Source organism: Dunckerocampus dactyliophorus, chromosome 15 (assembly GCF_027744805.1).
Source record: "Dunckerocampus dactyliophorus isolate RoL2022-P2 chromosome 15, RoL_Ddac_1.1, whole genome shotgun sequence".
Taxonomy (NCBI): domain Eukaryota; kingdom Metazoa; phylum Chordata; class Actinopteri; order Syngnathiformes; family Syngnathidae; genus Dunckerocampus; species Dunckerocampus dactyliophorus.
The window spans coordinates 7,217,574-7,504,139 of NC_072833.1; the positions used below are offsets into that span (position 1 = coordinate 7,217,574).

Consider the following 286,566-nt stretch of genomic DNA (forward strand, 5'->3'; position numbering starts at 1 on the left):
TCATACAGGGCTCGACAACATCTTTTCAAACAAAAAGTGGAAACTGAAGTTTGTGCAAGAATGAAAAAGCTATTGAATATTTTGGTGTACACATTTGTATTCAAAACGTCCTCTTAATATTTTTGTAATTTTTGTAAATTGTAATTTGGTGGAATAATAAAAATAGTATGCCTTTTTTTGGGCTATTGTAGAGCGCTCCCATTTCCGTGAGTATTGAGATGCTCATAAAAATGTCTGTTTTTGACAGTTACGTCTGGGTTATACCCTCGTGAGGACAGGCGGTACAGAAAATGAATGGATGGATGTCTGGGTTGTGCTGCTCCTGCTGCTGTGTCGAGGCGCTTCTCTCCCTTCAGTCTCTCCTGCTAGCTTGAGGTCGACTTCTCTGATTTCAGATCAACATTTGCAATCAAATAATTATTAGATTAAACTTCAGTAACTCTTTTCTCTTTAATTGCCATTGTTGTTGTTGTAGTTCTATATATGCCTCATACATTTTTAAAGGTAAACTATATAGGCGCTCACCACGTATGAATGATAATGAACAATGACGATGGTGATGAAATGTGCTGTGCTGTATGACGTGATGAAGACATGAGGGCAAGCTGGCGCCTTCAACTTTAAAAACCTGTCACAGTGCTTCTGATTTCCTTCCTTCATTTACTCCATAACGGCGACTTGCGGCGGTAAAAGTTTTGCCTTACTTTAAAAAGATATCCACAAGTTCCTCCTCCTGCCGCCATGACCTTTTTCCGGCGCCCCTTTTCTGTAATGATGTGCGGATCGATACTAAAATAGCGATACTTCCGATACTAGCTCTTCATGCTCTAAAATCGTTTCTCGAATCAAAATATCGATACATTCAATACTTCAGTCATTTGAGGTAATGTTAACATGTGCCATCGTAAACGGAGCTGTGTGTTAATTGTGAATAAAGTTTTCATTCGTGTAGTAGTTCTTAATGATTCATAATTTATTGTAATATTTTATTATTTTGCGTTCTTTTTTATTGTTTAAGATAGAATTTTCACATGTTTTATATGATTGTTTTTGTATATTAGCTTGGCTATATTGTAAATCACCCCACTACCTCAATATACTTCAGGGTTCAAAAATAAATTACTTACATTAATTATTAAATTATTATGAAGTCATGTAAATTTAAAAAAATATTTAATTATGCAATTAATCTCTCATCATGAATCAAGCTCACCACAGTGTGCTGTATTAAAATACTGTCGTTAAGTACTATTCTGACGATTCAAGCTTTATCATCAAATTTTTTACATTTTTTACCGACTTAAGAAAAATGAGGCAGGTTTTGTTTAAAAAAAAAAAAAAAAAAAGGACTTTTGGAGATACAAAGCACAAATGGACGGGTATTCCCACAAAAAAAAAAGTTTTGATCAAAAATCAGTGAATTTGCAGTGTTGCGAATATGCAGGGTCCACTGTTTACAGTATATTTACTACTGTGATTATTAAAAATAGGAAAGCACTCAATGAGTTTCGTTGGAGTTTTTATTGTATTTTGCCATGTTATTGACATAATAAGTTATCGTGTGAGTCTATGACAAGCATTTCCCCTTTGACCTTTCACTGGGCTACAACAGACAGTACAAACACATCATCACATAAATAATCCAACAACATTGTCCTGATTCTCGACAGTCCCAAGTTTATGTTGATTACTACATTTTTGCACATCTTATGGCAGGATTCTTTTTAACGCTGATGTGACCACCAACACACAAAACTAGTTTGGTCCTTTATTTTCTAGTATCAAGGTCATTTTTTAAAATGAATACGCTCCTGTAAGTATTAAACTGTGACAATAATTCACCTTCTTTTGAATAAAGTGACACATTTTCAATCAGTTTAGCTGCAATAAAAGTCTATTTTCTGACTTTTATGAAGTAATTTTGGAGGAGAAAACACACATGGTGTGTTGGTGTTTTACCACATGTATGTAATGATTAAATTCAAGGGAGATGCAAGCAATCACCGTAGTGTTTATTATTTGTTTTAAACGGGGGTTTCCACAAACTTCAATCAATGAGATTTTTTTTCAACTTAAACCGAATATGCACAAAGTATTCCTAAACATAAATAATAAATAATGTTGAAATATACACATCATATTTTATACATTGCTTATACTGTTGTAGCTGACTGGATTGAGGCGCTCTTGATTTCATTCTGCAGAAATAGCACCACCTTCTGGTGAAAACAGAAACAACAAGTCCCCCAGTTTCTTTCATCCAATGTCAAACAGCGGCTTTCCAAGTGAATACTTCGGTGGGGTCGTTGATGTTTTTTCACGTGTGCAGCAAGCGTGAGCTACATCTGGATCACATGTTGTGATGATCTTTGGTAGCTTGTCTCAGAGCTGTGGCACCTTCAGCAGACATGATGTGAGTACTTGAGCAGAGCAAACAGGCCAAATGCTGCGTTTTGTCTAAATAACATTAACACGAAATTGAGTGGAAACTTAATATATTTCCCCTGTTGTGACTCGATTCATTCACAAGGAGTCTTTGTTCTCTGTTTGCTTTGATGCACTATGATTTTATGAGCACCCTTTTCTTATCTAACGTTTTAACAGCTTTATTGCTTTTTTTTTGTCATCCTGAACTAGTAATTTCCCTTTTCTTCTGCAAGTTTTCTTCCTCAAACAATGTTAAGAGTTTGTAAGGTGATGAAAAGCCTTTAGATTCACTGCTAATAACACTGATGCAATATTATTTACCAGCTATGCAAAGGCACTTCTAAGAAGGAAGTGATTGGACCTCGACTGATTTGACAAGGCGGGGGGCAACTGCCAATACAGTAGAACATAGACATGGATCAGCACGTAAACGGGAAGTGACACAGTTAACTTCACGTAAAACGCTCCTGTGGGGTCGGGGTTTTTCTTGTTTTTTTTGCAGGGTTAGGACGAGGAAGATCCCAGCATGATTTGATTTGTTGTGTTTTTTTATGTGATGATAAACTGAAACGGTAAAGCTACTTTATGCCTACTTTACTTACCCTGTAACATCTAAAGGCTAGAGATACACTCTTGAGGCACCCCTAAATCCTCAACCACCTATTTGACACATATATACAATATTTCCTGAGTTGTTTTTATGCCGTACTTCCTCATATAGTGGCCGTGGACATTATTAGTTAACTGCAGAGATCATGAGGCAATTATGCGGGGTAAGGCATTCATTAAGGGGAGGCCTTGTTTGTGCAAATGCACTTTTATAATAATATTGTAGATACGGCTTTCGTTTCCCCACACATAATCATACATATTACAGCATAATACATGCCTATTACCTTGTGTGCCACATGGATTTAATCCGCTCTTCCTTTTACTAGTTTTTTTTTTTTTTTTAGTTAATGCTGAAATGCTTCGCAGCTACTCTGTCACGCTCTTTAAACCTCGCCAGGTGCCGCCATGTTGTACTATTGACCCAGGTGTTGGTATCAGTCATGCTGTTTTGTTTTTTTTTCCTGACGGGGAAAAAAGGAAGCGGACCTACTGTTGTGAATAAAATACTAAAGCTGGCCTTGCAAAAAAAAAAAGGCTGAAAATGAATGAAACAACGCAAATACTGCTGAAACCTTCTTTTTAGAGGACATGTGGTTTGTTCCAGAATGTTCCCAAGCGTATAAATGGTGGACTTTTTTGCATAAGCTAGTTTAGCGACCGTTGTTAAATGTGGAAGCAGTGATTTAGCCTTTATGAGGTGGCGCATGCACATACACTCTGCTTAGCTGGCCTGAGAGCTGTGGCTACACACGCCTCATGTACAGTATATGACACAACCGAGGTAATGCGGTAACTAACCTTTGCGGGCAATAATGACTTGTGATGAGGGTGAGTTATACGTACAGTCGGCGAAGAGGCGTTTCAGCCTTCAGCACCAGCTGGGGCCCTCCGAGGCCAGACCCTGTTAGTCCGTAAATGTTTTTTTGTACTCCCTGTTTGAGCTTATCAGGCCTTCCCGGGCTTCACGTATGTGGGAATGGTGCCTCGTTGAGTCAGGCCCTCGAAGCGCTTGTAAGTATAATTGAGAAACACCCAATCCTTGGACTTGAAGTCTGGTTCTGTTGCATTGGCTGTAATGGGGAAAAAAAAATTACGTATTTACATTTTTTTTTCTGATAGATGGTCTGACAAATGTTTCAAACCTGGTTGGAGGATGTCTGATTCAGGGAAGTCATCAAAATTTGATGTATCGTCAATGCTTTTGATTTCAATGGAGATGGCTGCGGGTCGCTCTCTGCAAGGGAATACATGAATATACAGTGGTGGGAAGAAAAAAACAACAACAAAGGATAAGGATACCTGATGTGTTCCCAGTCCACGGACTCAAAAAAGGGATGGCTTTTGATCTCCTCCACACTGCCTGCTCCAATTCTGTTCTCTGCATCAGTGCAATACCTGAAACACAGAAACAGCACACTGATAAAACAAAGGATACAGAAACAAGACTCCTACTGTACAAACCCTGCTGGTAACTCATGTAGCATTAACCGTTTGGAGTTTACTTACTTGTGTATTTACATTTAGAACTCACCTTAAAAATGTTTCTCTTGCCTCTGTTGGTTTCCTTTTTTTCCAGTACAACCTCATGTGTGACTGTATTTTTCTTTGTAAAAAAAACCTCTTCTTATAATTTAGAATGAAAATCATTCAAAAAGTATTATTTATATATTTAGACATATATTTTCTATGTTTATAGTAGAAGGGGAATCTTTAGCACTTTGGGTCATTTTAAAAGTAGCTCGCAGGCTGAAAAAGTGTGAGCGCCCCTGCTTTAATTTAGTCATTTTTATGCTTGAAAATGCTTAATTGAGGCCAAGAATGTGTAAAATTTGCTTAATATGCATATTTGTTTTACCAACAATTGGCCGTAGTCAACCACCAAACAGCGGTCATTAATTAATGAATTTATTTTTTAAAAACACGATAGACGTAGGGCGTGATGTTTGAACCGCAAAGTGGCAAGGGGCCACAGTAACAGTATCCAGTATCCAGTATGATGAATGTGTAGATGAGAAGTAACATGACGACACAATGACAAAATCATGGTGAACATTACTGATCATAAATCTATTTTTACTTGACCGATGTTCAACGTTTAAAGACTTGAACGCAGGTTGAAGTCTGCACTTTTGCCACCAGTTGAAATGTCGGGTCTGTGTGGCTACGTCATCACGCTACGCCACCTATTATACTGCGCCTGCAAAGGCCGTGGATATGACGTCGAGGTCTCCTGACTGTTTATGTGATGTGGGATTCTTGCCACCACATACCTTAATATCAAGTCCTTAGCTCTCTCTGAGATGGGGACTTCAGGTGGGAAGACGAGGGTTTCCTTCCAGTTCATCACTTTCCTATATGTCTCCTGCGGCGTCTCCGAGCAAAATGGCGGATAGCCTGAAAAGAAGCAGCGTGGATTGTTTTACACGCTCCCGACTCGTCACATTGTCTCTCACATGCATGCAGATGTATGCTTACCGATCAGCATTTCGTACATGATGACGCCTAGGGACCACCAGTCACACAGCTTGTTGTAGCCCGTCTGCATGAAGACTTCAGGGGCAATGTAGTCTGGTGTTCCCACTGTGGAATAAGCCTGAATGTTGCACAGACAGTGAGGACAAATATAGTATAATGTACGTAAGTATACATAAACACAATGTAGTGTCATGTTTAAGATGGTTTTGAACAGTAGAAACATCTATTTTGTTTAAAATGTACCATTTTAGCATAGTAACTCAAAGCTTTTGTATTATATAAAAGACCACTAGAGGGCACTGTAACATCAGGCATCACGCTGAATACATTTCTTGGTCTACAAAAGTATTTGTGTACTAATTCAAGCGATAAGAAAGCAACGGAAAAGAAAACGTTAAAGCTGTACCAGCTGTCTCCGGTTCTTTTTCCAGGTTTCTGCTTTCCGCTTGGAGTTCATGTTTTGAAAGGCTGCAGAAAAATAAAAAAGGAAAAGCTTGTTTTAAACGGCCATTCACATTAAGCATGCAGCCACAAGTGGTGACATTAATGGTCCACATTTTCTTAGGAAAATGAAATATAATACGAACAGAAGTCACTAGGTGGGTTGTGTGTCAAGTTTCTGTAAAATTCCGTGCGGTGAGCTTTCTTCAGACCGGTACAGAGGCCAAAGTCAGACAGCTTCACATGTCCCTGTGGCGCAAACAAACATTCAGGTCAGCACATAGTTCTCATCCATAAGTGCAAACTTCTACAACAGGGGTCAGCAACCTTTAGCATCAAAAGAGCCATTTTGCCTCCTCTTCCAGTACAAAAAAAAATTGTCTGGAGCTGCAAAACATTACACAGCTTATAAAGTTGTAAAAATTGGAATCTTTTTTAAATGTTACCTGTTACAACAACAAAATTCAACAAACAGAAGTGCAGAGAGCATGTGTAGGCCTACTCTGAAATCTTTCAAACACTGAACTATGTACTGTAAGCCTTTTAGACTGGTTCCCATATTTGTTTAAAATGAAAACAAAACGTAGCCAACCTTAACATGAAAGAGCATGAAGAACATGATTAGAGTTGACATTTCTGCATATCAGTGTTGTTTGCTCAATAGCATTTACAACCATTCCACGGTCATCAATGACCATTCCAATTGTCCTCTCCTTGACTGTCTTTGCAGAGAGAGATATTCTTTTATTTTGTAAATCATTCATTTTTTTTTTAATTGGGAGAATAGATGTTCTGATAGTTTTATGAACGATTCGTTCATATATTCTCAATCGGTGAACGGCTGCCCCCTCGCTCCGATCTCATGTGCAGCCTTGTGTTGCCAACTTATCTATTTTCTCACTAAATCTGGGGACTTATTTTCCCAAAAGCGACTAGTGACAAATGTGGGGACTGGTAGTTGGAGACTTATGTATTGTTCTGCGGTTGCTGCAGAGAGGTCCACCCGGCCTCACAGCAGTCACAAACGGTCAATGCACAGTCATCTGCCTCCCCCGAAGTCACCATCTCTGCGATTACCATGTCACAGGCTCCGAGCACATAGCTACAGTGCGCTTCTCGTTATAAAACATATTGCTATGCTCTCGTTAATGACATAGTTTTATTTTACGGCGCAGTAACGTGCTTCAGACTCAACTCAAAACTCCCTCACCTTTCTTCTCTCCAGTGAGACTCACCGCATACACTAGCCTACCTCCTCTTCCCTTGATCATCCAATCAGCAGTCCGAACGCAGTCTAGATGCATTCACGGACTTGCGGTGAGTCGGATAGTTCACATTCTTTTTGAAAATGTACCTTTCCCCTACTTTGGTGTTAAAAAAAAGCACCGCACTCGGTGAAGGGAGCCACAACAAGGAGGCCGAAGAGCCGCATGCCGACCCCTGTTCTAGAAGAACAATATTGTGTCAGATTTTAGATAAGCAATGACAACACAAATAACAACCACAAATTTGAGTCTCGTGGTGTGTGTGTTATCGCACCCTGGAGTCGAGCAGCAGATTGTCCGGTTTGATGTCTCTGTGGATGAAGCCCAGCTGGTGGATGGAGTCAATGGCCAGGACGGTCTCTGCTATGTAGAACTGGGTAGCCTCTTCTGACAGGGTGTCCTTCTTCATCAGCAGGGTCATCATGTCACCTAGCGGCAAGGTTTAGCAATTATTTGCCCAGACGTAACTGACAATACTGTGCAAATATTGACTACACTTGTCCAAATATACACTGGCGTGAAAAAGTGTTTCCCTGCTTCCCGATTTCTTATTTTTTTGCATGTTTGTCACACTTAAATGTTTCAGATCATAAAGAAAATTTAAATATTAGTCAATGACAACACAACTGAACACACAGTGCAGTTTTTAAATGAAACTTAAAACATAACTGAGATTAATTGATGGCTGAATGGCTGAAGAAAAACAAAATGAAGACTTTGGAGTGGCCTAGTCAAAGTCCTGACCTGAATCCTATTGAGATGCTGTGGCATGACCTTAAAAAGGTGGTTCATGCCGGAAAACCCTCCAATGTGGCTGAATTACAACAATTCTGCAAAGATGAGTGGGCCAAAATTCCTCCGCAGCGCTGTAAGAGACTCATTGCAAATTATTGCAAATGCTTGATTGCAGTTGTTGCTGCTAAGGGTGGCCCAACCAGTTATTAGGTTTAGGGGGGCAATCACTTTTTCACACAGGGCCATGTAGGTTTGGAGGTTTGTGTTGTCATTGACTAATATTTAACTTTGTTTAATGATCTGAAACATATAAGTGTGACAAACATGCAAAAAAATAAGACATCAGGAAGGGGGCAAACATTTTTTCACACCACTGCGCATATTATAATTACAATATCAACGTATTGGTGCACACCTCCAGGTAGAAATTCCATGATGAGGTAGAGATTCCTCTTGTCCTGGAAACTGTAAAACATCTTAACTACCCAGGCGCCGTCTGCTTCCACCAGAATATCCCTCTCTGCCCTGATGTGTGCAACCTACATTTGGATGGAAAATGTTACATCATTTGACAGCGTGTGCAACAGCCCCAGCTTATAAAGAAAAAAAAATACCTGCTCTTTTTCCAGCATGTCAGCTTTTCTTAAAATCTTCATGGCATAAATGTGCCCGGTGTCTTTTTTCTGCACCAACCGCACCTGCAGGAGAATGAACAGAATTGAAAAACAGCGACACACAGCAGTACATAATACATTAAAAAAACTTTAATGTACTTCTCCGAAAGCACCACGCCCGATGACTTTAAGGGATTCAAAGTCATCCAAGCCCAGCCGCGTCCTCTTCAGCCTCAAGAACTCCGTCTCCTTGCGAGCGTGCTGCGAACGACGCATTACTTTCTGCCAATTTGAAAAGAAACGTCATCAGAAAAATGTTGAGAAAGAAAACCTTCCTACTTTTTTTTTTCTCCAGATGCTCAACAAAGAAAAACAGTAAGTCTGCTGCAATAAATATGTAGAGTAAACATGACTTTACTTATACAGTACTAATAAAGGTAGGCTTTACCTCCTCATCTGGCAAGCCCTCATCTTCCATGGCCTTCTCCAGCTTCTTCTGCCTAGCAACAGGAAGACAATAAACGAGAATAATGTGCTTTAAACAATAATAATCATCACAGACATGACTACACGAGAACCATACAACCATAGTCCAAGAAGGAAGACAAAAACATAAAAAGTATCACCTAATATGTCGGTCAGTTTATTTTGTAACTCCTGTATTATTTATGTATTTATTTATATTGTATTTACATTTACTCATTTATATCAGCATTTTCTTATTTTTTATTTTTTATCAGCCATCTATAAATTGATAGATATTCTCAATTAGAAAATGCTAACATTTAAACACAGGAAGTGAACAAAGGGTTAGGGTTAAATAAGCTCTGCTTCTTCCTTCTCCTTTTCAAACATGTTGAATTGCCAAAGGGTAAACATGTGACGTTCCGTAATGTAACTTGGTGAGCATGTTTGGAATTATAAACTACGAGATCTTGTCCCAGTCACCTGAACGACCAGATCAGCTCTCAGGTAACACGAGCGCACCGACACCCATTGTTGTGTTCACACCCGCAGCATGTGTGGCTCGCGGGGTGACACCTGACCCTTTGAGCAACGTTTACATGCATGAAGTTAAGCGAGGAAGCATGAAAAGGCGTGTGGCCTCACCTCATCTCGCGCTCCTCGTGCTGTGTGAGCAGCGTGCTGTAGAAGTTCTCCAGCGTCAACTTGGCCACAGTCACCCTCTCTCGGGTGTGGTTGCTCATCGGGAGGGCGGCTGCAGTCCCTCCTGTCATGGCCATACTATCCTGTCATGAACATAAAACGAGTCAACATCAGTCCAGTGGCTAATTCCACCACTGACTGCTTTGTAGTATTTTTGCAAGTAGTCTTTCCATAAGACTTCAAAATTTGCCTCAAGTAGACAGTAGAGTACCAGTAGTAAAGCGGAAAAGCATGATGATGCTAACCATAGAAGAGGACCTGGATGTCTGTGTCCTGGTTGCTCAGTACTATACAGTATTATACTATACTGTGAAGCAACATTGGTAAAGGTAAAAGAGGGTGAAATGTGTCGAGGCTCTCCTCCCTAAGTCACACATCCGTTTATTGTTTTTACTTTGTAGTGATTAACTTCTTTATACACTTGCATGACATTTAATAATAATTAAAGCCTAATGCATGAAGTTGACTCACCCTCAACAAGCCTCTCGTTGCATGTCCTCACAAGCCATGCATCCATAATGCGTCATGAAAAGGTGAATAGTTTTATTATACAGCGGTTAGCTTGCTTCCACATTCGCAATGTTGAAAAGTGTAATGCACGGGGCTGTTACAAGATCTCATGAGATTTGTCGTTCAGAAAAAACCTGTCTCGTGGGCACTACAGCTGTAACGATAACGAAATGAAAATGAACTGGATCATTTTGCCGGTCTCAATTGGTTGTTTTCACCATGAACCAAGTGAGCCCTTTTCTCAGTCATACAGTCTCTTTGTCTCAGTGGGTGGAGGCGGGGGCCGCTAGCATACACACAGAGTGCAGAAGTGTGTCGCCTTGTGAGGAGCAATGCAAAGTAACAGTGGAAATTAAATTAGTACATCGCAATATACTGTCATATACTTTTTAAAAAAAATTTTCATTGTACTTTTCTTAAAAGTAATGTTAAAATCTCGTCCCGTAGACTCAATCTCGTGTATCGTCTCGTCTTGTGAATTGAGTGTCTTGTGACACGTCATGAAAGGTGAGTATTTTTGTTATACAGTGGATAACTTCTTTTTACACTATAGTAAGGCATTTAAATGAGCAGTATTAGTTAGTGTTTGCCCTCAGCAAGCACTGCACTAGTTTTACTATGGTAACAGTTTGACTCCGGAACAGATTATTACTATTTCCTGTGGGAAAATTTAGTTACAGATAGAGTTTGTGGCATAGAAGGAAAAGGGCGGCTGCGTATAAACTGTACATCATCAAAAAAGTATGACTGGTCCTGATTAGAGCTCTGCATGCCAGAGATAGGAGCCATGTTTGGTCTAGTCCAGGCCACAACAATCACATACACACAAAAAAAACTTCCTGATTGACTTCTAAGAAAAATCACTGAATAACTCCCGCTTGGATGGGGACATTGCTGATGAGTGGAAACATTTACGACAGCGACACAACAGTACATTCATTTAGGTGTAAAATGACCATACTTGGCACTAACATAGAGGCAGACACATGCACACACTCCACCCTTTGAAAAGACTGGCAAGGAAACTTTCCATCCTGAATGAAAGAGTACAGTCATCACAAGAGGAATGGGTCACTCATGTCTAAACACACACACACACATGGGAAAATAACTAATAACTGATAACTGAATTTTATCAGGATTTCTCAGGGATAAATTAACAAATGGCAGTTGTATTCCAGTGGTAATAAATGAAATAATTCACGACTAATTACGTTATACTGTATTTTGTTGTTGTATAGATTGCACTATAAGTGTCTAATAATTTGGTTACCTTTAGCTGCATGAGAGAGGCACAATATTAGGAATACTTTTACACTCACAGCTTCGTAAAGGCAGACTTTATGATAAAGTAGCCAATGTGCGCCTAATATATGACCATAAAAACCTCATATTCACTACACATATATATTATGGTTAATATGGTTAAATATTGCTGATGTGTTGGCTAATGCTAGCTATATCCCATTGGAGCAAACTGTGTAAAAATAACTAGCACTTTTAAAATAACCAGGCTCATCCTTACCTCCGTGTCCTGCTCCAGAGTAAATTAGTGGCTTGCCGCCAGCCCCCAAAGCCAAGTGAAAGAAAAATATATTGTGTCTAAACGTCTTTTCTGCCTAAAAATGTAGGCAGACAAGACAGGGACCCCAATGTTACCCAGTGAGCTACACAGGAAACATAGCCCATATCAAAAACAAAAACATGGCGGCATTCTTCAACCACTGACAGCAGGACAACAGCAAATTGTACTTTAATATATTAGCTCTTTTCTGTATACGTCCCGGGCCTCTTGGTGCAGCGGTTCTCCAGCATAAATGGCTAAAAATATGAAATAAGCAGCTCTGTTTCCTGGGACGGAGGGGCTCATCAGACGCTGCGGTTACGCAATGGCGTAGCTTTGGAATGGCGTTAAATTGGACCAATCATAGACGGGGATAATATAACTGACCCATCACACGAGGAGAATGTTTGGGACTGAAAATGACGTCAGCCAATAGGAGGTGTCGAACCGCCCCTGATTTTGTGCGCTTAGACACCAGAGGTGGGCGGATCGATCAAATATTAGTTTTTGCTTTTTTTGAGTTATTTTGAATTGTTGACTTTATTTTTCTCAAGCAATTGAATGTTATGAAATTGACTCGATTTATTATTTTGTTGTTAGTGACATTCTCATATTGTTGTATTTATATATTGTAAATTGTTCACAAATAGAAAATAGAATAGAATGCCTCTTATTGTCATATGTAAACACAGTTTATGTAAATAAATGTAATAAAAATGTTTGTTGATACATTTTTTGTTTGCCTAAAATCTTGTTTTAGTCATGATCAACAAATAAAAGGCAAATAATTATCTTCAATAAAATAAAACAGAAAGTACATTGGACAGCTCATTAAGCTGTCAAACAGTTACAGTAATTCAATCATTTATTGTGATATGCATTTGATTCCTGTGAATTATTTTTTGTATAAATGATCATCTGTAGGAACAGTTTATGTTTCTAGGAGGTAATTTAGCTCAATAAAAGGTCACTTAGAGATCAGTGTTTCAGTTTTTTTCATTGGCAAATGTCAAAGTGATAGGTTTTCATAAATAGATTTGAGTAGGTGTCTGGACATTTTTTTAAATGAAAGCACCATGATGTCAGTGCAGATGTGGGTGTGACCTGTTAGCACATTCGGGTGTGGTGTCCAGCAGCAGACAAGGCTGTTTTTATATTTTGCCTGAGCTGTGACGCAGCATCTATATTTATTTTTTGGCCTTGGATATTCACACAGGTTGAAGAGTTATATTATCGAAGGTGCTCTCTTATTTTTACGTCCGGCTTATGAAACACTCTAAAATAAGGAACTAGGTGAGCAAAAAAATGCCAACTAGTTCCCATTTTTTCCCTTTATAAGGAGAGCAAAGCCATGTTTGTGAGCACATGCAACAACAATAAATATACTGCACCCTTTTTGTACAGTATTACAAAACTACAGCAACACTCAAGGACCTGGATAAACAAAACATGAAAACTGTTTATTCAAGCTTTATTTAACAAAGGAAAAAGTCGCATTGGATTTGAAATTGGGCTGAGCTGGTCAAGTTACTTTATACATCAGCCTGCAGTCCCTTATAAATATTTACAAAAATCAATATACAACATAGACAAAACATACAAAACCGACCTGTTTACCAAGAGACATGTAAATGTAGAAATGTAGTTTTTTTTCCCCATTTCATTTTTCCACATTTTAGTATGTCTAACATCATCAAATATGGCTTTTGACCAGACAGACAGATCCAGCATGTTGCAGCAGAGTGAAGGTCAAGTAATGTGTCCTATTGGGCTGTCAGGATTCGGCCGGCAAAGACTGGCTGGGAGCTCCATTGCGGGTGCGGAGCTGAGACTGAGCTATGTCCGCCAGGGCACTCTGGATCTTCTCCAGCAGCATGTCGCCCCGGGTGACCACCTCTCTCAGACGGGCTGCTGCCTCATAGTTCTCCTCTTCTAGCTGCCGCAGACTAGCCGCCTAGTACATACAGTGTCAAAGTATTTAGGACTAGACTGGATCGTTTTGTGTGTCACAAAGACAACAACGGACACGGCATTGTCAGTGTTTCCTATCCAGGAATGCCACAAATAGATTTTGTGCTATTTTTTTTTTACCTGTTCACCCTTGCTCACAAACACAATATAGTGGGACTGTCGGTGTAGCTTGTCGTTACAACTCAGTACAGTTGATGGTGTCGTAACTGTGCTTCTTAACACACCTCATACACCACAACAGACTTGGTCGAGCATTATTAATGCATGTGTTCATCAATATAGTGACATATTAGACGTATAATGATGTGTACATTATCTTTAAAATCATTAGTGCACACTTGAATTGGAGCCCAGGAAACAAATCATTCATATTTTTTTTTATTTTCTGTGCATGTTATAAAAGGCACACACACGCGTCTAGCACTGCATAAAATGAAACTCTCATAAGTCCATAACTTCATGTTCTGTTCAAATAAGATTTAAAAACATGAGATAATGTCTCATTATTTCTTATGACACAAACCAAAAAACTCTATTTTCCACATCCACACACAAACACAGAATCGGCATTTTTGAAAATGTCCACTTGCGCCATGGTCAATTATGTAAATGAGACAATGATGTTATCTATATACAGCCACAGATAGATTACAGTCCTGGGGGGAACACTGATTGTACGTACATCTAATACACGTGTCAATGGAGGGCCAAGACACTGCAGATTTTCTCTCAGACCAGTTTCTCCAGATTATTTAATTGATGAGCTCCTTCCCTAAAATGAAGGAGGTGTTGATCATTAAAATCACCTGCTTTAGACTGACTGGCTGGAAAGAAAACCTGCAGTGTCTTGGCCCTCAATGGCACGAGTTTGACACCCCTGGACTCTAATACGTCACTATAATGATGACCAGAGGCATTATAATGCATAACCAATTCAACTGGAGTTGCTTTTTCAGGCTTCAGATTGAACAAAATGCGCATGACAGCTTACAAATGTGTTTTTATGTGGACAGAAATGTTTTAAAACGCCACTAGTTTGGATGGAGTGGGGAAAAATATCCGTGTTTGTGTGGACATGGCCTAAAAGGGATACATCCTGCTGTGGAAATGAGAAAATGCTGACCTGCAGAGCCGCCGTGGACTCCTCACTTGGCAAAGAGTCGATGAGTATGTCCACATCTTTGGCTGTTCGGGCAATCAGGGCCGCAAACAGCTGAGCATATTCTAGAAGCAAAGAATAATGCAGTGATTATTATTTATCATTCAGTATCAGAATGGTTAGCATTTAACTGCTGCTACGAATGCTACATTACTTCAGTTGTTATAATAGCGGTTTTGAATCATTTATCTAATTCACAAACATTAATTTGTAAATTAGATAATTAGATAAACGAATTGGATACATTTGTATCCATCCCAATAGATACCTGAAGTGGATAACTTAGTAAAGGCAATAAAATAATCTTCCAGTCGATATAAATCAAGCACCTTCAGTTTGGTTTGCAGGCTGATCGTTGTTTATCGACGTCTGAATATTACTGAAGGAGGCAGGCGGCGCACACTGTTGAAGCACCCCGATAGCGTTACAAAACTGGTCTGCAAGCTGGACACACAAACAAATGGTTATTAGCACTTATTAATTATCATTATTATCAACTCACAGTTGTATCAAAGTGATGCCTAGTCTTCCACACGTTACCGAATTGACGGCATCTTGTAGCTGCGTGAGCCTATCCGCCATATTTGTTTATTGTCTTCTTCGTTTCAGTTTGAGCGATACTTGAACCACAAAACGGCTGCGACTCAACATTGCCCCCTTCTGGCTCAACATATGGCAATTTAAGTACTGCCTCCTTACGTACGTTTTACTTTTGCTTGATCTTTATCTTTTGCTTTCTCTAGTACAGTTTCTTTCTACAGAGAGAAAGAAACTTTAGTGATTGGTAGGAATTAGAAGAAATGGGTTGTCAAATATGCGTTATCCCATGTCGTTCTTTTGTGTAATCACGCGAGACTTGACGAGATGTGTGCTGTTAGATTCGTTTATTGTTTGTAGTCCTTGTCAACAATTCCAAGAGCTACTTTTTAAAGACGAACAAAGTCTTTAAACCATACCAATCATATTTGATTGTGTTTTGAAGGCGATTGGTGGTAAAACGAGGAGCCACCTTGCGTTACTCATTGATGTGGACTAGCCTGTAGCTAATCGCTACCAAACATCAACAGGAAGTAACAGGCAAGCTAAATCCCAATGTCTTGCACTTTGAATTCTCCAGGTAATTCCTCTCTTTCAATTCCACCTCGCGCGTCTCTTTAACAGCAGTGTTGTATTCTACTCGACATATTGGATTATTTATATGTCAGTCTTGTTGAAATACCGCGACAGTGTGCTTCGTTTATTAGCATAGCAGATTAGCTTGCACTGTTCCGAGTTGCTCGTCACAGAACAATTTAATTTTGATTATATGTCTGTCGTTGACTTTACCAAAACAACATAACGTTGCATGGGGCGTTGAAATACATATGTTACAGGCTGTGATATAAAAATGTAGAACAGCTTGAAGCAAGTGTCACAGTGTTTGGCTTTGTAATGGAATGGGATAGCAACATGCTAATGTGGATTTATAACCATAATGCTTAAACCACAACTGCCCTTTTTTGTTTGAGATGACATGCACGGGGCATTGGTCTATGGCAGAGGCGCTTTGTTTTGATAGATTTACAATGTTTTGGTAGATTTATGATATACTAATTGTACTAGTAAACAGCAAGATCAAGTGCTAATAGTTATTAAGGCCCCGTAGACCCTCTGGTTAGATATACAGTAATAGATGATTTAAAATCTGGGTAAATTATTCATTTTGAATTCCAGTGTAGGATTTAGCATTCTTATGTACTTTTGTGTTTAATCTGGACTATGCAAGTAAACTAAACAGCTGCTAATGCTTTAGTTTTTGGAAAGTAGCTTTTTTTCCACCAATAGGAAGGTAGTGTCATGTTTCATTGCCTGTTAGTGCCTTGCTGCACCATATGCGCTTACAAATGGGAAATAATAACACAATAACAAAGTCATGGTTAACATTGATAATAAATGTGGTTTTACCTGCCCGATTTACACCATTTAAAGACTGATATTCAGTTTGAAGTCTGCGCTTTCTCCGCCAGTTGAAAGGGAGTGTCTGTGTGGGTGCGTCATCATGCTACGCCACCACTATCCTCTGTGTGCGTGTACGAGGTCATGAACTCCTGAGAGTTCAAGTAAAATGTCTGCCCCTAATGATGTGTGTTATCTCGACAGACATGAACTGTACTTTGGAGAAAGTCCTGGCCGATGCAAAGTCATTGGTGGAAAGGCTCCGTAACCATGACAATGCTGCAGAGCTGTTAATTGAGCAGACAACTTTCCTCAACAAGCGGGTGGACGCAATGAAGCAGGTAGCGAACATATAATTCCATGTATGTTAAAAGAATTAGGTCCTCACGCAATAGGCCAGGGGTGGGCAAACTGCAGCCCACGGGCCACATAAGGCCCACCAAGCATTTTAATCCAGCCCACCAGGTATTTCCAATACTTTTTTAATATGAAAACTGTAGCCGGCAACATGACTTGCAGTGCTACTGTGGCACGCTTGAGTCGCCAAAATAGTGAGATGGAATCTGTAGCTTGCACAAAAAAAGCGATCCAAACGATACAACACAGCACAAAGTAAACTATCTACTGCACCATGTAGGTATACAAACAAATATCTACACACAATACCCATGCCAAAAAAAAACACACATATATTCCTGCCACAAGGCATGCTGGGTAACTTGCGGTGCTCTTCCTCCCAACATTTTGCCGTGTTTGTCGCATTTTTACTTGATTGCAACATATGTTGAGGAGGTTGTCAGAAGTAAACAAGGAGTAGTTAACATACTCTTGATATCCAATGTTTTATTGTTCATAATTCATATTGTTGTTGCAGCTGGACTACTCAGCATGCCTTGCAGGCATTTGGAAATAACAGTTTAAAGTTACGTGTTGTGTTTAGCGCTTAGTTGTTGTTTAACACAGTCGTTGCACTGTGAATGTGTTGTGTTTTTATTTCGTATGTCGTATGTCGATCCGTTTGATGCCACCTATATATAGACGGCCCCTCCACCAAACCCAATGCGGCCCGTAAGTCAAACAGTTTGCCCATCCATGTTATAGGCTGTCTTTACTATTGTTTATTAGTACCAGGTGGAGATTGACACGCTAAACCAGGTTGCGCGTCATCGGCCTCGGTCCAATCTGATCATGGGCATCCAGCAGGAAAACCGCCAAATCAGAGATCTCCAGCTGGAAAATAAAGGTTTGCATGGGAAACATTAACCCGTTTTGTCATGACGTCTCTACAATAACAGATTCTTTGCTCGCCCTTGATGCAGAGCTGCGGACGTCATTGGAGGAACACCAATCTGCGTTGGCGCTCATCATGACCAAATATAGGGAGCAGGTGTTCAGGATGCTCATGGCCAGAAAGAGGGATGACCCCACCATTGTGAGCCAGCTGAAGGAGCAGCACACAACGGTCATTATTAAGGATTCATTTTCTGGTGATTTCGATAACAGTAATAAAATTGATGAACTGTTTTGTTCCAGGAAATGCAAGCACACATTGACAAGATCAACGAGATGGCTTCTGTGATGAGGAAAGCAATAGAGGTGGACGAGGGGCGGATATGTGAAGACGAAGAGAGGATTAAGCAGCTAGAGGTAAACGCAACCCCCTGAAACATGAATAATTGATATTAATGTTAATATGTACATGTTTGTGTTGTTGAAGCTGGAGAACAAAGGACTGCGAGAGCTGCTTGGCATCAGTCGTGAAGCATTCCTGATCCTTAAAAGAGAAGATACATCAGAAAGCACGTCGCTGTCGCCGCCGCTGACCAATACTGATGTCAGCTTACAGTAGAGTTAAGACTTGAGACTTGACTGACCAACCCACCCTTCCACTCCACCGCTGCCACTACTGTGTACAGTGTGTTGCCACACACACTCTTCCTCCTCCAAGGACGCAAACCCCACCCTTGACTGCCAGTGCATTTACTGTATCACCTTCCTGCAGAGCTGATTTGAACACTTTCTTCATTTTTGGTACTTATTATAGGTTTGCCAAGTGTTGGCGAGCACAGCCTGCGGCACTTGCAATGACTTGAATGTGTGAGTGAGCGAAAGAAAAGTGTGAGCTAGAATAAATCCTATCAATATGAAATAGTAATGGTGTATTTTATTTTACAGTCATAAGTATGGGCACACATTTCACCATTTCCACCCCCAAAAAACAGTGTGACACAACTAATCTGCTGTAGTAAGCAAGAATAGTGTACAATGTTAAAATCTTTATTTTCATCTTTGCATTATTATACAACCTATCCTGTTTATGTGGTCTTTTTCAATCCTATAGCACTTTTACCAACATATACTCTATTTTTAATAAACACTGTCAAGGGTTATATATGTTTCACAATAATAAACAGTTACTTTATGAGTCAACACTGCACCGTAAAGACTGAATTTGTAATACAGTTTTTGTGTTGCAAATTATTTGATTGTTTAATGTGCCTAATCGATCTCAAACTACAGTATAGTTCGAAAAAAAAAAGACTGTAGGATCATTAGATTCGATTTTTCACAGTATTTCCAACCATACTAAAAGCATAGCCACGCCCCTACCCTCAACAGTCTCGTAGTGGGCGTCGTCATACTGACGCGGTATCGCGGGATCTCAGAATTCTCGCCGAGGGCGCCTTCACGGACATCCGCGCGGTATAAGAAGTGAACAGCAGCAGAAGAACATTGATAACTTGCGTCTGCTGTCAGGAAAGCATGTCGCTCCTTCGTTTGCGGCGACTTTCAAAAACGAAACACAAGAGACTTCGGGGTTACAAATGACTGAAGTGACCTTTTGTGAAAAGTGTTTTTATTTGTCGTCAGATTAACGGAGTGGAAAATGTCACAGTGGCTCGGCTGGTTGTTGATGCTGAGTTCCATAATAAGTGAAGTTGGCTCTCAAGAGGAAAGTAAGTACATTATCTAGTGCTTATAATACGAAATATAGTCTGCTTTTTGTTTATCGAATTTAATACATTTTTTAATGTGTGTGTGTTGAAAGCTGTGTAATGCCCCACTTTTTTTTACACATCACAACGTCACTCAGGTGAATCATCAACACGTAACGCCAATTTAGCTTGCAAAATACTGTTTTCACATTATTATATTTACAGTCACGCATTGCATTTTGAGTGCGATTGGTTTGATTGTAGTTAAAATGCATGTTCCCACCAATGCAGCACTGTGATTGTTTACATTATATATTTACATTTAAATCAAACAGGAATGTATTTGTTTATAGCCTTGTTTCTGATCTTGCTATGGGGCATTCTAAGCTGCGTGACATTTATTTATAATATTTCATGAAACACCTCGACCATGCCGCTATATTTTTACAGATATATAAACAGCTGTTTATGTAGGTTTATGGTTTCTAGCACAACCGAGCTCTTGTGACTCACATGCTTCCACTTCAAGTTGTATCAGAAGAAAATCAAGGCATTACAGCCGCAAACAGTCAGTCAGGATCAGGCAGCTCGTGTAGAGAATTAACTTTCATGTTTGACATTCTTGAAAATGAAGCACAGAGACAAGCGTTGCCTCTATGAGCATCACAGGGGTGTCCAAGGCGCGGCCTGGGGGCAATTGACAGCAGTTTTTTTTGTTGTATTCATTTATTGCAAATATGGAAAAAAAGAGCAGTCATTTTACAGAATAGAGACAACATTTTCTGACATTAAATTCATAAAATTAGGAGAAAAAATAGTATAAAGTTGAAATATTAAAGACTAAAATGTTGTAATGTTGTAAAAAGTTGTAATAATGAAAAAAATCTTTAGGTTGGGAATTAGGTTGGGTAAAAGTTGAAATGTTATGGCAAAAAAGTCAAGATATTTTGAGAAGAAAGATGTAATATTACAGGAAAAAATGTACGACAAGAAAGGTAAAATATTTGTAAAAAAAAAAAGAAAAAGTGTAATGTAAGTAAAACGTTTTGTCACCGATAACACAAAGCTCAGATGGAGGCTGTTTTTTTTCTTTAAATATAAACACGCTGGTTTTTCAAACTTTGACACTCATTAGAATCCATCACAGCGATGTGATTAGAAAAAGATAAACGCAGAGGAAAGTTTAGCCATGCAGTGCTAGCTTTATCTCTCGTTGGCTATTAGTGATCACAGGGAATACTTTGCCAGTGCCCTCATTCCACCTCAAAGCAACTCAGATAAACTGAGCCCCAAGTTACTTCCTGTAACGTAATAGTAAATTGTGACCACAGACCAACTTGTGGTAGCGCGTTAGACCAGATGCTTTGGTTGCCTGACACATGCTGTCTTGTCATGTGTCATGTGCTGGCTAGTCTCATTTTTCACAGCTATGAAGTCATAAGTGTTCATGTCACATTTATTTGTGAGCTGGTTTTGGTTGTATAATGCTACTGTCTTTCTTGTGACAGACCGGGTGATTTTCTTGCCGGGGATGTTCCAGAACGTCAGTGTGTCCGCGAATGAGACGGTGCAGGCTGTGGTGAACAGGATCCCCCCGGAGGTTGCTTTCATCACAGCGCAGTTCCACACGCAGCGGCGCAACGTCACGCTCTCCTATGGCACCGTAAGGACATGGCAGGCTTTTTGTGACGTTTTGGTCTTACTGAAAAGCGGCTATTACTCTGTACTCTATATTTTGCATATTGATTAAAGGTTTTTCAGATGAAAGATTATTCAAAATATACTTTTTAGTGATGTTACGACAGTAATATGTGTCCCCGGAGCCTGTGTAACACGGCTAGTTTTGCTTTTTCTTGACATCATGACAGAAAAACCTCCTTCCTAATGGACATGCTGGGGCTGGCGATTATTTGAATAACCGATTCATCGCTTGATTGTTTTTTTTGGATTTATTGATGAATCGAGTTAAAAAAAACATTTTTAATTTCCGCCTCTTTAGTCAGAAATAAAAGATTTGAACTGACAGAGCAAAGAAGTGCACAAACACCAGGTTGCCGCTTGAATATTCTGTTAAAATAATGTTAAATAAGCTTAAATAGCTTCAGTAAAAAAATAAATGTACACAAAAATACAATCATGATCATTTTCTTAGTCGATTAATGTGAAGCATGCAGTTTCAATTAATGGAGTCATCGGATAGGCCGTAGATGGACCAAATTAATATGAAGCAAACACCTACAGTTAGTGGTTTCCTGATAAGTAACTGATCAAGTAAATGTATTGTCCCACATTCAAAACTTGTAAGTACTCCTATAATAACAGATCTGTACACTGTTGTAGGATACCCATTTTTTTTTTCAAACAAAGTTTCTCTTCTTCACATGACAAGAAAGAACGGTGGAAACGTAAGTCAGATATTGGCAGCGTATGAATGAATGAATGGATAAGCATAACATGGCACAGGAGGACCCACTGCTCGTCGAGAAGAGCAATAGGTGCTTTCATGCTAGAATCTGTATAAGTGTTGCTCAATTAGTTGCTAGATGCTTTAAAAAAAAAAAAAAAGAACTAGAGGGGTCTGAATACTTGGTAAAAAGTTGACAATGCTGATCCTTCCTGCTACCTCTTCTTATTCTCTGGCAGCCCAGGTGTGCATGAGGTGTGTTATGAAGCAGAGTTATGATGCCACCTACTGTACCGAGTTGTAACGACAATGTGTTTATAAGCGAGGGTGAACAGGCAGCACCAAATCTATTAGTGGCAGACTGCCACTAATAAATAAATGAATGTATGGGAAACACTGGAGAGGTGGTGGTCATGAGGGTCCGGCCTTGACTGAGCAAGGGTCTTGGCTCCCTTTAGTTCAACTTGAGACAAAAATAGGCAAAAGGAAAACAAGTCACTGGGCAGAAATCATGTGTTGACGCAAATGAACGTCAAGGTTATACAAGGGGGGGGGAGCCGCCCTCAATCTAAAAAGGAATTTCACGGGGGATTTTTTTTTTTTTTAACAAGAGCTGGATTAATATAGAACTAGCAAATTATTTTGAAATGAATTAGGAAGTCTGACTCACTCAAATAAGCTTAACTGCTACTCTAAAGAGTTTCCCAAATTGATGTTCTCTGGCTGTAAAAATGTACGACTCAAAAAACAAACTAAACAATGCATGAAGAGGGACCTTGGTTTATTTATTGAAATGTAATATTCCCAAACTAATGGGAGAAGTATTTCTTGTGACTTGGGATATCTCAGCACCTCTGTGGCGCATTGGATAAATTCAGTGTAAACCAAATCGGATGGACATTTACTGCTCATTTGTGGCGCTGCCCAAACATGACGGGTTCCATACAAAGGCGTTATTATCCAAGCAGTGACGGCGCTGTGGGTACACAGCTCTCTGTCGCTGCCAGGCCGCTCACACAACAGCCATTCGACTTCGACTTGGGAAATATGCAAGCTGACTCCAGCTTGAGACCTATTGATAAGAATGTGAAGGTGCTGCTGTGTTTATTTTCAACCTTCACCCACCTGCAATGTACACTTACGGTACTGCTGTAGATCCTGAAGCAGGTACCAGCTCCGCAAGCCCCTGATTCTACATAATTGTATTATTATGTCTGTAGTCTCTTAGTGTTGTTATGATCAGACTATTAACTTACAGGGGATGCTTCAAATCACATTAAAGGATGGAATTTTCCATCTGTAAATTCTTCAATTCTTATGTTAGTTGAAGTTAATGTCCTGTTAATCAAGCAGTGCTCCGATTTCACAGCAGAGAAAAAGCTACCGTTGCAGATTCTTCTTAATTAATTTCACGTTTTCCGGTGAACTAGTAGAATTAGTCCTGATGGCAAAAAAAAAATGTATGAGTTGTACCAGGAATGGCTTCAGGACACATTTTGTGTGGCTTTTAAGGTCCCCGGTGCCTCATTATTAGATCAGCTGATTAGATTCTAGGACTATTAGTGCTGCCCACACTGGTGTATGAATGTGAACGAAGCTTTGGTGGTGGTCGGAGAGGCCGTAGGCGCGAATTGGCAGCCATGTTTCCATCAGACTACCCCAGGGCAGCGGTGTCTACAGATGTAGATTACCAACACCAGTGTGTGACTGAGGAGTGAATGAATAATGGATTCATTTAATTGTGAAGCGCTTTGGGTGCCTTGAAAAGCGCTATATAAAGTAGAATCCATTATTATGCCATCAAAGCAATCATTGTAAGTGAAATGGGTGTGAACCAGACAAGAATTGATCGAAGTGTACATAATCAGATTAATTGTGCATTTTAGTTGCAGTGATGCTCAGCAGATTTCCAAAATCACAGGTGATGTCATGGCTAGCATAGCAAAACTATTCCAATGTTGTACCTTTACCACTCGGATTAGGGTTTGCTACGATATGTCCTAACTAATGTCATAAGCCACTAGTAATGTCAGTTATTTGTGTTTCTTGTCTTTAGACACCTGTACCTGGTCTGTCTTCGACAGCGGTGGACACTGGCATCCTGTCCCCTCTCCTGCCAGGACAAACCTCTTTCACCTTGTTCCTGTTCTCCGCTGACGGAGGCACGGTTGCAGGCACTGGCGTTATTCTCCCGTTCTCCAGCACGGGTATGGCGACAACTTTGTCATTCATGTTCATGCCAGTTTTTGAAAATTAAGTTTTAAAAAAAAGAAAAAAAAAAAGGAAAAAGGTTGGTTTGTCTTGCGTGTTGCAGAAGCTGTGGGGAAAAAAGAGGAAGTTGCATGTTAATGTTCGTGCTTCTGCAAAATCCAAGCACTTTCACCATAAGCTGAAGTGATTGTTAGGAGGAAGCTCAGCCTGCTGGCTTAGTGTTGGGTGGTCATGTGTCATCATGACATGGCAACATCCAATCCAGCAGTGTCCAAACTGTGTCCCAGGGCTATTTTCAGCCCACAGGTTGATTGTTATTGGCCCTTGTAAAAATAATATGAAGTAATTATTGATGTGATATAGTTTTGTTCATATTGTTCAACACATATTGACCAACTTACTGTAGCATTGGTTTTAATACCCAAAATGTACATAATATCAAAGTGACCCCCTCATCCTTACATTTTTGTGTATGCAACACCCCAGACCTAATCCATGCCTTCCCTGTCTCAGACCCAGTGCCTGGAGCATGTAACCTAGCATTTAACCTGAACGCTGACCCCAGCATCTACCTCCACTACAACCTCTACGAGACCACCATCCGCTTTGCACCGGCCAACCTGGGTTACGCGAGGTAACACGCTCAGCTGGCTCATGTTTTGTTTTGCTTTTGTAACGGTCTCGTGATCAGTCGCTTGCTCTTCCTTCTTAACCGATTTAGCCGGTGGTACGTGTTCCAATTTCTCAGGAATGTCCGCCAAACTGGCCCGCTTTTTGAGGGAGAGCACGTTTGCTTGTCGGTTGCTTCTTTTTCCCCAAAAAAGTGCGTGCCCAAGCGACACACTGCTGGATTGTTCCGTCACAGCCACAGTGGAGCACATCTGTGAAAGCCACGTATTATTCTCTCTCCCTAGTGAAATGGCACTTTATTCACACTGATGCCATTTTGTGTAACAAACAGCGTTTTCAGCCCATTGCCAACCCACTTGGGGCCGATAATGTGACGTTGTTGTTCATGGCTTGCCAGAAACGAGAAAAGAAGACGCTCTTAACGTTATATACTGGTGCACGTGCTCAAACTTTTTACACCAAGGCTGCATACAAAAATAAAATAAATTAAATAAAAATAAATTAATGTAGTAAAAAAATAAAGTTATATACTTATTTAAATATATATTTAGGCAAAACTTTGTGTCAGGTATTTTTGATTGTGACAATGCATATTTTTATTTATATTTTTTCATGTTACATTACACCTCTTTTCCTCTTTTTCTTTATTTTTGGGGAATTTTATTCCTACAATGTGTCGTGGGCCAATAAGAAACGAGCTGTGGGCCGCAACCGCGGTGTAGTGCTTCTTGCATTTGATGATAAACACTGTTTGAGATCAGTGTGAGAAACGTGTTACATTTAATCCCTCGTTTATCGCGGTGAATTGGTTCCAGACCCGACTGTGATAAGTGAATTTCTGCGAAGTGGGACTCCTCATTTATATATGGAATATTTTCATAGTTAGAGCATAGAAAACCAATTTACGACCTTCTGAATACAGTCATGGAAAAAATGATTAGAACACCCTTGTTTCTTTAGTTTATTGGTCCATTTTAGTGCGTGGTACAACTAAAGGTACATTTGTTTGGACAAATATAACGATGATAACAAATCTAGCTCATAAGAGTTTAATTTAAGAGCTGATATCTAGCAGCTTCCATGGTTTTCTTGATAATAACCAAAATCACGTAAGTTCTTACATGAATAGCTATAGCACTGTACTGCCAAAAAAATGTAACTCTTATGAGCTATTTTTGTCGTAATTGTTATATTTATCCAAACAAATGTACCTTTAGTTGTATCAGGCATTCAGATGAACAAGAAACTGAAGAAACAAGGGTGGTCTAATCATTTTTTCTATGACTATGTTTTTTTTTTAACACAAACCCTGTAAACATGAAATAACACCCCTATAGTCACCTTTACACTTGTATTACCCAATATAATAGACATACTAATAGAAAATAAGACATAATATAGTCTCACAGGTTAGCGTTGGGAGAGTCTCTTGTTGTTTTCCTTTTTTACTTCGGGACTTCTTGTGGTGGCTAATGTAACCTTACTGACCCCCTAGTGGCCAGTATAGAGTACTACTTATCAACGCGTCTGTCAGTGCATTTTCTGAATGTCATATACTGTATTTCTATTATAGTCCATGTAGTCATTTTTATTTAGACCAAAAATACATAAAGTTTGCTTAAACATGCATATTTTGTGACTAATAGGCCATAGTCAACCACGAAACAGCGGTGATTTATTAATTTATTTTGAAAAACCGTGATAGAGTAAAGCTGCAATGTGGAGAGGAACGACTAATTATGTATCTTCTGCCACCTCGGGGAAAAGCACGCAACTGTTCTGCCTGTCACTACACATCGCTGGTGTAGACGGATGACGATACATTATTTGTAGTGAATTAATCATCTTTTTTGGACCAGTTCAGTGAAAATGGATAATTTCCCGCAGCACACCAATGTACCGCAGCACAGTGGTTGGTAGTCACTGTTTGAAACAATCGGAATAATAAACTGCTCTTTAAAATATATATTTCAAGTAGTGTTGGCTCACTCCACCACTAAACCACACATGCCACCCTCAGTGGTTTCCCACATGCACTCTGCTCATGTTCATTTAGTTTAGTCACAAACTTTGAATGCTTATAAAAGAATAATAGTTAAATTCTCCCTGGTTGTCCCACATTGTTCAATCAGAGGCAGCGCTCCTCCATCCTGCGACACATCTACAGGGGTCAGCATGCAGTGGCGGCTACAGTACGACGTCTACCAGTATTTCCTGCCAGAGAGTGACTTGTCAGAGCGCAGCCTGTTCCATGGTTTGCAGACCGTGGCAGATGTCGCGGGCATGACGGAGAACGGCAGACTGGTGCGGTGAAGAATAATCTGAACGAGGACTCAAGCAGCACGCTCGAACTCCCACTTCCTCTCTCTCGCTTCGCAGATGATGACGCTGTCTTCAACAGATTTGAGGATGGCGATATTCAGCTCAATCCCCGGACAGGGTGTCATCTACTCTGTCATTGTTCGAGACCCCATCCTCAACACATCGGCCTCTTACGTGCCGGTGCACACGTATGCTTGCAGTTTCAACTCTAAGCTGGACGGCTGTCAAACACTCGGTAAGAGTTGAAACCTGTCCCTTAAATGTCCCAGATGATAGCATTTTTAGCCATTTAGCCAAATGAGTCTCAGGTTCCTGGAATTTACACGCTACCTGTCTGTAGCTTAAATGCTACTGACTTGTGTTTGTCCAGGAAGTGCTGTTGTTCGCTTTACAGACTTTTTTTTTTTTACACATACACTGTAACTCTGCATTTGTCCAACATAATAGATGACAAACCATAATTCCGGTGTATAAGCCGCAGCAGTATAGAAGCCGCACCCACTTAATTTAGAGGAAAAAACAGATTTGTACATATAAAAGCCTCACCGGTGTATAAGACGCACGTGTCCATGTCATATTGTGGCGCACACAGTCCATGAGGACCTCTTTATTTGACAGGAGCCAATCACGAGCTATGAAAAAACTCACAACGAGCTTGTCAACCCATTGGAAATTGCAGGAGGTCATGACTCAATATAATACTCTGACTCATGGTTTCATTTAACATAGAACACTAAACTCATCACACAGCAACTTAACATTCAAAACGTATACCTAATAAATATACAAACATGAACCAATATGAGTTTAAAATGCAAAAAAAACCCCACCAAGTTTTCCCATGATGCATTTTGTTTGAGCAAAGCATTTCATTGGAGTACAAGCAGCATAGAAAAGTGGAAGGATGGTGCTGCAATGCTGCCTCTGCAGCCAGAAGAGCGCAGAACCCAGAGGGAGGCTGACGTAATTGCAGCACCCCAGTGAATGCGTTGCTCAAATGCAATGCATAATGGGAAGACTGTGTTAAGAGTTGTTTTTTCCCCATTTTAAACTTGTATTGATACATGTTTGTATATTTCTCAGGTATACTGTTTGAATGTTAAGTTGCTGTGTGATGAGTTTAGTGTTTTTATTAAGATGACACCGTGAGTCATATTGTTATGTTGTTATACTGTTATAGATACTGATTTCCTATAGGTTGACAAGCTCTTTGTGAGTGCACTGATATCTTGTGGTTGGCTCCTGCCAAAGAAAGAGCTACCGTTACCTCACTGACTTGCAAGCAGCACAGTATTTAAACAATTAGCAGTAGTTCTGAAGTAAAGGAGATGTCACAAGATTAGAAATTAGCCGCACCGCTATACAAGCAGCAGGGTTCAAAGTTTATGAAAAAGTATACACCGGAATTTACGGTACATCACAGTCAACAATGTAACATTAAGGAGTGGGACAGGAGCACACAAAAGTTACTAACACTAGAATTATAGGATTTATTTCGAGATGTGTAGAGATGCCTGTTTTTTTGTCCTCTGTGAAGTGGTGGACATATACACGGGACAGGTTCATCTAGCTAGGGGTGTGTCAGGGGTGGCATCATGTCCATGAGGAAGGAGGTTTTTCCTTCATGACGTCACGAAAAACTGGAACTTCAAAACCAACTGTTTGAGTGCCTCGTCTCTCAAAACTGGATTTTGTTTGGGAAAAATAATCAAACGTACAGCTCCCACATCTATATCTGCCTGACGGATAGCGGACAGAGCTCCAAGATTTAGTTTAAGATGTGTAGCGAAGCCTCTGTTCCCACCTCTGTGTAGTGGTGTGCGGATACGCGGGGTGGAGTCATGAGCGTTTTTCCCTCATGATGTCATGAAAACAAACTTTATCATTAAAAAGTCAATTCTGCATTCAATGCTGAAATGGCAGCTGCTTTAAGGTTGTTAATGTGGACTTTTTTTCCTTTTCAGGACAGATATCAACCAAGGTTTTTTTCACAGTGGCCGGCTTGGCTGGTCTATTTGTCTGCTTCTTTGGACACAGATTCTTCAAATGTGGTTAGTACTCCTATGCTCCACGATGTTTCATGACATTTTCATGACATTTAGAACATCATTCAGCGGCGACTGTTGAGCTTACGCTGAATAACCCTAAGATCTTAAGTGTCTTGTGAGAACAGGGCAGCCGGAAGCCAATCAGATTGTTAACTATGGCATCGCAACTATACGAACGATAATACAGTAATACAGTAAGTGGCAGTGTGCAAGGCATTATTGGAACCGCACACTATAGGCCAGCGTACCTCAGACTTCCCAGCGTCAGCAAGTGATGTGTGGCTGTTTTTTCCATCGTCGAACGTTCAGGGAAACAAAAATGGAAAGTAGGCACAGCTGTCGCCAAGCAGAATAGTAATTGTACATTTGATGAAAGTTACTTAAGATTTGTCAGATCGAAACACATATATGTTTGGACACTTAATCAGCCAGAGGTTCTATTTACGCTCATTATATTTGCACTTTACAAGCACCAGCGATCACGCTACGTAACACACCTCATATGTAGAAGAGATCTGTGTTGACAATTAAGCAACATGGTCGCTATATTTAGCAAGTAGGAGTGCGCATTAAGAGTGAAAGTCAGGAAGTGTTTCTTGCTTGAAGTATTCACCGCGTGCACCGCCGATTGTACATAAGTGTCGCCTTGCAATAGCCGTCTGTACGCTGCATAAACCCCTCCACAATGCTGCTCGACAGACCCAAGAAGGCAGCGCTTGGAGACACTCCTGTCGCTTGGCAACAGCTCGCCTTCCAGGCGAAACCGAGAAAGTCTGGCTCACCGAACACGCATCGGGCCCGTGTGTGGAACATGGCTCATTGCAGAAATAAAATAAACAAAAACCAAGCAAATGTGTACAAGTAGAGCAAAAAGACATAATGGAACTACCAAAAGCTGAAATGTTGATACTAATAACTAATATGACAGACTGTACAAATTGCCTGTGAGAAAATGTCACAAACGCCATTTCCGCAACTTTAAAGAGTGAAAGATGACATATTAAAAGGAAATATTGCATTATTATGATATATTTTTATATATAATAATAACAGTGGTTTATTTGGTCATTTTCTTCAAATTAATGTTAAAATCTTGCCTCGTCTCGTGGCTCCAATCTCGTGCATCGGCTCGTCTCGTGGCGCTCCAATATCTGAGTCACGTCTCATGTGTTCACTCCAGTTATGTTACAGTAGAACTAACATGATCATACACCGCATGTAAAGACATTACTGAAGGCATTGTCGAGTTTATACTTTGAATATTGCTGTCCACATCAGCGCCATGGTTAGCACCTAGCTGTCAGGTTGTTTGGGTCAGTTGAGTCATGCTGAGCCAGTTTTCCGTTGTCTCATAGCGCACCATGCCTCTCATGTGGTCCTCTGCATGTGATGCTGCATTGCATCCAAGACGAACCCATGATTGTCTAACGGGACACAGCACGTCTTTGTGTCTGGATTAAAAGCCATTATGGATGCCTTTTCATCTCTTTCCTGTCCCCCGCTCGCAGAGTTGTTTTGCATGGGGTTCAGCTTTTCCGCCTTCTTCTTCTTCGTGCTCATCACAAGGACCACGGGACTGGATTACGACAGTGAGGACTTCAGCCGTTTTGACACCATTCATGATGTCATCCCAATGCTATGATACGTTTTGCTTTGCCTCAGTCCGTCTGGCTGTGTCGTCAGTGATCGGCGTGGTGGGCGGGGTCCTCCTGGTGATGAGCTGGTGGCGCTTTGGTTCCGTGATGGCGTGCGTGGTGGTGGTTGGTCTGATGCTGGGCTTCCTCGTGGCGTCCACTGTCCTCTTCACCCCTCTCGGTAGGGCAAACGGCATCCTACTTCAATGTTTTCCTTATCTTTACACTCCATTGCCATTTAAAACACATATTGCAGCGAGTTAAGTGCATACCAGAGCAGCAGGTGGCGCCATAACCTCTAACCGAAAGGACATTTTAGCCAATTAGAAGCCTACAGAAAGTTATTTCCTGAAAAGGCACAACAATGGCAAACTTAAGTCAACGTCGTAAGTTAACCAATCAAACTAAACTCACATGATGTTGGCACCCATTGTGATGTCATACAAAGGCAAAAAGAACTAGAATTACCTCGGCCAATTTTACATTTGTCCACCAGATGGCACTACATTTTCTCATTGAAAGCATGCAGCAACATTTCTCGCCTGTTACGGTTTTCCGAAGGGGCGCCTTGCTACTGAAGTTATAAGTGTGTGTCTTTATTGATGTTTGGAATGGTGTTTAAAACATGTATGTTTTGACTTTAGCTTTGTTTTTGTTTTTTCTGATATAAACCAACAAATTTATGAGAACTTAGAGGCATTAAAAATCCCCCAAATCAGATAAACGCTTGTAATGTATTACAATGTCATTAGGATTCATGCATTATTAAATGAAACATTCAAGGATCCATTTTAAACTTGTATTGATACATGTTTGTATATTTCTCAGGTATACTGTTTGAATGTTAAGTTGCTGTGTGATGAGTTTCGTGTTCTTAGTAAGATGACACCATGAGTCATATTGTTACAGTATGTTGTTTTACTGTTATATATACTGTATATATACTGATTTCCAATAGGTTGACAAAAAGTCCTACAATGTCATTAGGATTCATGCATTATTAAATTAAACATTCAAGGATCCTGCCACCCTACCGGGAGAAAACAAACTCATTTTCCCCTACTTCTGCTAACAATGCTAATAATAAATAACATGCATGGTGGAGGTAAATACATCTGTAACTTGAATCCCCTATCTGGTCCTCTTGCAGGTGATGTCGACGTGTTCAGGCGTTCCGACGCAGTTTTCTGGGTGACGTTCTGCAGCATCATGATCATCGTCCCGCTTTTCTTCGTGCGTTGGCCCAGAGAGGTAATGATGTCAACACGTTGGGATTTAAAAGTGTTTATATTGACTGACTGAATGTTTGACTGGCGTTAGGGTAACATCACCACATGTGGCGTCATCGGGGCTTACGCTGTCATCCTGGCAGTCAATGCCTACGTCTACACCAGCCTTTCCTACATCACCCTCAACATCCTCAAGCGCTTCCTCAACAACAACTTCAGTGCTGCGTTCACTGACACACCGTTCCAAACCATCGGTGAGTTCCCAAATGCAACAACGCTTAGACAGTGTTGTAACCATCGTTATTTCTTGTCCAGATTACATCTTGATCACAGTGTGGGTGGTGCTGGGCGTCTCGGGCATCGTCCTGCAGCTCTACCGGGAACGCACACGGCCCTTCTTCCCTCCCAGCCCGTACCTCATGTGGCTGCAGGAGCGTGAACGCCGCAAGACCAACGTGCTGGACCCGAGCTATCACTTTCCACCGCTTGCCAATCGCCTTATGGCCAGAGCGCGGCAGCTCACGCGGCGGATGGAGCCGGCCGGAGAGCACACGCCTTTGCTACTGTAGAGCGAATTGCGCCGTCTTCAGTGTGAGCCAGAGTGGGCTGGGTTGCGTTTGAGTCCCACGTTGCGTCAAGTTGCGAAGAGGCCCCTGTGGTTTTTGACGGAGCATCTTTACAACATATTCTTATGAACTTAAGACATATCACCACTGACACAGATCTAACAAGAACTGAAAGAAATCTGACGTTAGATTTTTTGTTTTGTTGCTTTGAATGTCGCTGCACTTTTCTGTTTGCACTAAAACACAAACTTGCATGGTTTTACAACTTAGGCTTTTTAGGACTTAGCTTTATTTAAAAATGCGCCAGAGATTTTTAATATATCGTTTATTTCACGACTGAAGGCTTTAGGCTCATCTCTCAGTAATTAGGTCGGTTAACTAGAGAAAAACTGACAACAGCTCCGTGAACCTCAAGGCTTATTCCTTTGCATTTATTTAAACCGGCATGAAACCCACGTTTTTAGTTTTGTTTTCATTTTAATGTTAGTTATTATTGAATTATCTGTACACTGTTGTGCCATCATTTTTCCTCAGGTTTTCACTCAGATTTTGATGCACTGAAACAAACGAACTTTTTATTCAATATTCTAGTCTCGTAATCCAAGAAGTATTAAAAAGTACAATTGTTTTGATAATAAAAGGTGGGAAAAATGCCGATTCTGCGTCTTCTTCGGGGGATATATGAGCGGTGGTGTATCTTTAGCGCCCTCTTCCGCTCCTGGTTTTTATTTAAATTCGAAAGGTACCAAACCAATGCTTGAACCGCATGTTTAACATTCAATACAATAAAGTGAGGTTGTTGTTATTATTTAAAGAGCTACATCATTATTGTGCTTGTGAATTCTCTTTCGCTTACCTTTAAAACCATCCCATGGTTGTTGTCTAGGTCACGTGCGACGACGACAAAAAAACATATTACAGTCGTAATTCACAGGTTTTCGACAAAAAAACACGCATTGTCCAATTCAGGTAAATTTCTTAGCCAACAAACGTGTATTTGACTACTGTATATCATATCGTCTCACGTTTAATCACACCGGTGCCCATTGCCTATTGACTAATTAGCTACTTCCGGTGTTGCTGATGAGAACGCTGCGCCCCCAAGCGGCAATTTACTGTAAGTAGCGTATGCGATGACAGTATAGTTACTGTATAACAATATTTTCTTTATGACAACGTATTTATGTCTGTATTATGACAACGTGATAGGAAAAAGCCGACATTTTTGGTGTTGGTTTTACAGTTTGGTGCTTTTGCTCCAAATTTAAGTCACTAAGCACCCTACAGGCTTTCCTTATTTCCACTAGAGGGCAGAGAAGTGCTTCATATCAATTCCAATGGCCTTCAGGATTTTAGGAACATTTGCAACATTCAAATAAATACAAACAGGCAAACTTCATCTTTGCTGATCAAATATGTAAAAAGACAGTAAAACCACTTCCAACAGCATAATCTACAACGTTACCGTAGGTTTTGTTTTGTATAATGGCTGTTGATACTTATTAAAGATAATGTTCGTTAACTACATATACAAATGTACAAGAGGACAGAAGAATCTAATTTAAGATGCTTGTGGTCAGTTTTACCTTTTGCAAAGCACATGGGCTGCTTTTGTGGATGTTGTTTGGGATGTAGGTTTAAAAAAACAGGCCTAAAAGTAATGTATACTACAAATGAAACACTCCCATCGGATTTTTAAATATTTATTCAACCAAAAAACAAGAACCGAAAACAGTATCTGGAACAAGAGACACGATCAACATTCAAAGTGTGAAAAACAGATTTTCGTAAAGTGCAAACACAAGAAAAGAAAGCCTCACTTATAATATTCTGTAAATATTCTATATTTATGAACATAGACAAACACCACATAGAAAATTAGAATTTCAACACACATACACACACAGAAGTAGTCAGCATATAAAACAAATCTATACTGCTTAGGTTGTGCACTAAACGTGATGTACGTAAAATCAGTAGTTGTTTCCTCTTGTGCAAGTTTCATTACGGTATGTTTTTTGTTTAAAAAAAAAAAAAAAGCATTTTCCCATAATCTAATACATTCTAAATGCCATTCACTCTGATTTCGGATGAAGGCACGTGACAGAGGACTTGTTCATGATGGCGCCATGATACCATGTCAATAACTGCTTTAAAATAACTTTGGTAACCTTTTTTTTTTTTTATCCCCGATGAGGTCAGCGTTTGGTACTTGACGTCACTGCTGTATGCGTAATATTGTAAACATTGTGTGAGATTTAATGATAAGCAGGTAGTTAGAGGAACTATTCATGAATGCATCACAAAGACAAAAAAACAAACAAACAAACATACAAAGCCTTGACCCTTTTGGATTAAAAAAATACAAGACTGTTAAATATTCCATAAAATCCACCCCGAAAAACTGCAGTAGAGAAGGTTTGATGAGCATTAATGGTGTTGAAAAAGTGCTCAAACGAGTGCTGGATTGGATTTTTGCCCGCCCCAATCACGTCTTCTGCCTTCCCCTGATGTTCATTTCAAAATAAGGGTCCTCACGTTTGCCTCGATACTGAGGGATCTTCCTGCTGGTGGTGGACTCGGCTTTCGTTTTGACATCAGTGGCGGTCTTGTGGGCGGCAACCGCCTGCGTCTGAGTGAGCTCAGGTTTGACGTGGTTGGTGGGAGCTGAGGGTTTCTGCAACACTTTCTGTGTTGTGGTGGCGGCTTTCTGATTGCTGTGGGGGGAGGGGCCTGCGTTGCCCCCAGGGACCCGCCCAGGGATAACGGTGCCACGTGGAAGGGGGGCGCCAGCCTTAATCGGGGCTAGCCCCTTGCCTTTGGCTGCGGTGTCCTTAACGGGCAGGGAAGATGCATATTTTGGCGTCACAGGGGAGGGTGGGTTGGCTGGGCGAACTTGAGGAGTTGGCGTCGCCGCCCTGGAAGCTGGGGACGCTGCGGCACGTGCCGCTGCTCGCACCCGCCTCGCCGCCTCTAGACGGAGGCGTGAGGCAGGGGATCCGGGACGGCGTTGTGCCAGGCGAGAGCGCTGGCCGGCACCCGCTGGGGGTCGGGCATCTTTCGGGGTGGGGGCGATGGTGGGGCGAGGCACAGTTGGAGCAGTGGGCGATGTGCAGGGACTGGATGGTTTGGGACATTTAGAAGATGGCTCGGGGCAAACTGGACTCCTGGGCTGGGAGGCGGCGGTCCGAGGGGACGGTTTAACCCTCAGTTTGGACACAGGGGACAGGTCCGGTGTTGAGGATGGTGTCACAGCTCTACGTTGGACTTGCACACCTGAACTGGGAGGCTGCTTAGAGCTGCCCATAGGTGTGGCTGGCAAAGAGGAGGAGCCTTTGGTGGCGACAGGCAGGGGCAGCTGAGTGGGCTTCCTGGGGGCGGGCGGTGTCATCTGGAGATTCTTCTTTGGCGCCTTCCTGGGTAACGTGGGCGTACAGGCAGGAGAGGCTGTGTAGGAACGACACGTCTGACCCAGGACGGTCGGCTTGCAGACCGTGCTGGACGAGGAAGACGATGATGAAGCGGAGGAGGAATCAGATGAGGAGATGAGGTCGTTGACAGCCGCGAGGGGGTCCATGTCAGGGGGTGGGACCGTGTTGCTGTGGTGACCCCCCAAGCCGGGCGGACCTTTCTGGAAGGCCAGGATCTTCTGCTCCAGGGTGGTGAACTGCAGCACGCGCAGCGGGTCATATTTGGTGAGGAAACCACGCAGCGTGTCCCAGCCGCCGCCGACACGCACCATCACATGTTTGCCGTGCAGCATCTGAGGACACAAATGGACAAATATGATCTGAAACCGTGAAAGGAGGACACCCTCTTCTTGACTGAAGCCTACTTAGCTAGCGCTGCTCTTCATGATGTAATCGACTGTTAGAGGATAACAAGCTTACAGCAGCGCAAACAGCTTCCACTTCTTTGCGCTGGTACGAACATGGGCACAGGATTTTTAGCGGCACATGAAACTTCAACTCCATCAGGACGGTTAGCCGTATGGGACAACATTAGCAAAAATACAACAAACAATAAAGACACTAAATTAAGAAATGCTCTAATGCTATGATGGGGCATTCGTTGGATGCAACTTTAACTGATTTGGAATGCATGAGAGGCTGGAAAGGAAAACGTAGCTCTTTCAGTATATTTCACAACACAGCAAAAGCAGAACCAATGTTGTAATAGCGGTAAGGAGAAAACTGCTCGGCCTGCTTTAATACATCTGATGACCTCATTGTCGACAACAGTATGGCGCCACACGCCTGACTTTCACACCAACAGTTGAGTGGTGCAACCCGCATTTTAAAGCGCACGCAGAGGTTGACAAAGCAAGTAAAGCTGCTGGATTCTGCCATCTTGTGGAGTTCATTAGACAGGACAACAGTTGTTCATGCCAAAGTTTTACAATGTTTGAACCCACCGCTATTCTGAGACCCCGGCGTCATTTGCGCCATGCTCTTATTTCCAAAATTTGACAACTCAAATTTAATTGGGAGTGCATGAGAAAGTGGAACATAAAAGCTGTCTCTAAGTACATTGCACAACACATCAGCAATAGAACCAATGCTGTAACAGTGGTAAGAAGCACTCTGCTCATCCAGCTTTAACATCGCTGATGAGGAGTCATTGATGAGTCATGAGTCCGGGGGGGGGCATTTTCCAGATGCAGCTGTTTTTTTTGTTTTTGTTTTTTAATTATTGGCCCTCGGCATATTGTGCAAATAAAATTAATTTATTATTAATGAGGTAGATTAGTGGATATTACACTAATTTGTCACGAAGAACACAAAGCTGAGACGTGGATGTTTTGTTAGCATATATTGATTGGTTTCAGCATCTTTCATGCACAAAAATGTACCATCAACCTTTACCAATATTTCTCTATGCGGTCATCCTGCAGTATATATATTTCAGAGCATTTTTGGTAATTCATTTTGGAAAAGGGTGTCCATAAAGATGCCTGAACTTGCAATCAGTAAACATTTGGACTTTTATGTGTAGTTATTTGCATGTTAAGGAGATGAGACGGTAGCTGGCATTGTCAGGCTAACGTACACCTTGGCATGGAACAGAAGCTAAGACCAATTTAAACGGTTCAGGCACTAATTACTGTCACCTGGCTTTACACATGAACCCGTGTTGTGTTGCTCAGTAGATGACATTTATTGTGGCCCGAGCAGATGAAAACAAGGATTCCTTGTTTCAGAGGAATTATTCACTGGGGGAATATCAAATTCCAGTTGGAACAACGGGATCCTTCTTAATGCAACACACACTGCCCCTTTTGAGAGTTTGCATTACGGACGTGAAATAGCCTATGACCACCACTCAGTGTGTGCATGTGTGGGGCTCTCACTCGAATAAAGATGGTCTTGTCCCCGAGTCGGTAGCGACCCTCAGACAGGTACTCAATGGAGACCCTGTTGGAGCAGTTGCAAGGCGGCTCCTCCGCACCATGCTCCTGAAAGAAAAGATATAGCATGTCAAGATATTGTCTCCTGCTGGCATATTTGCACGGTAGATATTCTTACAGCATCTGTTTCCTTTGGGGGGGGGGGAGTGTTTCCAATAAAACCAGACAAGAAACCCATCTGACGCCACAATAAAATGATTTTTTTAAAAAAGTTGCTTTTATGTTTCTTTGGCTGCAGGACGCCACATATGTGTATATCCCTAAGTGTCACGTGCAGTAAGTAGCCTGTCACAGGTCGCCTGCGGAGGGTCACATGGCTTTGGTGTGTCATGTGCCCCGTGGGGCTGCCAGTGAAGCGGCAAAGCGTCGCCATCTTGGTTTGCACACGTGCCCCTGTCGTGACGCAGCGGCATGACAGCGGAGTTGAGGGCCCGTGCACATGACAAATGAAATCGATGCTTACATGTGTCACTCACGTACATAGCGGATGGAGATTAAATAAAAAGGTAATATATGATATGATATAATATAGTATCATATATTATAGCGTAATGTAACGTAAGAACTCTAAGCAAAATTAATTTGTAGATCATCTCTTGCTTTTTTATTGTCACTAGTCCAATAATTATGCTCTACTATTATTATTCATTAACCATGATGACCATGTTGTCCTTCCATCCATCTTTTTTCCATGCCGCTCATCCTCATTAGGGTCACGGGGGTATGCTGGAACCTATCCCAGCCGATTTCGGGCGAGGCCCTAATTACCGGGGTACACCCTGGACTGGTCGCCAGCCAACCGCAGGGCACATATAGACAGACAAACAATCATGCCCAAGCGGAGATTCGAACCCAGGTCTTCCCAATCTCCTGACTGTGTGGCCAACATGCTAACCACTCGGCCCACTAATACAGATTTGTGAGTCTAATTTCAGCAAGATAGGCCTCTCGTTTTAGTCTAGGAAAAGGAGAAATTATTTTATTTTATTATGAAATTACTTTATGCTATATTAAATCAAATTATAGCATATAAGGATCTCAAAATGTGTTGGCACTCACCCCAGACTGGTAGAGGCCGCCATGTTGGCAGCACACACTGAAGGTCTTAACTGCTGGGGGAGGCTCCTCGGTCAGCAGCAAGGTCTCTTCCAGCTCAATCTCCTTCTCCAGCTTGACCAGCACAGGAGGCTCCACGCCGTACCTGTTAAGTTCACATATAGCAGCGTTGTCATTCGGACGGAAAAGCTATGTCTTTATTAAAACGTTGCAGACGACATACTTGGAGACGATGCGTCCGATTTCCAACAGACAGAGACACACCTGCCGCGGCTCCTTATGCAGCACTGAGGAACAAAACAAACAAGTGAACATCCGAACTTTTGAGGGTGAATAACGTGAGGCAGCAGCTGTCCTCTCTGCTCCTGTTAGGCAACATATAGCGGTCAGAGCGGGACGACAGAGGTGCAACGTTTGAAAACGTGACATGGAAGTTAATGATTCCCCGAAGGGAGATGCTGGGTGAATCATGCAGAAGGGAACATGGATTCAGAGCAGAGAGCAGCAAATCTAAAGATATTTATAAAACAGCCCCACTTTATTTTTGTCAAGAAAAGCATGCAATTTGCTTTTGGAGAGCAATCACTAATAATGAAGTCATTAAAGTGTAAAAAAAAAAAAAAAAAGTACTCAGGGTTGATTGCACTGAAGGAACGATCTCATTACAGTACACCATTAAGAAGTGAGGATTAAAAGAACATAATCGCCTCGATGGGGGGCCTTTTAGTTAAGGTCTTAACATGAAAATGAGGCAACAGTAAAACCGTCAATAACGACGAACATTGCGGCCTATTTCACCAAAATGTTCAGATTTTGACAAGGTTTTAAGGAAATCTTATGCTACTCACGCTAAACAAGGTGAGGATGCGTTTCAGTTTAATGCTGCCAAAAATCTGGAACGGTCTTCCAGAAGATGTGCGACAATCCTCGACTTTGGCAATGTTCAAATCCAAGCTGAAAACAGTTCGACCGCCACAGTTCGCTGTGCATATGACAACTGAAAGTATTTTATCTGCACTCTTCATTTTTTATCTTTTTTTTGTTTTATGGAATGATTTATGAAACTTTATGCAATGATTTTTATTAAATGATTTTACCTTTCTTTTCTGTAAAGCACTTTGAATTGCCTTGTGTATGAATTGTGCTTTATAAGTAAATATTACTCTATTAAAGAGTAATACAAGTTTTCCACAAAACAATGAGCCGCCTGTGTTTTTAGATGGGGGACGGCCCGGCCCATAGCAGCACCCGCTGCTCGTTGAGAAGAGCGACATGTGCTTTTACGTCAGAGTCTACCAAAGTCTCTTCACTAGATTTATCGCAAGTGGCTTTTTGAAGAGTATGTAGGAGTCTGATTACTCACTACATGGAGCGAGAAAGTCGCAAAGTTGGCAACGCCGATCCCTCCTGTTCCATCCTTTTATTCTCTGGCAGAGCAGGCGCGTTTGCAATGTGTTTATAAGCGAGGGCGAATTGGTAGCGCCACATCTATTTGTGGCAGGTCGCCCAAAAATAAATGAATATTTGGGAAACACTGAAACCCGCACCTGGGGAAAAATACCTTCGCATATTGAGATCAATATGTGTATTTAAAAGTGGGGTATTTAAACCAGAGGTGTCCAAAGCGCGGCCCGAGGGCCATATGCAGCCCCGCAGTTCGTCTTTTTTTTGCCTTTTTACAAGATAGGTTTTTCAGGAATTAATTAAATAATGAACGCTGTTTCGTGGTTGACTATAGCCTATTATTAGTCAAAAATATGCATATTTATTCAAATTGTATGTATTCTTGGCCTAAATAAAGCATTTAAGCATGAAAATTGCTAAATGAAGGAAAATACAAAGCCTGGATACATGTACTATACAGTACAGGAAGTTATTGTTCAGAATCCTCAGCACCCTTAGAATCTTCTGCACCCTCATGCAGCACCCACCCACATGTTGTGTCTCTTACATGTGCTTCCTACGTTGTTGTCACACAGCGGAAAGTAGCTTTGCTCTTGTGAGTGACTGATTTCTCAGAGCTTTTATGTAAACTCCACAATGGCTTCTAAACATGCTGTCTTTTCTACTATCTTGTTTACGCCTAATTTCTGTCATATTTTCTATTACAATACAGTACAGTATTATGTTTACTATTCTTTGAGTGTACAGGTGATTATTCTGTGCTGTCTAATGGGCTCTAATAATGTTAAAAAACATATTTAGAAGGTTTTAAACAGGTTTTCTATGCTCTAAGTACAAAAATATTCCATTTATTAACATTTATTCATAAATGACAGAAATTAATTTATCATGGTCGGGTCTAGTACCAATTAACAGCGATAAACGAGGGATTACTGTAAGGAGCCGCTCGCATCCTTTGATTTTTCCCTTGGACACCCCTGATTTAAGGTTTTAGGATAATGGATGCAGTCCCCTACCGAGACCCTCAGACTCAAAGAGGTACGTCTCCTCCACGCCGATGTGCCGACACCAGGCCAGGAAGTTGGCTGTGTTGTCTCGAGCAAAGAATGAACCCGGAGAAGCATCGCGTTTACAGGCGACCTTCCTCATGGGAAACAGCTGTTGGGTAAAAGAAACTTTTAATATAGTGGAGCATAAATCAACGCACAAGCCTTCAGGTGAGGAGCTGACATCTGACTCACCTTGCTGAGTGCAGAGGGGCAGCTCTGGGCGATTTTAGTCTGCAGGACGCCGATAAGATGGCAGAGCTTCACGCCGTTGTTAAGCTCTTCCATGAAGAACTCGGCTCTTACCTCCTCTTCTGCAAAAGAAATGAAGCAACATTTAAGTCTAAAAGCAAGCATAAAAGATCCCATTCTCAGAGGCCCTTTATAGTCTTTATACTTTATGTCAGTCCACAACATGGGACAAGGCGGGGCGGGGGGGGTGGGGGTGGGGTGGGGGTGGGGGGGGGGGGGTGGGGGGGGGGGACAAAAGCACCCAAAATAAGCCTTGGGGCCCTCCCATGGTCCTTCATTGTAAATCAGTCCCCTGAGGCCACTGAATTCTCATGGGGGACAAAGCCCACAATGCGCAGAACACAAAGTGAAAATTGATTGCTCCACTAAAAGTGTATTCCACACAACAGAGGCTTGAAACTGACGCCCCCCCGCCCGCCACCTGCATTTCTGCAAAAAACATGGCGTACAGGTCATTCCAGTCACGTTCCCAATAAGTCTTGTTGATTGCTCAGTACCACCCCGCATTCCTCGTGGGACTCACGGACTGGGTGATACTAAAACCAACAGTAGGGTCAGTTTCAATTTCCACCCTGCTCCATTATGTACCAAAAAAGAGACAAAAGATGTCAGAATAATGGCGGAGACAGGCGGGATGAGGGATTTTGTTACACTGCTGGTTTCCGAGGACAGCTCAGGGCCACTTGGAAACAGCAGAATCCAAATCCAATTACATGGGAGAAACTGATAGTGGATCTACAGTATTGTGGTCAGCTATTGAAGAGTTTGGACATATTCAACCAGCACAAAAGATGAACTAGGACCTTTTATTTTGACCGTGCACCAGCTGAGGTCACAATTCCAGCTCTCAAACACTAAACATTAGTAATGGACGATACCACGGATTTTTTAACAATATGATACCAAGTAAAGCAGACCTTGGAATCATAATGATACCAATATCAATGCTTTGGCAAAGCAGTGAGTTTGAGAAATCATTTATCATTAACGCACACAATATCGGTTGTCAAATCAAACACCATAAATACACTAGTTTATGTTAAAAAGATACACCTAGACCTACAGTATAATACACAATACTTCGTTTCAGTTTGCTATATTACTATTAGCTGAAAAGTGGGCTAATTTAGTCTGAATAAACACCGGTTTGGATACTTACAATAAGAGTAGGAAGGAAAAGTAGTTCCTGTGAACGCATTACCACTGTGAGCGTAGCAACACAGCACAGCCAATATTAGGAAATTCTAATGTTAATTCCAAAGGCCTCTCTTGAACATACATCTCTCACAAAGGTGTCAAAATATCACTATCGATATCAGTATTGGAAACCATATTGAGATTTTGGTATCAATCAGCCAATCGCTCCTAAACACATAGCTCCGCCATCACCAAAATACAACCATGTCCATGAAAGCATTCAATTACCAATAAATTAGATAAATTATTTTTTTTCTAATTTCATTTTTTTATGTGATGAGAGAATCTTTTCCGGAGTGTTCTGAACTCCTGTTTCAACGGCAGTATTGTACTGAGCGGCGGTCTGATATAGCTGGCGCCATGTTGTACTCTTTACACGGCAAACTACGGCGGTATCTCAGGTTTCGTTATTAATTTGACAAAAACAAACAAAAAACGAGGCAAATCCAATGAATCAATTCCAGACACACACAATGATATTAATACATGTAGATTTTATAGAGAATAATTGTAGTTTTACATGCCGAAAACGGAGTGAAATAATTTTAAATGACGAATGGATGGAACTTATTGTTGCAGCGGACTTCTCGTGCATCCCGACGAGATCGAAATCAATCTCAACCTTTTTTATCATTGTGGTGGCACTCACAAATTTCTTTTGCCCCATGGCGGGTTATTTAACAGTCACACTCAATAATAAAATGCACAGTGAGTCAGCAACATTTAGGGTGCTATGTTTAGCCACTCAATTTCGTAGGAGGATACAGTACAGGGCAAACTGACTAGTTTGTTATGTGCAATATTTTACAAAAACCGAAGCAATGTTTGCGTGAAAATGTTCATCGAAAATCGAATCACACAAAAACTGAAGCTTTCGAAAATCGAGGTTTGACTGTAGTTGAGACTAAATCTCCTTGCAACCAAGTCGTGCACTCCGTTCCAACTCAACAGCTTCACGACACGATTACGGAGCAATAAAAAGTAGAACTTACCAAGCATGCCCGTGAGCCATATGGCGAGGTCCTCCTGCATGGGCACCAGGGTGGCTTCATGTCGCACCGCCAGCCACTGGTCGTATTGGAAGACGTCAGCGAGGCCCGGGCCGTGCCGTTGTGCCAACGGGCAGCGAGGACTCCGTGGGCTAAGCAAGGGGGCGTCAAACTTCTCTCCAAACCATACCTGGGGAGGAAACAACAGTCAGTCAGGGGTCAAATTTTGTTTGTAGCTGCTAAAATTTACATGCAGTATTTCTACGTACAACAACTACATGACCTCAAACTTGAATGGTGGTACGACATCCTCCTTGTTTATGATACTGTATAAGTTGGTCAACAAAGCGGTTTATCAGGCTCTAATAATAAGGTGAGCTCAAATGACATTCTCTCTCCAAATACTACTACTATTGCTGGAGTCAGGTGACGTGCAATGAATGCCAATTGTTCCCTTTCCCAGTGAAGTTTTAGTGGGCGTTGAAGGGTTTACGACCCGTGTGAAAAGGGGTATTCTATCGTTGTTGACACCAGAGATCAGGTCGTTTATTGTTATTCCGGGAACAAACAAACAAAAAAAACATACAATTGTATCCTACTAGTAATGTACTGTGGAACCCGCTTATGTCGACGAACCGTCTCCGTGCTCTTGTTATTACTTAAAAATGCTAACTAGAGTCGGCATCGACAAAAGAGTTGAGACCCAAATGAGTAAATCCTATGAATAATGTAGTAGTCGTATGTAGTATTGTCAACTATTGTTGCTAAGCAACTATTGTGTAGTTATACAGCATTGAATTGTGCACACAGTGACTTCCTGTTCAGTGCAAAGTAAGCCTAAAAAATAAGAATGGCAGTACAGTGAACCCTCTTAAGTGGGTCCCGCCTATATAAAGTGAGGGAGCGATGTTCGACCCGCAATGTAGTCCCGATCCACCGTGCTCTCATTACATATAAAAGTACTGATAAATTCCCGCTTAATCTAACGTCAACCGCTTTTCTCCAAGTAAAATTTGAGACGCAAATGATTCAATTGCATGAAAAATGGGGGGGGTTTATGGCGATGTGTTGTAGTATTAACATCCTCATTATTGCCATCCAGCGTGAAACAACACCGACATAACTACTGTCTCGTTATACAGCATTAAACACACACAGTGACTTCCTGTTCAGTGCAAGGTAACCTTCAAAATAAAAGCATGGTAGTATTAACCACAGCAACTAACAAAATGCACCCATTCCATTCCATTTCATTCTCCTTATGTCTCTGGCCAAAGCCACAACTTAAAAACAATGGTTTGCTTTGGTTATGGTCAACAACCGCTTATGCCGCCAGCTAGTCCGAAGGGCGTCGACATAAACAGGTTCAGCTGTACTGAGGAGGAAAAAATGAGAAAAACTTGTGGCAAAATGGACACACCCCAGCAGAGTAATAACAGTGATTTGAGCTGCTCTATTTCCTGCTTGGTGGGTGGCATTTTCGGTGACTCGTCCATGCACGAGAAGCGGGCCAGCGTCACCCACGTGCTGCCTCACCTCCTCCTTTTACCCGGTGCATGGCCGCTTGTCACGCCTAATTGTTTAAGTAAACCTCACAGCTGTTGTAACCTCAAAGAAGACATACAGTAAAGCGAGCACTTGCACTTCACTGCCTAAATGGCCGTCAAGTGATGTGTTCACAGCGCCCGGAGCAAGCCACTGATCCCGCCTCCTCATCCTCGTGTCCTCTCATATCCATCTCATGTCTCCGCCCTGCCTCCAGTCCTTCATACACTCCATCCAATACATTCCTTCATTGTTTACAAGCAGGCGGAGGGAACTCTCAAAATCATAAGCAGATGTGCATTAGGATGACTCATCCAGACAGATATTACATAATTTATAGCCAGATGACCCCCACCCTTCCCTTCCACATGGCTTTAATCTCAGTGTCCATCACATGTCACAACAGCAATATTAGGCCATTTCTTCCGCTGTGATGAGTTACTGTGCTCAGAACAAGGCAGAGTCTTGTGCAAACAGGAAACTTTGTGATCAGTGGGACAGAGACTGTACTATACACAAATGTTCATCAGCAGAGCGACGACACGGCGGCATATTTGCTCTCTTTTTTCATTAGAGCCGCTTCAATGACGCATTCGAACAAACTGGCAACTATATCGCGTTAGATTTAACTATGCCTGCACTATTGAGAGTTTTTTTTTTTCAGTTTTCTGTTCACGATTCAGCATTCACAGCCCCGCATGTTCAAATTATTTTGTTCATTTGCAAAAAAAAAAACTTGCCCATTTGTGCTTTTCTCAACAATAGGCATATGATAGTGAAAAAAACAGACTACTGTCCCTTCAAATAACGCAGTGGTTCACAGAAATGTTTTTGCATCCCCCGATTTAAAATACTATTAAGAAACTGATAATATCTATTCATTTATCTGTACTGTACAGACTGAACTCGAAACTGAAACCAGCGAAATGCAACAAAATGGAGAGCAGTGAAGCATACAAGCATATTCAAGAGTCAAACCGTATGCTGAGTACGACAAATTCATACATGTTGGCAGGTCACTAATATGAAAAGGCCTCCCTGCCTCTGATGACGCCCCGACAGTTCACCGCCCCCACCCCGCTCCACTATTTGAGAAGCACTGAAATAATATATAAACATCAAAAACCTTGTTTATCCCACATAACTAAATTCAACTAATATCCTCAAGGATATTTCTCAAACTTTAATTAAACCCCTCAAAAATGTTCCCATGCACTTGTGCGATTCAAATGAAGTCAATTTCAAGTTATTTATACAATTACGAGAGTTTATTCCACTTCAGGCCACTTTGACTCATCTAATGAAGTCATCATCTAACTTGATTAGATAAAAACAGTCCCCGAAAGGCAACATCTGACCACAGAGCGGCTGGGGTCAACACGAACTCCGAAATAACGTTTTCATTAGAATGAAGCAGATGAACGGCACATGCACACTACACCGGGAGAAAGTGTTTAAAACAACAACAAAAGAAATACACCTGATGTTCTAAGGCAGGGGTGTCCAAGGTGCGGCCTGGGTCCATTTGTTGCCCGTGGCTGCAATATAATTTAACAAGAAAAATAAAATAAAAAAACCCCACAGCAAAAATCAGCATAATTTTAAAACAATAAAATCGTAAAAATAATGTAAATTCAGTAGCTAAAAGAAAAAAAAAACTTAAAAAAGTTGTTTTATTATGTAAAACAACAACAACAACAAAACAAATAATGTTGTAATTTTTGGAAAATTAGGTTTAAGAAAAAGTTATAATATTATGAGAATAAAGTCAAAATATTATGGGAATAAAGTCAGAATTTCCCAATTTACAGCAGAAATGGGAAAAAAACAGTTGTAATTTTAAGAGAACAAAGTTAAAATATTAATAGAAAAAAAGTCAAAATTTTACGAGAATATGTAGTATTATGAGGAAACATTATGTAAATTTAATAGCATATAGTTGAAATATTAAAGAAAAAATATGCAATTTTTAAAAGTCATAACATTATGAGAAACCAAACCAAATAAAGTTGGGGGTGGGGGAAAACTTGTAACAGTTATAATATAGTTTCAAAAGTTATAATACTATGGGAATAAAGTCACAATATTAAGAACAAATTTTACGAGAATTATTCAAAAGTATAAAGTTGAAATATTTGGGGGGGGGGGACACCAAAAAGTTGATACTAATAATGATTTCATAATACTACTGCTACTACTATAATACTTATTAGCTACATGCTGGTTTACAAAATAACAAAGTGGCCCTTGAATCCTTTCATTTTCCATATGTCGCCCTCACATTCCTGTTCTAAAGTTAAAACGTGACCTGACATCAAAAGTGCCAAATGGACGCAGATGGACACAGACGTTACATAACAGAAACTCACGTGACATAAGCGCTTCTTGACATTGTGCTAATTAGAAACTAATGCAGAATAGTGCAGCATTAACAACATGTTATGCAAAAAAACCCTCTCCTGATTAAGACGTGCAGTATTTCTTTAATGCAGATCTGCGTTGAGAGCAGATTAGGAGCATTCTCAGTTGAGCTAATCTTCAATTTCCTTAAACCACCTCTGTTTTGATTGGGCAGAGGAATGCGGGTTGGTAATCCAGCAAATAATGCAACCTAGCCATGGAGATTTAAAACAGCATGTGCCTCTTCATTAGATTTATCCTCATCGAGTTTAGCCGATGCTCTTAACTTGAGCCACTTACACCGAGGGCCTCCAAACCTCCTGGAACCGTAATTCAAAGGTCAAGAGGGAGGATGCGACCAAGCAATATTATTATCAAAGTATGTCAAATGGAGCAGAAATACCATTACTCAGTATCGCCGCAATCATATGACTCCAGTGCTAATGCTACGACGTTCTTAGTGTCCTTTCAAAATGATTCTCATCTGGGGAACGTGTAATGTGGAAAAGTGGAAAGTACAGCTTGATCGAATGCCACAATTTGAACCCATTCACATGGCTGTTTTTAAGCTGCCTATTATACAAAGAGTATTTAAAAAACAACAACAACTCAGCCACGGAAGCAAGCTGAAAGATGATTGGATGATACGGAAATAGCAGGGTGGGACTAAAGATTAAAGAGCAGGCATTATAATAGACAAAAGGGGAAAAAAAAGTCAAAAACTGAACACAAAACCCCAACTTAGTCTGGATTGTGACACATTTTGGGCAATAAGGACAAAAAAAGCCTCTTATCTAGAGGAATTCCACATTAATATTTTGGGGTTTCCCTTCAGTTCCTTGTGTAAAGCCATGTGAAAAAATATGGTTGTGTTCAAAATGCTATAATCATTAGACAAATGGTCAATGACTTTTGGGCAAGCCCCACCCGTGCCTCAAAGATATTGTGCTTGATGGCGGCCATCTTTGTCAATCAATCATGCTCAGATTTCACTCACATGTGCTTGTCGGTCCCCAAAAAGGTGTCAAATTTCGAGGCAATTCGGCAAAACACCTCAAAGTTACAGCGGGTGTTTTATACAATGCATTGAGCTGTGTGAGAAATTTCAAGTCAGTCCGAATTTGTGATTTAACCATGTGGTTTGTTTGTTAGAAAAATAATAGCACAGGCAACAGGGTGGGGTTGCATGTTTTGGCAAAGTTTCACCCATTTGTGTCCAGCGGTTCAGGAGTAGAAGAGTTACTTGCACCAAAAGACACATAATCCTGTTTACATGTCTTGACTTAAGTAAAGACCACATTACATCCATTCCACTTCCATTAATTAGCATAAATGAATGACAAATGCAAATGACATAACTCTGCCTGCAAATACACGTGCCGATAGTACTCTAAAAGAACACTTAAACTCGCAGATGCTCGATTTAAATGACTGTGATGCATTCGTAGACGTGCACATATGCTACTCGCGCTTCCATGACTGCATACGTTTTCAGCACCAGTGAACACAACGCCCAGAATGTGAGCGGGGTTTATTGAAGGCAGCTCTGCTCGGCATGCGTGACGCAGCCTTAGCCACAGATGCAGAGTCATTACAGTGTAATACGGATCAATATTACCTCGGGGGGGGGGGGGTCTTAGATAACACTCAGTCGATAAACTGATTTTGGGCTTCACTGTCTTTTGTGTTTTTGATGCTACAAACACACAAAAAAGTAGTCTTATAAAAGTAGTTTTATACAGATGTAGCTGAATTCTGCTGTTTGTTTTTTTTTTTTAAATGGAGATGCTGAACTATGCTATTAAGAAATGAATCTGATACAACACAACACACAAGGATGCACATCTTGAAATTAATGGTCCGAGGAGGCTTGTGTACTGTAGTCCCAAAATACGTAACTTGACACGTTTGTTGTTTTGGATTTTTACATGCTTGACATTCGTTGCTGGGAGGGGAAAGGAAAAAACAAAACAAAAAAAAAAAGTTTGGCACATTCCAGCTACCCCTCCCAAAAATGTGCAAAAGACACTCCTTGGGATCCGGATAGCGGAACGCCAGACATGCATGACGAGAACAAGATGGCATGCTGTGACACAGGTGGGCTTGCTTCACTTGCTAAGTGGGAGACAGATATCAACATTTTTTTTATGTAATCAAAATAACTGGCAGTGTGGTGGTGATTTATGGTCTCTATTTGGACAAGCTGACTCTCAAGTGCGCTCGCCTTGCGGGGGCGCTAAAAAGAAGCAGACAATGCTGCAAGAATTACAGTTTTGCCACAGTTTCATGAATGTCGAGCATTAATAAACGACATGAATTAATTTGTGAACTTACCTGGATGCCAGTCTGGACAGCCATGACTGTGATCACAGATGATTCACTTCTTCATTCTGTGGGAATAGAAAAAAATCTGTTCATTGGAGGTCCCAGAAGGATAGCTGATGGGGGACTTTCTTGTTGAAATTGACTGAAAATTATTCATCGAGTCAAAAATATGGCACACTTTCACTGGTCAGTACATTCATAATAAAAGACATTTGATAAGAAAATGCAATGAAGTAATGTGAATGAAAGATGCCACCGGCGAGGCTTGCTGACGCCGTTGGCCGTCAGTGGGTAAAACCAGGGCAGTGGAGCCAACTCGCCCTGGCAGGCTGGGTGCGGGGAGAGAGACAAGGAAGTGTTGGCCAACGACAGTGCAGCGTACGTCCTTAAGTACAATGGCAGCGTTTGTTTGTGATGCAGCTCATTGAGTAAAACCGAAAAAAATGTTTTTTTAAAAAAAGTTGTTGTGCAGCCCTATTTGTCAAACAAAAACAGCTTATTCCCAAGAATAGAACTTGTTGAAAGATATTGCTTGCTGCAATTTTTATCGTTATTAACCAGTGGTTCCAAACCGGTTTGGCCGCGGGACCCACCATCACCCCTCAATGACAATTGATGACCCAAATTGCAGGAATTATTCAATTCAAATTTCTCATATACTGTATCTTATACTTTAAGGGACTGTTTTCAACACAACGTGAGCTGCAGCACTGAGACGCTTTCACTTTATGGCGCGCTCTTTTCTAGCGGAGTTCTGCAGCTGTGTGTCGGGCGGACGTCACGTTAGGTCTCCACTTGATGTCCCACTCAAGCTTGACAGTCGCCCAGAAACCTGTCATGCACCTCACAGCTGCATAGCAAGCGATTAGCAGACAAGAACGTGGGGTGCATTCACAGACATTGGGTCATTACAATATTTTTTGTGGGATGACCCACTAAAAACAGCTGCGCGAGCCACTTTTGGGTCCCAACCCACCACTTGAGAACCACTATTATTAACTCATTCAATACCAAAGACGTATTTATACGTTTTTATAAACCCGAACACCCGATCCCAAAGACGTATTTATACTTGTATTTGTTTTTGCGCGAGAGGCAAAAAGAGGTGATGACGCAACTGCACACTAAATGATGTCACTGTTAGAGCAGTTTTAAGCCATAAAAATGGTCACAAGGTAACAGAAGTGAATTTGATAAGAGCTTGGCTTGGATCTTTTGCATATATAAACACAAAGAGGAAGTAGGAGAGCATGGAGGAGTGTAGCGTGTGGAAGGTTACGTATTGTAGGGGCATTTTAACACATGCGCACACACACACGCACGTGCACACACACAGTTTAGTTTCAAATGTGAAAAATGTAAATAGTTCATTGTGTTATATTTGTAAATAAATTGTTATTTTGATGTAAAACAACCTTTTTTGTATTGTTTATGACGTGGCATAGTTCAGATATTTGAGGCGTCACAAAAAGCAAAACATTTGCGTCAAAGTGAAAGTTATGCTTAAAATGTATCTTTTCACAAAAGGCTGGTTTTGTCCCTTTTCTTGTTGGGAACTGATCTTTTCCTGAAACTTACCTATGTTCTACTGCTGATTACTAAAGAACGGAAAGAGGTAGAAACAAACTTTTTTTTCCTGATGAAAGACAAGCGTCCAATCTTTCTTTTGGTAGGTTCCATGTTTACACAGCCATTCAACACAATATTCTGTGTGCCTTGAAAAATGAGTCAAAATCGTCTAAAATGGCCAACACTGAAGGGATTGCCGTTTGAAAAATGGTTGGGATTGAATGAGTTAACAACAGTTACTTGTATAACTTATCCTATCGCTCACTAGTCAACAAGAACGACAAATACATGGTTGTAGACGATCACAATGTATCCCAACACGTATCATCCAATAAATTTACTCAACAGTCAGAATTCCATTTGCATTATTTATACTTAGGAAAATTAATTCAATATAAAAAAAGGTGTCTTTGAATGGATTGTTTTGGTAGCAACAATGTCCACTGTAGTTTAACATCATTGGCTTTCTGTCCTAGATCTACATCTGACCTTCTTCTGCAGCAACATCACGTCATAGAGTATTATCAGACCACTCTGTTTTTGTTGGCTTTTTTTTTGTGGCTAGTCTGCTGGAGTCTTCTGACTGGCAAGTCACGCTTGTGTCACAGATCACATTAAAAACGTCCTATATAACATTCTTGTATCATGTACAGCTTAAAATGAGCAATAGGATGTTGGTGAGCGCCCTGAGGGGTGGAATGAGGAGGTAAGTTTGAGGCAGCCCGCACTGTTATTTCTACTGAATGCACAGTGACTTTTAGTTGATGAGACTTTCTCACAAGGAAGTGACGGGGTTAGCCTCGGTGCTCCTCTTTTGCCCTTTCCCACACAGGATGTGAAGAATTACCCCCTCGACTCAACTGACTGTCCCTGTGGCTTTGGGGGAGGAAAGCAATCACAGCATGACGATCCTAATAACATTGATAATTTGGTCAACACAGCTGAGGCAATACTCCTCCCCCCTTCAAGCACACACAGCAGCATCCCACAGCAACCCTCCTCTATACAAACATCACCCCTTACAACCTTAAACACCAGACTAGCTCTGAGAAAGTACAATTTAAAGGCAACTCCTACGTTGTCATGCAGAAACATCTCGTATCTCACATCAACGCCAGTCTCCCAGTCGTCCGACAGCAAAACTACAGCCTAGGGGACTCAAGACGCAATCAGGAAAGGTGACAAGACAAGATCACTCACCTCAGTGCCAAAGCTGTAAAGCACCACGTGATAGAAACACACAGCAACACCTCAGTGTGACGAGCACGTTTTCCTCCACGCTAAGCCTGTGCGCTGGCGCTGTCCGCCCAGAGTGGCGACACACAAGTTAGCTGGAGAGGCAGCTTTAGGATGAGGGTTGGGTGGAGAGCGAGGATGGATGGGAGCAGGAGGAGGCGCAAAAGGAGGGTCCTAACTAATGAAGTGGCTCTGCTTGGCTAAGCTCAGACTACCCCTTCAACCTCCCCCCCAACAATCCTGTCACGACGGGACTCTCACAAAGCCTCCATTGTTTCCTTTGCCCTGTGCGTGTGCATGCACACACACACACACACACACACACACACACCTAACCATCTAAACCAGAAACTCCTTAAGCAGGCTATCATAGGACGGAATAAAGTTGGAAACAAGAAGTGTTACGGTGGGGCTACCTCTATATGCTTTTCAGACAACAGACCGGTGTCCAACACCCGCCACCTAAACTCCCAAACAGGCTCTTGGCAGACAGTTTAGGCCAGGGTGTGTTCAACATTTCCAGCTCAAAACAGAACCGTTTTGCCATATAGAGTGCATACCATAAATACTATAATTACAACAAGTGTATTTAAAGTTCCGAAACGGAAAGTAGTTGTTTCCAGTGTTCCCTCGCGGTTCACCTTTCACGGATTCGCTTATGAACGCTGTTACAGGCCGAGCCTGGCCCTTTAAGAAGAATTGCATTGTGGAAAGTTGAGTGTCTCTCTTCCCTCTCTCATCTGTCTGGACCGCTTGTTGTTTTCTGCGTCCTGATTGGCTGTAGACCATTCCTTCGTGCCGTCCTGCCATGTCCGCTGTGTCATTGCTAGCTTGTAAGTGAATCTTCGGTTCATCTTCAGCAATATGTTTAAACAACAAATACTTAGGCCTGTCACGATAATCACAAAATCAATTAAATCGCATGATGAAAAAAAAGTTGATAATTTTGGTGGTCTCGATATTTTTTCATGTGCATGCGTGTTTGTTTTCCTCCTCTCTCTCTGCCAAACAGGCTGAATGACAAGTGGTTTCACTCTGTGCATCTATCTCAACACCCGGGCATGTTGGTACTATAGCGGAATGAATGGAGTGAGTGCACCCTCCTGTCAGTCATTCAGTCTCTTTGTTCCAGTGGGGAGAGGTAGGGCCCTAGCAAATGTGCAGTGGCTAGCTGTATGTGCCGTGTGCTACACGATGGAATACTTTGTTCGTGCCTCTTGTGTACAAACATGATCTGATGTCAATTTCAGCCTGTTCGCGTGCTGTCATTTTGTGGCGTAAAAAAGTGTGACAAAGACAATGAAATGAACACAAAAATCGTGGAACTTGCTCTTCAACCTGCTGTGATTCCCGAAGTATAACACCTCATTGTGCACCAAACGCTGCATCCAAATGTTTTATAACGTTGACCATATTGTCTGACCACAACGCAGTCCCTAAATCGACGGCATAGTACAGTATTTTCATATCATTAATTCAAGTAACAAAAAACAACATATTAGATTATGCCCCTGACCAATAAAAGACGAGCTATGGGCCGCAAATGGCCCGTTTCAGACTTTGGACACCACTATCATAGGTCAATAAAGTTCAAATAGAAGACTGAACAGTTAGATTGAGAGGCTTTCAAAGGGACTATTCAGACATTGTCTGCAAATGTCACCAAGCCAAAGCGTAGAAGAACAGTGGCATTTATGATTTCAGAAGGACGGAACAATTCAGAATGGTTCTGCTTCTTTTCAATATGCAGGCATTTGCTGAGAGTCCCTCAACACAACATGGATTTCCAGCTGTGTGCAACTGGATCTACAAGAGAGCCTGGAGAGCGTGACTTCCTACGGAGCCTGAAAGCACCCACTCACAGTCAGATGTCATCGAGAAGGGCAGGAGAGCAGAAACCAGAAAAGTGGGGGCAGCCAAAACAAAACGTGTGTTGTGGTCATGGTGAACTTGGGAGTGGCCCATTGGAATAGGGCAGGGCTCAACATTCAACTCAACACTACCACGCAAATTCTACAATGGTTGCTTGGAGAGAGAAAAATGCATACAAGCATGTAAGCAAACATGTTTTCCACTCAAATTAGAACACTTACCTAATATCCATAAAATATTATTATGTTCATCAGTGCATAAGAGCTGCATTGTTTCTGTGGAATTAGCAGAATTCTTGTATTTCTGAATCCAGGGATTAAATGAATAAAGGAGGCACAGAAACCTGGGATACAAAGATTGGATTTCGGTTGAGTAACCTGCACTTCTTGTTAGGGCGGGAAATAGTGGCTTTGTTTCAGGTTTAATCCCTTGAGAGAAAAAAAACAGACATTTGGTCCAGGCTGAAAGGAACTGCACAGTTAAGCAATCAGATGTTATTTAAGGGGGTGTTACTGGTGAAAATTAAAAACTCATTTTAATTATTGGATGATTGGAAAAGTGTTCATAAACACTGCACAAAGTTACAGTAATGTAACTACTAATGTCAGTATTGATTCCTAACGGGTCAGGGGTACAGTAGATACATACATATTTATTTATATTGTTTTATTTCCCACAATTTTTACATGTTTATGTCTTTATGCTTCATCGATAATGTTTTTTTTTTCAAGCGCTGATATTTTGCGCTTTGTCGGTCCTTGAATGCACTACAGTTGCTGTGAGATGCAAAAGCGAAACCTACACAGGATACATCGTGACTCCGATTCCATCTGTTCATCTATCATCTTACCTTATCATTTATTAGCGGTGCGTACCTGTACATTTATACACTGATACATACTTGGTGTACACAATAAATATTGGGCAGATAATTATCGAGTCGATAAGAGGAATTATGTCGATAAATCAGATCATGTTAAGAAATACCTCCGATAACTGATCATTTTAAAAAACTCCAATGGGGCGAGACTACCCATACTGTGCTGACAATCAAGCACTGTTTTCTTCTACGGATGACGTGCTATAAAGATGTGTTGAAAACAAACATGATCGTGTGGGACCATTTCTTATTCAAAATATATAAAAATCAAAGAAAACATAGTTTCCCAGTGGCACATTTAATTTAGCTGATGTTTTTATTCAATTTTTAAAAATTCTATTCTTACTTGAAAAAGTCTGTGGTGAATTGTGAAATTGATTTTGTGGCCGTTAATGATCATTGTAGTCAATTTGGGGTCTCACTAAAGAGAGCTTACTAATGAGTCCTTGTAGCCAGAAATAAATAGGGATGTTGTTATTGTGTATGTGTGTGTGAAGGAGGGGGTAGACATCTGTCTGAACGCTCCCCACGCAGGTCACCTCCCCTCTAGTCGCAGCCAGTAATCAGTTAAGAGGATCAACGCTATTCCAGACAGCAGAACGCATCCACCTCCACGACGCTCCGTCATCACAACACACACAAGGCACGTGGCGTGCAGCCTGTGGCGCCCGTGCGGACGTGAAAAAAAAAAAAAAAAAAAAGCATTGCAAACCACATTATGTAATGAGTTAAAAGTAGAACGTTCCGGATGCATGTCCTTTTGATTTTACACCACTTTGCACCAGGAATGCCGGAGGACTCAAAACATGAGTAACAAATAACTCGTGGGCCACGTGCAATTTTAAGGGCCTTCAAGCATTTTGCTATATTTTTGTAGGACCTCCTAGGAAATGTCATGTTCCATCATTTAGGTCCATGGAACTTAACACAAAGTAAATATTAAAGATGGTGAGTGCTCTGAACATTAACAGCGTTCTAAAAGGCATGTTGCACGAACCATTCAGCTGCAAGCACACTCTGACCTTTGTCTGTGCCATACGGTATAATTGCAACTAAATGCATTCTAATTTGGATTCTGTATGCAGTAGACCCCTGCTAGTCACAGGGGTTCCGTTCCAAGACCTGCCGCAAATGCCGAAAAAAATAACGAGAATAACAGACGCACATAAAAAAGCCCTAAAAATGCCCATTGTTGACATTACATATTCAAGCTTTGGGCTAACCACTCACACACTTGAACTAGACAACATCACTGCACTGTTAATTGTCGCATTCAGCTTTGCACCACACTGTCAATTTTACCTCATACTCATGCATCTACCTCGTATTTTTGCACATTTGGAAGTATTTGCACTGTTGTCGTTTCTTTGTTGATTGTACAGACTGTATATAATATATACTTATATGCCATGTATGCGCTCCTTCGTATTTATATTTTAAAATTCCCTGTATATACACCACCTTCTACATTTTCATACTCACTGTTTAATTTAATTGCAGGGGAAAAAATGTAATTTCGATGCTCTGTATGTCCTTGACATAAGGTTAATTGACAATAAAGACTCTTGACTCTTGTCAAAGCATCTTCCTGCTGAAAAAAGTTGACCGAATTTACTTGTAAGACAGCGCCCTCTGCTGGATTCATAGCTGCAGCACCCTTTAACGCACACAGTGCAAATCAAGCCATTTTTCATTTAAGTTACCATTAAAAAAAGTTATTTTCAATTTAAAGCCTAGGAAAGAAACCCGCGAATATGCGGAAGTGCGAATGGGGTCTACTCTGTATGAAAGGAGGGTTGGGTATTAAAAAGGTCTCAGCTTGATAACTTGATCAAACGATGAGGACGGGTAACATTTGTAAAAAGGTCCCCAGTCCCCGCTGTGTGTGGTGGCTGGTAGCCAGCACAAGAGCCAAATGAACCTTCTGCGCCCTTTCCCTGTGGTCCAAAAGGGTTCTGCTGAGCCCGGCTTTCCCCTGGAGAATACCAACTCCTCCTCTATTAAAGTCCTTCCTGCTGAGCCCTTTGTGTCTGGACTTAATTATCCTGTCAGAAGAGTGTTTCATTTACAGCCGGGCTTCCCCTCTCTCAATACAGATGGGGCCCGGTTCGTTTAAAAGAAGGAGAAAGAAAGAGCAAATAATGTAAGGTAAATATAGGCTGTGAAAGACATTCACATTGCATAATGGCGTCTCCGAGGTAATAGACTACTTCTCTTTTCAAAAAGGATTAGACATTCCTTGGCCTGCATCCTCTTGTCCTTGATCGAGCGCTCTTTCCTTATAGGTGAAACTCTCCAGTTAAAGCCCATCTTAAAGGCTCCAAGGCGTGGAAGCCACCTGCCAATCCCATTTTGATTTGTTGATGCTAATCCACGGTCCACAACACGCCACCGGGACAGCTTTGGGATTTTTAAGATCCTCGTTGCTGACTCAGGATCAGTATCCCTTGTCCCGCTTCCTATGACAATGGCTGGCAAAGGCAGCAACGCAACCGATTCCAGGGCTGTTAAGGAGAAGGTATCAGTTTGCACCAACCTTTCAGCGAAATGATGTACATTCTACAGTATGTCACCTTTGGGATTTAGCCGTCTAAATGGGAGTACAGTGGAACCTTAACCGTAAAGGTCAAACAAAAGCTTATGGTTTGTCCAGATTTGTACATTTTACACCCATTTTCTTTAGAGTGTTAGCCACTGGAAAAAAAGACTTGCACATGTACGAAAGCTCTGCAGTTGTAGTCAAGACATACAGTGAAATTAGCAGCGGCTCTGTTAGGTAAGAGCGTAAAATATTGTAGGGCTGCAGCCAACTTATTTTCTTACTCGATTAATCTGAAGCTTGTTTCGATGAATCAAGTAATCGGGTGAAAATCAAAGGATGCCGATGGCCACTTTGATATTTTCAATGTATTTTTTATTCTGGCACAAAGTCTAAAAAACCCTCTCATGTTTCAGGTTTAAAGACAAATATTTTTATTATTACTTATTAGTATCAACATTTCAGCTTTTTCTCTTTACATTTTTCTCATTTATACATTTTTTTTGGTGCAATTTTATTTCTACAATGTGCCGTGGGCCAATGAAAAACACGATGCGGGCCACAAATGTCTCCCCGGGCCACTCTGTGGACTCCGATGCCCAGATCAATATGAATTAATCACAAACAGTTTGTGTGATTTGGTCCGCGACATATCAGAAAAGATGCACAAATATTGATCACTATTTTTCAAAATCAAAGCTGATGTGTGTGAATACCGCCTAAATTAGTCTAAAACACAACGATAATAGTTCTGCTTTAATGGAAGACTAAGGGAATTTAAAAAGATTGCCATTTGAGAGGCTGAAACCAGAGGATATTTACATGTTTAAGTCAAAAATGATCAAATACCAAAAAAGGTAAACTGGATAATCGATTAAGCATTGATTAATTTTAACTACAGCTCTAAAATATTACAAACAGCACTGTATCCTGTACTTCATACTTTCAAGAGGCCAAAGCGCTACGCAACTCTTCTTCTCCCTTGGGCTGGCTGCAACTAGCACAAAAACGCCACTGCCCCCTATAGACCAACCCCTGAATCACAGCTCAGAACCATACACAATACAGTACTTCCGTTGCGACAATATCATATGAAAACAGAATATTCAAAATAAAAATCTGCACAAATGGAGGAAAAAGTTGTCAAGAAACTGCTGTAGGTACAAAAACCCTTTATTATCCACCTTATGTGTCTGGTCAAAAACCCAATACATGTGCAGTAATGGTTAGTTTCAGTTTTGATTTTGGTTATGTCGACATCGTCAGCCTATCCGAGGGGTGTCGAGATAAGCGGATTCCACGATACAGTTGCCACCATGAAATATTTATTAACATATAAAAGGTAACATGAAAATAAAATAAAAGCCACTTGTTTGTCTTGGATGGTTTTGGCTAGAAAAATGTTTCAACATGTGACTGGAACCTGCCCTTGCAAACAGACCTTTCACAGTCTATGACTTTAATGGAGGTCATTACTCAACCAAGCTCAGAGCTTCCCTACGATGGCTCTCGTCGTCGTGATTGTTTATTCTACTTTCCCTCCCGAAAGGTGATGTCATCGGGCAGTTGCTTGAGTCAGTCAGCAGAGGCCAACAAATGGAGAAGAGGTGCGGCGTCCTTTAAACTGAAGCGAGGCCTGTTTGGCAAGGTGCCCACTGCAAGCCGTTACTGATGACCTTCTTCCAAAAACACACAAAAGGCCGACTAATGGTGATTACATCATGGCTTCAGTTGCAGTGCAGACACTCTGTAAATCATTTTGAACTACTTGACCTCACAAACCAATATAAACGCTCCTGCTGGATTGGTACGGTAGGAGTCATTAGTGTCACTCAAGGTATAATCGACATGAATATACTCCACAGAGATCGTTACTGGACTCCACATTGTACCTTTTCTGCAGCCAAAAACATTCCAAGCTCTAAAATGTAAGTGTCATGGGCACAAAAGCAGCACCGTGAGGGTACCACCACAGTGATATGTCACTGTAGCCCTAAATATATTCTACAAGTATAACGTGCAAACACACTTGCTGTGTAGATAAGCCTCTGTGGCCCAGATTGCCCCTTCCCTTCCTCAGTGAAGGTCAAGCTAAGGAGCCATAAATGGTCAAGGGGTGACCATGCTAAGCCTAATTAGCCACCTTTGTTTGTCACATAATAATCCCAGTGGAAGTGTGGTGGGGAAAAGGGTGGGATTTAAAAACTAGGGCACCTTTGACCTTAATCAGTCTGACTGAAAAACAGTTAGCAAACAGAATGGAGTTTTCATCCGAAACGTGCGGTCACTAATCTAAACTAGCGTGTTGTTTTGAAAATGACAACACACATGGACATCAAAAGAGTGAACAGATGAGGGAAGGGTAAATTACTGAACTAGTAATAGGATGGAATTTATTTTTGGTAAAGAATCTATTGCTACATCGCGGTTCGAACATCACACCCTCACTCTATCGCGGTTCTTCCAAAATTAATTAATAAATGATAGCTGTTTGGGGGTTGAATATTGTGTTATTAGTTAAAAATATGCATATTTAAGCAAATTGCACATATTCATGGCCTAAATTAACCATTTAAGTATAAAAGATGTGATATGAAGTGTGTGCCTTTAAGAAGCGGGGCCTGTGAAGTGACGCGTGACATCAGCTAGCTAGAGTGGAGAGTAGCTGAGACTTAGCAATAGGTTGACAGTGTAGGGAGTGGCCGACAGCAGCTCCTGTGTTAGTGTTCACTGCATGTGTTATCAGCTTGTTAATAAAGCGATTGAAGTGCATCGTGAGTCACTGCTTAACCACAAACAGCAGCAGTAGAGTAGTCTTCTACACTGGTCTCTCATGTCAGTCACATTACGTTGATGAGAATGTAGCCACCGCAGGAAATACTCTGTCAATGCTAACATGTGAGCCTATGGTTTCTTATTTAGGTCTAAGATGGCTTATTTTCTATTACCTTATTATGTCTACTACATTGGGTAATACAGTGTAAAGGTGGCTATAGGGGTGTTATTTCATGGCTACAGGGCTCTAACAATGGTAAAAACCATATTTAGAAGGTCAGGTAAACATATTTTCTATGCTCCGACTATTAAAATATTCTATTTATTAATATTGAGTCCTACTTCGCGGAAATTCACTTATCGCGGTCGGGTCTAGAACCAGTTAACCGCGATAAAGCAGGGACGACTGTACTGTATTGAAGCACTAAAAGCGTCATTACTGCAACCAGCAGAGGCACTGTTGAGTCAGTCTCAACTAGTTTGCGGTCTGAAAAAGAAGAACATCTGCTATGGTAGGTTATTGTAAACAATTTTGAAAAAAGTTATTCTTCTTGCATTAAATAAAGATTTAAAAAAAAACAAATACATGAAATAATTTAATTAAAGAAATTAATAAAATAAATGAAAAATAATATAAAATCAATGGATTTATGATTAAATTTCCCCCTAAAATTGTATTGTTTCAGATGCTTTCTACTACTTAATGTCACGTCTGTACAATCATGTACACCCAAAAATAAAAAAATAAAAAATCAGTTGCTATTAGGGTATATGCAGTATTACAGTATATATTGTTGTTCTGATAAAAGCAGAAACAGGAAGACACATACTAAGGAAATTAGTCCACCAAACAGGCTTATGGGATTTAATTTAGCAATTAAAAAACTGCTTATAAAACCAACCCAGACCACAAAGCAACAAACTAAAAACTGGGTTTTTGTGAACATATAAAAAGGCAATTTCCGGGATTATTCTGGGATACATTCATGGGGTCTCCAGACAATCAGCGATGACATCATATAGTCTTATACAAATGGATGCACGTGACTATTAGATAACCAGTCCAGGGATGACAGAGTATACATTCGAAAAAAAAACATCCCAAGTTGTATTTAGACCGCCTTTACTTAGAGAAAATGTACAGAATAACAACCCCGTACGCACACATGATAAATGAGGGGTAATCTGCGATTTCATTATCGTCTCTATTGTGTCCACACACGCAGGTCTCAGGCCCATATGTGCCACGTGCACTCGGGCAGTTTAACTCATTAAGCTTTCTTTGTCTCATCTGTTTCTCTATGCTTGTGCGCGTCTAGCTGTCTCAAGACTGGGGCCGACCCAAAATCAGAGGCCTGATGCCAAATATCAAGCAGATGGTGATCATCAAAAAGTCTGAATGATGAGGGCTGCTTTTGTGCTCTCAGTGTACTTAATGATGCAGTGGCAGATGTACCCCTCACACCATGAAAATATTAATAATTTTGATTATTTATGTACAATGCACTGATGCCTTAGTGGTGAGTCTGGGATACACTTGTTGCAAATTAAGGCTTTGCGACCCCCATTGGTTGGAGAACAGGATTTATTTTAGGTGGAAGCGTGGTTTAGGCTTGTATAAAAAGGTCTGTCTGGGTTTAAATATTTGACTTACCGTAACAGTGCTTTAAAGTGCCTCATTTTTTTAACATGCTAGAGATGCACATGAACCTGTTGAATGCAGCTAGGCTGGCAAGACCACCCGTTCAGTAATCGGAGTGGTGTCAGCTGGTAGCGAAGATACAAAATATACATCATTAGCCTTGATTTTAGACATATGTTTCCTGACTGTCACCCCCCTTACAGCAAGGAAGCACCTGCATGGCAAAGCCTTTACTTCATCCCTTTTCCGTCAAGAGGAAACCATGTCAAATGTACATACACTCACCCGACACTTCATTAGGTCCACAACAAAACAAACAAAAACACAAAAGAAAAATCTGCTTGCGAACAGAGTTTAACAGTGAATTTATTATCATACCGAGAGGATGTTGCTAATATTTTGCCCCCCTAATATAGCTAAATAAAGACATAACATATACGGTGTTCCCTCACCCCATCGCGGTTCACCTTTCGCGGACTTGCTGTTTCGTGGATTTTTTTGGGCAATTTTACTGCTGAACGCTGTTACAGGCCGAGCCTGGCCCTTTAAGAAGAATTGCACTGTGGGAAGGTGATTGTTGTAGTTCTGTGCCTTAGCACGAGGCGGCAGTGTCTCTCTATTCTCTGTCTTTTGTCTGCACCGCCCATTGTCTTCTGCGTCCCGATTGGCGGTTGACCATTGTCAATTAATCCCCTTCATGCTGTCTCCTGTTGTGGTCACGGCTATCAAACTAGCTAATCGGTTGGAAAAAACAACAACAAAAAACAACAGATGAAACAGAAGAAGCTAACCGTGTGAGGAAAATACAACGATAGGAGCAATATGTCGAACGGCGCCATGACGACGAGGCACAGTCAGAGCAGTGATCTAGGTTGATCAGTAAAATTCAAACAAAATTTGAACTTTAAGAGTGTTTAAACAAGAGGGAAATGTGAGAAAATGTTAATGCCGTTCTGAGGAAAGTGTATAAAGTATATGGTGAGGGGTTTATACAGCCTTAAAACATATATAATAATTGTAAACAAATGTTGTTGGCTACTTCGCGGATTTCACTCATTGCAGGATATTTTGGGAACTTATCCCACGCGATAAACCAGGGAACATCGTATAACACATGATAACAGTAATCTATGATAACAGAAACGCGAATCAATTAGTTGATCTGTCGACTGTCTGGAATTGATGGTTGCAAAAATTGAGTGCACTTTTTGGCTGCAACCAGCAGAGGCGCTGTTGAGTTAGGCACAACTCACTTGTGCTCTGAAGAAGAACACTGTTTACATATTTTGTTTAGGTCTTGAAATAAAGTTATCTACATGTGAAACATATTTCCTGGGTATTTTAAATATATATAATATGACCTCACTTGCCAAAACTGGAACTGTTTTATGGCGTTAGATTGCATTACCTTGTGAAGGTGTACCAAATAGTGATATCAAAGCTTACTTTGAAGCCAAATTTAGCAGTAGTATCTATTACTAATACTTAGTCTCTCTCGTCCCTAACATTCACATGATCTGATGAGCCAGCCTCCCAGGATACATAGACTACTACTGATCCTCTTAACTATTTAGTCTCACCTGCCAATCAAGGATAAAACAAGCGTATATGTGATGAGACTGTACATTGTTACATGGTCTTACATAGTTTATAGTTATTTATATATTGAATAATAGAGGGCTCCAGACTACAAAATATGAGACATTGCAAGTGTATTTTTCAACTACTCACGCATGTGCAACCAGATAAAAGTACGTGTTCCGTATTGAGTTGACCAGGGATGCCCCTTACTACGGTGAGAATGAAAAATACTCTGTGAAATGTGTAGTCTGTTGACGACAGCTTGTCACAGTCTAAGCCCATCGATGCCAGCGTGTGTGATTGCTCACAATTGACTCGCATTGAAGTTGGACTATTCTACCAACTTTGTTTACAAATTTTACCTGGCTCTACTGTCTCTCTGTCGGCAGCCAGCTAGCTGGCGATAGTTATCCGCCTAGTCTCTGGTCCACGGACTCCAACTGTGACTTTTTTGGGGGGGGTTGTTTTTATTACCATAGTACCATTTTATGTTTAAAACATAGAAGCAATGTGGTTTGTTCGGAGCTTGTTTTTGACCCACAGGGAAACTACGATGGCCATCACGTTCAGGGGGTACGTGCTAACTTACTTTGAAGTGTCACTTAACAACCTTGCTCTCTTGTCACCAATATAATAATGTCTTGTCTTCAAAACACGTAGCTTTAAAATAGTGACGCTATCACGGGATCTAAACAGGTAGCTTGTGAACTACCAGTGCTGTTTTTGTGCCCTTTTTATTGCCCTTCCCTCACTGTCCATGCTGCCGCCATCCTTATCCATAGCCTGGTTACTTCTCCCCACTGATTACTGCAACTCACTCCTTTTTGGTCTACCCCAGAACTGGTACAGAACTCTGCATTAATTAACACCAAAAGTGGCAGTATCGCCCACCCCTCCATTTGAACTAACAAGCTAACAACTACAAAATTAGACACCAAGCATCCACAAGGCATTCTCACTATCGATTTTCCACTGCTAAACAAACTTTACAGCAACTTTCCCAAATAGTTCCAATGTCATATACAAAAGAAGACTATTTGACTTACCACTTGCCGCAGTCTTCAATGAAACCATGTGAGTTTGTATCAATTCGGTGCTTTTTCTCCTTGTGGAAAACTTGAGCTGGGAAACGAGTCATCTCTTGTACGTACGCTGTGCTGTTGTGCTCGTGAGCGGCGCTGTTCGAACCAGCCAACCAGAGCGCAGCAGCCCTGCACGGGGCGGAGTCTGGCTCACCTGCCTTTAAACCCATTCATTGATAGGTTTAGTGACGTAGAGCAATGACAACGCTTTCAAATTTGTTGAGTGACAGCGTTAAATCGATTTGAGCGATGTTTGACATTGTTACATTGTTTTTTGTATCAAATTAATGTAGAAGATATTACATAAAACATGAACAACTATTATTATAGCTTTCATCACGCCAGACTAAATTGAAGGATTAACTAGTGAAAGGACTGCCTATGCCAAGAACTCTAAAGAGTTTGGTGGTGTATTGTCCAAAATGATGGCCCACTTAATGACAAATAATAAGGAAAGTGAATACTTTCTGGGCAGGATTGTGTTGAGTCTCAGCCACACCTTTCCCCTTCACTTCAACACTTGTTAAATAACAATAATGCATACTTCATGAAACAGACAGCTGCTAAGTGAGCGCCCCTGGAAATTAGATATTGTTCTGTTGTCAAGAATGTAAACTTAGACCTGTATGTATGTTTAGTTGGTATATTTTGTTAGTACTGTGTTGTCTTGACATGAGCTGCTGTTACAACTTCATGGGGATATTTTACAATCACAAACTAACAATTTCTCTGAATCAATATCTAAGATTAAATTGTGTTCTCATGTGGGTGAAATGTTGTAATAGTCACAATGGCACAGTATTAGCATAGTGGGAGGCAATCATAAAAATGACAAAACATGTACATAAATAATTACAGAAACAATATAATGAACGAATCCGTATTCAATGGAATAATTTGTCACATCAAAACTGTTTAAAAAAAACGTACTGCACTCGGTTGGTCCGAAACATTGAACTGAAGCGTCATCTAGTGGTCAAAACACGTAACTACATAACAAAGGGGCGATAGTATTTAACAATTTCACTGAAAGTGCGAAAACGTGCACATAATTACACAAACCATTTAATGAATGAATTCGTATTCAATGTATTTTTTTCCAGGTCACAACATTAAAAAAACGAATTTCAGACGCAATTTTAATTTAAAATTCATCCTAAAGACACCACTGCACTCAGCTAGCCCAAAACATTGAACTGATGCGTCATCTAGTGGTGAAGACCTGCAACTACACGGCAATGTTATATATAGTTTGCGGACGAGACTCAAAGGTCACCAAGCGCCATCCATAACGCAGCGTTATCCAATTTCCAATAACTGCATCAATGTGACACTAAAGTTCAATAAATAATATTTAACTAGAAGATGTCACCGTGGGTCACAATAATTATTTTAATAAAAAAATAGGATCAGGTGTCACAATCAGACATTGGCGATGAAACACGTTCAAATGTATGAACTTCCAGGTATTTTGTCAATTTATCAAAAACATGCTTCAAACTAATGTGAACACTAAAATGAATAATTCCCACGTTGTTTTATGTTATTTCCCCCGAATGCCACAAGGTGAAGCCATAATCCATTGGATGAGCCCTTAATGGAGATAAACCAAGCCTTGTGTTCATCCCAGGGCAACCTGCAGTTTTCTAGACGGTCACTAGAGGGACTCATGCTCCACTTGATGCCTCCTCTGTCCCAGACCTGAACAGGAACGTGTAAGCACGTTACACCCAGTTAGCGTCCCACTGGGCTCTTTTGTCTCCGTGCTTGGAGGCAGCTTGGTAGTATTTTGCTCCATTTGCGCCATATGCCACTGTCAACTCAGATGAAGACCACTTGTGTGATGGCGTAACTGACGGCACATTCACCCTGGCTTTGTATCCAAAGTGTAGTTTCCCGTTCCTCCATATACTATAACTACACTGTACTTGCGTTGTCTTACTAGAATGACATGTCATGTAATGTGGTTAAGCGGTATATGTGCAAATTGCACAAATATAAGACAATATCTGCAAAGTTATGCATCAAAAACTCGTTTTTTAAAATTTCGAATGACATACAGTACATGTCAAATATTTACAGTAGATATTTATTGTAGCATTTGGCTGTTATGAACAGATGCATTGTGTGGTGACAGATACGTAAACAAAGGCACAAAATGACGAAAATGTCACATACAAGTTAACTTGTCAATCAAAAGGTAAGACATTAGATACAAATTCACATTGGATGGGTTTAATTAACAACACTTTCTCACATAATCTGGCCAGTGCATTAGCTACACACCTGCATCAACACAATGACACATGCTGGCTAACGTTAGCAATAAGGCTATGCTATTACTAGCGCCATTGTTTATAATAATTATTACCGCTATACGAGCTTTAACAAGCGCGCTATACCAAAGGTAAAACTGCAACTATGAAGAAAGAGCAAAGTAAACACGCACACATATGGCTAACTAGCACGTTAGCTTCTAACATTAGCTTGCAACACGCGACACTCAAGCAATGTAAACTAGCTTGGTAGTCATTTTATAGTTACAGGACTTTAAGCTTATTATAAACATATAAATTAACTATAAATCTGTGAGAATGTCGGTTACCCCGTTGCTATTATCATGCAGCTACATTAACGATGATGGTGCTAGCGTATGTTACGGCTGTGCAACTAAATGGTATTTAAATATACTCTGGATATTAAATACAACAAATAACAGTAATACGCCGTTAAATTACATTAGACAACACATAATAGGATTAAGCCGACCTGCTCACAGCGGCTCAGTTGTTAGCAAAGTGAGTTAGCTTAGCACGCTAAGCTACCAAGCTAACACGCAGCGAACTCATTAGCCCAGAATTCGGGAGACGGGCGTGGGGAGTCCAAACAGAGGTGAACTCCCGTAAAAAACACACAAGCTCCGCGATCTTCGACCCCCCAAAAACACAACACGGCGACGCATTTACTCTGCCGCCGTCTGATGTCAATTCCTCAAAATGGGGTCTGTTAACGTACGTCTCCGCCATTTTGTGACAGGTTTTTCATTGAGCAAAGGGGTACGTGTAATGGTTGAATGTAACCCCATCAAGAAGATATGCTTGGCAGTTACACAGCGAAGGGATCGGGGGGTAATTTCCAAGCATCCCCTGGAGATTATTAGCGCAACTATAACACATGTAATAGCATTAAAACACAAAGCACTACTAGACATTAAACTAAAAACTGACAGCAAAAATGTTTACCGGCTTACACCTGCGTTACTTTTTTTTATGTGTGTCCCTAAAACAGGAATACAAAATGTTAGCTGCGGTATATTGATAGACATGATAACTAGTGAACTTGTTTAGATTAAAGTGTTTAAAATTGTACTGACTTGCACGTTCTCCCCACATTTAATTAAACTGTAAAATATATTCTCTTCCATACAATTAGCATATCTGACATTATGTCATATTTATTTAAACAAAAAAAAACTTGCAATAGACAATTTGTCAGACGGTCCCTAAAAAAGAAAACAGTCGCTATTGTTCCGCCACCGGCTCTGCCCTGGCCCGGGATGCAGTGCGGCCAGTGGCCACAGAGGGCGCTGCACGCATGGCAGGGCCGGCCTCTCCGCGGCCTTCTCATCTTTTTGTCTCAGAACAGGATCCCTCTGCCGCTCTACAGTGTGTGCGATAGCCTCGGAGCCGCGTCCGTACCACACTGTCAAACCACTCCAAACGAATACAACCGCGACCAAACGCATTAATCCGGCACCTTCCGCCATGGCGCGCCGAATCTGCCGCTAGATCGGTCGTATTTGGGACTATTCGTTGCAACTTAGTCCGGGTTGAATCGCTTGCTTGCTGTGTGCATCAGTCTTTATTAGCGAGCTTCCCCGCTCTTCTTGCTATCAGCTTATTTAACTTTTTTAAAAAACACACTCAGCTTCGCGAATGACTGAGCGCCGGCGGAGTATGGGATCCTTGGCGTCTTAGGAAGCGAGCGAAGTGGGCTTTAACCGTTCAAACGATGGCAAATTCGACGGGGAAAAACCTTCCAGATCAGCGGCGGAAAGGACAGGCTTTCCTGGACGAGCTGCGGCAATTCCACCAAAGCAGAGGGTGCGTCTTTTATTCTTCATTAACTTTAAAACCGACACTTCAAGTGTCACCGGGAGACATTTTGTGCTCATTTCTGACGTTATCCCCCCGCAGATCACCGTTTAAGAAGATTCCTATCGTGGGTGGGAAAGAGCTGGACCTGAGCGCTCTCTACATCAGAGTCGTCTCTTTAGGTGGATTTGCTAAGGTGAGTGGGAACTAAAAGTGGATTTTTCCTCCACACACACACACCGCTGCTGCATGTGGACCACTCTGCAACTCCCGGGACAAGTGGAAACCCCCACCACCAACAGAAAGACGTTAGTGGGTCGTTGTTGGCCTTGTGCTAGTGTTGCCATGTATCTCTATTGCAATGTGCTGTTGTGTTGTTGTGAGTGAGTGAGTGTGTGTGTGTGAGCTCTCCACTTGGAGCCGCTCAAAATTAGCGGGCACGTTTAACATCGATTGCCACGGAGGACGAACGGAACCCCCACTCCGGAGCGCTTGTAGACACTTTGCTAGCACGGAAAGCTTCATTTTTTGGAACCCCCCCTTTCCTCGCCATTTTCCTCGGCTTCATGGCTGCTCACAAAATGCAGGCCTCATAGGCCCCGCATAGTGAATAATGTTAACTCTATCCAGTACAACCACAAATAAACGTATTAACACAAAGTAACACATTCTCACCCCGCCGGCGGATACAGTTTGGTGGGAGTTTGGCGTCGTTTGTGTCCACAACTAGCATGGAGGAAAAGTCAAGTTAGCCCTGTTAGCTGTGTTGCTAACTAGCCTCAACTGAAACGTGAAGTCTCCCACCGCGTTAACATACACACAATATTCAGTGTATTGTGTTTTATTTGTTACTGTCATTATTATGTAGTTTTGCCAAGCAGTTTTAACAAGTTATTGATTTTTTTTACCCCTTATGGTGGGGAGGGGGACGTTTAGGTAGAGCACCAGATGGTTGCCGCTCTTTTTCTCCTTACAGGTGTTGTTTTAGTTGTTTTTGTGCTTCCTTTATAACACTCATTTCCCTCATTTCAGGTGTCTGACAAAAACCAATGGATTGAGCTCGGAGAGGAGTTTAACTTCCCAAGGAGTTGCTCCAACGCTGCATTCGCTTTAAAACAGTACTACCTTCGGTGAGTAGCCTCCCAGGCAGCATGTGGGAATGTTTACAAGAGTCGTTTTTTTGCTTGCAAGGAACCAGTGGCTTTATGGTGAGAATGTGTCATGACATCATGCAGGGGGGCTCTCTTTTAACTCCCATAATACAGAGTATCTATGAGGTAAATCAATGTGCTGTGCATAGTTTTGGAACACATTTGTTTTCATGCTGTGTTTCATGCATCAACACTAGTCAGCTGCAAGTGACGGGAGTCTGGCATTTTGCTTGAGTTGCCACCTGTCTGCGGGAGAACACCCCTAAATGCCTACTTTGCAAGGTGCCCCAAGTCTCGCAGCTATTCTACCCCCCTCCGCTCATGCTGTATACAGCTGCTCTCAGTTCCTTCTAAGCGCACAGATGCACATCAGCTTTTTACTAGGGAGAAACGGCAGACGCTCAGTGCTACTTGTGGAGACAAACCTCGATTTAAACCGCTTTCTATTTAGTGTGACTGAAGGAGACAGGCGAGCATGTCTAAATGGCACTTGGAAGCAGGCAGTGTCTTCTGTGGAAGTACCGTACCGATGGCGCAGGGTGCGCTCACAAAAAAAGATATTAGGTGGTCTGGTTTGCATTCACACTTGTATTTTTGTACACGGACCAACTAATGGTGTCAGTTAATTGTATGCATAAAGTCGTGCCTCAATTGGACAGCCAATGTGACACATACATTGTCCCACGACCCCAAACGGCCAAACCAACAGGACGTCGTCTTGGTCACATTCGATCATAGGACTTTCTTTACTATGGCAGATTTTTGTACAAGGTGACATTTTACCAGCTGAGCTGTAACATAGGATACAAATTGCATAAAGAAGTCAAAAAGTGTCCTCGACATTTGCTACAATGAGATGGCGAGTAACACCAATCCCTTGATTGAGAAGAACCAGGAATGTTTAATTTCTGTATTTAAGCTTATTGGCTTCTACTTAAATCTTTTTTTTTTGTGATGATTTTCACTCAGCTCTCTATTTGGGAGACGCGTATTCAGTGTTTTGGTGCGGTTGATGCTTCCCTCTCTCAGGACTAGAGTCCACTGACAGATGGAGCGGGGTGCATCTCGCAAGTGGTGCTGGACTGCGTTCACACAGCTAGTAGAGCAACCAGACTATAGTCTGTTTTAACCAGACCAAAACTGACAAGTGTGAGCGCACCCTCCTAACTTGTAGGCCTTAGGACATATTTTGCATGTGCTGCACACCGAGCCACGCCGTCTTTTGTGACTGATTGCAAGATATAATGACCTTAAGTGGCCAACTTGTGCTCATTTGTCAAATTCTGTTGCTCCCTAAATACTGTGGGGTGGTGAAATAGGGAGCAGCAAACACAGGCTGACAGCTGAGGGAAGCCTGCGTGCAGAATATATCATTCTCATGTCACAACAGCCGTTGGAGCTAATTTGTTGATTTTTATCAAAGGAAGTTGTGGCAGACAGTGAATGATTGCTGCACATTTTTGCTGACTGTGTATGGTCCCAAAATTCACTTTTCTTTCACCTATAATATAATCACCGCAGGGTAAGGGTCCCCTTTGGCCCTCATCCAGGGTAGAGGTTGTCGTCTGGCATATGGGAAATTTTCTCTAAATGCTTTGTTGATGTTTGCTAACGTCAGGGGTTAACTTTGGGTAGTCAGTTAAATGGCCATGTGTGTAACTAGGAGCTGCTTTGAGGTTTTTAAGATGTGCTGGAATCTTTTTAGAATCATTGAAAAAGTTTGTCTTGAATTGGATTCAAGTTAGATTTTGGCTATTTTCTTTACTTTTTTTGGGTAGAAATTTAATGATATGTTCTGGACTCCTGTTTGAATGCCAGCAGAATAATGCAGATGTGTTGTGCCGTAGTGGAGGTGTGCATGCATGTACTTCAACTTCTTACTGGGTGTCATGTTGGCCCTGCATGGCTAGAAAATAACTGAATCAACCGTGCCTCTGCTCCGTTTGGCTTTAGTAGCGTCAAGACACCATCAAGTAACCTGTTATGTCCTTTCAGAGTTATTTTGCAAGAATAGAATTCCTTGCCATCTCCTGTTTGAAGACAAGTGTTGCAGGGGATCAAACCGTGTGTGGCTTTTCTGTTGTAGTCTTCTTTTCATCTGAACGGACAATCCGGTCAGCAGCGCTTTCCGCTCACCGCAGAGCAATAAGCAGTCACTGAAGTTCACTGTCTATTTGATATGTGAATGTCGGGCGGTAATGAGTGAGAAGCTTGCCAGAGACATTTCTTCAGCTCGTTTTCAAGTCGTTGAGGGGCTGCTTTTGACACGAGACCCCAGAGAAGGTGCAGTGCTCATTTGAAGGACTGCCGATCATGCAAGAATGTTTGAGGTGTTCTCAAAAGATGTAGAAGACATAGGAGACTGTGAGAGTGCCTCCTAAATAAAACGGTTCCAAACAGAGCTGCTCGTTATTAAAGCCCCAATAAAAGTCATCACAGCTGCATTGCCATGGCCACTATCCCATGATTTTTTAATGACTCAGCAGCCTTCATAGCATATAAAGTATTACAATATAACATCCTAACGCTTTTATATGCTTATTTGGACATATCCGTTTCCCTAAGTGTGAGAGTGCTGCAGCAGCTGCAGAGTAGTGCACTCTGCTTCCTAAACTGATGTGGTTCACCATGGGTTTGTTTGATAGCGATTCTTTGGATGCATTTCAGCCAAGATGTTTAACATCTCGTCGGTTTTGTTGGCCATAATTAGTTTCATATGATTTTTTTTTTTTTTATTTACTTTAGAGCTAAACCCTCACAGAGCAATCCTGTCTTGATTTTTCTTCAAAATGTTTTATTTTAGCATGAATAAAACATGCTGACAAATGAGGTCGTTGATGTCTCTGAAATTGTAAACTTGAGGACAAGTCAGGTGACTGTTACGCTGGTTGAACCTCGTCTGCCGCCACCGTGCCCTCAGTGGGAGGGAAGCAATCCCAGAAGGCACTGACATCTAGGAACCACGTGCTCAGACCGCTGGTAGCTCAAACTTGTCTATTGTTTATCCTGATGGGGCTCGAGCACATGGCGCACACTGGGAACAGTTTTAATGTCTTGTTTTAGATGGAGTATTTTGCTGTGCAGTGGTCTGTCATGTCAACCCGTTGTGAACCATTTTCAACTGTCATTAAATGCAGGCAAGAATGCATCAGACCTTGCTTTTTCAACTGTAATATCTACTGAAACTGAGTGATTGTCAGTAGTCTAATAGTATTGTCTTTCATGGCACGAGTACACCGTTCCCTCGTTTATCGCGGGGGATAGGGTCCCAAAATAGCCGACAATAAGTGAAATCCGCGTAGTAGCCAACAATTATGTTTTAAGGCTGTAACACCCCTCACAATACACTTCATACACTTTTTGCAGACAGGCAATAACATTTTCTCACATTTTAAACACTGTGAAAGTTCAAGTTTGGTTTGAATTTTAATGCTCTACTAGATTGGACACAATATTCACTGCTCTGACCGTGTCTCGTCCTGGCGTCGTTCGGATGTAGCATTTTTGTATCCTTGTTAAAACATTTTGCTACTGCCGTCATAGTCCTACTACTTGAACCAAAGATTAGCTGCTGCTTCTACTACTACTATTGTTCATTGGCGGTTAGGAAGCAGCTCATGTAGTTTGCAGTTTGCTAGCGACGGCACGAAGGAGTGATTGACAATGGTCTACAGCCAATCAGGACGCAGAACACAATGGGCGGGTTATCTTCATATTTATTTATTTTATATTTGGCTGGCTGTTGTCTGCTGGGTTCCTACTTGCTGTACAGGCACTAAACACACGGACTAGGTGGAGCTGCACACGTCTTCAACATGAGTATACAACACCCTCTACTGGTAGCAGTAGTAAATACAATAACAGACACGTACAAAAGAGCCACCGATAGATCGCTCTAAGGACGCAGAACTCAATGTGCGTTCATAGGCTGTTAAAAAATATATTCAAAATTGCACTTAAAAACCGTGAAACAGAGAATCCGCGAAAGGTGAACTGCGATGTAGCGAGGGAACACTCTAACAATTGAGGGATGTTTGTTGGGATAAATTGTGCACATGCCTTTCTGGTTTTATGCAACAAACAGCAAGCATGCCTGTGCATTACACAGTCTTTGCTTGCTTGTGTGTGTGTGTGTGTGTGTGTGTGCGCGTGCGCGTGCGTGCGTGCGTGCGTGCGTGCAAGAGACGTTTGACCTGTAACCATTTTGCAGGTGTTTGCCTGTGGCAACATCAGCCAAAAAGCTAGATTCAAAAAAATATACTGTATATAATATATAATATTTTAGTGACTGCATCATCTTTTGTGCTCACGCAGCAAAGAGTTTCACACGTTTAAGCTCAGCATATTGTTTCTTTTTATGCGTGGCGAACAGATGCTCTTAAATTAACAGTGCTCCTCTCAGTATGACAATGTTTTATTTTAATATTGGCCCTTAGCTAACACTGCATGTACATGCAAGTTTTGCACCCATCTGTGACCTCTGACTACCCACCATAAGGCCTCCACATTCTCATGACCCCCACAAGCAATTAAATTAATTGTCCCTTGAATTTGCTCATTCCTGTTTGCCTTTAACTAAAATTTTAAGCAGATTTCACACATTTTCCTGCTTTAAACGCTGCACCACTTTTGCACAAATGCAAATGACCAGCTTTCTCAAATGTAAAAAAGCAAAGCTCCATATTTTATATACAGTAGGTCCTGCATTAGACAACATATCAGACCTTTCCTCTAAACAGAGGCACTCTATCGACTGACTGACAAGCTGTAGACACATTTGTTGACCTTTTCTGATTGTCAGTGTGCTAATTTTCCACACCATTTCTGAAGTTCTTCTATAATCCATGTTACCTGTCTGGAATGCTTACTAATGTGAAACATTAGTAAACGATATATTTTTTTAGAGCTGCTTGATATTGGCTTTCTTATCGATACTTGATATACCGATATTGTCCAGAACTTTATTTCTGATGCCGATATAGGCAGCATCTCTTGCCTCAAACTATTCTCAGGTCATATCTTGTGTAATTAATAAACACATTATGCTTTTTTCACTGTGATGCCACTGGATGCGTTTCACAAACACTATGGAAAAATAAGACAAATATTGCAATGTAAGATGTAAGTTATAGAGCCTGCCATATTTATTTTAAACATTTTGTCTCAACAAAAGTCATTAAAAAATCCTGACCAGTAGTCAACTAAAATACTTGTTCTCCCATCAACAAATAAGACACGTTGGTCTGAATAAATTTACAAATAAGAATCCAATGAAATAACACTGGCAATGATACATTTGGAAATTATACATTTGGCTCATATGTGACCTGTTTCAGATCCCCCCCCCCAATGTTCGGGTCATGTATATCCTACCGATACGTAATCAAAAAGTGTGTTTTGCTCTGTGAGAGTTGGGGACAGTTACTCACACATGTAGGCAAAAATCTTTATTCTCATTCTAAAATAATTTTAAAAAATCTGCCGTCCAATGCCATGAACTCCATAATTTTCCTCATAGCAGCTTTGCCCTTTTTACTGCTCATAAGCACTAACAGCTCTTTGCTCTGACTAGCTTTAGCTTTAGCCCTAGCTCGATTGCTAGCCAGTCACTGTGGCAGAACAAAAGGGGACACTGGCTGACTTTTAGACGTTTGCGGAGGTAGATGAGATCGGTTTCATCTGTAAGGATCGGTTAATCGCCGATGCGCCCCAAAAATGAAGGAAATCGGGCCAATTGATCAGTGCATGCTTACCATGGACGCACAGGAAAGTGAAGAAAAGAAATATTCACAACAATAACATTCATTGATTTTGTGTTGTTAATAGTTGGTCATTTGAGAGACGTGTGTTTAGTTTAAATTGTTTATTGTGAACGTTGAACATATTGAACATGCTGCTCAACCTTATCCGGGTCATTGTCTGTCTCTGTCCGGTGATTACGTCACTACTACGTTCCAGCCATCTATTTTCTGTACTGCTTGTCCTCACTCGGGTTGTGGGTATGCTGGAGCCTATCCCAGTTGTCTTCGGGTGAGAGGCGGGGTACACCCTGGGCTGGGTCACTACTACTATACTACCCTAAATATTCAGTTTTGTTATGCTTGTACTTAATAGATTTGATGCACTTGAGAGCAATGAGATGTTGTGTTTTCTGATTGAGTTTAAAACAGTGCCACTGTGTGTCAGACACCTAAAATAAGAGCCTGTTTTACAGGTATGTTGCACTAAAACCGTCTCATTGTTTTTGCACCATTGCTGGTTGTATTATGTTAAAACATGCTGCAAAATATCCATCCATTATATGTACCTCTTGTCCTCATTGGAGTCACCGGTAAGCTGGAGCCTATCCCAGCTGAAAGCTGCAACTATGAAATAAATTTCTGGTTTTGTTTCACCCTATCACCGTACCGAGATATTATTGTTATCGTGAGCCATGTGTCGCAAATTAAATTGTATCGTGATGAGATATTCCCAGCCCTAATTGTTACTACATACATGTACAGTATACTTGAGTTTTTCAATATTTAAAGAATAAGCACTGTCGGCTGGCACTATACCAGCTTCGGAATCTAGAACTGCATCCGCTTGTTGACAAGCAGTTCATTGAGCATCTGTTATAACACACATAAACAAAAAAAAAACTCAGCCATAACAGATGTGTTGTTTTACTGGCAGTGATTGACACTGACACATCTATGCAGAGCCTGCAAGATACAAGACAAGTGTGCAGCAGTCCCTGTTTTAGCTAGCCTTGAAATTGGCATGAAAACTTATATTCTTGTAAGGTTTTCCACAGTTGAAAGTGTTCTGGGTTTTTGATTTTTTGTTTATTTCCATGTGCGTCAGTGTTGGTGTTTTCCCTAGTCTGGGTCGAGGAAAACTAAGTTGGGACAGCTAATGGTAGAAGCACCCTCCGGTAATACACTTTCAGTCCCAAACTGTCCTTTATCTGAGGCACAGTATCAAAACGACTGTCCTTGACAGAAGAACCTGACGCGGCAAATAGCGTCTTTTCGAATGTGAACAGGCTTACTCCGTGTGTGGACGTATTGAGCTGGCAAGCTTGTTGCCTGTGTGGAGCATGACGTCATTGATACCGATATCTCATTTTTATGCCATTATTGGACATTCCTAATTTTTATTCATGGAAACAGCGTTTTAAAAATTTCTATCCATACAGGCGCGTTTACAGGCTGCCGTGTGCGTGCCACAGCAACAGGTAGTGCTATAACCATGAATCTAAGGTTGTCCTAGCCTGTCAGAAACCTGAAGACAGTGCCAATTTTTCGAAATGAATATTAATGGTGAATAGAATCATACATGTGGACTTCAGTCTAAAATAAAAAATAAAATAAGATTATAATGTGGCATGTGATATTATACCCAGATTTCCCCATGATTCCGGTTTGTGACTGAAACATAGTTGAAATGCACAGTAAAATAGTATGTTGCACTTCACAGTAGCAACAGAACCAATGTCGTAATAGCGGTAATCGACCAAATGGCCAGCCAGCATTAATACCGATTACAAGTTTCTTGTAAACAATTGACATGAGTCTCACACAAACAGCAAAGTTACAGCCAAACTACATCGGGAGGTTGTCTACAACGGGAGGTTGTCTACAGTCACAGTTGTTAATGCCAATGCTTTTGGACTTGGTGCTGGTTAGTGAACCCGGTGGTTATTTGCTTTTGTAGACCATGCAACTGGTGACTATTGGAGACCCTTTTGTTTAACTTCAGGAGAGGTTAATTGCAGGATTTACTGTATGTGGCTTTTGACTTGGTTTGCATCATCTGTATTCCCCCCCTAACCATCAGCCTGCTGTTGACTGTAGGGATCTTCTGATGAGGAGCAGTTGTGGATAAAGATGAGCTCATGTCCACCAGTATAGCTAGGAGAACTTTCTAGAGGCTTTTTGGTGTTTGAATTTCGACCTGCCCAGAGGCGGTGTCGGCTAGCACTTACAGCCTCATCTCTTTCACCTGTCTCCTTGCCGTCCAGAAGATTGACAGATATGCCTTGAACTTCACAGAGCGGCTCCTTTGCCACTTTTTGTTGCTATGGGCAAATGCACAAATCATCCCTTGATACTTATGTTCGTGAGCTTTTAGCGAACAATAGCTATAAATTCTATGGCAGAAGGCTGTGGTCAAACAGTTATGCTGTCAAGGAGAAGGTCAGAACCACATTGTTATGAATCAGTCGGACTAGATGGAAGGGGAAAAGGATCATTTTTAGAAAATGCAATTGTCAGCACTTGCTTTAATGTCTAACGACATGCACCACATAAAAAGAGCATTTTTTCCCCCTCCTCAACAGTCACCATGTAAAACTTGCGCTGTTGTGAAAGAAATGGGGTTTTTTTTCGCTCCAAGCAAGCCCTTGGATTGGTGGATAAAGCTGCGCGCTGTGATGCGGATGTTTGCAGCTGTAAAAGACTCCGATGGTATTAGTACCGTCTTGTGCGCTGACCTTTCCATGCGTATGCGCCTGTCATACGTTATCAGTGAAAGTCACGGGGGTACATTCAGAGCACCAAAATCAGTATTTAGCACAAGTGCTTGGAGTTATTTGACTGCGTAATGGGCTCCCTGACAGGGTTGTGAATTTTGTGCTGTGCTGTCAAGTTGTCTCCATTGTAAAATATTAATCAATCATCACTTGAAACCAATGCTGGCATTATTGAAAAATCTCTTATCAGCCAGAGTTTAGAAACGGGTGTGTTTTGCATGTTTGTATGCACATCCAGCAGGGGGCAGCGGACTCAAACATACAAGGGGGCATAGGGAGCAGATGCTGACTCAAAGCCAGGACTTAATGCACTTGAGTGATTCAGGTGACTTTAAACAACTTAAAGGGGTTTTTGCTTGTCAATTGCCATCCATTGCTGTTTTTAAACAGAGGCAGATTTACATGAGTGACTGATGAAACAGGAAGTGAGGCCATTGAAATAAAACTATATCCTTTTTTTAATATTTATTTGCCATCAATAAAACCAGCCCCAAAGTGTTGTCTTTTTATGTTTGACTTTTGATGTGCTTCCACTAGGGCTGGGCAATACTTCAGTCAGCAATACACTGTACTTCAAAATACCCTTGGTATTGATCCAATCCCAAACACAAAGCGACTATTGCAAATACGGATACTTTTTACTAGAAATTTGATATTGAATGAATGATTTTGCGATTTTATTTTATTTTGCCATTAATTTGTTGATCATGTTTATATTCAGAATAAAACATACAACATAGATTTTTGGCAAACAAAAAAGCGTTTTTAATCAAACAATTCAACAATATAAGACAATGGAACAATATAAAAAAAATACAATTATTCCCGTTTTTATTACATAAATTCCATCAATTTTCCATAGTGCTTGTCCTCATTAAGGTCATACAGTATGTGAGCTAGGGCCTATCCCAGCTGACTTGGGCGAGAGGCGGTGTACACCCTTGATTGGTGGCCAACCAGTCGCAGGGCACATGTAGACTAACCATTCACACGCAAGTGTTTCCCACAGACCTGTAATCTATTTGTGGTGCACTAGGAGGGGGGGGTTGTGTAAATGACACCATCGTTTTACTTGCCTAATTGGCATTTGCATGTATTTATGTAAGAAAGGGGGGGGAGGTTAAAAAGGCTTTTCTCATTACAGAGTGCATTTTTGCTCTTTTTCCATTTTTTATGTGTTTTTTATGCTTATTTAATTTGTACAATGTGTCACGAGCACACAAAAAACGAGCCGTTGTCCGTAAATGGCCCCCGGGCCGCACTTGGGAAACATTTCATCGAGAAGTGTTACCAAAAGACAGAAGAGTGTCTCCAAATGGCATCATCTTAGCACCGTCGCTAGTCAAAAGCTGGGCTGCATGCTTGTGGAGGCTTCTGCACTTGCCTTTGACTGCGGTGGTAATGCAAGTTCCCAGGGTTTGTGGAGGTACCCTGCGTGCCTGCATCTTCTTTCCTGTGGCTTACACTACGCATTTTGTGATCACTTGTTTTTGATTACCACATAATTGCATGACGCAAGAAACACTTCCTGTCTTTCACTTTTAATGCATATCATATGGGAATTTGGAACGATCCATACTGCCACCTGACTGGTAGCACCAAATTAATTTGTGACCGGCTGCCACAAATAACTGTATAGGAAACACCGCACTCACCTTCACACCTGTGGACAATTTAGATTCTCTAATTAACCTAACATGGAAGCTGGAGTACCTGGAGAAAATGAACAACACAACAAAAAAACCCACTCAGATATTTGTGAAAATAGACTAAAACTGGAAAGTAATCACGCCAGTATTGATCCCACCAATGCTGATACTGCTCTTGTTATCGATACGAACACTATTTGGATCAATCTGCCCAACCTGAGCTGCAAAGCTGATCGGAGCGTTAAGGAGGATTTTGTGTACCCTACTGATGCTTTTTCACAATTGCCATTAGAAGCACCTTTTTAAAGAGGTCAAACTTTTTGGGGTAGTGGGGGCCCTAATATTAGGATCATCATGTATGTATGAAATAGGATGCGTGCTGACCCCCCTCACTTAAAAATGCTCCCACCCATCTACAGTATAGCCATTATCTGCTTTTGGTCAGACAGCAGTTGATGACGCTGCATTCGGGAGTCTGGTCCTATCTCTCCCGCTCGCCTTGCTCGCTCTCTCCTTTCTCTCCGCTACTAGCGCCATATATTTATAGTCAAGTGTGTCACCCGGCAGCCAGCGGACGGGGGATTACCTCGGCCATGATGATGAACAAGCGGGGGCCTCATTCAGTAACAGCCACTGGCTGGTCGGGTGACTCACGGCCACACAGGCAGGGTTCACCACACTCTCACCGCAGAGGTATTTAACATTGTGTTTGTGTGTGTGTGTTTTTGGAGAGAATGCAGGTCCTTCTGAAGAGATTACGTTACTTTATCATGGGGCGAAAGAATGACTTCATTGCTCATGTTTCCCAATTTCCGAGCAAATGTTCGGAGGATGCATTTGTTGCATGAAGTATGCTCCTTTTTAGCCAGTTCACGTTTCTGCCAAAGGCTTCTGTTAAATGTTAGTCTCTGAAAAGCTTGTGATTGCACATGGTGTCGCTCAAATAACCCCTTGAATGTATATTTGATTAAATAGCACTTAATCTCACGTTACCTCTTGTTCATCCACAATACAATTAGACAAGTGCAGCAGTTACTGCAGTGGTAGGAAGCATTTGAGTACACTTGCACACCAAATTTGAGCGAAAAAACCTGACTTCATTTCCGAGAATGAATTTTAACAAACCAAACTGTATAAATGTAATAATTTGGTCGCATTGACAGCTATAGGAGGTAAACATGGCGTTTTAATTGAATTAAATGGGCAGTCATGTGGTACTTTTGCCATATTAATTGTGACATTACATTATTTTAACCTCCCATGCTACTGATTTCATGAGCTTTTTAAACTCCCATCTTGCTAAAACAGTCATATCGCATGGCATAGTGCTTAGGTTTTCCCGCAGTTTCTCACATTTTGAGTCATTGAAAGCACCATAGTTCAGTCAGTCTGTCAGACTTAACTTTCCATTCAATATTTATATCTGTTCCTTCCCTTTTTTCTATGGTTGTCTTTTGTCTCGACCGGTGTGATTATCCAGTATGCGTTGCTTTACCATCTTTAACTTGTCCTTGTGTGTGGTTGTAATGCAGCTTGCAAGTGAAATGGCATTTTTGAGATTGGGGAAAGGGATTTTTGTGCCCCAATGCTGGGTGGGAATATAAAATATTCATGCTGTAGCCGCTTTTTCCAGAAAACTCCTGAGGTTAGCTTCTTTTTTTCATGATGTATGTTTGTAACATTTTGTTTATTTCTTTTATGTAGTCACATAGTAACATATTTCTGTTTCCTTGTCCCTGCACAGATACTTGGAGAAGTATGAGAGAGTCCATCACTTTGGTGAGGATGACGACGAGGCGCAGCCGGGGAATCCCAAAACCTCTCTTCCAGTTGGCGCAATTCCCACGTCCTACAACTACCAGCAACATGTTGTATCAGGTAGGCCTGGCATGCTCGTTAGGAAGGTTTTTGCATTACGATTATTGAGCTCAGTAGAGCTTAGCGCCCGTCTTCTTGTGATGTCTTCTGCATCAGGTAGATTTAAATTTGTATTTGTGTCCTAACAAACTGCTTGCACTGTTAATCCTCATGCTGATGTGATTAGTGTCACATCACTGCATCTTTGCTCTGTTAAGCGCATTGGGCATAGGACGTACGCATGTTGTGCATTTTCGGACTCGTTCAACCCGGTATTTGAAGATTATCATATACATGGAGATTGCTTTGTATTTATAATCTCAAATGCCAGTTCTAGATGAATCCGCCTCAGCCTTTTGCCCTCCATGCAGCTCACTCGGCGGCATATTGAATGTTACTTATCACTTTTATTGCAGCGCGGTGTTTACCTTGCAGTACTTTGCCGCCGTGTTGGAACCAAGCCCACCAGGCACGCAATAAAGGATTGCGTGGAAGTTACTTATACGAATAACATTGATAAATCCATTTTTAGAAGGTGGAAAAAACATGTGTCCTCTGGACAAAAGCACATCTGAGAGAGTATATATTTTTAAGTAAATTGTTACGTACCATTGGCAGTGTCTCTTGTGCACAGAATGTTTGCTCCTGCTGAGCAGCTCTGAGGCAACTTGACAGACATTATTGATGAAAGGACGAGGAAGGGAAGTGCTCCTTGGTTTTCTGTTTGCCGCCGTTCAGATTAGTGCCTTCCATATTTTATTTGCAAGTGCTCGTTGCTTTTCAGTGCACTGTGCATGCTGTGCTGACCCCACAACATCACAAGGGTGTCAGAAGTGCTCCTGACTGCTCTTGTTATTTGAGTACTGAGTCATTAAAAGGAAAACCTATTTTATGCAGGTAAGCTATTTGCATCCTACCGGGAGCATACTTTGCAGTCATAGTTGTGCTGTTGTGATATCGCAATCTTGTTCTTATTTTGAAAGGCGACCTTATTATTGGAGCGCCATTGTTTAGTTCATAGTACATGCAGCATTGCGTAGAAGTCTTGGGCCATCACTAATTGTATTACGTCCATGACCTTTTACACTGCAATCATTTTGACTGATAAATAGGACAGACACAGGCAGGAATACACTAAAAATACAAAACCCTGTGAAGGGGTGGCACATAGACTGGTGCTTCTCAAATAGTGGGGTGGGCCCCCTGGGGGGGATGCGGTGAACTGTCAGCGAGGAAGGGAGTACTTTCAATGTTAGTGCAGACTTGCCAAGAGCATTGGCGGAGCCAGAAAGTTTTGATTGGGGTGGCCAAGGTGAGACTATTACTCAGATAGGGGTGGCAATAAGTTGATACCGGAAATGTCTAGATCAGAGGTGTCAAACTAATTTTCAGTGAGGTACACATCATAGTTATGGCTGCCCTCAGAGGGCCACTTGTAACTGTCAGTATATATGAATCTAAATATGAATATAACCTTATAATATTACACAGTTGCCCATGCATTACATTATTATATTTCTACTAACAAATTGATGGATAACTTGCTTCGAAATGAGAAGTGAAGTGAGAATGTCATGGTGACAAGCAGACATTCAAGTATTTGTTTTTGAAAAATGCTTGGAATATCTTGCTGCATGATTAGACAATACTGATGTTTAGAAGAACCGCATGCAGTACAATTTTTCTATCAAAATGACAGCTCAAATACATTTAGAAGGGCAGAGGTGAAGTGCATTATTGACATGCATTATTCCAAGGGTTTCGCGGGCCGCATAAAATGATGTGGCGGGCCACATCTGGCTCCCGGGCCTTGTGTTTGACATCTGTGGTCTAGATGGTCAGAGGGGTGGCCGGAGAATGACAAAGAGTGGCCACGGCCACCGTTGCCCACCATGTAGCTCCGCCACTGCGTGCAAGCTCACCCCACAATGACACAGCAGTCCGGGCACAGTGAGGAGGAGCTACCGCTGTAACCGAGTGTCCAACGTGAAACTAACTTCACCACATTACACCGTGGACATGTCTGCATGGTGGTGTTGCGTTTTGTTGTTGTTGTGGATGACGGGAGTTGAGTGACAACCAGCTTTGAGGCCCATTAGTGCACCTACCTTGTTGGAGTGTGGCTCAGAGTTCCGAACTTGATACGGCAACCGGATCGGCCCGATCTCGTGGCGGAAGCCGATTATTACCCGATCTTCAAAATCGGCAGCCTACTTTCTGAGACTTCAGCGAGAAGGATGAACCAGAAATGATGTTCAAAGAAAAAAATGACCAATCACAGCTCTGCAGTCCGCGTCACGGTTGTGGTCACTTCCAACACAGTATGCAGCTCAGCTTGCACACAAGTCTTTTTAACTTGACACACTCTAAACTACAACACTTCCTCCTAAACCCCCAATAACATTCACAGTGAGGCGCATTCACCAACACCAGAATTTAGAACATCAAAGCTACAACACCAACTCAATGTCGCTTCAGTCACCATTGTTTACAGCTGCACCCGAAGCTAAACAGCTACTGTAAGTCAGAGAAAACACTGCTCCTAGCATTTTGGTGGTGAATTGCACATCTAGCACTTGAGGTTGCTGAATAATGCTGATAAAATCATGCCCGCTGTTCATAATGGTATGTAAATGCATAAAAACCAGCAACCGATTAGATTGCCTCCTTCAGGTATGCAGCTGTACACTGAAAGTGCTTTGTTTGCTGCTGCTGTGTTAGCATAGAAAATGCACTGACCCGTTAACAAGATTGTTTTTTGTTGTTTTTGGAAAGCATTGAACTTAAAGGAAACTGCACATTTTTGGGAAATTTGCCCATCATCCACAATCCTTATGTAAAACATGACCACACATGTCTTTTTTTCCCCTGCACATCATTCCCTGCAAGAGAGAAAAACAGCTTAAAAGCAGCTTGCATGTGTGAGCTAACAGTGCATGTAACGGGACACATCTATTATATAAATAGGGACTATAAAGAAAACCCTAAAAAAAAATTTTTTTAAACGCCAAAATTGTTCTGTTTACATAACTGACCTGTGTATATAAACCAAGCTACTGCAACATTGTTATTGTAGCAGCGAACACAAAGAACTATATTTTCTGGCGTAGTAATGCAGCACCTCACGCCACGACAGAGTGGTAGCGGGCCCACTGCAAATTATCTCTAAATTATTAGCCCGGCTTCCATGTTTTGTTTATGCACTGATAGATGGACTGTGTCGTGTGTTGTGATATTGGAGCAATGTCCTCCTCGCCATACACATGAAGCCTTTCCATCGATGGTAACACTGTATGCTGCTGTATGCGGCAGAAACACTCCATTTCTGTTGGCATGGCTTGGGAAGCTCCACATTTACACCACCAAGTCCCCTTGCTGGTTGTAGCTCATCCTTTGAATATTCAGGCTCAAAAAGATTAGGTTCCAGGTCCTCATTTGTCCAAAAGTAGGCGGCGGTGGCGACTCTCACAAAGTCTGCCGTGCATGACTAGTAGTTGCAAACAGACATGCGCTTGGCACGCTGCTTTTGTCGACGAAAGTAGCGCCAGATATGAAATCAATGCGCAGGAAAGAAGTTCCGGCTAATATTTAAAATAATCAAAATACTGTAAGTGTTGCATGTTATTGTGAATGTACCTGTTACTGCATGGTCACAACATGTGTATGAAACGTTGTTGTTGTTGCTTTTAGAGGGCTTTATAGTTTTAAATGGTGTGTCACATGACGTGCATTGTTAACTCCCTCATGCTAACTGTTTTTTTTCTCAGAACGCACAGAAAAGGGAATGATATGTGTGCTCATGTTTCACATAATGATTGTGAAGGATGGGCAAAATTCCCAAAAAGGGCAGTTTTCCTTTTAAAGGAAAATAAATGAGACAGACTCGCCTAAAAGGCAACCGTTGCACAGTCAACTTTATAGTTAACTACTTAGCCTACAATGGGTAATGTTTTGTTTTTCTTCTCTCCCCAGACTATCTCCGCCAAAGCTACGGGCTGTCTACGGATTTTGTTCCGCCGTGTGACTACAACAAACTGGTGCTGTCTCTCCTTTCGGGCCTACCCAACGAAGTGGACTTTGCCGTCAATGTTTGCACTCTGCTCTCCAATGAGAGCAAGCATGCCATGCAGCTGGACAAGGACCCCAAAGTGGTCACATTGCTGTTGGCCCATACTGGTGTCTTTGACGACTGTACGTTCCCTGTCCATGTTCCTCTTTCTGTTGGTTGTATAGAAACAAATAATGAAGGTAAAAGGTAATTATTGATCCTCCTCTGCTCCTTATGTAGCGCTCGGCAGCTTCTCTGGGGTGTTTGGTACTGACTGGAAGGAGAAAACATCCCGAGACTTTATCAGGGTAAAGTAGATGTTTCTTCTACTAAGAAGTGAAATGGTTAAATTGCATTTTGTAAAGTCAGTATTCCTGTTTTGGAAATTGTTTGTATGCTTTGCTAACAACTGATTTTCTTGCCATTCACTACAGTTTTGGAAAGAGGTGGTGGAGGATGCTGAAGTCAGGGAGCTGATCTGGGACAAGAGCAGCACAGCACAAGGTAAGCAGGCTTTTTGTGCTAAATGCCCTGGGTGGCATTAAATGGCTATTACACCCCCTCTCCTGTTGTATTACAACCTGCTTTAAGCCCTGTTTTCACCATGCTCCTCAGTATGTATGGTACCCTTGAATCATTTTCTGTCCTCTTCCATGTACCACATTTGAATTAGGCTTATTTTATTGCCAATATTTTATGGCATTCATTGCCATCCACTGCCTCTTTCTTGTCATCACATGCTGCTGATTGCAGAAATAGCTTCTTGTGGCTTTGTGGTCCGACAAACATAAATACAGCACTCCATAGTAATGCAACCTTGTTTGTCTTTCCACTGTGATAAACTGCGAATGGTAAATGGTTCCTTTGTCCTGTCCCAGATGGTACATCCGTAGCAGAACGTTGGCAAAGTCTCTTCCACCCACCACGGAACCAGGGCATCAGCGACATGGAGGCCCAGCGGGTGCTGCAGGTCGCAGTCATCCTGCGAAACCTCTCCTTCGAGGAGGCCAACGTCAAGCTGCTGGCAGCCAACCGAACGTGCCTGCGCTTCCTTTTGCTCTGTGCTCACTGTAACCTCATTGCACTCCGACAGCTCGGACTCGACACGTTGGGCAACGTGGCTGCCGAGGTGAGCCTCTTTTTGGTTATTTGTATAGGCCGGCTGGAAAGGAAGTTGTGCTCAACACTCTTTTTGAAGTCATATAATCAACAAACGGCGTGCATTGCTATCAAACTATACAGTGTTGACATAATTGGTGTGATAATTAACTGTGCAGCCGTCATGTTTGGGTATTAATTGCAGTATTGTCCCCCAAAACCCGACCAATTCATGAATAAATAATTGCTCTGCTGTGGGGGAAAAAAACAAAATCAGTTTCAACTGCATGTTTTAAGAACAAATGATGAAAGTAGTTGGTAGGCCCTCAAGAATACACTTTATGTATGTTAATGTATTGCTCTGCAGGGACATGGCTCCTTATTAAAATGCTATTTCTAGAAAATGTATGCAGAGCCTCTGATATGATCAGTTAACAATAGATGGGCAATTTTGGCATCCATAGTACACATTAAAGCTCTTTTTGGTCTAAACCGCATATACAGTAGCAACAATGAATGCTAATGAAATTGCTTTTTTTCTGCATCAGATTTGTCATTTCAAACTAACACGCTTAGCAATGCATTTGTAGTTTAATTCTGTAAATCATGTGAATTTACCCCTCTTCCACTGAGGTTCCAAAGAAATTATGTCCCGGAAAATGATTTTTTTTTTTTTTTTTTTTTTTTTTTTTTTTTTTTTTTTTATGCAGCTTCAGCTTGATCCCGTTGACTTTCGGATGACTCATCTGATCTTTCACACCATCACCAAATGCTTGATGTCCAGAGACAGGTTTCTCAAAATGAGAGGTGAGGCTTTGAACAGTAAAATCCTCTCCATTTATTCATATAAATCACTTGTAGCCCAGGCAACTAAACATCTTCTGTGCAATTTCTTTTTAAAATTTTTTAAAAAAATTTTAGCCATGGAGATCCTGGGCAACCTCAGCAAAGCAGAGGACAACGGCGTGCTCATCTGCGAATATGTGGACCAGGACTCTTACAGGGAGGTTATGATGCTCCTCACTCTGCCTGACCTCATGCTCCTCATGGCCTCCTTGGAGGTGCTGTACCTGTTGGCTCAGCTTGGAGAGGTTCCCTGCAGCAAGATAGCCTCGGTCGACCATAGCATAGGTAGGAACCCTCAAACATGCGTCTGTGGTTCAAATCAAGCACGGTGGGAAAGTTTGTTTACTGACCCAATTTTGCATAATTGATCATTCTGCTTTATCGAACAGAAGGTTTAAATTCTTAAGACTTCTGGTGGTTTTGTATGCATGCCAAGTTTTGTCCTACTCAAACTCAAATCCCTCTCCTTCTAACCTGGAAGTATTTTGGATTTAGTTCTTGCTAAGATGTTTGATCTGCTAAATGAATGCGATGATGCTGCAAATCTCCTTTTGTACTGAATCTTGGTGTCTGGTGTCTCTTTCTCTCCTGTCAGACTTGTTAGTGAGGTTAGTATCTGTTGACCTTCATACATTCGGACCAGATGCTCTAACAGCGGTACGGTTGATCGAGCATCAGGCCAACACCGAACAGGCAACGGAGGTTCGACCGCAGCTGGTAGAGCAGGTACCTGCGGCTGTGCAGGGAGCAACATCTACTAGTGAGTGCAGACCATGGATAATGCCTCTAATAAAATCATGTTAAATTTTTTTTTTTTTTTTTTTTGCTGTACAACAATTAAAAAGCCCACAACTTTAATGTTTAAGCCTATTGAGATTTGTAATCTGATTTCAAAGTTGTGCAGACCAAATTCCCTCCAGTTTACCAGTGAAGGTGTCGGGCTGTCAATTGGATTTTATGTGATTTAGAAGTTGTGCATTTTGTAATATTTTTGCAATGAAGATATAAACTCGCTATGCATGAGTGTGTAAATTATTACATGACTTCCAGTGACTGGTGAGCCCCTGCAAGGCATGAAAGCTTTGCAACTCTCTCATGAAAGTCATTAGTTTATCTGACATCTAGTGGACATTCCGAGGAGTGACATTTCTATTAATTATAGTACACTCTGTCATGGCTTAATTGACCTTACATAGTTCGTTTTCTGCTCTTCAGCAACAAGGGCTCCGGTTCAGTCCACACAACCGCCGCCTGGCATAGTCGAACTTGATGGAGAGAAATTTACACTGCAATGGTAAGACAGATTTGCAATTATTGTGGTATTTATACAAAATGTCTATTGTCTCCACATCTGATTGTCCTCTAAAATTGCATTACGTTCAACAGGCTAAACGCGCACTTTGAGACAAACACTGAGGGCTCGGTGTCCCGATCGGACATGTACTCGGAGTACCTGGCCACGTGCAGCAAAATGGGACGAAGTAACATCTTGAACTCAACCGGCTTCCTCAAATGTCTACGGTCAGTATTTTCCCCCCACCCCCCACGATCTTTAAAGACATGGTTGCACACAATGATACAAAATCATCTACAAGGTTACTTGCAAGCCTTTTGAGGTAAAATGAATTATTCAGTCTCTAATTAAACCTTACATCGGACAGCGAGGGCATATTTAAACTGAAGCACATAATGTCCTCCAAGGAATATTAAACCGTTGTGACATTCTAACATAACCTTGCCATTACAGGACTGTGTTTCCCAATCATACAATGCGGCGGCAGGAGGAGACCAAAACCAGTGGCCCAATTCACATCCTCCTGGTGGGGATAAGGCGAAGGTCGATACCCCTGCCCATTCAACTATATTACCAGCAGTCTCAACAGCAGCAGACGCCAGGAGCAACACCCCCTCCTGTAGTTCGACAAGAAGCCCCTGGAGACCCACAGGTTCCATCTCCAGGTAAAACAGAATTTGGAGCATGCTAAAAATTTGTATGGAATATCTAAAATGCCATTTTGATACTTATATCATGTGCATTCATAAAGTATGATAATTTAGGAAAATTAACTAGCCATATTTGTGTGTTGTATGATTAGGGATACCTCCTGGGAATACACCACAGATGGGACGGACACCAGGTCCCAGTGTCAGCGCAGGTGGTCCAGCTGGTCCTCACCCGGTGCAGTTATCGTCAAATACCCAGACAGTAGTGCAGCAGGTCCGGCCCTGTCCAGCGGTTCAGATCCCAACATCATCATCGGCTTTCCAGAACCACAGCCCCCAGAACCCTGCTGCGCCAACTCCTGCTCAGCAACACTGCCCCATCCTCCCCACCGGGACACCAGTCACGCTATTTCAGCAAGTACCTCAGGGCCACATACTTACGGCCAGGGTACAAGGTGTCTGTCCCCCAATCTCCCAGCACCCGCCCCTCACTCAAACCCCTCCTCTTTCGGCACCACAAGGAGGCTCTCCCCAGGTAGAGCCTCAGTGTGGTGTGGCTGCATCTGCATCCACCTCTTCCATCCAGGCGTCATCAACAGGGTCACGTGTCACATTTCAGAATATTGCCCCCAAGCCAGCGCCAAACCAGACAGCTGTACCAGCAGCCACGATAGCCGCCCCCAACCAGCAGCCTCAACAACAGGCACAGAGTGTGGTTATAGTCAGTCCTAGCCCTCAACAGACCCCTGTCTACACCCCCGCCATACACCAAATCGTTCTTGCCAATCCTTCTGCCATTCCCGGTGCCCAGACTATCCAGTTAGCAGGGCAGCCTGCAGCTCCTTCCAGTCCCTGCCCACCTGCTGCATCCCACTCAAATGCCCTTGTGCAGCCCAATCAAACTGTCAGCCAGACACTGTCCATGAAAAGGCATCAGCAGCAGCCGTCACTTCAAATGATTCCGCAAACTCCCCCCTCTCAGCCTACCTCCTCAGAATCCAGCTTGATCAAACAGCTTCTGCTTCCAAAGCGAGGGCCTTCCACGCCAGGTGGAAAGCTCATCCTTCCTGCGCCACAGGTACCCCCTCCCAACAGCACGATAGCCCCAAATTCACAAGTCATCTACCAGGCAGCCTACAACACCCAGGGGCCCTCTCCACAACCTCAACAGCTCAATGTTCAGCTAGTTCCTGGTCAAGTTCAGCTCTTGCCAGGCCAGCTCATCTCGACAAGTAGTCCAGCTACAATCATCCAGGCCCCCATGGCGACTGGACAAGTCACATTTACTGTGGTCCCTAACACTGGCTTCACCACGTCTACTGCAGCCGTCGCCGCGGTCAGCGCAGTGGCCCCAAGTGTTCCCCAGCCTCCGTTATCGACTGGAACCGTGCCCCAGCAAGCCCCTGCTGTCCCACCGCCATCACCACTGCCACCGAATCCACTCCGAGGAGACAAGATCATCTGTCAAAAGGAGGAGGAGGCCAAGGACGCCACTGGGTTGCACATTCATGAGCGGAAAATCGAGGTCATGGAGAACTCCTCTTTGCCAGATGGAGACTCCACCAATGGGAAAACCAGTAACGGCGATGTTGGAGTAGGTGGCAAGCTGCTAAACGGTCGGAAGTGCGTGGAGTCTAATCTACCTCCATACCACTCAGGGAACACCCAGGGGGCACTAAATGGTCCGGCTGTGGAGAGTCCCCCTGCTAATGGGAAGCAGGCCCTCTCCCCTAGACTTGACGCCCCTTTGGAGGCGAACCCCGACTCTAAAAAGACACTGGTCAATGGGGTGTGTGATGTTGATCGGGGCGACTGTGGTGTCATTAACAAAAACATTCCAAATCACATTGCTTCCAAACAGTACTTGGGGAATGGAGATGTGGGCCCTACAGAGAAGAGTCACAGCTCAACCCCCCCTGCTCCCAGCCCTCCACTGCAGCAGGATACTGCCAAAGCCCAGCAGGCTGAGCGCCTGGCCAATGGACCTCAGGCAGTAGGCACCAGGCCTCCCTCAGAATTAACAAACGGACCTTTGGGGCCGGGCCACGCCGTGCCTGTGCTAAGGCAGCAACTGCTTCCCAATTCCTCCCTCCCTCCGACTCTTCCCGTTACCTCCCCGAGCGTGGTCACCTCCCCTGCAAACGGAGTAGCCTTGGAGGCCCGGGGCGTGAAGAGGCCTGCTGAGAACGAGGATCGCACGGCGTCAGCCCCCTCCTCGGGGATCCCCAATAAAGTGGGAGTGCGGATAATCACCATCAGTGACCCCAACAACGCCGGCAACAGCTCCACGATGGTGGCGGTGCCGGCGGGAACAGACCCAAGCACAGTAGCCAAAGTAGCAATAGAAAACGCCACTCAGCAGAGGAACTGCTCACCAACACAGACGGCTGGCTCAACGGTGAGTCACTTTTGAGGAAATGTGTGTCATCGTCTTATGATGTGATTTGGTGTCAGGTCTGCTACACACTGTTGTCTTGCATGCTAGTTGGGTGAGTGTTTGATTCTGTATGTACAGTATCACCTGTTTTATAATGGGCCCCAAATCCCATATTAGTCAAATGAAAATGTTACAAATTTCACACTGTTGCAACGCAGGCTTTTGGAGGTTAAGAAGGTGAGGCCAGTTAAGACCATGTGGCTCTCACTGATACACACCTCCTATAGCAAAGCAGCTGAGAGAACAACTTAAGCCAGGAGAGCGCTTCGGTTACATCTCAGTGTACAATACTATACAAATGAGGGCCATGTTATTCTTCTATTTTTATTTTGTTTAAGTGTTGTTCTGGGCTTTTTATATGCTGTGATTTTCTTCTGCAGCCTACTGTTACCCCATCCCCGCCCCCTGTGACCCAGCCTGCAAATGCGGATAGCAATGGCCCTCATCTCCCTCCAACACAGCAAGCCCCCACGGCACCACCAGAGCAGAACAGGAAAGCGGGGCAGAACTTCAAATGTCTTTGGCAATCGTGTAAACGGTATAATGAATAGTGGACACACAGAACATCGTTCTCATTGCTTTAAAAGAAGTGCTGATGAATTGTCTTGTTTTGCACCAACTAGGTGGTTTGAGACCCCATCACAAGTGTTTTATCACGCGGCAACGCAACACGGTGGAAAAGATGTGTACGGAGGCCATTGTCAGTGGGAGGGATGCGACCCTTTTCCACGACAGAGACTGTCCTTCATTACGCATCTACAGGTACGCTCCTCACCAAATATGCATCTCAGATTTGTTACTCCAAAGTTTTCAAAAAAAGTTACAGATGAGGGGCGTGAAACCCGTTTTCAGCATGGGCTAGTACTTTTAAGTGCATGCATTGCAGAAAATTATATACAATTCTGGCAATGTTAGAATACTGTTATAAGGGTGTTTGCTAGTTAATCCTACATGCAAGAGTCATGCATTAATTGTACAAAATGAAGTTGAAGACATGTTACGTGCACAATATCACCTTCAAGCACTGAGTCGGAATCTTTTGAGGTGAAATACAACTGAACTTTGCGGTGTTTCGGCCTGAGCATTTTAGCTACATGCTCACCGTGGTCTGTGCAGTTGAAAAACTGAAGGGAAAACTGCAGATGCATGCTGCACATGTAATAATTGAAAGCAAGAACATTGAAGCGTCTTTACTAAAAAGGTTGCATGGGCCACATAAAATGATAGGACAGGCCTTGAGTTTTGACACCTGTGTTATGGTTCATCATGTGTTAGCTTTATTTTATTCTGGATATGAACTTTTTTTTTCTTTTTTTTTTTTTACAATTATTTCAACTTTTTACCCTCTAGGACAAGCACTGTTCTCGGGACTCTTTGCTAGCTGGACTCAAACTGGAGGAACAGCAAGCCCAGCAAAGTCCCAACCAGACTTCTTCCCAGTACGTAAAATATTTTCTAGATGTCGAATACTATGCTTTAGACTAGCGGTTTTCAAAGTGTGAGGCACGTTGCAGCTTGAGAACAATAAAAAAAACATTTTTCAACCCAGCTAAGCTAACTTCAATTATGTCAAAGGTGTGCATTCATGCATTGACAGAGAAATTTACTAGAAATGAACATGTGACGTTTTTGTTTGCAAAGGACGCCACCAGTGGCAGGCAGTAGTACACCGGCAGGCCGACCGGCGAAAGCGATCGTCAATCATCCGAGTGCAGCCCTCATGGCCCTCCGCAGAGGCTCTCGAAACCTGGTCTTCAGGGACTTCACGGTGAGAGGAATCATTTTTATCTCCCCACCTCAGCTTTTGCCAAAGCTATAAAGACCTCAGCTTTTTGGTTGAGATTTTATAATGCCATATACAGTGAATTGTAATTAGTGCTGAAATATTGTACATTACTTGTTGGACATAAAACAACATGGTATTTCCAAAAACGTCAAATCATACTTCCATTATATTTTCCACTAAGCTGCTTACAGCCACAAGGTGGCCTACTCCTGTAGGAGTCATTCTTGGGACCCACTTTTGGATGTCAAAATGTACATGAACATATTTAATGTACAACTCATGTGATTTATTTAGAATTTTGGAAAATCTATTTTGGCAATGTCTTCCTTGATGTTTTCTCAATGCACAGATAGACACTACCAGTTTGGACACACTTTGTCATGCAATAGCATGAGGATGTGTGTCCTAACTTTTCACTGGTAGTGTTAGTGAAATATAAAATATGGGATTGCTCTGATATGCTTTTATGTAGTAAACATCACTTTTTGGATGCACTCACACTAGGCCAGCGGTGCCTATTACGTCGCTCTCACGCTACCGGTAGATGGCGAAAGTAGTTTGGGTCGATTGCATAAACGTCTCTTTGTAGATGTCAGCTGACATTAAGCTTCCCTCCTGATTCGCTCTTGCTACCCCACGCAATGTTGAACAGCTGTCTCAAAGTGCACACAGAGATGCAGCTTTCATCTTCCGATTATGGATAAACTGAGTGGTTAGATTCCTATATCTATTACAAAAGTTATCCTTTCACTTGGAGCGGCTAGTTAAGTAGAAGAAAAGTGCATTTTTTTGAGGGCTTTGCTTTGTGTCATGAACTCGTATAGAAATGCGTGTTTTTCTACTCTTCCCTTTCTTAAACTATTATTTCATGACAAATTGGAAAATGTGCCCATTGCTGAAAGCTTTTTAATATGTTGCCTTGACTTCGGCTGCATTGCCTTTTGCATTATCATTTTCATTTCTTGTATACCGGGAATGCTTGATAGCAAATGCTAACTGGACGTAATAAAAGTGTGTGTCTAATGAACGCTGCGTACTGTAGCTACTTTGACTGACGTACTACTTACCTATGTACACAACTATTGAGGAATTATGCGTAATTATCTTTGCCGTATTGAATTGAATTGAATTGCAAATGATTTGTGAATGATATAACGACTTTTAATACTTGTAAACTTTGAAACTGTTAATGTGAAATATGAATCATTAGTATTTAGTATAGTAATTTAAAAGTTTATCGGTTAGATTTTATTTTTATGTTTTATAGTGCCGCACGGTGGCAGAGTGGTTAGCATGTTGGCCACACGGTCAGGAGATCGGGGAGACCTGGGTTTGAATCTTTGCCTGGGCATCTCTGTGTGGAGTTGTCAGCAGAAATAGGCTCCAGCATACCCCCACGACCCTAATGAGGATAAGCGGCATAGAAAATGGATGGATGTTTTATAGCGAGATAGATCATGTGAACTTATTACTTCCATGCTGAAAAAGTGCGTGCATCCTGATATACTCGTACATGTACAATGTACATAAATACTCATTTATAAAGACGGTAAATATATATTTTCTATATTTATAAATCTTTGGGACTTGGTCCTTTTTATAAAAGTAGCTTGCAGCCTAAAAAGTGTGAGCACCCCTGCACGAGGCAGTATGTGCCATGCTTGGGCACATTTGAGTCTGGTTTGTTCAACTAGTGTGAATGCTCTTAGCGGTACTCAAGTTACACTTTGACCTGGCCCCGGCAGGCTTGGAAGAGGTGGGCACACAATTGTAACACACATGCGCACAGAATAGAAACAAACAGAACGAAAGTTGCATTAATCCACTGTTGAATGATGATGTCATGGTATGTTGTAGAACACTGAGTGCGGGGGACAGGGGAGGATAGGGGGAATCGTACCCAAGTCTAGCATGGTTTAAATGACCAATTCATTTCTTCTCTTTGTATTTTGATTTCTAAGTCAATTGCATTGGCGATTATTAATTTCCATTATCGATGGTGAACTGATTTGAGAATTGCATGTGTTTTCTCCAATACGTGGCTTTAAATACTCATCGTTGCTACCAAAAGACACTTACCATGACTAAGACTGAACGCTGTGGCCATGTTTTGTCTCCTTTTCTAGGATGAGAAAGAGGGACCAGTGACCAAACACATAAGACTAACTGCTGCCTTAACGTTAAAGAACATCGCCAAGCACTCGGACTGTGGTCGTGTGTAAGTATCGAGTCCGCTTTCTTAAATTGTGTGTTTGTGTGTTATGCTGACTTGAAAGCAAGAATATGTAAGCAAACACTGACGTCTCACTGCTTTTTTTTTTGTTGTTTTTTGTGGTTTTAAATCTCAGCTTGGTAAAGAAGCACGAGACTCACCTCTCTGTGCTCGCACTAAGCAACATGGAGGTTTCCACCACACTCGCCAAATGCCTTTATGAACTGACACGCTCGCTTCAGGCCTAACGCCAAAAAGGACAACCTCTAGAAAGCCCTCCATCCTCACGCGAGGCGAACGAGGACAAAGGAAAGACGCCGGTGAGCCGTAGCGGGTCTGTCGAGGAGGAGAGCGCAGGATCTGGACCGAAGACCTTCCTCCTGCCACCCACTCATCCTCAGCTCCTTCAACCTGTGTTTGAACCCCCTCACACTCTGGACCACACACTCAAAAACTGCCACGGGGTCTTCCACCAGCTGCCCAGCAGGGGGAGCTCTTTCCGACTGCTTCCCCAAGGGACGACAAACACCCCCGCAAAGCACCAAACACGAGCACATTTTGTTAGCTTTGTTTTCGTCCCATGAAGTGACGTTTCGACTGAAGACCACCAGGTGGTTCGGGTGCCCGGGGCAGAAGGCGGGGCTTTGAAAGGCGTCCCACAGGGTTGCGTAGAGGACTCAGCTGGCAACTGGCGCCGATTTTTTTTTTTTTTTTTTTCCTTTAAAACTTGGTAGCTTGGTTTTTCTTACTTGAGTCGATATATTTTCACTTATTTATTATTAATGAAATGAATACCATTACAATTAATAAAATCTTGTAAATATGTTGTGAATATATATAAAGAAGATCCTCTTTCATGATGATGCAGCCACTGGAGAACTTGCTCTGTGGCGTTAATAGAAGCATTACTTTGGTAGGATTGAATAAAGTAGTATGTTTTGTTTTGGGGGGTTTTTTGTTGCTTTTTTTATGATCCCTGGTCACTTGTAACTAATGTGATTCTATACTCAGCAGTGGATGAATGTACTTAAAACCCTGTAAATACTTCTGCAAAGGTACTGATGCTGTAAAGCCTGGGGAGAGGAAAAAAAAACAGTTTTTTGTGGAACTGTGACATTTTTGTATTATATAATACCTTGTAGAACTCATTTTGCTGGCTGAAAGAGTATGGAATAATATATCATGTCATTTTGTAGAACAAAAAATATTGAAGGTATTTTCCCCCCTTTCTGTTCCCTCACGCCTTCCCATCAACGCGCGCATGCGCACACACACACACACACAAAGTGACATTTATCTATCCACTGTAAGTGTTTTGTCATAGTACGAGCACAGTGCACGTACCAAAATTCTTTTTGTATTTGTAAATTGGTTTAAATACATGGATTTTTATACAGGTTTTCTCCTGTGTTCTTTGCTTTATGTGCAGGTATAATATTTTCTTCACCACTTTTTTCTATCTTAATATAGTGTGGAGTTTTATTGTACTATTTTTTCATTCTTAATACCATGCCACATTCCGCCTTACCTCACGTCCTCTCCGATTGTCCTCTCGACCGTGTGTTGTGTAACATTTGATGACTTCCTGTCCTATTAGCATCTGACCGGGGCTACCCAACCATCCTCCATTTCTGCGGTGTCAGTAAGATGTGTGACTAAACATAGACCTAACAGTCTGTTAGAGATTGGCTTTATTTACTTTGGTGACTGTTTATAGTTTTTAAATAAAAAAAAACACTGAACATTTATGCTTTGCTTCAATATTTCTTTTTTTAAATGCATTTTTCTATCTTTACAAAATATTTTTTTATTCACACGTAGTGCGAAAATTGGGTAAACTGCACAATATGAAGAACATTTCACTTTTGCCCCGCAATGTTTCCAATGAAAAATTGCATTTCTAATACAATGCACCTATACTACTATCATTTATTTTAGATTTAACTGACAGTTGAAACATCTAAATTAAATCTTGGAATTCACTTGAGATAACAATTTACGGTGGATAGACTCGTTTTGCTTGAAGGAATAAATACATGGTTAAAGTGTTAATAGCGACTTCACGCATTTTGCATAGAGTTTGACATTTACATTCTTAATTGCTTAGTTATTTTGGTGCAATTATTTTACATTTTTGTCAGAATTGTGGTATATTTCCTATTCAGTATTTTATACAATTAGATAATGTAAGCAATGTACAGTAAGTGTATTGTTTGTTTGCAATGGCCGTCCCGTCGCCTGTCCTTGTAATGCTCGGCGTCTCCAGTAGGGGAAGCTACTTGCTAAAACTACCAGCCGCACTACCGGGACATGTGGCCGAGAATTTCTGAAAGGTGTACTCGGTTTTTAGCCACAAACAAGTTTAGCTTACCACGTTTAGCTCAGCGGTTTGTTAGCATTTCATAGAAAAAAGTTTGGATCACCAACACAGTTTGGCGTGTAAAAGCCAAGCACGGGAGCACTTTAACCTGGTGAGTAGCGACAGTTGGTTGTTGCTAACTAGCCTCGAGTGTTCGCTGGTAATGACGACGTAAGCAGGTGTTGTTGTTATTCAGAGCAGCTAGTTATTGGGGTAAACTTAAGCTGAGCTTGCTATTAGCTGGATAGCTAACCTATGACCTTCACTGCATTCAGCGTAACATACGCACGGTTAGCTGTGCTTGTTAGCGTGCTAACAGCCACGGAGCTATTTGGGTATTAGCTCACCTTGCTAAGCAATAACAACCATGTTAGCGGCTTCCTTTTGGCTCTGGTGGAAGAAGCTCATTTATGTGTGCTGGAACTCAATTAAAACCGAGCCAGAATAAGCCCCATGCCTGTCAACTCTGCTGTATTTGTTTCTAAAATAAACGGTGTTAGCGGTTCTTGTTGTAAGGGTACTGAACCAAATGGAATTGACAAGACACGAAAGCATGTTTGAAAACAATGTTTATTGTTTTCATTGGAGCACCTTTAGCGCTAAAAATGATGCCATATTATTGTCTTATCAGTTCCATCAAATCTAACAATCTTATGTAAGTGAAGCATTGGGATGTATGGACATAGTCAATACTTCAACTAGAGGTGGGCGGATCGATCCAAATATTGGTGTTATTGATGCTGATGTACATATATTCTTCGGTTTATTTTTCAAATAGCTTTGTCTTTAATATGATTAAATATATTGTACCGTTTTATATTTTGCAGTGTTTTCCCGCAGGACAACAATCTATTTGTGGCGTTGCGGGGCTTGGGAATTTACATTTTGCACTGTTGGATCTTAAGGAGGTTCTAAGTAGAACTTCAAAATCCAAAAAGAAGAAATGGGAATGAGACTGAAACATTTTTGAGAAAGCATTTTATTGCAAACAACCATGGAACTGAAATAGGCTGTTCATCAGCTGATCAAAAGTTTAAAGACCACAGCTTTTAAAAGCCGAAATCATGTCAAAAGTGTGGCTTTAATGTCATTTTCTGTCAGGTGTTCACACTGTCATGATCCCTTGATGGCAAAGGCAAAAAAGCTTTCTCTCTTTGAACACGATGTGATTGTTGAGCTGCATAAGCAATGAAGTTGGACGCAATAAGACAGTCATTTTAAACTTCTTCAGTGCCTGAGGGATATGGAAGAAAAAGACAAGTGGTAGACCCAAAATAAATCACACTGGCCATGAGCCGGAGGAGCTTGTCAAGACCAGGGACGCTCCTCGGCCCAATTCAAGTTCGTTACTGGTTCCGATTGCAGTCCAATAACCATCAGGCGGCATCTGCGAAAGAAGGGTTTTAAAAAGAAATAAGTCTTCAAATGCCTCGTCTCCTTCAATGTCACAAAATAACCCATTTGGAATTTGCATGAGGGCACCAAAAATGTGACGGTCCTGATGACTTCCAATATTATTGCCATAACAACGAGATCCCACCTGAAATGTTTTCCACACGGCACAGTGGAGGGGGCGCCATCATGATCTGGGGTGCTTTTCCCTTCAGTGGGACAATGGAGCTTCGGGTTGTGCAGGGGCGTCAAACGGCAGATGGCTATGAGGAGATGTTGCAGGGGACGTCCCTCATGACTGAAGACCCTCATCTGTGTGGTAATGACTGGATTTTTCAACTGGACAACGCTGCCGTTCACAATGCCCGCCTGATAAAGGACTTCTTACAGAGGAATAATGAAGTTTACAAAAATGGACATCAGTTCCAGACAGTGGATGCCCTCCGTGAAGCCATCTTCACCACCTGGAGCAACATTCCCATGAGCCTCCTGGAAACACTGGCATCAAGCATGCCCCAAACATCTTTTGAGGGTGATTTCGGGTTTTTTTGAGCTGTGGTCTTAAACGTTTGATCAGATGAAGAACAGCCTATTTCAGTTCAACACTTGTTTGCAATAAATTCCTTAATCAAAATGTTTACGTTCTGCTTTTTTTTTTTTTTTTTTTTGCATTTTGAAACTCTACTTAGAACCTCCTTAAGATCCATTCCATTCCCATTCCATTCCATTTTCCTCCGCTTATCCGGGTCCGGGTCGCGGGGGCAGCAGTCTCAGTAGGGAAGCCCAGACTTCCCGGTCCCCGACCACCTCCTCCAGCTCCACCGGGAGGACACCGAGGCGTTCCCAGGCCAGCTGTGAGACATAATCCCTCCAGCGTGTCCTAGGTCTTCCCCGGGGCCTTCTCCCGGCTGGGCATGCCCAAAACACCTCACCAGGGAGGCGTCCGGGAGGCATCCGGACTAGATGCCCGAGCCACCTCAGCTGGCTCCTCTCGATGTGAAGGAGCAGCGGCTCTACTCTGAGCTCCTCTCGGATAACCGAGCTCCTCACCCTGTCTCTTAGGGTGAGTCCCGCTACCCTACGAAGAAAACTCATTTCAGCTGCTTGTATCCGCGATCTCGTTCTTTCGGTCATGACCCAAAGCTCATGACCATAGGTGAGGGTGGGAACATAGATCGATCGGTAAATTGAGAGCTTTGCCTTCCGGCTCAACTCTCTCTTCACCACGACGGTCCGGTACAGCGACCGCATTACTGCAGACGCTGCGCCGATCCGCCTATCGACCTCACGCTCCAACCTTCCCTCACTCGTGAACAAGACCCCGAGATACTTGAACTCCTCCACCTGGGGCAGGACCTCATTCCCAACCCGGAGGGAGCAATCCACCCTTTTCCGACTGAGAACCATGGCCTCGGATTTGGAGGTGCTGAGTCTCATCCCAGAAGCTTCACACTCAGATGCAAACCGTCCCAGTAAACGCTGCAGGTCACAGCTCGATGAGGCCATCAGGACCACATCGTCTGCAAATAGCAGAGATGAGATCCTAGTGTCCCCGAACTGGACTCCCTCGACACCTTGGCTGCGCCTAGAAATTCTGTCCATGAAAATTATGAACAGAATCGGTGACAAAGGGCAGCCTTGGCGGAGGCCAACGTTCACCGGAAACAGGCTTGACTTACTACTGGCAATGCGAACCAGGCTCCTGCTCCGGTTGTACAAGGACTGAATGGCACGTAGTAGCGCGCCACTAATCCCATACTCCCGGAGCACCCCCCACAGGACACCGCGAGGGACACGGTCGAATGCCTTTTCCAGGTCCACAAAGCACATGTAGACCGGTTGGGCAAACTCCTTAAGATCCAACAGTGCAAAATGTAAATTCTTTCAATTTTTCAGCTGGTCTTATCTGATCAGGAGTGTATTCATTTGTTGAAATACATTTGGAGTGCCACAGATAAATGTGGTGGTACCTTTTTTTTTTTTTTTTTGCCCTTGCCTTTGGCCTAAATTCTTGCAATTTTTCAACTGGTCTTAAAATTTTGATCATGAGCGTATATGGGAAACACTGTCCTTTCACACCCTGGTTGTCCTGTCTGGTTATAGGTAATTGAAATGTACTTTTGAAATACTTAAATAAATACAGAAGATGTCCCATGCATGCGTTTCAAGGCCAATTACAGCAATTACAATTATTTAGCGTGTGCTTTAGAATTGCAGTTTGCAGGTACAAATCAGTAATTCAACTGCAGATAGGCTGATTGTTGTTGATGGGTGACCCTCCTCTTTGTTGTAGTGGGGATCAGGACGGCCCGGGGCTGGACATGACAGGAGCTGAAAGCGGTGAGGCTCAGTCATATTTTTACACTCATATTTATATATATATTAAATGCATTATTATGTATCTCCGTGTCAAGATGGCCAGGGGCCGCCCCCTGACGGAAGCGACGGTGAGGAGGCAGAGCGATGCCCTATCTGCTTGGGTGTCCTGGCTAGAGGAGAGCTTGCCATGCCTGACAGCTGCTGCCATGTCTTTTGCCTGGGATGTCTCCTCACTTGGGCAGAGGTGAACTTCAACTCCGCCACATTATCTTTAAAACTCCATGGTGCTTGTGATAACAGTCGTGTTGCAAAAGTAGAGATCGTATTATGTTTTGATTTCATTCAGACCAAAAACCTTTAATGGTTTAGGCAATTATAATTAGTTCACCACTGTAATATTAATCTCTTAAAACAAATGAGAGGTAATAAATGATGAATCTCATTCTTTAAAGGTCCCCCATTATGCAAAATTAACTATTTAATGATGTCAAAGCAATAACATGTGGCCCTAGAGACTGTTTATGACCACCAAACGTGAGCATCATCTGTCATCTTTCCGACTTGCTCCACTTTTGAGAGAAGAGGCCTTTTGGGTTTTCATCACCTCATAAACAAAAACCCTCCTGTCTCATGGGCAATGGTAGCATCAAGGCTACATTTTGGACAGCACACTTCCTGCACTATTGTGGGCCCTCTAAGACTTATTTGAAGTAGTTGAAAAACTAACTGTCACACACACACACAAACATTTCTAAAATTAAATGAAGCACAAATGTCATGTAAACGTGCGGCCCAATTAATAAACATTAATACAATTATACATGCATAAAATTAGGGATGCACAACTGTTTTTTTTTTTTTTTTTTCACACGATACCGATAACGTCCTGCTTCTCAAGACCAAGATCGATAGATTTAACTGTAGTTTGTGCACACCTGGAGATAAGTCTCAACACAAAGTTGGATTTGACAAACTCTACCTGTAGGTTGTCTTAACTAAGTATCATGACATTGCTACTATCAACAAAAGAATTAGAATTAGAATTACAATCCTAGAATTACAAATCACGGCTCAAAAGAGTTTACTAGCTGACAAAATCCAGTGTCTTTAATGATGGTAAAAGGCTGGTCATCATTTCTATGATGAAATCACAGATCGCTTTAGCCTCCGGGTCGTCTCTGGCAAACTGTTTGTACTTTTCAAACGTCACGGCGATAAGAACAAACCCCGTGCCCTGGACGTCGTAGCGATGCTGGCGTTTCAGGTGGCTAAGGTTTGATGTCTTTGTCCCTCATCACGGAATGTTTGCAAAGCATTTGGCGAAATGTCTTCCTCTGAAACAGTGAATAAGTCCCCCGCGATCAATGCCATGTTTGTTTACAATTGAGCTCAGGGGAAGTTACGACAGGCTGTTTGCTGCACGTCAGGAGCAGGAGCGCTTGATTTGCTTAGCTTAACCCACCTACAGAACAGTACGGGTAATCTCACCCTGTTGGAGCATCTCCATCAGGCACCTTCTTACCAAACAGAACAAATGAGAACAACAACAGGAAGTACAAAACTACTAAAATAAAACCATAAACATTACTTAACTCTTCTCCCTGTAATCGGCATGACACTGAAAACCGTAACTAAACATTTTGGTTGCACGCCAAATTATCTTTTAAGATGTTCACCTTTGGAAGTTCCACTGCCATGATGTCATTTTAGTTTTTAATCAAACGTATCACGTGTTTGCAGCTTAATAGAACAAACTGAAGCCAAGCATTTTTGCCGACTCAAATAGTGGCTGTGGGTGTTTTATTTATTCACCAGCAGAGAGCACCAAAAGTTTATTAGAAGGAAGGTACATCTATGGCAATGCACCCATCGATTAATTGATACATTATGTTGATTAAAGTGAAGGAAATATGGTATTGTTGTTGACTATGACCATTTTAAACATTTTCCCCACCAGTTGCAGATGGTCCCCTCTTGTCCAGTGGACAGACGACCTTTCAGCAATGTTTACAGATGGGATGGGAGTCTACGGTGTGTCAAGGTGTGTTTACCCATTTTTCATTGATTACAGCCTAAAACAGAGCTACACAATTACATAATGAAGAGGGCCACAATTTCAAAAATATAAGGGCCCAAGGGCCGGACATGCGCTGTCCTGTTGCCATGAGTAACCACATTTTGAGTGCTTTCATTTTATATCACTTTCTACAATAGCATTCCACAAACGTTGAACTTGGTGTTTTAAACAAAGCTGTTTTAGTATAACAGCAAAATTGCATTTACGCAGTGCGCTTGAACGCATTACGCAGGGAGTACAGCGCAAGAAAAGAAAGGAGACAGTTGTTCATTGTTCTGTGTGAGTAATATGAACAAATAAGTATGTTTGATGATTATGTTGTGCGTTAAGAGTGTTAAGTCTTGAAGATTTTATTTACACTGTTTACTAAATGAGAGAGGTCTTCATACGTTTTTTTTTTTTTTTTTTTTTTAAGCAACGATGCCCTCGTCAAACACAACACTATTTCTTGGCGCATCAATGACATGTCAGAGGATGTAAAAAACAAAAAAAGTACTACTACATTGCATATGAGCTAGTGAATTTCATGCACTACAGTTGCATGAGTCAACAGATATTGGTAGCGTGGCGCAAGTCCTGGTGTATTTGCATACATTCATGAGGGACAATTGAGGAGGACATGCTTTCCTGAAAAGATGTATTTTTTCCCCCATAATATCTGTTATCTAATAAGTAATTAAATCTCTCACACAGATGAGAAATCATCCAGAATAAGATGGTTTATTGTGTGCTTGCAGACAGTGGTTTATGTTTTTGAAATGTCAAATGTCTAAAGGCATACGGGACTGAAACGTTTGGGAACCACTGATGTAAAGAGAACTAAAGGGTTTAAACCAGGGGTGTCCAAAGAGCGGCCAAGGGGCCAATTGTGATTTTATCGGCCCGCAGCACAGTCTAACAATATAATTAAACAAGGAAACTTAATTTAAAAAAAATATTAAGAGAACATTTGTCATCCAGCAAGGAAATAAAGCCATCATTTCACAAGAATAAAGTCACAGAATGAGGGGAAAAATGGCATTTTACTAGCATGAACTTGAAATATTCAAGAAAAAAAGTTTTATTGTCAAAAACAATGAATAAAGTTGTAATTTTTGGAAACTTAGGTTGGGGGAAAATGTATAACATGTTAGAATATTAAAAGAAAATATACAAGAAAGTTGGAATATTTGGAAAATTATTTTTTAAATCAACAGCAGAAATTTTACCAGAGTAAAATCAAAACAAGAGGAAAAAAATCGTTTTCTAATAAGAAAAAATTGCAATTTTATAAGAATAAACTTGAGGAAAAATATAATTTTAAGAGGAAAGACGAAATGGAAAAAACCCCACTAGAAATGGAAAAAAACAGCTGTAATTGTACGGGAATAAAGTTAAAATATTAAGGAAACAAGTCATAATCGAATGAAGAACAAAAGTCGCAATTTTCCAAGAATAAACTGGTATTATGATGGGGAAAAAACATCATTTTTAGTAGCATTTCACCTGTATTACAAAGGTGAAATGCAGTTTTTTCTTGTGCTACGTATACTGTAGCTTCTTAGCATACCTACCTGTACACGTGCTGCTTTACAAAATATCCAAGTGGCCTTTGCATCCTTTCATTTTTCAGTATGTGGCCCTCGCTGGAAAAAGTTTGGACACCCCTGGTTTAAACCATCAGGGTTTTTTCCTCCTCTTCCTCCTTGCTGATTTAAATTAAGACACGTTCATCATTCAGTGAAAAGGAAGGAGGAGGGAGATATTGCTATACACATCAGCTGCTGGCTATCGTCTGACACACAGGCTACTCAATGCTTTGGTCATTCAGCCTAAATATAAAACCATGACTTAATCACCACTTGCACTCCCAGAGCAAGACAGTACAGGCCACTTAAACTAAATTTACTTTCACCCATGTTGATTTAAGGTTCCTGTGAGGAGACGAGTAGCAGAACCTGAAGCTGAAAATGGTCGAAACACCGAACATGAAGTGTGTCTCAAGTATGTCACTGTGTGGTAGGAATGTTATCTTAATGTTAACATGATTAGACAATTTAAGAATATTTTGAATTTCATTATATTTCCCAGAAGCAACCTTTGGAAAAGGTCCACAAGACAAAAGTCGGAGACGATGGCCCATTCCAAAACAAAAGGACTTGTGAGGAAATGTACGTTGTCAGCCTGACACTCAAGCATCTTTTTAACCTATTTTTAATCAACTGTTAATTCGTCTTGCAGGCAACAACGACCCATCGTCAGTGAGCCGAAAAAAGGTGTGCTTTTGATGTTTGGTTTTTGTTGTACTTATCCTGTGTTTATTGTACTGCGTTTTAAAAATGTATGACATTTCTTTCAGGTGAGAGCAACAGCGTGCTGTGCGTGGCCGTCACCTCTATTGATGTCATTAACCACGTCAACGCAGGACATGTAAGTCTGTAGATTTATTTATAGAGCTGCAACAACCTTTTGTAGTCTCAAAACCCAGACTAATCAGTTTAGGAAGTGCCAAAGCACAGCTTGCGTTGAGTGTCCCCTGCAGGAGAAAAAAACACATTGCATCAACATGTTCCATTTTATATGAGCAGTTTATACAAAAAGCACACACTGTGCTTAGATCAAAGTGTGATGGAATATCTTTCTTGGCTTAATGATACAATTAGCACATTTTATTTGAATATTTTCACTTCCCTGGATGCAGTTTGAATGGCATTCTCGTCTTGCAGTACAGAGCCGTTGCTGGTGACAGAGGACATACTGTATGAAACAAAACGGTGCAAACGTCAGGTGCAAGATTGCCTGTGGTTCTCTCCTGATGCTCCCATAACTGCGACTGGAACCTCAAGGTTGTTATTGATTTTGTTGAATTTTGAAAATGTACAAAAAGCAAATTCCCTGCTGATTATGCATTTCACCTTTGCCTTTCACAGTTTCCTTCCCACTAATAGGAACCACAGTCCATTTACATTTGGTCTCTGTTCATCTCCCATTACCTCCACGTCATCATTTGGACCTGGTCATTTTGGTGCGTAAACCATTTTGCAAAAAATGTGATTCTTGCATTGATGTTTTCATACATTAAGAGGATAGTGATTGGAGACTACAGACTGTATCATGCTCATCTAATTTGTGTTTTACAGTTTTCCAGGTTGTGGTCTGCGCCATTACTTGTCCTAAAGGAGGAGAGAAGCGGGGTGGACGGGCCTCAAACTCCAAAGTTCCCAGCAAAAAAGCAGAGTCTCTACCGTCCAGACGATCAGGGCGCAACAGTAAACCCGAGGGTGAGCCGGCCGTGTCTGACCCGTCATCTCCGCCACAATCCAGTGTGTCCGACTCAGACTCATCCATCAGCCAGCCCTCCAAGCCGGGCCGGACTTCTCAGGTGCCAGGCAAAAGGAAGGGCAAGCAGGTAACAAACCGAAAGGCTGGTGGAAAACGGAAAAACACGAGAAAACAGCAGTCGTCTGAGTTTGTTGAAAGCCCAACAGCAAGCGAGGATGATGAGGTGGATAGGATTGACAGCACTGACAAGGAAGGAGACGAAGATGAAGTGAAAGCTGAGATGAACAACTCTGAGCAGCCTTCTGATGCAGAAGGAAGTCTTAATGCAGATCAGGACAGTGTAGATTCACCTGACGAGCAAAGAGCTGCAGAACCTTTAAGCAGTGATGTGGAGCAGGACACGAATGAGACAATAGACAAAGACTCTCATGAACAAAAACCAGATGAGGGTGACAGCCACCCATCTTCTCCCTCAAGCTCCCCTCCAAAAAGCCCTGAGTCATGCTCAGATGGCAAACCCAGCATGCAAGAAGCGGAAGCCCCTGACATGTCAACTTCAACCAGAGAAGATGAGAAGATCTCCACATCGCCCTCAGAACCAGAGAACCCCATGTCTCCAGACTGCGACAAGATAGCTGAACAGGATGATGAAATGGAGATTTGTGCAGCCTCAGAAGAAAGCAATGATGCAAAACCTTTAAAGGAACAGCAAGCAATAGTGTGTAAAATCCTCATGCATGCTGAACAGTCTGAGGAAAAGATTGCTATCCAAGAAACAAAAGAATCTGAGGACTCTGGTTCAAAAACATGTAGAACAACAGAGTCAACAGAAGCGGACACTTCTAGGGAAGGAATCAAGGATGACAGTCTCACCAAAGATGATACTAATGTAGTTCCTATGGACTGTAGTTCACCCTCGAGCGAGCATGGTGGCAATACCAATTTGGATGTATCAGACGAGAGGATAGCATCAGCTGCTGCCGGAATTCCTTCCTCTGTTAAGCAAGAAAGTTCCAAGGACCATGAGGAGAGAGACCTGAGCCATGAGAGGAAGAATGGCAGACAGCGGCGCTCTCGCTTCCACTCCCCAACCTCCTCCTGGTCTCCTAAGAGGGACTCCAGACGACAGCCATCCAGGCGCTCGCGCTCTCATTCGAGAGAACGTGCCAGCAGCCCGCCCTCCAGCCAGTCCTCCCGTCCTCGCAGCAGAGAAAGAGATCGGGAGCGAGACAGAGAGAGAGACTACTCTAGGAGGGACCGTAGTCGTGAGAGGAAGAGGAGGCGATCCAGGAGCCGTTCCAGATCTAGGTCACGGTCTCGCTCAAGAACGAGATCTTACAAACGCGGGTCCAGCCCGGAACACCCGCCCTCGAGCGATAAGTCTCCCCAGAGGAAAGACCGACAGGGTGGCTGGAGGTCAGGGCAGGGCAGCGAGGGACGGAGGTATCATGCAGGCGCTGGTCGCTTTGAAAATGGCATCCCATCCGAAGCGTCACCTGAATGCCAGGGCTGGTCAGACAATCCTGACTGGGTGACAGAAAAGACTCGCAGCGAAGCTGAGAGCAGGAGCTGGGACTTTAGTGGTGGCTCTCGATGGGAAGACCGAGGGAGCAGGGGGGAGTCGAAAGGTCGTGGAGGCTATGAACGTGGCCGGGGGGCAGGGTGGGGTGCTGGCAACCGCGGCTTTCACAGCCAGCAGGAGGATGACAACCGCAGACAGCCACGAAACAACTCAGGTACAGGCAACAATTCAGGGACTGACGCCTACAGCCGCTTCAACGAGAATCGCGGTGGTGGCCGCAGGAAACAGGACTCAGAGACTGGCGACTCCATGCTGGATCGCTCAGGCTGGTCATCAGCATCCAGCTGGGCGGTCCGGAGGACACTTCCTGCGGATGTTCAGGATTATTACTCCAAGAGGGAGAGAGGGGGAGCAGGCGCTTGGAACAGAACAGAGGAGGAACAACCGGCATCAGGTTATAATTGTTCTACCGTTCTCTACATAAGTGATTCCCAACCACTGTGCCGTGGCTCATTACTGTGCCGTGAGAGATCATCAGATGTGCCTCGGGAAATTATTCTATATATATTATATTATATATTAAAAATTTCATTAAATTGATCCCCAAAATGATTAATTCTTTTCTACAAATACATAATATATCTTTATCAAGGCCAGCTACGTATAAGGACAGGCAGAACAATGAAATGCTTTTCTACTACAGTAGATGACAGAAGGTAGATAATGAACCTGTGTATCCACCCGCTACCACTCAGAATGGCATGCTTGGCGGTGTGCTGCGAGGTTTTCCCTCATGTAAAATATGACCCTTGGCTCAGTAAAGGTTGGGAAACTGCTGTATAGGATGCTCCGATCAGGTTTTATGCTGCTGATTCCAGTACAGATAATCCTTGAGTGAGATCAGCCGTTACCGATACCACATGGATTAACTGGAAAGTTTTCAATTTATTTATGATGAGTGCTATTGGCCAGGGGCGCCGTAAATAGGGCCCTATGAAATCCGTTAAATTTTTCTCCCAAATTAATTTTTTTTCTCAAAATTATATTTTTTCCGTTTTAATTTTTGTGAATGGGCCGCATGGTGGCTTAGTGGTTATCATGTTGGCCACACAATCAGGAGATCGGGAAGATCTGGATTCAAATCACCGTTGGGCATCTCTATGTGGAGTTTGCATGTTCTCCCCGTGCGTGCGTTTTCTCCAGGTATTCTGGTTTCCTCCCACATTCCAAAAACATGCATGTTAGGTTAATTGGCGACTCTAAATTGTCCATAGGTATGAATGTGAGAGTGAATGGTCTATATCTGCCCTGCGATTAGCTGGCGACCACTCCAGGGTGTACCCTGCCTCTCGCCCAACATTAGCTGCGATAGGCTCCAGCATACCCGCGACCCTAGTGAGGATAAGCGGCATAGAAGATGGATGGAATTTTTGTAAATTCCGTTTTTTTATTTTTACACTTATTTTATCACCATAGATTGTATTTTTATTGATGCAATACATCATTGGAAAATTTTGCCCAGTATTTTTCTAACTTTTCATTGCGACAGACTCCTCAACAAACGATTATATCCGTGCTTGTGGTAACGGAAGATGTAGTTGCAGATGCAATTACAGTCGTTTTATTAACGTAAGCGATTTTTGTAAAGACGCCCTTATTTTATTACCACAATTACAGGATGTGTGGCGCTCTTATTTTGAAGGCTGGAAGTATGGTGCATGTTGAACATTTATTTTGACTGTCGCTACGTGAGATCGCTAGTTGGGTGCATCTTGCTGCTGCGGCTGTCGTTTATATTTCACGCACAAAGTCAGTGGGCATGAGCATCAGCATGCTCCAGATAACCCAGCCAGCCTCGAAAACTCAGCATCAAGCGTCAGCGTCAAGTGTTTGCTCTTTAAATGCTGTATTAAATTAAATCTTTTTAATGCGCTATCCCTGCAAGGTATTTTTGTGGAGGTGTGGCAGGATGCAAACTTTACATTACACTCACAAATTGCAGACATGTTTGTTTGGGTTTGCCGCCGCACATCTGCACAGTGTAAAGGGGAGGGGGACGCTGCCCAAGACATTAAAGCAGGACACTACACTGCACACAGGCTAATCGACATATGCTGGTCACATATTTTTCCACGGAAATCGTCTGACACTGATCGTTGGCCGATCGATCGGAGCATCCCTACTGCTGTACGTAGTTGTGAAAGTAATGCTTTTAGGTCTTCATAAACTCTTCACTGTATAGTATATGTATTAATCTATAATACTCTTTTTGAAAGTTAAAAGTCCTGCTAACCTTTTATTTCTAGATCCCCCTAAAAGTGACCCTACCCTTCAGGCCATACCAGGCAACGCACCGGCACCTGTGCTGACTGTGATGCCGCCGCCGCCGCCGCCTCAGCTCAATGTCCTTCATCATCACTTCCCTCTGCCAGGACCTCGGGGTCCCCTGCCGGTCAGCTTGCAGCCCACAGCGCCGTACGCAATGCCCCCTCCAGTCCCTGTGCACCTCCACCCTGCCGTGCCGCTGCTTCAGGTGCCCGCTGTTGGCGCTCAGGTCCTCCCGCCACCTCCCCCGCCGCCGCCCCCAATGCAGCAAGGGAGCCAGACAGCAGCAGCTCAGGCTGATGGCCACACACAGGTAGGATGCATTTGAATAAAGACACCTGACTCAGCATTTGGATCATCCTTTTAAAAGTTCTGGTTTCCCTAGATGAGTACTGTGGCCACTTACGGAAAGCCAGGCCTGCTTCCTGCTTCAAGCAAAGTAGTTGTTGCTGTGGCAACCCAAGGTCAGCAAGCAGTCAACCAGGTGCTACCATCGTCTACAACACAGTCAGGCCAGCATAGCAAGGCCCAAGCGGACAGCTCCAAAAAAGAAAAGGTAACTTGTTATGGCCCTTTCAGCATTATTTTTGAATGTGATATCTCTGATGCGGTCCTCTGCATGCTTTAGAAACAGCAAATCCAAGAGAAAGCTGTAAATGAAGTGAAGACAGCCATAAAACCTTTTTACCAAAAGAAGGAAATCACAAAGGAGGAGTACAAGGAGATTGTCCGCAAAGCAGTAGAGAAGGTATGTGTTTTGACAGCCATACCATACATATCGCAATGAATGTTGGATGGTTGGTTTCTGTCTGAGCCAATTTGATCCTGTTTGTTTGACTGTGGCTGTGTTTTTTTTCTTTCTTTTTTTCCTGTCCCCAGGTGTGTCACAGCAAGAGTGGTGAGGTGAACGCAAGTAAGGTGGCCAACCTGGTGAAGGCCTATGTAGACAAATACAAACACGCACGCAAAAAGTGAATCACCACCTTAATGCGGCGCAGCACTGCCCTCACAGACCCATTGTGCAGCTCAAGTGCAATTTCCTCTAGCTGGAATTTAGCCTCCAAACTCGACAATGATGGAGAGCCGTGATTTCTGTTTTTGATATCTCTACCTTTTAATGAACTACAGTATATAGATTGTTTTCTATAGATTTTCATATTTTGTTAGGAAAAAAAGAATGACCCAATCAAAAATTGTAATGCAAGAGCCCTTTATTTTGCATAGATCCTGACCTGCAGAACTGCTGTAAGGAGAGCATTGTGGCGTTTTGGGGGTGGTTGGGCGGGTAATTTGATACAAAAATGCACCGCTTAGTAAATCGTGTCTGCTTCTGTTGTTGAGAGAATCTTCTAGGCTGCTGGCTGGAACTACGGATTCCTCCTGTATGGAATCCTGATTGCAAAAATATGTTCTTTTAAAACAAAAAAAAAAAGAAAAGTATATTCTGTAATATTCCAAATAGTTTAAAAGCCTGCATTCATCTCAGTGGCCAGATTTTTTATTATAACTGTCGCCCTGTTTGGTTGAGTATCAGGAGAACAAATCAGCAGCGAGTGTGTAATATAAGACACAGGTCCTGGGAGGGAACAAATAAGGTGAAATGAACCCTACCCACACCTGGATGTGTAGTGAATGTCAATGCATCAAGATGAACTGTGCAAAGTATCCAGAGAGTAGTGAAATAAAGTAGCTGCTTCCTGATTGGCTGAGAGTCTTTATCGGACATTTTACTTTTCCTATTTATCAGTGGTATTCCGCTCATTACACCACTAGGGGGCAGCCTTACACAAAAAAGGCTAGTGACCTTTTCTTCAACTCAAACTTGTAACCTACAGTTAAAATAACCTTAAACACACAATTTTATTAACATAGACATACTGTAGATAAAGCATGATATCTAAAAAATGTATGTATTTATGAGGGCTATAGTAGAAGTTACTGAGGTAATGTGTAATACATAGTGCACAAATACACTGACAAGCAATAAGGGAACATTCCCACACACGCCACTTGACAAAAAAACACAACATATTATAGAGGATCTTTGAATTTAATTGGACATTTACAGGATATACATTGTGTTTCATTGAAACAAGAATGTAACACTGGTGGGCAAAGCCCTCTTTGCCCCCGAGGCCCTCAGGCGGTTGTTCTCCAACCGCAAATGTCAGGGTGTCAGAAGGGGGACAAGGTGGCGTTTACGTTATCAGTGGCCTCGTGTGTAACAGAATTTGCACAAACACAGCAGGACATTTCAGTCAGTTTTGACAGGTGAACAGTTGCAGCTTGGGTATTGTTTGCCGCTCCAATTCATCATTTAAAAAAAAAAAAAAAAAAGCATATATACAGTTTAACTCAATTGATATATATACATATATATATATACATACAATATCATATAAATATAGTAAAATAGTTTTACATTGATTTCACCGTCTTCCATAAATAGTTTGGTGTTGCGTTAGTGTTGGAAGCACAGCAAAACGTGCACAGGACGACAAGCTCTCGTAAAAGACTTTTGGTATGATTGGTCGTCGGTGTGACGTTTGTTTACCTTAGCAAAGACCGCATATGGTCAAATTCAAAGTATTCTCCCATACAGAAAAAACATCTAATCCCCTCACACACCAGTGTCGTCGATGCGCACGCTTCTCCCAACATCAGCGGGTTCTTAAATACAGTTTGTGAAAGAGTCCAGTGACTGCAGCTCCCAGTGTTGGCTATAAAAAGGGGCAGGTTTTTGTTGTTCTTTTGCTGACGCCACATAAGCAAGGTCACAAATACTGAGTAGGCCTCCTGTATGTGGAAACAAGTCTGTTTTCCACCAGTGTGCTGAACAGTAAGTGCTTTTCGGTATACAAATACAAGTTTGGCAAAGCAAAAAAAAAAAAAAAAGCAAACGCGTTCAAGTCTGTTGCCTCTCCTGTGAATGTTCAGGTGGGTTGCACTGTTTTGTCAGCAGGATTTGTTGTTGATCTGTGAGGTCACAGCCACACTTGCACAAACAGAACCGTACCTGAGTGTAAGCTGCTTTTTGAACCCTTGCACCACCTCCACCTGAGAGGCACATTCAATTTTTTTTTCCAGCTGTACCACACAACTACAAAAACAATATGGGTAGAGACAAAGAAATATATATATATATATATATATATATATATATAAAGAAGATGGAGGGGGGAAAAAAAACACCATACTTTGGTGTGAAAAAACTGTCATCTGTACAGGTGTACATTCTCTTTGAATGGCGTAGTCTGTTTCTCAGTCAAAGCCAAGCATCAAGTTGTTTCTTCTTTTTTACAATTTAGTCTTCATGTGAGTGTAGGCTCTAGTGTCCGTCGGGGTGTTCCTGTGCTGCATTGTGGACCCAGTCGAGGATGATGAGGCTCATGCTGCCAGTCATGACCAGGAAGCCGCACAGCAGGAAGGCGGTGGCCTGATTGGAGGAGAATGTAGTTCCTTTGAGCTTCAAATGTTGCAAGAGCTTAAAAACAAGAAAGAAGTTACTTACCCCGATCTTTTGCACAGACTTCATCGACTCCTTCTTGACCAGTTTGATGTAGAAAGCAGAGGGCAAGATGAAGATGAGCATTGCAGCAGCAGATGCACCTGCATGGAAGAAGGATGAGGAGACTTTTTAGGACGCAAAATGGGCAACGCTCGGTTTCACCCTTTTTTGCATGCAAAGTCACTCACCGATAAAGCCGAAGATGTCTCTAATGGTTGGGACAAAGATGACCAGGGCGTTGGTGCCGGCCAGCAGGACCACCGTGATTAAGGTGTGGCGGATCCAGCTGAACTTGGAGGCGCACAGGAACTGGTTGATGGAGGTACGGATCTGCAGAAAGAGGATGCGTGTTAATGGAAGTCCAAGAATCTTAAGATTTATGAAAGCGGTGACTCTTACAGGAAAGAGGACCACAGGGACGGTGAGGGTGACAGCGGTGAGCACAGCCAGGCGGACGATCAGCAGGACGATATCAAACTTGTAGACCTTGGAGTAGGTGTGCAGCAGCTCGGGCTCCACGTGCACTGTGGTGTGAGAGGTGTCACAAAACAATGAGGCACTTAATCATTTGGGCAGGTCTTGCTCCAAAGCTGTAGTACTCCTATCCAGTATTACTTTTTCGAGCTATCTTGTATAACCAGCTTGAATGCTCCCTGTGCAGTGAAGAACAGTAACACAAATAATGCTGTAATGCACACCAGGTGGCCTTTTTCGCAGTGTTACATAAGCCTCTATCATGAAAACCGAGTCCCTAGTTTTTATTTAATTTGGATTGAAAGGGTTACTCCCCTCAAACTTTGGATATTTGTCATGTGTAGACTGCTTGTAAACCTGTAAACTCAAGCCACTATATACACTAAAAAATAAGGGTACACTTGTACCTTTAGCTACTTAAAATACAATGCGCACTAATCCGCGTAGGGAACCCTTTTTCTAACATTTAACATCTACAATGTGCAGACAAATACAGTAATATAATATATGGGAGGCGCCTCTAATACTACAAATCCCATAATGCACTGCATCGCATAGCTGTAGTTTGTTACACGTAGCTAGTACACACTCCCTGCTGGCAGCACAGTCACTCGTTGTCGCCAACGTCGTTTCAGTCCATTTTAAAAGGTAATTTTATGACACAGGTTATCGTTGCAGTATTTTTATTTTCAAAGCGCACGTTAAAAACCCTTATTTGTTAATCGATTTTTTTTTCAGTGCAGGCTAGCTCGCCTCGCCAGACATCATTAGCTTAGCTCTTGACTACGGAGAGCTTTTAGGGACAAGACAGTTTACAAGTAAAGGTTGAAGTTGTACAAGGTGTCATATATGCTCAAATACTGTAATAACAAAAAAGGCTAATGTAACTATGTCAAATGTGGTTTGGAAATATTAACAGAGAAATTTTATCGATATGTTTGTCTAAGTCAAATCCCTAATGAGTTAGTTAATCTGCAGCCTGTTGGAGGCACTCACCATTGAAGGTCAGATACCCGAAGAGAGCAGCCAGGAGGTACATGATAAACATCGCCAAGAAGGACACGTTGGCCACTCCTTGCATCTTTCTGCGGGAACGGCTGCATGGGGGAGGGAACGGAGGCGTTTGAATTAATTTCCACACCAAGCAATCCGTAAAGTTCACCTAAGAGTGCAGGTGCAAAAGTGAACGCAACTTACTCTTTAAGCTCCTCGTACATGGGAAGGATAGCAGGGTGGCACACAAAGGCGAAGGTCAGGATGGGAACGGCGTAGACAGTCTGGAAGGAAGAAGAAAACAACTATAAATGTGTGTACGTGTATTTTTTCAGTACAAATGTCATTGCATGTCACTGATCTTCACCTGAGAGTTGAAGACAAAGTATTTGGGCGTGCAGACATCACTGTAGTCCACGGCAGTGGTGTTGTTTGGAGACAAAGTGGCGTTGAGGAGTTTACTAAATGTCTCATTCACAGCGTGGACATCTTTAGGGAGAGGGCACGGGATCTGGAACTTCTTAATGATCACCTAGAGGAACAAAGCATTGACTCGTGACGACAGTGGAAATAATTACAGCAGGTACGTCATTGGAAGCCAAATTGCATGTTATTGGGTTATTATAATAAGAGCTTTTGTAAGACCACACCTGGCGCTAACTTCCTTTTAAGAGGCTTGTTTATAGGAATTCCCAGCATCGTCATCTATGCGGAGTACTGAAAAAAATTCTTACTGGAGCCAACTGTGCACTAATGCCATTGTTTTACAATGCTTTGTTCTAGGATTTCCTGCTTTGTCATCGTTGTGGAAGACTGGCAAATGGAGATGTGTGTATGTTACAAACTCACCACAATCAGGAAGAACACCATGCAGAGGAGGGACAGGCCGCTAGTGTAACCAAGGTAACCTGATGAGGAGCAGGACACAAACATCCATTTAAAATCAGCAGAATGCTCCATTTTCCATTTTCATTTTTATGAATTGTGAGCATTTAAACAATGCTTACCCAAATTCCTGAGCAGCGAGAGCGGCAGAATAATGACAACTGAGACAAGCAGGACCAGGTAATCTCCGTTGGTGTACCATTCCCTGGAAAACACAACACATGCATTTTATTGAACGTAATGTCCTACAAATACAGGACAATATACTGTAATACATTGCAGTATTGCAACAAAAATGACATCTTGGCACTGTCAAAGGGGTATTCAATGAACTATATGTTTATTATTATGGCCAGGGATTATGCTTTAAAATATTCAACACAATTTAGTAATTTTAAACTTCCTGCTTCCTCTTATTGCTTGGCCTTTACAATAGCTTTTTGTGTTATGATCCTCCTGAGTCATCCTCTTATTACAATCGTGGAACAGCGGCCTGGCCTGCTTTCTAATGGGCACTGCGTGTAAAGTTTTTAGGCATTGAGATTTGGATATTGTTCACGCTCATCTCTTATAAAGTAGTCGAAAACAGGCCTGACAAGCCGTCTCTACCAGAAATAACTTGAACAAAAGCCGCAGTGAGAGGAAACGGCCGTCAAGCAACGAGAGCGATGAGAGGCAAGGTTGCGGTGAATGAGCTAATCCCACGCACACACACGCACACACTGTCTCGATTCGGCACCAGCTGCAGGCGACTACAAGGGCCTTTTGAAGGGCCACTTGGAAAGGCTGAGACTTGACCCCCACCACACAGCCATTTACGTTTCACCTTAACGTACACATACAATCCATCCTTTCACCTGTACTTAGTAATATTAATATACATAAACTTGTCTTGTCATTGGATATAAAGTTGTACATCTTCTTATAAGCATCTCCCACATGTTTTTGAGAGGTATTGATTTGATCATGGTGGTTGCAGTGGTACAAAACTGCACTGCAACCAGTATCAGGCATTAAAATGAACAAGAAACTGAAGAAACAAGGGTGGTCTAATCATTTTTTCTATGACTGTATTATATAGTAATAATAAACATAGTTAAAATATCCAACAATGTCAATTTAAAAAAAATAATTTCATAATTTTTTGTTTTCACATTGTACATGATTACATTATTTATAATATTTGTAATTCATTTGATTATTATTAAATTATTAAAGGCGTTATTCTTGCGTTGGATGTCATTACGTTGTGCAGGAGTACCTAATATTGTGGCCAATAAATATATTTGTTTACCAGAAAACCTAATACAATGATGTTAAAAAAAACACTTTTTTTGTGCAGATAATGAAAATACCATTAATGCTATAATTTTAGGTAGAAAACTTAATATATGAATGTGGATCTACCTATCTATCTATGTATCTTTAAAAAACACACACACAGTTTTGCACATATAAAAGCAAATACCATAATTGCTCAAGGCATTATGTACCTCAACAACAAAGAGACAGGGCATTAATTAGAGAGAGGCTGTTATTTCAGAAATTTGAAAATGCTATATATTAAATGTACAGTATATTGCACAAGCAGCATCAACAGAACCAATGTTGTCACCCAACAAAGTGTAACGCACATGAATTTCACACCCCCAGCTGAGTAGCGCCACCAGCGTTTTACAGCACAGGAGACGGAGCGACTGAATGGAATAAAGGTGTCCGTTTGTTGAGCATCTACTCACCCATTGTGTCCCACAAAAGCCTGGATGACAATGGGCAGCTCGTACTTGACGATGTAAAGGTAGCTTGACATGGCTGAAAGACCAAAAAAATATATTTAGCAATTTTTCTTCCCCTAAGTGAGAGGATTCCACAACACATTTACACAGTTAAATATTTGCTGAGGGGCCCAGTTGTTCCGTGGTATGGAGAAAAAAAGAAAAAAAAAGCTTCTGACTCAAGTTGTTGCTGGAAGCTGTGCGTGCTGGTTTTCCACCCCCATGTTTCCATTCTTCCTCCAGACAGAGTGATTGTGCAGCTAGTAAAACAATTTGATTCTAATCCATGACACTCACCTCCGATGTTCTGCATGGTGATGGAGCAGGAAGCGGCCAGTTTGCCAGGCATCCCGAAAGCTTTGTAGCCTAGCTGCTCGTACACCAGCGCACCTTTTTAAAATAATTCAAGGTGGCAAATTAAATTTTTCGCTTTGACGATGCAATATTTGGACACATTGTGTATACACTGTGTATATATATTATAAAAAAAAAAAAACAGACTCACCTCCTTCATTGGCTGTCTTTAGCAGCAAGTGCACAGAGTACAAGGAGAAGATAGCGACAGCCACAAGAAGGATCCTGTCAACAAAATGTATTCTTAGTATGAAGACAGTATTTTCCCAACTTTTGCTGAGCCAAGGCACATATTTTACATTAGAAAAGCAAATACATATTCCGAAATAATGCTTAGGTTAATCGTGTGCCTTCTGCCATCTAGTGGATTAATTTTTCAACCTGTCACTATACATGACTGCACACCATAGATAGATATCACGGAGTACTAGGGCCACATTGGGGGGAAAAAAAATCTGAGATTTTGAGAATGAAGTGGTAAATTTACGAGAAAAAACTAGTAATATTACGAGCATGAAGTTGTAAATTTACAAGAAAAAACCCGTAACTTTATGTTGGGCATGGGGAGGGGGCAGGGTAGGGAAGGCGGAAGTGAGAAGGGCTAGACATGTTTGTGCTCAACTGCTCTGTTTTGCTACCACGTTATAAATAAAAGCTTGCCTGAAGCAAGAGGAGAGTTTCCTTCCGTCCTGAAGAGCTACGCTCTTTTTTCCGTCTGACATGATGACACGTAATATTACTTTATTCACGTAAATTTACGACTTTATTCCCACAGGGGCCACATGCAGTGGTAACATTACGAAAATAAAGTCGTAAATTTACGAGGATAAAGTCGTAACCACTTTTTTTCTCGTAAATGTACAACTTTTTTTCCTCATAAATGTGCGAATTTATTCTCGTAAGTTTACGGCTTTTTCTCTTGTAAATTTGCAACTTTTTTTCTCAGAAATTTACGGCTCTGTTCTCGGAAATTTACAACTTTATTCTTGTAATCTCAGATTTTTTTTTTTTCCAATGCGGCCTTAATACTTCGTCGTAGATAGACGAACAAAGATACTTTATTTGTCATAAATAATCATTTTCAGCCCAATTAACAGACATAGATAACTACAGTGGTTGGGAATCACTGATTTAAGGTACATAAATGCATCAGTTTCTGCATGAGTCCATTGCCTTAGATCAGTGGTTCTCAATTATTTTCTGTCATGTCCCCCCTAGGGCCAGAAATGTTTTCAGGACCCCCCCCCCCCCGATTTGAAATGCTGTTGAGAAACTGTTAATATGTATTTATTTATCTGTATTGTACAGACTGAACTTGAAACTGAAAACAGGAAAATACAACAAAATGGTGAGATGTGGAGTCAAATTGCATGTTGAGTACAATAAATTTGTACATGTTGGCAGGTCTGCACTACCATTGAAAGTAATCTCTGCCTCTCATGCCCCTCCACCCCCAGCCCCCGATAGTTCACCGCGCCTCCCCCAGGGGGGCCCCGCCCTACTATTTGAGAAGCACTGCCTTAGATGCATGTGAGACGTGTGCTTTTTCTTTTTGATTCGTATATCTGCGTCAGCACAGAGCTTGAGGGAGGGCAGTGAGAATGCCACGTTAGTCAGGTGGAAAGGTCGTCCCGTATGGAATTCTCTTAGGGCTCCAAGTGTCGCACAGGGTATTAATAGTGTATGAAAATAAATCTGCAGCCAGTACTTCCTCCTTGAATGTGACCTTATATTCTTCCCTGGCAGTGTCAGTTATAACCACAGTTTTAGATGTGCAGGCGTACCTGTATGCTTTGGCAGTTTGCAGCTAATCCCTACTGTACTGCGTCGAGTGGCTTGATAGTCAACGCCATTCACTCTTCAGGATTAGCTGGATTTAAGATGCCACTCCTTTAGTGTGTAAACTGACGCAAGGACCCGGAAGTGACGCATGGCTTTGTTACATGACTGAGAACTTCCCATTATGCTTCCACTATTTTATCTACAAGAGACAAACCAGTGGGTTGCATTTGTATGCTTTGAAGGTCACACGACCTTACTGGCGGGAAAGCACCTGCAACCTTGCAGAGCCAAACTGCAGCTGCTGAAACTGCATTGTGAAACCTTGGCTTTGAATTCTGCAGTCCCTCGTTGGACTATGGTTATTTTCGATACAAAGTATATACTCACACAAATAGAGCAATGCCAGTGTTTGCCATGGCGTAGGACAGCCCCAAGATGCCACTTCCCATAATGGCGTTGCCCAGGTTGAAAACGGACATGCCAAAGGAGGCATTGCCTTGGTGCTGTGGGAGGATAACTTCCATAATTAGAAACAATAACTCATCCATTCTTTCATATGAGAGTAAAAAGACAAAACTTACATATTCTGTCACGTACTTCTTCTTCCCAAGGTTTTGCTCCGGGAGGAAGTTTTCGCTCTCTGCCTCGATGTCTGCATATTGGCTTGAAGAGACACGTTTACATTTAGCTTAACGGGCACTTAAACACGTGGAATGATTTTATGTTCTCAACACTCCCTCACCCATTCAGCGGGACCTTGCTAGGGCAGTCGGGGTAATTGTACTCGTTGCTGTTGGTGCTGCTGTTGTCTTCTTCACGAGAGAAACTGCTCATCTCTGTTTGTTTCATACTGGAAGGAAAAAAAGATGTTTCTGGCGTCATCTTTAAGTATGTCGACCAAGTCACAATAGTACTTTAGAGCAGTGATTCCCAACCACTGTCCTGTGGGATATTAGTTTGCTTACAAATGTATCTCTGGTATTGAAGGCAGAAAAAAACATTATTTTGGGATATTTGGTTTTTGTGTCATTTTGTCTGGTGGTGTGCTGCAAAATTTTTCTCTTGCTGGCTCAATTAAGGTTGGGGAACTCTGCTTTAGAGGACACTATACACTGTAAGTGAATATATACTGTGTACATACAGGGCATGTGTCACAATGTCATTGTGAGGCAACTGGTTAAAGAGTCACAACCTTTTTTTTTTTAATTTCCCAGCATGCGCGCTCACAAAGCTGTAGAATAATCAATATTAGAGTGCGCGCGCCCCCTGCTAGATCATGTGACTTCTCAGCGGCGGGAGGGGGAGGGGGGCTTGACGCACCGGCAGTGGAAAAATACCAGACCGGCATCTGAGTCCACCCGACATCACCCCCCATCCATTGACGCTCAATGACGAAAAGCCGCAGTGTGGATTTTGCGCTAAATTAGCGTCTGAAATCACGAAAACAAATCATGACAGGGCCACACCTGTCAACATTTGTATTTGAACATAGGGGACATTTTCCGAGAAATAAGGGAAATTCATTGGACAGTGTGTCTTTTCATCGCATTTCTAGCCTCCTTTACAACGTGGTGACTGAGCCACTGAGACAGGACATTTTTGTGTATTTAGTTTGTCATGTTCAAACATGCACAACCCACCCGAATAGCCCCCTATAGTCTGACCCCAGATCAGTTTAATCACATTAGGCCCAATGACCGGCATCAGTGGAAACAATGGCACGTGTTGTCCGTTTATGGGCATGGCCCGCGTCTCATTTTTCCACTTGCACCATGATGCAACATCACGCTAACATTAGACCTTTTTCCATCACTTTTAGTGTTTTATTTGCATCAAGTCACCATTATAACATCGCAGCACCTCTGACGAGGCGCCTTATTATTTATTCATATGTGCCAGGATGACCTAGTAAGACATAAGATACATTCAAAAGGAAATTTAAAGATAGAATTCATTGGGGAGTGGTTTATGTATAAAAGACACACAAAACACATCAATAAATTATGCTAATCAATAAGAAACTTCATATATATTTGAATCACATCCCACATCCGTTTTTTCTACCCGTCAAGAACATGACATGCCGGTGTACTTACCTTATGAAGGTGTGGTTGAATGCCTTTAAAATCCCTTCTGGTTAAAAAAAAATCCTTTTGATCACAAAAAAAGACTCCAAAAGCTGACTGTTCCTTGGAATTAGTTTTAAAAAAAAGATTGGGAATTACCAGAGAGGTTATACAAGACACTAAAAAGATGCTATTTGTTTACCTACACTAACTAGTGCGTAACAGTGATTTATTTAGCCCGTCTTAAATTTAACCAAAATCCTCCAAAATGTGGCATGCACGGAAAGGACAAGTGTTCTGCTATAGGAGGGATGTGGACTCACCCTTTATAAGCATTGCATCAGCCAGAAGACAGAGGAGGAGGAGGAGGTGTTGGAGAGAAAGAGAAGACTATGATAGGGAGTGGCTTGGACGGGGGGAGGAGGACACAGTTTTACGCATGGCTGTGACGTACTTTGTATACAAACAGAACACTCTGTGACCCAAAGCCACTCCCCTATGGAAAACCAGAGGAATGCTGTAGTGGACTTTAGAGTGGACATGGTGTAGTATTCAAACAGGGGCGTCTATTTTTTTTTCCCACAGAAAAAAAAGAGGGATTCTTCACCTTTTGTCCATGAAACACTAATGGTAGTCTTGTGCTTAACACATTTATTACACCACCTGTTATAAAAAGCAAACAAGGAAACAAACTAAAAATGTTATTGTCATTCTGGAAATGAACAAATAATATTTTTTTCCCCACCCATAGTACTCAAAACATTTTATTATTGATTATTTACATTTTTTATGGCCTCCTTTGGCCTTGAAAGGAGATATACATCTTCATAAATGCTAATTGTAAAAAGTGTAGTACTGTTTTAAATATATATAAAACAGTAAATTAAAAAAAATCACAGATAGCTATCATCATTACCAATTCGTTTTTTCTTAATCTATATCCAGAAATTACTTATAAATTGTGTGATTCAGTCTAAATTTTCACTCCAGTTCTCCATTTATTGTCAGTGTCTTTGTTTTACTTGTCTTTATTTTAATGTAATTGCTTATTCTATTCTAACTTAATTATTATTAACAGTGTATTCTTACTATATTACCCTTATTCAGCTTTTACTTTTATTTTTATCTTTATTTTTAACAATTATATTACTTCCTTTTCCTTAACACTGCACACTTTCTTTTAAACTCTAATTTCTTTATGGATATTTTTTCCACACCTTCCTTTTGTTTTGTTACACAGGAAGTTAACAAAATTTAAATGACAAAATACAAACTAATAAACAACAACAAAAATTGAAAAATAGAGCAAAAAAGCACAATGTAAGGAGAAAAGGCTGAACTGTTGATGCAAATAACTAATAACACAAAGCTTTGTCTGTATAGAGTGGTGTGAAAAATAGTTTTCCCCCTTCCTGATTTCTTATTTTTTTGCATATTTCTCAAACTTACTGTAAATATTTCAGATCATCAAACTGCGAATTGCAGTTTTTAAATGAAACTTTTTATTATTAAGGGAGGAAAAAATAAATCCAAACCTACATGGTTCTGTGTGGAAAAAGTGAGATTTAATTGAGATCTTTTGGTCTGGAAAAGGTTATAACACCATTTCTAAAGCTTTGGGACTCCAGCAAACCACAGTGAGAGCCATTATCCACAAACAGTGAAAACATGGAACAGTGGTGAACCTTCCCAGGAGTGGCCGACCAACCAAAATTACCCCAAGAGCGCAGCGACGACTCATCCAAGAGGTCACAAAAGATCACATAACAACATCCAAAGAACTGCAGGCCCCACTTGCCTCAGTTAAGATCAGTGTTCATGACTCCACCATAAGAAAGAAAAAACGGGCAAAAAGTTCCAAGACGAAAACCACTAGTGAACAAAAATAACATTAAGGCTTGTCTCAATTTTGCCAGAAAACATCTTGATGATCCCCAAGACCTTAGGAAAAATATTCTGTGGTCTGACGAGTCAAAAATGTGACTTTTTGGAAAGTGTGTGTCCCATTACATCTGGCGTAAAAAAAAAGAACATCATACAGTAAAATATGGTGGTGGTAGTGTGATGGTCTGGGGCTGTATTGCTGCTTCAGGGCCTGGAAGATATGCTGTGATAAATGGAACCATGAATTCTGTTGTCTACCAAAAAATCCTGAAGGAGAATGCCCGGCCATCTGTTTGCGACCTCAAGCTGAAAGGAACTTGGGTTCTGCAGCAGGACAATGAACCAAAACACACCAGCAAGTCCACCTCTGAAGGGCTGAAGAAAACACAACGAGTGACCTAGTCAAAGTCCTGACCTGAATACTATTGAGATGTTGTGGCATGACCTTCAAAAGGCGGTTCACGCTCGAAAACTCTCCAATGTGACTGAATTACAACAATTCTGCAAAGATGAGTGTGCCAAAATTCTTCCACATCGCTGTAACAGACTCATTTCAAGTTACTGCAAACGCTTGATTGAAGTTGTTGCTGCTAAGGGTGGCCCAACCAGTTATTAGGTTTAGGGGCCAATCACAATCACACAGGGCCATGTAGGTTTGGATTCTTTTTCTCCCTTAATAGTGAAAAGTTTCATTTCAAAACTGCATTTTGTATGTATATATCAAAAGTGGTCTCTTGCATCTTCTGCTTTTAAATGGAGCTTAGATTTTGTAGTGTAGACATAAGCTACATATTCTTGCTAGAATTAGGTTCCATTCCCCTGCCCATATAGATGAGACCCTTATTAAAGATAAAGAGTCACCCCTCCCCTGTGTCTTGTCAGTCCGAATTAAGACTGTGAGAGTGGAGCTTCAAAGCAGACCTCCCAGTCTGAAAGAGATTACGCCCAAATGCTGCCATGTGACAACAGCCATCCTTGATCCTCATTCACGCACTTGGCGCTCCTCAAAGGGTCAGGTGTGTGTGGAAAGCTTCCATATATCTGGTTTCAAGTTTTATGTATTATTAATGCAAGGAAAACTGACAGTAAGGTCTGTTCAATATCAGTATTCTTCCAAAAAGGCTGCCAAAACTGCTACACATAGACAGAATAATTGTGCTCCTGCTGCCAAGTGATTCTCACTGTGAGAAAAATAGCATTTTTGCACTACACTATGTGTCGATTTGACTTTTTAGGCAACATGAGGCTCAAACCTTAATACCAAAAATGGTAGGATTTTGCTGCAACACACACTGAGCACTAAAACTGCTGTATTTTGTATGTTGCCACACTTTTATAGTTTCCTATAAAGTAAGATCTGTCTACTAAATTCTGATTAATCTGCTAGTAACGTCTTAATGTACTGTGACTCTCCATTCCATTAATAACCTTTTCACCGTTTAAAACCACCTAAATACTCGCACTATACCACTATCAACATTGGGTTAGGTGTGTAAAGCAATCTTATTATAGTTTCATACACTGCACTTAATAAGCAACCGTGCAAATTACAATATTTGTCTTATGACGTCATCACACCACACCTTATCCACTTTATTCGTATTTCTGTGCATGCTGCGCTGGTGTACATGTGTGCAACCAAAATGCATAGTGTACATCCTTCCTCAGTGAAATGATTGTTACAAATACATAATGAATTATGTTGAAAGAACAATGCAATATCCTGTGAACACTTTGTGCAAAAAGCCATTTGCGCTTACTTGTACAAACTGTATGCAGTGGGGCAAACCAAAGCCAAACAGGAAAAGCTGGTTCCTTTTTCTGCGTAGTAATAGTAAATATTCTTGGATTGTAAACATTGCAGCCTTACTCCACTTTTTAAACCACCAAAAAGAGTTTACGCTTTCTTACACTTACACTGTATACAGGTATTAATTATTCAAATGTTATTTTCCACTCTTAGGTGACATTTAAGATGGCTAAGGAAACCTAGATGACAAATGAATAATCTAACAAGCTGCATCACAAACAAACGCTGCATTGTGGTTAGCGTGACGGCCGACACTTCCGCTTGCCCGTCCAGGGCGAGTTGGATCCTCTGCTCTGACCGATGAGGCACGCTGGATACCTTTCATCAGCTTGTGGAGGAGTGATCACATTCATTAATTTACTTTTCTTTTGACTTGCCTTTATTACATGCTTGAATGTGTTGTGGAGTGAAGGTGACTTTTTTTTAATTTAATGGATTATTTTGTCTTTATATTAATTTCTAGTGTCCTTCCGGGACCTAAAATAAATAGAATAATATACCATAATTTATGGACATTAGAGCGCACTGGTATATTAGCCGTACACACTAAATTTAAAGAGGAAAAAAAAAGATTTGTACATATACAGGCCACACCTGTCTGAGCTGCAGGTGTCCATGTCGTAACATGCGATATTGAGCAACACCGAAAGATTTTTTTAAACTTTTGATAAATCGTTTGTTTTCAAGCAGCGCCAAACAGTGTGTCTTACGTGGCTAATAAACAGTGCCAAACAGTGCATGTAATATGGCAAATTAAACGGTACACTACCAGAAAAGTCATTCATCGCCATCCTCATCCTCCTCCTGGGAACTAAAACCACTAAATTCCTCTTCTTCAAGTGATGATTCCTGTCAGTCTCTCTCTCCCTTTCACTCGCTCCCTTTCTTTGTCATGCTCGAGGCGTCTTAGTCCCGAAGCAACTTAGCCCTTTAGCTTGAGTTGTCATCTCCACCATGCAGTAGTCCAGCCTTTTGAAGCCTGTTGGTGTTAGTGTGTGTAGTCTCCAAGGTGGAGGGCGTCTAAACTCACTCTTGACGAGACAAAAACTCAAAAACAAACTTGTACTCTTTTGGAGCGGACGTGCGGGCTCCGTTTATTCAACACAACATGTGAATACAGCATGGTGCAACAAGCGCCTCACTTTCCAGGCTAGGCCAATCAACCTACGCAAAACCAAACTGTTACAGTTGTGACAGTTGGTGGTCTGAGCAGCCCAAACAGAAGATGTTGTAATTCTACAATTGATTCAACTTATTTAAGATTTGTCAGATCAAAACACAATCCCTGTGTAAAACTTCAGAACCTGATAATTCACTTTCACATTTCACTACTTCCTGCACTCTAAGCATCATGGGAACTGTAGTTTTAGTCATAAATTAGCTGCGTCACTGTAAAAGCTGCAGGGTTCAAAGCATGAGAAGAAAGTAGCGGCTTATACGTTGTAAATTATGGTATAATGTTAGCACACAGGTGAAGTTGAGTATATCTTGCTGTGTGCAGGTCTTTGTTTGGGGCTTTAGCTCCTCGACCCAGCAGATCTAAGACGGATCAGGAAAATAGAGCACGGGTAGTACTGGTACCTCCTCACCCACCCATATATACATGTGAATAGACTCTCACCCTGCATGTATTGTGATGCATTCACTGATCCAGGGTGCAGGTGAGAGAAAAAGCTTGCATCCAAATGCAGGGAAATGCAGTGAGTGCTAACCAAAACTACTCCCACCGTCTATCCCCCTTAAGTCACGTCCTTTTTGGACAACTGTGCTCTTTCTATTTAACTGACCCCTCGTAAGCAATGCAGGTCACCAGAAGTGCTGCGTCTGCACACTGAGGCTAATAATGCTGAGGTTGTCCTGCGGCAACGCTGCGCTACACGGAGTGCCGATTCTGAGTACATTTTATAAGAAACAAGGCTTTTGCTGTGGGGGGAAGGAGTGGCACACTGTAGCTCAACAGACTTGAATGGGCGTGCTCCTGTGGGTTTTGCATAGCTGCTTGGCTTGAAACAGTTTCGCGAAAAGGGAAGCACGATTATTTGAGTCACTTCCAGGAATGCGTTTGTCTTTGGACATGTGATTGTGGTGCTTTAAAGCACAAGGGGGTAAACCTCTTTTATGACTGGAGCAATAATATCAACTTTATGGGGTTTGAAATTACATTTTTGAACCTTTTCAATCTTTTTTTATTTATTTTTGACATGTTGTACCTTCTAATTTAACTCACACTGACTGAATGGTAATGCCAAAGGTAATTATTTTATTTGTTTCCAACGTGCTTAACAAGTTACATTGAGGAACATCACATGCTCATGTTTACCGAAAAGGAGTAGGAAGAAGCAGAGTTTATTTAATCCTACCCCTTCTCCATGACTTAGCAATTACTTTTATTTGTTCACTTACCATTAATAGGGAGAGAAAATAATATTGAATGTGTAGTGAGACATAGGCTTATGCTGTAAGTGCATAAAATAAATAAATAGAAAATAATTTAAGATAAAGAAATTAAAGATAAATGTGCGAATAAATGAAAGAAAAAAGAGTGACAGACAAAACTAATGAAATTTAATTTAATTTGCAATTAAAATTAGATTTTTCCTCCATCTGAGTTATGCCCTCAAAAGTCAAATTTCTATTTGAGTTGTATCAATATTTTATCAGTGGTTTTTATTATTTTTTTAGTGTGTGACTGGTATTTTCAATGGATTTAGGCACATTATATGAAAAAAATGCACATTTGGAACAGGTTGGTTGCTATTTCTCACTCCAGCAAATATGTTTTGTTAGACAGCAGGACAACAACAACAATGTACAAATGCTCATATTTTGAGTATGTGTGCCTGTATCTCAGCATTGATGCAATCATAACAATAATCAGTTCTGTCTGTGTCAATCACAGCATTATTATCTTGGTAAAGCCGGGCCTTTTCATGCAACTACGACATTCTTTTATGTCATCAACCCCAGTGTTAATCACTTTCTCTCACTTTCTGTCATTATCTTGTCTTACATAAGTGCACTGACTAGATAAATACCTTCTAGAACATCATATCTCTCCCACTAAGGCCCCCCTGCTGCATCTGCACAGATCACTTTAACACCACCCCTCCCTGCTACTGCCAACACACCAGCCCAGACTTTTAATACATTCTCCTCAACACAAGATGGAGGATTTTCTTGCACTTCAACCTTGGTCACCCCGCCCCAGCTGTGAGCTTTCTTGGAAAACCTTGATGCTGAGGCGGATTTTTGTTACAATATCGACAGACGCAGCAGCGGTCTCATGATCTCCCGGCCTTATTAGGAAAATAGAGGTTGTTGGGTTAGTATCTCCTTGACTTGAGGTGTGTGGAAAGGTACATTAAGTACAGTACATACAGATAGCTCATTGCTTATAAGTGACATTGAGTCTTCCCCATTCAGAACTATACATTAAAATGCCATTACATGGGTATTGTTAACTTCTTGTGCCTATATATTTGAACACATTGTGTCTGCCATTTTTCCACGAGGGACACAAAGGAGCATGGTGGGCATCAGACTGTAAAGCAAACAAGTCGCAATAGAGGAAGTAGGTTATCTTTTGGAACCCTTGTCATGTCACTCACCCTCACACACACACTCGCTTACTCTCGCTTACATGATCCTGATTGGGTGTGAATCCCGTGACAGGGCCAGGGCCGCTACGTAAACATTTGTTAATCAAACAAGCCCGAGTAACGTAGGCGAGAAAGGCAGCAGAGTTTAACAAGCATCACAGGATTATCTGCCATTTTTTGGCGCATGTTGACATGCAGTGTTAGCTTAAATAATATGTATGGTTTTGTGGTTCTCACCTTGAGCTGTGATATCCTCAAAGTTTTATATTCATTAGGCAAACGTAGACAGAAATATGGACAATTAGTCCCGCCCGTGGTCCTACAAAGATGTTTTGGTTGATGGTGGCCATGTTTTTCAACCAATCTTGGAAAAATTGTACACGCTTGTGCTTGTCAGTCCCCTAAAGGTGTGTGCCAAATTTTGTGGTGATTCGGTGAAACACCCTGAAGTTATTTTGGGTGTTTTGGAGAGCGCGTTGAGCTGTGTGAGAAATTTCAAGTCAGTCCGACTTCTGGGGTGAAACGTTGATGTATGGGGTTTTTGTCAAAAAAGAAATACCACAGGCACCACAGCAGGGGTGCATGTGTTGACAAATGTTCAACTTTACAAGGTGTAAAGAGTAGAAAAGCCAGTTTAGGTTATGAGGAGTGAGGGGTGTCCTCAATTTGATCACAACTGTATAAAATATAATAAAAAATAATACTTCACAGCATAAATATACCTTTCATGGGTGACATTAACGCAATCAGATTGGAAGCGCTATGATCATCCGATTCAGTGCGATCAAAGCCGCATTATTAGAGTATTGTCCATAATCCCTTTTTGCAAAAAGTCTAACATTTCTGAACCAATAAGTGCTTAGGAGATGAAAAATAATAACACACCTGTCTGGAGCAAACTGCACATTTTGGTTTTTATCAAGTTTGAATGTGTTGGGCAATGGTGAGGCTATTACACACCATTTGTTGTAGAATCGTGATTGATTATTATCATGTGTCAGCAGTTCATAAACCAAATGCACTACAAACGGCATTTTTTATGACTTTACCACAAAACAGCATTAAACTACAAAACCTCTTGTATATTTGTGTTTGTGGGAACCAATAATGTTCATCGTAGGAAAAATTGACATCTGTGCAACCAAACAAAATATGGACTGATGCTTCTATGTTTAACCTGCATCCACAAACCAAATGATGTCTCAGTGTGGCGTCCAGTGGATGTTTCTACATGAGTTATTATATTAAGCTTCCCCTATGTCCAAATGTGCCAGAGCATCTCTTGATTTGTGGGCATTAGTAAATCCTCTTAGTGGTGGGAAAGTGGTTTAGCGGGCGCATTCTTTATGACAGGAGCACAAATGGGGGGGGGGGGATCACGTTAGCCTTAGGGGCCCCAGCGGGGTAAGGGAGGCCGCCCGTCTCATTCTCCGAAAACTTTTCACCCAGGTTGGCCCTGAAGCTGCCCTGTGAACCCACTGACTCCCTCCACCCCTCCGCCGTGGAGCCTTTTCATACAGTGAAGCCCAGACAAAAAGGAGGGAGAATTGTGTCATAGGTCATGCGATAACAATGCTAACTTTTTGCTCATACTTTGTGTAAAATGTAATTCTTTTTTTTTTCTTTCACGATTGTTAACACTGTAAGATCACATGCTGAATGTACTGAGAAGGTAACTATATTGCAAAATTATTATAGTATTACTATTATGATATACTCATATTATAGCATTTCAACCATTTTAAATAAGTGTCAGTGGCCCTACAGTAGTGTATTGGAAGTGTGTTAGCCATAATCTAGCCTTGATGCTGGAATGTAGACATTTTAATAGTGACTTTAGTAAACCCTACTGGGAACACGCTGTTTTCGTGTGCCTGTAGCTTTTATGCTAATGAGCTGTGTTTTTCTCCGACAGTGTGTGTTTCCATGAAGCTTTATTGTGTACTCCAGGGGTGTGCAAACTATTTCTACTAAGAGCCGCATACGAAAAAAATCAAAAGATGCGGGGGCCGCTTTTACTTTCTTTTTTTTTTTAAACCAACCCAAACATAATATTTAATATAATGCATATATATATATCATAATATTTAGACTTTATTATCATAACATTATAGCATTTACTCAACCTAATTTTCCTAAAATTTCTAATTCATTCTTTGTTTTTTTTTCTTATATTACAATTTATATTCCAACTTTTTTTTTTAATTACTGCTTCTATTCCCCATTCTTGCTGTTGTTTTTTAAATGTTATTGTTTAATTGTATTTTTAGAATGTGCCAAGGGCCAATAAAAGAGCATTTACGGCCCCCGGGCCGCACTTTGGACACCCCTGGTGTACTCCATCCACTTTGTACATATACGTTGGAGGTATTTCAGTTCATTGTTCAGGGTCATGTTAGGGCACCACTGTAGCATTGGAATTTAAATGTTTTATGTGACTGAGAAGATTTGAACACACATACACTTTCACTTACACGCACATACAGTACACTTAAAACACAGTTAGACTCGTGTCTTGTCATTAGCCATCATTTAGCCTCCAGGCTTCTGGTATCCGATACGAGAGTCGCTCCTCTTGCATTGCCTGTGCTTATTGCACGATGGGATGTTAGCTACGTGTCAGTCGTGTAAACACGCAGAGTACTAATGAGAGCCTCTCTTCACTTGAGTAACGGTGACAATGCAAAAAAAAAACGCTCATTACTCACAGCATCAATCAAATATGTGTGTTGCTATTTTTGGAACGCTTGAATTTGTGTACAGATAATTTATTCTTGGATGACTACTGTGCAAGTGGTCATAATGTTGGCTAGTTAGTGTAATTACATTGCAAAGGGAATACAATATATTTACTTGAGTAAATCTTATTGTAAAAATCTTTTTCCATAATAGCAGCAGGTTCTATTTTCAAAGTCCATCCATCTTCATCCGCTTATCCGAGTTTGGGTTGTGAGGGCAGCAGCCGAAGCCTAGACTTCCATCTCCCCAGCTACTTCGTCCAGATCCTCCGGGCGGATCCCAAGGCGTTCCCAGGCCACTCGAGAGACATAGTCTCTCCAACGTGTCCTGGGTCTTCCCCAAGACCTATTGGTCGGACGTGCCCTAAAAACCTCTCCAGGGAGGCGTCTGGGAGGCATCCTGACCAGATGCCCGAATCACCTCATCTGGCTTCACCACAACGGACTGATGCAGAGTCCACATAACTGTAGACGCCGCAGCAATACCCCCCGTCGCCCCCGGCGCTCCGGCCCGCGATCCGCCTGTCAATCTCGCATTCAATTTCTAAAGTAATAATATCATTTCAAAATGTAATGTAATATCAAGATGAACCACCAGGCTTCAACAGCCTTTATTGCAGGTTTAAATTATCTACTGTATCTGTTTCATTATGAACAATAACAATAACATAATAATAGTCATAGTAATGACACAAGCTGCTGTTGCAGTTGTAACCCACGACAAGCTAAAACTCAACTCTGAACACACAATGTCGCTTCCTGTCCTTCCAGACACCAAAATTGTTCTAAATTATTATTGGATAATGCGGTAGCCTACCCAGTCAGCTAGCTAATTCTGCAGAGCCAACCCTTCTGACGAAGAAGATGGCAAAAAGAAAGAAAGATACGGAGTACGGTGCAAAACTATGCAGCACCAGAAGTCGCATTAATTATAAGAAGTAAGAAGTATTTTATTTATTATTGGATAGCTTCAGTATAACAATACTATTAAGAATAATAAATATAGAGACTTCTTATACTGTTGGTAATTGTTGGTCTTGCTTAAAAATGCACGCATTTGGTTGCATTCAATGTTAAAAAAATATTATATGGCCCTCACAGAAATACATTTTCAAATGTGGCCTAGCCAAAAACTTTGCTAGTGTAAGTACATAACATCAAGTAAATGCTTTTGTAACTCGGGTTCAAAGCACAGATAACCATTCAAGGGTAATGATAACGGCTGCACTCCTGAACATTTTTGTGTTATTGTTTTTTTTTTGTCTCTACTTGTTTTAATATGTAGCAATGCCCCACAGCAGGAAATTGCAAACAGCATGCCTTTGCCGTGACAGTTTCCTCATTGGCCAAAGATGGAGATGAAGACATCGCAAACAGCAGAAGCAATGGCGGGAAGAGGTGGTGCTGTGAAGCCAAGTGCCACCAACAGTAAGAGAAATACTAGAAGCACCAGAATCATATCATTTATCATCATCAGATGTGCATTTCAAGCAAAAAAAGGGCTTATAGCCTCTATGCCAGGGGTCACCAACGTTTTTCCTTGTGAGAGCTACTTTTACAAAATGAAAATGGCCAAGAGCTACTCATTTTTGTAACATTTATTTTCAGAGCTTATTTTAAACCCAAACAAAGCCAATATGCTTGTTTTACCAGAACCTTAACAAAATGCTGGTGTCCACAACTCACATTTTATATTTCAGAATGCATTTCTTTCTACTGTTCTTTCATTATTAACTGAAAACCTGAATGAAAAGCAGGCTTGCGGGCACCTCATGTGGTCATGGGGGGCTACCTGGTGCCAGCGGGCACCACGTTGGCGACCCCTGCTCTATGCAGTGGTCAGCAGGATAATGTATGTATACATTTTGTTGTAGTGATGCACAGTGACATACTGTACTAATAGGCTATTGGCTTCTTTGTACCCTCGTTTCATAAGCAGAATATTAGCAACAGTGCCAACAATCTCAACAGCTCAACAATCCGACCGCATTCAAAGTGAGAACACTTTTTTGCCTTTACCATCAATAGTGATGACATTGAATCCACATTTTTGCCAAGATATTAGCTTTTAAAGGCTTTGGTCTTAAACTTGTGATCAACTGATGAACAGACTAATTTAATGGTTGATTGCAATGAATTGCTTATTCAAAAGTTTTTTTTTTCCTCACTCCCATTTCTTCTTTTTGCATTTTGAAGCTATACTTAGAACCTCCTAAAGATCCAGCAGTGCAAAATGTAAATCCTTGCAATTTTTCAACTGATCCTAAAATGCTGATCAGGAGTGTATATCATCTCAAAAGCTGCTGACTAGCAACTACTGTGCTGCATGTCTGTGTCTGATTTTTGTTTTTAGTAATGAAAGTGAACAAAGAGGAAGTTGTGGTTTTACAGGGAATTAAATTGTATTTCCTTACAAAGGGTTTCAACTTTGTCCTCTACAGTACATCCCTTTTTTGATATTTTAGGCAAGTTATCTCTTTTAAGCATTCTTGCGTACGGCAATGTTATGCTTAACTGCAAAATCTGAGCTCCGATACAACAGCTGTATGAAAAATGTAGATATTAACCCTTTAACTTTGTAACGGAAAGTGGGAGTGAGTCACTGAGTGGCCTTTACTGGACTTTCGATGATTGCTCACCCTTGGCCATTTTAGTCACTCAGTTCTGATGCGTCCACCTATTTAGAAAAAAATGATTGGCTAACAACACAAGTCAAATTTTGAACTTGCAATTTAGCACAGTTAAGTCCAGCATTAGTAGATCGGTAACGCACATCCATACTTGACGGCACCTTTGATGCTTTAAAACGAGTGCAGACACATCATAGTTTGTTGTGTATGCGCCATGCCGCAAGTGAAACAGGCATTTGGCATACAAGTGAGACAGCACATTTGACTGATTGACTTCTAGTGTGCACGCTAACCTGCGCCTGTCGCTCACCAGAGACAGTGCGGTTCCAGCGGACACGAACAATCACGCTGTGTTATGCAATTTTCTTCCCATGCTGATACCAAAACTACGACACTTTCTATACACGGATGGGGTGCAGATGTATTGCAGTCCCACTGCAGTGGCAACTACGCAAGATGGTGAAGTAACATCACATTAGTGTCAGCACACAGTGTCTTTAAATCGGGAGTTTTAAAGTCGCATTATTTCACGACTTTTTCACATGAATTTCGGATTTTATTCTGTAATTGTAGGACATTAGTCTTGTTAAATTAGGAGCTTTAAAGTTGCCCACCATTTTCGGTGAATTAGAATTTTTGTCTGTAACATTAGGAGTTGAATCTCCTTAAATTACGAGTTTTAAAGTTGCCTCATATTCTGACTTTTTCATGTGAATTAAGATTTTAAAAAAAAAATATTCAGACTCTTTAAATTATGAGTTTTAAAGTTGCCGAAAATTATGACTTTTTCACAAGATTGTAATGTTTTTTGTAATATTCTTTTTTTCCCCACATACTTATTACTGTTGGTTTGCAGGTGATATTTTGGGGGGGATTTGTGCCATTTACAGCCTTCCTTTTTTTTCTGTGTAATGTTCTTTAATGATGGCTGTATTTAGCTTTATCTGAAGAATATGAAGAAAAACCGGGGCTACAAATACCACCCGGGCCGCACTTTGGACACCCGTTGGACTACACTATAAGGCAGTAACACTATGTGATTTCTCACAGCAAATCAGGAAAGGGAGTTATTTTGAATACACATATGTTGTTCATAAGTTGAATATCAACTGTGATCTGACCTGATTTCAGCACGGTGTTAATCCACTGACTGCTTCCCCCGCCTTCTAAGAACTACATATGACATCCTATTGAGACCAACCTGACCCAGATGAGGTAATGCACATTTATACTATCACTAGAGTGTAAAATGTACCTGCAGTTCAAATATGCATCACAACTTTGCAAACTGCAGCAACTGACTCACATCTCCCTCACAACAGCGGAGGAGTGCTAGCAGTGCTCCATGTCTAAAACCCTCCATTTCAAACAAACTCATCAGCTTTGTTGTGGTTGGCTGGTAGAGAACTGCACTGCATCATACTGAGAGGTAGATCTACATGTGGTTGGTGATGTAGCCCCCATAAAATATGACTCTTTCATACTGCTCTTGTTTTGCATCTCATTGTATTTTGCAGGTGTGTCTACAGTTTGTTACTACTGCATATTCAACATTTCTTCCATTAAGTACATACAGTACTGGTAGTTCGACTTTGTGCAAACAGGATTTGCAGCAGATTCCTATAAACAGCATGCCCATCATATAGAAGACCTTTGAGTTGCATTTATACAGTAGGCCCTTTAAAACAGCAATGCGCCCCTGATTTATAGAGGATCTTTGACTAACATTTTTGCAGCAGGTCCTTGTAAAAAGAACTGAGCGCTCCTGTCATATGGAGGATTTATGATGAGCGCTTTTGCAGTTTTTGTAGTAGGCTCTTAAAAACAGCAGGACCTTTTGACAAAGATTTTTGCAGTACACCATTAAAACAGCAACAAGCTGTCATACAGAGGATCTTTGACAAGTGTTTTTGCAGTAGGCCATTAAAAACAGCAGAACGTGCCTGTCATTTAGAGAATCTTTGACTAGCGTTTTGCAGTAGGTCCTTTAAAAACAGCAGAGCACTCCTGTTATATAAATGCTCTATGACTAACATTTGTGCACTTGTTGCAGTAGGCCCTTAAAAACAGCAAAGTGCTCCTGTCATAAAGAGGATCTTTGATTAGCGTTTTCCCAGTAATCCATTAAAAACATTGTATAGAGCACGAGTGCTCACACTTTTTCAGCCTGCTAGCTACTTTTAAAATACTTTAAGAAACGGAAGTGTAGAAAACACGCATTTCTATAGTGGATTTCAGCGAAGCAATGCCATCAAACAATTCACAATTTTTTTTCTACATAACTAGCCGCTACAAGTGAACGGATGACTTTTGTTATAAATATAGGCATCGTACCGCTGAGTTAGTTTATCTGTAATCAGAATAATAAAGATGAAAGTTGCATCTCCGTGTGTAGTTTGAGACGTCTCTTCACCACTTAATCTTTGCAGCCGGGAGAACAAGAGCAAATCAGGAGGGGAGCTTAATCTACGATCAACGTTTATGCGATCCAAATTACCTTTGTGATCGACCGGTAACTCGCGTTCAATGTAATGGGCACCCCTGATGTAGAAGATCTTTGACTAGTGTTTTTGCAGTAGGCCCTCCATTTGATGATGGAAAAGATACAGACATTCTCTGCAAAATAGGAATAAGAGTAATAACGTGCGGCCCCTGTAACAATGAATGTCTCTGCAATATGGTATACCCATACCTGGAGTTGTGCAGCAATGTGTGCGTTGAGTGGTGATTGATGTGGTTGATTGCTTATGAACACCTGCTGACACCGTCACACCCTTCATACCACAACTTTACAGTCAACTTTTGCATACCTGCACTGGAACAGAAAAGGTTTACTGAGTGTGTTATGCTGGGGTGGAGTCCATATTATGCATGTATGTTTGGTCTAAACAAACAGAAAGACAAAAATAGTAAGTGGATTTTCTTATCACTCACTAGCGTAACTGTTACTAAGAAAGTACAATTTGCTGCATTTAGGTATGCTTGGAAATAATAGAAAATACAATCTACACTCAAAACATATGCATTCAACTTAAAAATTACGTGGTGCACTTGAATGCAACCCCTCATGGCTCGTAATAACAATGTTAAAGTGTAATATAAATGTTCTGCTACTATTAAGGAGACTGGTGTTTTAGATTTTCAGACGTGTGGATTAAAATTTTCAGTTCATGAATACGTGCAAATATATGTAATTTATCTTTTTGTTCATAAAATACAGTAAAAATGGCATATTTCACACAGTTGCAAATTGTAATTAATCATGATTAATTAATTTGAATGATGTGATTAATTTGATTAAATGTTTTAATCATTTGACATCCCTAATTATTAGATATTACACTAATCATTGTCACTGATAACAGAGCTAAAATATTTTGGTCACAGTTGCAAATTGTGATTAATCATGATTAATTAATTTCAATGCTGTGATTAATTTGATTAAATTAATATAACACTAATCATTGTCACTGATAACAGAGCTAACATATTGTTTTGGTCACACATCTTAGCGTATTGACCCACACTGGATTGGTGTTTGCATCTTTAACATCCAAAATCTATCAAAGTGGCACCCCGCATCTTAGATTTTTCTTCGCTGGAAAAAAGTTGGGACACTCCTGACTTCATAAACAAACTCAACACTTTACAGTTTTTCGTTATTGCTTAGAAAATACCACAGAAGTTTCCTTCTATCATACTTGTATGTTTCTTTGAAATGCATATGTAATTATAATTTATTGTAGCAACAAGCACATTAATTAATGCGAATAACAGCTAACAGAAAAAAGTTGTTAGGTTTGTAGCTAATGCAAGCATGTCTTCTATGGTTATTTTTGCTGTGTCACTGTGACGGCCTTGCTGTTATGTAACATGAGTGCAGCACTCAGCATGGTTTGCAGAGCTTCTTTGGTTACCTGAACCACCTTCACCTCGCATAAAAACGTTATCGTAAGATCTTACGCTCTATCAACTATCATTATGCTTAATTGAGTATCTCTAAAGAATAAGTAAAAAATGTATATAAAATATCACTAAATTTGTAGCAAGGAAAAAAACAAGATTTTTGAGGCACTTCTGTTAGTTGAACCTGGTGTGGTACCATGGCAACCTATACTCTGGCTTCCAGATTGCGATTAACTGCAGTTAATCCTAAAGAAATTTGCCAAACCTGCTAATCTCTTTCCAGGCCCCTCATGTCTGTTCTTCAAAATCCACAAAGAGTTAAACTTTGTTGTTTTTAACTCAGAGAAATCAGACTTTTCCCTTTAGGTAATGCATAGCGTAGATGTTTACTGTGCTTTTCTGACAACTGTAGATCACATTTTTGGTGGAATTCGTCCTGCATGCTCAGATATTTTTCATCACGAAAGCCATAAAATCAGACCTTATCTTATCTGCAGTTGTTTGTGTCACATTTTTATGATTCTAAGCCCACTACCAGCACAACCAGCAGCAGCATGACCACCACCCTAATGTGGTTAATTACAAGGTGAAATACTGCCGCAAATACTCAGAGGCTCATGGAATTATGCATTCTTTTGTATACATAACCGCATTTGCAAGAGCAAGTCAGATTGCACAGTATGGTATTTTAATTAAAGATTAGCTTTTGGCTTCACTTTTATAGGCTCTTTGGCCCCTGTTTGAGTGTGTGCAGAATGGGATGCTCAACGATCCTCATAGTCATAAGCAGTCGATTATAACATAACACTACAATAATGATGTAGATAGAGTATAGCAATAACTGCTTTTACTACATGCAGGAACATTTTAAGAAGGATGACCGGAGGGAGTGTTCCAATTATAGCGGGATCAAACTCCTTAGCCTCCCTGGGAAAGTCTATTACAGGGTACTGGAGAGAAGGATGTGACCGTTGGTCAAACCTTGATTACAGGAGGTGCAATGTGGTTTTTGTCCCGGTTGCGGAACACTGGACTAGCTGTTCACACTTACAAGGGTGCTGGAGGGTACTTGGGGAGTTTGCCCAACCGATCTGCATGTGCTTTGTAGACTTGAAAAAGGCATTCGACCATGTCCCTCGTGGTGCTCTGTGTGGGGTGCTTCGGGAGTACAGGATTGTTTGCGCGCTACTACATGTCATTCAGTCCTTGTACAACCAGAGCATGAGCCTGGTTTGCATTGCCAGCAGTGAGTCGAGCCTGTTTCCGTTGAATGTTGGCCTTCGCCAAGGCTGCCCTTTGTCACTGATTCTGTTCATAATTTTCATAGACAGAATGTCTAGGTGAAGCCAAGGTATCCAGAGGGTCTTCTCTGCTATTCACAGACGATGTGGTCCTGATGGCCTCATCAGGCTGTGACCTTCAGCATTTACTGGGGCAGCTGAGTGTGAAGCTTCTGGTATAAGACTCAGCACCTCCAAATCCGAGGCCATGGTTCTCGGTCCGAAAAGGGTGGATTGCACCCTCCAGGTTGGAACGAGGTCTTGCCCCAGGTGGTGGACCTCAAGTATCTCGGGGTCTTGTTCATGGATGAGGAAAGGAGGGAGTGTGAGGTTGACAGACAGCATCTGCAGTAATGCGGTTGCTGTATCGGACCGTCTTGGTGAAGAAAGAGCTGAGCTGGAAGGCAAATCTCTCAATTTACCGGTCGATCTACTGTATGTTCCCACCCTCACCTATGGTTATGAGCATTGGGTTGTGACCAAAAGAACGAGATGGCGGATACAAGCAGCTGAAATGTGTTTCCTCCGTAGGGTGGCTGGACCCTAAGAGATACAGTGAGGAGCTCAGTCATCCGGGAGGAGCTCAGAGGAAAGCAGCTGCTCCTTCACATCAAGAGGAGCTAGTTGAGGTGGCTCGGGCATGTAGTCTGATGCCTCATGGACACCTCTCTGGTGAGGGAAGACCCACTCCTCCTTCTTGCTTTTGCATATTGTAGCTCTACTTAAAACCTCATTAAGATCTTAATGTGCAAAATGCAAATTCTAGCAATTTTTCAACGGATCTTAAGATTTTGATCAAGAGTGTATATAACACTATTTGTGACAGGGAGCAGTTCAATAATTTATGTCAATAAATCATTGACATTGCTGCACAAATAACAATATTTATGACGCAGCATGCTTGCTGTACTTTACATTATTGTATTGTATTGTATTGTATTGTATGTACTTTATTTATCCCACAGCGGGGAAATTTACTTGTTACAGCAGCAAGCAAGCAAGACAAGTAAAGAGAACAGTAAGGTATAGTAAAGTAAAGCATTGTGACTACAACATGGTTCAGGTGGTGCAGGTGTTGTAGAGCCTGACAGCGGTCGGTATGAAGGACCTGCGGAACCTCTCCTTCTTACACCGTGGGTGTAACAGTCTGCTGCTGAAGGAGCTGCTAAGGGAACCCACAGTGTCATGTAGCGGGTGAGAGGTGTTGTCCATGATGGATGTCAGCTTAGCCAACATCCTTCTCTCCCCCACTTCCTCCACGGAGTCCAGAGGACCGTCCAGGACAGAGCTCGCTCTCCTGATCAGCCTATTGATCCTGCTCCTGTCCCTGTCCGTGCTGCCCCCTCTCCAGCAGCCCACAGCATAGAAGATGGCTGAGGCCACCACAGAGTCATAAAAGGTCCGTAAAAGAGTCCTGCACACACCAAAGGACCTCAGTCTCCTCAGCAGGTGGAGGCGACTCTGGCCCTTCTTGTAGAGGGCGTGGGTGTTGACGGACCAGTCCAGCTTGTTGTTAAGGTGAACACCCAGGAATTTGTAGCTGTCTACCAACTCTGTGTCCGCTCCCTGGATGTTCACCGGTGTGAAGTGAGGTGTTTTCCTCTGGAAGTTAATGATCATCTCCTTTGTCTTGCTGGTGTTGCGCTGCAGCTGGTTAAGCTCACTCCAGCTGACAAAGTGCCTGATGACCGTCCTGTATTCCAGATCATTCCCCTCTGAAACACAACCAGCCACATACACATTGATTGTACAGTATATTCCTTAGAAGGATTTTGCACTGAAACACATATAAATCAATGTGGAACAGTATTTCTGCACACAAACAAATTAGAATGGGGAATTTTAGATTATAATAAGCTGTGTATTTGATCTTTTTTATAATTATATTTAGTTGTATACTGTACATCAGAGGTGGGAGTCAGTGTTTTCCAAGCCCATCTATCCATCCATTCATCCATCTATCTTCTTCCACTTATTGGAGGTCGGGTCGCGGGGGAAGCAGCCTAAGCAGATTTCCCTCCTCCCAGCTACTTCGTCCAGCTCCTCCCTTTGGATGCCGAGGAGTTCCCAGGCCAGTTGAGAGACATAGTCTCTCCACCGTGTCCTGGGACATGTCCTGAACACCTCCCCAGGGAGGAGTCGGGGAGGCATCCTGACCAGAAGCCAGAGCCACCTCATCTGGCTCCTCTCAGTGTGGAGGAGCTGCAGTTCTACTCCGAGCTTCTCCCGGATGACAGCGCTTCTCAGCCATCTCTAAGGGAGAACCCAGCCACCCTACGGAGAAAATTAATTTTGGTCGCTTGTACCTCCTTTAGGTCACTCCCCAAAGCTCATGACCATAGGTGAGGGTAGAAATGTAGATTGACCAGTAAATTGAGAGCTTTGCCTTTTAGCTCAGCTCCCTCTTCACCAGAACGGACCGATGCATAGTCTGCATCACTGCAGACGGCGCATCAATCGGCCTGTAGTTCTTTCGTTCCAGCTGCTGGATGTTAGTAGATGCATTTGATGAGGCAGATTCAAAGGGAAAATATGTTGTCTTGCTGGAAATTACGTAATTGGAAATTACATAACGATCGCATTAGTTGGATACTTTGAATGGGGACACAACGCAACGCACTCACTGAAAATCTCACGTAGTTTCAAGTCATCAGACAAAAGTCTGAGTCAAGTCCTGAGTCATTGATGTCAAAGTCCAGAGTCTGAGTTGCAGGTCTTTGATGATGTTGTCAATTCGAGTCCAAGTCGCATAACTTGAGTCAGTAATAGATATGGAGACGAGATCGGATTACATAAGCTCTGATCTTCTGCTCCTTTTCGGACATGTTGAATTGGGCAAATGTAACCACATGGTGCTCCTAAACTACGGTATATGTTGCAATAGAATATGCATACAACTTGTATTGTCTCTCCAGTCGATTTAGGAATGATGGGATCACCTTTGAGTACATGTCAGGACCATCCAAAACTCATAGAGGCCGACAGCTGAGTAAACATAAATTCAGACCACCTTATTATTGCTGTTGACTCTGAAACCCACCTGGATCATATTTATATGAAGCTTTTATTATAAATTCCACCCCTGACCTTCGTTTGTCTGACCCCACCTGTACAATCACATAATAACAGGTGCACATATTTCCTCCTGGCGATGATTGTCTGTTTTATTAAAATAACGCAGGTAAGCCTTTTTAAATGACAACTGTACATTCTTGCAAAATCCCGGTTATACATTGAGGACTTGTATTATAATTTATTGTATTTGTAGTGAATGGGCTACAGTTTGGTATAACAACAAGTACTATAAATACAAAGAACGACATGTGTGTTGCAACGTGTGTTGCCAGGGATATATAGTATTCCTGCCGAATGCATATTCTTGGTGTGAATTGTGCTGCAAGTCATGAATGATTACATTGTGCTGTTATGCTTGTATTTCCATATTTCTTTTAGAAACTATGGGTGTATTCCCAGTCTAAAAACACGTGTATTGGGAGTTACAGCAAGACTGTACTCAGTGAGTCAGTGACATGGCACAATTTCTATGGGACCTAATCATCCTGCAACATTACCTCACAAAGTGATCATGTCCTTCAGTTCCCTTTCCTCACAACAATGTGTTCCAACATAGACAATTACCAGCAGAGGAATTGCACTATGTCATGTAAAAGAAAAAAAGCACAGATGAGTCACATGTTTTGACCACTTTAGATCTTATCTAATCAACAGAAAATAACAGGGATAGCTGCATGGAAAAACAGGCCAGTGCAAGAATGGTTATAAAATGTCCTCAGGAAAGTAGTTACTTAAGTAGCCCTATAGGGCAATGAAGAATCTTTTGTAAGTTAAAATGGATACCAATCAATGAAGAAAATGTTAATGTGAATGGAAGAAAACTATTGCACCAAATCAAATTTTACTGTCTGGCAGACAGTAATGCTAGTAGGATTAAATAGCGTCTGTAACCTAAGACGCAATTTACTGGAATATCACAAAAATTACATGTAAATATGTATGACAATATAAAATAGCATGTACAATAACATTAAAAGCACAAGTTATAAATGCAGTCAGTAAAATGAATTAAAACAATACACAATAAAATACTCACATACACACCATAGACAATTACACTGTCCCTGATGATTTAAATACAGATATTTTTTTAAAATAGTTTCTTTTCTGCTGATAAAAGGTTGACTTGACTAGCGAGGAAAATTAATGAGGAAAAAAATGTGAGTATTCTCATTCATGCAGGGCCTTGTGCTCTCAGAATATGGAATGAGTCGCAACTGGACTGTTCAGGTTGTCTTAGAAGATTCTTTGGCTCTCAACTGACTCGGCTTCATCAGTTCATACACCAAGCTCCCCAACCAAGAATGGTTTCACTCTTTTGAGGAGTGAGGCCTCTGCCAGCCAAAGACAGTCATTTGGGTGAAATCACCCTCATTTAATAATAGCAAAGGTCATGGAGGCACCTGAAATTGAAAGTGACTGTGTCATGTTTTTTGAGGATAAATTATTCAATGAAAGGACAGCATTGTAGACGGGAGATAGGTGGGGTTGCAGCCCTCCCCCTCTGTTCAGAAATAGTTTCTCAACTTGGGCGTAGATGGCCTCCCTCCCTCCTCTCTCGATCATCTGTCTTCTCTGTCATTTTTGTCCTCAAAAGAGTGCTGTTTCTCTTTGAGGTGCTTTGAGGCGAGTCTTGACCTGAAGATTTAGCCTGTTTTTTTATGACACGCGCCTGCTCAGTGGCTGCTTGGTTTCACCAATATATAAATCAGTGCATTCGTCACTGCACTGGACAGCATACACCAGACTGTCTCAGGGTGTTACCAGGTTTGAAGAGTACCTGAATGTTGTTTTGGTTAAAAATTATTTCTCAAATAACCCGATACATACATTCTGATCATTTTGTTTGTCGCTCTTTTCTTCCTTTGTTGCACTGGTTAATAATGTTCCACCATTTAATGCCTGTTGTTTTGGGGAAAAAAAACAGTTATTTATTCTCGTCAAGATTAAATCTGTTGCATGTTGGAGGTCTCACCTTTGATTTGTTTTTGGTGACACTCTTCCAGCATCTGAGAGGTCAAGACCATTCTAAACGTGCGCCCTTGGGTGAGCGTTGTTACCCTTTCGCACTAAAACGCTGTTTCTCTCATAGTGTCGCCATGTTCCCCCCATTGGATGTGTGTGTGATGGCGGCACCTCACAGCGAAGCACACCGAATCCGACCTGCCGCTCTGATCTTTGACACCCGCCGAGCTCCAGCAGCTGCCACGTACCTGAGAGGAGGTGAGTCACACTGGAAAGTGAATCTCATGCTGAAGGTACTGCCTAGTAATGTCATTTGGACCAGTATAGGTCATTGACGAACACTGTCACCTCTGTGAAGCGTCATAGTATGCAACTCAGTGAAAGTCTTGAACACCCGTCATGCTAGAGCTTGCAATTGACCACAATCGAGAGTTTTCTATACCTAAGCTACAAGTAGTATGAATCATGGTTTTCTTCATTGATTATTTAGTTGGGCTTATAAAAGTATTTATAGCACAAAAAATCCGTAGAGAAAGCACATTTGCACATGAATATTTCATGTGAGGGCATCGTTAATGCATGTGTGTTTGCAGTGAGCTGCCCTTGGAGTCACATGACCACAGGACAAGCAATTTTTTTTTCTCCACTAAATGCATGTGGGGTTGCTTTAGGCACGCCTTGCTGCATTCGTGTGTCATGTAAGTTCCTTTACTGTATTAATGGATGCAGGGCGGTAGTCGTGGAGGAGATGTGAGCCAAGCACAGTCTTCTGCCTTATGTAACATCGGTCTCTGGCACATACACATGCACTTCACGCTGTCATTGTGCTGTTCAGGGGCATTTACGTGTATGAATGTCAGCTACGTAAACACACCTGCATGTCTAGTCGGTCACCATTACTGTAATTGCACGTTACAGAATGTTATAAGCCAAAGTACCGGTACCTCAGTTTGAGTAACACTATCCACTTGTTAATACACAGGAGTAGCCAGAGGAGTCACTTCCCACGATTTGCGATTTGTCTAATAATCCAGTCCTTATTTCTAGCACAAGTTACTGTATAGTAATACCTTTTTAGTATTTTGCTAACAGTAGCAGATGTAAATAGCCTCTGGGCTCACCCGTGATGAGCACTCACATATCTGAATGTAACTAATATTGTAACTAATATTGGAAGGTGACTCATTGAGCTGCTCAGTTCTGTTCGGTTTGGTCGTTTTTTTTAACGCTCATCCTGCCAAATATGCCACATAGGTTTACAGTATGTCGTATCAATGCCCATGTGGGTTTAATTATTAGCTGCCTTTAAGACACAGTTGGCACAGCCAAAATTGGGCACTTAATTGTGTGCTACAGCTGCCAGTGGTGTTTATTTAGTATTTTTTATGGATTAAAAAAAATATATAGTAAAAAATAAATAGTTGTGCTATATTGGAGAGAGAAACAGGGAAAATGTAAAAAAAAAATGCACTTATGTGTATAATAAGAAAAAAGGGTGCATTAAAATAAAATAAGGTGAATGAACGATTAAATTAAACAAAATTCAACAAAAATACGTATTGAAATATTAATGTATTATGACATCATGTTTCATTTGTCCCTGTATTGAAGGCCAGAAGGCTATTTGAAAGATAAAATAAATGATAAAATTATGAGTGATAATATGGACTAGATAAAAACGTCCGTTGATGTTCTATTAAAGAAAGCTTTATCATTTTAAATTAGTTGTAATTTATTTATGACTTTAACTCATTCAATCCCAGACATTTTTCAAAAGACAACCCAGTACTGGCCATTTTAGATGATTTTGACAGATTTTTCAAGGCACACAGAAAATTGTGTTTTATGGCTATATAAACATGGAACCTATCAAAACAAAGATTACTACCTTTTTTTTTTTTTTTACTACCTTTTTCAATTCTTTATTAATCAGCAGTACAACATAGGTAAGTTTCAGGAAAATATCAGTTTCCAACAACAAAAGGGAGAAAAACAGCTTCTTTTTTTTTTTTTTTTAAACATTTCAAGCATAACTTTAATTTTGACACATATACAACTCAAATTGCTAAACAACTATACCACAACATAAACAACACAAAAAAGGGTTATTTTACATCAAAATAATTTATTTACAAATATAACGTCGTGAACTATTTACAATTTTCACATTTGGAAGTAAACTGTGTGTGTGCACACGTGCGCCCATGTGCGTGCGCATGCATTAAAATTTCCCTGAAATGCGTAACCTTCTGCACGCTACACTCCTCCATGCTCTTCCACTTCCTCCTTGCTGTCGAGCGTGGTTTTACATGCAAATGATCCATGCCGGGCTCTTCTGCGACCTTGTGGCCGTTTTTATGGCTTAAAACTGCTCGAAAAGTGACATCTTTAATAGCAAGTTGTTATTTTTCTTGATATTCATGACATTTTTAGCCTTTATGCCATCTACAGTGAAATTATACTGTTTTTCTGTTCATGTGAATATGCTTTGAGAGAGACAAACATTAGCATAGACTGCATTGAGAGAGACAAAGAGAGACAAACATTAGCATAGACATTGGCACATTCAGGTTGTGCGTCACAGTAAAATGAAGCATCTTAGGAGATGCGCTGACGTTTGCACATAAGGGACCACAACAACAAAACGCAGCCCGCTGACTGGCGCATCCAATGCAGCATGTTAATATCAGGAGACGTTTGATATTGTGTAACCAGATTTATGGCAAAACCGTGGGGTGGAATGTGACCTGCATTCTCTCTGACTGCACACCAAACGCATCAATAACACAAGCACCTTCAGTCTCATTAGGGTGGAGACCATTGCATGCTGACGTGTTTAATTTGATATGAGTGTTTATGCTGTGTTTTCCCTTCAAAGTATATTGGTGAGAGCTTAGAGCAGAGCCCATTGTGATATGTTATGTGTGTAAAAACTAGTGCTGTCAAAGGATTAAAATTTTGAATCAGATTAATCATGGGTTTCAAATGATTTAATCATGATTAATCAACATTTGACAATATGTCTGAAATATGCCCATTTTTGCTGTATTTTATTGAAAGATAAATGCATTATATATATTTGCATGTATTAACAGCTCGAAATGAACTGAACATTTCAATCAAGCTAAAAGATACCACACGTCTTAAAAAAATCTGCTAAACACTACTTTCTTTAATAGTAGCAAAACATTTGAATCACACTTTAACCGTGTTATTATGAGCAATGAGGGGTTGCGTTCAAACACACCACGTCATTCAAGTTGTATTCACATTTTGAGTGTGTTTCATGGGATTTCCGAGCATGCTTAAATGCAGCAAATTGTACTTCTGCATTTAGAGTTACAAAGTGAGTGATAAGAATATCCACTTATTGTTTGTCTTTGTCTTTCTATTTATTTAGACACATAATAAAGACGTTCTTGTGATCTTCGCAGTGTCCCTGAATGCATCTCATGGTAGTGACAGTGAGGATGTGTTGCTCCGACGACGAAGTGACAAAAGACGCGTTTGTGAGTTGGAAATACATACATGTTGTTGGAATTGCACCACCGTTGAAGTGTTCAGGTTAGGTTAAAGTTATACAAGAGTGTCACACTCTGTGTGACTCTGTAGGGAACTACACTGTGCTGCTGTCTGTCGTCATAATGACAGTGACGTGTGGCTTGCCATAAGGCAGCTGTCCCATTACTTTTGTTAGTATAGTTCAAGGGTCGGCAACCCGCGGCCTCCTTGTTGCGGCTCCCTTCGCCGTGCGCGGTGATTTTTTTTTAACACATAAGTAGGAGAACTGCGCATTTTCAAAATGAATTTGAAACATCCGACTCACCGCATGTCCGTGAATGCATCTAGACTGCGTTCTGACTGCTGATTGAATGATCAAGGTAGGGGGCGGTAGGCTGGTGGATGCAGTGAGCCTCACTGGACTGGAGAGAAAAAAGGTGAGGGGGTTTTGAGTTGAGTCTGAAGCAAGTTCCTGCGCAGTAAAATAACACTGTGTAATTACGGGAGCATAGCAATATGTTTTGTAACTAGAAGTGCACTGTTGCTATGTGCTCGGAGCCAGTGACGTGCTAATTGCTGAGGTGGTGACTCCGGGAGAGTTAGGTAGGGTGCCACAGGAGCTGACTCACTGACTCACTCACTGCTCAGAACACTATTTGCTTTTACTTTCACGTCTCCAAATGCCAGAAAAATCTCCCAACAACATCAGGACTAGTCTTTACGTTTGTCGCCAGTCACTTTTGAGTCACCGAGAGAATTTGGAAGGTCGCCAGATTTGTTGGCAACACAGCGCTGCACATGAGATGGGAAGCCATTCACAGACGGAGAATACTTGAAAGAAGCGTTCATAAAAATGTCAGAGCATCTATTCTCCGAATTAAAACATAAACAGGAAATTGAATTGAAGCATGGTTATTGATGACAATTCAGCACAGGCACAAACGGTATTGAGCCAACAACAATAATGTGGACATATGGAAAAAGCGCTATACAAGTAAAAGACCATTTAATTTTGAATATTACTGCTGATTTTTCCATTTTGCTGTTATTTTGTTAAGTTTTCATGTTAAATCATATTTTTAGAATATGCCCAGGGGCAATAAAAAACAGTTGTGGGCCGCAAATGGCCCCTGAGCTGCACTTTGGACACCCCTGCCTTAATTTCTCCAATGTTCAGTTAACCGCAGAATCTCCTACAGTCGCTGAGTGTATGGTCTACAAAGCAAATACATGCCAATGAAGGGTATTTAAGCGATTGCTTCAAGTATGACGTGTGTAGCGTTTCTTTACAAAGTTACATCGCCAACTACTGGTCTGGCATGCACATTACAGCATTTGCTTTGTTAGCGTGTCAAAGAAACACATTTTTGGCAGGTTATTGTCACTGAAAGGTACCCGTAGCTCTGGCAGTAATGCATCAGGGCATGAGATCGATGTGCATTGTCAATTAAATGACCTTCCACTAATTTATATCCAGTCTGTCCTTGCCAGCTAAGCCTGGGTGTCGTCTTGCAAGCAGGTAATGGGAGATCAGGTAGTTACAGTATGTTCTGCGATGGTCTCTCTGGGGGGGGTGACTTCTCGCTTATTCAGTTGCCTCAAGAGACATCAGCAAGTGTTTGTCTCCAGTAATTATTTACACGAGGTAGTTCCAATAATGTGTAATATGTGGCATCACAAAGCCAGCCTTGACACACAATTCCTGGAATATTACCTGCGTTTATCGCATATTGTTTTTTTTTTCATTGAGATTATCTAACACTTGCTTTTCCTCCTCCTGTTTGGGAACATTACACGCTGGTGTTACAAGTCATGGCTGGATGCTACCTAGACAAGAACACTGATTTCCTATGGCGTGATAATATTTTTTGGCACTGCTGACAATTTGTACACTCTCCAGTCTAAACACTTTATGTAAGTGTTTTATGTAATGCTAATGTTGCGTATCAAAAGATTTACGCACAAATGACTTTTTCACATTTTTATTCTTCATCATAATGAAACAGCACCGCCAATACAAAAACATGCCCTTTGTCTGGGTACATTTTTTTTTTTTTTTTTTTTTACAAATGTGAAAGTTCAGTCTTAATTCCACAGGGTGTAGAGGCACTGTGGGCAGCACTGGGGTCGGTGATCCTCCATATAGCCAAGACGTGAGCGGTTCTGCATCTCTTTAATAAAACACTGACTAGGACCGCTTCACCGTGAGCAGCAGCTTGGCTCAATCATGCAAAAGAGTAAGGAGAAAGCAAGATGGAAACTTTTACAAGGATACCTGAGATACTTTCGAGGGCGGAAGTGTGGGTTGCAAGAATTAAAACCCAACCAGGTGAAAACCAGAAAAGCAAAATTAGATTTCAAAGTAAGAAACATTCAAAATGTGAATTTGGAGATTGTACCCATCATTCGGGGCTCTTCAGTCATGATGCTCAGACTTTCCAAGGTTCAAGTAACGCCTCCCAAGCATTTCTATGGCAGCAGTTGTTGCAAACTCAGATCAGAGCATTTTGATTGTCCAGGCAGAGCTTCGGAACACACAAACAATGCAAGGTTCTGGCACATTTTTTTCGGTCGCTCCCCTTCTGTGTTGCTCACCTTTAGCTTAAACTTGAACCCAGCGTTGGCCAGCAAAAGATATCAAGCTACAAAAATGTGTTGTTTTGTGAAAAGCTAGTAAAATCATCCTGACGTGACAGGCTAACAATGTGAAAATGGATTTTCTACAAATATACAATAAAAGAAAAAAAGGCCCTACTGTCATACAGCAAGAAAAAAAATGTAACACGTTATACATATTTATATTTATATATACTAAAACAAACACTGGATTGCAGAAAATACTCCCAAGACTTGCAGACAATGAGTCAGTGTACAATAAAATACAGATTATTTACAGAGCATATACAATTGTCCAAACAGACCGTGTGTGTAATGCAAATAAAAACATGCACATAAACACTATTTCATTGAAAATATCTATTTGCTTTGTGTGTTTAGATCCACAAAGGATCTGTAAATACCGTCTACTTTGGCTGGATGTGTACGTGACAAAAAGAGGAGAATTTTATCATTATTAAAGGCAATCAAAGCCAATTCATGTAGTAAAAGGCACAAGTTTAACTATTATTGATCAAAAAAATCCCCAAAAGGCACCAGTACGTTTATAGTTGAGGCCAATCATCAGTTAAATGAACCACATGACTAAATCGTTTCAATGTAACAGCTTACAAACACATTACACTGCTTTGACCTTTGCGTGGTATCAAAATGTGTTGACTGCATCTTTAGAAAACATTTGAAATAATCTATAAAATAATTTTTCATAGTTAAACAGACATTCATCAAGTGCCTGCAGCAGATTTTCCATAGTATGTACAACACTATTCAGTAGACAGGTAATTATGTACATACTGTATACTGTTCAGATCCTTGCGTGACCGTAATACTGGAAGCGCCTCCAACGCATCATGTAGTCAAAGATCGGACAGTTTGTGGGCTGGTGAGGAAGATTGTGTGTCTCTAAAAACAGCGTTGTTGTATGTGCATGCAGACTTTGGCAGGCCTCTTTCTTGATTGTTCACATTGAAGAGCAACAAATGACACCGACTGGCTGTGAGTGTCCATGTGTTAGTCCTACGCCGCAAAATGATGCTAAGAAGTGCTCCGTGTTTTTCCTCGGGAGGGGCCACAGACTCCGTCCCCGAATGTCACATTCACACGCTCGTCTGGTGACAAAAATGTTGGAAATGACAATGACGAGGATTCGTTCGGGGACCGTGACATTTCAACGGATAAAGTGAAAAACATATCGATATGTTCGTATACCGCCATGAATGTTTAAGGAGGGATTGAGGCCTCTTTTCAGATGTTGCTACAAGAGGGGAAGGGGGTCCGAGGGGGTGCTTAGTGCCCCCCACTGGAGCCTGGCGGATTGTGGATCCAGTCGAGGACGATGAGTGACAAGCTGCCAATCATGAAGACGATTCCCACGACCAGGAAGACGGCCGCCTGCGGAGCGAGATGAGAACATAATGATATTAAATGTGTTGGGATGAGTCAGGACGCGCGGCGGGATTCAGGTGAAATTTTTGATACGCCCCCGCCTCCTCCAAGGAAAACTGATATTGTGAGAAAGTACATATGTGTGTTCCTGTGGACTCACTCCAATCTTCTGCGGGGAGCGTAGTGGTACCGTCTTCACCAAGCGGAGGTAAAAGGCCGCAGGGAGGATGAAGATGAGCATGGTGGCTGCCGAGGAACCTGACACAGCAAAAAGTCCAAAAAACGTGTGAGGCGTATTCAGCAAGATGCAAGCAGGGACATTTGGCTAAGTTCAGTATTTTATATTAACAATCCCAAATGTTTCTGAGCCCCACGGATTGGCTCGTGTTCTATCAAACCCCTGAGGGACTGCTGCACGGATTTTGTCCATAGTCTACAGTTTTTTTAAAGAACAGAGCTAATGGTGATCCCGACAAACAGATCTCATTTGAGACTTTTTCCACTTCAAAGAAACATGCTAAAACGCTAAGACAAACAAATAAACACGGTAGGTGTGCATATGGGTGGAAATCTCTGGCCACCCGTGTTTCAATGCGATTACGATTCAGAGTTCTGCGATGCGATGATAAAACTATTATCGATGCAGCTTTTTTCTGTTATCAATAGTTTTATCAATAGTAATTTTTTCAGTCATATTTTTTTCTATATATAACTCTTTTTTAGTCACTGTGTACTACTAAAACAAAGCATATTTGTAATGATATGAAATGAAGTTGGCCTAACAGCCTTACCTGTTTGAAATGATACGCAGTTGGTTGTTGTCGCGTGATATGTAAGTTGGACTTCACTTTCTGTAGTCATCTTTAACCTTTTCAAAACATGAGTTTTAGTAGCCATTGTGAGCCAATAATTCCATCGCTATTGATGGACTTCCTAGTGGTCAAAGCTAAAACTCACCTCAGCTACATTGGAGTGAGAGGTTGCATTAATGTGTGGTAAATATACATGTAGGTCTTCTGTTAAACACGTCATTTTGAATTCTTTATTCACAAAAAGTAGGCTGTTTTTGACTCAAAGTAGGCTATCCATCCATCCATTTTCTATACCGCTTCATCCTCATTAGGGTCGCGGGGGCATGCTGGAGCCTATCCCAGCTGACTTCGGGCAACAGGCGGGGTACACCCTGAACTGGTCGCCAGCCAATCGCAGGGCACATATAGACAAACAACCATTCACACTCACATTCATACCTATGGACAATTTAGAGTCGCCAATTAACCTAACATGCATGTTTTTGGGAATGTGGGAGGAAGCCGGAGTGCCCGGAGAAAACCCACGCACAGGGAGAACATGCAAACTCCACACAGAAATGCCCAGGGGAGAATCGAACCAGTTCTTCCCGATCTCCAGGCTGTTCCTGTATTAGCCAACATGCTAACCACTAGACCACCGTGCGGCCCCAAAGTAGGCTATTTATAACAAAAACAAAGACGTTCTTTGGAAAAATGTGTGCTCAGCAGCCGTGGGTACCCCCCATGTTGTCAGAATGGTCCAATCTTGATCGCATGACATTTTTTATATGATTCAACGGCGTAATTGGTTGTCGAATCAGACTCATCTGAGTCGAATAGCCGACCATTCCATAGTATTATGTAACGCTATTGTCATGTACTGATGTTAATGAAGACTGACTCACCATCGGTATGGTAATAGAGTGGTTTGATGTGTGTGGGTGACAAGCGCAACGTGTTTTTCATCTTCAATGCCATTGCTGAAAAAAAATTCCGGGTAGTTCCTTTTTCATTTTAATCCGAAAAGAAGGAACAATCAACTTCTCCCCGTTCACAACAAACTCACAAGTGCTTTGGCTAATTAGCATGGAAGCCAAAGAGCATGAGCAATGTGATTAAGTGCACTCAACTTTGACTCTGATGCAACGTCAGAGTAAAAAAAATAAAAATAAAAATGTCTTTGTATATAAATTTTTCAAACAAGAGCACCCTTGTTTCCACAAATGCACTTACATTAAATTTGATGTAGTTTTTATTTTTTTGGCGCAAATGTACTCTGATTACTTCAAATTTGGAGAAGCGGAAACTCCTAAATAAAACTCTGGCCTGAAAGTGCTAATCAGACTTCCGCAGGCGATTTTCATTCTTTTACTTACCGATGAAGCCGAAGATGTCCCGGATGGTGGGCACGAAGATGACCAGCATGTTGTTGAAGGCCAAGATGGTGGCTGCGATGATGGCGTGGCGAGGCCAGCTGAACCCTCGGCCGCTGAACAGCAAGGTGCTGATGGAAGAGCGGATCTGGAGGATAAATGGGACACTTGAGTCGTTCTTGTAAGAAGAGAATTTTGAGGCGACAAGTCTACAGATGATGATGTGGCCAGAAAAATGAAAGCAAATGCTGTAGTTTGCATGGCAGGCCAATAGATGGCGATGTGTTGGTGTTTCAGTTCGCACACTTGTCTACATACACTTTGCATTTTGAGTGCTTATGTGTGTTATGCACGGTGAGTGTGCAGCCTCAGTCATCACCGTCTTGGCTACGTAGCGGAGGGGGAGGGACTAACTTGAGTGGTTGCAATTCACAATTAAAAAGGAGAGAAGAAGAGGAAACGGGTAAATACTGCGATACAAATAACAATAGTCACGGATTTGGGACAGCACTACACTGTCAAAATTCGCGTCCTCAGGAACTAAGTGCACAGTGTGCATACAGTCGCTAACCTCATTGGCCAATCTGGTGTAAGTGTATTGTAATGTCCATTCAGAAGGCTGTGAAAACTAGTGGCTAGAAAACAATAGCGCCTGTTATTTAGACTTTATCAGGACATGGTGAAGGAAGTTATCTTAGACTTGTGAGCACATGCTATCAGTCAGTAACAGCAACAATCCAGGGCCTCACTCCCACACTTGGCAATGACTGAAGTGTGTCAAATGCCCGAGCCCACAGATCCCCCTCTAAGACGCCCGGTGGTGCTTGAGCCACAGGCAGCCCGTTCAAGACTCCAGTGGGTGAAAGGTTGGCGGCATCAGGTGTAGCCTGAGGCCACGACAGGGAGAGGTTAAAAGAGGCGGGGCTTCCGGGCAGCCATTCAAAAAGGCAAAGGATTATCTCCTGCAGTGCAAGGGAACCATAGGATTGCATCAGCCGGGCCGTGAGAGGAAGGCGGGCTTGAATGTAGCAGGAAGAGGGGGAGGTGTGACTTTAAAGAACGTGTGTTTCCACTAACGATCCTTACTTCCTTAATCTTATGTCTTTCATTAACAGTCAGCTAAGGCGAGAAAAGTGGCTTTCTGTTTAGCTTTGTCATACACTGCTGGGAAATTTATATCCTTTTAAGTGAGGTGCAAAAAAAAATTAACTATATTTTCTAGAGTCCGAAAACTACACTATTCTAGAGTCCGAACCAGGTGACCTTCACTGTGACTGTCGGTGGTTGCCGTGATAACGGCCAAATGTTTGCTGCCAAAAAGAAGTCACCATTAAAGAGTTATGTGAGATAATGACAATAATTTAAGGGCAACCCCCTTTTAAAATTCTACAACCCTCCCATTCCCCCGGCAGCTGTTGCATAATTAGGTCGGCTCGGAAAACTCGAACCAAGACGGGGCATTTCTCTCAAAGGCTCCAAACTATTCGGCACCCAACTGTTACCTGGCGCGAAGCCTTTGGAGCGCACCGTGTGATATTTGTACACTTTTGACTCCTGCTGTTTACCTGTCAGCCACCCCCAAACGTACACACAATGAGAATGTGGATGAACTAGTAACACAGACAGAATGGACCAGTCACAACTGGATTAAGTGAGCTGACACCAAAGCAGACATGCAGATTTAGCTCTAGATTGTCATCAAGGTTTGCAAACGTCCTGGTGCAGTGGTTTTGCAAGCGAAATCTAGAGACAACGAGCAGAAACTACCGGTGTTGTCATCTAAATATCTATATAGAGGAAATTTTCTGCGAAAACATAACACAGATGTCTGGAAAGTCCCTTTTTATTTCAACAAAAACAAGAAGTGATGCATGACAGCTCAACTGCGGCCTTTTCACTTCATTATTTGCAACCAAAACAAAACATGCAACAAACTCTAGAGAGGCTTCTAGCAGCGATTTCATGTTACTGCAGGGCAGAGGCAGACAAGATTTATATGACTGCCAACATAAATTGTACTTTATGTACAAAAGCAGATCTCCGCCCAAACAGTGTGTCTGCTGTCTTTATGCTATTTTGCGGTAATTCTCCATTAATATACAGGTGTGATGTCTTAATTGAACAGTTATAAAAATACTACGAGTTGGCGCAAATATTCTTTGACCTGTTGGTGACCTACTCAAAATCAGGGCGCGAGCTACTGGTAGCTCATAAGTTACCCGTTGGAGACCTCTGCAATAAATCCACGACTTTGTTAAGTATCTTAGTACGTGAATTTTTTAATGTTCCTTCCACCTATGCTGTGTGCACATAGTGTAATACTTTTTTTATCCTATTAGCTTTACCACACAGGAGAATTTTAATGCATTTAGTTAAGCAGCAAGTGGAAGAGAAAGAATTTAACATTTGTACAGTAAGTGTATGCTCAAACGAGGAAAACATTCTTCAGTAATTAGATATCGTAGATATGACAGCATGGTTCATTTTGGGGTGTGGATTACCTTCTAGAAGCTGATGCAATGTTTTATGAGTATGAAACGATCGGTAGGTACTATCTTGATGCTATATGCAAGAAAAACTGCAACAAGAGTGCGTTTTATCTCTTACGTTACTCAACGTACAGCGATAACAGGAAGCCTTGAGGATAACAGGTCCATGTAGCATCACCTAAATGTTTTTAAATTGACGTTTAGGGGCATAAAGGTAATCAGCTCTCATCTGTAAAAGCCTGAGAACTGGGGCATGGGTGCCTCCATGTAAAGCCCCCTCATAATGCACTGAATCCTAGCAAAGCCCTGAGCTGGCCTCCCCTTTCTATCTATCCTTCACGTGATTGTCCCATCTAAACACGTGTGTATATTATACGACTTCTCCGCGGGAGCTGAGGACAGCCAGTCGCAGACAAAGCTAATGTTAATCTCTCGCAGAAGGTCGACAGGCAAAATGAAGGTCAGGGAGGATTCAAGGCTTCGAGATTCTCAAATGTCAGGCGGAAAGTTGGCAGAGTGACAGCGCCGCTTTCCATCTGATGTCTCACCTGAAGTTGTTGCTGTAATATACTGCGGGAACGGTCATTTACAAGGTATGTCCTTCAAACAAAATGGACAAAATGAGAATTCTGCAATTCCCGGGTTTACAAAAAGCACATTTGTAGCTGCTCTATGTCTTTACTAGGAGCATCATGAGATATCGTGTCGTGAGATTAAAACACAACGATATTTCTTTTTTAAGAGACAAACAGGTGTTAATGTCCAAACAGAAGCTGTAATAATTCTACTTTTGATCAAAGTTACTTAGGATTTGTCAGATCAAAACACTAACGCTTCATTAGACTTTTATCAAAACATGTGATACTATTTTGAAAATTCACTACTTTGTAGTTCCACACTCTAAGCAACTGTAGTTCTTTTAGCGTAAACATAAAACTAATCTGTTTTTACGTGTCTTTACATAACGACACGTCAACATAAATGATTAGTAGTAGCAGCTTGAACTGCTGTCGTTGTTTTAACTTGTAGAACTTTGGTAGGTTTGTTGTAGTTTTTGTTTCAATTTGTGGAAAGAAGCTGAACAGTTAAAAACGTCATGTTTAGGTCGTGCATGCAAAGTTATAAAACATTTCAAAATGTACCTGCATTGTTTTGTGACACAGTTCAATGAAAAAGTCAGCCCAGTCCTATATTTTGTCATTGTTGTCTTCTTAAAAGTAAGGTAAAAATCTTGTCTCGTTCTCGTGAGCTAAGTGCATCGTGACACCTCTAGTCTTTACACATGAACTCGCCTCGCCTCAAAACACAACCCCGCTTGCTATGCCAGCTATTCAGTTAATAGTGTCCTTTCTTCGCACTTAAGCACAATAAATGACTAACACAAAGCAAGTTGTGACTCATGCCCTTTCAGGTATTAGCAGGTCTAATAGGTTCTTACCACTGTTGAACATTCAGTTCTGCCCTCCCCTTTCCTTAGAATAATAGGCATTCTATTGCCTACTTTAGTATAAAATGTCCTGCATAACAATTAGCATTAGCGCGAGTGAGATTCAACACAAGATGTTTATTATTGTAGTATTCAGTGCCCGCCTCTTGCAGCTAAATAACCATAATACGGTAACAGTTGTTCACGTTTTGTTCTATCCCCCCTCTCCCCAAGTCTCCCTGACAGCAGCGGTCAAGGTGAGGGTTTTTCCACTGTCCACTCTGATCCAGTAAACTTCCATTGCGGAGAAGGGCGATCCTCCTCCTCTCAGACTACATTCACCTCACTTGAATAAACAGTGTCGTCCCACAGAAGTGGGTGGGATGAAGGGGTGTGTGGTGGACACGTCGGCATTTGTGTTCATGAGTGTCCGTCACAAAGCTAAAATGTATACACAAGCTTCATCTATGACTCATTGAGTCACTATGCACAAGAGTGGGGACGTGTTTGCATAACAAACCCTGCAGCAGGCTCACTGATTACAAGGCTGTTGTTGCCCTCTGGTGGCTTTCTGCAGCTACTACACCCCAAAACCAGACCCTGCCATGTGAGTAAAGTACGATGGCCGACAAGGGCTGACGCGCAGCAACGTCCAAACAGAAATAATACAAAAATACGCATTTGAAAAACAAAGGCAAAAGAAAATGAAGCCAAATGCTCAAAACACACACAAACTCCAACACAACTGCGTGCGAGAAGTAGTTCATGGTCTTTGTTAGTTTTGTTTTGGGCTAATTTCTGTTTAGGGACATTGTGGTGCGTTTGCGCTTGTCGGGCCACTATATTGAAGGCTAAAATGGGACTTAACACTTCCTATTGGTCAGCAGCCAAGTTTGTTCCCCTAAATTTAGATCCTGGCCATATTTGGCCAGGAAATATGTGAATGAATGTAACAAGGGGTGTTCCTGTGGGCATTGTAGTCACAGGCCAACCATTCACACACTGAAGCTGCATGTACATGTATGCATGTACTGTTCAGGCACGTGTGTAGGCTTTTACTCCCCCTGTCTGTGTGCTATGACATTTCACCTTGCAGCACAAGCCACTGCTGTCATCATAAATCTGCCAAGAGAGCAATAGTGGCATCCTCATTATGACAGAAAATTCGGGCTGTCAATCGATTAAAAGATTTAATTGTGATTAATTACATTTGGACCATAGTTATCTCATAATGAATCGCGACTAATCACAGATATAAAGAAATATTTATCTATAGTAAGTAGGAGAGCTAATGCTATTTAGACCTATTGTCATTGACACAAGCCCCAAATAGTTGTCCTCGGCTATGCCTGCCCATAATTAGTAGCTCCTAGCCCAAATTTTAGCTAGCGGTTCAAAGCAAAAATCCGCAGAGAGACGGTTCGCATCTAAAAAAAAAACCCCACTCTTTAGTTAGGACACTCTTATGGCACGGTACCAGTGTACCATTTTAAAAATACCTACAGTGTACAAGTAACGTCTCTCTTCTTCCCGGCAACGTACTTTGTGGCAACTTGATGCACAGCGACACAAATAACTGGCATCTGCATCTGCCAGGGCTGTGAAGATAAGCTTACCATTCAAAATATCCTTTTCTTTGCCCATTTCTGCTCAGTATTTGTTCCCTCTTCTGGCTTCGCATCAGCCTCCACGCCGCTGCGTTTCCTCAAACCAAGGGTCAAACAGGACGTGTGCACGTTAATCGCTCGTGAAAAAAATGAGTGCCGTTGAAGGAAACTTCCATTAACGCGTTATTAACTTTGACAGCCCTACATAAAATACAACCTGGCTTTGTAGCAAATATCGAACAGCAGTATTTATAATCAGTGATAATCTTAAATGTTGTCATAACATAATCCAATATCAGAGGAAATACTCTACACTCTTTGGTCTCAACAGCTATAAATATAGTTTGTATACATTATTGTGCGTATATTATTTAATTGGACCAGTGATTCCCAACCTCTGTGCCGTGCCACTGGGTAATTGGTCCTGGTTAATCACATGCTCTTCCACTTGATGGCAGAAGATACATAATTAACCCATGTTTCAACCTGTTGCCGTTCATCTAACATAATTACTCAGCTTGGTGATTATTTATCTCATGTAAAAACATGTATTATTATGTATAAAATATATGTAAAATATACAACAACATGGCTCAGTGGGTTGATAAACATTGTTGTTTTCCCCTAGTTTATCCCACTTTCGTTTTTTCCCTATCAACGATCACCACAGCGAGTCAGTCAATGGTTTTGGCTTATTTTTTGCGCTGGATGCCCTTCCTGACACAAAAAAACAAGTTTATAATATTATGATAGATTTTTCCAATTTCCCACAGCAAAATTATGTATTGAAATCATAAATATGTAATAACAAAATGTTGGCACCACCTGTTTTTTTCTATGGGGAAAGGGAAAGTGTTTATTTGGAATTGATTAATTGAGGCATGGCGTCTTTTCAAGCAGAAGCCAGCAAATACATGAGGTACGGAGGCAAATGTAGGCACTGTGGTATTTTACGGCATTATTGCCTACTACTATGACATGTAAATGAAAGGGCAGGAATACAGTGTACTGTAGTGTTGCAGGGAGGGGAGAATAGAAAGCATGCGATTGTATTTTATACGTGATACTTACAGGAAAGAGTACGATGGGAACAGTCAGCGTGACGGCGGTAAGGACAGCCAAACGCACAAGCAGCAGCAGCGTGTCAAACTTATAAACTTTGGTGAAGGTGTGAAGCAGCTCCGCCTCCACGTTTTCTGTGATATGCAGAGGAAACAGCCACTTGTCAAATAACGGACACTGAGCGCTATTCTGTTTACACGTGAACAGCTCTTAAGTGCAGGCGTGGACCCGGTGTGTGAGGCACACTGAGATGCGATTACTTGAACCATGTTTGGAGGTGGTGTGGGTTGCAATGGAACTCACACCCACCTGACTGAAAATAAGCACTAGTTTGCTGGCCAAGTGGGTCATGTTATTATTATTAGACAATGTCTGACATTCAGATTGCATTACTGGTGCCCTGGTATCTTTATCGGGGTGTTTGCTTTAACATTACGACTGTGAGAGGTCATGTTTGAGGGTGCTTTAAATGTCCTGATAGTTAAATTGGGCTATCTGCATGTCAACTTAAGGTTACAACATAGGTATTGACTAGTAGGTTGCTTGTGAGTGTTTTACCATAAAAGGTGAGGTAGCCAAATAGTGCCGACATCATGTACATGATGAGCATAGCCAGGATGGACAGGTTGGAGACGTTCTGCATCTTTTTCCGGCTGCGACTGCACAAATAACAACATATGCATTTCATGTAACTTTCGTGTAATGTCATACATTTGGAAAGAAAACGAGGAACTTACTCTTTTAGCTCACTGTAGATCGGCAGCACCTCGGGGTGGCACACAAAGGCAAAGGCCAGGATGGGCACTGTGTACGCCGTCTAGAGAAAATATCGCATGATATCGTTACTGTTGTGTTAAAGCAGGGTTGGGCAAACTTTTTGACTTAACCACTTAACCACTTTGGGTGACAAAATTTGCCAGAAGGGCCGTCTATACAGTATATAGGTGGTCATCAAACAGAACCACATACTTGCTCACGGTGCAACGAAACAAAAACACCACATATCCACAGCAAGTTAACACATCACACAAATCAACTACCACTACCTGGGTGATGAAAAAAAACAACTGAACGCTAAACATCACACGTAACTTAAAACTGTTATTTCCAAATGCCCGCAAGGCATGCTGGGTAGTCCAGCGGCAACAACAATATGAACTGTGAGCAATAAAACATTGCATATTAAGAGTATGTTAACTCCTCCTTGTTTACTTTTCTGACGACCCCCTCAACATATTTTGCAATCAAGCAAAAATGCGACAAACAAGGCAAAAAGTTGGGGAAAAGAGTACCACAAGCTACCCAGCATGCCTTGCGGCAGGAGTGCAAGTGTGTTATTTTGCCGTGGGTATTGTACGTAGATATTTATTTGTATGCCCACATGGTGCAGTAGGTAGGTTAATTGTGTTGTGTTGTGTGTTTGTACAAGCTACAGATTGCATCTGGCCCTTCTGGCGACTCAAGCGTGCCACAATAGCACTGCAAGTCATGTTTCCGGCTACAGTTTTGATGTTAAAGGTTAAAAAAAAAAAAAATGTGGCCCGCGGGCTGCAGTTTGCTCACCCCTGTGTTAAAGGCTATTTGTTACATAGATCATTTGCTCTCTAAATCTTTACATCACCTCAGAAATATTTTGCCGAAGCTTGTTTTTTCGATTGATCAAGTAATCGGTTACACCCCAGACGGATATGAACCAAACACAAACTGTTAGGGTTTTGGTCCGTAACATATCGGAAATTAGGCAAAAATGGCGATCTTTTTTTTTCTTTCCCTAAAGTCAAAGCTGATGTGTGTGAATGTTTTGTTTTGCCTGAAACACAAAGATACGGGATCTGCTTTCATGCATGACTAAGGAAATTAAAAAACATTCGCATTTGAGCGGCTGAAATTAGAAGATATTTACATTTTTATCAAAATACATTATTTAAATACCAAAATAGTTTTTGATTAATTGGATAATGGTTTAATCATCACTTAATTGTTGCAGCTCTATCTGGAAGTACCACCATACTTTGCTTGTGGTGCAAGAAGTGGTTTAAATGTGAATATTCCATATTTCCCGATACATTTTATTTTAGAATTCAGAATCCTTGGTTAATAAATGCGTATATTTATCCAACTATTTCATATTATGCATGTGTCTCTCATATAATCAAGTTTTATTTGGGAAAAAAGGGTGTGCCACTAGATGGAGCCACCAGTGGAACTGGTACCACAGTTTGAGAATCAATGCCGGAAAACAGGGGTGTCCAATTGTTTTTTAAATCTAAGGATGTGTGGACCACTGTGACATTTTAGATTTTGTAAGTTAGATATAAGAAGACGTATACGGTAATTAAAGAAAAAACACCCTGCATCTCATCTTTGTGTTATAGGTGACGAGGTGTATTATTAGTAGGGGTGTCAAAATATCTCAGAAGATTAAAACTAGGGATGCTCCGATTGATATCAGCCGATTTCCGTGGAAAAATGCCTTTCAACACCTCTGTCTGGTACTATTGCAGCCTGCAGCCTATCACGATGCCTGCGTGCAGAGTGGGGTCTTGGCGAAGCGTCCCCCGTCCACTTTCCTTCACACTGTGCAGGTGTTCCTAAACCAAAACAAACATGTCTGCCGTGTGGAACTCACCTGAAGTTTGTGACAATGATATAAAATGAAAAACATGCCACGAAAAATATCTCACGGGGGGTAGCACGTTAAAAAGTTTTAATTTAATACGGCATTTGAAGGAACAAACACTTGACGGAGTATGGTGAGGTTGCGAGGCTCACGGTGCAGCATCAGTCAAATGGCAGCTCACGCAGCCAATGCTGGACACTCGACCGTAGTATGTGCGCGATAGTCAGAAGGCTAAGCAAATAACCCGAAAAATAATTGAATTAACAGGACGGGATGACCAGCCATTGTCAGCGATGGAAGACACCGGGTTCGCTGACTGCTCTCTCAGTTGGAGCCCCATTGTGTGCTTCCTGGAAGTCCTGCTAGAGCTCCACCAGACAGTATTTGTCGCTCAAGAATAAACTGCATTTCACCTGTGTAATATAGGTGAAATGCTACTAAAAATGACGTTTTTTTCCCATAATAATACGAGTTTACTCTTGTAAAATTGCAACTGTTGTTCTTCATTCGAATATGGCTTTTTTTCCTTAATATTTTTACTTTATTCCCGTTTTTTTTATTTCTAGTGTTTTTTTAATTTTCCAACTATTTCATTTCAGCTTTCCTCTTGTAATTATAACTTTATTCCCATAATATTTTTTATCTTTTAAAACAATGTATTTTTTCTTTATTTCAACATTGTTACTAAAATTATATTTTCCTCATTTTACAAGTTTATTTTCATAAAATTGATACTTTTTTCTCATTAGAAAACTATTTTTTTCTCTTAATATTTTTACCTTACGCTGGTAAAATTTCTGCTGTTGATTTAAAAAAAAAAATAATAATTTTCCAAATAGTTCAACTTTCTTCTTGTATATTTTCTTCTCTGGATGGTTTGGCTTTATTCCCTTTTATAAATTTTCCCCCAACCTAAGTTTCCAAAAATTACAACTTTATTCATTGTTTTTGACAATAAAACCTTTTTTCTTTCATATTTCAACTTCATTCTACTAATATGACATTTTTCCTCATACTATGACTTGTGAAATTATTACGACTTGTGAAATTACAACTTTTTTTCTTTTTTTCTCAACTTGTTTCTCTTAATGCTGTGACTTTATTACCCTAATATTTACTTTCCCATTTAGTCCCAAGTAGTTTTCTTGTTACATTTTATTTCCAGAATGTGCCAGTGAAACAAAAATCGCAGGCCTCAAATAATCCCTGGGCCGTGTTTTGGTCAACCCTGTTAGGGAAGAAAGAGTATGTTCTCTCTGATCGGAGGCTCTATGTCCCACACTTTTAAAAAGCCATGAACTACAGTACACTATAGGTATGAAACTATTACGAATCAACAGTGGACTTAAATAGACGTAACTAAAGCAAGGTCTGTAAAATTTGTTGTGGAAGAAACTGACTGGCCCAAACAGAGCCTTCACCTTACGCATTGCCCTCCTAGTTTTTTCTGCAAGTGTAGCTGTCTTGATCACAAACAAATCCCAATCAAATCATTATAAAATCATGTGACTCACTGTGACATCCTGTGTTATAGTCCTATCTTGGTTTGGGTTCTCAGTAGCGTACAAAGAGCACAAATCTCTAAACACACATGTTTCCAAAAGGCACAACACACCCTTAAAGACCAACCATAACCAAACATATTTTGGTAACCTGCCCCCTTTTAATGAACCCTCATCATTCAAGTTGACACACCTGCACCATTGCAAGCCTGGTGGCAGGTTTCAGCCGTTACCTGTGAGTTGAAGACAAAGTATTTGGGCGTGCACATGTCCTCGTTGTCGGGCTCAAAGTGGACGCTGGTCGAGGCGTGAATGTCGTGGCTGTCTGTGACGGACGGGGAAAGGTCCGCTCGCGAGAAGTCCATCTGCGCCGAGCGGTTGTGTAACGCGTACAGGCCCGGCATGTGCGAGGCATTCATGCTTATGTTGGTCGACGGTTGGTCAAGGAATGGAAGAGGGCACGGTAGCTGGGTTTTCTTATAGATCACCTGGGAAATAACAGTCTTGTTAGATATACCGTATTTTCTCTCTCTCTAGCCTCTTTAGTTAACTTCTTAAAAAACATTTGCAGCTGATGCTATCCCTTTGAGGGATAATAGTCAGTATAATAAATTAAATTGCGGTATTATGAGTGGTCAGCTTTATCTATCTCCTCATGCACTTTAAAATGTTGATTGCGCTATTCAGCTGTTGGTGTTACACTTGCCATACTGTACAGTGCTATTAATACTGAGCAATTTGCTTCTTACTATTACTACAACATTGGTTCTGTTGCTACTGTGTTGTGCAATATACTTGTTCATGAAAGACCATGACTACATTTTTCCTTTCCACTCTCTCATGCGCTCCAGACCTTTATTACAGTTGACAAATGAAATTGTTTCCAGTTAATGCTTGGTTTAGGTTAATAAACGTCACGTTTGAAATTAGAGCATTTAAGCTATTTGAAGACAACCACAATGTACAGTAATCCCTCATTTATCACAGTTAATTGGTTCCAGACTCGACCGTGATACAAGTGAATTTCCGCGAAGTTGGATTACTTCTTTATAAAAATGATATTTTCGTACTTATGGCATAGCAAACCTGTTTCCTATCTTCTAAATAAATTTTTGTTAGCATTATTAGAGCCATCTAGACATGAAATAATGCCCATATAGTCACCTTTGCATTTGTATTACCCAATATAGTAGGTATAATCAGAGAAAATAAGCCATTTAAGACAGTTTACCTCGTAGGGGAGCTGAATCGACGGTGGACAGGAAGTGACGTCAGAGGTCCGGAGTTGAGTTTTAGCTTGTCGTGGGCTATGACCGCAACAGTAACCCGTGTTATTATTATCATGTTATCATTATTGCGCCTGTTGTGAGATAATTTAAACCTGCAATAAAAGCCGGTTGTTCAGGTCTGGTGCTTTGGTGGTGGTCCCATCAAACAATTACTGACACCTAGTGACCAATGCAGAATACTACATTCACAAGTTGGTGGTCATAATGGCTTATACTGTACAGTATTTGTATTTCAGTTCATTCAGCCATTTTTATGCTTGAAAATGCTTAATTTGGGCAAAAAATATGTACAATTTGCTTAAATGTGTATTTTTTTTTTTTTTTTTTTACTAATAATAGGGCGTAGTCAACTACGAAACAGCAGTCATTTAATTCATTAATACTTGAAAAACCGGGATGGAGAGATGGAGCGATGTTCGAACCGCAGTGTAGCGAGGGACGGCTGCATACAACGAAACAAGTGCAGTCATTTATCTTAAAAATGTAATAGTATCAAAATGTTTTGTTGTTCCATGCCATGTCTTTACGCAAAGGATTTTTTTAACTGTACAAAAACCACCAGAGAAAGCACTTTAAATTTTAAAACAAATCATTTTAGCTGCTTTTGTAGGTTTTTTTTAGTTGTTTTGTGCATTGAATATGAAGCGCCCTGAACCTTAGGTTGTACTAGGAGTGAGGAATTTTTACTTTCTTTTAAACAAGGGAGCTAATATGTTGTTGCAGGATGATTTAAATCTAATTTTTTAATGTGGAAATAGCATTACTGTATTGTATACTGTATACTGTATTGTATGTATATATATATATATATATATATATTGATATTACTGAAAAAAGCTTTGAGCTCAGCAACTCCAAAAGTAACCTTATTTAACACTAAAATAGAATGGGTTTAAATATGCAAAGGCTGTTTTATACAATTGTGCAGTTGGTTGTCGAAATCCTATATCATATTCAGTATTATTAATTATTAAGAAGATAAACTTACAACTCCCAGGAAGAACACCATGCAGGAAAGAGAAAATCCGCTTGTGTAGCCCAAATAACCTGCAAAAGAATAATAACGTTACGGATTAATGTTCAAGAAAGACAACAAACAGTGGATATCAATGCTACTTTTTGCTGGGCTCTTCTTACTCAGCACTCTGTCATAAACAGCTGCAGATTGACTTTATTTGCTATTTTAGGATATGGGTCACAGATTGAACAAACTCCCAAAAATAGGTTGATAAAAGATGCGCGTTCAGAAATAGTTGAAATCTATATCGAGCTGTACCAACTTATTCCGTGAAATGGGCTTCTTTTGGAGCCAAATAATTTTTTAACATGATCATCTTTAAAGTTCATGCATGCGAGTGTTCTTTCCAGCTAACTTGTACTTGCCAGAGCTGACTAAGATGTTGGTGTTACATTACTTTTGGCTGACTGCAAACAGCTGCAAGGATGCAACATAGATACAAGTCCACAGCAATAACTGACCGCTTGTAAACCCAAGCAGATAACAATGTACATTCACTGGCCACAACATTAGGAACACCAACACAATCTAAGTACATGTGTATGTATGAAACAATACATTTATTATTGTCGCTAAGAGGGGTGCATCATGAGAAAGTGTTTCTAATATTTTTGAAGTAGTTAGTTTAAAGGGGCAAAACATTACAAATGTCTGTAACCCTCAGCTAGAAACATTGTTCACCCTAGTGGTGAATTTGGGAAATGACAGCTTTATTAAACCTATCAGTGAAAAATGCCTTAAATAAAAAAAAAAAAAATGAAGAACCATGTTGAAATCTCAAGTAGTAGTGTATCTAATCAAGTGTCCATTGAGTGTATGATACAGTCATGTGGAAAAATTAGGACACCCCATAAGCCGCACGTGTCCACATCATAAAATGGAATATTGTGTCACACAGTCAGCTTTTTATTTGACAGGCTCCAATCATGAGCTATGAAAAAACTAACAACCAGCTTGTCAACACATTGGAAATTGCAGGAGCACAGCAACTTAACACTTAAAAGTTAATGCTGCCTCTGTCCACCAGAGGGAGCCAGAGAACCCGGAGCCCAGAGGGAGGCTGACGTCATTGCAACGCCCCAATGAGTGCATAGCTGAGGCACAATGCCTCATGGAAAAATGTTGGTGTTTTTTTTTATATTTTGAACTCGTATTGATACATGCTTGTATATATCTGGGGTATGCCTTTGGAGTGTTAAGTTGCTGTGTGATGAATTTAGTGTTTAGTTAGTAAAGTGTTCTCATTAAGATGACACTGTGAGTCGGACTGTTATATTGTTATACTGTTATATATAATGACCTCCTATGATTTCCAATGGGGTGGCAAGCTTGTTGTGAGTACACTGATAGCTCGTGATTGGCTCCTGCCAAAGAAAGAGCTACCATTTCCTCACTGATTCCTCAGCGCCACAGTATTTAAACAATTTGTAGTCGTTCTGAAGTACAGCAGATGTCACCAGATTAGAATTTAGCCATAAATTTGCCGCACCGCTGTATAAGCCGCAGGGTTTAAAGTTGAAGAAAAAAGTAGCGGCTTATACACCGGAATTTGCGGTACATGCTCAAAAGGCTTTGGAAGACACGCTAGCATGTCATACAGAAATCGTCAAAGATTTTTACACATTCAACAAATGGTCAATGACGTATGGACAATTAGTTGCTAAGCCCCGCCCATGTCCTTGCAAAGACATTTTTGTTGATGGTGGCCATCGTTTTCAAGCAATCTTTGCTCATATTTTACACACATGTGCTTGTCAGTCAATTACACGGTGAGTCAGCAAAGCACGCTAAAGTTGCAGCGGGTGTTTTTTGCAGAGAGCATTGAGCTGTGTGAGAAATATCCAGTCAATCGGATTTATAGGGTTTAATAACAGCGCCGCCATGTGGTGTACTAAAAAAAAAAGCACAGTCAACACGGTAGAGGTGCGTGTTTTGCCAAATTTTCACCCTTTTTTGTGTAGCTGTTCAGGAATGGAAGCGTTAGCTTACACAAAAAATATGAAAAATGCAGACATACGCTTTAAGTTGCAGATGCGTGTGAACACTTACCCAGATTTTTAAGTAGAGACAAAGGGAAAATAATGCCAATGGACACAAATATCACCAAGTAGTTTCCATTGAGGTACCATTCACTGCAATCACAGTGAAACCAGTTAAAACATACAGTAGAATACATATACAGTATAACAAGCATACTTGTATAATGGTCACTTTCACTTACCCAGTATTTTCTTCTAAACCCAAGAACGCCCGGATCACTTCTGGCAGCTCGTATTTCACAATGAAGAGGTAGCTAGACATGGCTGCAAGATGATATCAGATTAAAAAGAGTAAAGGAATTTGTATTCCTGTTTTTGAAGCTTGCATCTTACCGCCAATATTTTGCATTATTATGGATCCAAATGCTGCTATTTTCCCAGGCCAACCAAATGCCCTCTCTCCCAGTTTTTCATATATTAGTGACCCTGCCACAACAGACACATTAACAGACATTTAGACACGAAAAACACGTCAACAAGCATCATGAATTACACTTTTAAAGCTAGGCAAGCATCAGAATTTAAGGAAATACTGGCTTTTGGCTATTGGCCTTTTCACTACCGGACTGCAAACCCTTGTTTTTTGTAGTGAAATAAAATACCAACCTCCTTCTTTAGCTGTCATAAGAAGCAGATGTACAGAATACAAGGAGAGGATGGCAACACCGATAAGGAGGAGTCTAAAAAGAAAGGAAGGAAAGCATTAAATGACCAGGAATCCTCATTGTAATTGTAATCATGCAGTATGTGTTATATTATAGAACAGCATAATGGTCAGTTTATGAGCTGGGCATGAGCAATGGATGGAATGGGGGGAGGGTATTAAGGCGGTGTACAGGGTGACAGAGGGGCATTTAGATCTGTAAATGCTGATTGTGCATGTGGGCGGCAAGGAGGTCAAACGTAGCAAGTGGGTGGTCATTTCACTGACACACACGTTGATATTAGTCTTTTAAAAATCAGTTAGTATTGTATGGTGATACTTACGTGAACAGTATAATGCCGGTGTTGGCCATGGCGAAGGACAGGCCCAGGATCCCGCTGCCCATTATGGCATTGCTCAAGTTAAAGACCGACATTCCAAAGGAAGTATGGCCTGGATGCTAATTGAATAGAGAAGATAGTGAGAGAAATGAGAAGCAGCACAAAAAGTCATCATGCTGTTGTACTTGCAGTTGCACATGTGGTCCTCGGATTTCGTAAGAGTTCCCTTCCTAGACTGTGATGTAAGTCGAGTTTTGGCGCCTAAATCATACTCCTAATACTCCTATTCACTCCTAAGTCACCCATCCGCACTGTACACAGAATGCACGAAGGACATACAATACAGCAAAAAAACACTAATTACAACAAAATTAAATGAAACAGTAATAAAAAAAGCAAAGCCAAAAACACTAGCAACCTTTCCCTCACAATAATAACACCACTACACTGCTTGATTATTAATGTCTCTTTCAGGGAATCAGCGACCTGGCAGTTATGTGTACTGTAGTGTTAGAGTTGTGTGATTTCCAACCGTTTGTGAACGTGACGTGTCCTCACTGTGTGTGTGGCTGCGTGCAGAGGATGGTTGAGTTTGCTGATATTGTTTTGGCATGGTTCGGCCAACAGTAGTCTGCTTTATTTTTGCCATAAAGAGATTGTCGATCAACCACCTCCTATTCGTGCTTGTATCATCCGGTACGATCTTTATCCTAAAAGGAAAACTGCACTTTTATGGGATTTTGCCCATCATCCACAATTCATATGTGAGACATGAACACCCATGTCACCCCAGCCTAAAAAGCCGTCTGAAAAAAAACTCCAAAATGCGGCAACAGTGCTCTATTTACCTAATGTGATGTGCATATTAACCAAGCCGCAGCGACATTGCTATTATTATTGTTATTAACATTGTTACGCCGAAGGACTACGTTACTGGCGTAGTGACACCTCGCCACACCACACCGGCTAGCGACTGGCTTCACCACACACTCGCTCACAGCGTGTCAGCGCTCACAATGCCTCAGGCCACTACCGAAAGGTAACGTTACACATTGGAGCTGACGTTTTTGTTTTTCAGTTTGCTAAAGTTAACGCTAGGTGTAGCGTACATTTCTATGTTCCTATATGAAATCAATGCGCCCAGGAAATATAACCAAAATACAGCAAAGTATTGTAAGTATTACATGTTATCATGTTACGTGCGTTAATGAACTGCCTCTTTTTGTCTCTTTTTATATCTTTAGAGTGCACAGAAAAGTGCACTTCTCCTTTAATGAGCAAGCGGCCAATATTGAGCACACAGTGAATTTTTCTGCGGTGCACCGGGCTATAACTACCTCTCTAGCAAGTCTCATGAGCAAAATAAAATGTAAAAATGAATTGATCTAAACAAAGGAATAGCTGTAACTGTAAAACGGTGCTATGTTCTGTGCTTCGGAACAGAAATATGATGCAGATCTTTGTAGCATGATTGCAATGCGGCTTACATATTCTTCATGGTACTCTTCATATTTCTTCTTCTTCATGATGCCATTTGCCAGGAATTTCTGGCTCTCGCCATCCTCATCGTCCATGAACTGACTGCAGAGGCAGAAAGTGCGCACAAAGAGGTTGTTTTTGTTATAGTTGCATGTTGTACACTCAAATGACACTTCATTAGGTATTGCTGCAGCATTTTACTGTTGTTTAGGATCATAAAAGGGCTCTTTCGAGATTGTATGGAACACAGCGGACCTGTTGATGGTGGCCTTTTCCGAATCGATGGGCTCCGTGTAACGGTCATCCAAACTGTCGGTGCTATCGTCGTCGGCCTCCGTCGACACTTTCCTCAGCTCCATCCGATCCACAACACTCGGCATAGTAGCTCGCAGCACAGCAGGACAAGAGAAGGAAGTTGTCCTCAGATGCTCACTTTGTTGCTCAGCGGCAGTGTGCTCCTTTAAATGCTTGTGCAATCTTTTGTTTTACCTGTAAGAAAAAGAAAAGCAAATGCATGTTAAGAGTACTTCAGGGGCTTCAATAACACATGTGGTCTTTTTGGCTTGATGGAGAACATGCTTCCGAGAGTCTGCACCATTTCCTGGAGCTATTTGTTTTGTTACCTCATAGAGGAAAGCGGTTGCTCGATGCAACATGGGCGCCTCTCTTCGTCAAAAACTAGCTGGGCTCCAATTCTGTATGTTGCTCCATCAGTTTTAGTATTTGTTGACAAAATGCCAAATAGTGGTTCTTTTTTTTGGCATCTTTGGTGAAATATTACATATGTCACGATTACTGGCCGCAGTAGAGTCAACAAACACTGAAAGTAGGCCAAGGATGCAATGAGTTCTTCAGCCATGAAGAGTCCTCCTTGTTCACTCCCCCACTTTACGGAGGGAGGCCGACTTCACATTTTCCATGTGCAGCTTAACATCATTATGTTATGTAATGTCCGCATTCGATGTAACCCAAATTGCTGTGTCACATTCTCACAAAGAGCTCTTAGATGGGAACTATCAGTCGAGCCGAGCCTACAGTGGATTATTTATTATCCTCATGTTGAAGCAACCAAGGCAAAAGGGAGTGCAGTACTTGGTTTCAACCAGCAGAGGCGCTCTTAAATCAAATTTAAATACTTTGCTAGTTTGCTAAGGACAACATGCCTTCGACTATTTTGCTCAATACAACACTGGTATTCAGAACATTTTCCCTATTACAGAATTATTTATATCAGCAAAAAAACAATTATCGGAGTATATCGGCCAGCATCTAAAAATCAATATTGGCACAAGCAGTCGATTCCAAACTCTGTACGTCTATCCAGCAGCGGCCGACACAGCCCACGTGCTCACAACAACAGCTAACGTGTTAAGCAAGGAGTAGGAGCGATGTAGGCTCTGTGTAATTTTCGTTAAAGCCCGAAAAAGACATTGCAACTGAGTGCAACAGTTGTCGTGCACAAGTCTCCCGTGGTGGCAAAGAACCGGGGAAGTTTAATACGACAAACCTTATTGCGCATTTGAAGCAGCGTTACATGGGAAGCTCTCACGGGATGACAAGACGTCATCAGCTACAACAGAAAAGACGACCAGCCTGTCGGTGGTGAGTTAAGTCACCACCTGCTGCTGCTGATTATTTATCTCTGTTTAAGTAATATCACTTCATAAAGCCTTTTTTACGTTCCACACTACAAAATAAGCAATAAAAGTATGTATTTGTGCTGATATTGGATTGATATCAGTATCACCCCTAGTATTAATCACTGTGAAATGAATGGGAAATGTTGACAAATTTCCTCAAAAAGTAAAAATTCCTACTTTATGCGTAATTTGCAAACAAAAAGACAAACAACATCAAAAATGAGTTCATAAGCTTGTTAGTTATGTAATAATTGCTAATGCTCGAGGGCTCCCCCTAGAGTTGTCCAGTGTAATTGACCTTTGTTTACCCAAAAAGACTTGTCTAGCTTAAAATAACACTTGTTGATTCTTGCATTGGGCTGACAATGGCCGACACAACACGGCCATGTTAAGTTTCCGTTGCACAACAACACTGGTAACACGTGCTACATTACATCAAGGTGGTCATCAAGCAGAAACAATAAAGGTGCTGGATACTCGTTCTGCGTCTGTCTCCGTCGAAAGAAGCTGCTGAGCGGCATGTTTTGCATCACAATACACAAGCTGTGTTTACAGTCAACAGGGCGCCGTGAATTGACATCAGAGGTGTTAAAAACGCTTGACCCTCACTCCTGACTTGATTTGTCTCGGTTAGTGATATGCTTTTGTTGCGCCTCTGATCCCTGGATGGAAGCGTGAGTGAAGCAGTGGCGATTATGCGTATTACCGTTAACAACCATATCACATACCCATAAATACGCCTAATCTCCTTTGTGCTATGTGGCCAGACAGAAATGTTTTGACTTTTCATTGCCAAGAGGATTAACCTGTCTAACTGGGTTACCCTCACATATAATGCGTCCCCTCTTGCAACCATAATATTGTAAAGACTTTTTGTGCAGGCTTTTTCATGCGTTTGTGGTTACTTGCGTCTTTGCTCCAATTGCATGGAGAAACACTGGATGATCCCCAGGGTCATTTTTGCATACTAAGAGAAACCCACATTCTGCCAAATGTGTCCAAAAAAGCCCAAGCTATTATAATCGCAGCTTTTCCACTCTAGTTTTCAGCTGTTGTGTTTATGTTAAATGTCAGCAGGGTCACACGCTGACCTCGTTTTTTGGGGATACGTTTTATTGAACACTTTTAAGCATTAGTACATGCTCAGTTGTTCAATGCTGTATGACACAAAAAGACTAGGAAAATAATTATTCTACTTACATATCCTCACCAATTCATATTACCTAATCAAACAAGCCAAGTCATAACACTGTGTAGTGATAACAGCAGGCAATGCAGTAACAGCCACTGATTCTTTACGGATGCATTACCAGAAAGAAGGGATTCTGATCCTATTTCTCCTCCTCTGCCCAAACAAAGTCTTGCATCAGCCAACCAGTTGAAAATTCTTTCAGCAAGAGCGTGGACAGCAGCTGTCTTCCTCAAATATACCCTGCAGCAGTAGCGTGCATCAAGAAAACGCTCAAAAACATGCATTTTCACTCATTTCGGTTTAATCTATTTAAAAAAAAACAAATTTCTGAAGTTGATTTAAAACAAAACAAGCATACTCACTGAGAAGATCCGTGAAAAATAAACCTCTCCTTTTTGCTTTTAATAGCGGAGACGTGAAAGGTTGAGGAGCTGCAGCTATTTTGCAACTCAGGTGAGAAAGGCGGCTTTTAAAAGGGGGAAGGGAGGACCTCTGTCACCCAATCAGGACAGGGCTCTCCTTTGCTCATAAGTGCCAAACTCCCTAGCTTGTGCATACACACACACACACACACACACACACACACACAGCTGCCTCAATAGAAAAGACACCAAGTTCAAAAACTTTAGTCTGAGTTTGTCACGTTGTTAAATACGCCTTCGTGAGGTGATCACATGACACATCACATGACCGACGCACGCATACTCCGAAAAAGTGATGGTCAGTCACTGTACACACACACACATGGCCAGCTGCACGGTGAACAACTGTTGGGCGGTAGGCTGTGCCGCCTGTCGGCCAATCAGAGCACGGCGCCGGGGGGATGTCGCTGTGCCCAAGGTCATGTACATGTCAGGGATGAGGCGGCGTTATCTCGGTCCAGCTCGTAATGTCCAAATAGAGGAAAACATGCAGTAGGCACCACTTAAGTCAACTTTAGCGAGAGTTGGACTTGAGTGAATAAATTGCTGTAAAGATCATCCTTGGATTGTTTTCATAGTTTTCAATTAGTTTAATCACCCAAGTTCTACTGTGGTTTGCATTAAATCCTCTTAGCGGAGAGGTTATGAACATGGCAGTGTATTAAACTGCACAAAAAGGCAGACATGTCCTGCCTGGTATGGATATTTTCCATACAACAGTAAAGCCCCACCTAGTCATAGTTCGGCATTCACACTCCCGATTTCTTTTCTCTGCTTCTTTCCACTTTTTTATAGTAACTTAAATAGAAAGTGGTTTGATGGCACTATCTGCACAAGGAAAAGAGTGCTTCACTCAACATTTTCCAGCAGGAAGATGCCTTGACATGACATGATGATGGTGCAACTGCACATTTTGCAAGTAAAACACTGTATACTGTACGCCTGTAATTATTTCTTAATGTGTAAAGCTGTCTTTAAAATGTGCTGAGTAACTGTGACAGGCATATTATAGGGTTTAAAATAAAAAAATAGGCATTTTTTCAGGATTTTTATGGGCGCATCCATTATTTGTGGTTTTGGATGTAACCCCCGCAAATGGGCTTCATTGGTTGGTTTGGCAAACCAGTTCAGCAGATCAGTTGTCAAACTGCAGCCGTACTCCAAAGACAGGTCATCATGTGTACCCTCACATACCTATTTTTAATGGCAGGATCCACAGCATCCGTGGAGAAACCTATAGGCTTTGAATAGTGCTAAATGAGCATGAGCTACATATGCTGTTGCAAAAAAAAGTCACTCAAATGACATGCAACAGCAGCAATTCCACCAAAAGTCAGTGCAGCAACATTCCTTAAATAGCTTCCTTGAAGTATGTGTGTGTCAGTTCACACAGATTCTCAGCCAATCACCTGTGACCAGAACACTGTGATATATTAAACAGGGACCGTTGGGGGGATGGTGCCCTTCTCTTCCCAGTGGAGATACCAAAAAAATGTGCACTTAAAGCAGAGATAGGACCTCCAAAACAACTCTCTCCATCACTTCTATCTGGAAAGATGAGTTTCCTAGCAACAGGGGGGGCTGTTCAGTGGCTGCACATCACCTGTGTTGACATACCCCTGTTATGAAATGGCAGATTGCTACATATATTCACACACCACCATGGAATTTACCACCATTGATAAGTTCCGTGTAAACAGGACTGTGACGTCTTTGAAGGAGGTTCTTTTGTACTGATTTGCAAAGCTAACCAGTCAATCATATTGATCTATTAACCACATATAGTAGGACATAAATGGCCACAATTGCTTGCATTTGGGCTTCAGATTTCCACACAATAGTTACTGTAAATACTCTAAATCTGACACATATCAATAACAGTGAATGCATATAGGTTCTATTCAGGTTCCTGTAGGCCAAAATGCTGCATATTGTGAAATTGGCAATAGATGATGTAGAGAGTGTGAATTAGTGCCTGCAAATGATTATTTAGGAATTATTCTGTGATATGTGGAAGAAAAATGTTGGTTTATCCCCTCGCAGGGAAAGGAACCATATTTGTCAACTTACATTGTAGTTATAAAGAAATCAATTTATCACAAATATACTTTCTAAAAAAAATTAAGTATTTTATACACAAATTATTTATTTTCTACTTGGCTAATGAAGTAGAATTAGCCAATCGTATTTAAAGTGCTTATAATTGCATTTGCATGGACAAGCTTTTTGTATAACTGACTTTTTTTAAATTTTTATTATGCCTTTCTATATTTACTGTGGCTTTTGGCCCTGTATCTTCCTCTTGTTTGTTTTTATGGACAACATATTGGATTATAGTTATTCTAACATTTAAATCTGAAGTTGCTATATAAACAAATGTTGACTTCTTACTTACTTTGATGTAACCACTTTTCAAGAGCCGGTAAACAAGACGCCAAGTGGGGCATGTTTGTGTTATCGTCATCAATAGTATAGGGTTGTTAACCTCCTCTTTTGACCAAAACATCTCCACTGTGACGCAGTTATGGACAATTAGTCCGTCCTGGAATCAAAGTGGGGCAGGCCCTCCCGCAGACCACTGCGTGTGTCCACTGTGTGGTCATTAAAAGCTCATTATAAAGTAATGGTCATTATAAAGTAATTGGGTCAGAAACACAACACACTATCCTAACGGATCATGACACAGGCGAATATCATACGCAGAAACATAAGTAGTATACACAAATTGAAAAACAAATGGGACTTGAACTTGGGAAGAACACTTTGAAAGAACTTTGAAGAACACTTTGAAAGACTTCACAGTGCCCGCGGGGCCTCTAAGAATTTCGCAGGTCTGAGACAACGTATATTTGTAGCCCCTGCGTGCAAAACCTAGTGGCCCTATCAACTTGTTTGCAGGTTAGCGTTATGACGTAACAGCATCATATGACACAGGCAAGACGTTGATTAGATGGTCTACAATGTGGTCTATGTATTATTGCTGGAACAGCCTCTATTGTCATTGTGCAAAGGACTTTTAGAAACTCTGCAGCACACTTTGATTAATTAACGGTCCTTTGGACTCCGTGGAGGAAGTGGGGGAGAGAAGGATGTTGGCTAAGCTGACATCCATCATGGACAACACCTCTCACCCGCTACATGACACTGTTGTTTCCCTGGGCAGCTCCTTCAGCAGCAGACTGTTACACCCACGGTGTAAGAAGGAGAGGTTCCGCAGGTCCTTCATACCGACCGCTATCAGGCTCTACAACACCTGAACCATTTTGTATTCACTATGTCACTATGCATTTTTTACTTGTGTATCTTGCTTGCTGCTGTAACAGGTGAATTTCCCTGCTGTGGGATTAATAAAGTACTACTACTTAACACCCACACTAAGGAATAGGCATTTGACCATTTCCTGGATTGACGACAGGGAAAATTAACTGTAAACTCTAAATATGGGTTGTAACGTGAAATACCACATTATAGTCACCTTTACACTCGTATTACGCAATATAGTAGCCATAATAAGAGCAAATAAGCCATTTACAGACATAAATAACACTCATGTTTGTGTGTGTTACTATAAATGTGTTCTCCGCGGGGACCTGAGTGACGGATGGACAGGACACCTAGTGACCAGTGTGGAATACTGCATTTCATCAACATCTTTGAATGCCTTGGAATTGCATTTTACTTCATTTAAACATTTTTATGCTTAAAAATGCTTAATTTAAGCAATTTTTATTTTTACTAATTATAGGCCGTATTCAACCATTATTTATCAATTAGTATATGTAGAAAGACGATGATAGAATGAAACTGCAAAAGTTTAAGTGCAAAGTGTCGAGGGACGACTGTATAGGCCTTTTTATGGGTGTGTCCATTAGTCGCAGTTTTTCGCCATTCGTGGGAGGTCTTGGACGTAACCCCCACTAGTAGCCAACATCTACTGTCTTAATACAAAACTCTTTTAATGCTGTCAGTGTTTACTGCTATTGATTTATTTGAATTTACCACATAAACGCCATTCAACAACAATACGGGGAGTCTGGAAGCTAGAAGACCTGAATTGTTGCTTCCTTCCACTTTAAATCATTTTTCTGTCACCACAAAACACGTGTACCCAATGCAGCGTCCATTTATTTTTGCTGGTCAACCCCAGTTTCCAACTGCCACGTTGTCAGAGGGAACTACACGAACACAAAAGCTTTCGACAGAACTCGGAATCCCCACACAATGACCCCGTCTGTCTGTGTTCCCACCTGGGAGGAATTTATCACACATGTGACATGTTGATACAACTCCCACCGCCATCTTTCTTCTTCTTCTTCTTCTTCGCCACATCATGACGCAATGCATCTATTGAAATAATAGAGTATTATGCCAAGCATACTGATAGATCCCTCAACTTAAACATGGCCTTTTGTTCGATCACCTGGTGTGTCCTCAACTTGTTTGTGACCTGCTTTTATCTCTTATCACTTTGTACTGATCTGCCACCTCGTGTGACGACAGCAACATTTGCTTTTTTTTTTTTTTTTTTTTTACAACTTGTAATTCTTTGGCTTTCCTACTCTATTTCAGGGTTAAGGGGTTCAGTCCTAAATATGCCGATGGTCCCTGGAGGATTTGTTTAACATATCGCAGTGCAAAGGTAGATGACTCCTCAGCCAAAAGCCTAGGACAGTCTATGCACATCATCGATAGACTGGCATTTAGTGCAGTTCACCCTCGTCTCATTATGTCATCAAGCTTGTGCACAACTCCATCCATCCATCCATTTTCTGTACCACTTGTCCTCTCTAGGGTCACGGGTATGCTGGAGCCTATCCCAGCTTTCTTTGGGCAAGAGGCGGGGTGCACCCTGGGCTGGTGGCAAGCCAGTCGCAGGGCACATATACTGTAGACAAACATATCGACAAACAACCATTCGCACTCACATTCACACCTATTGGAATGTGGGAGGAAGCCGGAGAACCCACGCATGCACTGGGCGAACATGCAGTCTCCACACAGAGATGTTCCAACAGAGATACACACCGCATATTAGGTATTATTTATAGTGGCACACTATTAAGGAGACTTATTTACAGTATCGCCTACACTTTGCAGTGCAAGGCTCAGGCTCCACCTCTGTGCTAAAGAAAACCTTTGGCCTGTTAGAGGTTTGAAGACTGAATCTAAATCCTTTTTCTTGCATAAATGCATAGACAGTGCGCTGTAAAAGCAAACACAGCTTCTATTTCAGTCATAGCCTTTGCAAAAAGCGGTGGTGTAAGCGCACTAGGAGACATGTTTTCTTAAAAGTCCCATACCATATTGCTTTTCAGCAATTTTAAATACGCCTCAGAGGTCCTACAATAGTGTATTAGAAGTTTGTTGTCCAAAATCTAAATTTAAAAGTGCCTCTAGTAAGCCCTACTGGGAACACACAATTCTGTGTGTCTGCAGCTTTAATGCTAATAAGCAGTGTTTGTCCAATCCGCTCTATTGTGCACTGTTTTCACTTTTTACATCTACACTGTAATTGCACTTCTCTAACGTAACAGAAGCCATATATCACACACAAAAACGTAACATTTGGGAGTGAGACACGAGGGCACAATCGTTAGCAAAACTAGCATAGCTATGTGACCTACAGTGCTAACATTACAGTCACATTTTAACAGCAACATCACGCTGAAGACAAAGAAAATAATAAAACTTACAGCTCCCATGTTTGTAGCCGACTGTTGGATAGTGGACAGAGTTCCGGGCTTTATTTAAGATGTGTAGCAAAGCCTGATTTTATTTTATTTTATTTACCAGGCTGTGAAGTGGGCATATACACGGGGCGCACTCATCTAGCTGGAAGTGAGTCAGAAGCAATATCATGTCCATGAGGAAGGAGGTTTTTATTTTTGACATCATAAAAACCCGCCTCTTTTCTCAAAGGTGCAGCAAACAAGTGAGGGAGATGATAGATTTTTCTCACGTTTGGTCATAAACAGGTTCTAGGAAGACATGTTACGCTTCTAACATCATTAAAAGTCAATTTTGCGTAACAGGGGACTTTTAAAGGAATAGGTAAACATGCTGTCAATTTAAAAAATGCATTTCAATGTCAACAATAGTTAGACCATTAGTACAAGACATAAGTGGCGTTTCAGCAGTATCAACATCAAGCTGTAAAACATTTTGCAAGGTGAACCAAGAGCCCAAGGCAGCTCCGTCTGCAAACATCCCTCCGTGTTTACAAGTTGTTAAATGAGACGCCGGGACCCCGTGGCTGACCTGTGACGACCGTGCGACGGGTGAAAAGAGGAAAACAAATTTCCCCTTTGAGCACCGCCATGACGTTTGACTCAGTGTTTTCCATGAGAAGAGGTTTGGTCACCTTCAGTGAACTCTTGACGCTTTTAACTGCGTTTATTAGCTCAGAGCATGTTTGGACATGTTGCACATTTATTTGCAGATGAATAGCCTTGACGCCGCACTGCTAAATTCTCAAACGCAGTGTTACCACAACTTAAACTTATGCCCTAGCAAACATTACTGATGTCTATATTGGCTCATATGCCTCATCGTTTACGTCTACGCAGATCATTAAGCTTCTAATAGACAACTCTTACTGATTCCCAAACACTATGTTTCACTTGATTGATTCAAAGATTTTTTTTTTACGACAAATAATCGTGTCCATCTCTCTATGCCAGCAACATATGACAGGCAGAGCAATTAAATGCTCTACCACTAGATGGCAGAAGGTACATAATTATTACCTCCGCCAAGGAGGTTATGTTTTTACCCGTGTTTGTCTGTGTTCAAAATCACTTGAAAAGTTCTGTAGATTTGGATGAAATTTTCAGGAATTGCCTGCAAATGAGATATGGAAGAACGTACATTGCGAGATAGGACCATTTGCGGCATTTGTGCATATAACTCCACAAAAAACGGCCAAAGCACTTGGGAAAAAAAAATACAGGACAAGTTTCCAACAGGTTGTACAAAATATCAAAGACTGATCCAGATAATGGAATAATTCCGGATACTATGCGCTCTAGTTAACGCGCTTTTCTAGTTAACGAGTTTTACCGTTTCTGCAAGTCAGTTCTATAACAGACTTGATGGATATTGCCTGAGCTAACATGAAGCTACGCATACTTCTTTGAGGTCACTGGTGGTTGCATAAGTGGTACATATATATACTGTATATATATATACAGTATAGGAAGCAGGCCAAGAGAGAGTATATGCATGGTCACTGCGTATTTATAGCAACCAGAGAGAGGCAATGACTGGCTGAACACGCCGCTAAAATATGCCCAAGATGTCCTTCCTCTATATACTCCGAGCTCAACCTGGTCTTTGTGGCAGGTCGAGAACAGTCACACAATTGTGTATAAATATGTGTGTGGTCAGGCTGTGTTGCTTCATACTGGCTTAAGACCAGAATAAACACGTTGCAGAAAAGTGTCGAGAAGCCACACAATGGAACAATATGGAAAATGTAGGTCAAGGTTTGTCTATGCAATCAGAAAACTTGTTGTCCTTGTCAGGTCGTTCACATGTCGTCTGGAGCAGTGGAACTGACAAGAATCCTACTGAGAAGTCTTCTTCAACATTTTGGTTAGGTGCAAAATATTAGCCGCAATCAAAAATGTGCTTTATTATTTTTGTTGATCACCTTTTATGATGCTTACACAGAATACGCGCTGGGTTACGTTACGGTCGTTGATGTCTGAGTGAATGATTTTAGCTCGCAGGAGGAGCAACCTCATTAATTAATTGACTTTTCGTACAGTTATCCCTCCCTCACGGTTAATCTGTTCCAGACCCAACCACGATAAGTGAATTTCCGCAAAATAGGATTCAAAATTAATAAATGGAATATTGTTGTAGTTAGAGCATAGAAAAAGGTAATAATAATAACACCCCTATAATCAGCTTGACACTCCAATTATTCTTTGTTTACACCACATTACTCAACTGTAATGCGCAGGCTACGGGATCACTGCAGGGACACAAGAGACGACCATGACTTTAAACATTCGCAAGTTCGCAAGCTAACTAGTTAGCCTCCAGTTTACTTACTGTATTCTAAACTTAGGAAAGGGAGTTCGGAAGAAGTACAAAGAAGCCAAAAACGTACCACTTCCACACTGAATGGGAAGATAACATCTTTTCACTCTATCATGTCGGACATGCCATGTCGGACACCATGCAAGGTGACTAAATAATGCAACATTACTGACACCTAGTGGCCAGAATATTACATATACCTTTGTCTTTCAATATTGTTTCACTAATAATACGCCATATCATCATTTATTAAGTCATTCATTTTTGAAAAGCTGCGATAGAGCAAGGGACAACTGCACTGCGGAGTGAGAGCGTGTACCGTGTTTTTGACTTGATGGATTATTTTCAATATTTCTATTCAAATTCTATTAAGAAAGTCCCCTGTCATCTGTCCTTCCGGGACCTCCCACGAAGAACGTCAGAAAGACCATTGGAAGTTTAAAAGCAGAACAATACAAGGAGTCTAATAGTAATCAGAAATCATAATAAATTAATTGTCCCAGAGGGTTGCACTCTCAATTGTAAGCTAGAAAAACGTGATTCACATTCATTCCTGCAGCCCTAATATATAAACTCAATGTACCTTTTTGGTACTGGGAACGATACAAACACTTCATCTAGAGTCAAATAATTATCCTAAAATTAGAGAGACTGTGCCTTAAACCCCAAATATGACAGCGAAACGAGTAAAACTGAAAAATGTACTTATTTATTCTGCACAAAACTACAAAAAGGTGCACCATTATAGGATTTATACCGTCTTTGCGAAGAAAACAATAGCACCAGCACCGCCACTCGAGCCCATGATTAGCCGTAACACATTTATTAGCAATTACCAAATTAAAAAAAAACAACATTCCACATTGCCACTCAGTCATTATGTCCACAAATCGTGTTTCACCCACGCTGTGTGAGCCACGCAGAGCCTTTTTGTTTTGTTCCACAACGCGTGGAAAGCAAGGAAGGACGTGGCGAAAACAAACTAAATACGCGCTAATGTTCACTTTCTTGAAAAAGTGTGCAACTAGTGTGCCAAGACGTCAACGTGTTTTGCGGCGTTGTCAATAAAATACGTTATTATTGTGGCTGAATCGAGACAACTTTTTTTCGCGCTTCTGGCAACACCCCGCAGGACGCGCTACTGTTGCATTCTCCGTTGAAAGCAATTATCAACTGCAAAAAAAGGCTTAAAGCCAGCTATATAAGAACTTCACAGCGTGCAACATGCATGTTTTTTTTTGGTCTTGTGCGTGAAAGCTGCACAGCATTCCAGTCAATTAACTAATAATGATTAAACACCCCGACGCCGCCTGGCAGTCCATTAAAAGCGTAATAAAAAGAAAGAAAAGGCCGTATAAAAGGTCTTACCCGATGTAAGTGGTGGACTGCAAGAGCCACAGCAGCAGCAGCAGCAGCAGTAGGAGGAGGAGGACTAATGGAAACAAGAGATGGAGACCCTTCCCATTTAACAGGCAAGGACACTGAGTGGAAATTTCCATGTGCCATGTGATGACGGCGGCTACTGAAGCTTCATGTTACACTACTGGGGGGGGGGGGTCCCTGTCCTTCCACCCCCACATACCCCCCTCTGCAGGTAGAAGAAATAAGCAAAGCCTCTTGTTGTCTTAAGTGTCTTCAAGTGATCTTAATTGCTCCATTTTCTTTTATAGGTTTAAAAAGTCCAAACAGCATTTTTCTTAATGAGAGTGTCATTTTTTTTCCTCCCCCCCTGACTGATGTCTGTTTGCATTCCTTCTGGCCATGTTGGAGAAAAAAGGGACATTTTTGCAATTACACGTCAACGGGAAAGTTAAAGTAGGATCACTGGAAGAGTTGTGCACACGGAAATCTTGTGGCTTCTTTTGGGAAACAATCACAGTTTGGTAGCAATTACTATTCAAGATCCAAGAGGTGTATAGTGGATCCACGCCTATTCGCCATTCAGCGTTCGTGGCCCTGCATATTCGCTGATTTCTTAGCAAAGAAGATTATTTTTTGCACTTTTGTGCTTTTTCTTTTTGGAAATAGGCTGTTTATCGCAGAAAAGCCATCCCATTTATAAATACATGTAATGTATGTAATGCTTTCCACAGTTCCAAACAGGGTCCTTGAGGGAAAAATATTCTGTGACGCTTAATGACATAAACATGTAAAAATTGTGAGCCTTTTTTTAACAGTGGTTCATGTAAAACGGCTTAAACATACACTACTTGTCAAAAGTTTGAGAACACCCCAATTTTTCCAGTTATTTATCTCGATTCAAGCTGTTCAAGTCCAATGAATAGCTACTAATAGTTACCGTACTGAAAAAAAGTATATATTTCAGAATTATACAGCAAGGCCTTTTTCAGAGCCAGTTTAAAGCTGTTCTGCAGAGTACTTACTATCTCCTCCGTGTGCATAAAAGGAGTGTTTGGAACACGCTGTGTGGCGCTATACCCTCGTGAGCATACTTGTAGAAAATAGAAAGAGAGAAAATAATGTGCTGCTACAAAAATGGCAGGAAAAAGGCATGGAAGAGAGACGAACCATCTTAACACTTAAAAATGTAGGTGTTTCCTAACGTGAAATTGGGGTGTTCTAAAACTTTTGACCTTTAGTGTATTCCGTAATTTCCGGTGTATAAGCGGCTACTTTTTTCTCATGCTTTGAACCCTGTGCCTTGTACAGTGATGCGTGACGTGGCTAAAAGTATCACAGTTCCCATGATGCTTAGAGTACAGCTTCAGGAAGTAGTGAAGTGGACCAGTGAAGTGGAAGCTAATATTTTTCACGTCTTTCACGCTATTGTGTTTTGATTTAAAGTGCTCTTAAAGTGCTCATGACACCAAAACACATGTTAATCTTGATATTTCCGCCATGAAAAGTAACATTGACAGGCATGTTTCCTGTGATATATGACCATATATCCATATATAGATATGGTTATGGTTTAATTTTATTTGAACATGCATGCAATTTAGATTGGAATACATCACATAATTCAATTCACAGTTCCATATGTCCAAAATGAGTAGGAAGAAGCAAATCTTATTTAATCATATCCCACCACCCGTTCCACATCTTGTGCGGTACATTTTATTCACTTCCTGTATTCCGTGTGTGATTGTTAATACATAGAATAATGATAAGGTAATGTAACAATATGGTGATGTAATTATTAAGATTGTTTTCACAATCAATAATCAGTATAATAAGAAATAATTAATAATAAATAGAGACAAGCATAACAAAACAAGCTCAAGACTCTTCTGCCTTGTATTTAGCAAACATTAACTGCTTGTATTGTTTTATGAATTCGCTCATCTTGGTGCGTTGTTTGAGTTCCTTGCTCAATTCGTTCCATAATTTAAGTCCACATACTGAAATGCTGTGGGTTTCTAGCGTTGTTCTAGCATATAAGTGTTTCAAGTTTAGTTTTTCCCTAATATTGAAAAAGTTACCATTTAAAAAATCTTTTGGTCAGTTCTTCCAGGTCTGTAAGAGGAGGAGCAAGTGACGTCTAAACCACCCGGAAGTTCTGCTTCACTACGATACAGTCGCTGTTATTATGTTCCAGTTCTCTGTGAATTTCTGTTGTTTGTTATATAGTTCTTATTTTATTTATTTTTTTCTTGAAGGCTTTTGCTGGAACACCCGAGGAGACGGCGTAAGCTTGCTCACATTTCTAAAAGACACCATTCGCCTCGTCGGATTGGTGGTTCCATACTGTACTGCCCCGGAGATGGAAATAAAAAGTCAAAAACCCACAAGATGTTCGACCGTCGAAAAGCGGGCCGTGGCGGCAGTAAGTCAATTCACATTTCTCTTGGTAATATGCTCCATAGCAGCCAGCCTAGTGCCGGCGGCAAATGCAGTGCAGTTTGGATCCCAAACTGACGCACTTGCTAGGCGGCTAATGTGCTGCTAATCTGCTGTAGCCATCGCTGCCAATAAAACATATATTCCTCACAACACAATATTAGCGTCAAGATGAAAGTGACACAAAGAGCGACAACGAAAGAGAGAGACCGACAAAGTGTGTGACGAAGGAATTATGAGGCTGTTTGATTGTGATGCTGAACAAGACGACTTTAGTGGTTTTAGTTCGCAGGAGGAGGATGAGGACGACGATGGATGACTTTTCTGGTAGGCTACTGGTTAACTACCCATATTACATGCATGGTTTAGAAAAAAGCATTTATTTAATCAACAGTTTAAACAATATTGCTTTGTATTATCTTTCCGTGTACTAAATATCCCATGTTATGATGTGGACACCTGCGACTTATAGACTTATATATGTACAAATCCTTTTTTCTCTTTGAATTTAGTGGGTGCGGCTTACATATGGCGCGCTACAGTATATATTTTATGACCAAGAATCGGTGAATTTGCTAGTCCGTGAATGCCGAATCACACATGTGCGAATGATCAAAATGATTTGTTTTTGTAAAAATGTAATATAAGATACACAAATTGTGGAAATATATCCGAATGTAAATGTGAATCATTATTAAAATAGCCAAATAAACTTATAATGGAAAATCACTTGATCCACTACTACAATTATTACTCGAAACAGTGATTTCATTTTCTCTTGTGCATCGTTTCCTGTGAGACGCTCATTACATTTTAACCTGCTATATAAAGATAACAAGGGAGCTCACGTTTGTCACTCTTCTGGTCATGTGATGGAAGATAATCTTGCTTATCACTTTTTTATCACAATCATTGCCTTTTTTATGTAAGACGTTTAATCTCAACGTCGTGCATTTGGCCGTAACATTGACTTAGACTAGGCACAAGGCATTGCAAATCCCCTTAACGCTAATGCTCATTGAGAGCTTATTAGATTCATTCAGAGTGGAAAAAAAACAAAAAACCCACGTTGGTTAACCAGCAGCGGCCATGTCGTCCACTCTGTGCAAACACAAATGAAGTTGAAGCTTGAACTCATACAAAACGCTGCCAAGCACTGTTTGCACAACGTAAACTTCATACCAGAACATACCTGTGAGGGCACATGACGGGATGACTCACCTTGAGTAAACCAGTCGCACAAAAGTTTGCATTATGTAACATGGGCACAGCAATGACTAAAGTGTACTTAGAATATTGAATGGATGAAAAATAGCTATTATGGTGTAGTCCCCTGCTTTTCTCCCGCACAATAACCCCATCTGTGTTTGCTGCTGTTTTTGCATGCACTTACAGCACAGGAGGGTTCATTCGAACAAGCAATGGGAGTGTTTTTCTTATGTCTAACATCTGTTTGACACACTTACATTTGAAAGGACTTTACATCTGTTTGAGGAAAAGTTCACAGACCTTGTGAAGGACCCATCACCTCCTGTAAATGACTGTTTGTCCAGATGGGTGGGGTCTTGATTGACTAAAATAGGCTCAAAATAAGTCAAATATGACATTTTACCATGATGCTTAAAAATACCACCACTCTCGCTTTGTACTGCTGTCATTCATACATCAATGGTGTCTTGGTTTACTGTTTTCTGCACATAAATGGTTGGAAACTGTTTTTTAGGCTTGTGTCATTCAAATACCACCATATATTATCACTATGTAATGTGTAGAGGTCACATTGAGATGCAATTGTCCGTTAAACTCGGATATGTTTAGTTCATTTAACACAGTTATCACCGTTTTATCAAAGGCTCCCATGTTGGATTAAGTTACCTTTAAATGAACTTGCGTACTAAATGACTATATTATCACAAAGTGAGTAAAAGAAAGTATTTGCACATGTTGATGCAGGTTTTTACGGCAGGTGGCAGTGTTATCAGTGTGCAGGAATGCTGTTGCCCTTTGACATTGTAAAAATGACCATAGGGTGCTTCTTATCTTGGAAAAACTGGAATTTACTATCACTATTGTTATTGCCATTAGGAATCAAACACAGTGATTTTTTTAAAGCCTTAAATGCGCTCATACATTGAGGCTTGGTTTTGATTTAAGGTCCCATGTACAATTTTTTAAAAGTGTCACAGGTGCCGCAATAGTGTATTGGAAGTGTGTTGCCCAAGATCTCATCTTGATGCAGGAATTTAGACCGTTTAAAAATGCTTTTAGGAAACTTTACTGGGAACATGCATTTGTGTGTCTGTAGTTTTAATGCTAATGAGCTGTGTTTGTCCAGGAGTTGCCTGGATGCCATACATCACATACAACAACGTAACATTAAAGAGTGGGACAGGAAGACACAAACGATAGCAACACTAGAATAGCTATGTGAGCTACAGCGCTAACATGACATTCACATTTTAACAGCAACATCATGCTAGGTTAGCCTAGTCACTGAAGAAAAAACATGACTTATGGGTAGTTGGCAGAGATCGAGACTTTATTTTAAGATGTGTAGTGAAGGCTTTTTTTTTGTCAGGCCCGCTAAAGGTCTTAACCCTTTAAACTCCAAAGACTGCACCATGTGGGCATACAAATCAACTACAACACCCATGCAAAAATGACACCCATATATTTCCACCGCAAAGCATGCTGGGTAGCTTGTGGTACTGTCTTTCCCAGCATGTTGCCATGTTTGTCGCATTTTTACTTGATTGAGGAGGTCATGAGGGAAGTAAACAAGGACAGATGTTCACATACTCCACATATCCAATGTTTTATCATTCATAGTTCATATTGTGGTTGCCTCTGGACTACCCAGCATGCCTTGCGGGCACTTGTAACTAACAGGCAAACTTACACATTACGTTTAGTGTTAGTTGCTGTTTATTACCCATGTTGTACTAGTAGTTGATCTATGTCATGTGTTAACCTGCTGTTGATGTGTTGTGTTGTTTTGTTGCACCGTGAGTAAGTATGTTGTTCTGTTTGATGACCACCTATATTTAGACGGGCCCTTGCCAAATTTTTTAACTCTAAAAGTTTGCCCACCCCTTTGTCGACAACGCACATAATAACTGAGATTCTTACAGTTAACTCCACCAAGGAGGTTTTTTATGCTTGGCAGGATTACGCTAACACAACATAATGGATATACAGTACACCAAAAGATAGTGGAAGGGCGGATGGATCTTCCATTATTGCATTTGTGCGCATTGCGTTATTACAATCAGCAGCAGTGCTTTGATGGACAGTCTGATGACAGCTGAGATAGGATGGATGAGGCTTACATCATGCATCATGTTACTGATGGCTACGAGAGCCCATGCTAGTTTACTGTATAATAATAATAATAATGGATTTGATTTCATATAGCGCTTTTCAAGGCACCCAAAGTGCTTCACTATGGAGTGAACCCATTATTCATTCACTCCTCAGTCATACACTGGTGGTGGTAAACTACATCTTTAGTCACAGCTGCCCTGGGGTAGTCTGACGGAAATGTGACCGCTAGTTTGCGCCGAAGGCCTCTCCAGCCACCACCAAACATTCATTCACATTCATACACCAGTGTCGGCAGCACTGGAGGCAAGGTGGGTGAAGTGTCTTGCCCAGGACGACCTGCTCTACCTCCTGAGCCACTGCTGCCCAAATAGAACATTAACTAACACTGACACTGACACTGAATGTTTTTTTTTTTTTAGTTTTATAGTTTTACTATACTGCAATTGTCTTCATGTGGCTTTCATGAGTAGATACATGTTTTCCCCCCTCCCACACATGCCCCACCCCTTTGTGTGTACCAGCTAGGGTTGGGCAATACTGCAAATTTTGTTAACAATCTGAAATCTATTAGATATAGTGCCAGTATTGCTGATACGTGTAGTGATACCGGTACTCTCTACTTATTGAATGATTTGGTCATTTTGCCTTTCATTTGTTGATCATGATGATTCTAATCAAAGTAAGACACAGGACAAAGATTTTAACCAAACAAACAAAACATCCCATATTTTGATCAACAAAATTTGTGAACAATTGATCAAAGTATTAACACAACAAGACAGTGTAACAATATCACCAAAATAAAACAAATGATTCCTTCTCCAAAATGAAGTGAATAGCACAAAATAAATAAACAAAAGCAAAAACTGCAATTGACTCTCATTCAAATCGTCTGTTCCCAAAGCCTTTGTAAACAATATTGCAATACAGCAATATCAACAATATGAACAACACAACAATAAAAAAATACACAGCTGTTTGTGAAAATTACCATAAGAGATGTGTAAAATATTGATCTTCTCATGCTAATATCAATCCGATACCAATACTACCCATGGTATTCATACTATCGATATTTGGATGGATTGTCCCCTTGTGTTAGCCAATCAGTGCTTTTGCTCTTTCGTCTTGTTGGTTCATTGAAAGTCTTTTTGGGTTTGTACAGCAACAGTTGATAGACAGTTTACACCCTACTGTGTCCCCTGAACATTTTTGTCTTTATTAGCAGTCCTTCTGAGCCAGGACAAGCAGTGATAACCTCCCCAAACCTTCCAGTGTGCCCCCATGCCACAATGCCGTGAGGCCTCAACATAATTTCCCAATTCTTCCGCTTCTCCGCTTCAGCTATTAATTTGTGAGTCTCCTTGCATAAGCTATTACGCAATGTGTTTTCCTGCACACTAATGGGTCTGGGGCTCGGTCTTGTCGGCGGGCCCCCCGCTTCCACTCTCCAGCCACATCAAACCCAAACAGGCCAACGGTCAGCTGGTTTAAGAGGGACCACCGCCGCCGCGGTGCGCACGTGTGCCGAAAGTTTTGGAGAAAACACGGACATGTGCAGATGGGAGAAAGCTGTTTGTCAGTTAATGCACAGCTTGAGTCCCCCTGATGGGGAATGTTGTCAGCCTTGGGATTGTTTGCTTTATTCTTCGGGAAACACAGCAGAAGAAAGCGGGATTCACGTGCCATCTGGTGTCTCAAACTGTTGCAAAAACTCATCGTAACCCCCACTCGGTGGCACTTTTTGTTGCTTCTTTCATTGATTTAAGTCAAAGAAATAAATACTAATACACACCAGATAGATGATAGATACTTCATTAATAATCTCCAAGAGAAATTCACGTTTCGAGGAGCTCTCCAAAAATCATAATAAAGTCATAATAAACAATCAAGGCAAGACAGGCAAGATAAGAAAAGAGAAATAGAGAGAATAAGAATACATAAATAAATAATACGCAACAGTTCACTTTCAATTTATAGTGCACTAATACATAATAAAAAATTCAAATAATACATAATAACAGTGATAATAATTATTAATAATAAGGCGTTGAAAAGCCGCATGGCGTGGGGGAGGAATGATCTGCGCAGTCTTTCGGTTGAGCAGGGCAGTGATAGTAATCTGCCACTGAAACTGCTCTTCTGTTGGGAGATGATGCTGCGCATGCTGTGTGTCATAAAGATCACATACTGTGCTCATATATTACAAATATGTTAATGTTTGCACACATTACAGTAAACCTCATATTTTACCATTGTACATTTGTCAAGATGGAGCCTGCGTGCCACCAGTGGTGCTAGTACCACAGTTTGAGAATTGACGGTGTCACGCTTAAATTTGTATTTTCATTTCTTGTCTTTTGACAATTTAATATCACAGAACTTTTTCCACCAAGCGCCGCCTTCAGAAACATTTAAGGAGGCAGGGAATACTTTCATATTCTTCACATTTGTGTTTATAAAAATCCTATTTAGGTCAAGCTGTGCTAAGCAGTTAGATATTGTTGACTGCAGACAAAATATAGGCCAATACATTTGTTTCAATTGTTTTTCCGTCAACAATTCAATGAGTTAATACATTTCCTGATTATCCAAATACTATATCCAGTGTTCCCTCGCTCTATCGCGGTTCACCTTTCACAGATTCGCTGTTTCCCATTTTTTTAGGCTTCTTTTTTTAATTATTATTACAGCGCTGTTACAGGTCGAGCCTGGCCCTTCAAGAAGAATTGCATTGTAGGAAGTTGGGTGTCTCTCTATTCCCTTTCTCGTCTGACTGCACTTCCTATTGTTTTCTGCGTCCTGATTGGCTGTAAGACCATTGTCAATCAATCTCCTTCGTGCTGCCCTGTCTCCTGTGTCATTGCTAGCTTGCTAGCTTGTAAATGAATCTGCGGTGCGAAGGAGGAGGACTGCAGCAATATGTTTTAACAAGGATCCAAAAACGCTACAGTACAGTGGAACAAAAAGGCACGGCCACGGGAGTGAAATACATGTGAGTGACTTCATAATTTCTTCTTGATCATAAAGGTTGATCACTAAAATTACATTTTTGAGAGCTTAAACAAGAGAGAAATGTGATCAAATGTTCATGCCTGTCTGAGAAAAGTGTATAAAGTGTATGGTGAGGGGTTTTACGGCCTTAAAACATATAATCATTATGATAATATATAATATTATATTTATAATAATATATTATAATAATATAAAAAATTAAATTGGCGACTTCGCGGATTTCACTTACTGCGGGCTATTTTGGGAACGTATCCCCCACGGTAAAAAGAGGGAACACTGGAGGGAACACTGGATATATTATATAGTCAATACTCCTTTTTTCCCATTGATTACATTTTCAAGTCCAATATAATTTATTTATTTATTTATTTTAAGTTTTCTAATCTACAACAAAAGTCAAATAAGGGGAACCATAATTGTATTTTTTTAATCTGACAATTTTTTAAATTTCATTTTAATTAATGTTAAGAATTATTCTTGACTGTCCAAATTGCAGCAAGTACTTTTTTTTTTTACATAGCAAAAATGTTCTTGTAATGTCTGAAATGTTTTTTTTTTCTGGGTGGTCCTAATTATTGCTTGTAATGTTCTGATGCAGGCTGATTTTAATGTTATTTCATATATACTGTATATATGATATGATATATATGTATACATGTATATATATATGTATATATATATACGTATATATATATATGTATACACGATATGTATTTATCGTCGGCCAGCAATGCGGCTCACAAATGGCCCCCGGGTCAGACTGAGAACACCCCTGCTGCCTAACAATGCATAATTCATTTCCTCCATTTCTTTTATGTGAGAAGTTGTTGCAATTCTGCATCAAAATAATAATAATCTCACACAGACTTGAAAACAGAGCCCAAACCTTGCAATATTAAGCAGCCCGTTTTCAAACACAAAAATAGCCCTCAGCTATGTTTGTCAGCATGTGACTGACCACCATCACGGTCATGTGCGCTACAGTAATAGTATTTGTTAGGTCTCCCACTCTTCACTTCATGCTGACTGTGACAGCTTTATTACAATGTTAAGCGATATTTCTAAATATTGTTGTCCTAATAAGGTCAATTATTTGTTTTCGTTTGCTGAAACACGATGGCCTCAGTCGGAGCTTTCAAGGCCACCCTGACAGTGGAAACGTGGAGCACAGCACAGCTGACACAACTTGTCAATCAAACATCAGTTGGTGCGGGGGACACACTGTGGGGTCCACCCAAAGTCAGTAGGTTAACCTGACAGGGCCTTAGTTGCTACGTCAAATGGTTCCTGAAAGAGAGCAGAAATTGCAACAAGCATGTCTGTACTGTTCACCACCCACAGAGGGCATAATTCCATGGTGTCTGCTACGATATGCTGTGATGTATTAACAAGTATTTTGCACATAATGGTCACAAAAGCCTCAAAAATAGCCCCAAGGAGGCCTATTTGCATAGTGATTTATGAGTGATTTGATGTATCAACAAGCATTCTTTGCTATTTTGTCTCAGTGACAGCATTTTTTAGTCTTTACACAAACTTTCTAAGGGCTTTTTGCAAAAAAAATAGCTGTACTGTTCCGCAGATCATCACCCCATCCCTTCCCATCTAGTCGTTACACATAATGTGAAACAGAGTGCACAAACAGGGATTTGTGTGACGGGCCGTCATGCGCCAGTTGTTCATACAAATTGTGTTGCAGCTGAGGAGAATGAGGAGATGCGTCCACGGGTGGGTGGATCGGTGTTGAGCCAAAGTGCTGTACTTTTCCACCACACGGCGGAACAATTCAAGAGGGCCTCTGGAAGGTTCTTAGCGCCCGTGTCTTATCAAGAGTTTTTTTCCTCTCTCTCTCTTCCTACTTGAGCTTTTGTCTGCTTAGCTAAAGAGGGGGTTGGGGGCACCAAGAAGCCCCCTGAGCAAGAATGCTATTGTTTCCTGTGCTTGCAGATGACACGCTTCTTAACAAGTGAGGTTGAACTCCCGCCTCTTGCAACTTGTTCGTCTCCACTTTCCTGTCAACACTAAATTTTTGGAAACAAAACGCTGACATTGCTTTCACATTAAACATCCCTAATGTCATTTTAAAACAAAAAGAACATCTGAGTTACGTACAAGGACATAACGACACTAGAATGTGAACCCTCCAACCTCTCTTGAACCGGTGGTCTCTGTTGAAAGGCAGAAAAAGGAACGCTGTTTGGGTGTGTGTGTGTTTGTGTGTGATAGGGGAGGTGGTGTTTTTTCATGACAGCAACAAGACCTCTGACAGTTGTCACTTTAGATGAATGTGTGCTTCTGGGAAAAAGAGAAAGGGAAGGGGGAATATGTATACAGTGTATTTTTACATACACAAGTGTAACAGAGTAGCAGTGCCATTTATCTCCACATGAGGGCGACATATCACCACATTTACACCACTGAACGGGGTTTCGCTCTACAGTGGTCACCAACCTTTTTGAGGCCAAGATCACTGGTCTAGGGCGTAAACCTAGCCAAGATGCGTGTCTTGTAAGGTTTTTGTATGTCATGCAAAATATACTTTATTTATTTAATTTGATTGTCGTTCTTGTAAATGTAAATGGTTAAATGGACTATTATGTATAATTACTAAATATTGTTATTTTGATAACCTAATGCAGTTATTTTCTTACTGACAAGCTGTAACCCAAATTGTTTTTCAACTCAAATATCTACCAATTATCTACCAACTACAGGTTTCCCGATATCTAGCAAACTTGATGAGATTTTTTGTTCAGAAAAAAACTCTTCTATAAATAAATTAATTACACGATAAATGAAAATGAAGTCAATAATTTTGCCGTCCTCCATATATTGCTTTGTGCATGTGTGTCGTGTGTTTTTGTGTTTCCTTTCCTGTTCCTCCAAACAGGCAGGAAGAGAGTTCACACTGCGCATTGGTTCAGCACCTACACGCTTCATAGAATAACAGAGAACCGAGTGAGACCTCCTGTCAGTCATACAGTGGCTTTGTCTCTGTGGGGGAGGCAGGGCCGCTAGCATACACACAGCAAAAGAGTGGAGCCTTGTGAACGAGCCAGTATGCCGAATTTATTCCAAAGTGGTAGCAACATAAAAGGCTACAAAATGAACTTGCCCACGTCAAACACGATCCAGTTTTCCCGTATGGGAAAAAATTACACATCGAATGCAGATGCTTTAATTCTGACAGTCAACACTCACTGAGATGTTTGGTCGACAAAGTAAACACAAACACAAAAGTAATTACAAAAGAAATACTACTCTTTAATACAGTTGAAAAGTCAGCATTTCAAGAAATGCTGCAAACATTTGACAGATAAATAAAAATACATGTCACAAATGCCAATTCCGCAACTTTACAAAATGAAAGATGACATATTGAAGGAAATATTGCATTATTGTGACATATTATTATTATTATATACTAACATAACAGTGGTTCATTTTGTCTTTAAAAAAATGTTGGGGTCGTTTACCATCAATTTGTGGGACATTAAACATTTCGAAACACGCCTGCATTGTTTTGCGACTCGGTTAAACGAAAATATTTGTTTGTCCAGTCATATCTTTTTCATTGTACTTTTCCTAAAATTAATGTTAAAATCTTGTGTGTCTTGTTCTCGTGGCACTCAATCTCGTGCATCGTCTCGTCCCTTGAGTTGGGTGTCTCGTGACACCCCTGTTATCAATCAATGTACTTCATATTTGATGTATTTAGTGACACTGTGCCTAATCACTCGTAGGTTCCTTCACCTTTTCACTCTGACATGCTGTTTTTATTATTATTATGTATTATTTTTACAGAACACGAGGTCCCAAGGAAGTAATGTTTACATAGAGCTCCCATCACATAGACATGAATCTGCTGCTTGTGACACGATATACTGTACACAGCAGCTGTAGCACAGTAGTACCTAACATATGCTGTCAGGCGAATGAGCGAATGACACATACATTCAGGTAATGTGTGCTGAGACTTCTGAACATGTGACATGTTAGGTGTGTTCAACTCACTCGTCTTAAGTTACGCCGAAGTGACAGAAGTGACGAATCCCTTTATGCTAAAACGGGGTCACATGTTTCACGTGTTGGTGGCGTTTTCACGGACAATCACATGTATGTTGCAGTTACCATATATTATTATACTAATATTATCTTTAAAAAGAAATGGGTCCAGCGTTGTAGTAAAATGGCTTTAACGACTTTAATGGCACACGCAAACAAGGTGCAACATGCATTATTCACAGCCACGCTATAGTATAACTCGCTAACAAAGAGCAAGTTGCAGAAAGCTTTTGAATGGGGACGGATTGTGCCGAGGTCAGCAACTGTAGCGCCAAGCAGCGGCGTTTGATGTGTATAACACACATACACTCAAACACACAACAAAGATGCCTTGTAGCCACAGCAGCTATGCGGACTAAAGCGAGTAATTACTGGAAACACATGGCATGTTACATCATGCTTGTTTGTGTTGTATATGTATTTATAATTAAGTCATTTATTATAAGCCACGGCACTGCATGCAGCATTTAAATGACATTATAAGTAACTGTACATAACAAGACTTGAACAAGACTGCAGGGAGTAGAATATTACAGTACCATAGAATGCTTCCTTTGGACAAACTGCAAATTTTTCTGTCATCATAAGGCTTTTGGAAAGTGGAGGAGAGGTCCTGCAGATCCAAAGCTACTTAGAATAGAATTTGCAGGTCAAATTGTGGCTAGAAAGATGGTGGAGCTGCTCTTAAATATAGCATATTACTCTCTGCACCTGTCATTCTGTGTTGCGGCATGATTACGTTGCCTTGCCTTTGCCTGTGTGTGTGTGTGTGTACGTGTGTGATATAACACTGGCAAGAGAGTATACTTGCAGTTTGACTGAAGTGGTCACACACGGGAAACAGGTTATAAAAGGATTTTTGTTTATTTTTTATTTTTTCAAAAGGATGACCTTGGTTTTTAGACTCCACGTTCAAAAGTGAGGTTTTTAATTACAGTACATATCGGTAACTCGCATGCACTCCCATGATTATACACCATCCTTTGGCAGCCTCCGCTGTATGAAGAGCTATCATTAAGAGCCACACACTGGCAGCTGACATGATAAAGAAAGTGTCTGCTTCTTTTTAGACCTTTTCCCAGGTAGCATTGACCTCTGAGCATACTGATTTTGTCACATGACTGTAAATTATGGCGCTCCTTTTGGCTTGTCCTCGAAATGCTTTGGAAGACACACAGGTATCCTCAAATTTATATCATCATTAAACAAATGGTCAATGACTTATGGGCAATTTGTTGCCAAGTCCCGGAGGTGCCCCTGCAAAGACGTTTTGCTTGATGGCGGCCATGTTTTTCAACCAATCTTGCGCATATTTTACAAACATGTGCTTGGAGCCAGCCAGTTGCTATGGATCAGGCGCAAGGACCCTTGCTGGGCTCAAAGCAGAGGGGGGGCACACCTGGAACGCCAGGTGTTGCCGATGAGCTCTCTGGAGGTGTCACAGGCTTATCAGCGGGCCTATCATCGAAACACCAACGAAGGAGGGTGCCCATCTGACAACTCTAATGAAGTTTGAAACCCTTTCCCCCACCTGCTCTTACCCAAGAATAGGGTGTGGGCGGAAGGAGGCGGGGAGCTGAACGACGACCCGGTCCAGCAGAGCAGTGTTTGGTCCCAGGTCAGGATCTCACTGCGTTGCAACACACACACAACAATGGACAGGCGAGAACAGAGAGGAAATAACACGGAGCAACTGAGAGGTCTGACGTTTTTGTGTTGCGAATGTTTCACTCACTTTTGAACACATATTGTTCTGAGAAGCCTAACTGTACTTAAGAGACCCCACCAACTAACCGGAATTACGTTCCTCCTCACCGAAATCCGACTAGAAGGCCACTCACAGAACAAAGTGGGGGGTAAGTCACCGTTGATACACTGCGGCTGAGGATGTCATACAACTTCATGTCTCTTTACCTTTTCCCCCACCTCTTGGAGCAAGTCGGGGGCATTCTCAAGTAATTTCTATATCCCCTTGGCTCTTCCTTGTGAATTTCTGTCAATAAGTGATCATGTGTGATGTCTTCTAGTCAGCAATTCCCTCTTCTGCATTGTCCATGCCTCCTTTTTTCTCATTTATGCCTCCTTTCTGCTCTTTCTGCATTCTCTTTCTGCAGCTGCGAGATAGCTGCAGAAGAGCCAGAAGATAGCCAGCCATCACACATCTATCCTTCCCTGCAAGGTCTCAGAAGCCTAACCATATAACCAGTGTCTATTTTATACCTGAGATGGCAAAACACATGCAATCATCCTCATATAAGCAGAAGGTAAGAAAGAACAGGTTATATGATAAAAGTCACGGAGGCATTAGGTTTAAAGAGATGTCCAGTATTTATGGGGTGTTCTGTAGCTGCCTCCAGCATTTCAAATCGTTCATTTGCGCTGCCAGCATCCTATAATAAAGAGGAAGTAATGAGAATAAGTGATGTCCATCCACTCAGCAAGCTGTGAGTGGGGTTCTGGTGAGAAAGATGGACACTCTGGCATTATCCCAAGTGGCCTTCCCCTTTGATGGTTGGCACCATGGAAACATACACCGATTTGTATGTCACGTTGTTCCGGGTGGAAAGCTCATAATTACCAGTGCATTGTGATTAGACCCAAGTCAGTATTATAAGACAGCAGGCTTCATTCTCACGTCGCTTTCAGCTAATGAAATCGACCCGTCTTTCTTCAAGGAGAATTTTAATTGATTTTCTTTTTCTCTTTTATGTTTGCTGTCAGCTAACAGGGCTTTCAGATCGTGATTGATTGTATGAATGCAAATGCTGCTTATGAAAGATCCAATCTGCAAACAAACAAGGATGAGCAGCTCCCAAATCAACATAAGGGGCACTTTATGAGTCCGTTTTCTCAACTAAATGGATTTATTCCAATGACTAACTTTTGAAATAGTCTGTTTGTCAAGGCAATCCCCTTGCCTTTCTACCCTGGTGCTATAGATTTTTTTCTAACATTGTGTAACCTACAGTATAACTAATGAGGCTGCGGCAGCTCTGCATGGGGGAAATGAAAAAGGCATCTTCAAGGACATTGGTGTTTAATTGCAGTGATGGTATCTTTAATGAAGCAAATCCTCCCTGAAAAGACCCCATTAAGTGCATAATGCAATGACATGCTATAAAGCAAGACTTGGGAATTGCATGGCGGTGCTCCTAATCGATCAGGTCATCTCTGCAGGGTTACATCACTTTGACTTGTAATAACCATTACCTATCACAGGGTTGAGGGGTTTGATCTGTGTATACAGTATATTGAAATGAATTACTATTAAGGGGAGCAGCGTCTCATACTGCAAATAAATGATCTACCACTTTGTGACGAGTATAAATGGAAGATTTTTTAAATAAACAAATTAGAAAAGAAAGGATGGACACAACCTAAGGACAGGGTGAGTACAATAGTGAGGTTGGAGTGTGAATAATGCTAATAGCTGACATTTTAGGGCAGGGGTCACCAACCCGTCAATCGTGAGCCACTCGTGAGGGAGGGAGTGGCAGAGGGCTGCAGCGATGTGCTTGCACACCCAACAGTAATTATTGCACGTTAATAGGGCTCAAAGTCTGCCTTTGCTACCTCACAGTTAAGGCACAAATATAACTCCATAGACGTGCACCTTGCCCGTGGCTCATTTGTCATTGCATCACTGCTGAAACAAACAAAAATTAAAAAAAAAAACAAAACAGCAAAAGGCACAAAAAAGGGAGGTGCATGGGGTGGGGAGTAGATCTTGTGCAGGTTCACGGCCGAGACCAGGGATCTTGGTCTCAAAAAGGTTGGTGGCCACTGTTCTAGGGGATAGAATGCAGAAATAACATTTTCTCGTCTGTCATAGTTATTCCCGCCTAATACAATTTCTGTGTGTTTATTGTTGAAATGACGTTTATAGGGGTCATTATCGAACCACTGCTGCGATGTACAGTATTGCATTAAAGGTCCCATAGTATACTATTTTTCAACAATTTTAGATATCACGCCAAGTTCAGCACGGTACGAATTACCTAGCGCAGGGGTGCCCAAAGTGCATCCCTGGGGCCATTTTCGGCCCGCAGATATTTTTTTAATTCTCCATCGGCATCCAATAGATCCATAATCTGTTCCAATACAAACTAAAACAATAAGTACAGATTTAGATGAGAGTTGCTTTAATATGTGCATTATGAGGCGTCACAAGATCTCGTGCCACAAGATCTTGCAAGATTAACGCGAACATGACAAGATTTCTCGTTCAGAAAAAACCTGCCTTGTGGGCACAATGCCTGGGACGGTAATAAATGAATGAATGAATCACACAGTAAGTTCAAAATGAGCTTGATAATTTTGCCGGCCTCAATTTACAGTATTGCCATGTGCATGCGTATCTGTTTGGCATGAACGGAGTGAGCCCTTTTGTCAGTCATGCAGTCTATTGTCTCGGTGGATGGATTGCAATATATCGTCATATATATTTTATATTTTATCATTGTGCTTTTCTTAAAAGTCATGTTAAAATATCATCTTGTGACACCCCTAGTACATTACATTTGTAAAAGTCATGTGGAATAACTACGTTAATTTTTTCTGTGTAGATTCCCAGTCAACTGGCCTCTTCTTGTTTGTTGAAGATGTATCACCTCGCTAGAGGACAGAAACAGGAGGCGGTTCCTTACATGGCTGGTTTGTCAGAGAAACTGAGAAAGATTTTTCTTCTAAACATAACATACCGATGCAACACCCTCAGACAAAAGCTGGTTCAACCCAAGGACAACATCCTGAGAAGCAAACTCAGCAATGTTGCTTATGCAGTGCAGTGTAGTGAGGAAGGCAATGATCTCTACATTGGAGAGACTAAGAAAACCCATGGCGCAACATCGGAAAGCAGTTTCTTTGGGTTCACAGTCGTCAGTTTATTTGGAACTCAAGAATAAGGGACATTTCTTTGAGGATGATATCCGATTCTGGATAGGAGGGCCGCTGGAAAGAGGGGTGAAAGAAACCATTTACATGAAACTAGAAAGGAAGTTTGTGCCATCACCTATCGTCTGCTCACAATGATGCCCTGACAGCTACTGTATTCCCCAAAGATTGTCTCATTCCACGGGAAGAGTGGCCACTAACGAGCTGTTTTGCTGCTAGGCAGGTGAACGACCTTTTGTTAACAACAACCTTATTGTGACCACTGACAAAAACATAAATAGGTAGACTCCACAATAAAAAATTTAAAACTGCCTTTAGAAATTTAGAAAAAAACTCTTGGATTATTGGTGAAACGTCTTCAACTAACAAGAAGATCGTTGCCTCGATTCAACCTTTGCGGAATAATGTGCGTCATGTAAATTTCCTTTTAATTGCATCAAATCATTCCAGTACGTACAGTATCATCACAAATGTCTATGTGCAGGTTGTGCAGCATACACACACACACACACACACACACACACACACACACAAAGAAATATGGTAATAACATCTTGAAAATGCAGCACGTCCAGCCCTGACTGCGACCCTACATCCCTTCTCACATATTGGATCAGACCATTTTAAGGGCACAGACAAGCCCCGGAGCAAAAATAGAGGAAATGACTTCGGAAGAGATGACGGGTCCTATCACTTTTGTGTTATGGAATGCAGGTCAGCACAATCTACCATACGTAATATCTGTGCCTGGCACATTTCTTCCATTTCAGCATCAAGATTCTTGTGACGTAGGATGAAAAGAGAGCTGTGTAAACCTCATTCCCTGCACAATGTAAGAAACCAGCGGGTCATTTAGGCTCATTATTTAGCCACATTTAATGGAATGTAATAAAAAAGATTTTTTTTTAACTCATTTTCAATAAGAAAATAATTTGTTGTACCAATTGCTGGTCATCTCAATTTAAAGTAACTGTTTTTAAAATTGTAGTTAATAAATTAAAAAAGCCCAAATGCCCTGAGCTTTTAGACACTGAGAAGGGCGCTGGAGTATACAGTAACGTAATAGTATGCCACAAAAACCAAGATGCTAAATAAAAATTAAAGACTTAGTGGACTGGATCTGTTTTGCATTAGACAATGGACCTTTGTTTATAATGCATGTTTAATGAGCAATTTATACAAAACATTAATAAGAGCAGCACATTCTCTCAGGCTTATGTGTTGTTGTTGTTGTTGTTGTTGCACCAAGGGCACAAATTATTGTTGCAACACGTTCAATATTCTGGGAGGCAAAGAACAGAAGAAGCTAATGAATCCAGGCCATTAAAGAAAAACTGATTAGTGTCCCAAAGGCAGACACATTGTGCTGTGACATCAAAATGCAAAGCTGATTCATAAACATGACGCATACGGCAACACTACTAATTTCGTTTATTTTGAACATGCAAAACAATTTACATAGCAATACATCACGTTTACACTTGCACGAAAAAAAAGAGTAGGAAGAAGCAATGCTTATTTAATCCTACCCCTTCTCCGTTGACTGATAGTTGTTCCCTTCCTGTGTTTCACATGTACCACTTAACCAGTTTGTTCTAAGGTGAATGAAAAGGATGAAATAGAGTGTTCGGTGATTCAAAATAACTGGATAGCTGAAAAGTAATTAGATGCCTTTCATGCTTTTTTATGGCAGAGGGCATGGGTTCGATTTGTGGCCAGGGTTGTGTTAGGAAGGGCAGCCGGCGTAAAAACTAAACCGGTCATACGATTGACTCGCTGTGGAGATCTCTGACAAAGGAAAGCTGAAAGTGAAAAAAAGAAAAAGCAAAGTTAAAAAAAAACAAACAGGAAATATATACAATGATTGAATAAGGGGGTAAAAGTAGACTGAACCTTTTGAGGGTCAGAGGATGATACAAAAAATCAAATGTATAAATTAAAATGGAATGATGAACAAACATACATTATTTAGAGAAAACAAGTAGGTGAAATTGGATAAGGCTGCGGCACAGCGGTTGGGAATCACTGCTCTAAATGGAATTTGTGGCACCCCCTATGCGTTGTGATATCATCAAAGTTTTATAATCATTAGACACACGACTTATGGGCAGTTAGATGCGATTCGACTAAACTCCCTAAAGTTAGGTTGTGTAAGGTTTAATAACTGCTACCATGTGGTGGATTTGTCTGAAATATAATAGCCTCGGTTAGCGTCCGCCCTGGTTAGCATGTTTTTTGGTTAATGTTGAAATTTTAAACCACAATTTTGCCTCTGTTTGTGCGCATTCTCCCGTTAACGTACAATATGCGTGTTGTTAATAAACTGCGTGATACACTTTAAACACTTTTCTCAGACGGGCATTAACATTTCTCTCTTTTAAACACGCTCTCAAAGTTAAAATTTCTTCAATTTTAATGGTCACCCTACTAGGTTGGACGCAAGAAATTATTAAGTGACTCATGGGTATTCACTCCTCTGACCGTGCTTCGTCCTGCCGCTGTTCGACTGTAGCGTTTTCGTATCCTCGTTAAAACATATCCCTCGTGCTGTCGTTGTCCTCCTCGTCCTACTCCTTCAAAAGATGATTCATTTAGCCGGTTAGTTTCTTCTTCTTCTTCTTCTATTGTTTATTGGCGGTTAGCAAGCACCTCACACAGTTAGCTCGTTTGTTAGCAACGATTGACCACAGCAGAAAACGGCACGACAATGGTCTACAGTCAATCAGGACGCCAAACACAATGGGCGGATTCTCCCTTAGCCAATAAGGACTATTGTAGCTCTGTATTTAGCCGGCTATTGTCTTCTGTGGGTTCCTAATATGCTTGTAGAGGCACACAAACACATACTGAGAAGAGGTGGCGCTGCACACGTCTTCAACATGAGTATACAACACCCTCTACTGGTAGCAGTAGTAAATACAATAACAGACACAGACAACAGAGCACCGATAGATTGCCCTAATACACCACAAGGACGCAGAACACACAGAAAACCAAAACATGCAAAACTGCACTTAAAAAAATCTGCGAAACAACAAATCCACGAAAAGTGAACCGCGATGTAGCGATAGAACAATGTGCTTGCATAAAACAATTCTAAATGCATATAAATGACGAATGGAAGGGATAAATGGACTTCAGGTTACTTTCACCTTCACTGAAAACGTGACTGTTCAAAGACACGATGTGGCAGCAAGATCAACCACCACTACCTTCCTGTTTTCAGCATCACATCTTCACTGAAGGTAAAAGTCACCTTAAAGGTTCATTTATCCCTTTCATTCGTCATTCATATTTACCATAAATTCCGGTGTATAAGCCGCTAACTTTTTTTTTCTTAAATTTTGAACCCTGCAGCAGTGTGGCAATAACATCTCCTTTGGGTGTATATAAGGTGTATATACACGTCCCAATATGACTTAAAAAAAAAACAAAAAACTTTTTAAAGTTTTCCCATCAGGCATTGCATCTGAGCAACACATTCATTGGGGCGCTGCAGTGACATCAGCTTCCCTCTTTTTACTTTGGGCTCCGGGTGCTCTGGCTCCTGCTGGTGGACAGGGGCAGCATTGCAGTGCCATTTTCCATGCTTTCTACAGTATGCTCTCCTCCAATGAAATGGTTATCTCAAATGAAATGAATTATGGGAACACTTTAAAATGTTGTTTTTTTTTCGTCTAAAACTCGTTTTGATACATGTTTCTATATTTCTGAGGAGTAACGTTTGAGGGTTAGTTGCTGTGTGATGAGTTTCATGTTGTTTGTAAGATGAAACCGTGAGTCAGACTGTTATACTAAGAAATGACCTCCTGCAATTTCCAATGGGTTGACAGGCTTGTTGTGAGTTTATTCATAGCTCTCGATTGTCTCCTGTCAAATGAAGAGCTGACTGGTCCTCACAGAATGCCACAACATGCCACTTTATCATGTGGACACCATTGCAGGCTTATATAAGAACATAACTGTTTTTTCCTGTAAATTTAGTGGGTGCGGCTTATACACCGGTGTAGTCTATACATTTACTACATGTATAACTGTAAAACTATAAAAATGTTTTGTGTTAAATTTTTGGCTTTCTGGAAGGGATTCATTGGATTTACAGTATTTCTTATGGGGAAATTTGATTCTGTTATTTTGTTTAGAGTCTGACCTTCCGGAACAAATGAATGACGCTAAAGGTTCCATTGGTCAGTCATGTACTGTATGTACTATGACTGTATATGTCTAGGAGGGTTCAAGAACCAACAAAATCGAGTATTGAACGTGTCCATTTGTGACATTTGGCCCCCTGCTTTTAAGTAACCTACTTTTTGCTGTGACTTTCTATCCCCACTGGCTCTCTGACTCCATTTGATTACATAAACTCAGCATGGACTTGTTTGGTCTCAATCCAGTACAAAAAAAAGACATGAGTTCTTATCCTTCATCTCCTTTCATAACTAATGAATATATCAGACTCAAAAGTCTCTTCTTGGCATCATCATCGACTTTGTAATAATCACATGTTTTTATGTGATTATTATTATTATTTTGTATTTATTACATTTCAAATACGAAGCCGTGAGAGGGCCTCACAGCCTTGAAGTGTGATTTCACCAGCAATGTGTTTATCCTATAGTCCTGCTTGCAGCTTAGTGCAAAGTTTGCTCCTCCTTTTTGGTGCCTTCAGTCAGTCAGTGTTTCCAAGGGAGCGACAGGAAAAGACATATCGCCGTCACAGAGAGTGTCGTTCGTTGTTCGGTTGTGCAGGTGTCATTGCAGCTGACAGCCACATCCGAATGAAATCATGCCAATTTGATTGTTTTTTTTCTTGTTTTTAGTTGGATGGCACCGTATTTTGAATGTTGAAATTCAATGAATTCATATTACTGTATTGTATTTTGTTTCATTGAATTTATTTGATTTTGTATTTTATATTGCTTTTTTATTTAGCAAAATCTAATATTTTTCCAACACTTTCCATACCCCAAATTTCTTTATGATTATGCATAAAATATGAACAAACACTGCAGTAGTTATTAAATATTGTGTCTTATACAACAGCGATAGAACCCATGGCAGTTTTGTACGATTTTATATAAAAAGCCTCCAACCTGTTTATGTTTACTGCATAGTACTGAGTCTCCTCTTGCTTTAAGCAATGCTAAAAGTGTTGATTTGTCATATATTTCCTATGTACCTCTCCTGAGGACTGAAGCAGGTAGGGTGATGCACATGTGCAAACTGTCTTAATGTTTCAAATTCCACTGGAGGGGGTGGGTTGCGTGTGCATGCTCCAAATACCAGAACACACAAGCCTGTGTTGTGAACAGTGGTGTCCATCACACTGCATTAATTTTTGATGCAACTTTGACAAGCTTTCATTCATTAGTCTTGCACGTGAGCCAGTCCAGGGCCTCCAGCTCCAATAGAATGGAAACTCACACCAGAAGGATTGCAGAAATTGTACTTTTCCTAACAAGCAGTGGGTCGACCGGGGGCATGCTCAGCAGCAGCATTGTTAAAAAAAAATGCAGGCATGTAAATGACCTCTTTTTGGATTACACAGCTCTGGAGGGAACAGTCAGAACAAGGTGAATGGAGCTTGGAAACCGCGTTAATTAAACAGCGAGAACCATTTGCCAAATGGTGCCATTATATTGAACGGGCTCCCATTAATGTTGCTATTTTAGCAATATGAGCCACGCTTTCATTAAACTTTTGCAACGTTTCACTTATGGATAGTCAGGAAGTTACATTTATACTTGGCACTGAGAAGATGAAATGTCCTGATGGAGGATATTGATCAAGGCAGTCGTCGTTAAAGCTAAGTGCGTCTAACCACAGTAAGATTTGGTTATGTAATATCATATTTTTGGTTTTAGCGCCCGTCATAACTCCTAATCATGTGATATAATGTATTAGGAAAAGCGTTGTCAGTCTGCTGGTAAAAAGGCCCACAGCTTTTAATACTTCTTTTAACTCCATTCAATGTCATACAAAATGTGAAATGCTGAAATTATTGACGCTAACATATTCTTCTGCATGTCCTTTTCCAAATCCCCTTTTCCTGGACACAATTATGAGCTCATGTAGTCTCAAAGAACCATATTTGCATGATTTGCGATTGCTATGATATGCTTTGATATGCTAACCAACATTATAATTAGGGTTGGGCATCGAGCACCGGGACTAACATTCCGATTCTTATTTCGATTCCTAGATTCCATGCCCACTTCGCCGAAGAAATAGCCGCAAACACTGACGAAGAAGAAGCTTGCGAGCACCGGCGATGAAGAAACCGCAAAAAAAAATTTGGCTCAACTTCATAAAAAAGTGCAGTCGGCTCATTGCAACTGATGGTTATTAGCAAACAGTAAAGAAGAACTGGTATTGGATATACTGTAATTAGATGAATATTGGATAATTCGGTGGCGAACTGTGCTTTGTTTACTAACAGCTGTGAACTGTAACTGTGCGCCAGGTCTTTAGCTCCCCCGGAAACAAAAATATATTTTCATTGCTCAATTCTGCACAATTCTTACATCCGGAAAAACACTTTATGGCTGCCATTTTCAAGAAAAAGTGACAAACGGTATGCTGGATACTTGATCAGCTGATATACATCAGGGGTGTCCAAACCTTTTCCACCGAGGGCCACATATTGAAAAATGACAGGATGCAGGGGCCACTTTGATATTTTGTGAAGCAACACATGGAGATATGTTAAGAAGTTATATCAAGAAAAGAAAAAAACTGTATCTCAGAAAGTGTATTATTAGTATGAACTTTGATGTTTGCTCTTTTTTTCCATTATTTCTGTTGATTTTTAAAATTTATTTCAACTTTCTTCTTAAATAATCTTCATAAATTGTCTTTCGTAATATTATGACTTTATTCCCATAATATCAACTTTTTCCCCAACCTAATTTTCCAAAAATTACATTACGTTACTTTTCTCCATTTCTCATATTCCGACTTTTAAAAAGTAACATACTTTTTCGTTAATATTTCATCTCTATGCTACTAAAATGATATTATTTTTTCCTCATATTACAAGTTTATTTTCGTAAAATTGTGACTATTCTTCCTTTAGAAGACAACTTCTTTCTCGTAATATTTTGACTTTATTCTAATAAAATTACAGACGTTTTTTCCACTTATGCTGTTTTTTTTTTTCAATTTTCCAATTATTTCAACTTTCTTCTTGTCTTTTTCTTCTGTAGTTAAGACATTATTCCAATAATATTTTGACTTTATTCTCGTGACATTATAACTTTTTCCGCAACCTCATTTTCAATTGTTTGTTTCTTATAACATTATGACTTTTAAAAATTTATTTTTTCTTTAATAATTACATTAATAATAACATTTTATGCGACTAAAATGGGATTTTTTTTTCTTGTAAAATTACGACTTTTTCGATTTTTAAATGTTTGCTGTTTTTTTGTTGTTTTTTTTGCCGTGGGCCAATAAAAAACAGCTGCGGGCTGCAAATGGCCCCCGGGCTGCACTTTGGACACCCCTGTTATACATGGACATCCTGAAGGTGTGACGTGTGAAATTCAAAGGATCTTGTGGAAATCTCACAAGATTTAGTCGCGGCCTAAAAATGAAAGCAGGGCTCTTTTAAAAGCACACCAACCTCATGAGATGGCGCTTCCACATCAGGCAGAACAAGAGTACAGCATTTTAAAACATAAGTCTGACAAACTGTAAATGCAGGATCGGGCTCCTTTAGGAGGTTGTGCTAAAGAATATATCATTGTTTTAAAAGCTATACCAATCCCTCCTATACATTTCTTACAGTATTTTACCACTTCTTTATGCCATATATACAGTACACATAAAAAAACACCTTTTGAGCTTAAATAATGAAAAATGACAATCCAGTACAAAAATGCTGCAAAGTATGTGCATTTATTGGAGCATATTCTGCAAAATAGACTTAAATAACGACTAAATAGTACTATGCTAACATGAATGAAGGATTTACTTTTGCAGTAATGTTGGAGTTGAACCAGAGGGTTTTTTTTTTTTAATGATGTCCCGTGTAATGAGAGGCTACCTGCATTGCTTCATTAAAAGTCATCATGTTAGCGTGAGAATAACACCTCGTCCCTAGAAGTGCTAAGGTGCTCAGATTGGTCCCGATGGGATCCATCAGCACCAGCCAATTTCTCCGCCACCGGAAAAAAGGCTCCTTATTTGTCCTCCCTGCCACCGAAACAATTGTACAATCATCTGAAGTGGTTTGGGGGGGTAAAAAAAAAAAAGCGTGCAAAAAAGGTTTAAGGTTTCACTTTTTTACTCACAAATGAAAAGGCCGTAAGAGGATTTTGGGGGAAATTGTGATTTGCTGACTCACTAAGAGGTTATTTGCCATGCTTTAAATCCTTCTGATGTAACACTACTTTTCATTTTGACAAAAAAAAAACATGTCATGCCTTCAACCTGTCCAAGCAGACATTTTATTTGAAAACAATGCAGTGTGGACGAGACACATGTAGAAGCAAGGAAAACAACATCACGCTTCTGGGCACCTTGGAAATGACACCGCACGTCTAAAAATAACAGACAAAGGGAGTATGTGGGTCAGCGCTTTTCTAATTCTGTGACACTGACTGAATGACACTTCACTCCGCAGCCTCTTGCTTTGCGAGGCGTTCGCAGGCCGCTTCTTTTGAGAATTGCTTTGCTTGTGACGCTACTTTTATCTGTAAAAAGGAGCGTGATCAAAGTCGACAGTTTTTTGTTATATCATATTCTAAATAAAGCAAGCGACTGGGTTGACACTTTTGAAATATGTTAAATTATTAGTCATCATTCAAAGCAAAACGCATATGATATGATACAGCTTACCATTTTTATGTGTATTACACTCCCCGGACACTCCATTGGGTACAAGGCTGCGTCACACATTTCGCTCATGTAAAGTTCCCCTTACAGTGGAACCTCGGTTTTCGTTATTAATTTCGTCCAAAAGGTTTGACGTACGGTGGATCCTCAGTTAGCGTCGAAAATTTACACCACAATTTTGCCTCGGTTTGCTTGCCTGATTAGCATACAATAAGACGCGCATCTTGTCGTGTTGTTAACACACTGCATGAGTCCGACGGTGTTCTTAGTGTATTTTTTTATCACAAAATGTCCTTCCTTGTCAGCATCCTATTAGCTAGTTAAACAAAATTGTCTTTCTGGAACGGATGAATTGGGTTTACATTATTTATTATATGAAAATTTTATTCGGTTAACATCCGTTTTGGTTAAAGTTGGACCTTTGTACGCTGACCAAAATTCCATGGTAATTTCTTCCAAAAGATTGGACAAAAACCAAAACATATGAAAACTAAGGCAGTTCCCCCAAAAAATAATGTAAAACCAATTATTCCGTAAAATTATAACAAAAAATTAATTTTAAAGAAAATTGTTATAGTATAGTTGTAGTTTTACATGCAGAAAACAATGCAAAATAAATCCTCATTGTTGATGCGCACTTCCCGTACATCCTGACGAGATTGAATTCAATAGTGTTTCTCACCTTTTTTATCGAGTTGCTGGCACTTGCAACTTTCTTTGGCCCCATGGAGAGTTATTGTTAGTCACACTCAATAAAAAAAATGCATGGACAATGAGTCAGCAACGTGTAGGGTACTTTGATTGGGCACTCGATTTCACGGAACAGCACAGTACAGGGCAAAAGGACAAGTGTGTTATATGCAGTACCGTACGAAGATCGAGACAGTGGCAACATTTTTGCGAACATTTCTGACAAAAGCTGAATCATACGAAAACTGAGGCTTACGGAAACTGCATGTCTGCTGGTTGCAGCTGTCGTGCACTCCATTTTGCCTCAATCGGTTAATCGATTTTTATGCCCATCCTGCGGTGGCCTCCCTCATACAGTATGTCACTTAGAGGACCCTAATGACAGATTTTTAGGAGATTTTAAGGGAAAATCTTGTCAAACCTTTCCACATGCAATACCACCTCAAAAATACTTTTGCCTGGCAAGTTTAGAATATGTGGTTTGTACTTGCAGGTACGTAACTGACTTGTGGTGTATGAGGTGGTTAATACATTTCCACAATTATTTCACATGTATACGTCTTTAATATATATATTTTTTAAAGTGACAGAAATTGGTTATGGTTCTTGAACCACAGTTTGATAATCAGTTGACAAACTTTGTCCACCAAGGGAAGCATACTGAAAATTCAACGGATGTGGACATGGTATGTACAGGTAGTGTAATATCTGTGACTTGTTGTGTGCGTGCATGACGCCAGTGTTTCAGCGTGGAGAGTGCGAGTGTTTGGCGCGAGTTGTGGCCGACAGCAGCTCCTGTGTGAATGTTCACTGCATGTGTTCTCTGCCTTTTAAAACAAACGGCTGAAGTACATCGGGAGTCAGCTAGCTAGAGATGATTGTGTTCATTTCAGTGTTAGCAGCGTGGAGAGTGCGAGTGATTGGCCCGAGTTGTGACCGACAGCAGCTCCTGAGTGAATGTTCACTGCATGTGTTCGCTGCTTGTTAAAAAAGTGACTGAAGTGCATGGTGAGTCTCTCCTTAACCACAAACAACGGCATTAAAGTAGTATTCTACACTGGTCACTAGGTGTCAGTACCACTGATGCGGCAACAGCCACCACAGGAAGTACGCAGCAATGCTACAAGAAACATGAGTCTATGTTATGCCTTATTTATGTGTAAGATGTCCTATTATCTATTTTTATGTCTACTATATTCTATTATTTGAGTGTAAAAGTGACTACAGCAGTGTTATTTCATGTCTAGAAGGCTCTAATAATGCTAAAAAAAAGTATTTAGAAGGTCGTAAACAGGTTTTCTATGCTCCAACTTTGAAAATATTCTATTTATCAAGAAGGAATCCTACTTTGCGGCACTTCACGGTCAGGTCTGGAACCAATTAACCACAATAAACGAGGGATTACTGCATATATATTCAAAGACAATATTTGTGTTATTTTTGCTTTATATTTCCCATTTTTGCTGCTTAGTTTTTGTGGGCGCACTTTGGGCGTCCCTGCTTCCCATAATGGTGACGTTATTCCGAGACATACAGCAACTGTCGTGTTCCTAAGGGTATTATAATGAGCTGAATCATGGTAAAGTGTGCACTTTGACCTTTTTAAAGTCTGTTTTCTTCCACTCACCTCCATCATTTTGGTGCTAACACATCTCACGAGACAAGTACGCTATTATAAAGCTATAAATGTGCATGGATGAACTATAGAGCTACATTTGCATTAAACAGCCACAGTCACCTTCAGTTGCTCCGTTGTCAGTGTAGCGGAAACATTTTGATCAGGAAAACATCAAGGTTTTGGTTGATTTCACACATACAGTACGGTGGTGTTTTCACAGCATACCTAACAATAGTCAGACAGACTTTACCAATTTTACGCCTTATCGAGTGTGAATGCTCCACCGCCCACGTTTCAATCATCTTTGTGATCTCTTCCTATGTTATCCGGTATTAGTGAAATGTGGACTACATTTTTAGCAATCCATGACCTTTTATTCAGGTTTGTACCACAAGGGTTGTGTCTGTGAGGGTCTGTCCCACTGTCCTGCTTCCATTTTTAAGAATGCCCTCAGTGGTGACAGGACTCATTACTGGTGATTTTGCAACACCCGTATCGCTGTCCTCTACTTGCGGCTCCAAGAACGCCACCCTTTTCCCGTTGGACCTCCTCTGTCCTGCCTCAACTTCCCTGGGGTCTGAGCAGAGCATCAAAGCTCGCCCGCCGCAACCTCTCGATGCCCCGCCCCTGTTCCCCGTGCATCGACACGGCGTTAGGTACAGGTAGAGCAGCACCAGTATGATGCTGACCACACAGGAAGCCAGGGTGGTGAAAGCCGTGTTGAAGTGTTCTGTCCCGCTCCGATGGGCCAGGCCGCTGGAAGCGACGGCGCTTGTGTTTCCCACGATCACGGTGACCTCTGGAGACTCGGCGGGGTCGTGAGGACGCCCACGTGCCGCTACGCATGTGTACGAGCCAGAATCCTCCAATAAAGCTCCTCGTATCTCAAGGTTGCCGTTGGGGAGGACGGCGAGGTGAGCGCTTGGATTGTGCGTTGATGAATTGAGCACAGTTGTAGGGGTCACCCAGAAGACGGCTGCATCCTTCATAGGAAGGGGTGCAAAGCCAGGACATGTCAACAACAGCCATTTACCTGGATCTACTTGGTAGCTTCCACCTTCAGCTGACACCTCATGCAGGCTGCAATTGAGTGTTGAGCCCCTACATGGGTATTCATCTTGAAAGTCCAACAGGGGGCGATACTGCGTCCACGTCCAGTACTCCAACAAAGCCAGCAAAGCACAGTCGCACACAAGAGGGTTCCCTTGCAAATAAATTCCACCATGTTGGCTTAGAGCGAGCAGTGCGTGAACTTCTACACTTGAGAGCCTATTGGAGGACACGTCAAGGAAGGTCAAGTTGAGAGGCCCCGCGCCATCCAGAAGACCTAAAGGGAGTGACGTCAGCTTGTTGCCAGAAAGGTAGAGCTTCACCAGGCTTTGGAGGCCGCTAAAGGAGTTGGGAAGGATGTGGACAATTTGGTTGCCAAACAGCAGCAGCTCCCTCAGCTCCTTGAGACCAGTAAAAATGGAAGCGTTGAGCACTGATAGCTTGTTAGATGAGAGGTCTAAGTGGAGGAGATGCGGCGTGGCGGCAAAGGCGTTCGCCTCAATTTGCTCGATATGATTACGGCTGAGGACCAGCGTGGCCAGCCGGTCAAACGTCCGGGTTATCCAATCAGCGGGCAGCACAGCGAGGGAATTGTGGCTCAGGTCTAAGCGCGTGGCATAGCCGGGGAGGTCGGAGGGCGGCGCTGACAGATTGCACCCGCTGCAGGAAACAAGATCGCTCGCGCAAAGGCAGCTCGTCGGGCAAGGCAGCGCCTGAGGAGGGAAGCCGAGACACAGGGAGAGGAGCAAGACGACAGCTGTAGGCTTGTAAGGGACGCCTCTCAGTTGTGACGCGATGGGACACATCCTGGTTTTCCCTCAGGATGGACTCTCAGGTTACTGTCTCACCTGGCTTACACATGTCAGGTTTACCATGAGGATGCCTTGAAGAGCTGGGGGGGATACACACAAAAATATATTTTTTTCCATTCCATTGTAGTCAGCATGCATCATCTTGACAAGTACCTTAAAATAGCAGTAGTCTATTCAATGTGCATTCAACATTAGGTACACATTTCAAGAAACCCAACACAATAAATCTGCCTTTACAAAGACAATAAGGCTTACTTTTTATTCAAACTTGGTATTAACTTAATAATATGTTTACTATTGTGGTGATTGCACAGCATATTCAATAGGTCTTCACTGGCTACCGCATTAGGTAAACATTTAATGAAATCCAACACAATAAATCTGCCTTCATGCTCTTTATACTGGCATTTGGTATTAATTTAACAATATGTTTACTGTTGTGGTGATGTGTTTGCACAGTGTGCACTCCCTGACTACAGCATTAGGAACAACTGCACATTTAATGAGATCCAAAGCAATAAATCTGCCTTTACAAAGATAATAATGCTGACACTCGCAATTCATTTCTAAGTGGTATCAAAATGCAAGCTTTTTTAAATCGACACCTCTCTGACAGTGTCCAGTACCGTCGTTCCTTGTTTATCGCGGTCCATTGGTTCCAGACCCGACTGCCATAAGTGAATTTCTGCGAAGTGGGTCTCAATATTAATAAACTGAATATTTTTGTAGTTAGAGCATAGAAAACCTGTTTATGACTTTCTAAATATGTGTTTTAACATTATTAGAGCCATGTAGACATGAAATAACACCCCTATAGTCACCTTTACGCCACACTGCACTACGACACTAATGCGCAGGCTACTGGACCACTGCAGGGACATAAAGAGACGGCCCGCTGCCGATAGCATACAGCAAAGTTACCGAGCTAACGAGTTATTCGCCAATTTATTTGTTCTCAACTTAAGAAAGTGTTTCAAACAGAGTGGGGAAGAAGGACAAAGTAAGAAGCCAAAACCTACCACTTCCACACTGAATTTTTTTCACTCACCATGGCTGACTTCAAGCAGTGTTAAGGTAATGTAATCTAAGGTAATGTTTCATCAATGTAACATTACCTAGTGACTAAAATACTACTTATCAATATTTTGGACTAATAATAAACATCCCGGATTACTGATAGATTCAAATTTTGCATGTCAAGCTCACGTCAGCAAAATGTGTAAAAAAAAAAAAAAAAAAAAATCATGCTTAATCTTGCAAATTTTCGCTCAATCAGAAATGTCATGTCTGCTTACATTGACTTCATGTCTTCTTACATTCAGTGATTTTCAGCCATCTCAAATGCATAACTAGCTGGTCTCAGGCAAGTCATATTAAAATGAGACCACTTGACATCCTGTACCATCAAGCCACACAAGCCATGGATAAACAAACCAAGACATTACCATCATTGTGCAATTCTAAAAAAGCATGGATTTTTAAACTGGACCAACTTTCATACATTTGCAGATTTATGCTTGACGTGTAAGTTGCTCCAGTACATAATCTAGCTCAAGCTCCTCTTGCACATTTCACCATCCGATCTAAGCGTGGAACAAGAGGATGTCTGAGAGGAGACTGTTGTTGTTTGCGTAAAAGCACATTTAGTCAGTCAGCCTGGTCTGTGAGAGGTGCCACAGAGTGGAACACAATACCAGATGATATTAAACGATTAACAACATTGAAAGCATTCACTAGGCATTTATAACAACGGTTTAACACCTGCACTGCACCTGTTGTGTTGTATACTTGATTTTATTTTTGTATTTTTATTTTTCTATGTGATCACTTGAACATTTCTCTGATGTTCCTATTGTTCTAATCAGCTTGTATTGTGTGGTTTTATTGTTTCGTCTTATTGTACGCACGTATTTTACTGCCTTTTTAACATCATGGCCAGGGGACCAGATGAAAAGCAGCCTAATTCTGGCTTTTTAAATTCATTTCAATTCATGCGTTTTATGAAACTGCATTGTCCCGTAGAAATACACTAATCTAAAAAAAAGGCTCCTGCCTCAGACTCGTTGCACATGCAGGTAAAGTGTTCTGTTAAGTGTAAAGTCTTCATTTTAATTGTTTTAAAAGTGCTTATGCAGGCGGCAAATGCGAAGCAAGATATTGTTTAGCTGTAATAGAGCAGCACTGGGAAGAACTGTGCAACTATGTAATTAAAGGAATGCCGTACAATCGGCTTTTAATAAAAAAAAAAAATCAACAACAGACCGCTCACCTTCACGCCCACGAAGCTGCCGCCTGTTCAACTCCGATCATCCACTCCTCCACGGTCGCGTCTGCATGCACACTCGCCTGATAGTACGCAGCGCATTGTGGGCTCTTTATCGCTGGAAAGCGCACCATTGTGCAGCCTAAAAGCAGTCTGGGCGTGTGTGTGTGTGTGTTTGTGTGTGTGCTGCCAGAAGGGAAACGCTGCATAATGAACTGTTCACCTGCAGGTCGAGTTGCGTGACGGCAGGGGGAGGGGACCAACGTGTGAGGAAGCGGAAACCGGAGCACGACAACGCAAGAGAGGAGGAACAGCTGCAGCTGCGCAACGATGCACGAACTGGAAATATCCACCCCACCGGGCATCCTGCAATTCTTTAGGACACTTGCAGTAAATATTGCATTCAAGTAAGCTTATTTTGCAATATGGAAGTTTCCATGCTTACAAACATGGCAGGTGCATGACAGTAGCTTATTATTTACGTAGTTTATTTGCAGTTTATTAGTATTGAATTCATCAAATAAATTCACTTCTCAAATATATTCTAATTTATTGAGCTGCACCTGCATAGTCTAGGTAAACATTTAGTAGTAACATGAATAACACAAATGCTAAAAACAATTGTTACGAAAAAATATACTTTCTTCAAAGTCGACAGGGCAAAAAAATACACTTTTATATCCGACGTCCATCAATACAAGAACCTTTTTTGTGTTTCTTTTTTTAGTACAATAGATCCCTACCTATTTTTGGTTCGGCAAAGATCGGATTTCTCCTCTTTAAATTATGATTAACTATGATTTTTAATAGTAACTTAAATGGTTTGACGGCACTATCTGCAGGGGGAAGGGGAAAAGAGTGCTGCAGCTATGAAACCAGTAGAGGGCGCAGTCGCACAAGTCAATTCACTCAACATTTTCCAGCAGGAAGATGCTTCGAGAAGACGTGATGTTGTGTAGCTGCACGTTTTGTAAGTACAGTACTGCCTACTGGATGCTTGTCATTGTTCTTTAATGTGTAAAACTGAATTGAAACTGTGTTTCATTACACTGAGAGGCACATTATAGGGTTTAGAGTATCAAAAATTAGCATTTTTATGGCTTTTTATGTGTGTCTACATTATTTGTATTTCTTAGCCTTTCGCTGGGGGTCTTGAGATGTAACCAGCGCGAATGTAACTGTGTATCATTTAATCACTGCTCTTCACGCATCAGCTTTTAATGCATGACATTAGATGTTATCTCCTGAGAAATTATGGAAAATGTGGAAAAGCGAAAGTCACAACTGCAGGGGGAGCGATGGGGAGATTTTAGAGTTTGCGTCAACATCAGTAGGTCACTTTACAAATACTATCAGGATAGTGACGGACATATCAGCTGGGTCGCCCTGGCAACAACAGCCTGGAAACACCACAGCAGCTGGACTTTCAAAATATATATGTTTTAATGTACTTTTCTTGCTGTTTGGTTCCTGTTCTTGGCATTCGCCGTGCTGCCCAGGAAGTGACACCAGACCCTCACTGTCTAATATCAGTGTGTGCAAACAATCCATACAGGCGGGTGACAAGCTCTTGCTATCAGGCAGCTGGTGTTTTGACATTTAAAAGAAGAGTGCTTCCTCTAGGAGAGCGCGTCATCTACTATCTGTGCAGATTAGCAAAAAAGGATGAAAACACGTGTCTGACGCATGTCTCCTGGAGATCCATATGAGAGAGGGGGGTTTGATGGGGAGCCTCACCAGAGAAATGTTTGCGTGATGAGAGATGGGATTAACTGTGTGTTTGATGTAGATTTGAGATAACACGGCCTTCTGTGATTGAAAATAAGAGTTGAATGCTTGATATGGATCTAACCCGCTGTTGGGTATATGAAACTTGCCCGTTGCCAGCGTTTTTGACTCCTATTTCTCTTGAATACACAGTAAACCGTCATCTTGAGCCAAAATTCCCTGGAGTCCACAACCTTGTATCCAGTCTATGCCGATGCAGCATGGTGACGCAAACACACAGACGCTCTGTTTCTAGTTGCGCTGAAAGTGCAAACTTCAAACTGCATGCGAGTATTTCATTGGTGTGTATCGGTCAAGTAAATCCCGACGTATGATCGATAATATTCGTCACGATTTTGTCATTGTGTCGTGACTTTATTTCTCATTCGTATGCGCCTTCGATGCAGGAAGGCGCCCGCTTTGGCAGCGGAAGTAAACAGGCAGTGAAACAACACCTGGTGGAAAAAAGCTCGCCATCAGTCAAGCTTTCGAGGTCGCTGGGTCGCAGCGGGAGATGGGGAAAGGTAAGCCAACGCTGCCGTCAAGTGGACAACTGACTCGAAAAGGCACATCAGGCCTGACAGACTCTTCAACGAGTTAGTAACTAGTAAACTGGAACTACTCGAGGCCTCACCTGTTTTTTAAAGGTAAATAAGTAATAAGAACTACATTTCACTTTGTTGTTTAATGGATTTGTATACAGGTTTTAGAATTAGACATTTTCTATTTAAGTTATAAGAAGGGTACATTACACACGTTAGACTTTTTAATACAGAAAACCCTTGGATTTGAAAGTTTTAGTGTGATTTTCAGCCCAGTGTGTTAGTATGCTATGTGAAAATGAAAAATACTGGGGGAAAAAAAGGAACCCAACCGAGGCAAGATGAACTGTTTTTAATGTGATACATAAAGGTAAACACAAAAGAAGGTAAAAGCTCCAAGTCTTACCCTGGACCCCACAGGGTTGATACTTGCAGCTGACGGATGATGATGATGATGTTTTAATGGAACACTAGAGAGTCTCACAACATAATTACACACCGGGCTCGACAATCAAGGTTGGTAGGATTTCAAGGTCAACAGATCGGATTGCTGTGGCAAAAAAAACAAAAAGTGATCCAATTTTATGGTGCGATAAAGCAAAGACATTCTCACTGGCTACATTTCTTCACCGTACCACACCTCACATCTACTCGTGCCAAAATGTAGGATATGACAGAAATGTCAGATATTATCCTACCCTGACAGCCTTATGTAAGTCCTGAGCGTGTGTCAGGGATAATCCTCTTAGTGGGAGAGAAGGGGTCGCCTTAATGGGAAACAAAACAGTTTGCCTCCCCTGTCCGCTCTGCTTTTAATAATCAAAATGGAATTTGCATGAAGGCCACCGGCACCATGTGTAGGAGTAATCCTTGCGCCAGAGGACACCACCCTGGTCTCAGGATACCATTTAGTTTGTGTTAAAGATGATTGTAGATGTCGGATTGACAGATGTGTTGAGTGATAAACAAGCGATGCGGAGAGGCCGACGCTATTGTTTTGATTGGAAAAGGTGTGTTACATGGGCAGGGTGACACATTGAGCCTTTGAGCATGTTATTTTCATCACTTTATGTGCATATGGTGCAGCAATGAGCATAAAAGGCTGCTTGTGTGGTGAGCATGATAGCAAGCTGTTTTACCCTGCACACAGAATGCATGGTCATATTTTTACAGTGGAAATGATTGCTATGAAACATATGGCAGTGTTAATATGAAATAAACATGTACACGTGCAGTTGAGCTAAATAAAATAATGACTTTTTTGTTTAGTAGTTCTTAACTTGATTGAGGCAGTAACTGTGGCGTGAATTAAGCTCACTGACTCCCTCTGCTGGTAATGGTGGACAGGTGCAACGTCTTAGTGCCTTAGAAAAAATACAGCGGAACTTTGGCTGGCGTCATTAATTCCATCCAGAAGGTCTAACTGAAACGGCGCCGATATTCGAATCGATTTTTCCCATGAGAAGTCATGTAAATCCAATTCATCCGTTCCAGAAAGCCAAAAATGTTGTGGTTTTACAATTATAGTTTGGCATGCGCAGTTCTAAATGAATAGAAATACATATAAATGATGAATGAAAGGGATAAATGAATGTTTAAGGTTACTTTTACATTTATTGAGTACGTGATTCTTGATGTGGCTGTCCCCAAAACATGATGTGGCACCAAGATCAACCACCACCACCACCTTCCTGTTTTGACATGAATTGTTTCTTGAATTCAATAGTGGTTCTCACTTTAATACTGTAACCCAAAATGGAGCCAGAGAATTCAAGAAACAATTCATGACAAAACAGGAAGATGGTGTCCGTGGGGTGTCTCGCTGCCACGTCGTGTCTTTGGGAACAGTAGTGGTCAATGAAGGTAAAAGTAGCCTGAAATGTTCATTTAGTCCTTTTGTTCGTCATTTATTTGCATTTAGAATTGTTTTATGCAAAAAAAATATAAAAACGTGTTTTCTGTTAACATTTTTGAGAGTCAAACACCAAGGACATAGATGGGGCGATGTAACTTCCGGTTGCCATTTTGTTTGCTAGCTAAAAGGATGCTAACAAGGAAGGACATTTTGTGATTAAAAAAATAATAACACAGTTGGACTGATGCAGCGTATTAATAACATGACTAGACGCACGCCGTATCGTACGCTAACCAGAGAATGCACTCAAACCGACGCAAAATTGTAACGCAAATTTTCTACGTTAATCAAAAACCACGCTAACCAAGGCAGACGCTAACCGAGGTTCCGCTGTAATTTAAAATGTTCACTTAATTGGAAAACGTAGTGGGTGAATTCCTTAGTACAGTCACAAAATGGCTGACAAAATTACACATTAGTGGCCATCAATAATATTTATTTGATTCATTTTATATTCAAATGTACTTATTTTTGTAAATGGCCACTAAAATTACATACGTTTTATAGGAAACATTTACAAATTAATGTCAAATCTACAAAGAACACACCCTGCTGGATGCAGTTCATAAAATAGCCACCAGAGGTCCCTAAACTAGATCGGGAATGTGGAAAGTTCAGGTCCGTTTTGGCGTGCAGGAGAGTCTTGCACAGGGGTGTCAAGATTTTTTGGGGGGCCCATTATTGACTACTGAAAAGTCAAAGGATGTTGGAGCCCTTTTGATACTTTTTATTTTGTGAAAAGGCTAAAAAAGACCATTTATTTATATTTCATGAAAAAGCTTTGTGTTAGCTTTGTGTTTAGGTGACATAGCTTATTATTAACACCTATTTTTTTACGCCTTTTTGCTCTTTTTTCTATTGTTACTATTGTTTTTGTTGTTTCTTTTTTTGTGTTTAATTTAATGTCTAGAATGTTTCGCGGGCCAATAAAAAACAAGCTGTAAGTGTCAACTAATACCCAATCATCACCTGAAACTTTACTAAACAAAAACGACTTCATCAACACATTTCCTGACACTTTACAGCAGGGGTGTCCAAAGTGCGGCTGTGATTTTATCGGCCCGCAGCACAGTCTAAAAATGTAACTTAACAAGGAAACTTAAAAAAACAAGAACAACAGCGGCAAAAATGGGAAAATCAATCAAAAGTCAAAATATTAAGAGAAGAGTTAACTTAGTAACCTAGCAAGGACAAAAAGCCATACTTTCATAAGATAAAGTAATAGTATGAGGAAAAATGTCATTTTAGTAGCATGACGTTGAAATATTTTTAAAAAATTATATATTTGTTTAAACGTCAAAAACAATGACTAATGTTGTAATTTTTTAAACTTAGGTTGGGTGCAAATTTACAACATAAGAATAAAGTCAAAATATTAGGAGAAGAAAAAATATACAAGAAGAAAGTTGAAATATTTGGAAAATTATACCAAAAAAAAACAACAGCAGAAATTTTACCACAATAAAGTCAAAATATGAACAGAAAAAAATAGAGAAAACATTTGCAATTTTATGAGAATAAACTTGTCAAATGAGGAAAGATATCATTTGAGTATCAATGTTGAAATAAGGAAAGCTGAAATTAAATATTTGGAAAATGTAAAAAAAAAAACAGCGCAAATGGAAAAAAACAGCTGTAATTTTATGAAAATAACGTCAAAATGTTAAGGAAAAAAAGTCGTAATCGAACGAAGAACAAACGTCACAATTTTACAAGAATAAACGCGTATTATTCTGGAAAAAAACATCATTTTTAGTAGCATTTCACCTATGTTACAAGGGTGAAATGCAGTTTTTTTCTTGAGCTACATACTGTATAGCTTCTTATCACATCTCTATGTGTTGGTTTACAAAATATCAAGGTGGCCCTTGCGTCCTTTCATTTTTCAGTACGTGGCCCTCGCTGGAAAAAGTTTGGACGCCCCTGCTTTACAGTGTCAGAAGCGTTGCCGTGTTGGAGTACACTTAGGAAGTGAAGGTACATTATTGTACACTTAGGAAGTGAAGGTACATTATCGTCACGCATGTCAACCAGTAATATCGACAAAGGTAAATATGAATGAATCATAATAGCAAAATGAAGATTAGCAGGAGCTAAAAAAAAAAAAATCCCAATGCCTGGAACTAGCTAGCACAAGCACATCATCCTTGAGTGATAAGGTGGGTTTGAAGCCAAAATAATCAACTTGTCGAAACTGTGAATGGGGGGCAAAGTGACAGTGATGTTTGTGCTCTAGTGTTTACTATGCCTAACAAACGTGTTCTGTGGCTGACTGCATACGCCCAACCCCGAGGGTGATCTGAACAAGGTCCTCTGGATAGCTTACTTATTGCACATGCACTTCACCAGCCCCTCGGATGATCGCTACATTTCACGACTGGATGCGTGCGATGAATGTGAGGGTTCAGCTTTCCAAAAAAGGGGGACCTCATGTGGAGTGAGCAGGAAAACAAATTTCCCGGAAACCTTGATGAGGAGATTTAAGAGGCTTCACCAGCTCCAAGTTGCTTGGACAGGCGGGACAAATAGCGGCAACTTTTATCATTAAAGGTGAGGAAAGCTGCAACCTTGACGTTTAGAATTAGGATTATTTGCAGATCGGCTCTGCGTGCACAGCTGTCAAAACAATCCTCTGCAGAGCTAAAAGGGTTGTTTCACATTCAATATTTGTCGTTATTATTACGCAGCTCTAGCGCACTTTTATTTTTTTTTTTGTCAAATGTTTTGGGTGAATTTGACTGGATAAAGGTCAAAGTTCATTGAAGTTGCCTGCAGAATACGTCAAACGTACGATGAGAGTTTGAGATCGGTGTGAATTTTAAAGCCGACCTATCACAGAAACGAACTCGCGTGCACGTTTTGATAATAATACAATCAGGTTTGCGTGGCATCTTAAATGGGTGGATGCATGTTAAAAGGTAGTCTTAGGAAAAACTATTTGATCACTGGCTCTCTCGGGACACGCCCCCTTTAGCCTTTATACGAGATCTTCTCCATTGGATTAAAGATTAAACCATAGAGATAAACGCTGAATCATCATGTTTCCTCAAGCAAATATATAATTGAAGTAAAAGGGTCAGGTTAAGTATCAATTGCTCATTCAAGCATCTAATGTCAGCATAAATGATTTTGAGAAAAAAAAATCGTAAATAAAAAAAACAGATTTCGAGAATAAAGCGTCGTAAATTTACGACTTTTTTATTCGTCGTAAATTTACGACTTTTTTTATTCTCGAAATCTGATTTTTTTTATTTATTTATTTTTATCAGATTTTGAAAGTAAAAAAAAATGTACGACTTTTTTTATTTGTCGTAAATTTATGACTTTTTTTGTTCTTGAAATCTGATTTTTTTTTTTCCCCAATGTGGCCCTAATACTTCGTCGTATAACACAGACAACTAGAATAGGAGATTTTTCCATATGATTTATGTTGGCATTAGCTACATGTCACTTATTGTCATTGAAAAAAAAAAAATCTCATTTTGAGTATAAACTCGGAAAAAAAAGTCAGAAATTTACGACTTTATTTTCAAAATCTCTGATTTCTTTTGTTCAATGTGGCCCTCATACTCTGTCATACTGTTAAAGAGATAGTTGGGGTTTGTTGACCAGAAGTTGTATAACATCCCCATCAGCAGTGTAGTCCACACTTTCAACACCGCTGTTTTAAATTGTACAGTTTCTTTTTTTCTTATTAATCTCATGCAGAAGCAATACTTGCACACATACAATGACCACGACTGTACTTCTAAAAGTCTTCAGTGCATCCGGCTGCCTCCCACATTGTTGGTGCACGTCAGGTGACACAAATGGGTCTCATCCAGAACCAGAACTCGACCCAGAGCTTCTCTGGACCTGATGCCTCCCACTGGGAGTCAATGCCACAGGAATCATCAGACTGTGAGTAATATCACTCCAGTGTCATAATCTCATGTCATCGTATGACAGCCTAACACAGGAAGTGCTCGTAAACGTACAAATTCTGCCTTTACAGATATCATAATGCTGCATTTTGTTTGTACTCTTTGTTTATATCTTTGACTTGGACGCCATTAAACATGAAACCCTCATGAGTGCATTTCTAACGTGACTGAATTCTGAACACTAATGCAACTGGGCTTTGTGCTGTTTTCATTAGTGTATGTGCTCTAATTATCCACAACACTTTTACATACAAGTCTTCTATATTTCAAAGCTGAATTAGGAGTTCTTGTAATAGAAAAGTTGATATGCTTCCCCCCCCTTGACAGACACGAACATCATCATCGTGCTGGGCATGCTGACCTTTGCCCTACAGCTGTGTTTAGCTCTCTTTGTCATGCTGAGATGTAAGAATTTGGACAACAAGGCCAGAGGGGCTCTCAAATACTCACAGACTTTGCAGAAAGTCCAGACAGGTTACTTATCAACATTTGGTCAGTACATGTTGGTAACTTCACTGTCCTCTGACATTCTTTTTTTTTTTTTTTGCGTCTCTCAAGCTCCTCCATCCTGCCATCGAGATATTTTAAAAAAGACTCATTGTCGTCAGCTGTATTATGATGACGATGATGATTCATCAAGTGCAACTGAAACGTGCTGTGGAACTGCAACAGCTACAAACCGTCTTTTTGGACCTTCCATACCTTGGGACCTTGTTCAGCACTGAAAAGCTCCGGAACCCTTTAGCTTATGCACACTTGTATACTGTACATATTGTTATTCAGTAAATAAACTATCACAACACGTCTGCACAATCAAATAATCAAGTGAGATACAATAAAAGAGCTGTGTCAAAACTTTTGACTGTGTTACAGTTGTAGAGACTGGAGTGCATTGTTGTGTGTTTCTGAGCTGCTATACAGTGTATGGGCTGCAGAGGGCAGTAACATTTGCCACCTCGGTTAGAGGCGGAGCGTAAGAAAGTAGAAGAAGTGAGAAAGGACGTGTTGGCAGTGTTCCGCATCTTTAAGACATGCGGTGCTGTTTTGTGGATGCTAATAAAAGGCTGACTTGTTCACAGTCATCCTGCCTCCTTATTATTCAGTAAACGTTTGCATCACATCATCATACGAATTACGTGTGTGCGTTTACTTTAGGGCAATTTCAACTTAAAATTGACCAGCAGATGGCAGTAATGCGCCAAATAGCATCTAGAGCCGGGTCAATCTTAACAGAGAAGAAGACGAGCCATACCGCAAACAAATCGAAGACAACCCTTCGAGGATTTTCAATATACAACTGCTTTTTTAAACGCTGTTACGTTTGTTTTGGGTGTATATAATCAGAACGTGAGCCTTTTTTGTCCGGTACTTAAAGCCAGGCGTTGTGTCGAGCGAATCGTTTGTTATGACACAGTGTTAGCTAACAGGCTAACTGCAACTTGATGGAAGATGGACCCGTATCTCTTCGACACACTTTCCAAAGGTTTGTTGACATTGACCAAAGTGTCTTATCGGAGCATCAAGATAAGTAAGGACTTTTAAGTTTTATTTTTAGTCCGTCACTAACAATGTCTATACTGGAGGTGGGTGGTTGATACTACAAATCTTGGTATCGGTCTGATATCAGATAAATACAGGACCAGTATCGCCGCTACTGATCTATTTCAAGATCATTGAATGATTTTGTGATTTTGTTTTGCCTTTAATGTGTTATTGGTCATTATAATCAGAATTTACAAAAGGCAAACAAAAAACGTGTTTATATCAAACGATCTATTTGTGAACAATTTAACCACGTTTAATATAACACTGTAGGACAATGTAAGGATATAAAAATTAAAATGAATTCCTTTTCTTACATACATTTGGTTTAGCAAAATAAAAAAAACACATTGCAAATAAAAGGAAAAACTACTGTTGGCTCTCATTCAAATCCTTTTTGTCCCCAAAGTCCTCCTCTTTCCAAGATCCCCTGAGTTTACAATATATTTGAACAACAACAAAAAAAACAGATATTTGTGAAAATAAACATAGAAGACGTTTGAAAAATATTGATTTCATCAGGCAAGTATCGATCTGATACTGAAACTACCCGGATATTGATTATATCAACATTTTGATAGATACTTTCTCCTGTACCTTCCTAGATGCTTCCACAAACATGTCTGTAGAATCTGTTCTATGTTGTTGATCTTGCATTAGAACAAGTGACACATGTCCATCATCTTAACCTGGCAAATGTTTTTTCCAGCTAGCCCATTACCTCTGGCCTCGCTCCGCCTGTTGGTCCCCCCTTTGCAGCTCCTGTCAGCCTCCATGTGGCAGGCACTGAAGAAGCAAGACGTCATGAGCTACTGGGAAGTGGCGGAATTTGTCTCTTTGGTGATGGACATGGTCCCAGAGCTGCTGATGTACAAGCACAGGATGCAACTCAACATGGGTTTAAGAGCCAGGGTGAGTAAAACAACATGAAACATTTGTTCTGACCACAATTGTGTCGTCATGCTTTTTAAAATTTTTTTTAAATTTTTTTAATCTTTTAGTATATACTTCAACTATGTAAAAGTGACCAACCCTTGCAACCAGATTTCATTTTGTCTCTCCTGGACATGATAAAAGTACAACACCACTCTGTGGTAGATGTAAGTGCCCTCATAATGTCGATGTTTGCCTTTTTCATTCTTATAATGTGAATCCAGGCGTTGCATTACGTTGCAGGTGAATGCATTGCAAGAAGAGGAAACCATGATTCATTTTCAGGAGTTAATTCAGGTTCTGCTCAAGGATGCTGATAAGAGAGAATACTTCTTCTTGGTGAGAGATCATCAGTATCTTGTAGACCCGAAATGCTGGACAATGTTCAATGCCAATGGCACGTTTTATTGCAAAGGACGTGTTCCCAGCTCAATACGGAACCGAGTATGATGAGGATTTGCAGACACTGTTTTGGGAGTTCCTCTGTCAGCTAACTCAGTTGTTGCCAGTTCCTGATCTTAAACAGGTGAGCATAACCTTCATAGTGACAGGTCACGCTATTCCACAAACTTTGATTGATCGTTAGCAACTGAGCGATTGTGGTTGTTGCTAGTTGTTCAGTGGAGAGTCAACACTTTATACCACATATCCTTTCCTCCTGTCTCCTTCTCAATCACATCTCCACATTTGGTGACCCTCCACGTGAGTAATATGTGGACCCAGAACGGCAACAACAGCATGGCGGTACCGCCGCCGCTCAATGGTAACGAGGCAGCTACCAATGCCTGTGCTAGCTTTGCCTGACGTATGGCAGCACATCAAAGCCAAGTTTTGACTCAGAGGAATAACACAGGACGTGCCAAACGTGCTGGACCTCCATTTTCTCTCATATCATAGAAATGGTATGACGCAAAATTTTAGTGTTTTTAATACCCTGTTATACCTTGAAACTGGTAACCTGCCCATGCCTAACCAGTATCACACATTGCATGAATTACACGAATGTTTTTGCACTCGCTACTCATTTTCCAAAACTGGCCACGAGAGGGAGTATGTTTCATTTACCAATATGCTTGTTATTGTTGTTTACTTTATACAGCTACATAAAATAAATTATGATATGAAAGTAACACCACATGTAGTTAGAATGTTTTCAATGCGATTCATTAAACGCTTATTATAGAAACCTAACGAGATTCAACACAAGGTCTGGATCAAAAACTGTGCCTTTACAAAGTCACTAATAGCAAACCGTTTTTATTGTGGTGTTTCATGTAGCTAAAAAAAGTAACCAGACGTGTATGACGTTTTCAATACTTCATTTGCAGACTGTTTGCTGGCTCGGAGCATCAGTATTGGGTGACTGTGTCCAGTCACTTTCCGAAACCAATGACTTGAAGGTTTTGCTCCAGCATCATAAACACCTTAGACATTTAGATCAGCATGGTAGGTCGTTTTCCTGAAGCACTACTTTTTTCTATGCTCTTATCTGGAAGTGTTTGAATATAATGTATGGTTTTTTTTTATATAATATAGTTCCACCCACAAGCATGGGGGACAAGATCCTCTCCTCGCTGTCTGCCTTTTCTGCCTGCATAAAGACAAAATCTGAGGACCAGCCTAATAAGTTGGACTTCAGTGATGACACTCACATACCGGTGCCACTTGTGGATGAGATCACAATTGAGGTCATTGCAGAAGTTGAGACAGATGAGCATGATGTACTAATGGGTGAAAATGGCTTTGAAGGACCCGCAAGTGGCGTTGTGGCCAAAGATGCTCTCGTCGTCCAGACAGAAGACACACCCACAGGCCTGGATGAAAGTGAAGTAGAGAAGGGAACTGATAAAAATACACCAAGTGATTCAGCAAAGATAATCTATGCAGAAGTTCAACGACAGAGCTCTACGGGGCCTCATGACTGCCCAGATTGTGACAAGAAATTCAAGTTTGCCTCGTCGCTAACAGCCCACAGGGTCATCCACACCGGTGAGCGCCCCCACCGGTGCTACGATTGCGGCCGCTGCTTCTCTTTTAGGCAGTCCCTCGACCGCCACAGAAACACACACAAAAGCGGACGCAGGTACGACTGCATTGTCTGCGGGGAGACTTTTCTGTCCTTATCAGCCCGCACTGAGCACAAACAATCACACATGATGGATGGTGTGTATGCGTGCAAAGAATGTGATAGGAAATTCATCTGGGAGCTGGCGCTTGTGAGGCACATGAAAACCCACACCATGGATGTCAATGCAAACTCCCCCCCAGAGAGCTGTGAGGTGGGGCAAGAGATCAGTGGTGGTGAGGCAGACGCACCACTCGACGACATTGGCGATGCAGGAAACAAAACCAACGGCAATGAAGTCATTTCCCTTGTCAAAGTTCGCACGAGTGGGCGCAAACGCCGGCCCACCATGAAGGTCCAAGTGATCAACTTGCAGAAACACATGAGCAGCAAGAGGAAGCAAGAAGTTACCAGGGAGAATCCTCCAGCCTCAAAGCTTTTACCCTTCAATTGGTCAGTTACCTGCTGTTGATCACTTCTATGTTAACGTAAATGTTACAGTTAACACCTCCTATTAAGTCACAGTATGCCAGGCCTACAAAAGCACATAACCGTCGGGGTCTCCAATTAGCACCGGGTCAAAGAACACGAACAGCTGTGGCTGTAGGCAACCTCCTGATGTAGCTTTTTATTAGCTCCACTACTGCAGCAGGCGCTACATTTGAAGTATCATGAGTGGTTTAATTAAATATCAGCTTCTCTAATTTCTTCCTGCTTCTAATTAATTGTTTAGTTAAAAATGTTTCAGCTACTATTAGAGCATTTACGGTAAACCCTCTTACCGCTTGGCAAATTAGATGTTCTAACCTTTAAAAATAAAGAATGAATATTTACCGGTTTAATGTTTTTACTCTCTTTGAACAGTTCAGAGCACTCTTACGGGACACCATCAATCTCATCGAAGGACGCGGACCAAAGTGAGTGTTTTTTTTGTCCTCAAATTTAAGATCTGGCCTAATAATTTTGGTACTTTTACACATTGATAGGGCACATTATAAGGTACATGTACACAATAATGCTAAAATTTTGCATGTACAAACATATTACTGAGTTTGACCAGCACTATTTATTTAACTATGCTTGTTATAGCAGTTTTGTTCACATTAGTGTAGAACTGCAGTGTAGTTTGAAAGGTGTTTTTTTTTCCCCCCAATATTTAAGATAACATGAGAAACACCTCCTGATATTATGCAGTGCTGCTCACCACCGCAAACTACAAGGCATATTGTTACATAGCTCCCTGACGGTGTCATCAGCCTAATTGTCACTAAAATATTTTGATACAGGTATAATTGTATTGTAAATGCATTCTGAAAATAGTGTTAGGGTAATAGAATATAGATAGAATGTAGTATACTGTACCATTATAGATAGTATGAATGTGTATTGGGTTGCTTAAGGTCTTCAGGGTTGGTCCTGCAATACAATATATGTAAACATAATCTTTCATTAGCCATATCGATTGTACCTGTGCTATTTGCTTGCACAATGATTTGTTATAATGTATAGTGTGCTTTTCTGTCAGGTTTTGAGGCAGATGGAACGTCAGCCACTTTCTCCTGTCCCAAATGCTCCTTCTGCCATTCAGATGAAGAGCACCTGCAACACCACATGGAGAGTGTTCACTTTGTTGACGACGAGGGACGTTTTAACTGCCGAGACTGTGCCAAGAGCTTCATGTTCCTATCCTTGTTAAAAGCCCATCAGCGCATCCACACAGGTGAACAGCCCTTTGTCTGTCCTCAGTGCGGACGACGTTTCTCCTTCAAGCAGTCCCTGGAGAGACACAAGGTGACGCACAAGCCCGGGCGCAAGTATGAGTGTCTCATCTGTGGGGAGTTCTTCAAATCCGTCATGGCGCAAAGGTCACACATGAGCGTCCACATGAAGAATGGCGAGTTTGTGTGCTCGGAGTGTGGCCGCAAGTTCGCCTGGAAGTCCGCGCTGGTGAGGCATCTGAAGACACACGGTGAGGGGGACAACAAAGATGAGTATTCACATAAGTGCCCTCACTGTGAGCTGAGCTTCAGCTGCGCCAGCTACCTGAACAGACACCTTCGGACTCACCAAGAGGAGCGAGCACACTCCTGCAACTGCGGCAAGAGCTTCGCCTACCGGGCTGCACTCACGGCACACCAGCGAATCCATCAAAAAGACAGGCCTCACGTATGCACACAGTGTGGCAAGGGTTTCCTCTACAAGGGCGGCCTGCTGAACCACATGAAGATCCACTCAGAGGAGATGCCCTTCATGTGCTCTTACTGTGGAAAGTGTTTCAAGAGGGAGCGCAACATGAAGAAGCACGAGCGCTGCCACACTCGAGAAAATGTTTTCAGCTGCTCCCAATGCGACAAGAGTTTTGTCTACAAGGCAACTCTGACCAGACATGAGCTGACGCACTCGGGCGAGAGGCCGTACCTTTGCTCCGATTGCGGTAAGGGCTTCTTTTCCCACGCCGAGTTGCTCAAGCATGAACGCTTCCACACTGGCCACAAGCCCTTCCAGTGCCCTCACTGCGAGAAGAGGTTCACACAGTCCTGCTACCTGACCATTCACCTGCGCTACCACACGGGCGCGAGACCTTACTCCTGCATCGAGTGCGACAAGAGCTTCCTCAGTGCCAATCGCCTGAAGCGGCACAAGCAAACGCACACAGGAGAAAAACCTTATGTATGTGTGGAGTGTGGCAAAGGCTTCAGGCAGTCCTATCACCTCAAAATGCATCAACGGACACATATTAAGATAACGTAAACACAAGGATTTTACTTGGAGAGATTTCTGTCCACAGTACCTGAATGCAGCTCCAAACTGGTTTGAATCCATGTCAGTTTAACAGCTTGTGAACTCCTTGTTGGTGATTAAACTTCCTCGAACTTGGATTTAATTGAGTTGCCTTCATAAAGACACAGCCACTGTATGGCAGTTGTCTTAATAGGGGAGATAATTTTAGAGGGTAAGGTATTTTATGGTAACAATAATAACTTATTTGGCTCTATAAATCAATTTTATTGAGGTGTGATCCAAGATTACAACAAAATGCATTACTCTGTTAAAGTACATATTGTGGCATTGATGATTTATAAAGGTCAGCAGCAGCACAGACAGGGGCTATAACACTATGAAAAAGGTAACAATTGGTCTTAATCTTGAGCTTACACTTGAAACTGTATTTAGTGTTGCAGAATAACCAAAGAAAAATTTAACAGCTTGGGTTTGACATACATTTCAGAAAAAGGGCAGTTTTTATTGTTTGGTGCTAATCTTGGCAACTAAATTGAAGAATGTGCTGCAAGATGAGGCTACACAGCTATGTGCAGTGTAATGGGGCAGTGGTCACTCCCCAAGGCTTTGTTGCGGATCTTGCTGTCACACAACGCTGGCACCAGAGAGGAGGACAGCACGAAGTAATCGAGCCGCCAGCCCACGTTCTTTGCCCTGGAATTCATCATGTAGGTCCAGAAGGTGTACGCGTTGGCCTGCTCGGGGTAGAGCTCGCGGAAGCTGTCGACAAAACCGGCCTCCAGCAGTTGGCTGAAGCCCTCACGCTCCTCTGGGGTGAAGCCGGCGCTTTTCTTGTTCCCCTTCGGGTTCTTCAGGTCGATCTCCTGGTGGGCGACATTGAGGTCGCCGCACAACACGAGGGGCTTCTGTATGTCCAACTCGCTGAGGTACGCGCGGAAGTCCACGTCCCAGGTTTTACGGTAATCTAAGCGCACGAGGCCTTTACTGGCATTGGGTACGTAGGCGGTCACCAGGTAGAAGGTGGGGAACTCTGCAGTGATCACGCGTCCCTCCTTGTCATGCTCCTCTTTGCCTAGGTGATAGAATCATAACGTGCGTGTTACAGATGTGTAAATCATTTGAGAAAATCCCTAAATCTTGATTTTCAAACTAGGGATGCACTAATTCACATTTTTTCACCTCCGATCAGACCTCGATACCTGAATTTGGATATCTGCCGATATCGCTACAATTCTGATACCAGAGCTCTGTTTGCTTTAATATGCAACCACGCCACAAATATCCTGATACGACCCAGAAGTTTTGTGTAGTATGAAGAGATGGTGATGTCCGACTGTGTGTGTGCATGCAGGGCGAGTTGAGGACAACGGCCGCAGTGTATGTGTGGAGACACCTACCTTCGCTGATACTCTTTGGGGTATGTTTGCTGATATTGTCCCAGTTAAGTTTGCGAACAACATGAAGGCACAGACATGGCTCATGGATCGGAAATGCCCGCAGGTGGTATTTGCGTTTTCAGATATATTATTTTTTTGATAGGTTAATTATGCTGTTATCGGAAACGGATATAGATACTGGATCAGATTGGCCCCATCCCTAATTCAAACATCTTAAACAAGTTTTACACAAACTTCTGTCTACTGATACTTGAGATATGAACAGATGAGGATGTTGGTCACGTTTTGATGCACTAATTTTGCCATCTTGGGGGTCGTCATTCTATCCACATTGCACCAGGGTGTTGTAGGGCAAGTTGTATTGCAATATTTACTTTTCCTTGCCCCCTTTTAATTTCTCACATTTACTTTCTATTGCAGCAGGTTTATTCACCAAACTATTTGGGCCTAAAGTTCTCATCCATGAACCACATACTTGTTACCGATCCACATTAAGACATACAATATCACTCACCAATGCCGTATGTCACTTTAACAGGCTCGGTTTTGCAGAGCATGGCCACACCGCTGTATCCCTCCTTTTCATTTGATGCACTCCAGTACTTGTGTGGGTACTCCGGCATGGAGGTGATATCAGCAGGCAGGGCTTTCTCTGAACACTTGGTCTCCTGCAGGCACACAATGTCTGGATTCTCCTCACGCACCCACTGGAAGAGGGAAGAGGCAAAGTGTCAAGTAAAATCAAGCTTCACGTTACAGATTTTCAGAACCAACTCACATCCAGGCCATTCTTCTTCACCCAGGCCCTCAGTCCATCAACGTTCCAGGAGGTGATCTTCATGTTGGCAGCGCGTCCATCTTTGCTGTTCATTTTGTCAGGGGGATCTTCGTACAAGATGGGGGCTTCAGGTTCCTTAGTCTTCTTTGCTTTCTTTGTAGTCTCTGTAAATGTGCATGAAGAAAGCAGCAAGCACGTTAGAAAATGTTGCATACATTTAGAGTGTGCATTTTGTGCATCCTGCACTACCAGAGGCGGCGTCATTGTCCCCTTCTGCAGTTGCATCCGCTGCCTTCTTGCCTCTTTTCATGCTTGACCTTGCTCTGACTGAAAATGCACTACGTAAACCCACAACACGCACACACAACAGCACAAGCGCCGCTGGGGGGAAAAAGGGAGGTGGGGTAGAAATCAGAAATCAAGTTTTCACACTAGTGTACACAATAGTCACCAAAACTGCAACGTGCTCATGTTGACTTTAGCTTTATTCTCTCCACAGCCTCAAGAGATTGTATCATATGCTTTATTGTATTACACATCGTGATTGTTGTGAAATATTTCCAGTTAACTCTACTTTGCTTGTATTTGCAGAACAAAGAAGGTTTTGAAATGTGGCTTTATGCAGTAGTGTATAAGTGCATGCAGAGTGCGCTTGTAAGGAAGTAGCAGTCTAGCAAGGCTAAATGGCGTGCTGGTTGTATGAAGCACATTTCCCAGGAAGCACTTGTTTTATGTGGACGCACACATTGCAGTCAATGAACAATCATAGTCATCGAACGCAATACACTGACCAAAACTTCAGCAACGTTTGGGCGACGCGCTATGCTACCGCTAGCATTCAATTGGAACAAAGACTGCGGCCTCCTACAAAGAATGAATGGAGACTCTTTCGGGTTATATAGCTTCATTTGCATGTTAGCTGCTACTTAACTGCAAGTATTGCAATTTGAGGCCGAAACTAGAATTTTTTTTATAAGCCAATGCAAATGTCCTTACTTGTACGTTTACCAGGATGCAAAGCCCAGACACGCGCTGCTCTTGAGTAAGCCACTCCTCCTAAAACTCATGCAAAGCACACAGTACAGGCGGAAACAGCTAACTAGCTGGCTATTATTACGTGCATACGCCTAAACCCAAACTTCCTTTAAAATGTGCGAGAACCGACAAGTGATATTATAACAGCATATTATATATTATATGTAATACTGGGGCGTGTACGAAATGATATGCTTCAAACGTATATAGTCATAATATACAGCACATGCATAAACATGCACTTAGTTTCTTACACCGATGCGCACGAACCTATAATTTAACCACATACTTTTCACATTTTGACGTCCTCGTCAATGCCTGATCTAAATTACATAAACATTATTTGCTTACGTAAAAACACAAACCAAACACATATCCGGTATTAATCACTAAAATAATGAAGTCATTACCAGTACTATAGAGTGACTATTTGTGTGTGTATTTGTTGAATTTTTGAGAGAAGTGATTTCGGCAAGAAATCGGTCCTCCGTGTGTGGGTCCTCGAGACTTCATATGGAGAAGTTTAGTTGATATCCTAGGAAGTGACACATTTTAACAAAAGCACGGACTAATGTGAGTTTTTAAGGAGAGTAACACCAATAACTTGATAAGTTTTCGTCTAGTGTAATATCATTTTAGCTGGTTGAAAAAAATCTGGGCTCTTGGCTCTCATTGCTAGCAAAGTAGCCTTATAGTTAGCTGTCAAAAGTAGCTAATATTTTGTTTTCCTAAAGCCTGGGAAGTAGAATGTTTTGCCTTGTTCTTTTGTAACATAATGTCTTTATATGCAAAAAATGTATTTATTTCACATTTGAATATGAACAAATGGAAGTCTATCTCAGCTTGGTATAACAAAACGCCAAAATGATTGTCACTTTTGTTACTAACGTTTCATGATTTTGACTTGTATTTGCCATGTATAAGCCTTAAATTGCATTGTTATTAGAACAAACTGATGACCATGCTTATCTTCAATTATCTCTGAATTGTTTTGTAGCTGCAATGACTGTAGTAATTGGGTTTGAGGGCAGTGCCAATAAGATTGGCATTGGTATCATCAGGGATGGCAAAGTGCTTTCCAACCCTCGGCGGACGTACATTACCCCTCCTGGTCAAGGCAAGCTAAACTGTCACTCAACTATCCATGTACTGTTTGATGTTGATCACATTATGTTTTCCCACCTGATCAGGCTTCTTACCAAGTGACACAGCCAGACATCATCGCTCTGTTGTACTGACTGTCTTGAAGGAGGCTTTGGAGCAAGCTGGACTGAAACCTTCAGACATAGACTGTGTGGCGTACACAAAAGGTAAACATTTGTTCAGCATGCTTTAAAAATAGTAGGATGAAGTCTACTGCATTGTTGCTAAGGACAGACACCAAAACTGGTAGAATTTAAATATACAATGACTGAATGACTTGGCATACAGTTTTGAAATGGACAAATAGCCACAACCTTTATGCAAACAAGTCTGCCGCCAAGCTCAAACATGGTTGAGAATATGACAAGTATATCTGCTGTGCCTCAGCATGTTTACATTAGAATTGCAAGTGTGAGGATTTACATTGGTGTTTTATTGATACTTTAATGATTTATGTCCCTCTCAGGTCCTGGCATGGGTGCTCCCTTGGTGACAGTAGCGTTGGTGGCCCGCACAGTGGCCCAATTGTGGGGTAAGCCTCTCCTAGGTGTCAATCACTGTATTGGGCACATCGAGATGGGCCGACTTATCACTAAAGCCAATAACCCTACTGTGCTTTACGTGAGCGGTGGAAACACACAGGTTAGTGGCAGCTGTATTTACATGGAAAACACAGAGTAAAGTGTATTTGACATTTACGGAAATTAGTATTTTTCTTATTGTTAAAGGTCATTGCATACTCTCAACGCCGCTACAGGATATTTGGGGAAACTATAGACATCGCAGTTGGCAACTGTTTGGACAGGTTTGCCAGAGTCATCAAGGTTGGTGTGCTGTCCTACCAGGAGTACAGTATATCCATTTACATTTGACTGGATCACATATACTTGAACTGTTGAACTCTGCAGATTTCAAATGACCCCAGTCCCGGCTACAACATAGAACAGATGGCCAAGAAGTAAGTGGTGGCAAGATAAAAACAAAACAAAACAAAAAAAAAAACGTTGTGTTTTTGGCTCTGATTAAATTTGCTGTGAATTGTAATCAGAGGCACTCAGTATGTGGAGCTTCCGTATACAGTAAAAGGAATGGATGTGTCATTTTCTGGGATTCTGTCATACGTTGAGGTGAGTGGTTGCTATGATATACTGTATATTGATTTTAAAGTAATGATATGAGTGAAATGTTTTGTTTTTTTCCATAGGAAGCTGCTCATAAGATGCTTGGCTCTAGTCAGTGCACAGCAGCGGACTTGTGTTTCTCCTTACAGGTTAGAATGACTAAAGCAGTTCTCGCATAAAGAGCATCACTATGTGATTATTATTACCATCAGGTGTGTCAAGTTTGTACACGACACATGGAAAATAAAAAACACAAGTAAAACTTAGCTTAGAAATAATTTATACATGAAAGTGAGTACAATCTACCCCTGCTATACGCGGGGGTTACGTTTGAGTTTATGTTTACAGTTAAGACCCCCCTGCTAATGGCGAAAATAATGAATGCACGCACATCTGGGGCTTAATAACAGCGCCGCCATGTGCTGTATTTGTCAGAGAAATTATAAAGCAGGAAACACAGCTGTGGTGAATGTTTTGCCAAATTGTCACCCTTTTGCGTGCAGAGGTTCAGGAGTAGAGTTACACCATGGGGTGTCCTAATTATTTCACACGACTGTAGCTCAAATGGAGCACAAAGGTCTGTAAAGCATGTTAAAGCAACCCCTTCTTGTAATTTCCCCCCATTGATGATAATTTGGAAGACACATGAGTGAATAGTTCATGGTGAACACAGATTACCTACTTTACTGGCCTATAATAGTGATGGACCAGAGTCATTTGCATCAGTTTGTTTCAATTCAGAGCTCATGTTGGATGAAAAAGAATTAAGTCAGAATCATTACGTTCCCTTCCTGCAGGAGACTGTGTTCTCCATGCTGGTCGAAATCACAGAGAGGGCCATGGCGCACTGCGGCTCCCAGGAAGTCCTCATTGTTGGTGGTGTTGGCTGTAAGTACGTCTGTAACCTTTAATGCAAAGAGTTGATATTCTAAAATGTTTTTTTTTCCCCAAAAGCTGCTTTTTTTGCTTGTCTTTACATTATGTAGGCTCAAGATAAAATGGATTATATCTAAGTCTAAGCTTACAAAAATGACAATGCATTCACAGGTAACGTGCGTTTGCAAGAGATGATGGGAGTGATGTGCTCAGAAAGAGGTGCTAAACTTTTTGCCACAGACGAAAGGTAAGCCAGTACATGCTTAAACTGAAATTGTATTTACCAGTGTAAATTTGCAACTGTAGTGGGAGCCCCAGAGCCAAAAGGAAAAAAAAATCCCAAGATAAAAGATATGTGACTTTTTTGTGACTTTACTAAACTCATCCCTTTTACAAGTGATTTTATTCCATCATGCGTCACACTTGTACCGTAATGTCCGATTGAAGAATTTATAGGAAATGTTTCAATGTGTTGTCTGTGTCATAAGATCAAACTGATTTGACCTCACTATTGTGTACTTTAAACCAAAAAAAAAAATGGCCACCGTGTACCATAGATTCTGCATTGACAATGGCGCAATGATCGCTCAAGCCGGCTGGGAAATGTTTCGATCTGGCCAAGTGACTGAGCTGGAGGACTCATGGATCACACAGAGGTATTAAGATCTTGATTTGAAGTAAGGTGTAAGTTTTCTTTTAACACCCAATGCTCCTGTTGTAGGTACAGAACAGATGAAGTGGAGGTGACGTGGAGAGATTGATCAGTGGAAACATTTGCTCAGTCACATAAGCATCTTGGGAACAAATGTGGACTCCAACTTGACTCCCAGGTAGCTGCCTAAACTGCAGCATCAGCAGGGTGATACCGTGCATCTGACAAGTTCTATAGCTGAAAGACGGAACTCTAGTGTGTGGAGGTGGGGAGTTGAGCCATTGATGAGATCAACTTTCCTTAAATGGACCACTCACCACCTCCTGCACACTCAAGGCCTGCCAAGAAAACCTGTTTTACCATCAGCAATGGGACAATACTCTACTTCCAAGTGGCCATTTGATGTTTCGTCCTTTTAAAAAGACACCTGTTGCCAAATGTTACACACTTAGAAGATAATCCAGAGGGTAAAAAGTCTAATTCCCAATAAATAAACAGTCGCATGTCATGTTTATTCATTTTTATTAAGCAATACTGTTCACTTACATTCCTCCTCCAGTGTAAATTTTCTCAAAAAAAAAATCAATATTTAACACTGAGCTCCCTTATGGATTTATGAGCAACATTCACCTGATTAGAAACCAAATAAAGAAAAAACAGGGGAAAACAGCATTAAGATCTGACAGAATTAAAGGGCGAATTCTACTGTGCTTTTGAATACACCCCTCTGTAAACCGAAGACATTAACAGTAAAACTAGCAGGTAGAAGACACCTCGAATGGAGTTAGGAGTGGGTGAAGAAAAAAAAAATCACTGAGTTTCTCACACAGGGATTGGTCATAACAGATTTATCTTTTAAGAAAGTGCTTGATTGACCACTCGCTTTACACGGGACAGTTTCAAAAAAAAAAAAAAAAAAAACAAGGGTTGTGGGGGGGGGGGGGGGGGGGGGGGGAGATGACAAAGTCATGTACAGCTTCTCAAAGATTTATATATTAAAAAAAAAAAAAAAAAAAAAAACCCCGCTCTACACATACAAGCTAAAATTTATTAGGTGATGGAACAACGGTCTGATTACTTAAGGCAGACTTGTTAATATAAGGCGATTAAAAAAAAACAAAACAAAACTGTAAGATCTCAAAGGAGTTAGTCCAAAGTGTCTGTGTGGCTTTGCATGAAGACATCATCCTGAGTGCAGTGTTTGAAAGGGGACTCAAAGAATTGTCCGTCGTTATTTGTCTTAATGTGCATGGAGATGTGTTGTGTGTGTGTGTGTGTGTGGGTTTATATACGCTTTGGATTTCCTCATGCCGCTATGCTGGATGCTCCCGGAAGTCCTTGTACCACACAACCCTTTTTGGATCTAAAAAAAAAAAATGAACAAAATCGATCACTCTTCATAAGTTGTTGGCTACACAGTAAAAACTGACATCTAAGCAAGATTAAATAACTGAAATCGGTGTCACAAATACTTATTTTTGACTAATAAGATGTTTTCCTCTTTCTTCAATTTACTTATGTAAATATGTACTAAAATCTTGAGCTACGTTACTTCAAATACACTATGTTATTGAATTTTGGTTAAGTACATTTTCTCAACATAGAAAGTGCTTTGTGAGGAAAAAATGTGTAGTTTGACCATGATTTTCAGGTAATTCTTGAATTTTAGGCATCAGTACAATTTACTCTGAACCGTACAAATGTAATACTGGACAAATGCTGGGTTAAACTAAAAGGGCTTATTTCATTTTGTTTATAAGCATTTATAAATACATGCAGGCAGGGCTGGGTTTACATATAGTAAAAATCAACTAAAACTACAGATTGCAGATGTTACATGTCACTGACCCATTTGACAAAGTAAAGTGGATGTGCTCAATTTGACATTTTTGCCTTACCTTTTTTCTGTTTGTTGCAGATTGCATTCCATTCTGCAGAGAGAAAAAACAGTTGAAACAGTTACAATTATTACCTTTTAAGTAAAAAAAAAAAAAGACAAGACTATAAAAGACACTTACCTCTATTGTGAAAGTTTAAAGCCTCCATTAGATGGCGACAACTAAGCAGCAGCTCCCCGTTGTTCACATCTATGTCAGGTTGTGAAGGTGGGGCAGTGGAGGTAGCGAAAGGGGGCTGCCCTGTGACAAGTGTGTCAAGCGGTGGGTCTACTGGTGCTTGTGTGTCTGTGGGTTGATGTGGGGGGGAGTCGGTGGTGGGATGGTTGGAGCCCTCTGACACGGGTCTCGTCTCGCTGATGAAACTGAGACCCCATTGGTTCTGTAGCAGAACACCAATGGCGGGACGGTCCTCCTCCAGAATGCCGCTTGGTGTTTTCGCCTTCACCTTGGAGGCGTAGCTGACAGCCGGCTGCAGCTTGGCGGGGCTGTCCTGCACTGGGAAGGCAGGCGGGGGCTTGAGCAGTGACAGACTGTCCCCTACCCACCTATCTTTCTGATTCACCTTTGGGGGGCCGTTGAGCCCCTTCTGGCTTTCCCTGCGAACGCTTCGGCCTTTGTGCTGCTGGCCCTTGCGTTCCTTTTCCCGGCGGTAACTGAAGGTGTGCGTGTGGCCCGGTCCGATCAGGTCCGATTCAGGCGAGAGCTGCCGGGACTGTTGCTCCCCTCCAGAGACGCAGCCTCCACCCCCGCCGCCACCACAGTTACCAGAGCCGGGAGACAGACGTCTGTTTCGAATGTGCGGCTCTGAGTTGGTGCTTGAAACAAGAACTGCTGGGTCACACAGGGAATCTGAGTCACACACAGTGTTGCTAGCTTCCCATGTACCTGGGAGACAATAAAACAAGACAGTCAGTCATTTACAACTTGCAGGGAAACAGACGCCGCCTGGAATGTGCTTGCATACCCCTCAGAAAGTAGGCAGTTGCGCCCCTGGTGTGAGATCAAAGAAATTTCCTATATGTCACTGGCCGGGTTAGCCTTCCCCAAGCGCCACATTGCACAGACACGAGTAAAGTGAGGTCTACATACGCATTCCCATGGCCCTTTACACATACCTCAAAAGAAAATTCGAGAAACTACACCGTAAATAAACACCAAGTAGGCAATTTCGGACGTTCAACTGGGTTTTGTTGTGCGTTGCTAAAAGCTAGGAGACCCTGTTAGCAAACTTTTATTAGCATCGTCATGATATGATGAAATATTCGACGTTATAAATAAGTCGCCCATCATTACATTGAGTACACGTGTATTTTTAACAGAGTCTTAAAATCAACAACTGTCACAAGCGGATTGGCCAATGTTTACTGACATTCTTAGATTGTATCGAAGTGTTAGCACGTTAGCCAAAGTTTCGTAACTGCCCATTCAGAGCAAAGCGGGCAGCAGGCTCTTTGGGCTAGCAGTGTTAGCAACGTCGGCGAAGATAGAAATAACTTCTCAAGTTCGTCAGTTCTGCGCAATACATCGAAGGGTTGAATAAACATACCTGTCTTGATATGCATGTCTTTTCGCTGAAAGTGTCGTTGAGTCCGCACCGTTAAGTTAACTTTTGTTTACAGCGTTTGGATAACGTCAGCTGGCTGGCTTGAGTCCTGCTTCCACCACCAGGAAACGACACCGCAATGTGGGTGGAACAGGAAGTAGCCCGGCAAATAAACTGTCCGGCGCGAAACATGGGAGGGGACCAGCGGTAACGTGCCGACAACCACGTGGTCAAAAGGCAGGGTCGAATTTTCTTCAATACATCACCTAATCATCCACATTTAGGCACATAGTGTTATTGGATTAGTTAACGCAACCAAATAATTCCATGTACATAATGTAAACAATACAGAATAGGTTAAGAACACCTCAGACAGGGGTGTCCAAAGTTTTTCACCAAGGGCGCATATAGAAAAAAATGAAAGGATGGGTGGGCGCCCACCCATCCTTTCATGCCGCGCGGCACTTTGATATATTTTGTAAACTAATAAAATGCTAAAACAAATCCAATGTAGGTAAAACAGTAGATCCTCGTTATTTGCGGGTTTGTGCTTCAAATCCATTGTGAAAGGCGACAAAACGCAAATAATGGCCACACCCAAAAAAACCCTAAAACATTTTAAACGTACATAACATACATAAGTCTGAAAAGTTGGAAATGTAGGATACGACCCTTTTAAGAAGTGAAGGAAGACAAGAACGTTAGGAATATTAGCATAGTTATGTAACCTACAGTAGGATGACCATATTTTGATGACCGAAAAACCAGGACACTCAGCCAGGCAATGAAATACTGAAATGATACTCAGAATTTACTCAAAGGTGCCTTATCATTTCAATACCATTAAAGTATGCATCTCCTCTGTATGGATAGACAATTGTTATATTACAAAATACTATCCATAACCAAAGACAGAAATTCCAAACGAAGAATGTTCAAAATCCAGCACGAAAATGATTCCTAAAACAGAACAACAAACCCGAGGTCAAATGCTTGTTATGTTTTGGAATGTAACTAATATTTTGGGGAAAAATGTGCTCTCTAAGGCAGGGGTGCCGCCAGGAATTTTGCATCCCCCATTTTTATTAAATGTTTACATATTTTAGAGTCCCTGTTCGCCAGGGGCTCTTGAAAGTCGCCTAACTTTTCCCCCTGTATGGCGCCCCTGCTCCCTACAATGCGTAACCTTCTGCATGCTCCACTTTCTCTTTGCTGTCGAGTGTGTTTTTACATGCAAAGGATCCATGCTGAGCTCTTATCAAATGCACTTCTGCCACCTTGTGACCGTTTTTATGGCTTAAAACTGCTCTAAAAGTGACATTTAGTGTGCAGTTGCATCGTCACCTCTTTTTGCCTCTTGTGCAAAAAAACTTACAGTATATGTCTTTGGGATTGGGCGTTCGGGTTTATAAAAATGTAGAAATAGGTCTTTGTTGCCAGCGATTTAGACATTAATATTTGTGTTATTTTGAGGGACAGCAAATTTACAGTTATAGAAGCTGTACACTGACTACCGTGTATCACGGTATCATGTGTATTATGTCCCATGAACAGCTGTAATAAAATATTTGCAGAATTGTGAAGGGTGTACTGACTTTTGTTTTGTCAAAACTATTTTGGAGGTATTTTTTTGGCTATCGTATTGTGTTTTGACAGTAAAAAATGCGACCCATTTGACCCTTGTCTACACATTACAACACAAACAAGAGTCTTTATCAGGTGTTTATTAATTTCAGACTGCTAATTGAACCAATACCTCCCTCTCTATGTGTGTCCGTGAATGTCTCTTCAGCCTCGTTGATGAAGAAAAGCTCTTTTTGCATACCAAGCAGCTATGTGGCTTCTCGCCGGTGTGTGTCCGTATGTGCACACCCAGGTCGGAGGAGCACCTGAACCTGCGCTCACAGTGGGAGCATGGATACGGCTTTTCTCCCGTGTGGATCCGCTTGTGGAGAAGAAGCTCGCCGGAGGTCAAGAAGGTCTTCCCACATTGAGCGCACTGGTACGGTCGTTCACCAGTGTGAGTCAGGTTATGCCGGATTAGCGATGTTGACTTGGCGAATCTCTTCTCGCAGTGAGCGCACGCATATGGACGCTGTCGCGTGTGCATGTTGACGTGTTCGCTCTGTGCCCGCTTGGTCTTAAAGCTCTTGGGGCACTGCGAGCAAGTGAAGGGGCGCAAGCTGCTGTGGCTGTGCTGATGTCTAACCAGCTCTCCGTGTGTGAGGAAGGTCTTATCACATGTATTGCACACGTATGGTCTCTCGCCAGAATGTGTCCTCTGGTGGCGTGTAAGACTTGCCATTTGGGTGAAGCTCTTCTCACAGGAGGAGCATCGGAAAGGCCTCTGGTCGGTGTGAGTCAGTAGATGTCTGTTTAAGGTCTGGAGCTGCATGAAGCTCTTCCCACACTCTGTGCACGAGTATGGACGCTCTCTAGTGTGGACGTGCCTGTGCTTGTTCAGGAGCCACACGTGTGTGAATTTTTTGTCACATTCGCAAGCAAACGGCCGCTCGCCTGTGTGTTTCATCTGGTGTCTCTTTAGGTCTGATGCTCTGCTGTAGATCTTCTCACAGAGGGAGCATTTGTACTGGCGCTTCAACGCATGCTTTTGTCTGTGTCTGAGCCGCTCCAGGACGGTGCTGAAGCACTCGTTACATTTTTTGCATTTGTACTGAGCAGCCACGCTCTGCTCAGACGAAGCGCCTTCTGCCGCCACCATCGCTATGTCGAGGGAAGGGTTACAAGTCTGCCCGCAGGCACTCCGCTCAAAGTGCAATTTGAGCAAGCCCATCTGAGTGAACGCTTTCCCGCACTGGGAGCAGAGGAAGGGTCGCTCTCCAGTGTGAATGCGCTTGTGCCTGCTCAAATCCCAGGAGTTCTGGAAGCCTTTTTTACATTCTGTACAGGTGTAGGGCCGCTCTCCCGTGTGCGTCCGCATGTGACGTGTCACATCTGAGGCACGCGTGAACGTCTTGCCACACTCTTTACACGCATGAGGGTCTGGCCTGTCGTGAATGGGGGAAGGTTTGGGGAATTTTGGGCGGTGGATCTTATTCTTATTCTTCTGCTGGGCCACGGAAGGGAGTTTGCTGTAATGTTCCGGGTGGTTAAGTTCAATGTGCTGCTGCAGGTATGACTCTTGCATGTGGAAGAATGGACAATGGGAGCAAGCAAACACCTGAGTGGACATCTCCACAGCGGCACCTACAAGTGACACATAAGTGGACAATGATGTAAGTTTCAAAAGGAAAGCCAGACCAATATTGTATAATATTAAACATGTTTAAAAAGTTAAGGTTGTAAATGCAGTGTTGTAAATGCAGTGTCCTTGTGTGTTATATTGTTCCTGCTTTCTAGCCGTGGGGTTGAAATGATGCCTGCTGAAGGCTCACCTTGAGAGCTCAGGCACTCCAAGGACTTGAGGTGCTGCAGGAGAGGCTTCAGATCAGCGGGGTTGGAGAGTACTTGCACACAGTCGTTGAGCACAGAGGGACCAGATGTCAGCCATGACACAGTCTGGAAGTCAACGTAAGCAAAGTGGTGAGCAAGAGTCACATGTCATGTACACAAATCTATCGCTATGATGTGTCACGTCTTACCTGAGTGAGGTCAGGCACCGGCAAGAGTTTCTCCAGTTTGGAAAGAAGCTCCCACATGAGGAGCTGCATATCTGTGTCATGGCTGAGACCGTACTGCGTTGGGAAAACATCCTGGGAAGGAACATGGTGGTTAACTTAAAGAAAGTGAGGAATGTAGTATAAAATAACAAAAAACGTGCCTGATAAAAACGCTCCCTTTCAGCTGGATCTCTAAGGAGGGTTTGAATAAGCTCCATGAAAATGCCCTCCTCTGCATCTACCTCAGCATCACCGCTCTGTAAGAAATTAGCGCTACTACTGGGAATGGATGCAGCAAAGCTGATGAATGTGTGTCTCAGACAGAACTGACTCACTCCTCTGTGTCCTGGCGGCCGGATTCGCGCCAAGTGAGGTTAAATACACGACATGTTCGCCGCTTCCTCTTTTCGGCACAGCTCAAGAATGATCTGTGGATGGATTTGTGGTCAACGGACCACAAACTCAGTGGGTAATTCTTAGCTCCACGAATGCACCTCAACTCACCTTAGCTCTCAGTCGAAGAAGCAGTGTGCCGCGCTGCTTTGCACTGAGGAGGTCAGGTACAGTTTCTGTCACCAAGGTCACGAACTCATCCAGTTTGTCATAATCAAGGACGTGTCTCTGCTGAGCCACTTGCCACATGGCTGCAGAGAGCAGCCGTACAGGAGGGATCAGAAGCCTCATTGAAGACAATGGCAGGAAGATATCTGTAGCACCACACGATAGTGTCAACATCATACGAACTGAAACAGATTCACTCAGGATTGCATTGTTTACAGGTTGGTGCTGCTTTCTCTGAACCTACTTCAGTCAAGTTCTAATAGAAATCCTCATTACATAAAACAATGTATGCAAATATGTTTAAAATATCCACATATTACTATCTTTGCTTAGTTTGATATTGTAGTAGTCTTGGCAGCTTTGTTTGCATTATCCGACTACCATCACGATTAGCGTATTAAGTATTGCCATTTTTAATCTAACAGACATGAACATAACTTGATATGCATTTAAAACGGACCTGTGTTTTCCAATCGACAGGCACTGACAGTCGTCGCCATAACAGCACAGACGTTACAGATACATTACGCTGAATGTAAAACGGAACTTCCTACTATAAAAGAGGAAATACGCGTCCTTTATCAAAGTAAAAGCACGCATTTTCAATGCTTGTGCGTTAGAATTGTTTGCAAAACTGGCCTAAAATTTGACAGCTTAATTTATCCCACATTTAGCTGTACACAAGAGAAGAATGTACATGGAAATCACAATGGCTTTATTTTGTAGGTGAGTAAAGCAAGACTGCAAATGAAAAACAGTCCCCCGAAAGCAGTTTCACAGCGTGCAAATTCCAAAAAATACGTCTTGAGTGACTTCACATTTCATCGCATTCTGCTGTCTCTTATCACCGCACTCTGGATCACTGAGTAATGTCAATACTATAATCAGGTCTGACATTACCCCTTTCTCCCCAGGCTTTGGGTGTTTATCAAGGCAAAAAGGAGACACAGAACAAACCTACTATTACATAAATACGGAGCAGATCTGTTAGTCAGGGTCACAGTTATGGTTGTAACATACCACCAAATACCATCGAGGACGTTTCAAAGTCTGAATAAATACACAATTTGCATGGAATAGATCATTACAACTGACAAGGAGGTTGTATTGTGAGGAATTGTGTGGTTGAGGTCATGACAACAGTGTATAATGCACATTTCCAATGTTTTGACATCAGAAATGTCGCACAGGATGTCAAGTTGTGTTAAATTCAGTCGAAGCAGGGTTAGCATTTATCAGGATGCTCCCACGTCTTCAGTCTTCAACTTGCTTCCTCTTAGGGCCAGCCTGGAACAGAACCGTGACATTTTATATAGCAAACAATTAAATTCAACTCAAGACAGCAAAAAGAAATCTGATATAGCCAGAATATATAAAAAATGTTAAGCAGACTTAAAGGAAAATGGCATCATCCTTATTAATTAGTCTGTCAAAGACGTTACACATAGACGAGATTTCCGATGACAGACTGTTGGCGAAGACGTTCCTATTATTTACACAATTACATTTATAGGAATTTATTAAGGCATAGGTTACCTAATGTGCCTTGTATTTTACAGCACACGCACGTCTACTCGTGGCCAGTCACTACCATTAGCACATCATAGAAAAATGGTAAAATAACAGCATTTCAGTTGCCTTTGACTAGCAAGCACTTTAGCAACTTCCGTAGCCGCCGAACTTCTTCCTCCACTTACCATTTTACGGTACTAAGAAATACATGACCAAGAAAAAGACGACGTCAAAGACAACGAAGAGCCAAAAATCAAACCAATAAGAGTGTTTCGGTATAGACACCAGTGTTTCTTTCGATTTGCAAATGTCTTCATCTCGCTTGCCTGCTGATGGTCCCATGTTGGCGTAGGTGATATGGTGCGTTCAGGTTCAAATTAGAAGTCGGATTTTTTAGTTACTCTTTGCAATGGCAATAGGGACGGGCCCCCGAATTCGAAAAAGCAGAAAATTAACAACATTTGCTAACACCACATTCCTAAATTCTTTCAGTGCTGCCAATTGCATCAACAGGTACAGGAAAACTGTGTTTTAATTGTGGAAACTTATGTCAGTGGCGTATTAACGACCTGTAATAACCTGTATTTGGACAAGACGTAAATACGGAGTTAACCACGAATTGAGGCCATTCATTCAGATATATTCATACATTGTTTTTAATTATTATTTTATATTCCAATCGACATTGGCATTGTCGTCGCTTTTGGTTCGATTGGAGTTGAACGCCACACAACCCTACAACGGAAGCGGAGATAGCATTGTGCCACCCTTCAAAATTAAACGTCGTTATTTTATATTATCTCGAGTCTTGCTTAAATATTTTACCCATCGTGCTTTATTTACCAATGTGCATAAATAAGATAACACAATAGAAAGAAAATCGATGTGCGAGAACACAACATTACATTGTAAAACCGATACAGAAATTAGAGTCCCAACAAGGGCCGCTTTAACGCAATAGGGGACATGACTTCCATCGGGGGAAACAACCAGCAGGAGGCGTTAGTAATCCGGGCCACAACGATTGCTACATGAAATGGTTGTAGAGGAAATTGAAACCGGAAGTAAAAGAACAATACGCAATGGTGATGTGCGTGACAGATACCACTGGTGTCCTTTCCGATCCGATACCGAGTAAAACTCAGGCTGGTAGAGGAGATACTGATCCGATACTGACATTTTGTGCAAATTCACCTTATGTGGCTGGTAAATGTTAAAAAGTAGTATATTTCACATCATAGCATAAAGAATACCAGGCATTTAATTAATTATATTATCAATTGAAGTAAATTATTAATTTAAATACATTAATAATTGATGTAATGTTTTTAAATTATTTTAAAACCTTAACTATATTGAGGTAGCGGGGTGATTTACAATATAGCCAAGCTAAAATACAACAGCAGAAAAAGAGTACAAAATCATATGAAACACATGAACATTGTATTTTAAACAATAAAGAAAAAAATAAGTAAAATAATAAAATCGTTAAAATAAACGATTCATTATTAAGAGCTATAATAAAAGAATGACAACTTTATCCACAATTCACACTTGGCTCAGTTTCAACAGACAAACATGACCTCAAATGACTGAGGCATCAAAAATATCAATATCTTGATTTGAGAATTGATTTTAGAGCATAAAGAGCCGGTCCCGTAAGTATCGATATTTCAGTATCGATCCGCACACCACCAGTACAAACGACAAGAAAGCGTCGTGTCGTGCACGTGTGTTAAAATGTAACAATGTCTTCACTGTCAACATCTTGAGGTTAATATTATCACCCGGGAATCAACATTTAATTGTGGGAAAACACACCTCAGCATTTTCTGCCATCTTATATTATTGCATTGATCCAATAATGACGCTAGTGCTTTTTTAAAACACATGCATGGTTCTAATGCAGGTTCTAATGTCCGTCCAAAGTGCGGCCCGGTGACCATTTGCAGCCCGCAGCATGTTTTTCTTTGGCCTGCGGCACATTGTAGAAATAAAGTAAAAATAAATAAATAAACTAAGAAAAAAAAATAGATCTAAAAGGAAAAATGTAAAGAGAAGAAGTGGAATTCTGAACAAGACGTTTTGGCATAAAGTGGGGGGAAGCTGTGCATTTAATTCGGAACACTTGCACAATTAAATGACACCTGGATCGAAGGCTCTGGTTTTAATTTTAAAAATAAGTCGACAAACACATTTTTGCTTGTGTGACACCAAATACCATTTATTATTAGGGCTTTACAAAGACTACAAAATCCTCCAGATGAGTTAAATCACTGTCTCTGTCTATTTACATGATATGTTACATACAAATGTACAAAATATAAAACATTTAAGGACAAATGTTTCACCCAAAAAAAGGAATTTTCTCCTCTCCAACCAGAGTAAATGCTAAGGGCTTTAATTGAGAACTGCTGCAAATCTAATGGTGTACACTGACCGGGGTCAAAGTTCAGCCATCTTGGGAACTAATGGCCTAGAACGGAGTCTGTTAGATACTCTGGTGAATCTCAGCCTGTGTAACCATAGCAACACCCCTTAACATGCACGCCACATGGCGAGGCTTGGCTGCAGAGACGCATGAAGCTGACAGTAGGATTGTAGAGTTGAGGGTTGTCCTGAGGTTGGATGTCTCAGATGGGCGTTGACTGACCAGTAGCACCTGTTGCTTGTTATACAGTACGGTGTCAAGGTCAGCTTCAGTGCCTCCGCAGCCGGCAAGCCTCATTAGGCTCCAATGTTCAAAGAGGAAGTCGAACGGCATCCAATGACTGTTATACGGCAAAGATGGGAGCATACTGGAAAAGTGCACAATTGTCAGTTTGTGATTTTTGTGGAATTTATTATTACCTGTACACAGTGTGCCTCCTGCACAGGCAGACATCACAAGACACACGCCTGTTTCGGACAGCATGTTTGACTTTTTGCATCTTTTTTTGTTTTTCTTTTAAACTCTCTACAATAATTTAGCAGGTTAGTTAGTAATGCATCTTTGACTCTCTGTGCAAGACTGAAGTATTTACAACCTGCCCAAGTGTGCAAAACCAACCAAAGAGGACAATCAAAAAAATGGCTTCCGTCCGATACATGTATACATAAAGGTAAATATCTCTTCTTGATTCTTTCCCCTGTTAAAAAGCTCAAAGCATGCTCGTCAGGCTAAAAAAAAAGCAGTTTGGTTGTGCTCCTTTCAGTTCAAGTGAGCCCAGCTCAACTGGGCTAAAAAAACAAAACAAACCCAAACCCAACCCTTTTAATATAATATATACTGTGTGTGTGTGTGTGTGTGTGTGTGTGTGTGTATATATATATATATATATATATATATATATATATATATAGAGTGTTTTCCCATATATATATATATATATATATATATATATATATATATATATATATATATATATATATATATATATATATATATAGTACAATATTGGTCTGTTTCGAATTCATATACATGAACTCTTCATTTTGCACTTTATACTAGGAGTGATAAGAAATGGAAGAGGCTGGTTTTGACAAAGCAAGGAAGCAAAGCATCATCGTCGTCATCATCCATGTCAGCCTCTTCTTATTAAATGGAAGCAAACTTTTTGCACATTTAAGGCAACGAGAAAGCACCAATATCACTGTTCCCTTGTTAAAGTGTTTTTCCATCCAGATTACTTTACGGATCGATGCATATGTCGTTTTGCGCCTAGAAAGACTGTATTGTTGATGAGCTGCAGTTGCGCCAATTGTTAATATGGGCAGACGGCCACAGGAGGGCGCTGCCTGCCTGTTTATTGTGCAGTCCAGCTCCTTGCGGGACCCAACTTGATCCACCGCGGCGTTGTGTTAAGTACGTCAAGCGCGCGCACTTTTTGGCAGTAACACAAATGGGCAAACGTTGGCACTTATCCATTTTGTTCACAGTAACGTTAATGTGGCTGACAATGCACGCTTCGTCTGATGGCTGCTGACATGCAGGGCAGGGAGGGGGCGTGTCAGGGTGGAAGACCAGCACCCCGGGGCTCACCTGCATGTGTCTTACTATAAATATTCATTCAATTCTCTTATGTCTGCTTGCCAATCACATAGAGGCCAGCAGCTATCATGCCCTGCTCAAGGGCCCTTTGGAAGGCTACATTGTTGGTCACATGGGGTGTTTGGACCAATGAATACCTCTCTGTCTTTATAAGTGCATCTGTGTGAGTCTGAGAAGCACCTCTGTAAACAAGGAAATACAAAAACAATAGTACCTGCCCTCCTCTTTCCCACGTATTGTAAACATCTGTGATAAACTAAAAAAAAAAAAAAAAAATCCAGCTCCGTGATGCTAACCTCCAAAACTGGACGTCCCTGTGTGCACTTATATGAAAAGTTGTATTCCAAATCTGGGAATTCTCAACAAACTTCTAGCAGGATAGTTGATGTTTTGCCCTTCAAATTCTTTTACTTGATATCATCACTTCTGACTTTGGATCATACAACCGCTCATATATGCACTAAAGGTGTGCAGGACCAAACGTGAATCTCATAACGCAGACTCCAGCGAGGAGTCCAGCTGGTCGTCATGGTGACTGGTGCTGTCGCTGTCGCAGCTCTGCGTGCTGGAATAGTTGGCTGCCTCCTGCAGCCTCAGCAGCATGTTCATCTGCACGCATGCAAAGCACAAGAAAAAACATCAGTGTTTACATTGGTTTTAGGTTATAGGACTGATAGGATAATATTCAATTATGGCATCACAATCCACTATGAGGTAACAATCGCAAATTCTATGTTTATGATATGCTAAGGATTGTTTTTGTCCCTCACCAGGGGGTCACCCTCCGTGTCGCTCTGGGACACCTGCTTGGACGAGGCCCCCTCCTTGGACGAGCTGTAACCGTCGTAGCCCACGTCCTCAGGCCTCAGCTGGAGCAGCGATTGGCCTTCCTGCTGCAGGGAAGCTGCGTTCCATGGGTATGTGTCGCTCACCCACTTGCATGGATCTTCCCATGTGGCCCTTTTGCCATACAGCTGTATCAGAAAGTAGAAAAAAAACAAGTGTATTTCAGTGTAAATAACAATAACTACCATATTAAATGGCCTCCGAGCTGTACACATGCACACATCTGGCCAATGACTGCATGGTGCATTTATGGGTCACTGCAATCTGTAAGCCCTATGGGTCAACATGGACCGTCTGCTCTTTACAGACGAGGACCAATTAATGCATTTAACAGACGGAAGGGGTCAACTGAGTAAAGCTGTCATAGACATCAGCTGACATCTGCTGAAACGGTGAAACTGAAGTGGCATTACTGCGTAGCGCCGAGTTTGCCACAACGTACCTGAAGTCCTTCTCTGACAGCCTCCAGCAGGTAGGGCACGAGGGAGTAGTTCCACAGGTCAGTGAACCACACTCTGGATCCCTCCACATCCATGGGACAGGACAGGAACAGACGGGGACCTGGGGGGACCACAACGCAAGTAGGTCAACATGCATCCGTCCAAGTGGTCATCAGTCAATTAGTCAATTGTATGGTGATTGTGAATGGGGAATAGCAATGCATCCACTGAAGAGTACAGTTTGGTACAGTACGGTACACTTTTTTTTTTGCATTTCTAGTGTCAAATATTGTGAAGCAGACCAAAATAACTATCTGTACCCTTCTGTTGGAGTACTAACCAGTGGTCATTGCGCCGCAAAAACTGAAACCTAAGCAAGATTAAATACCTGAAATCTTATTTTTGACTTACAAGAATATTGCACAACACAGCAGCAACAACAGAACCGATGTTGTAATAGCGGGAAGGTGCAAATTGCTCAGTCAGCATTAATGGCACTGATGAGTTAATTATCCACATCAGTACGGTAACATGCATGACTTACACACCAACACCAACAGAGTGCCACAAGCAACATTTTAAAGTGCACGCAGAGGCACATACAGTAAAGCAAATTCTGACCACACATGACACTTTGAATGCAGCTACTACCACCTTGTGGAGTTAATAAAAATTACATCAGAAGGTTGCCTACAGCCACAGCTGTTAATGCTCATGTTGATGTAGATCGCCCACCCTCCTACTTTAGGACCCTCTGTGATGAATTGATCAGGGACATATACAGAGTCTTATTTCACTTGAGTGGTTTTGCAATAAATTGCTCACTCAAATTGATTTTGTCACACTCCCATTTCTTCTTTTTGCATTTTGAAGCTCTACTTAGAAATTCCTGAAGATCCAAAAGTGCAGATTGTGAATTCTTGACATTTTTCAACTGGTCTTAAAATTTTGCTCAAGAGTGTAAACGTTTAAAAAAATATCTCAGATTTTAGTCACTAAGAAAAGTGACATATTAAAAAAAATCTTGCTCCTCCAAAATAAGTACTTATGACTGTGATTTCAAATATGCAGTCTTGCTTGGATGTGAGTTTTTGCTATGTAGTAGGAAGCTGGACTCGACAGCTGCCATCCCAGTGTAGCGTGTGTCTCACCTATGGTGACATCAGAGGAGCTGTGCGCCTCCAGGAAGTTGTTGAGGTGCTGCCACGTCTTTGGAATCCAGTCGATGATCTTAATCAAGTCATTGCTGCGCATGTTTTTGGTGATCTCCGTCTCGATCAGCTTCCTCCGCTGGAAACGACCCAGGAAGCCTTTCACGGGCTCCGTGTGGTTGGTGCACAGCACCCACCTGTGACACACCGTCAGCTCACTTTACAGATGATGCCACTTGTGCTGAGTCAGTAAAAAGAGCTTTGGGGCTTGTTTGACTTTAGGATGATGACTCACATTAAATTAATGTGCGTGTCAGGAGTCAAACAGGTTTAAGGTACTCCCATCTTATTGTCTATTAATTTAGTCATAACTTGCAGGCTGATTTGACTGTAAGTGTTTCCAACTTTATTCTGCTACGTTTGTGGTTTTGTAGGCAATACAACACATGACACCAACCTGAAGTTGTGATGGAGCTCCAGGTTGGGAGAGGAGGAGACCCCCTGGTTCATGGTCCCAATGACATAGGGGCTAAAGCAGAACACAAGGTCATTGGTCGATATTTTCATTCATTCATTTGTGCTCACAAAAACCTCACATTTCCTAAAGTGCTTGAGGGATAAAGCTCACCATTTATGATACTTGCAGTTGAGGAAGCCATTGAATATGTCGCTGAGTGAGCTAACATGATGGAGGTTGTCCAGAATAACCACGGTGGGGAGTTTTGTGTCCGTCCCCTCGGAGTTACATCGCTCGGCAAGGTTGGACAGGTACTGACGAAGATCCTAGAAGAGAAACGAACCGTGAGGTAAGGACCAAAGTGTCTTGATTTATTATTATTTTTCAATACTTAACTTATAGCTTGTGAATGCTGAAAATGAGTAAAATACATTTGAACTGTATCGTGTATATATTTTAGTTTATTGTTTAGTGTTAATGTCAAATTACCAGGAAATTACCATTGATTTTGATATTTATTTTGACATTTTAGCTGTTCTTGTTTTTAAAATCAATGACTGATTGTGTATTTTATTGTATATTTTTATAAATAGGTATATTTGTATATTTTATAGATCTATTTTGTATTGCTTTATTGAAAAGAGCCTTTTAGTTTCTTGAAAAGTGCTTCTGAATAAAACGTATTAAAACGTAAAAGGTAACATTAAAATGGAAATCAATAAAAAATGTTAAAAAATACCAAAACATATATAAAAAAGTGTAATATCAGTGGTGTACCTACCTTGCTGGAATTTTGGTCCACGTTGAAGCTGGCCACATTGTGCTCAGTCACCTCCTGGCCCATTTGGGAAATGATGAACTCGGCCAGCTTTGCAGCCAGAAAGGACTTGCCGGTACCGCTTGGTCCTGAGAGGATGATCCGCCGATGCTCCATCAACAGGTTGAGGTACCGCTGGATGATGGGCTTGGGGATGAGCGTGTCAAACACCAGACTGTCTATGCTGTTGTCCTTCACGCCTGGGAAGAGGAGCGGTGAATGCACGGTACACCTGCCGCCATCCTGTCACAGCATGTCCATGTTTCCTCTTTGGCGTACCTTTGAGGTTAATATTGATGACGTTGTTGTCGCCCACCAGGTAGCCGCAGGGCAGCAGTTCAGGCACTTCGGAGGAGTGGGCGCGGACCACTTCGCCCATCCTGTAGCAGACGATGCTGTCCGAGCTCAGACCGAGACTGGTCACCGGGTCCACCCGAAACACATACTCCTGCAAGGCGGGCGAGTGTCATCTTTACATTGCAAACACAGCAAATATAATATTGACTCGAGACTTTTGTACCGAGTTACCTTAAAAAGGCGTCTAATCACCCCATCCAGGACGTCCCACTTGGTTTTCCCACTCACACCTATTGAGCCAATCAGGTACTCTTGCATTTGTGTGCCCTGCACATTGGATACATCAACCCAGGTGCACCAGTCAATAAGTATCTACGGTATATTATAATACGCTGAAATACAACACAAGAGACCCCCACTAACCTTGGTTGTACTTGGTCCACTGCTGATGTTAACCACAATCCGCACACTCCGACCTTCCTTGCGCAGGTTGCCCTCATAGCTGTCGTCAAGCAGAATATCTAAAGACAAAAGGGAATCTCACAAAAGGGAATACACACCTCACATTTCAGCAATCAGAAGGGAGTACTTTCGGTGTTAGTGCAGACCTGCCAACGTGTACAAATGTATCTTACTCAGCATGCAGTTTGACTTTTGAATACGCTTGTATGCTTCACAGCTCTCCGTTTTGTTGCATTTTCCTGCTTTCAGTTTGGAGTTGAGTCTGTACAGTGCAGCTAAATGGATATGATCAGTTTCTCAATAGTCTTTCAAACCGGGGGTGCGTGAAGACATTTCTGTCCCCATGTGGGGGACATGGCAGATAATAATTGAGAAGCACTGTACTAAAGTAACATTAACGAAAGTCACATTTGTCATCTCTGGTCCTCTCCATCTTGGAGCTGATACTTTGGATTCGCTACATCGCTACTTTTGAGAGCTGTGTTGGGCCCAGCGGTCCTCAAACGCCTCACTGCTCCCTCTCATCCCTCCATCAAAAAACGAGAGCTCTGGTTGGTCCTCAGAGGCAAGCTTCGCCGTCTTCATTAATTACAAGACAAGCAAGTGAGGAAGGAACTCTTCAACTCTTCTCAAAAAGGAGCAAAAGCTTGCGGAGAATGTCAACCTTGTATGGAAGAAGTGTACTGTGGGTAGAAATGAATCATCCTGCTTTTTATTTAAAAAGCGAGACATTAAAGTACCTCCCATATTTACACACAATCCATGAATTAGGGTGTTCGTTGAGTCCTAATTGGCAATTGAAGCCACTGTGAGTTGATTTCTTCCTGTTTTTTTCTTAATCAAAGGTCAACTGAAATGACTTTTTCCTCTTCTCACACCCCAGAACAAATGTCAGCCTGCCAAAGTCGATTGGACATCTGCGCTGACGCTCCACTGACCTGACATGATGGTGTCGGTGATGTTGAGGTTGTTGAGAGACAAGCCCAAGGACTGACGCGAGGAGGATGAGGACGTGCTGGAGGTCTCCGAGGGCGGCCGGGCCGTCTTGACGGGCGTGGCTGTCGGTGTGGCGTTGCTGCTGGACTTGAGGCGGTCGTTCTCTGCTTTTAATGTCTCGATCTCATTCTATAAATCAAGAGAGGGGATGAAAATGAACACACGACTCACTTATTTTGCCTGAATACACAACGCTAATATACTCAAACTAAATAGAATCCAAAATCATCTTTACTGTTGGCCTATTTATTTCCATGCAGAACTGTTCAACTCTGTGAAAAGTTAAAAATAAAATGGGTGGACTGAGTAGTTGTGAAGGACAAGTATTATGCAAATTGGACATTTTACCTCCATTTTTCAAAAGACAACCCCTCCAGTTCCAGTAGCGGCCATTTTAGACGATTTTGACTGATCTTTCAAGGCACACAGAATATTGTGTTCTAAGGCTATACAAACATGGAACCTACCAAAAGAAAGATTAGACTCCCGTCTTTCATCAGAAAATAAAAGTTTCTTTCTACCTTTTTCCGTTCTTTAGTAACCAGGAGCAGAACATAGGTACGTTTCAGGAAAATAAACAAGGCAAACAAAACGTAAAAGACGTATAAATACATTGTTGGGATCGGGCGTTCAGGTTTATTAAAATATTATAAGTACATATTTGGTGTTGAATGAGTTCATGATATACAGTATGTGTCCCTAGGGCTTCTTCATGACCACCCAAAAAATGTATCATCCCTGTCACTTTTGAGAGACATCATGGAGAAAAAAACGTCTTCCTCATGGCCATGATACCACCACTTCATGGAGGACCGCTTTGTTAAAAAAAACAACAACAACAAAGCAGGCTTCACTACACATCTAAAAACTTTGGACATCCTAAGTCATCCACAGATGTGGGAACTTACCGTTTATCATTAGCATTTTGTTGTTGTCATGTTTGTTGAATAGGCTAACCTAGCATGATGTCGCTGTTAAAATGTGACAGTAGTGTTAGCACTGTAGCTCATATAGCTATGCTAGTGTTGCCGGCTAAATATAGAGCCACAACAGTCCTTATTGGCTAAGGGAGAACCAGCCCATTGTATGCTGCATCCTGATTGGCTGTAGATCACTGCCAATCAATCTCCTTCGTGCCGTCGCTAGCAAACTAGCTAACTGCGTGAGCTGCTCCCTAAATGCCAATAAACAATAGAGGAAGCAGCAGCCAATCGGCTAAATGAATCTTCGTTTGAAGGAGTAGGACGAGGAGGAGGACGACGGCGGGAGCAATATGTTTTAACAAGGATACAAAAGCGCTACAGCTGAACAGCACCAGGACGAAGCACGGTCAGAGGAGTGAATACGCATGAGTCACTTAATAATTTTTGTGTCCAACCTAGTAGATTGATCATTAAAATTCTAATGAAACTTGAACTTTGAGAGTGTTTAAAGTGTGAGAAAATGTCAATGCCTGTCTGAGAAAAGTGTATAAAGTTTACTGTGAGGGATTTTACAGCCTTAAAACATACATAATACATATACTGTATAATAATCAACAGCTACTTCGCAGATTTCACTTATTTCAGGCGATTTTGGGAGCCTATCCCCGCGATGAACGAGGGAACATGTAAAAAGTGGATAAAGTGCAAAATAAGGCTTCTTGGCGCCATACGCACTTGTCAGAGACAGGTGTGGACATAGCTCATTAGTATTTAAAGCTACACACACACACAAAACGGCATGTCCCCACTAGGGCTTAGTAAAAGCACTTTTAAACTGTACATTCCAGCATCAAGGCTAGATTAGTGCAACATACTTCCAAACACTATTATGGAATCTCTATCGGATCTTTAAATTGGACAGGCATCAAAAATGATGTGTGGATTTAATATATGCCACATTTGGACCATTTTTGCTTCAGAGAGATGTTAAAGTTGTATTGAAGTACAAAAACACTGCAGATGATTAGTGCAGCGTTGCGCACACGATGCTGCATTAGGCAAAATCAGATAGAAACAAGATTCAAAGACACTAGTTGTGCTTTGTAATAAAGTTTCAAAGATTCAATAGTCACTTTGTTGCATCCAAGCCGCCGCCTGCTGCTGTTATTCTTCAAATCTGTAGAGTGGATTTATGGGCTGTAAGCGCCGTTTTGTGATCATCAAGGCTCACTTTGTAGTGAAGGTTAAGTCTCCGATAAGACGCCTTACAAGATCCCCAGATCAGAAGGGAGACTCTTCTTCTACACAGCGTGTAGCGCACTGATGTGAAGCATTGCAAAATAGTCACTGGGTTTGCGCTTTCCTTTTCGGAATATGGAGTGACTCATCATCTGTGCATTCATTATGCACCATACTGTATGCTCTATACCAGGGCTAGTCAACTTCATTTTTTTTGAAGGGGGGAGAGTGGTGACTCTTATTTTGCGGACCCTGGTCCAGGTGGGGGGCGGAAAGCGGTGCTGGCTATACCAGGCGGGTTTCAACATAGGCCGCGGAAAGCTTACAGAAGCAATTCAAAAAATAGTTTGTAAATAATTGAGTTTACAAATTTTAGAATTAGGGGCATAAATAATACACAATTTTAGCAATTTTAGCAGTGGCAATAATTTTTAGGACGCAAATGATCCTCTACATGACAAGAGTGCTGTGGTGTTTTTAAGAATCTAAAAAATGTTAGTTGCATAATAGCATCACAGGCCATTTGAATAGCCCTGGTCTACACCATCACGAGTCCCGTAAACCTCACCTGCATGCGATTCATAGCCTCCCGGATCTGGTCCAGGTGGTGGGCGGAGCTTAGCGCCTCCAGGCGGATGTCCGTCAGCTTGAGCTCCTTCTCCCTCAGCTCGTTCTTGAGCTGGAGGATGATTTCGGCCTCGGCCTCGGTGCACTCGCATAGCCTGCAGCCGGGATGACACACAGGGTGGGTGGAGTAAGAAGGTGGAGGAGGGCGGAGGTCACTTAGTGGGTTACTTACACCAAATACCACACAAATACAGTTTAAAGGAGGGTTGTGGAGTCAGGGAGGGAAACTTGCAAAGGCAGGAGCAATAAAAGGGAATTTGAGACTGTGAATCTTTCCTGTATTTAATAGAAAATGTGTCAAGAGACACTAAACACACGCGCATGCTTGAAATTTGTCATCTTTGTCTCTAATTGTCTACTTTGTGTGTATAATGATGCACAGCAAAGTCACACCAACACTGCACACACACACTCCCTCTTGGGGAAGCTTTCCAGTCTGTTACCGAGATCTGTGCTTGTAGACCACATGACCGTTTTGCTTTTTCTTTGAGGTCCAAATTGGGGAGGACTTGCTATCGCAAAGGCACTTGCTACACGATGTGGCATGGCGGTGGCGGTGGCGGTGGAGGGGGGTTAAAAAGGAAAGCATGGAAAGTGAGGTTGGAAGAGAAATAAAGAGGTGAAAGAAAAGTGAGATTGAGACAATCAATGAAAAATGAATATCGTCTGTATACACAACATTACTCTTTCACAATACAGTAATCCCTCGGTTATTGCTGTTAGATGATTCCAGACCCAACCTTGATAAGTGAAGTAGGATTCCTTCTTTATAAATGGAATATTTTCATCATTAGAGCTCAGAAAACCTGTTTACGACCTTCTAAATACAGTTTTTAACATGATCAGAGTCCTCTTGAAATGAAATAACACCCCTATAGTCACCTTTAAACTTGTATTACCCAAATTAGTAGGCACACAATAAGACTCGTTCCCGTGTGTGTTGCAGTAAATGTGTTCCGGGCGTGTGGAGGACAGGAAGTGACGTTGGGGGTTCAGAGTTGAGTTTTAGCTTGGAGTGCACTACGGCCGCAACAGTAGCACATGTTAATATTATTGTGCCTGAGATCCTTCAAACCTGCAATCAAAGCATGATGTCTTGTAGACATTAGCCTGGATGTATTGAAAGGATGTGTTCATTATGAGAGGCTTATATGCTGGAAAGGTGTGTAAAAGCACCAAAGAGTGGCGGTGTACCACAAACAGTAGTGTGTGCTGAGTGGGTAAAAGCTCACTCTGTGGTGGAGGGTGAAGAGCGCAGCGTGGCGATGCTGCCCTGCCTGTTGTCGTGCTGCAATTTGGGCGAGGACGGTAACGAGTCGGTCATCTCTTCCATCTCGTCGTGGGCCGACTGCGACTTGGTTTTCTTCTTGCTGAAGGCGTGCTTGAAGGAGCTGCGTAGCTGCATGGCAAAACACACACAGACGCAAGGAGGGCGCAGGTCAATATTGCTGAGCGTCAACCTTTTCAAGCGAGATCACGCCGTGTGATTCCCAAGCAATGGTCACTGCTGGTTGAGGTAAAAGGGAGGCAAATATCAAGGCCGTAAGTAGAGGTGGAAGTGGAGGAAGGAGATTTTTAATGATGGCTGAACAGGCAATGACGGGGCGGCCGTATCCATGCTGACGTTTCCAGAAAAAAAGAGGAGAGCTTGTTCTTGGGAGGGCAAAAAGGGAGAACACAAGAAGGGAGCAAATGGCTTGGAAGGAAGGAGGGCGAAGATGGGGGATAACTGCACTGCACACATTCAAAGGGCACTCTAGGGGGCAACTGACCTGAGCCGGGATGGAATCAGCCACCTAAAGATGTAAAACACACCCAGTGTTAAGGACACACACACACCCACACCACACAAAACTCCACTTTTCTTTCATTTCACAGTGAATAATGCTTGAATCTTAAAGACAACATGAAGACACACACAGAGGCGGGTGCATATGAAGGTGTACACATTTAACGAACGGCCTTGGAGGAGGTCATTCTCCTTATTTTTGCAAAGGCAGAATTTAGCCCATTTAACAGCTCTCATTAGGTACCTCATTCCATTTTCCATCTTCCATTGTGCACTGAGGCAGTATTTGTGCACATGAATCATTAATTGATTCTTTAATTAGGGCCTAAAATGCATTTAGCGCTAATGAGCCCAAGTTAGTATTGCTGCATGGACTGCAGAGCGGCACTGGAAGAGTAACCAAGGACGACAGATTTAGAAAAAGAAGTAAAGGTACATTTTTTAAAGCGTAAGTACGTATCTGGGGATTTTAGGCCTTCCTTTGAGTACGTGCATGGGATTAAGGGCCTTTTAAAAAGCACTTTAACGGCAGTAAAAGTGTTTGTCACTTCTGCTTCGACTTCAAGCCCCAGAGCCTCAAGAAGCACTTTTCTACACGCCGTTGTGTCTTTTATTTCAAGATGAACATCCATACCCTTGATATTATTCTTGCCATCCTGCAGCCTCATCCGCATGATGACGTGAATGTGAAACCCCAAGTGCTCCTCAAACAGCAATGGACGATGACTCCCTACTTATCTGACACCCTTCAAAACATTGTAGCCTAGCAACAGTGATATGATGGCCCTGGTCCACCTACCCAGCTCTTCTTCTTCTTCTTGTTCTTGTCCTCAGTATCTTTGCCCATGCTGCCCATGCTGGAGTGACTGGCTGCACTGTTGATGCTTGACATACTTTCTGATGAGTGCTGCCGTCTTATGCGCAGATCTGAAAAAAGGCACACAAACCCTGGTTTCATTCACTGACATTTAATATAATAAACTAGTGTCTTAATAGTACGATCGTTTCATTAATGGGATGTATCAGCTACCTTTATGGAGGTGGTCCGGGCCGTTGAGTGCCACCTGTATGGCCGTCTGAGCATCAGTATTCTGGGTCTTCAGCGTCTCTATTGTCTCCCTCAGCTCAACCAATTCAGACTCCTGAGAAAAATAAAGAAAACACCTATTAACCCCATGCGTGCCTACGTTAGGTATGTCTGCAAGCGGACGATATTGGCATAAAAATGAGATAACGTTGTTTTTTCTGGCAATAATGATATCGCCGCACGAGTGAGACCTCATTAAACTTCGCCGTGCTCCGCAGAGAAACAACCTCAGTACGTCCACGGTCTGGAAGTATTTCGCCTTTGCTTCAGGATGAAGGTTCACTTCTTTCTTGTTTCTAAATTTTTTGTATTTTAATTCTGTGAACTGAATTTTGTCTTTTTTTTTTTTTTTACATCAAATTATGTCGAAAATGTCATTGAATAAAAACTCAAAGCAAAATGAGTGTGTTTGAAAATTCAGTTTGCTCAAATACGGTGTTTTTACATTCAGTTTATACAAATTCAGTGCAAATCATTTCGATGTTTCAGATCTCACACATACACTTCCTTGTCACATGGCTATGTACTTTAGATCTGGTTGGCTGGCCTGATGGCAAGATGAAACTCAACTTTGAACACCTGATGTCACTTCCCGTCCGCCACTCTACTCTCATAAGGAACACATTTATAGCAACACACACGAGCACCGGTCTTATTTATGTCTTAAATGACTTATTCACTTTTATTATGTGTGCTATATTGGGCAATACAAGTGTAAAGGTCACTTTAGGGGTGTTAGTCCATGTCTGGAGGGCTCTAATAATGTTAAAAACCGTGTTTAGAAGGTCATAAACAGGTTTTCTCTGCTCAAACTAAGAAAATATTCCGTTTATAAACAAGGTATCCTACTTTGTGGAAATTCATTCATCACAGTCAGGTCTGGAACCAATTAACTGCGATAAAACAGGGCTGATTTTTGAAATATTGAATTTATGTGCACGGAATTTTAAAATACATATTTTAAATAAACTGTGAAAAAAAATCAGTTCACAAAATTGAAAAGCAAAAAATTCAGTTACGTAAATTCAGGGTCACAATGCACATCGTGCCAAACAAGCAACAGAAAACCAAAATAAGAGCACAAAACAGGAAAGGACGAGAAAACTAAGGGAAACCCAAAGTAAAGTCCAACCTGTCATACGGAACACAACGTAAACATGACATAATACTTCTAATTTAAAATCTCACCTCAGGAAGAATCACACGCAGCATTTTGCCACATTTTCTATAACTTGTATTCAATAGTGCCGTGTTTGTGAAATCCATCCAGTAGAAGAAGCATAATTACACATTAGTTTGAGGAAATCGATATCGGTCATGAAGTGCTGGACAATAAGAAAGCCAATATCGAGCATCTCCAGCCTACATGTAAATAAATGTTGTTACTCCAGGAGGGAATGACTGTACAGCAAGGAGTGCAGTTGCATTCAAAAGATTCAGTAGGTCCAAATTAAGTTTGCCTGTAAAGGTTTCTGCCTGATTTAACAACATACTATACAAGAGATGCATCAAAAATGATGCATTTGTAAGATGTTCCTATTGACCTACATGAGATGAGCAGTACATACTGTACAAAAACAACTATATTTTGGAATAAACACCTCAATCTTCACATCCCTCATATTGTTCTGGCTCTTAAAGCCACCCACCTTCTGCTCAGCAGTCATGGTGAGGCTCTGCAGGCGACATGTCATGTTGCTCAGGCTCTTCTCAAAGGCGGCCACCAGGTGAGCCTGCACGGCCACAAAGAGAGAGACGGGGTAAACATGTGAAAAGGCCACGATAATAAATAATTAAAAGCACACTGATGGGATGACTGAATGAATTGCTTGCAGTGTATTGATCACACCACCACAACCTTCATTAAAAGTGCATTCTTTTATATAACAGGCAGCTGCGAGACACCCCTGCTGAGCTCAAGTGACACCTGGATGCAGAAGCAACACACTGAAGGGTGGCAAAGTTGTACCGACATCACACCATCTGCTCCCCTCAACTTGTGCATGCGACTGTGTGCGGCTCGATATCACTCCAAACTACACTTACAATCAACACACTGACCATAAACATGCACATCTAACGCCGGTTTTCTCACACCCCCGTTTTGGTATCATTCAGATTTCGGCAATAAAAGATGTGTCGTCTTATATTCAGGGTCTAGAACTTTGCCAGAAAACAGGTCTTGAAAAAGAGGGGCGGTCTTACATGGAGGGTCATCTTATATTTGTGTCAAAACAGTAATACTTCTCAGAAATGGTCACGGTCACGGTTACACTAAGGAAGATCACGTGATGAACGTTATACAATTCAACATGTCCGAAAAGGAGTAGAAAGAAGCAGAGGCTATTTAATCCTATCACTTCTCCATGTCTCAGCAATTACTGATTACAAATTGGCGTTATTATCCCTAGAATTTTGATACAGCTCTTGTACTGGATCCTAAATGTGTGTGCGCCCTGCCAAGCCACCCCCTAATCCAAACATCGAGACGCTGAGACTCCTGTCAGAGCGACTGTGATGGCAGAACGTCAAGCAATGACAAGAAGGCGCTCCGGGGCAATGTGAAGATAAAATAATCTCACAAAACGACTGGAGGGATGACCAACTGGAGGCTACCAATAGCAACAGACGTTATCTGCTCCTTGGCAACCAGATGCTGAGTGACGGATGGCACGTTTGTCTCCAAGTTAACAGACTGTACTGTAAAAATGTCTCAAACACCAACCTATGTTGCATTTTTATCTCTGTATCCCAAATATCATGACCTTTAAATGTGCCAGTATTTTTTTTTCCACCCTGAAGGAGGCGCTGGCCGGACCCTGTGGCTGAACCATCTGTCTTGCTTCTTCAGCCTGTCCCCGATGGTCGCCATTGGCTGAAGTTGATGAAGGGCCAAACCAGTGAAGTGAATGAGGTGAAGTTATCAGTGTCAGTGCTGTTAGAGCACCATCGCAACAGGCGTGGGTGAAATATCAAGGACATCTATCAGACTGAGACACACACCTACACTAGAAATGAGCTGAATGCAACACTGCAGAAAAAAGGCAGGAAGCAGAAGAAGCATTAAAAAAAACCCCATAAAAATAGTTTGGGTTTGGTCTTAATCCTTTCAAAGGATGTTGTTTTTGCTAATTAAGCCTCATTTTTCATCATAAAAACCCCAAACAAATGCATGGTTAATTAAAACGAAGCCCTGAGAGTGCAGTCCGACACCACAGTGTAGAAGCAAATACAACTAATTAGGCTGGACTCAACACAAATGACCCATATTAGTTCCTCATAACACTTTAAGACCGAAACCCAATTTCCTGAGTAGCACAGCAATGACGATGATATAGCAGGATAGTAAAAATAATAAAGACGCCCTCCATTGTTGAGGGTTACCATGGTAACGCATCAAAAGATTAAGATTTTATTGTTCTGTTAAGTGGAGAAAAAATACTACAGTGAAAAAATGAATGCAAATGTCAGTCAAGTTTTATTAGTTTGTGTAGCACACGTTTGAGGAATCAAAGTGGAAGTTGGAAACGTTCACTGGATTGGTTAAAAATAGTAGATTGTTGTGATTATGACTAAACAGGTGCGTTTCAATAAATTACAATTTGGTGCAAAAGTTATTTGATTTCAGGAGTTCAATTCAGACTAAAGATTAAATTAAAGACTCAGGAGGTTTTCACAGTTCATTTGGTGATTAGAACGCCAACCCGTAGTTTACAACATTCATTTTTTTGACTATTTTTATTTACATTACATAATAAACCCTTGAAATATTTCACTCTATGAGCAGTGACTCTAGAAATTAATATATAAATGATTTATATGATATATATAAACAGTATATGCCTAGAAAAAAAATATATAAACAGTATTAGTGCTATCAAATGATTAACATTTTTAATCAGATTAATCATGGGTTTCATGTGTGGATTAATCAAGATTAATTCACATTTGAAATGATGTCTGAAATATGCCCATTTTATTTTATTGATAGAAAGATAAATGGATTAACATTATGTATTAACAGCTCCAAATGAACTGAAAATTTCAATCAAGCTAAAAGATACCGCACGTCTTAAAAAAAACAATTTAAAAATAACGGGATTGAATCACAATAATCGGTTGGGTCTTTACACCCAAATTCTGGTGGAAAGACCAGAATTGACCTTATTTTCACTCATTTTCAGATGCAAATGTTGACAGCTATGAATAATCCGCCTCATCTAATAAATTGACGGTAATACAGGGAATACATCCTATTGGAGCTGTTACTATTCTTTTGCAAACTAACTCTCAGGATAAAAATATTACAATGATGCAGCTTATTATATTATTATATTATTATATATATATAGTTATCCCTGGTTATATATTACGTTCTGTGCATGGTTAGTGTCTTGCATTCATTCTTCCAGTCGATAGTTTCAGTTGTGCACAACTTTTAGTAATTTATGAGTCAAACAAGAGCAGAAGTGTTTGGCATTGAGCTGAGTCATATTGTCGATCTATCCGCATCTTAACGCCGTCTCTCCCTTTTTCATGAACGACACACTCTAGTCTGGCTTCATTTATCCTCATCTCCCACTTCGCTTGCCTGTCTGATTTGCTCTGCTCAGTTGAATTTTCTTCCTACAAAACTGCCCGAGACGAATCGTCTGTGTACGTTACACAAAGCCACCGAGGAAAACATCTTATCTCCAAACACAAAAACCACACACAGCACCAAAAGCAAACAAGGGAAAAAGGCTAAATGCATGCACGGATTTTTCAAAGGGCTTTTGTGGATGTCTTAAAGATTTATGTCGCTTCCAACAGGCAAATGCTATGATGCATGTTTGGATGGGGGGGGGGGCTTGCTTTTGAGGCAAACAAACTCACATTGGCAGACAGTTGGGACGTCAGGGTCGCGACCTTCTCCTGAGACGCATCCAGTTCCCGGCGAAGCTTCCTGATTTGCTAGTTTGGGGGCAAAAAAACCTGGAATTATTAACATGAAGCGAGAAAGAAAAACTTGCAGCTTCCATTCTGATAGCTGGGATGCAAAAACTGCACAGTTACATGCCGACACTGTGTGGAAAAACAACAACAAAAAAAAGGAGTGAACATAAAGTGTGGGGGATTACCGTGGAGTTTTGGACTGTTTGGCCCTTGATTGAAAAGAGAAAAGTCAAAATTAACACTATGTTGCATGCCTCCATCACACAGGATGAGGCTGGAAAGACAGAGGTTATTACAAGTAATGCTGTAGTGGTCATGGTGAGGAGTTGCCCAGCAAACGTTTTACTCATTTGGGTCAAATAGTATTGCAAATAGCTCATTTCTTTTACACAGCCAGTAAAAGTCACAAATTATATATGTTTTAAGACAAATCATGCTTATTGGTTTCAGCAAACTACTGCTGCTTTTTCGTTTACCCCGAGAGTCAATTTAGAAAAGGCTTAGCTGTATTTGCCATTACTGTTTGATCCAGTGTTAATCGGTTAGAAGAGGACATAGAACAAAAGCAGACAAAGAAGACAAACAGGAATAAGGAAATAGAAATGGAAAGTCAAAGAAGATTCGGTGCTAAACAAAAAAAATCTATGAAATGTGAGTTTTGTCATAAGCTATTAAGAGTTAATTATAACTCAGACAGAAAGGTATGGATGTGTGATTTATGATCCAGATGGAAGGAGTGCCAGAATGTGATAAAAAGCTAAATAATGCAACATAGAGTTAAACTACCGTACTTGATTGAGCCTTCATCTTCATCCTCATGTCATTATTTCATTGATAATGCAATAACAGTCCAACTACTCTTCAAATGAGGCTATGTCCACACGTACTGTATCTTTTAAAGCTCTACCGGTAGGTAAAAACATCAGAAAACACATAAAAACGCCATTTGTGGAATAGGCAGAGTAAAAACAACAGCAAATCGAGGAAAAGAGGTGTCGTACATGTGATTCTTTTTTTTTTTCTGTGTACGTGTTAACATAGCCTGCGTTGTCCAAATATCAATGTTTTGCTTTGGCAGACGTTTGACATTTAGGAAGCCACAGAGACTCAATAAAACACAAACACAGCATTTTACGTATAAAGTTGATGACACTGAAGCACACAATAAAGCAAAAATAAATTGAACAAGAAAACATATTTGCCATCCCACATGCAAAGCTGCTCAATCTGCATAACTAGAGAAGGCAATTTCTGTGGAAATTGCGTGTGAATGCTGAAAAGCTGGAGCTGAACTAAAATGCTGTAGAAATGTGTTGACATGCATTGAAATTTAGAATGGATGTAGAAACACATGGAAACATAGAATGAATGTAGAAACATGTGGAAACATAGAATGGATGTAGAAACATGTGGAAACAGAATGGATGTAGAAACATGTGGAAACATAAAATGGATGTAGAAACATGTGGAAACAGAATGGATGTAGAAACATGTGGAAACATAGAATGGATGTAGAAACACGTGGAAACATAGAATGGATGTAGAAACATGTGGAAACATAGAATGAATGTAGAAACATGTGGAAACATAGAATGGATGTAGAAACATGTGGAAACATAGAATGAATGTAGAAACATGTGGAAACATAGAATGAATGTAGAAACATGTGGAAACATAGAATGGATGTAGAAACATGTGGAAACATAGAATGGATGTAGAAACATGTGGAAACATAGAATGGATGTAGAAACATGTGGAAACATAGAATGAATGTAGAAACATGTGGAAACATAGAATGAATGTAGAAACATGTGGAAACATAGAATGAATGTAGAAACATGTGGAAACATAGAATGGATGTAGAAACGTGGAAACATAGAATGGATGTAGAAACATGTGGAAACATAGAATGAATGTAGAAACATGTGGAAACATAGAATGAATGTTGAAACATGTGGAAACATAGAATGGATGTAGAAACATGTGGAAACATAGAATGAATGTAGAAACATGTGGAAACATAGAATGGATGTAGAAACATGTGGAAACATAGAATGAATGTAGAAACATGTGGAAACATAGAATGAATGTTGAAACACGTGGAAACATAGAATGGATGTAGAAACATGTGGAAACATAGAATGAATGTAGAAACATGTGGAAACATAGAATGAATGTTGAAACATGTGGAAACATAGAATGGATGTAGAAACATGTGGAAACATAGAATGGATGTAGAAACATGTGGAAACATAGAATGGATGTAGAAACATGTGGAAACATAGAATGAATGTTGAAACATGTGGAAACATAGAATGGATGTAGAAACATGTGGAAACATAGAATGAATGTAGAAACATGTGGAAACATAGAATGGATGTAGAAACATGTGGAAACATAGAATGAATGTAGAAACATGTGGAAACATAGAATGGATGTAGAAACATGTGGAAACATAGAATGAATGTAGAAACATGTGGAAACATAGAATGGATGTAGAAACATGTGGAAACATAGAATGTATGTAGAAACATGTGGAAACAGAATGGATGTAGAAACATGTGGAAACATAGAATGGATGTAGAAACATGTGGAAACAGAATGGATGTAGAAACATGTGGAAACATAGAATGAATGTAGAAACATGTGGAAACATAGAATGGATGTAGAAACATGTGGAAACATAGAATGGATGTAGAAACATGTGGAAACAGAATGGATGTAGAAACATGTGGAAACATAGAATGGATGTAGAAACATGTGGAAACATAGAATGGATGTAGAAACATGTGGAAACAGAATGGATGTAGAAACATGTGGAAACAGAATGGATGTAGAAACATGTGGAAACATAGAATGGATGTAGAAACATGTGGAAACAGAATGGATGTAGAAACATGTGGAAACAGAATGGATGTAGAAACATGTGGAAACATAGAATGAATGTAGAAACATGTGGAAACATAGAATGAATGTAGAAACATGTGGAAACATAGAATGGATGTAGAAATGCGATCAAACGTAGAATGAATGTAGAAATGCGGTCAAGCGTAGAATGAATGTAGAAATGTGTGGAAACATAGAATGAATGTAGAAATGTGTGGAAACAGAATGGATGTAGAAAAGTGATCAAACGTAAAATGAATGTAGAAATGCGATCAAACGTAAAATGAATGTAGAAATGCGATCAAGTGTAGAATGAATGTAGAAATGTGCTGAAAGCTAGAATGAATGTAGAAATGTGTGAATACAGAAAGTGTGTGAAATGTGATGAAACGTAGAATGAGTGTAGAAATGTGATGAAATGTAAAATGAATGTAGAAAAAATGAATGCAGAAATGTGATGAAACGTAGAATGAACGTAGAAATGCGATCAAAGTTGAAATCAATGTAGAAATGCGAACAAATAAAATGAATGTAGAAAAGTGATGAAACATAGAATGAATGTAGAAATGTGATGAAAAATAGAATGAACGTAGAAATGTGATGAAACGTAAAATTAATGTAGAAATATGTTGAAACAATTAATGTAGAAATATGATGAAACATAAAATGAATGTAGAAATGCGACCAAATGTAAACTGAATGCAGAAATGTGTTAAAGTGTAGAATGAATGTAGAAATGTGTTAAAGCGTAGAATTAATGTAGAAATGTGATGAACCAGAGAACGAATGTAGAAATGTGTGAAAACAAAATGAATGTGGAAATGTGATGAAACATAGAATGAATGTAGAAATGTGATGAAACGTAACATGAATGCAGAAATGTGATGAAACGTAGAATAAATGTAGAAATGTTTGCAAACAGAATGAATGTGGGAATGTAGAATGGGAATGAGAAAAAGTCTGGGAGTCCTGAATAAGCTGAACATTTAATGTTTAATGGTTCACCTCAGTTGAGAAATGTGTTTGTAGTAAACATGAAGGCATATGATATTTAAAATGAGGATGGCCAAAATGCTAACACGCTAACAGTTAGCATGCTAGCACCTAGCAGGATAGCGATAAGTGCGACGGCAGTTCTGGAATGATTGTACATGACTCAACCATGGATGATTTTACTTTTCAGCATTCACACAACCATGGTGACACAACACACCCTCAGCAGAAACATGCCAACCTACAGACTAAGTTATCCCTCTTACCTCTGAGTGGGCCTTCTCCTCTGTCTGTAAAAAGAGAAACACAAACAAACTTGAGGAAAGAGCAAAAATAAACTGCCCAGCCTCATGTCAACCTTTCATTACAATGACATTAAAGGGATGGAGAATGCCAGCATCTCTGCTGTGGATAAAAGCAGGCTTGAAAGTTAAATTGGAAATGATTTGTGACGAGCTCAAAGCACACAAATCATTTCAACCTTTGCAGAACATCTATCATTCATATCACTCCTTGCAATGTGCAAACTCAATCAATACTTTACGATTTAACTATTGCTTCAGTGAGCGTGAGGACATGCAAGTATTTGACTTTTTAAATTCAGTTCCTGCAAATCCAGCAGTGAATGGAAATCAAAGTACCCTCTCTTTAAATTTTAATGTAATTTTAATCTTCTGGTATGTGCTACTGTATTTGAAACTCTTGTTTCCATAGCAATGCAGGAATTTACTACTTACTGCAGAGTACAGTGAAGACGTGCTGGACACCAGAGACAATGAAGAGCCATGGACTGTAAGGATAGAAAGAGGTAATGATCAACTCAAATGTAACCTACTTTTGTCATGTATTTGACCTCTAAAATCTTACTTGTTCTACATCACACTGAGTAGTGCTGGTTAGCAATAACAAGCTGATCATAATAAAGGGCAAATAGCTTCAGGAGGGCAGTGAAAAAATATGCATGACTTGTTAAAAAGCTGACCGCCATAAGGATATAATCACAGCAGGGCGACCCATGAGCCAATCCTTGCACACAGGTCATTAAAGATGATATTAAAGGACTTGACGACTAGTGGGACTTTGCTGAGTGGCCATCGGAATACCTGCACTTAAGCCTGTGTGTGTGTGTGTATGCATACCTTCATCAGTACTGTCCCTGAAGGAGCCAGAGCGACTGATGGCCCGCGGTCGATCCTCCAGGGAGGTGGCGCTGCCCCCCAGTGGGTGCCCATCACCGTACAGGTCAAAGGAGTCCTGGGCGGGGATGCTGTTGGAGCGGCTCATGTTGCTGCTGCCTGGCGGTAGGTTGTACTGGCTGATGTTAGTAGGGCTCACTGCAAGAAAACAACAATGGGACTTTCTCATATCTTTATCATATATTTGCATTATTCATTGGATAAAATTCATCTTTCATCATTGTTCATTGTCACTAGACTGTGGATGAGAGGGGCATGGGCCAGGGAAGACCTCATTAAATCTCATTCGTGTATATCCAATTAAAGGTGTAAATACTGGTTTTAACATTCAATATTTATTTATTTGAATAATGCAGGAACTTTAATGACAACATATCCAGGAGGTGGAGGATTGTTAGCCCCCTGCCAACACCATTCACAGTTCGGCATTTGCTCCCACCGCATATTCACAGATTTCTTTTCTCTGCTTAAAGTTTGTAAATAATTCATTTTATTACCGTAACGGCGCTATCTGCAGCGGGAAAAGAGTGCTGCAGCTATGAATCCAGCAGAGGAGCCTGTCCCACAAGTCAATTAACATTAGCATTTTTCCATCAGGAAGATGTTTTGATCTTTTGTAAGAACAATACTGCATTACTGTAGTTGTTTCTTAATGTGTAATGCTAAATTTAATCTGTGTTTAGTAACCGTTAAAGGCATATTGTACGGTTCACAGTGCAAAAAATAGGCATTTTTGGGCGTTTTAATGGGTGCGTCCGTATTTGCATTTATTCACCATTGGCTGGGGGCCTTGGAACGGAATTTCTGTGCATAGAGTGGCTCTTAATGTCAAATGTAATCAGGTCATGTACAAGTAATTTGTAATGGAGGATCATGTTATTTGTTACTCTAGGAGAATGAATTAGGAAAAATATTTGAGCTTTGTAGAGTTTTGCTCTTGTTCATACATTAAATTACAGATATTCTAAAGCATAGACTCACATAGGTTGGAGTAATGGTATTTTCCAGCGGTGGTACAAGAGGCTCCAGGGGGAGACATTGGGCTGCCTGTGTCCTGAAGCCCCCCTGTTGAATGGGACCTGAGCCATTCCATTCCTTCTTCGTGGGACGTCTGCCGAGCTGATGGAGGGTACCTGAAACCGAAAGAGACTGTGCTCAGGTGTTCTTAAAGAGTGATATGTTGGAAGTGTTTGGTTGCTTGGTGGTGGGATGAGTGCAGAGTGCAAAAAGGCCTTTATGGCTAAAAAAAAACCCCACACAGGCAAACATAAAGATGCATGCATCAGCATACACTGACTCAAGGCTGCCAAACACACTCATCTCCTGCCAGCTCCAAAATGGCTAAGCAGCAGAAGGCCGTCTTATCGCGCGCGTGACAATCGGCCATATTTAATCCTCTGAGGATAATAATTGAGTTTGCGCTCATCCGCTTTTCAGCAGCATCCCGCCTTCCAAAGTCCTCATTTACTACACTTGTCACATCTGACCTCCACTTTCTATTCCACGTTCTGCATATACGCTATGTCCTGCTGTTGAACTCTTAACAACTTGAAAACAGTAAGGTCAGTTGATGTGAGAGCTGGTCCAGTGTTGCCATGGCACCGAATGACACACTCATTACCAGTGTACCATCCCAATGATGTTTGAAGCTGTTACTTCAGGGCAGTGTTACACAACATTTATTCAACCAAGCCAAGATGCATTATTTGTAGTCAATAAATAATAAGTTTCAAATAATTTCCCGTAGCACACCTGATGATCTCTCACGGCACAATAATGTGCCACGGCACAGTGGTTGGGAATCACTACTTTATGGGGAAATAACGACATATTCTTGCTTTATGCAGGAATAACACATCTGTGAATGTAACTGTGCATGAGATGAGCGTGCACACTGAAATACATGCAGATGCATAGCTCTCTTGGAGGCAAGGGGCAGCATCTAAAAGGCCAAATAAGATGTGAAGAAGTGCTGCATAAAAAAGTCACAGAGAATGCAGGCGCAACATGCAACACAATCCACCATGCACAGAAAACCAAAACAGCATGATTCCAAATTCGTACTATAGTACTACTATTAAAATGCCCACACATTTCCTATACCTCAGTCTCTTTTTGGGGAGCGTGTTTCTGTCAAGAGGCATGCTGTTAAGACAGAGGATGAGTGCATTAGATGGAAAAACATGTTTGGAAACAAAAACATGTTATGCACTCGATTTGCTGACATAAATGCCAAAAACAATAACTACAACATTAACATTAAAGACGATGTTGCATGCACACTGCGTGGAAATAAGGTACACACCTTTAGAACGCTATATGCATGGACATACTGTACAATGATGTTATATTTTATATAACTGCACATCTCTGCAATCTATGTGCAAATATCAGATTGTTCTCACATGAAACAATGACTATGACACAGCCCAATCAGAATCCCTCTTACTCACCCCTCAGACAGGGTGGACTTGACACTGCCAGTTCTTGTGACCTTGGGCCCGTGGTGGCCCAGAGGCAGATCAATGGACTCAGAGCTTGTGTGCAGACTGGTCATGCTTTGGCAGCTCAGTGTGTCCTTGCTGCCAGCTGACGAACTACAGGCAGGCCAGGGCCGAGCGTTGGAAGGCAGAGAGAGGCCAGAGGCCGGGCTGGAAGCCGGGGAGTCGGTGCACAGGTCAGGGGTTTTACCGTACAGAGGGCTGCTGCCGCCGCTCAAGCCACTAGCACTGCCCAGACTCCCTGTGCCAGAGGAGGGCGATTCCAGACTGGCTTGCCTCGCCAGTGTACCGTGCGGGCTGCCCAGGATTGAGGGGCACTTGCCAGAGTCAGGCGTGCCCGGGGAGCTGGCCTTGCTGTTGGCTTTGGTGCCAAATAATCTGGAGGTAGATAGGTGGGTGCAGTCAAATGTAAGTGGGATGCATCTACAGCAAGTATTTCTTACACTGTTACTTTATGGGATGCTACTACTAATACAGGCGGTCCTCGTGTTCCGACGTTTTGTGGTGTTCCATAAATTATTAATATTGTACAAAAACAAACCAGAACTAGTTATGTTTATGCAGCAGAGGAATATAAAGTTGTGCGTTGCCACATAGAGGAAGGACATTTTTGTTCTTTTTTGCTAACTTTCTAACTTTAACCTTCAATACCCAAGCGTGAGGCAGACTCTTCTGATGACACTGCGTTAAAGAAAAGGAGAGTGAAAAGCGAAGTGAAATTAGACATGGTAAAATGCTCAGAAAGTGGAGAAATGCTGAACAACACTGGCCGCATGCTTGGTCTAAGCCAGTGCTTCTCAAATAGTGGGGTGGGGGGAGAGATGCAGGGGACGACACTATACTATATATTACTGTATATAGTATACCAGAGGTGTCCAAACTTTTTCCACCGAGGGCCGCATACTGAAAATCGAAAGATGCGGAGGTCCACTTTAGTATTTATATTTATTTTTTAATTGCGTGAAAAGGCTCGAAAAAAAGTTGTATATATTTAAATACAAAGCTTGCATTAGTTAGCAGTAGGGTTGGGCACGGAGTCGGGACTAACATTCCGATTCTCCCGGGATTGTTCAACTTGTTTTTTGTTTTTTATTACTAGATTCCTAGAAATAGCCGTAAATACCAACGAAGAAGAACCCGCTAAAAAGCTAGGCTTAACTTCATCAAAAAGAGCGGTCGGCTCAGTGCAACATTTACAACACAATGACATCATGCAAATGAGGGTGTACGATCAGCATGTGTAGGGTGTCATTATTGAGACTTCGTCCCAGTAAGCCTGTCTCTCCCTCCCTTGCAACGCCCCTTCCGGTGTGTAAGACAACCACAGGAATAAAAGTAGAGAGTTGTTCTGGTTTTTATTAGTCTCATTTAATTATGGGGTTGAATCTTTTTATTACTTTATTTTAATATGTCCTTCATGTCTTCTGTGTAGAGTGTGAGTTACTTAGGTGTTAATTTAGGTATAACTTATGTTCTGCTTCACACTAAAACTCGATTTACAATGCTGTCCGTAGACCAAGGACTTCCTGTACATTAACACTTCCCATGTATTCATACCTCCTTCATCTGTGCACTCTCACTCGCATACAACAACACATCTGTCTGCTTTAACGGCCTCCTTTCTTAAAAGAAGCCAATCTGTTAGGCCACTCAGGCCTGTCTGCCTCCACATATGCTCAGACAGCCTGCTACTCAGCGTGAGCCCGTCCTGGTCCGTCGCCGCAATCACACAAAATAAAACAGGTGATGCTATCTTGAGAGGGAAAATAAATACAAAAGATCTTACAATGACACGGAGATAGAAAAAAAGGTTCAACTCGACAGATCGGATGGGACGGACATGTTTTGGCATGCCTGTTGAGTGCGTGTTTTTAATGAGCCACAGATTGCAAAAAACCTGTCTCTTGTCGCTTCTGATCAAGGAAGAATCGCCTTGAATGAGAAGCTCGCTGAATCATCTTCAGGGTATGATGAGAAACGGTCTATTTAACTGTCCTATAAAGTTATTAAATTATGTCTATGATGTGTATTACAATGATTTCCCTCTTTCTTTACTAGATGATTTTATTCAGCTGTTTCTGAAAGGATATTAAATTAGTCTTCAAATAAAACCTAATCTTATCACACCTCAAGGCCCAGGCGTACCTTTTGTGTTAAATATGATCCAATGGATTGGAACTAATGGCAATGAAATGGTTGGTACTTGTGGAAACATGCACAGCAAAAGACAAAAGCCACGTTTCCAAATAGAACAATGCCAGTGAAGGTGGTTTGGTACCATTTACAACTTTGGTCTGTACTGCTTGGTGGAAACACGACTAAAGACAGAATGACAGTAGGGAGTGTGTTTGTGAGCGACTTACCTGCGAAAGGTAGGAGAGGCAATGTCAGGGTATTTGGAGCCAGGCTGCCTGAGGCCCGTCTGCCCCGCTGAAGAGGACGTAGGGCTGGACTTGGGCGACGTAGACAGTCCTGGATCTTGCTCTGTTACCGTTACTTTCTCCTTGTCCGTCTGGTTCATGTTGATGGGACTGGAGCGGTCACTGGAGCCCACCTTTCCCCCGTCCCTACGCTTGGCTCCAGCTCCCGCGCCTCCGCCAACCGATTTCCCGCTGACGTTGGAGTCGATGCTGCTGGAGCTAGAGCGGTGTCCGCTGCGCCCTGCAGCTACTCCACTGGAGGATTTAGCTGGTCTAGGTAGAGAGCGGTACTGGAGGGGCACTTTGGAGCTCCCGCAGGTGAGCAGAATGCCGTCGTCTTGAGGCTGTGAGCCATCCAGGCTGGTCTTCCGCACGCCACTGATGCCTGCGCTTTTGCCCAGCGCAGCTGAGGATTTAGGTGCCTTGCCCAGTGTAGCTGAACCACTGGAGAGTGTGGCACCACTGGAGGTGATTAGAGTCCCAGTGGGACCAGGGATCTTCTTGTACCCAAAAGAACCCGTGGTGGGTGGGCGTCCAATGCCAGAGGGGGGTTTCTTGCCTTCGTCTCCACTGCTCTTACCAGCATCTGAGGGGGAGCGCTGGATGCCAGATGCACTCTTGGAGGGCACCTTGCCTTTCTCCGAAGCCTTGGCATCGTCAGTCTTGCCTGCCAATTTGCATAAACACGCATTAGCACAAATGCAAAAATATAGTCCTCAGCAGATTTTTTCACCAAGCACTTGTTTTTTTGTCACCTGCAGAAATAGAATTGTAGCCCATATTTAGCCACATATTTATATTTAGCCTATTCTGTTGAACTTACAGTACCAATCAAAAGCTTGGACACACTTTCTCATGATATTCAATGAGAACTTTTCAAAGTCTGGAACCTTCTGGAATCTTCCAGTAGTTTATATGCACACCAAAGCAATCAGTTTCCAATAATAACCTCCAAATTTTGAATGAAATTGAAGAGATGGAAACACCTACCGGGTGTTTTTAGGGAGGCAGAGGTACCCTTCGTCCTGGGTGGTGTGATGCCCACCTGGGCTGTCATGCCCCTTCTCAGTGACCCAGTCTGGGATATTTGGGCCAGCGCTGTGGCCTTCTGACCCGCCTCCTCATACTGGCTTTGGGCTTGGGAGGACGATGAGGATGAGGAAGGCTTCCAGCGAGAGGAGGCGGCGTTAGGGTCCATGTTTGCGTCGATTTCCTCGTCCACCTTCTTCAGGTCCTCGGCTCCTGCCCAGCTACTGCTCACCTCCAGCTCTGCATGCTTGGACTTACTTCCTCTCTGCGACTGTAGCAGGAAGATCAGCAGTGAAAACAAAGCTCAAAAATAAAAAAACACTGTCAACAAATCTTATTTAGTGATCGTGATGGCATTGTTTGCTTTGCACGGATGTTGGTTTTGCTCATTTGTTTGTGTGCAACTTTCTGTCGACCTGGTTACATAAAATGATCCGTCCTATCTGATGTAAACAAAGTTTGCTAAAAAGTTTGAAAAGTACTGGTCTTAAAGTAAAAGCAACATATTCAGACAGTAGTTCTTCAGGTTTTCAATGAATCATCCCCAACACTGAAAACATAAGTTATGTAGGCAACACAAAGAAACAAAAGTCCACGAGCAAACAAAGTAACCATGTGTGAAGCCGTAGCTATCTTTGGTCTGACCAGATCTCCTCCTTTGGGATGCTCATGCACGAACACACCTACACAAACACACACACGCACAAGCGCGATCTCTACTAAGCCGTTCCTTGACAGATGGCCATGCAGTCTCCCTAGCAACACTGGAGTCTCTTCCATGAGAGGCCAAAGATACTTGGCAGAATAGTGCAAAAAGAGCCTCCAAGGAGAGGAGTGAGAAGGGAGACTGCAGCTTATTCCCTCAGCTGCATGCAGACCAGTCTAACATGCTTGTTAGTCAGCATTTGAAGGGAAGGATGTGGTTTTCTTACTATTCAAAGTTAAAAATGTGCATGTGTGCAATTGTATCTCACAGATACATTCTTTTGTTGCTATTCTGGCTGTGAAGCTGACATATTGCACATTGGCAGCAAAATGCACAAAAGTTGGCTTACCTGGGTGCCCTTGCTTTTGCGTGACGAGCTGACGGAGGAGTAGGCGGGCGTGTTCAGATCATCGGTGCTGATGTTGTCCAAGGTGTCGCTCAGGCCGCTGCTCACCGAGCTGCTGTCGTCCCAGCTTTGGGAAAAACAACAAAAATAAGAGGGAATGAAATGATTGCCTTGAAGAATGTTGCGGTAGCTGCTGTATATGTATAGCACAAGGCATAAACGCAGCCATCACAAGGGTTGGACAGTTGTCGTGTTTAATATGTATCTACTGTTAAAATAAGCTCATACATCCTCAATTAAGTAAAGTCTGTGGAGGAATAAAGCAACAGTGTTCCCACACTCACCGGGCCAAGGCCGCTATAATTTGTTGTACTACTATTTCATCAACTGCTAAAGACATAGAATGTGGGAATGAGGGGAAAAATAGGCATGTTAATAGGGGTGATAATATCTTGTTACAGGGATGTTATATTATGTAGCGGACAAGTCAAGCACGGACAGACACGTGCAATAATCAAACACAAAGATGACAAAATGACTGCTTGCACAACCACATATTATGGTAGATATTGAAGCAGACTGACACAGCATGTACTGTATTTTCCCAGCCAAGGATGTTTTCAGTCTGACTGACGTCATTAAACATTTCAAAATGAGTCAAAAGAACAAAAATGAAAGCAACTTCCAGAAAGTAATTACACACTGTGGACACGTCAATTCTGGCTTGCCATCTATAATTGATCAGACACTGAAATGGAGGAGGGAACTGGAAGGCAGGCGGAGAATAAGAGAATAATGGTGCATTTTTGAAAGGAATGGGAACGTGGGCGAGCTGGAGTGTGAAGATTTTTTGTGTGTTTCCACCAAAAAAGTGGGAAGTTACTTAATGAGTCTATATGCTAATAAATCTTAAAAAAAGAAATAATTGTCAATGTGATTTGCTTCTCTGCAAACAAGGTACGTATTTTGAACAATATTGTCTCTGTCCACATTCAGTCACGCCTGTCGCCTCAGAGTGTCAAAGTGCGCCTGACTTTCCCTCCTCTGAGAGCTAACTTCAATGTGTGACTGACAGCAAAGGCTGACTGGGTCAAATTCAAATTTTCACTGAAAAAGCTACTGTGTCAAAGTAACCACAAAAAAAAGTATACCACTTTTGGCCATAGAAAAGTTGGAGTACTTTACAAAGGAAAAGACAACAGCCATGAGAGGTTGTTGTATGGAGGAGATCTAATTGACTTTCACTTATTTTATTCCAACATGACAATGGCTGCAAAAATATCACTCTTTCCCTCGCAGGGTGTGCTGGCTAATACAAAGCTGCAAATTTCTGCTGGGAAACAAGTCTCCACTGTGGGTAATGTGATTAAAAGTACTTCTTGGGTAAATTTGACTCAATTAACATAATGAGTCACAGTGAATGCCCCTCCGAGTCATTAAGGCAAAGCAAAGGCTTTCACTCTAAATTACTGTCAACGGAATTCTGGAAGATGGTTGATGTTGACATCAAATTGGGATATGGCTGTGAAAGAACAAATAATAAAACAGACAGGTATGCATTGAATTATTATTAAAATCCTATTCCATTAACAAGAATGTCAGAAAAAATATTATTATCACAATCATTATAATAATGTAATTGCATTGTGTCCAGTAACTGATTCTGCTAGCCAACTACAGAATGTGATCAACAACTGAGTCTGTAATCCAGTCTGATCCAGATGAGTGACCAATAATGGAATTGATTGCTCATCAGGCCTTCATCAGCAGTCTTGCTTTTTTCCTTGCCTTGCCAATCTTTTGTTGCACACATTTTGTTTGTATTCACGTGAAACGTGCTTCTTTTGTTCAGTAAACCTTTAGTAGTTCACTTCGTGTCTGTCTGCTTTGGGTTCCAAACTTACGGCTACGCCGCTCCTTGTGACATTTTGTAAGGCAGCTATGTGACCAAATAGTGATTTTGTTGTGAGGCCGATAACTGATTCTGTGATCTAACTAAGTTTACAATAACTGACGGTCATCTATGTGACCAATAACTGATTCGATATACCAGCCAAGGACGAAAAACTCATGGCCAGCTATGTCACCTATAACTGATTCTGTGATTCTGTTGAGTGGCCAATAACTGGTGCTGAAAGCTAGCTATGTGACCAATAACTGATTCTGTACACCACCCATCTGACCAATAACTGAAAGTCAGCTATGTAATCGATAACTGATCCTGTGATTCCTTTGTGTGACCAATAACTGATTCTGATGGCCACCTATTTCACCAATAACTAAGTCTATGATCCAGTTGAGTAACCAGTAACTGGTTCTGGTGGCTGGCTATGTGACCAAAAACTGATTCTGTCTATCAGCCCTGTGACCAACAACTGACATCCAGCTATGTAACTGCTAACTGATTCAATGATGCAGTTGAGTGACAAACAACTGGTTGTGGCGGCTAGCTATGAGACCAAAAACTGATAGCCAGCTACTGTGTATCACCAATAACTGATAGCTAGCTATGTAACCCATAGCTGATTCTATGATGAAGTTGAATGACCAATAACCAATTGGATTTGACAATTTGCTTGACACTTGTGTAACCAATAATTCTGCAAAAGGAAGTTTGACACTGCCAAACAACATCCACATTTTGTGCTTTTTCCTGTTGTAAAGCGTGGACAAAATAAGAAGGACTACACAAAAAAATGGCAGCCGACC

The 286,566-nt window shown here is 41.3% G+C and overlaps 16 protein-coding genes across 38 annotated transcripts in view; 6 read left to right on the plus strand and 10 right to left on the minus strand.

The window, feature by feature from the left end:
* Positions 1-1,513: 1,513 nt before the first annotated feature.
* LOC129168478 (serine/threonine-protein kinase 38-like) lies at positions 1,514-12,139 on the minus strand. Its single transcript, XM_054753794.1, has 14 exons — positions 11,772-12,139; positions 9,680-9,819; positions 9,018-9,069; positions 8,729-8,851; positions 8,570-8,653; positions 8,371-8,494; positions 7,495-7,649; positions 6,102-6,204; positions 5,921-5,982; positions 5,515-5,632; positions 5,310-5,433; positions 4,339-4,434; positions 4,182-4,273; positions 1,514-4,109 (listed from the first exon to the last, which is right to left on the minus strand). Exons 2-14 carry the CDS (start codon positions 9,811-9,813, stop codon positions 3,985-3,987), a joined length of 1,392 nt encoding a protein of 463 aa, XP_054609769.1. The 5' UTR covers positions 9,814-9,819; positions 11,772-12,139; the 3' UTR covers positions 1,514-3,984.
* A 1,125-nt stretch (positions 12,140-13,264) lies between these two features.
* med21 (mediator complex subunit 21) lies at positions 13,265-15,674 on the minus strand. Its single transcript, XM_054753864.1, has 4 exons — positions 15,481-15,674; positions 15,270-15,384; positions 14,905-15,005; positions 13,265-13,764 (listed from the first exon to the last, which is right to left on the minus strand). Exons 1-4 carry the CDS (start codon positions 15,520-15,522, stop codon positions 13,585-13,587), a joined length of 438 nt encoding a protein of 145 aa, XP_054609839.1. The 5' UTR covers positions 15,523-15,674; the 3' UTR covers positions 13,265-13,584.
* On the plus strand, positions 15,650-19,030 carry fgfr1op2 (FGFR1 oncogene partner 2). The gene is made up of 6 exons (XM_054800975.1): positions 15,650-16,057; positions 17,080-17,216; positions 18,001-18,118; positions 18,195-18,337; positions 18,409-18,522; positions 18,593-19,030. The coding sequence occupies exons 1-6, from the start codon at positions 16,033-16,035 to the stop codon at positions 18,722-18,724; spliced, it is 669 nt and encodes a 222-aa protein (XP_054656950.1). The 5' UTR covers positions 15,650-16,032; the 3' UTR covers positions 18,725-19,030.
* Positions 19,031-19,571: 541 nt separating this feature from the next.
* Positions 19,572-33,718, plus strand: tm7sf3 (transmembrane 7 superfamily member 3). Its single transcript, XM_054753881.1, has 12 exons — positions 19,572-19,832; positions 21,320-21,474; positions 24,272-24,422; positions 24,940-25,060; positions 27,189-27,360; positions 27,436-27,613; positions 29,343-29,429; positions 30,935-31,015; positions 31,089-31,241; positions 32,211-32,311; positions 32,381-32,543; positions 32,605-33,718. Exons 1-12 carry the CDS (start codon positions 19,763-19,765, stop codon positions 32,856-32,858), a joined length of 1,686 nt encoding a protein of 561 aa, XP_054609856.1. The 5' UTR covers positions 19,572-19,762; the 3' UTR covers positions 32,859-33,718.
* Positions 33,719-34,520: 802 nt separating this feature from the next.
* Positions 34,521-65,734, minus strand: gas2l3 (growth arrest-specific 2 like 3). 2 transcript variants are annotated; one of them, XM_054753158.1, is made up of 9 exons: positions 65,617-65,734; positions 50,486-50,541; positions 44,210-44,396; positions 41,964-42,082; positions 41,739-41,880; positions 39,542-39,605; positions 39,322-39,463; positions 38,206-38,310; positions 34,521-36,618 (listed from the first exon to the last, which is right to left on the minus strand). In XM_054753158.1, exons 2-9 carry the CDS (start codon positions 50,507-50,509, stop codon positions 35,344-35,346), a joined length of 2,058 nt encoding a protein of 685 aa, XP_054609133.1. In that variant the 5' UTR covers positions 50,510-50,541; positions 65,617-65,734; the 3' UTR covers positions 34,521-35,343. The 2 variants fall into 2 exon arrangements, with proteins under 2 accessions (XP_054609133.1, XP_054609132.1); XM_054753157.1 differs by lacking the exon at positions 65,617-65,734 and adding an exon at positions 53,246-54,760.
* Positions 65,735-69,257: 3,523 nt separating this feature from the next.
* Positions 69,258-99,031, plus strand: arid2 (AT rich interactive domain 2 (ARID, RFX-like)). The gene is made up of 21 exons (XM_054800716.1): positions 69,258-69,755; positions 69,849-69,942; positions 70,779-70,876; positions 82,806-82,939; positions 86,891-87,109; positions 87,207-87,274; positions 87,401-87,470; positions 87,845-88,095; positions 88,775-88,871; positions 88,986-89,195; positions 89,506-89,670; positions 90,126-90,204; positions 90,297-90,431; positions 90,658-90,869; positions 91,007-93,252; positions 93,672-93,829; positions 93,915-94,053; positions 94,642-94,730; positions 94,933-95,059; positions 97,204-97,295; positions 97,426-99,031. The coding sequence occupies exons 1-21, from the start codon at positions 69,664-69,666 to the stop codon at positions 97,535-97,537; spliced, it is 4,887 nt and encodes a 1,628-aa protein (XP_054656691.1). The 5' UTR covers positions 69,258-69,663; the 3' UTR covers positions 97,538-99,031.
* Positions 99,032-99,569: 538 nt separating this feature from the next.
* On the plus strand, positions 99,570-114,245 carry scaf11 (SR-related CTD-associated factor 11). The gene is made up of 15 exons (XM_054800717.1): positions 99,570-99,760; positions 103,334-103,380; positions 103,455-103,603; positions 105,317-105,400; positions 107,346-107,419; positions 107,507-107,586; positions 107,657-107,691; positions 107,775-107,845; positions 108,142-108,261; positions 108,346-108,440; positions 108,556-110,673; positions 112,526-112,857; positions 112,930-113,100; positions 113,173-113,292; positions 113,424-114,245. The coding sequence occupies exons 2-15, from the start codon at positions 103,362-103,364 to the stop codon at positions 113,517-113,519; spliced, it is 3,564 nt and encodes a 1,187-aa protein (XP_054656692.1). The 5' UTR covers positions 99,570-99,760; positions 103,334-103,361; the 3' UTR covers positions 113,520-114,245.
* A 330-nt stretch (positions 114,246-114,575) lies between these two features.
* slc38a2 (solute carrier family 38 member 2) lies at positions 114,576-124,743 on the minus strand. Its single transcript, XM_054800727.1, has 16 exons — positions 124,412-124,743; positions 123,058-123,165; positions 122,897-122,978; positions 122,703-122,818; positions 120,685-120,758; positions 120,477-120,569; positions 120,144-120,216; positions 118,527-118,609; positions 118,369-118,427; positions 117,887-118,051; positions 117,724-117,803; positions 117,523-117,623; positions 116,452-116,576; positions 116,241-116,382; positions 116,056-116,153; positions 114,576-115,980 (listed from the first exon to the last, which is right to left on the minus strand). Exons 2-16 carry the CDS (start codon positions 123,162-123,164, stop codon positions 115,873-115,875), a joined length of 1,506 nt encoding a protein of 501 aa, XP_054656702.1. The 5' UTR covers position 123,165; positions 124,412-124,743; the 3' UTR covers positions 114,576-115,872.
* Positions 124,744-142,780: 18,037 nt separating this feature from the next.
* Positions 142,781-235,685, plus strand: LOC129195027 (zinc finger protein 11-like). 5 transcript variants are annotated; one of them, XM_054800718.1, is made up of 18 exons: positions 142,781-142,900; positions 147,396-147,526; positions 189,371-189,537; positions 220,349-220,526; positions 220,962-221,089; positions 222,040-222,188; positions 222,294-222,533; positions 228,052-228,243; positions 228,594-228,740; positions 228,825-229,749; positions 230,522-230,720; positions 230,810-230,908; positions 230,985-231,080; positions 231,157-231,267; positions 232,070-232,187; positions 232,278-233,259; positions 233,671-233,723; positions 234,332-235,685. In XM_054800718.1, the coding sequence occupies exons 10-18, from the start codon at positions 229,709-229,711 to the stop codon at positions 235,555-235,557; spliced, it is 2,925 nt and encodes a 974-aa protein (XP_054656693.1). In that variant the 5' UTR covers positions 142,781-142,900; positions 147,396-147,526; positions 189,371-189,537; positions 220,349-220,526; positions 220,962-221,089; positions 222,040-222,188; positions 222,294-222,533; positions 228,052-228,243; positions 228,594-228,740; positions 228,825-229,708; the 3' UTR covers positions 235,558-235,685. The 5 variants fall into 5 exon arrangements, with proteins under 5 accessions (XP_054656693.1, XP_054656695.1, XP_054656696.1 ...); XM_054800720.1 differs by having other exon boundaries at positions 222,294-222,410; positions 228,099-228,243; XM_054800721.1 differs by lacking the exons at positions 142,781-142,900; positions 147,396-147,526; positions 189,371-189,537; ... (2 more) ...; positions 222,040-222,188; positions 222,294-222,533 and adding an exon at positions 226,233-226,893 and having other exon boundaries at positions 230,518-230,720.
* Positions 152,736-187,244, minus strand: slc38a4 (solute carrier family 38 member 4). 3 transcript variants are annotated; one of them, XM_054800724.1, is made up of 17 exons: positions 177,645-177,859; positions 177,401-177,522; positions 174,706-174,939; positions 174,459-174,552; positions 172,975-173,090; positions 172,594-172,667; positions 172,321-172,413; positions 172,170-172,251; positions 171,998-172,080; positions 169,919-169,977; positions 167,875-168,129; positions 164,257-164,336; positions 164,078-164,178; positions 163,529-163,653; positions 156,939-157,083; positions 154,932-155,029; positions 152,736-154,777 (listed from the first exon to the last, which is right to left on the minus strand). In XM_054800724.1, the coding sequence occupies exons 3-17, from the start codon at positions 174,828-174,830 to the stop codon at positions 154,673-154,675; spliced, it is 1,635 nt and encodes a 544-aa protein (XP_054656699.1). In that variant the 5' UTR covers positions 174,831-174,939; positions 177,401-177,522; positions 177,645-177,859; the 3' UTR covers positions 152,736-154,672. The 3 variants fall into 3 exon arrangements, with proteins under 3 accessions (XP_054656699.1, XP_054656701.1, XP_054656700.1); XM_054800726.1 differs by lacking the exons at positions 177,401-177,522; positions 177,645-177,859 and adding an exon at positions 187,119-187,244; XM_054800725.1 differs by lacking the exon at positions 177,401-177,522.
* On the minus strand, positions 206,124-220,366 carry LOC129195030 (amphoterin-induced protein 2-like). Its single transcript, XM_054800728.1, has 2 exons — positions 220,126-220,366; positions 206,124-217,936 (listed from the first exon to the last, which is right to left on the minus strand). The coding sequence occupies exon 2, from the start codon at positions 217,848-217,850 to the stop codon at positions 216,372-216,374; it is 1,479 nt and encodes a 492-aa protein (XP_054656703.1). The 5' UTR covers positions 217,851-217,936; positions 220,126-220,366; the 3' UTR covers positions 206,124-216,371.
* Positions 235,686-235,782: 97 nt separating the features above from the next.
* On the minus strand, positions 235,783-238,972 carry apex1 (APEX nuclease (multifunctional DNA repair enzyme) 1). Its single transcript, XM_054800731.1, has 5 exons — positions 238,720-238,972; positions 237,973-238,104; positions 237,724-237,887; positions 237,460-237,652; positions 235,783-236,620 (listed from the first exon to the last, which is right to left on the minus strand). Exons 2-5 carry the CDS (start codon positions 238,031-238,033, stop codon positions 236,106-236,108), a joined length of 933 nt encoding a protein of 310 aa, XP_054656706.1. The 5' UTR covers positions 238,034-238,104; positions 238,720-238,972; the 3' UTR covers positions 235,783-236,105.
* Positions 238,690-243,465, plus strand: osgep (O-sialoglycoprotein endopeptidase). The gene is made up of 12 exons (XM_054800730.1): positions 238,690-239,331; positions 239,756-239,875; positions 239,949-240,068; positions 240,368-240,543; positions 240,630-240,725; positions 240,810-240,859; positions 240,950-241,028; positions 241,106-241,171; positions 241,820-241,910; positions 242,070-242,145; positions 242,456-242,554; positions 242,620-243,465. Exons 2-12 carry the CDS (start codon positions 239,761-239,763, stop codon positions 242,657-242,659), a joined length of 1,008 nt encoding a protein of 335 aa, XP_054656705.1. The 5' UTR covers positions 238,690-239,331; positions 239,756-239,760; the 3' UTR covers positions 242,660-243,465.
* Positions 243,466-243,512: 47 nt separating this feature from the next.
* Positions 243,513-246,145, minus strand: si:ch211-214j24.10 (uncharacterized protein LOC558894 homolog). Its single transcript, XM_054800734.1, has 4 exons — positions 245,995-246,145; positions 244,569-245,333; positions 244,449-244,481; positions 243,513-243,913 (listed from the first exon to the last, which is right to left on the minus strand). The coding sequence occupies exons 1-4, from the start codon at positions 246,008-246,010 to the stop codon at positions 243,864-243,866; spliced, it is 864 nt and encodes a 287-aa protein (XP_054656709.1). The 5' UTR covers positions 246,011-246,145; the 3' UTR covers positions 243,513-243,863.
* A 1,542-nt stretch (positions 246,146-247,687) lies between these two features.
* On the minus strand, positions 247,688-252,043 carry LOC129195033 (zinc finger protein ZFP2-like). 2 transcript variants are annotated; one of them, XM_054800733.1, is made up of 7 exons: positions 251,870-252,043; positions 250,116-251,459; positions 249,947-250,039; positions 249,773-249,868; positions 249,594-249,704; positions 249,387-249,510; positions 247,689-249,198 (listed from the first exon to the last, which is right to left on the minus strand). In XM_054800733.1, exons 4-7 carry the CDS (start codon positions 249,827-249,829, stop codon positions 247,724-247,726), a joined length of 1,767 nt encoding a protein of 588 aa, XP_054656708.1. In that variant the 5' UTR covers positions 249,830-249,868; positions 249,947-250,039; positions 250,116-251,459; positions 251,870-252,043; the 3' UTR covers positions 247,689-247,723. The 2 variants fall into 2 exon arrangements, with proteins under 2 accessions (XP_054656707.1, XP_054656708.1); XM_054800732.1 differs by lacking the exons at positions 249,773-249,868; positions 249,947-250,039 and having other exon boundaries at positions 247,688-249,198; positions 250,116-250,318; positions 250,633-251,459.
* Positions 252,044-255,081: 3,038 nt separating this feature from the next.
* Positions 255,082-286,566, minus strand: part of nav3 (neuron navigator 3) — a 307,018-nt gene continuing 275,533 nt past the window's right edge. For 7 of the 15 annotated variants that reach the window (XM_054753825.1, XM_054753824.1, XM_054753827.1 and 4 more), the window contains 28 exons: positions 283,861-283,984; positions 282,767-283,076; positions 281,720-282,443; positions 279,309-279,734; positions 278,959-279,000; positions 277,837-277,988; positions 276,799-276,993; positions 276,397-276,449; positions 275,926-275,949; positions 271,966-271,989; positions 271,721-271,798; positions 268,495-268,578; positions 266,789-266,900; positions 266,558-266,685; positions 265,742-265,765; positions 265,202-265,368; positions 263,911-264,064; positions 261,123-261,309; positions 260,146-260,243; positions 259,954-260,049; positions 259,705-259,873; positions 259,390-259,625; positions 258,780-258,934; positions 258,609-258,680; positions 258,152-258,348; positions 257,003-257,121; positions 256,485-256,688; positions 255,083-256,323 (listed from right to left, as the gene is read on the minus strand). In XM_054753825.1, the coding sequence (XP_054609800.1) occupies positions 256,204-256,323; positions 256,485-256,688; positions 257,003-257,121; positions 258,152-258,348; positions 258,609-258,680; positions 258,780-258,934; positions 259,390-259,625; positions 259,705-259,873; positions 259,954-260,049; positions 260,146-260,243; positions 261,123-261,309; positions 263,911-264,064; positions 265,202-265,368; positions 265,742-265,765; positions 266,558-266,685; positions 266,789-266,900; positions 268,495-268,578; positions 271,721-271,798; positions 271,966-271,989; positions 275,926-275,949; positions 276,397-276,449; positions 276,799-276,993; positions 277,837-277,988; positions 278,959-279,000; positions 279,309-279,734; positions 281,720-282,443; positions 282,767-283,076; positions 283,861-283,984 (4,474 nt within the window). In that variant the 3' untranslated portion in view covers positions 255,083-256,203. Of the gene's footprint in view, positions 256,324-256,484; positions 256,689-257,002; positions 257,122-258,151; positions 258,349-258,608; positions 258,681-258,779; positions 258,935-259,389; positions 259,626-259,704; positions 259,874-259,953; positions 260,050-260,145; positions 260,244-261,122; positions 261,310-263,910; positions 264,065-265,201; positions 265,369-265,741; positions 265,766-266,557; positions 266,686-266,788; positions 266,901-268,494; positions 268,579-271,720; positions 271,799-271,965; positions 271,990-275,925; positions 275,950-276,396; positions 276,450-276,798; positions 276,994-277,836; positions 277,989-278,958; positions 279,001-279,308; positions 279,735-281,719; positions 282,444-282,766; positions 283,077-283,860; positions 283,985-286,566 lie in introns of all 15 variants that reach the window. The other 8 variants (XM_054753817.1, XM_054753832.1, XM_054753819.1 and 5 more) reach the window with 8 other exon arrangements.

Bases quoted from the DNA above. Each gene is read 5' to 3' on its own strand.
- LOC129168478 (XM_054753794.1), bottom strand. From the start codon at position 9,813: ATGGCCATGACAGGAGGGACTGCAGCCGCCCTCCCGATGAGCAACCAC. The intron at 8,654-8,728 runs GTACATTAAAGT...ATTCTCCTGCAG, and splicing joins GGCGTGGTGCTTTCGGAGAA to GTGCGGTTGGTGCAGAAAAA. The intron at 7,650-8,370 runs GTGTGCACCAAT...CCTTGCCGCTAG, and splicing joins CATGGAATTTCTACCTGGAG to GTGACATGATGACCCTGCTG.
- med21 (XM_054753864.1), bottom strand. From the start codon at position 15,522: ATGGCGGATAGGCTCACGCAGCTACAAGATGCCGTCAATTCG. The intron at 15,006-15,269 runs GTGCTTGATTTA...CTTTGCTTCTAG, and splicing joins GCCTGCAAACCAAACTGAAG to AATATGCTCAGCTGTTTGCG. The intron at 13,765-14,904 runs GTCAGCATTTTC...TGTATGTACTAG, and splicing joins AGTCCACGGCGGCTCTGCAG to GCGGCTAGTCTGCGGCAGCT.
- fgfr1op2 (XM_054800975.1), top strand. From the start codon at position 16,033: ATGTCTTGCACTTTGAATTCTCCAG. The intron at 16,058-17,079 runs GTAATTCCTCTC...TTATCTCGACAG, and splicing joins TTGCACTTTGAATTCTCCAG to ACATGAACTGTACTTTGGAG. The intron at 17,217-18,000 runs GTAGCGAACATA...ATTGTTTATTAG, and splicing joins GGGTGGACGCAATGAAGCAG to TACCAGGTGGAGATTGACAC.
- tm7sf3 (XM_054753881.1), top strand. From the start codon at position 19,763: ATGTCACAGTGGCTCGGCTGGTTGTTGATGCTGAGTTCCATAATAAGT. The intron at 29,430-30,934 runs GTTAGTACTCCT...CCCCGCTCGCAG, and splicing joins ACACAGATTCTTCAAATGTG to AGTTGTTTTGCATGGGGTTC. The intron at 32,312-32,380 runs GTAATGATGTCA...GACTGGCGTTAG, and splicing joins TCGTGCGTTGGCCCAGAGAG to GGTAACATCACCACATGTGG.
- gas2l3 (XM_054753158.1), bottom strand. From the start codon at position 50,509: ATGGCTGTCCAGACTGGCATCCAG. The intron at 42,083-44,209 runs GTAAGTTCTACT...TTTCTTTTGCAG, and splicing joins ATGGCTCACGGGCATGCTTG to AAGAGGAGGTAAGAGCCGAG. The intron at 39,606-41,738 runs GTAGGGGACTGC...TTTGTTCCTCAG, and splicing joins CTTTGAGTCTGAGGGTCTCG to TGCTGCATAAGGAGCCGCGG.
- arid2 (XM_054800716.1), top strand. From the start codon at position 69,664: ATGGCAAATTCGACGGGGAAAAACCTTCCAGATCAGCGGCGGAAAGGA. The intron at 82,940-86,890 runs GTAGGCCTGGCA...TTCTCTCCCCAG, and splicing joins CCAGCAACATGTTGTATCAG to ACTATCTCCGCCAAAGCTAC. The intron at 94,054-94,641 runs GTACGCTCCTCA...TTTACCCTCTAG, and splicing joins CCTTCATTACGCATCTACAG to GACAAGCACTGTTCTCGGGA.
- scaf11 (XM_054800717.1), top strand. The intron at 108,262-108,345 runs GTTGTTATTGAT...TGCCTTTCACAG, and splicing joins ACTGCGACTGGAACCTCAAG to TTTCCTTCCCACTAATAGGA. The intron at 113,293-113,423 runs GTATGTGTTTTG...TCCTGTCCCCAG, and splicing joins TCCGCAAAGCAGTAGAGAAG to GTGTGTCACAGCAAGAGTGG.
- slc38a2 (XM_054800727.1), bottom strand. From the start codon at position 123,164: ATGAAACAAACAGAGATGAGCAGTTTCTCTCGTGAAGAAGACAACAGC. The intron at 122,819-122,896 runs GTAAGTTTTGTC...ATCCTCCCACAG, and splicing joins AGAAGTACGTGACAGAATAT to CACCAAGGCAATGCCTCCTT. The intron at 120,217-120,476 runs GTGAGTGTCATG...TTGGTCTTTCAG, and splicing joins CACCATGCAGAACATCGGAG to CCATGTCAAGCTACCTTTAC.
- slc38a4 (XM_054800726.1), bottom strand. From the start codon at position 174,830: ATGCCGAGTGTTGTGGATCGGATGGAGCTGAGGAAAGTGTCGACGGAG. The intron at 172,414-172,593 runs GTTGGTATTTTA...CTGTTGTGGCAG, and splicing joins TATGACAGCTAAAGAAGGAG to GGTCACTAATATATGAAAAA. The intron at 154,778-154,931 runs GTGAGTCCACAG...CTCGCTCCGCAG, and splicing joins GCTCCCCGCAGAAGATTGGA to GCGGCCGTCTTCCTGGTCGT.
- LOC129195030 (XM_054800728.1), bottom strand. From the start codon at position 217,850: ATGTGTCCCATCGCGTCACAACTGAGAGGCGTCCCTTACAAGCCTACA.
- LOC129195027 (XM_054800718.1), top strand. From the start codon at position 229,709: ATGGAAGATGGACCCGTATCTCTTCGACACACTTTCCAAAG. The intron at 230,909-230,984 runs GTAAGTGCCCTC...ATTACGTTGCAG, and splicing joins AACACCACTCTGTGGTAGAT to GTGAATGCATTGCAAGAAGA. The intron at 231,268-232,069 runs GTGAGCATAACC...CTTCATTTGCAG, and splicing joins CAGTTCCTGATCTTAAACAG to ACTGTTTGCTGGCTCGGAGC.
- apex1 (XM_054800731.1), bottom strand. From the start codon at position 238,033: ATGAAAAGAGGCAAGAAGGCAGCGGATGCAACTGCAGAAGGGGACAAT. The intron at 237,888-237,972 runs GTAGTGCAGGAT...GCACATTTACAG, and splicing joins GGACAATGACGCCGCCTCTG to AGACTACAAAGAAAGCAAAG. The intron at 237,653-237,723 runs GTGAGTTGGTTC...TCCCTCTTCCAG, and splicing joins TGAAGAAGAATGGCCTGGAT to TGGGTGCGTGAGGAGAATCC.
- osgep (XM_054800730.1), top strand. From the start codon at position 239,761: ATGACTGTAGTAATTGGGTTTGAGGGCAGTGCCAATAAGATTGGCATT. The intron at 241,911-242,069 runs GTAAGTACGTCT...ATGCATTCACAG, and splicing joins CATTGTTGGTGGTGTTGGCT to GTAACGTGCGTTTGCAAGAG. The intron at 242,146-242,455 runs GTAAGCCAGTAC...CGTGTACCATAG, and splicing joins CTTTTTGCCACAGACGAAAG to ATTCTGCATTGACAATGGCG.
- si:ch211-214j24.10 (XM_054800734.1), bottom strand. The intron at 244,482-244,568 runs GTAAGTGTCTTT...TTCTCTCTGCAG, and splicing joins TTTAAACTTTCACAATAGAG to AATGGAATGCAATCTGCAAC. The intron at 243,914-244,448 runs GTAAGGCAAAAA...TTTTTTTTTTAG, and splicing joins CTGCAACAAACAGAAAAAAG to ATCCAAAAAGGGTTGTGTGG.
- LOC129195033 (XM_054800732.1), bottom strand. From the start codon at position 250,672: ATGGCGACGACTGTCAGTGCCTGTCGATTGGAAAACACAG. The intron at 249,511-249,593 runs GTAAGACGTGAC...GTTGACTTCCAG, and splicing joins CGGTGCCTGACCTCACTCAG to ACTGTGTCATGGCTGACATC. The intron at 249,199-249,386 runs GTGAGCCTTCAG...TGTCACTTGTAG, and splicing joins GGAGTGCCTGAGCTCTCAAG to GTGCCGCTGTGGAGATGTCC.